Here is a 288358-nt window from a genome sequence, read left to right on the forward strand (position 1 = left end):
GGTCAGATGGCCCAATCCTTTGTGATTGGTCTACTGCTTGCCCATTGCCATAAATGAATGACAGCTATCAATTCACAAGACATTGTATACAATGTATGGACAAAAAAGATAGGATTGATTTACCATATAAATTCTAGCCTGAGTCCGACAATGAAACGTCTGAAGTAGTCGATCAACTAGAAACTGATTCGTAATCATGACGATGTTTCTATATGGTGTCATGTTAGTTTGCGTTATTTATCAGACGTGATTATACTTTATGTAGGTGCACCTGTGGGAACTGTATCAGAATGCCAAGCGAAGCTGAAAACCTCTAACATAAGATAAACATCTATGAGCGTTTATTCCTGTGTATGATATCCCTGTGTATGACCCTCAACTGTTTTCTCTGCTTACGATACCTCGCTGCCTGCCTTGACCATTGTACTCTGTCTGCCTGGATTGTGTGTATACTGTTTGCTGCCTGCCCTGATCTACTGCCTGGTTTTAGACTTCATCTCTGCTTTGCCCTGTTTGTACCTGATGCTGGTGATCGACCCCTTCCTGTTTGTACTACGAAATATCTTTTAATAAAGCTGCAAATGGATCCCAACTGTTGATTCAGCGTTACAAGTGATGGGCGATTTCAAAACACTGCCAAAGTCACGTGAACCATTTAAATTTCAAAACGTTTTGAAACACATATGACACAACGAAGCTTTGCTAACTGAAATCACGTGACTTTGGCAGTTTTATACACGCTCAAACCACTGATTCAAAACAAAAGATTTGTAAAGCTTCAAAGCTTCGTAAAGCTTTCACACATCACTATACATTTTTTTTAACCTTATTTAGTAATAGTTTTTAAATGACCATCACTAGATATTGTTGAATAAAGTCGTTATTTAGTTTTTTTTTTTCATGAACTGTTTTGAATATGTCTTTAGTACCTTTCTGGGCATTTGAAAGTGAATTATCTTGCTGTCAATGGAGGCCTCACTGAGCCGTTGGATTTTATCAAAAATATCTTAAATTGTGTTCTGAAGATGAACGAAGGTCTTATGGGTGTGGAGCGACATGAGAGTGAGGAATTAATGACAATTTTCTAAATTAGCTCCTCTTAAAAATAACAGAATAATCTCCTACACAATTGGCATAGTGAACGCAGTGTAGCGCTACCATGTTTACATCAGAACGCCGTATGCGTGTGATGTTGACACAGAAGTCGGACAATAATGAGAGGGGAGAGAAGAAATTGTTGAATAAAGTCATGATTTTTGTTTTGTGTTTTTGCACAAAACGTATTCTCATCACTTCATAACATTAAACCATCATAGTCACATTGACTATTTTAACAATGCCTTTACTACCTTTCTGGACCTCAAAAGGTACAATGACGTTGCTGCCTATGTGTGGTTCAGAAATCCTCGGATTTCATCAAAAATATCTTGATTAGTGTTCTGAACATGAACAAAGATTTTACTGGTTTAGAACCAGAGGTGTCAAGTAACGAAGTACAAATACTTCGTTACCTTAAGTAGAAATTTTGGGTATCTATACTTTACTAGAGTAATTATTTTTCAGCTTACTTTTTACTTCTACTCCTTACATTTTCACGCAATTATCTGTACTTTCTACTCCTTACATTTTAAAAATAGCCTCGTTACTCTTCATTTCGGCTTGTTTTCATTCCGGCTTTAAAAAAAAAAAAAAAAAATATCCAGATAAATCGCGCCATCCGGATAGAGTGAATTTGATTGTGGTTGGATGAGAAGATAAAACATATAACGTACCATTCTGACACCATATTGGTTTGTACGTAATCCATCACACCTGCACATCAAATCACGTCACACTCCAGCAAGGAGGACTAAAAGGTGCGTTCACGCGGCCTTGTAATTCCTGTAGTTACGAGATTCGAGCTTGTAAAAAGCGTTCACGTCCTCGTAGAGATCGTAATTACAGCTTGTAAGCTGGGAGTTTTCTGAGAGCTCCCACATGTTCCACCTGACCGCTGTAGATTCATTTAGGTGTTGATAGTGGTGTCATGGAAACAGGGGCGTCGGACTGGGGGGGTAAAGGGTACCAAGTACCCAGGGCCCGAGGCAGGGGGGGCCCTTAGAAGTCAGTTTTCTATACATACATATACATGCACTAACATTTGTATAGCATTTATTTACAAATAAAAAAGTTGCTGTGCAAAACTAAACTTGTAGTTAGGCACTGGTTTGGTATTAAAAAAAAGTCATTTTCATGCTGTGCAGGGCCCCACCACCCCTCTCGAATCAATGTAAATGGTACGACCCGCAGGTCAGGTGCTTCTGCGGACCTGCGGTGATTCGTGAATCAGTTAATGAGACAGGAGCTGGAGTTAGCCGTGATATGAACTAGGAAGACAGGGGAAGAGTCATGTCTTTCCTTAAGAAAGGAAAATCAGGGGCTCAAAAACGAAAAGAAAAGAAGATTAAAGAGAGAAAGGCAAATGAGGGCAAGCAGTTGCTCACTCAGGTTTTTGAAAAGAAAGGTGAGCTACAAATGCATCATCGAGCATTGACATTGTTTTAACATAAATATCTACTCCAGGTAGAATAGCATACATTTATGTTCGTACTCTATTTGAATAATATACCAATACTTTATAGTATCACACCCTACATAGCGAGCAAACAATATTTCTGAGTAAATAACGGAGTGAGAAGCAGACGGAGGCGGAGCCTGCGCAGCTTGTCTCCTTTTCTGCTGCAGTTCTCCCCAGAGTCAGAACTTTACATGAAAACACTGTATATTTCTCTCCATTATCAAAATCTAACACCCGCGAAAACACAGATCGTTAGCGCCTATTTTACCGCATTGTTATGCAAATTAGCTCGCGCACGCTCTTACATTAAGTACAGGATTGTTCTCAGTTTAATGCACATATTAATGATTGAAAATGACTTATTTTAAAACGTAATTCAAAGACTGAATGTCTAGTTTGGCGGTTAGTGTACCCTGTGATTCTATAGTCTGCATTTATTTTAAACAGACAAATAATCAGCAATTAACTTGTACTTAGCCTACACTTTAAAAAGGGTATTGTGACAATAAAGGATATTTTAGCAAGGTAGTAGTACTTTTGACAATGAAACAAAAATATATTAATCAGAGTGTGGCTTATTTTGTTTACATTTTAAGTGTTTTTATGATAAAAATGCAATACCCCACCCATTGGTATCACTATGGTATTTGGTACAGGGGCCCAGCAAGATGGTTTGTACCCAGGGCCCAAAATTTGGTGCTACGCCCCTGCATGGAAACGCATAATTCCTAGTCCAAGGACCAAAAGGACGTGAACAGCTCCGAATATAACGTCACGTGTTGTCATGTCAAGATTCCGGTAAATACGAGGTGACGTGAACGCAGTAATAGTCAGTGTTGGGGGCATTACTCAAAAAAGATGATTTCTTATAAGTTATTATTTCTACACTACTGGCTCATTTAGGCTATCAAACGGGTGCTTTCTCTTCGTCCTCTGCAAATTAAGCTAGGTAACGTAATGTTAGTTCGATAGAGAGACGTTTAAATCGTATACCGGTTTTTAAACTTTTTTTTTTTTTTTTAAGCGCGACCCTTTTATTTATGTGACACATAGTCATATACAACCATGTAACTAAACAAGCCAAAACGAATTAATTTAAAACGAAACAAGGTAAACCTGCATTGCTCTCATGGTATACCTCTCTCTTTCAGTGAAGTGGAGCAGATTGCTGAATGGCACGGATTGCACTACAGACTATTGTACCTTTTATATGTTTTTTTTTTTTAAACTGTATTTTATTTTTCATAACGAACAAGCTGCGATGTCACGTTTCCAGTGCTTTGTTGTGTGCGCGTGAGGCGCAGGCGCGATCAAACAGCTGTCTTTAAAGGGGACTTGCTTCGTCGTCATGGCAACGGTTCGTGAACGGGTCAGATTACGTCAGAGTTTGTTGGATGCTCAGACGACCAAACAAACGCCGATTAAAGGTGCCCTAGATTCAAAAATTGAATTTATCTTGGCATAGTTGAATAACAAGAGTTCAGTACATGGAAATGACATACAGTGAGTCTCAAACTCCATTGTTTCCTCCTTCTTATATAAATCTCATTTGTTTAAAAGACCTCCGAAGAACAGGCGAAGCTCAACATAACACCCACTGTCACGTAACAGTCGGGGTGTACGCCCCAATATTTGCATATGCCCGCCCATGTTCCCAACATTATGAAAGGCATTACACAAGGGCAGGCATTAACGTCTGGAGCAGCACAACCGAACCATCAGACTAGGTAAGCGCGCAAGAACAACAGTGAAAAATGGCAGATGGAACAATAATAACTGACATGATTCATGATAACATCATATTTTTAGTGATATTTGTAAACTGTATTTCTAAATATTTTGTTAGCATGTTGCTTATGTACTGTTAAATGTGGTTAAAGTTACCATCGTTTCTTACTGTATTCACGGAGACAAGAGCCGTCGTTATTTTAATTTTTAAACACTTGCAGTCTGTATAATTCATAAACACAACTTCATTCTTTATAAATCTCTCCAACAGTGTAGCATTAGCTGTTAGCCACGGAGCACAGCCTCAAATTCATTCAGAATGTAAACAATATAACAGTATACAATACTCACATAATCCGACGCATACATGCCGCATGCATGACGAACACTTTGTAAAGATCCATTTGAGGGTGTAAACTTTATGTACTGTTTAAGGCAAGCGCAAGCTTGGGGGCAGAGAGCATGAGAATTAAAGGGGCAGTAGCATAAATCGGCTCATATTTAATGATGCCCCAAAATAGGTAGTTAAAAAAATTAATTAAAAAAAATCTGAGTATTTTGAGCAGAAACTTCACAGACACATTCAGGGGACACCTTAGACTTATATTACATCTTGTAAAAAAACATTCGATGGCACCTTTAAACATGTTCAGTCGGGTAAACAGACTCCGACCAACGCCAACACCTATCCAACAAACGCCAACAGAGAGTTTGCTGGCGTTTGTTGGTGCGGTGTGAACTGAAACAGCTGAAAACAGCTGGCAGGTGTTAATTTCAAGCCCTGATTGTTACTAAGCCTGCCCTGGGTACACCAAAACTACCCGCATTTTTCTTGTCCGTTGCCCTCACAAATTTCTGCAGTTAAGCTTGGATGTACATTTACATTCCAATAAAGGTTATTAATGCCTCTGAATTTTGACTTTTTGCACCATTAGAATACTTATAGGCAACTAGTCATGATATCTTCCACTCCATGAAACCCATGTTAATGGTCAGTAGTACACATATATGGTGCTTTAATGTATTTGCATTGTACTAAAATGCGTTCATTTTCAATGGACATATATGCGGCTGAAACGGGTAGCCTAGTGCATCCCAAATTTTTCAACATTAACATTTTAATATAACATTATGGTCATTATGGCCTTTAGAAAAATGTTTTTTTGAGGAGGTGGAGTACACAATAGGCCCCTGTGGCGCGGCCTAAGCTTTTGTCCTTAATGGCATTTTTTCCCCTACATTACTTTTACTTTTATACTTTAAGTAGTTTTGAAACCAGTACTTTCATACTTTTACTTGAGTAAAACGCTTGAGTTGATACTTCAACTTCTACAGAAGTATTTTTAAACCCTAGTATCTATACTTCTACTTGAGTAATGAATGTGAATACTTTTGACACCAGTGTTTAGAACGATATGAGGGTGAGTAATTAATGACAGAAATTACATTTTTGGCTGAACTAACCCTTTAATAAATAGAACATTTATTATATTGGTAATGTAAAAAATAAAAAAAAATTGAATTTTGAATTTCTTTTATTTTTTGATAGCAGGCTATAAGTAATGCTTATTTAACCAGGAAAATGTCACAATATTAATGCTGCAATATGTAAGATTTTTGCAGTAAAATATCCAAAAACCAATGGGCCAGTGTTATATATTTTGTTCACTTGAGTACAATATCCCAAATGTTTCCAACTATTTGTAAATCTTGAGATAATTGCTATTTTAACCAAGGCTCCGGGACGCGTGAGGAGTCGCCTGTCAATGGCGCCATATCCACATTAACCTCAGTTTCTGGTTTTATTTTGTAGAAACCATGGATACACCAAAGACGTAATATATTACACATTTTAGTAGGCAAGGGAACAACTGTTTTGTTACATTTATAGACAGAAAACTAATTATTGTTATATAGCTCAACAGGTTTAGTCTTGTTTAAATCTAATTTTGTTGAATTTTTGCGAGGTACCATGCTTTACCATGTCTCAGAGAAAAACACTATTTTGTGGTGCTTGTTAGCGATTGCACTCGCGATCAGAGGCATAATAAGACCATGGCAACAGGAAATCCCAGTTGCTCCATGACAGTGCTCATCAGCAGTTTGGGTAGTAAGAGACAACTGTTGTTCTATCAAAAATGGATGAAGTTACCTTTTAATTTCTCAAGTGGAGAAGCCCTTTTGGAAGTTTATTTTTATTTTTTTCATATGGTTCACATCATTGTTAGCTTCATCTTTAGTATCTCCCTCCAAGAAGATAGGAGATGGAAAAAAGTCACAATGTTGTGACCACTCAGACCTGTGGACAAGTCAAACACGACACCCAGTCCCTGGAGCCATCTTCAGTCTTCCTTAAACTTAAAGCACTGTTTCTATCTGTATCTTTATGTTTGTATTTATTTATCCTATTGTCATTTTCTTTGTTCTGTTTTTTTTACTTTTAATTTATTAAGAACTTTCTTATAGGCAAGTATTTGTTTTGCTGTGGTGAAGAAGATTTTACAGTTAAAGACCCAAGGACCAGATTTGATGAACAAAGACCAGAAGTCAGAGATGTAGTTAATTGAAGAAAATTTTACTGAAGAATAGTTTGCAGTTTCATCAGCAGAAGTCCGCTTCAACACACTTCAACACAATTCATCAGCTGCTCTGCCGTACATACACAAAACCACAGCAATTATAACTTTACACGGGTCACTAAACTACTAACATACTTCAGATTAATGCTTCTGATTAGTTAAGAAATAGATAAACTTAGAAAATTCCCACATATGGCTGTTTGTCATAAGTATATCTCCATAGATTATCAGGGCGTCAGTCAAAATACAGCTTTAAGCACAAGGTCACCAATCTGAGTTTCTAGGCTCCAACTGTCCTGTCAGATTGTCCTTTTACCTCCCCCGCATGCCAGTTGTTCACAGAACATCAGAGGCTGTGCCTGTGACGAATGAGTGCCAGAAACACACACAAATACACAGCTTCTTCAAGCTCTAGCTCTGACCAGAAAACTTTCCCAAAACATACTGATTAGAATACATACTTTCTCTCAGTAAGAGGTTCAAACAATATTAGTCATTATTCTCTAGTAATTTGCTTTAACAAAACACTTTTGAGTCATGCGATATTCATGGGTGTTGTCTGTCATATAAGTTACATATAGACAGCTCTTTTATACAATTATATATAGCAAATTTCAAACACATAATCTTTAATATGAGAAGTTCATATGCTAATGATTCCTCATGATTTTAATCTTAAATCATACGCTGAAGGTTCAGAATTATTGGAATCACATTCTTCAAAGCTCTTGTTCTCTGATGTTTTCTTTCTGCTCTGTAACGGTGGCGGTCAGTTCTCTCAGTGCTGCATGAATGTCAGGGAAGCACAGATCACAGTATTGGATGTCAGTTGAAGCTTCAGCTCTCAAAGTGTCTGTTTGAGGTGGATTCTGTCTTCCGTCCTCAGAGCTGATCTGTTGACTGATCTCATTCTCATTGAGTCCTCCATCTACCTGCTGCTGGACGACAAACACAAAGGTTTCCAACAGCAGCAGTATACATATTAAAGCCTTCATTCTTCACTGATGTTTGTTTCCAGCTCTTGCTCTGTCATCCCCACAGCCTCTTATGTTCCTTGTCCTGTGTCCTGATTTACTGTTTTGTACATGACCTATATTGCTTCAGATAAAGAAAAGTAATTAAAGTTAATTGTTATTCATAACTAGTGGAATGTTCCAGGTTCAGCAGATGTTTATCCCTATTCAAAACATTTCTGGCACTATATTGATCTCAACAGTAAATAACTTTGACTCAAACTTTATATATATATATAGAGAGAGAGAGAGATCAGCGGCTGGCATCCTTATGGGAAGCGGGGGGATAAATCACAGAAATGTGCACCTCCAGTCGTGTGAATGGAATATTCAGGTTAAAATCTCAGATTTTAATAGTTTTTATAGCACCTAACCGAATAAAACAGGATGTGTGACCATTAGGAATGACTACCTCAAAATTTAAGTTCATATGCAAGTTTGACTGACTTTATTTAAATTAAATACATTAGTTATTGTCATGTGCCAGTGATTATCCTGACCTCTATATATTTCAGACCTCCGGTATATATGGCCAAACCACTCTCTGGTATCCATATCTTACAACAGTTACCAGGTTTATCATAAAAAAAAGCTTTTATATATATATATATATATATATATATATATATATATATATATATATATATATATATATATATATGAAAACCACCAAAAAAACAAACAAACATTGGATGCACATTTACAAAGACAAAATTAGAGAGTAACATTTACACGTTTAAGCTCTGTGGCTATACTATTGAAACATTGTGTATTTTACCGTTTACTGCTTGTCCCTTTTACATCGATTGTTAGTGATCAAGATCTTAAAGACTGACTAGAAACTTCCAAGCAGGTGTGAGTTGGAGCTGGTTGGAGCTAAACTGTGCAGAGCTGTGGCCCTCCAGGAATTGAGTTTGAGACCACTGCCTTAGAGGTTACTACTCAACCAGAGCATCAAAAGACAATACAGGAAATTATACCCGACTGTGAGCTAATAGTACCCCCAAATTATGTTTTATTAACAAAGTTCAGGGGGAGCACTTTCAAATGATCCATCCAATCATCACGTCATTCCAACCAGCAGTCAGCAATCAACGTGTCTACCCAATCACCTATGTTCCTCAACAGTTTTTCAGCATTTGGTTCCACCTATCTGTTACTATGTCCGACGACGATTACCTCATTGCCCGAGGTTGGGAGCACCTGTGCTCAACAGGACACCACATCCAAAAATGGACAGGGTTGGGGTTAAAACATGTCTCCCTCCCTGACCTGATGCCCCATTTTCCTCCTCAGCTCCCCACTTTCACCATTCCTTCCCAGGCTTCAGGAGCCGACACAAGCATGATGTTGCCTCCGCAAGCGGTCTCGGCCTTTCTTCCTCCTAACTCGTTCTCCTTTCACACTGTTTTCTGCAATGCCAATGCCCATCCTGCAACATCAGAGCACAGATCCTCTCAGGTGCAGACATCAACTTCCCTTCTTTCTTTAATCCCTCCTGTTTCAAATCGCCAAATCGACTGTGGCGATTTTGCAGTTACTCTCAAAAATCCAGCTCATAATTCATCCTGCATTCTTTCATTTTCTGAATTATCATTTGCGCTGCACTTCCCCAAAGGAGATGAGAATACAACGATTATCTTGCGATAATTGCAGAACTCGCATTATCGTACAGAGAAACTCATTTCTACACCTACCATAAATTGTTCTCAGCTAAATATGCCATATGAGTAGCACAGGTGCTTTAGAGAAAGAATTACATAACAGGCTATTCCTAGGCTGCCGTAACATCTCCTGCGCAGTCTGTAGATCGGTCTCTCATTCCACCACAGCATGTCGCTTGATTAACCCTTCAAATCCTCCCTGCCCAGATTCACCAAAAGTAAAATCAACAGCAAACATCAACTTCAATGACTCAGCTATAGATTCTAAAAGAAAAGCCACCTTCTCATCCAACAGTAAAGTTTGCAACAACTTTAACTCAGGGAGATGCTCATGGCAGCGCTGCCATTAATTACACATTTGCAGCTATTGTGTCGCTCATGCCTGTCAAAAGATCAGTAAATAAAGATTCAAAACAATTACCTGTCGACTCTTGTTTCACCACACTGATTCTAACTTTACTGACTATTTAATTTCTGGTCTCGAGCATGGTTTCAAACCCAGCGTTGAAAGTCTACCAACTCAAAGTACCATATGTGACAATCTCCAGTCAGCCCTCGTCAAACCCGACAGTCGACACTAATTAAAAAAGAAATCCAGTCAGGCTTTATGATCAGTCCTTTTAACATTCCCCCTTTTGAGTATTTCTGCATCAGCCCCATTGGAGTGGCTACCAGGAAATTTTCAGTAAAAAAAAATGCTTAATAATCTGTCTCTCAGCCCAATACATCTTCTCGTTTCCAAGCATAAACAGCCTAATCTCGCTTGAAGAATTTTCTCTTCATTACCGCAACAATGACCAAGCCATAACTTTAATTAAGTCAAGTTGACATCACTTCTGTATTTAAAGTGATGCCCATCCACCCAGATTCATGGCATTTATTCGGTGTACGCTGGCACAGAAAATTTTACTTTGAGATGTTTAACTTTTGGATGCAAAAGCAGCCCCAAAAAGGCCATTTCATTTTCAACCTCTCATCACCAATCCAGCCATACCAATCCATTTTAGCCTACCTCCACTTCCAGCTCAAAGGCCAAATTACCATCCGACCCACTCTTCACAGATGTCACACATTTCTGGCTCACTGCATCAACTCCAATTTCACATCATCAATCCACAAAATAAAGGTAACATTTCTACATCCTCTGCCGCAACAGCATCTTCACAATAGCTCCTTTAGGAGCCCACCTCATTCTTTCACTGCTGCAGCAGTGTTATCTTCTCAGCTCCCGCAGGAGCTCACTTCTCCATCCAAACTCACTAACTGGACAGTCAAAAGGAAAATGATAAGCAAGTTTGGTCCACTGCCGCAGCAGTGTCAACTACTCCACTCCCGCAGGTACCTCCGTTACTCCGTCCAAACTTGCTCCACTGCCACAGCAGTGTTATCTTTTCCACTCCCACAGGAGCTCAGCTCTCAGTCCATCTTACCCACTGGATAGTTGAAAAGCAAGTTTGGTACACTGCCACAGCAGTAATCCATTCCACTCTCGCAGGAGCTCCTTTATGCCATGCAAACTTGCTCCACTGCTGCAGTGGTGTCACCTACTCTGTTCCCACAGGAGCCCAATTCTCTGTATAACCAGCTTTGATCCATAAACAAACCGTGTATGTGCGCTCTCAGCTCACTAAGTGCTATAACACCGTATTTCTATGATTTAGTATTTTATAATGGATGTGTGCTGAAAAAGCCTCCATTATGTCTTTTGTAAGATTCCCAATATTGTTTTGGGAGTCTCATACAACTGGTTTACATGCATACAAGGTCATAAAACACATTCTCATTATATACATTTCTCGAGTTCACATATAAATATAATTCAATGGAATAAAGGTTATGCATATTTGGCATGCTGTCCAGAGGGAGGGCTCTGAGCTCAGAATTTTGGCTCGAAGCCAGAGTGCTCCCCCTGGTATGGTAAAAATAGATAGAACTAGAAGTGAGGAGATGGGTTGAGGAGGGATGCTAATAAACTCTCAGTTAAACAGAGGTAAGTCTGCTGTATTTATACCTCTAGTCAGTGGTTGAGTTGATTAACTGAATGCTCTCCACCGGTGCTAATTAGGTTAATTATCTGAACTTGCTTCTCCTGAACTTTGTTAATAAAACAATTTAAATTTCACCTCAGTTTTCAATGACTCGTAAATGATTTGTTTGAAGCAGTTTGAAGAATCAGTCTCTCTAAACCCCTCCTTTCCGTGAGCCTACACTGCTCTGATTGGTCAGATGGCTATCAATTCACATGACATTGTATACAAAGTATGGGCATAAAAGATAGTGTTGATTTTACCATGTCAATTCGAACGTCTGAAGTAGTCAGTCAACCAGAAACTGATTGGAGCAGGACGGTTCTCTATGGTAAGTGTCAACTTACCCTGGGCCTGGAAATGGCTGATTTCTCATTTGTTTTGAAAAGTTTCCTAATGGACATACAAAGACTCAAGAGGGGTATATATATATGGCACACAGGAAAATAGGATGAGATGGTGATATCATTCCTTTTTTAATGTTCATCTACAGGTGGTATTGTTCTCTTTTGACCAATTCTATGGAGAGTTCAGATTTAATCTCCCGAGTGAGGATTCCTAAGAAAATCCTCACTGATCAGGGCACGGCGTTTATGTCACGGACGTTACGCGAACTTTACGATCATTAAATCGATTCGGACCAGCGTCTTTCACCCACAAACGGACGGGCTGGTCGAACGTTTTAATCGCACGCTTAAAACAATGATTCGTAAATTCGTTCAGGAAGACGCCAAAAATTGGGACAAGTGGTTGGAACCCCTGTTGTTCGCTGTGCGAGAGGTCCCGCAAGCCTCCATGGGGTTTTCCCCCTTTGAGCTTCTCTGTGGTCGTCAGCCCAGAGGGGTGTTAGACGTCATCAGAGAGGCTTGGTAGGATGGACCTTCTCAATCTAAAAATGAAATTCAGTATGTGCTGGACCTGAGAACAAAACTCCACACTTTGGGGCGGCTATTTATGGAGAATTTGTTGCAAGCCCAGGACAAACAGAGCCGGTTGTATAACAGGGACCAATTTGCGTAAATTTTTCTCCCGGGAGATAAAGTGCTTGTATTACTCCCAACGTCAAGTTCAAAATTACTTGCAAAGTGGCAAGGGCTGTTTGAGGTCACACGGCAAGTTGGAGAGCTCGATTATGAGGTAATACGCTCAGATAGGAGAGGAGCACGTCAAATTTATCACCTCAATCTTCTGAAAAAATGGAATGAGGGGGAATCAGTGATGCTGGCGACGGTGATTAGCGGAGAGGATGATCTCAGGCCAGAGGCGAATATAAAACAACAATCTCTCGCACTGGCCCCAGGGGGAGATAATTTCCCGCCCTCCCAGCTCATTGATTTAACCAAATTACAGGCAGAGTTTGCTGACGTGTTTTCTCCCCTACCTGGCCGTACAAACCTTATTCAGCACCATATCGAGACAGAGCCGGGCGTGGTGGTTCGCAGCCGGCCGTATCGCTTGCCTGCACACAAGAAAAAAGTAGTTCAGGAAGAATTAGGTGCGATGCTTGAAATGGGGGTAATAGAAGAATCCAACAGTAACTGGGCGAGCCCGATAGTTTTGGTTCCTAAGACGGACGGCTCGGTCCGGTTCTGTGTGGATTATCGCAAGGTGAATGCTGTGTCGAAATTCGACGCATATCCAATGCCACGGGTTGAAGAATTGCTTGACCGGCTTGGTACGGCTCGTTTTTATTCGACACTGGACTTAAAGGGTTATTGGCAGATCCCCTTGTCTCCATTATCCCGAGAAAAAACAGCTTTCACGACGCTGTTTGGATTACACCAATTTGTTACACTTCCGTTCAGGCTGTTTGGGGCACCGGCTACCTTTCAGCGGCTGATGGACAGGGTTTTACGGCCCCATGCTGCATATGCGGCTGCCTATCTGGATGACATCATCATATTTAGTAATGACTGGCAGCGGCATATGCAGCATTTGAGGGCGGTCTTGAAGTCGCTGAGGGGAGCCGGGCTCACGGCCAACCCGAAGAAGTGTGCAATTGGGGCTGGTGGAATATTATAGAAGGTTTGTGCCTAATTATTCGGACGGCGGTTCAGCGGAGTCTGCAGCGGGAGAGAGATGGAGGAGACGCGCGGTGTCTGAGTGGATTAGACGCAAATATTAAACACCGGTCTGTTCTTTCAGTAATTGGCGTGGAGAGAGTATTTAACGCCAGGAGAAACAGGAGCCTGCGAGAGAGAGAAGAACTACTGGCTGTTTCCCCACTCCTGGATGTCTGTCTGCTGCTGGAGTGAAGTCTGACGATTAAGTTGTTTGTTTTGTGCCTGTTTGCACATTGTTTTGTGACATTATTATTATTTTTGGTGCTAATAAACAGCCAGTAGTCACCTGCCGACCCTGTCCTCTTCCCTCCTTATTTACGAACTTTGTTACACAGACTAACAGCACCTTCTTTCTTCACAGTCTTTCTTCTAGCCTGGTTATCCCACACCCCTTCTTTTAACGGTTGGCGTGTTAATCCTTGTTAAATGTGGGCCACAAAGTTCCAAAGATCATTGAGCTGCTGGACTGGCAGGAACAACCTGACCAATATATCATGGTCTTGGAGCGTCCCTTACCCTGCCTGTGGGATTTTTTGGAGTCATGAAGGCATCCTCAATGAGGACACCGCACAGTTTATCATGATGCAGGCAACAATGGCTGCTCACATGTGCTGCCGCCGAGGAGTTTTCCACAGTGACATTAAACTGGAGAACCTGCTGATCAACACAGAAACACTTGAGGTCAAACTGATCGACTTCGGGTGTGGGAATCTCCTGCAGGAATCTGGATATGAAAGATTTTGTGGTATGTATTGTGCATCAAAACTGCAGTTTTAGAAGTTCTAGTGGCAAGTTAAATTAGTATCATATAAACCATCTCACTTTTAAAGTAGCATTTTTTAAATTAAATAACACTAGATATTTTACCAAGAAAACATGTTGTGGGATTTTAAGCTGATCCATCAAACAAAATCTCTTTCCTTCAGGCACTCTCTGGGAGTGCTCTTATTCTTGTTGGTGTGGACGCTTTCTAAAACCCAACATGTTTTCGGACTGTGCACGTCAGATCACAAATGACATGATTTATGTGGTCTGGCATGTCTGGTTTCTTGACACGGCCAGAAACAGACCACTTTGTGCACAGCCGTTTCTCAGTCCGCTCACCAATGTGATAAACCCCCAGACACAGGCGGAAATGTTCACTCACTCAGCAGTAGATCACCCTATTTTCTTGTGCACAAGATGTAAAATCTTCACAAATTCCAGGGTACAAGCAGTTAAATCTCCTTAAACTGCCACTCTTGTCTGAATAATCCTCTATAAATTGTGCACTTAATATATTTCAAATGCTACTGGCCTTCATCATAAAAATGTATCATATTAGCTTATCAAAGCAGTTGTCAACAAAGCAACAAACAATATAATATAGTAAATATTTTATTAGTCTTGCTGTAATTTTGTCCTTGATCAAGGTTTTCTCTCATCTAACATTTTCATTTTTACAGATGAATATGAATAAAATATGTACTTTTAAGACACCTTGTCTTACTATAAAACTAATTTCCAGTTACTGAATGCATGCTTTAAAAAACCCCAATACATTTTACACAGAAATACGTTACTATTTTTAAATTACATGTCCATTACCCACCACACCTGGAGATTTCTTTTATGGCCTGCATTTCTGTTCAATGTAATAATTGTAAACAGCTATGGGTAATAACTAATTGGTTCATCACATATAGTTTGCAATTAGTGAGGCATTCAATATCCAATGAGCTATGGTGATGTGTTAAGAGTAATGAGTCTCAAGACCACAATTCATATAAATAAGCCTTCCTAAAAATCTGGAAAGATTCCTCATGGTATTTCTAAAAATAATAAAAAATGTGTCCTTCTTAGAAGGGCACAGAACTAGATGAGGTTTTATACAGTGATATACAGTGAAGAGGAGAGGATGTACTGGCCAAAGTTTTGAATGAAACAGAGTTCCACAGTAGTCGACTGGTGCACACTGTGGTGTTCAGAAGACTGATGCCATTAGTAAAAAGGTTTTATTGGCCTGTCATGACCATTGATATTAAAACCTGGGTGAGTGCAATTGATTGACTTTCATGTCTCAATACTTTCCTAGCATTATCAAACTAAAATGTAACATTTTTTAGGTTTTGCACTGTGCAGCATACCAAAAAAAAACAAGCAAGAAAGTAAGAACAAAGCTGAATATACAACTTTTTAGGTATGCTGTGTGTTTGTGTAAAGAATATTCTTGCTTTAAGAAAGTAATAATGCATCTCGAGTATGTGGTTTTTTTGTCAGGTGGCTGAACTATGGGACATTGTTGGCATGGATTTAGTGGGAAAGGTCATAGCAACTAAAGAGGGCTACCAGTACATTTGTGTAATGGTAGACTATTTCACAAAGTGGTGTGAGGCTTTGCCACTAAAGACTAAGAGCTGAGGAGGTAACAGCCTGCATTGTCAAGCTGTTTTACAGATTTGGTGCCCCAAAAAGGCTTTTGACTGATCAAGGCACAGAATTTGTGAACAAGGTTAGAGATATACTTATTTAAAATTTGAACAATTGGAAAGATATTAATAATTACAGTTTTTTTGTTGGTTTGTATGATCAATATGGTCTTGTGTTGGTTTATATAAATCAATATTGTTGTCTACCAACTACTTAAGTTTATGTGCCCTTTATCACCTGCAAACCAATGGACTGGTTGAAAGATTAAATGACACACTTTAGAGGTATGAAAGTGACCATGATTATGATAAAACATAGTACATGAATGGTAGATGAAGAATTGATCTGATCTTGTCTGTTCATAGTATGTTTAGTATGAGAGGTGCCGGACAATTATGAGGTAAGCACAATACATTTAACTTATTTGAATTTTTTCCCCCTGCAAATGCCAATAAAATCTTTTTTCTTTATATAGATCAATGAAAGTGTGGAGGACATTGTGACAGAGGAATGCATTGCAGAATGCATTAAAAGTCAGGGTTTTTTTAAACCAAGATTATTTGGATCCATATACAGTTATAAAAGTGGAGGGGGAATCCATTGACGTGGTGGATGATGAAGGGAAACAAATTCCCAAAATCAACATTGACCATTTAATTCAGTTTTTGGAGGATCATCATCCAAAGGGCATTCAAAGAGATGGGACTTCATGTGGTGTATTTATTTGCAAGGTACTGATAAATTTTTTTCCTACTAATTTTATTACTAATAAAAAAGTATTAGGATCACTGTCTATAATCATTCTACTCAGATGCAGGTTAAGACGCAAGTTATAAATTTCAAAGCTTACCATGGGCAAAAACGTTTTCATGTCTGGAAATGTCAGTTATTTTGTTTTAAAGAAGAAAAAGAAAAAATAGTTGTATAGCACTAACCATGCTCTCCAGTTTTAAAGATGCTTTCTTTCTCAAAGGACTCAACATCTAACTTAAACATTCGCAGGTATGACAAGCATGGAAATCATGTTAGCTAAAATAGTTTTGAAAGATCATGAGCTGGATCAACATGTATTTTAAATTAGACTAATATGTAGATGGTGCAAAATGTGCAGTGTTGGTGGGCCTCCAGGAATGTGGTTCAGAAACACTGGTTTAAGGTACTGAGCCTGAGATCAGCAACAAATGATTTAAGATATATTTGTCTTTTTATTTTAAAATGTTTAATAAATGTTTTTCCTATTTCCCCCCCCCTAACAATTTCTGTTCTTTAAGAATGTTGCCTATGTATTTTTGTTTTTATCAGTTTATTTATTGGTGTGTATTGTGAAAAGAAATATCTTCTAATTGAAAATAATGTAGACTGTAACCTTTTTTTTCAGGTCACAGAATAAGACATGAAGAGGAATATGTAAATAGAGCAAATGAAATGGAAAGTTTGGAGTCAGCATATTATCTGGTGGCATTCCTCCCTCCATGCTTGGGCTGGCAGCCCTTGGCTCGTGGCAATAATATAAGCATTGACGATATTACTTACAACAATTCTCTATCATAGCTTTAGTCAGAGCTGCATATAATGGTCAGAATTCCTCTCTTGGCCATCCCAGAAGTTCATGTGAAAGCTGCTCCTTCCATGGCCTACTTTAAAGAATCCTGCACTGGATGTCACAGACTTTCCTCACAATCCCTCTGCTCAACATCTATAGGCTGATATCTGGGGTCCCACAATGCTTTAAGAAACTCCTCTGGATTGAAGCAGTAATATTTGCATCTAGCAGTATTTGGTGACTACACATGTAAATGCAATGTAGATAGCGTAAATGATATTACAAATGATTTGTTCCTGATCAAATAGTTTTGACTGAGGGCAAAGTTACATTTCAACTTTATATTTTTGTTTAACCTTTTGTACTTTTGAATGAATTATTTGCTTGTCTGTTTGCTATTGTACAAATGTGACTTATTGTTCATTAAATATAATTGAAAACATTATTTATTGAAAAATAATATTAGTGTACCTGGTATCGAGGAACTAGTCTGTGTGTTAGTGGTGGGGATTTTTAAGCAACTCCACTGCAGGTTACATTGACTTAAAGAATGAAAACTAACAGACACAGATAATCACACACACATACTCTCTCTCTCTCAAAATATTGTACTTTACTCTACTAATACATTAATTACTTTATTTAAGCAGCCTGCAAGTGATTCAAGCACAAATACATAGTGCAATAATAAAAGAATACAATTAATAAATACAGCGACGTGACCTAGAGAAATAAAATAAAATATATACAACAACTACAGGAAGAAGCTGGAGGCAGATGTGCCCTTACTTCAAATCAGCATGGTGTCTCACACCCCGCTTCCTGTAGCCAGGCAGATGATGTCCGTTCCCTCTGCACCTGGGTCAGGTTTAGGGTCACTTCAACCTTTCCCCTATGTCTTAAATCCTGATTTGTCAGGTCAGGCCATGCCACGTGGACAGCGACCTCCTCCCCCTGCATCAGCACCCACTCTCTCTGCTCCAGCGGCAGGAACAACCATGAGCAGAACAACTCTGTAGAGGAAGAGGAAGGCAGCAGAGTTTAGCTCGATGTGGGCAGCCCAGAAAAAAAGATTTTGGGCACACCAGGGTGGGCAGCTTCTACTTCTGTGCCACCCACGGCAGAGGAAAAGACACTAAAAGAGAAAAGGAATGAAGGAAATCCTTCACTGTAAATAGTTTTATTTGTAAATATTGTACATATCCTTTATTTCTTTCTATTTTATTTTATTCTATTAACATTTATTTGTATTTAATAAAGATGATGTAAATAGTCCACAATGATTGTTCTTTATTTCAAAAGGTTTATCTGCCTAAATAAAGGACACATAAAGTGTCCTAAATATGTATTTTAGAACATTTAAAGACTATTTTGTTTAAGAACATTTTTGCCCTCAAAGGTCACATTAATAAATAAGGACCTTATTTCAGGTTTATCTGCCTTCATTAAGGCCATGTTAATTGTCCCAAAGTACTTTATTTTTATAAAGTTTTTTTTTTTTTTTTTTTTTTTTTTTTTTTTTTTTAATGATTTATTAGCATTCTAAAGAATTAAATCTATTTTTCTTTCTATTTTTTTAATTGTAAATTTTTTTTAAATAAACTTAATTATAAAAGGTATGAATTTAGTTGAATTTATTGAATAGCAATTCTATCTATTATTACCTTATTCAAATTTATACTCATTCATATTATAAATATAGTAAGCAATTATATAAATCTCAGTCAGTCTGTTTTTTTGGTTTATTTATTAAACAGTTCACACTAGAAACAATATAAAACGTATAAGAAATATATAATTGTGAATAACACAGATATATAAAACAAAAATACAAACAGCCGAAATAGTACAACAAAATTAACAAATAAAAGATTAAATAAATGTAAACAAAATGCTAAATACAATTAAAACAGGAAAATTAACAGCAGAAACAGTACAACAAAATTAAAGATAATACAAGATTAGAAAAAATTATAATATATGTAAATGTAAACAAAGTACTAAATCCAAAATATTAAAATAAAGTAGAAAAATATAAGAAACCGTATAACAAGTTCTTTATAGAATAAAATAAAAGCTATACAGCTGGAAGCTATATTATTTCAAGAGCAAATTAGGTAATTTTATACATGTATCAATTTTATACATGTATACATTTTATCAATTTATCAGTATTTTTAGAATAATTAAGAGAAATGTATGAACAAAATTAGTTATTATATATATATTAGATTAAAAAAAAAAAAATCCTAAACTGGTATATACTATTTTCTAATGAACTGCAATTACTGTAACAAACAGACAATGGTTGATGCACAAAATATCAAGATTTTAGAAGTTATCCAACAATTAAAGAACAGATGATCTCCTGCCACTGCCACCCTCTGGAGCATAACACTTGGAGCATAACACAACTATTTTTTTTTTAACTGCTTCTGAAAATCCTGCCTTGGATGCCTTTTTACCTTGAGGGGGTACTTCACCATAAACCTTAAACAATAAGGGACAAAATTTAACTGACATGCAGGGAACATAGCTGCACCATTTAGGGCATTTAACACTAGCACTACCGGAATTCTATAACTACTAGAACTGCCAATAGCGGTCATTTTGACTGTTCATACCAGACAGCAGTGAATGTCATTTTTGTCATGTTATATTTACTTCAAAGCTTCTATGGTCATGTTTTATGAAAAATGTGGGGTAATTTAAGCATACATAATATAATATGTTCGTGATATTATTGTGTAAGAGCTACTAGACCTCCCACAAAAGTGCATGCCGCAATTTGCTTTCCGCAATTTGCATCCGGCAAGCTGGAGATCAAAGTTTTTCACCGCAGTTAAAATGTTGTTCTTGAAAGTCAAAATGTCAACAAATATAAAATGAAGCAGAATATTTCATTAGATAAAAACATATTGTGAATTTTGGAAATGATTACATCTGTCTTTATTCAATACATTTTGACTTTTGGAGTTTACAATGCTTTAGCATTATCGGAAATGTTTGGACCACACGAATCGGGAACAATTTTATGCAGTCTCTAATGAAATCTAGAATGAATAAATATTATTATTTTTTGGAATTATCTCTGAATCACTCTCAGAATCAGTGTCAGACGAACTGTCAAGAGACCAAGAGACATCGCTCTCTGCTCCTCCATCAGACTCTGCATCATCAATGTTCTCAAGCAAGGATAAAACCTCAGTGACAGTCATTTTCTTTCTTGTTGCCATTTTGACGGTAAAGCTAAGTTTTAGCTTAGCAAAAGCATACAAAACTGCCAGAGAAAGGTTTCTAGGCAACAGCTACGCACATCTTTAACGGCGGAAAAAAGCGTTGAGGAGATACACCCAGCTAACACACGACGTAACAGTTACGTAATGTATTCGTACTTTTTGGTAATGTCATGACTTACTAACTGACAACGTAACTACGACGTTGCATGCCAGTAATTTCATTACCTTCAGATTACCATCTCACAACGTCGTCAGTACGTTCTCCTAACGTTATAAGATTACCCAGAACGTTCCAGATACGTCCTCTATTCGTAATATATTGGTAATTCCATGACTTACTAGTAACGTAACTACAACGTTGTATGCCCGTAATAATATTACCATCAAATTACCATATCACAACGTCGTCAGTACGTTCTCCAAACGTTACAAGATTACCAAGGACGTTCCAGATACGTCCTCTATTCGTAATATAATGGTCATTCCATGACTTACTGGCAACGTAGCAGCAACGTCATGTGCTCGTAATTTCATTACCATCATTTACACATTCTTTATATGTTATTATTACCAGAATTTGCAATATAAAACGTGTAATTAAATGTCAGACACAAGACTGAAATGTCCCCTTAAGAAAAAAAATGTTTCTTTTCACCAAATCAGAGTATGGATGACTGCTTTTTATATATAGTGACGTGACATACAGCGCGCGCCTCCACAAATGTAGTGCGCGCGTGCCCACAGTATGCTGATAAGAGTGTAAAGTTAATTTTTCTGAGAGGAGAATTTATTTTTCCGAGGTGACAACGAATAAATGGCTTTTATAAAAATGCATAAAGTTAACTTTGGAAAGACGCAAAACCTTTTTTTATTGTTATGTTTACGTTAGTGCAGGTGGCCGTTAGAGTTGCCATGGCAACCGGGAAAACATTCAAGCTGCTGGAGAGGACAGCGTCGACGTTTCTCCGTGTTTCTCCTCAGTTTTATAGCAATAAAGTTCAACAACTGCGTCAGATTGGTTAAGTAACATTACCCACAGTCTACTTTAAGTACTTTTGTTAATATTTTTACCTTTGTGATTTCCTTGATCGTCTGAAATATATGTTATGCAAAATGTTACGTTAGCATAGCATATGTTTTTAATGATACTGAGAGCAAAACGTCTTGAATGGTTTTATTTTATGTTTCGCTGTAGGCTATATGTTTTTATTTATAGTTTGAGTGTATTTCATTATTTTTATTTGGAGTTTTGTTCATGTTCTGTGTGTTTTTCAAAATAAATGAATTGAATTCATTTCGAGTCTGCATTCATCGTTCACAGCTGTTGGAATAGCCTTTACATTAGTTTGGGCAAATGAGGACATAAATTAGGTTAAACTACTGCATGTCCGCCCATAGAAAAATAAATAAATATAAGAATTACCAACTGATGACCAACACACAACTATTGATACACAACGTTGCCACGACGTCGCAGTTACTAACTGGCAACGTCACAAAGTTACGTTGTGGCGACGTATAGGCACCTTTCACTTTTCCGGTTGCCACGACGTAACTAGTTACGTCGCCACGACGAAAGTTTGGTCACCAAATTACGTTGCAGTTACGTAACAGTCACGTATTTTGGTTAGCTGGGCAACGCCTGTAATATGTGCGGTCAAATTGACCGCTATGGCCATTCAAGGTAGAAATACTCAGAACTCTTTTGTGTTTTGTAATTTTAATAAAATAACAATGTTAAAATAAAATTTACATTAATTTAAGAAAAGTCATGGAACTGTAGTTATATGGGTTTTATTTCAACAAAGTTATTACATTGCAAATCTTTAAAACGGTCAAAATGACTGCCTTGGTAGTTCTAGTGTTAAAATGTCTGAAACTGTTTTATAGGGCATTTTCACACATTTTATCACTTGTTTAGTTACTTTAAGCAATACTAAATATTGGTAGGGATGGCTGACGCGAAACTGACGTTTCGACGCAGTGTCGAGATCCCGAAGCGTAGATGTTTCGAAACACTGCTCCGAACTGTGATTCAAAACACTCATGTCACGTGACTATGGTTAAACGAAGCCTCGGCGCGTTTCACAAGTGTTTCGACAGGTGGCGTGCTTGCCGAGCCTGCGTTTGATTGATGGGCGGGAACCATATATATATATATATATATATATATATATATATATATATATATATATATAGATTCGTAGATAGATTGATTCATAGATTAACATAGATAGATTCATAGATATATAGATTCATAGATGTATATATATATATAGATTCATAGATAGATTGATTCATAGATTAACAGATTCATATATATATATATATATATATATATATATATATATATATATATATATATATATATATATATAGAGAGAGAGAGAGAGAGAGAGAGAGAGAGAGAGAGAGAGAGAGAGAGAGACATTAATAGAACAGATAGAAATGGAGGCTCCACATAAGAGATGCCGTACATCTGTGGTGTGGGAGCATTTCCATTTGGAAACCCCAAATAAAGTGAGATGTATGTATTGTGATAGGCAGCTAGCCTACTTCAACAATATATCATCCATGATGCGCCATTTGAGGAGCACTCATCCTGCCATTTTGCAGGGTGCAGAGGATGGTAACATTCCCCCTGTACCTTAGCCTGCTACTGACACTGCTGGGCCATCTAAGCAAGGTATACATTGATTGATATAATATATACTTCTGATAACACTGTTTTGAAATTCCATAGTTTTAAATAGGCTTAGGCTTGTGTCAACCAGCCTTACAACCTATGTCCATTTCACAACTCCCAATCATTAAAAACAGCTTCACTCTGAATATGTAAATATAACATCTCACAAAGTTAGCCACTGTATTACATATAATTTTTTTTTATACACCTGAAGACACCATTTTGGTTTTTGTAATTGTTGTAGTTCTATATTCAGTTTGATCTGTCTTTGCACACTGAGCATAAACTTTTCCAAACTTGTTTGTTTAGAAATAATGAACCAGTAGTGTAGTCTTAATAGCTGTGCAATTTTTCAAGCTATATTGTTTTTTCAATTTATTTTTGTGAAAGTAGTTTTAAAATTTTATCTTTATCTTCTTTTAAAAGGCAGACAGAGGGGATTAGATGAGGCTCTGGTGAACATGGTGGTAAAGGATTTGCAGCCCTTCACCATCGTGGAGGATGAGGGTTTCATGGCCTTTGTGAACAAACTTGATCCAAGCTATGTCCTCCCATCCCGGAAGGCGCTGAAAACAATGGTCACTGAAAGGTACAACAACACTAAGGAAAAGACAATGGAGGACCTAAAGAAGGCAGATTTTGTTAGCCTTACAGCTGACATGTGGTCTTCAATTAATATGGATGGATACCTTGGTGTAACTTGCCACTACATAACACCAGAGGCAAAGTTGGCAACTGTTGTACCGGGTGTAAGGAGGTTTTACCAAACCCACACAGCACAGCATCTCATGGAGGCTAAAGCTTTGCTAATGGCTGAGTGGGGAATAACCTCCAAAGTTCAGTGTATGGTGACTGACAATGCATCCAACATGATCCTAAGTGCCCAGCTACTCAACCTTTGGCATGTCCCATGTTTTGCCCATAATTTAAATTTAATTGTGAAAAAGGCCCTAGATCAAACCCCAGTCATCAATGAAATACGGCAGAAAGCCAGAAAGATAGTGGGGTTGTTTAGATCCAGCTGCAAAGCAAAGGACAAGCTTGTGGAGATGCAGGGCTTGATGGGCAGACCAACTCTGAAACTGGTACAGGAGGTTGAGACGAGATGGAACAGCACTTTCGACATGCTGCAACGCTTCTATGTGCAACGAGAGCCAGTGGGTGCTGCGCTATCCAATTTAAACAGTGATACTGCTCCGCTGACAAGTTTTGAGTATGACATTATTCAAGAATCAGTACTGCAACCGTTTAAACTAGCAACAACAGAGATGTCAGAGGAACAGAGAGTGTCTGCTTCAAAACTTATACCACTGTACAGGATGTTGCAGCACAAGCTTGCACAGAAAAAGGGACATGCAGTGCAGGAATCAACTGTACAATTAGGTAGGCCACAATAACCATACTACCCATGTAATTGGCCACAACTGTCACTTTATTTTTTATCAATATAATTAATATGGTTTGCTTGTGTTTTGAACAGGCACACACTTGCAAGAAGGTCTGCACTCCAGATGTGGGGGGTATGAGTCATTCAGATCATTGGCAGTGGCTACACTGCTGGACCCAAGATTCAAAAATGTGGCTTTTGGTAATCCTGCCAAAGCCCAGGAGGCTGAAAAGCACATCACACTGGAGTGTGCTTCACTGATGCGTTCAAACACAGCAACTCCTGGTGAGCACTTTCAGTCTTCATCTGACATTATGGAGTTATGTCTTCTAAAAAATGATGTGACTTATACTTCCTATATGCTGTCAGTTTATGCTTTGTAACTAATTCTTGTTTTTATTTTCATTTAGAGCCAGTCAACATCAGGCCCATCATCATGAACAGTCAACATCAGGCCCATCATCATCATCATCAACACCAGCAGAAACCCAGGACAGTTTATGGGAACTTTTTGATAAACGTATCCGTGAAACCCAGGCGATACACAGTGCTACAGCTGATGCCACAGTTGAAGTGAAAAAGTACCTCAAAGATGTATTTTTGCCCAGAACTCATGATCCTCTAAGCTACTGGAAAGAGAGAGCTGTAATTTTCCCTAATTTATATGTCCTTGCTAAAAAATATCTGTGTATGCCAGCAACAAGTGTCCCTTGTGAGAGGATTTTTTCAAAGGATGGAGAAATTATATGTAAAAAAAGAAGTAGGCTAAGTCCTTCCACAGCAGAGCAATTAATATTCTTGAATAAAAATCTGTAAAAATGTGAGACCATTGTGGCTTGATTTGTTTTATTATTCTTAATTTTTCATGACCAAAATAACCTAGTTATTCACAGTGAGGAGGGTTACATAACCAACATCAGTTGTCAGACAGATGTTAAAAACTCATCACGTTAACAAAAACACATTTTTTTTTTTTTTAGTTTTTAAATGGCTTGTCAAGGTTGTTTCAGATAACATGTGAAATTGACCACTAGGTGTCACTGTGGAGACGGGTGTCGGTAGAGTTTCGAAGCCTCGACACGATATGGCACATTTGCTTCAACTGTTTGTGTTTCACGAAGCCTCGCTCTGCCCACCACTAAATATTGGACATGGTACAAGTAAAAATAACTCTCACGGTTGCAGCACAAATTAATATAATCAGGATCTTGATGCAGCAGCTTTCTTTCTTTAAACAAACTCAAAACTCCATAAAACACTTAGAACTGTGAACAGAACCACCAACTGTAATATTTATCTGATAAACATTGACAAGGACAGAACTGAGAGAAGCACAGGGTTTAAATACAAGAAAAAAAAAGAGGTAAGCTAACAAGATAATTAAAGAGACACAGCTGGGACAAATGAACTCAATGAGGGTAACCATGGGAACAAACAAGTGGCTGAAACTGAGCAAAAGAGAACTGCGAATTACAACGTGAAATAAAATGTTTGATTGTACAAAAGCTTATGAATCTAAATTATTGGGAACCATGTAATAAAAAAAATTTTACATTTCATTTATCTATTATAACATTTATGTCGTAATGTCATTTTGTTTGCTTGGCTGTTTCATTACAAAGGTCCAGAAATTCGTCAAGTTTTTCGTCAGGTGTCATATGTCATTATGTTGCTGTCTTGATTCCAGCCAATTGCTGCATTGCTGATCGTGGTTTTGAGTATCGATACATCTGCCCTTTTCAAGGAACACGTGAACGTGCAGTAATCTCAGACAACTTAATCCTGATATTTTAATCCCTACCACAAATTCGTTTGAAGAACCAAATTAGCCAGATATCAGTTATCACGATTAGAAGATCTAGCGTCTGTCATCATATCAGATGTATTTAGTGAGCTATGAAGAACTGACAGGGTAACAGATCAAAAACTCAAAACAGGTATAACCCTGACAATAACATTGCAATCCCACTCTAATCCACTCAGAAACATTTACAATTGTAGAAAAGAAAAAAAAAAAATTGTGGTGCCCATAAATAAATTGTACTTGAACGTATATTCATCATGCATGACATTTATTTTAAAAAGGGACAATTCAAGACAAAATAGGCACAAGAAGACACAGAAGAGAACAGCCGCATGTTCAGAATAGAGTTCTCTTTCGCGTCTTTGTGCGCTCAAATGGCTTAAAATCTCTTGAATGTTTAAACTGACAGGATCTAGAAACTCAAATCAAAATGATAAACTTTTATTTTATGATGGTCAAACTTTGCAGTTAATCAGAGAATCACCTGCGTTTTGAACAGTGGTGTCTGGTCTGTATGGATTAACGATCCCTACTAGGCATCGCACATCCTGCAATGTGACTATCGTGGATGCGCACATCACAGTTTCAATGCTAAAATGGTATATTGTGCAGCCCTACCATTAACAATCCTGTGCAACAGTGAAAAGTGACAAGATGACGGACAAGACCATGGAAGAGGATTCGTTGCACAACAGACAACTGAAATGACATTCATTACAAGATGATTAGTTATTAGTATCAGTTTTTATTCTTCTAGTCATGTATTTCGTCAATAAGGATTTCTGAAAAATTCTGTAAAAATCTTGTCTTGTGAGCCAAGTGTCTAATCACACCCCTACTAAATGATGAATTGAATGTAAACTTGGCAGGTGAGTTGGGACATAAAAAAAATCCACTCACAGATATGTGAATCAGTTATTGTTTAAACTAAAGCATAGAAACCTGTTTTCAGTGGAAGCCAGGACACTTCTTTCTACACCACAAAATAAAGCATCTGTTGCTAAATGTGGTGGACAGTACATGCACTACGGCTAAGAATAATGTTGTACACCTTAGTGTAAACATTGATGGTATTCTGCTTTTAAAAAAGCAGTTGCATACTGGCAAAGTTTAGCTATTTTGATCCATTTATTGTTGCCATCTTTAGTGGGCAAAAGAAGCCTAGTCCCCTTGATGAGTATCTTTCTGACTTTTTGACTGAGTACCAACATCTCAAATACAATGGGATAAGTCTATCATAATAGGCTGTATAAGGCCAGACTCTGATCTGTGATGTGCCAGCAAGGGCATATCTAAAATGCATTGAGAATCATAATTTATATTGTAGTTGTGAAAGATGTGTAATCAGAGACAGTCATGTCAAGGGAAGAATAGTATTCAATGAACAGGAATGCACTTTTCAAACAGATGAAGCTTTCAGAATGGAGTACAGCAGCCACCAAAAATGGTTTACATTTACAAAGATTACATGCACATGGTCTTGGGAGTAGTTAGATGCCTCTTGATACCTTGAATCATGGCCCAAATCACTGCCATTTATCTGTGAGAGAAAAGGATGGGATATCCTAAAAACTAAATGCACCAAGAGGGATTTTTTCTAGTGAATTTGCACAGCATCCCCAGGGATGACATGAACTTGACAGGTGGAGGGCCACTGAACTATAGCAGGTTTTGCTATACACAGGACCAGTGGTACTAAAAAATGTGTTATTCCCTTAAAAAGATACAAGCACTTCATGTCCTTGCCTGTAGCCATGTCCATAGCGCTGGAGTCGGTTTGCTCAAAAACTAATGAAACACTTTGTCAAGTGCAGTGCTGACTTGTATGGCAAGTGTTGTCCTGTGTACCTGAACTGATCTCATCTTCATAAATATGTCAGACACTTTAACCATTACTTAAATGAAATTTCCAACTTTTAAAAAAAAAAGGACCTGCACCAAATCAAGAAATGTATGAGGGACGGAAAAAGAAAATCAAGAAAAGTCCTCTGGAACAGGTCACTGGGTGTTTGTCAGAAATTGACCATGCAGAAGTGAAAGAGAATAAATCAACTGGACACACAGCCTAAAGTGTTTTTTCTGTAAAAGAAAAAGACCGTTTTCTCTTGAGAGATGACAGATTTGCTCTCATTCGCAAAAAAATGTGGATGAAACTTTTGTGTGAGAAGGGAAGGAATATGGAGGGTAGAGATCCTGATAAAAGAATAGAGTTAAAGAAAATGATTAGATGACCAAATACTAAAGAAAGAAAAAATCATTCAAGATGAAAAAGGATCCTCAGGATGAACTATACGTGATGTTCCCATTATACAAAAGAAAAATAACTGCAGGTAGGTTTTGATTAATGAATGGTTTCATTTCTTAGCAACCAAGTCAAAATGTTGTTTACGATGTTTATTATGGTCTATAACTTCTAGTTAATAGGCAAGAGTGTGAAAACTATAATCTGACGAGCGAGTTGAGAAGGAAGAACAGGAGGAAGTGGTAGTGGTTTAGGGAACTTGGAAAAGAACTAAGAGAACATTTAAAAGTTATATTGTTGGTATGTTTCCCAGTGAATATAAAAATCTCAAATATTTAAATATATTAACTCAACATGGTCCTCAAATTTTAGATTATTGTTGATTTGCACTATTAACAGAATCTGATCATTTGGAGGTATCAGAGAGCATAATGGATAACTGGTCAAGTAAAGTTCAGTATAGAACGAGGAGACCAAACAGAGTGAACTGGGGTTAGACTGCTTAAATGGAGTGGATCTGATGAGGGAAAATGATTGCAGGTGTGGATGATTGTGAAGTGTGTGCAGGTGTGAGCCAGGAGGGATTATGGGGAATGTAGTGTGCATTATGCCATTAAATAAATAAAACAACAGAAAAGTTGGATTTTTAGGTGGGTCTGAATGGGAACAGTGATATAGCCTAGTTTTCTAACATGTGGATTTATTTACTTTGTCAATATGACCAAATTATATAAAAAAGAAAAAGTTTAAAACTGCATTTAATAATTCATTGATGTATTTCAACATTTTACTGTGAGCTGGATAATTGATGCTGTTTTAAATTTTCTTTATTTTGTTTAGAGGTATACATGTATGTTATAATATGTCAGGGTTATGTTTGATCTGTTTAATATTGAGTGTTTCACACTGTGGATGGAATACGGATGGAAATGTGGATAAACATTCGTAAAACGATTCAGAGTGATCAATAAATAAAATACAAATAAATAAATTATTTAAACAACGAAAGTACAGCCACAATCGTCAACTTAGAACCGGTTTAAATGTTTTAAAATCACTTGTACCCTACCTGATCAGGGAAAAAAAAAAAAAAAAAGATCCAGTCTTTCACTCGATCTGCCTGTCTCCTTTAAAGTCTTTTTCAAATAATGCATGAGGAAAACCGACTTGTTAATGTTAACCGGTGTCCTGACATCAAAGCCACTGGAAGGCAACCCTGCAACCTTTAGCCAAAAAAGCGTAATGGCCAATTCAGAGTATTTCTGTTTATTTTTACTACTTGCGCTTGAATTTCTACTTTTAAGGCATTTTTTGACAGTTTGTGTTAATTTTTATTATGCCAAGACAGACAGCAGTAATGAGAATGCACGATCAGTAAATTTCTAATACCGTTCAGAAAAAAGTTTGATATTTATATTTCTATAATATTTTATATATAGTTGAATACATTGCTCTTTTCATTCAAAGTAAAGGAAAACCCTTGCCTGAACTGTCAGATCCAAACTGGCTGTGTATTTTGTGTGACATAACTGATAATCTTATACACTTTCCTGTTTGTCTGAGTATCTCAGCCTCAGATCCCTATGCTTTTTCATGTACTCAGTTGGCTACCAAAGTAAGCTGGTTAATTAATGAGTTTGAAGGGTGCTTCTCTGACTTTAAAACACAGCAATCAGCCTTTGCCATATTTGCCAATCCTTTGACCGCCACTGTCGACAGTGCACCTCGTCACCTTCAGACGGAGTTAATAGAGCTTCAAAGTGACAGTGGGCTGAGAGAAAAGTTCCAGGATGCAGTGTGAGTTTCCTTTTCCTGTCATAAGTTGTTGCCGGCCAATACGATTTTCATGATTTGATAGCATTTCAGACACAGGTTCCCAAGGAGGCATTCCCCATAGCATGTTAGATGCAGTGCTTCATTCCCTGTTCTCATGGTACCATGGTTAAAAATATGGAAAAAATAGTAATATTGTAAAAATATTATTACAGTTAAAATAATGGTTTTCTATTTTAATATACTTCAAAATATAATTAATGTCTGTGAGGCAAAACTGTCTTATGTATCACCTGATCCTTTAGAAATCATTCTAATATGCTGATTATTAGAAACAGTTGTGCTGCTTAATATTTTATACCTGTGATACTTTTTTTTCCAGGATTCTTTGATGAATAAAACATAAAAAAAAAAAACAGCATAAATTGGGGTATCACCCAAAAATGAAAAATCTGTCATTAATTACTCACCCTCATGTCGTTCCAAACCTATAAGACCTTTAGTGTAATCATTTGTTTTACTTGCGCTTTTGCAGTTTCCCCTATTAAATCCAGTCTTGCTGTGGGTTCTTTTTTACTGATGTCCACACAAAGAAAGGAATGAAGAGAAATGAAAACTGGATAATAAAAAAAAAAAAATAAAGTTAGACAAAATTATAATTATTTAAAAAAAAAAAAAAGGAAGAAATAAAGAAAGAATGGAGAGGGGGAAAAAGGGAAAGACTCTAGATGTATATATGATAATGATAAGTAGAAAGGAGAAGCGTACTTGTATACTAGATATACATGTAAGTCAGGGCTTTAAAGTCCTTCATATAGATCATACAGCAGCAGTTCAAAGTAATTAATAAATTGCTAAAAACATGTATATATACATACACACACGCGCATATATATGTCCACATACATACCTGCATATACACATATACAAATAGACATTATATATATATATATATATATATATATATATATATATATACAAACCCGATTCCAAAAAAGTTGGGACACTGTACAAATTGTGAATAAAAAAGGAGTGCAATAATTTACAAGTTTCATAATCTTATATTTTATTCACAATAGAATATAGATAGCATATCAAATGTTGAAAGTGAGACATTTTGAAATGTCATGCCAAATATTGGCTCATTTTGGATTTCATGAGAGCTACACATTCCAAAAAAGTTGGGACAGGTAGCAATAAGAGGCCGGAAAAGTTAAATGTACATATAAGGAACAGCTGGAGGACCAATTTGCAACTTATTAGGTCAACTGGCAACATTGGGTCACTGAGCCTCTCAGAGTGGCAGTGTCTCTTAGAAGTCAAGATGGGCAGAGGATCACCAATTCCCCAAATGCTGCGGCGAAAAATAGTGGATCAATATCAGAAAGGAGTTTCTCAGAGAAAAATTGCAAAGAGTTTGAAGTTATCATCATCTACAGTGCCTAATATCATCCAAAGATTCAGAGAATCTGGAACAGTCTCTGTGCGCAAGGGTCAAGGCCGGAAAACCATACTGGATGCCCATGATCTTCGGGCCCTTAGACGGCACTGCATCACATACAGGAATGCTACTGTAATGGAAATCACAACATGGGCTCAGGAATACTTCCAGAAAACATTGTCAGTGAACACAATCCACCGTGCCATTCGCCGTTGCCGGCTAAAACTCTATAGGTCAAAAAAGAAGCCATAACTAAACATGATCCAGAAGCGCGGGTGTTTTCTCTGGGCCAAGGCTCATTTAAAATGGACTGTGGCAAAGTGGAAAACTGTTCTGTGGTCAGACAAATCGAAATTTGAAGTTCTTTTTGGAAAAGAGGGACGCCATGTCATCCGGACTAAAGAGGACAAGGACAACCCAAGTTGTTATCAGCGCTCAGTTCAGAAGCCTGCATCTCTGATGGTATGGGGTTTGCATGAGTGCATGTGGCATGGGCAGCTTACACATCTGGAAAGGCACCATCAATGCTGAAAGGTATATCCAAGTTCTACAACAACAAATGCTCCCATCCAGATATCGTCTCTTTCAGGGAAGACCTTGCATTTTCCAACATGACAATGCCAGACCACATACTGCAATTACAACATCATGGCTGCGTAGAAGAAGGATCCGGGTACTGAAATGGCCAGCCTGCAGTCCAGATCTTTCACCCATAGAAAACATTTGGCGCATCATAAAGAGGAAGTTGCGACAAAGAAGACCTAAGACAGTTGAGCAACTAGAAGCCTGTATTAGACAAGAATGGGACAACATTCCTATTCCTAAACTTGAGCAACTTGTCTCCTCAGTCCCCAGACGTTTGCAGACTGTTATAAAAAGAAGAGGGGATGACACACAGTGGTAAACATGGCCTTGTCCCAAGTTTTTTGAGATGTTGATGCCATGAAATTTAAAATCAACTTATTTTTCCCTGAAAATAATACATTTTTTTTCTGTTTAAACATTTGATATGTCATCTATGCTGTATTCTGAATAAAATATTATAATCTGAATTTAAAACCTGCATGTTTTAAGTAATATGGGTAATTATTGAGGCATTCATTCACTTGTCACTATGCCAATATTTAGAGATACAGTTATGGCGCCAAATATTTCATTAAATTTAGTTATTTTATGTTTGAAAGTAGCTATCAGTTGTTCTTTGTTAATATGGTCTATTAATAGCTGTTGCCATTGTGTGACAATGATTTTATTTTTATTTTTCCAGTTGATCAAAATGATTTTCTTGGAAATAACCAGAGACAGACAGTAAGGGTGAGGTATGGTCCAGTGGAGGGTTATTTTCTTTCTTCCATCAAGCCGTATAGGCACACCATATATGGCTCCAGAGCTAGGTTTTGAACAGACTGTAGAAAATCAGTCAGCCAATCAATACGCATACAACCTATAGCAACACGTTATGGCAATGCCTCAGACTGATGAATATGTAAAAAATAAACAGGAATTTTCCAGCTTTTGAGTGATTTGTTACTATTGTACACATTGTCATATTAATTATAATTTAAATGCATTTTGTTTTAATGACTACAATATTATCATTTCTATTTGTCTGCAAGGGGCACTTTTGATAAGTAAAAAAAAAAAGGCATGTGCAAAGCCCTCCCCTTTGCACAAGCCTGTCCGTATTGTCATTTTCTTTGTTCTAATTGTATTACTGACTGTTTACTTGATTATTAATTTTATTATTAACTTTTTACCTATATGCAAGTATTTGTTTTGCTGTGGTTTGCTTAGCCTATAGATTTTGGTCATATTGCCCATCGTAAGTGATCATGTTATTAAAGCTTCTACACCACTAGACTAGCCTAGCTCTCTATAATAGCCTAACAAGTTTAAAATACATAAATATGGTTTCAGATTTGTGAAGACTTGTGTAATAAGGCTGTGCACTGCACTCTACATCCCCCTTTCCACACCTAAAGAAGATGTCCATAGGTTATTTTAAAAGGTAAAATGTATCAGAATTTGTTAAGAGACCAAAATAAACAAGATTTATGCATTTTGTTTGTCCTTTGTGTCATGTATTGTATGACTGTTGTGCATCTAACATAATACATGATCTGGTAAATGTGCTGTCCTAATGATAAATAAAACAATCACATTTATGGAAACTGCCACCACATAATCAATTATTTTGATCGCAAAATTCTATTGATAAATATGATATCATGAGTCCTTCGAAGCAAGCATTGTTGGGGAAATATTCATAAAAATATGAGGAAAAGAAAATTCCACAATGTCTCTTTATTCTCTTATTTATTTATGTAGGATAAAGAGATACAGATCAAGCAGAATTAACAAGCTGTAAATTATTTTAAAGGTGCCCTAGAACCCTTTTTCACAAGATGTAATATAAGTCTAAGGTGTCCCCTGAATGTGTCTATGAAGTTTCAGCTCAAAATACCCCATAGATTTTATTATTATTCAATTTTTTAACTGCCTATTTTGGCGTAATTAAAAATGTGCAGATTCTGTGCATGTCCCCTTTAAATGCTCACGCTCCCCGCCCCAAAGCTCACAACTCTATAATACATTGCATAAACAAAGTTCACACAGCTAATATAACCCTCAAAATGGATCTTTACAAAGTGTTCGTCATGCAGCATATCAGATCATGTAAGTATGGTATTTATTTGGATGTTTACATTTGATTCTGAATGAGTTTCATAGTAAACTATGCTGCAGCTAACGGGGCTAAAGCTAACATTACACACTGTTGGAGAGATTTATAAAGAATGAAGTTGTTTATGAATTATACAGACTTCAAGTGTTTAATAATGAAAATAACGACGGCTCTTGTCTCTGTGAATACAGTAAAAAACGATGGTAACTTTAACCACATTTAACAGTACATTAGCAACATGCTAACAAAACATTTAGAAAGACAATTTACAAATAATACTAAAAATATCATGATATCATGGATCATGTCAGTTATTATTGCTCCTTCTGCCATTTTTCGCTATTGTCCTTGCTTGCTTACCTGCATAAATTCTGTTGATTCGGCTGTGCTGCTCCAGACATTAATACTGGCTTGTCTAATGCCTTGAACATGAGCTGGCATATGCAAAAAAAAAAAAAAGGGCTGGACGATATGGCCAAAATTTATATCACAATATAATTACAATATCGATATGAACTATATAATAGCCTCAGAAAAACTGCCAAGAACGGCCACAACGGATGTCTGTACCTACAAACGTCTGAAAAATGAATTTGCCAAATCTATGAAATCTCTTCCTATAAAACTATATAGGATTTTAGAAATAAAAACAGTACAAATAAATTTATGTTCAGCTTTTATTTGTATTTAGCCTTCATACAAACATAAAAATAAACATAAGACTCACTCACTCTAGTAATATTAACATTTTTAACATTAAACTATAACGTAGGCTGATTTTATTATTCTTAAAGGGTCATGAAACCCCAAAACACTTTTTTTTGAGATGTAATCAGATATGTATAGGCTGCACATCATTGAAAACACTAAAGGTACTCAATGTTATTCATAAGTGAAAAATAGTTATTTTTGCATTTTTCAGAGCGATTTCTGTCTTCCTGTTTGAAAAGCTGAGGCGGAGCAACGTCACAAAATCTGACGTAATCGTGTACTTTCGGCCCAAGTATGGGCATGGTTGTTTTGCTGTAATCTACCAGCACAAAATGGAAAATATGTTCGCATGAGATCGCATTACAGCGGAGAATTCAAATAACACAAAAGTGCTGCTCATTCACCTCTGCCTGCTCTAGCTGCGTTCAAATACGCAAGCCGTAGGCTGTTTACCTCAGCACAGCACATGTTGTTTGTATTTTGCTCGCGATGCGGTCAGAACTGGAGTTTGAATACGAACACATGAAAAAACAATTGTTTTTATGATATACAGGCGGAGCGCGCATATGCACGGTTTCAGCGCGGAGCTCTGCGATGAGTTTAATAACACTAGCCACGTGACACATAGCTCATACAGAATAAAGTATCCGTGTTTAAAGTTTTTATTTCACATATTCTCCTGCACCAAACATTAACCAGCACGGTGTAGTTATGCACACATATTTTCATCAAGTTGTGGAAGCTTGTTCCGTCGCATTTGCATCAGGTGTACTCATTTTGTAAAACTTGCCGCGTTCGCGTTTGATCTTAGTGTACAATTGCTGAGCACTGGCTGGTGGCTGCATGTCTCTGTGGTGTACATCATCACACAAATAGCCAATCGTGTTCTGCTCTTTCTAACGGCTGCGCCTCAAGTCAGTGATGCTGTAATGTATATATCGAAATACCGGAAATGTGTTTAAAAATCATATCACCGTTATCGTAAAAAATTATATCGCGATATATATTGATATTGAATTATTGTCCAGCCCTAGTTGGGGTCGTACATATTAATGATCCCAACTGTTGCGTCACAGTCGGTGTTATGTTGAGATTCGCCTGTTCTTCAGAGGTATTTTGCACAAATCAAATTTACATAAGAAGGAGGAAACAATGGTGTATGAGACTCACTGTATGTCATTTCCATGTACAGAACTCTATTTATTTAACTATGGCAAGGTAAATTCAATTTTCAATTCTAGGGCACCTTTAACATCCTGGATTTACTACTTTAACAAAACACTTTTGAGTCACATGTGAGATTCATGGGTCCTGTCTGTCTCAGTGCTGAAACTGTTTACAGTATATAAAGTTACATTTATAGACAGTTCAGACTTTTATACAGTAATCTATTGCAAATTTCAAACATGCATTATTCCTCATTAACAGATGTTCATATGTTAATGTACTTCATCTTAAATCATACACTGAAGGTTCAGAATTATTGGAATCACATTCTACAAAGCTCTTGTTCTTTTAAGGGAAACAGTAGGAAACCACTGAAAGTGTTGTGGTTATTATAGCTATCTGCTATCCTTGTGCCAGACCGAAGTCTCACATAGACAACATCTCCAACCTCCAGAATCAACACAACTCCATTAGAGGAGTTTAACGTACCCTGAGCCTGATCCCCATGCACCATAACCATGTGCTTTCCATTCTTATAAAGGGATGCAGTTGCTGGAGTTCCACCATGACCAAATACGGAGACTCTGAACATGTACGCTCCTTTCAGTGGGGCTGTGAAAATACCTGAATCAAAGAAGAGATACAGAATCAGCTGTTTCCTGTATGATTGCTCAATTACCAAACACACTGTGTAATAGTTTTGAAAGATGACAGATCATTTAATTCTCTTAAACACATTACACAACTGCAGAGAGGTCTGAATGGAGCAGAAGGGTTTATGACTCCATTTCATTGATAATTACCTGTAATTGGGTTGTAGGCGTTCCCTATGTTTGTGAAGATGTTCTTGTAGGTTAGTGTGATTTCAGTGGTAAAAGGTCCAACATATCCACTGCCAGATTCCATCAGTGCAGCTGAAAAAGCTATTTCTCTCTCTGTTATTGAAAACATTAGCAATATTGTGATATATTACTGTATTACACTGAGAATGTACACACTGAATTTAACATCATTCAAGCACACTTTCACCTCTATTTTCCTTTTTCAACTCCTCCACTTTACTCAGAGTAAGATTTGAAATTTCTGTGAAGGAATAAAGATTCTGTTAAATGACATTTACACTGATTATTGTAATAGACAAACTAAACTATTTACACAGTATACACTCAACTCTACACTAACATTTACACTATACAATGTATTACACTGCTGTTTTACATTGAGGATCATTGATAAAAGAGTGAATGTTTTGGTGAAGTACCTTCATTTTTTTTGTTCATCTCATCCCACAGTCGCATCTCTAAAGCTCTGATGTTTCCTTTCTGCTCTGTATCCGCAGCGGTCAGTTCTCTGATGTTTTCTTTCTGCTCTGTAACGGTGGCGGTCAGTTCTCTGATGTTTGCTTTCTGCTCTGTAACGGTGGCGGTCAGTTCTCTCAGTGCTGCATGGATGTCAGGGAAGCACAGATAGCAGTATTGTTGGCTGTCAGTTGAAGCTTCAGCTCTCAAAGTGTCTGTTTGAGGTGGATTCTGACTTCTGTCCTCAGAGCTGATCTGTTGACTGATCTCATTCTCATTGAGTCCTCCATCTACCTGCTGCTGGACGACAAACACAAAGGTTTCCAACAGCAGCAGTATACATACTAAAGCCTTCATTCTTCACTGATGTTTGTTTCCAGCTCTTGCTCTGTCATCCCCACAGCCTCTTATGTTTTGTACATGACCTATATTGCTTCAGATAAAGAAAAGTAATTAAAGTTAATTGTTAACCATAATTAAAGGAATGTTCCAGGTTCAGCAGAGGTTTAGCTCTATTCACAATATTTGTGAAACTATGTTGATCACAATCTCATCTCTTTTATTGAACCTAACTTAATAAAACAGGCTGTGTTACTGTAAGTAATGTTTACCTCAAAATGTACATCTATGTGCAAGTTTGAGTGACTTAATTTAAATTAAATACATTAGTTATTGTCACGTCAGTGATTATCTCAACCTCTGATATATTTCTGACCTCTGGTATAGATGGTCACTCCACTCTCTGGTATCCATGTGCTTATCTTACAACAGTTACCAGGTTTACCAGCTTTACGTTATGACAAAAAATGAAAAAGAGGAAACATTGGATATAAATTTAGACAGAAAAATATTAGTAAGTGATGTTTACACATATAATGTTTAAGTCTAGTGGCTCAACTATTGAAACCGTGTGCATTTAAATGTTTACTGCTTGGCCAATTTATTTTCTTCTTTTTTAAACTAAAGAACGAGTTGAATTTTTTTTCTCTGGTGATTGATTTCATGCCACAGATGTTGCTGATAGAGTTAAACGTTCTGAATCCACAAAATTCCCCTTTAAATGTTATTTTTCCTCCATATGCAACAACATCCAGTATCAACAGATGTAAAACTGAATAAATGCAAAAACTTAAATAAATTTAATGAAATGTATAAAAACTCATGATAATGCTGACTTTGGCTTGTTTGACAGGATCATAACGTGAGCTGAGTTTTTACTTTTGTTAATTATTACTCACTCATAGATTCTGTTAGAGAATTCAATCAATTTTACATTTACACTTTTGGCAGATGCTTTAATCCAAAACAAATTCTATTACAATTGAATTGAAATTTATTATAATAAAGAAAATAGTCACACACCCAGGTGAAAAAAAGTACACTTCTAAAATGTACTTAAATTAATCTATTTTCACACACTAATTTTGTACTTAATACACTAAATATGAAAGATAATCTTAGGAATATCTAAGTGTACTCAACAGTGCTATTTTGACACACCATAAAATATTAACTAAAATGTGCCTTTAATATACTATCTCTGTATTAACATTTTATTTAGTATATTAAACACAAAATTAGTGCGTGAAAATAGAGCACTTTAAGTACATTGTAGAAATTGACTTTTTTTTCACCTGGGCAAGCAGCCAAAGTGCCAAGGAAAATCCTTAAAATTTGTACTAAATTAATTTTTCAAATTTCCATCTTGAGTTATTGTTGTCAGCATTAGCTATGTAAATAATGTGTGCACATATCCTTTGGTGGAAGTGCATTGATGCAGTGAGTTTATTATGGTGTATGGTAAGCATTTATCTTGATAAAGATTGGATTGTTTTTATAGGCTGATTCTGTGAGTTTTCTGTTTTGGTTCATATGCAGAGTAGAAAAGTACACTGTAGGTAATACTACTGTTTATATGTGCACAACCATTTCCTGTTCTCATTTTACTCTTTGTTCACCACCCTGGTTGCTTTAGGACAACTGTGCACGATGGGCAATGTGTATTAAAGCAAGTAAATGGTGACAGAATTGTCATTTTTGGGTGAACTATCCCTTTTAGTAGGTGTTTTATGACACATCTGTACCTTTTGCATCACAGGACACGTGCTTTCCACTACAAATTTATCTACTTGTATTTTCTAACATGCAACTATGGCATGTTTGGTCTCATCTGAAATTATAAAATGAATTGAATGTGAACTTCCTTTTAAAATATCTTAAGGTTCAATCTAGGTGCTGTTGTTTAAACATGCTGTAAGGATTGAGTCAATGAAGTGAAGATCCATCTGCAGCTTTTAATGAGGTCAAGTTCACTGACAACATCTATGAAGAGACCAACGGCACCAACTCCTGTGAGGACTTCAGAAGACGCAATCATCTGGATAACATGCACATTCCCAAATTTCTATTTATCTTAATTATTGTTAATATGTAATTCATTTTTACAGGAGCTCATTGCTTCTACCTTCAGATATACTGCTAACAGTGATTGTAAATTAATTTCCTAATTACTACATTATTTGCTAACTGCATTCTTTAAATTGTAATGTTGACATGCATTCTCTGTAAAGCTGCTTTGAAACGATATGTATCGTGAAAAGAGCTATACAAATAAATGTGAATTGAATTGAATTGACAAATAACAGCAAGGATGAGCCAGTGGTAGAAACAGTGACAGGCAGTGATCTGGGTAGGCAGCAAACAATCAGAGTCCCAAGGCAGGCGGAGATCAGGGCAGGCAGCAAACATATACAATCCAGGAACAGGTAAGGGTCAAGTCAGGCAGCAGAGAATCAGAAATGAGTAACAGTCCAAGGTCAAACACAAGAATACAGAATCCAGGTGAAACGCTCAGAAATGTCAGACAGTGCTAAACAAGACTTCGCATTGAGGTGTGGGTGCAAGTGTCTTTTATGTGTAAATGAGTGATGGTATAATGAGTAGCAGGTGCAGGGTGATCAGTCCAATGTATGAAGGTAGATGGGAAATTGAGTCCAGATGATGTGTGTAGTCCAGGATGGAGTGCCCTCTGGTGGCAATGACGGGCACTATCATTGGTGATAGTGACATAGCCTCCTCCTAAGGAGCGACTTCCAGAAGCTCCTAAAACCGAAAACCCAGAAAGTCCTGGAGGGAGGTGGAGTGGAGGCGGAACAGTGGGTGGGATGGTCGGTCAGGTCCATGGAAAGGAAGGAGGCCTAGAAACTGAGGCAGGGCAGATGGCCTGGGCGGAGAAGGCTGGACAGACGGCCAGGGAGACAGGCTTGAAAACCCCCACGGTGGAGCAGATGGCCTGGGCGGAGAAGGCTGGACAGACGGCCAGGGAGACAGGCTTGAAAACCCCCACGGTGGAGCAGATGACCACCACGGCAGATCTGGTAACACAGGGAACAAATACGTTTGCTCAGGTGAATCTGAAACATAGAGCTCAGAGAGGTTAGTTTTGGCCACAAGGGCCATAATATGAATAATAATGAATACATAATACATAATGAGCTCTGGAACTGGGGGAATCTCGGGAGTGGACTCCTGGACAGAGGTGGACTCAGAATTGGAGTCATGGACTGGAACGGGCCCTGGAGTGGATTCATGGACTGGAGCAGGCTCTGGAGTGGATTCATAGACTGGATCTGATGTGTGGGCAGCCATCTTGTGCAAGTAGCTGAAACAAGCACCGCTGCTTTGTGAGGTTCTGTAGCATATGCCGCCTTCTCTAGGGAAATTGCAGTGAGAGTAACTACCTACAGAAGTTCTGCAGCATAAGACGCCACCTCTGGAGATTCAGCGGTGATGTACGAGGCCCAAATGCACCATAAGGAGACCCCCATTTTGGGGAGTGTTGCAGACAGGGGAATCAGTTCAGGAGCAGGAGGGCTAAAATTAATTGGTTTGGGAAACTAGCTGTGCGTACTGACACAAGCGGTGGATGTCAACCTCTGACGCTTGATGACGGGTTCCCCTGACAGAACAGAGGAGGGTTGTGGTACGACAACTGCAACAAGATGTGACTCTGGGGTGTCAGACATAATGTGGCGAGGCTCTGGAAGATCAGCTGGACACATGACGTGGCTCTGGAAGATCAGCGGGGACATGACGTGGCTCTGGACGATCAGCGGAGACATGACGTGGCTCTGGACGATCAGCGGGGACGTGACGTGACTCTGGGCGATCAGCGGTGACTTGACTGGACTCACGAAGATCAACTGTGACTTGATTTGGTGTTCTTGTGGCCGCCATTTTGTGAGTGTGTTCTAGCGCAGCTGCTATCATACGAGTGAGTGCAGGATAGCATTCCTCTGCGACACCCACAGTGAACGCTGAACCATCAGTCCACAAAACATAATCCAAAAAGCTGCCCAATGACGTAATCACTCTTAATTTTAAAGGTTGATTAAGGCCGCTACAGAAGAAGTTTATTAATATACAGTCCGGTAATTCTGAATCTTTAGCCAAAGCCAAATATTCCCCGATATAACCCTTGAGTGATTGTGTGCCCTGCTTGAGTGCTAGCAGTAGAATTGTTGTTTTCATACCTGGCCTATATTCCTTGGAGAAGCCGCTGGATCCTTGTGTGGCGAAGTCTTCTTGTAAGGATTGAGTCAATGGAGTGAAGATCCATCTGCAGCTTTTATTGAAGTCAAGTTCACTGACAAAATAACAGCAAGGATGAGCCAGTGGCAGAAACAGTGACAGGCAGTGATCTGGGAAGGCAGCAAACAATCAGAGTCCCAAGGCAGGCGGAGATCAGGGCAGGCAGCAAACATATACAATCCAGGAACAGGCAAGGGTCAAGTCAAGCAGCAGAGAATCAGAAATGAGTAACAGGCCCTGTTCATACGGAGACGTGTTTTTGTGAATACACACAAATTATGTATCGGATAGGCGTTTCGTCCACACGGATCCGGCGTTTTCGGAAGGCGAAACCGCTATTTTTTGAAACTGGTTCCCAGAGTGGATAAATCTGAAAATGCCATCTTTGCATTTTTGTGTGGGCAGCCTATCTGTCTATTTTGTGAAATGATGATGTCATCACCCCATGTGTCGACCCTAGTCAGACGCCGCTAACAGCAGACTCTAGATGCTTTTCTTCATGCTGCAGAAGCTACTGATCCAAAATAAAGCGTTATTTCTGAGCTTTACTATAGTTTCTATACAGCCCGCAAGGTTTATGCGCATGCACCAAGTCTTATTCTCTGTTTTAAGTATATCTCTGTGGCAGAATTAAAGTGTCACATTCTGGTCTGGCATATATATTACATCGTTTTGAGTCATTTCAGTAGTTTTGTGTGGACGCAGATATTTCTTGAGACGAGGGGGGAAAAAAAGATCGTATATGGGTAAGCTCCGGCTTCGTGTAGACGTAGCCACAGTCCAAGGTCAAACACCAGAATACAGAATCCAGGTGAAACACTCAGAAATGTCATACGGTGCTAAACAAGACTTCGCATGGAGGTGCAGGTGCAAGTGTTTTATGTATAATGGGTAGCAGGGTGATCAGTCCAAGGTATAAGGGTAGATGGGAAATGGAGTCCAAATGATGTGTGTATGAAGCATCTTTACAATGATAACAGGAAATGAGTGCAACAAAGTTTGTGATCAGGATCTGGCTGGCTTTTTTTAAAATTTGTTTTGCTTTATCATGTGTGATGCCAGGGTGTGTAAACCACCATAAAGTATATAGTGGTAAATTAATATTGAAAGTTTATTTTTTGCCAAATACAGAAGCCAAAATGGTTTCACTTAATTTAGATTTTATTTTGATGGCCTTTTATTCTGTTGACTATAAGTAATATTGCACCTACATGTCTAATAACTCTCATTAGAGTGTCAGTAGAGTATTAGCAAACTGGCAGGATTATGGTTAGAATAAGTTGACATGTACTTGCAAAGTTACTTAGTCTGTTGGGGGACCATTGAAATAAACAGCAAATATTAAGCAGACAGTCTACTCATACTCTAATGAGAGTTACTTGACATGTAGTTTGCAAAGTTAATTATTTTCTACAGAATGTTCAAAAGGGACCATAAAAATAGTGCTACTGCAAAAATGACATTCAGGCTGTTAAACAGGCCTACAGTAAAAGCTTCAGATCAGACCCTGAACACACACTGATTCATATAACACAAAGAATGACTGTGTAAATAATACATAGTTCATTATTTCTGAATCTGGATTTATTCCAATTGTAAACCACAGAAGCTGGAAATAAATTATATTTTTGCCTGTAATTATGGTCACTTTAACTAAATGATCCTTCTCATCTAATCTTACAGACAGAAAAACACACTTGAGTAATCATTTCAAACAGACTTTGGACTGAACAACACTGAATTGAAGCATTTAGAGTAAGTGCTCATGTGGTCTTTAATCTAGTCTGAAATTAAGATAAACAGCATTTTGATTATATAAGATTATATAAACCCACATAAACTGATAATGTACTGAGAATAAAAATTCCAGTGATACATTTCCAGTGAACTGATGTTCAGCTTTCCAAAAACAATATTCCAACACACAGGAATACATACAAGGTGTGAAACTGCAGAGAATGTACAAAACGTTTTTCTTCTTCTTAATAACATATAGATGATATTTAAATTGAATAGGCTAAAATGACTTTCTATGAAGATTGTAATTTATAATGCATTATAAGGGTATTCTTAATGCATTATAATGCATCCATAATGCCCTATAAACAACATTATAATATGTTGTATCATCTGATCATGAAAACAGTTACAGTATATTATAATACTAACCTATTTTTGGTTATTACTATTGAGAGTGTGATGATTTATAACACACAATGAACATAATTTTATCTACATAAGGTATAATTGGTTCATAAATCATACTTTCTTGACATTTTACAGTTTACTTAAGATCTGCACAGTATCATACTACATCTTATTAGTAGTCTTTAACTGCTTAAAGTAAAGTGATGAAAACAAAGTCTTCTTTTAAAGATCTAAAGAGCTTTATAATGTGGACATTTAAGACGATGATCATGTGCGTTTAACGCCATTACCCGACCATTATAATGAATTATATATATAATATGTTTAACTCCAACGGCTGCTTTCTGTCAGTCAAATAATGCGAGTGAATGGGAACTCTAACAATAAGAGGCGAAAACACTTCCATAGACAAATCCAAATTAAACCCTGCGGCTCGTGACGACACAATGATGTCCTAAGACACGAAACGATCGGTTTGTGCGAGAAACTGAACAGTATTTATATTATTTTTTACCTTTGAAACACCACTATGTCCAACTGCGTTCAGCACTCTGTTAGTGAGGTCTGATCGTGCTCTGACAACGGCAGTGATGTCTAGCACTCATTGAAGCAAAGTGCTTCATCACTTCATCACTGCCGTTGAACCCCATTCACTGCCATTATAAAGCCCAGACGTGTCAGGATATTTATTAATATTTCTCTGATTGTGTTCATCAGAAAGAAGAAAGTCATACACATCTAGGATGGCTTGAGGGTGAGTAAAGCTTGGGCTAATGTTCATTTGAAAGTGAACTAATCCGCTAAGCTCCAGTGTTGATCAGTGTGTGGATAAATCTGAAATGCTCACAGCAAAATTGTCACATGAAAAGAGGTTTGATTCCCCTTTAAAGTTCAGGTACAAGTTCAGGACTTTTTCTTTGTCAATTTGCACACTGAATATAGGTAGGAGATCTTCATTTTGAACTCTCAAAGTGAACCAGATTGATTCATTTTACTTTAAAATGTTTTTCTTATGGGGGACATGCCTCTGGCCCACCCACCACATTCACAAAATCCTGTGGGAAACATGATTTTATATATTTTTTTTTTTAATTATTATAATAATGCAGTTAATTATTTACACTGTTGATAGGAAACTTAAAGATATCTTGTCATTCATATTAAAAATATAAAAATATATAAAAATAAAGATATTTTGCTGATGTTGTTGTTTGCTAAATGTAGTTTTGAGGTGTTTCTTCCCGCTCACTTCAGACAGGATGGCTGCGTTTTCTGTCTGACAGGCATTGACGGTAATTTTGCATACATAAAAACATTTTAAGTAGCCAAAACAAAATATCGAGTATTATTTATTTTTGTAATTGGTGGGAAAATATCTAATTTAATGGTATCATCTACCCAAATGTAGTTTCAAGCAGTTTCTTTCCAGCTCCTTTGGAGTCTTCACAAAAATCTAATGGTAAGTGAATTCATTAAATAATTTTCACATGTACTAAAATAAATGCTAATTTCTTTGTTTGTGTGGCCTTGAGTGGTGTAATAAGAAAATACAACCTCAATCCAGTGAACTAGAGTAATGTAACCTATAATGGAAGTTTAAGATTAGGCCTTAGTTAAAATAGGACATTGAGGCAAGTAGCTTTTATAAACGTGCCTTTGGGGAAAAAATATTCAAGCTTGAGACAAAACAGTAGCACTGACATATTTTAAGATATGCCAGTCCAATATATGCATTTTTATTTGGGATTAATCTAAAACCTTATCTGTGAGGCCACGTATTTACTAATTAAAGTCAATTTTTGTTCTGTTTATTGAATAACTGAAGTGTAGATTACATTTTTTTGAATTAAATGAAAAACAAGATGTTTGAAATACTCACATTTTTCTCTTTGTAATATCGTGTCCAGGTTTGATTCTAATCATAATGAAACAATGTAAAAAAATAAATAAATAAGTAAATAAGTAAATAAATATTTCAGTACAAAAAAATGCTAAACTTTATTGTTATAATTGTGATTTCATAGATATGAATCCAACCTTTCAGTCAGTCAAATAGTGGAGCTCTACAGCCATCTACTGGATGAAGGGATAATTTTTACTTTTAACTTTTAACTGCATTTTCCAAAAGATAGACAAAAATCTTACGCTAAACCATGACAAATTATCCATGCTATGCCCATGAATTAAAGTTAGAAATGTGGGTCTTTTATAAAGTGAATTTTAAATAAATAGCTGTTTTTGTATAAAAACCTATTTACTTTATTTATTAAAAAAATATTATAATTTCTCCAACAAACTGCACAAATGTGGAGTAAAAACATTAAAAACTGAGTAAAACTACATTTGTTTAAAAAACAAACAAAAAAATTATTTAGCAACATTTTGTTGCTTGGGGTCACTGGAGATCTCAAACAGCACAAGTATCCACCCCAAATGAACAGTGCACACGGGTTAAAGGCGGATCTTTTGCTCCTAATGGACTAGGCCTACTTGCACTGAGCCTTGTGACACACATCCGGTTTGAAATAATACAGCTCAGTTATTTTGGGTCATATTTAAAAAGAAATATCCAAAAATAAAACATCTAAAAACTAATAAAACGTTATTCATCTACTGCACAAAAGCAACTAAAACAAAATAAAAATGATTTACAGGCACAGTTTCTATTTATAACATGCTTTTGCAATGTTGCACAATATAGTCAATCACAGACACCTGTGTTGATTTCTTGCACGCAATGTCTAATCATATGCATTTAAGATAGCATCCACTGCGCCACTCATAATGTCTGAGTTTTGTTCAGTGCTGAATTCTGCATGCTGGCAAATCCTCTAATTATAACAAACAAAGTGTAGACGTTATGAAAGATTCAATGATAATAACAGGGCTTTGTGATATCGCGATGAACTGCAATGTCATCTTTTTAGGGATTATTAAGGGAGCGCACTTTGGAGTCAAGAAAGCTGAGACCAAATTTGGACCTCATAAGGCAGAGGCTCAAAATAACAAAAATAATACAGGGCAGAGTACATTTGGTTCTTTGCCAGATCCCTTGCCTTTGCAAGTGGTTGTTTTTATTTTCCTTCAAGGATTAACAAGTTTAACTTGGTTTAATTCAAATTACCTTTGAATTATGAAGAGCATGATTCTGCATCTCCACATTTCTTTTTTTATTTATCGGCTTCTGGAGGAAATGAACAACTTCACAAACATTGGCACTGACAAATGTGTCCTATCAAATCTGTGGAAACTTCCTCCCTCACTTGTGGAAAAGGCCCCAAATACAGAAGTAAAACAAATGTTGAAGCTGACATTGGCTTCATGTGAGACAGAAATGGTGTGTATATATCAACATACTTTATTTGTTGTAATTTTCAGTGCAATTATAATGATGCATATTTAGGTTATTTCTCTACCCAGGAAAAATAAAATAAATACACCCAAAAAGAGAATTAAACCAAAAGGAAATACAATAATATGAAGGACCCTGCTGGTTCTGATGGGATTAAAGACAGAAGCCTTGTCCAAACACCCACACTTGCGGTCTCGGCCACTTGAGAGCCTGTGCACGCGACAGGAAGTAAGTGCGCAAGACTGTCCAATGTCTTAAACATGCCCAAGTGCAGTGCCATTAATGCACACTAAACCCACACTATCTTGAATACCGCTTCTGAGCAGAGCGTATCCCATCATGCACTATGTTTGGGAATGGACTATATGCACGGGTTACTTCCTGGTTGTCGTTAAGCCAGCTCGAGCACTTCCGGTGAACTGTTAGCTGTTCATTCTGTAGTCGTTGTACATTGACACAAAACCATCTATGGTTGACTTTTTAATGTTGTATTTATATTTTAATGCAGTTATCACATTTACCTAATTTGCCAATAAATCAGTTTTATTGATTGCAATAAAGACGAAGCTATTGGGACTATTTAAAAATGCCCTGTCTGTAATTAGACACGCACACACATTTTTTCCCCAGCGCTTCAAATGTTATTTTTAATGTGATGACCACAAACATTATTTGTTCATCCTTCTGAGATTGTCCCCATTGTAAAACCGAACGTTTAAAAATGTAGGAAATTTAACATTTGATAGAAAACACTTATTTAAAAATAAAAAAGACGTAATTAGCACTTTAACCAGCAGGTGGCGGCAAAGTATCATTTATTTGCGCACATATCAGCCATTTCCTCTAAACGTTTTTCACTTCGTTTTTGACTAAATATTAAACATTATAAAATAACTAGGTTTAAAATACATTTTGTCAATGTGAAGTATGAAATACAAAATCTTATGAAAAACAATAACTTTTATTGCGAATTAATTACACAGAAAGAGAGCACCGCGCTCTCTCTTTATAATCACAGCAGCTGTCAGTCAGAGCAGCGCAAGATCAATGATTTCAGCACACTTGTGAAAACACACATTTTATTCAATTAATCTAACTAAAGTGCACAATAAATATTTAATTTTTGAAGTTTTTTTTTCACATAAAAGTGTGAAAACTAATGGTCGAATTGAATTTAGCCGAGGAGGAACATTGAGGTACGTCTTTATTTTTATTTTTTTTATGCTGTCTTACATTTGAATAACTAAATTAATGCTATGCCACACTATTTAAGTGACTATATTGTGATTATAAACTAAGTATTACACTACCGATGCTCAACACACCAGCAAATGACATCTCACCGGAAGTTTTCGAGCTGGCTTATATTAATGCGGAAGTTCTAAAGAACGCTCCGTGCATATAGTCCATTCACATGCCCTGAAATCGTGAGATGTCATGGAAAACATTTGACTGTAAGTTAATTATATATTACATATAATAAAGTAGTAAAATATAAATTATCATGCATTTTATTGATGCAAAGATGAGTGGGCTGTGTGGATTTTGTACAACATTTACAACTGCTTTTTATCACTTAAGGAAGCACCACAATTTTAAAATAGTGTCTTCTGTTAGTTGCATAGTGACCACTGAACAGAAATTTAGTGTATTTTAAAATGCAAAGTACTAAAGAAAATAATAATAAAAGCTGTAAACACTTGCATTTTTTGCAAGACTATAAGTGTGTCCCATCGGGCAATCAAAAGTTTTACACACACTTGCGGTCTTCACACCCACTTGAACACTTGAGCCAAATACAGGAAATACGTCATGTAAACAAGTGGTCAAGTGCAAAGATCGGGTATAAAAGTGCAAAGTGTGGGTATAAAAATAGTACAAATTTATTCCACAAAAATAATTAACTCTGACATGTACTTATTATTTACCCACAGTTACTATGAGACTAGTATAAGTCCACTTATATAGTATAAGTGCATAATTCTTAAAGCAAGTGATAAAACAAAAATACAAAACCAAACCAAAAAAAAAAGAATAATAATAATAACAAATAATAATAATAAATATTCTCTTCCCTTCTGTTAAACCTCAATATCACAGCTCATCAAATAATCACGTGGATAAATACTATTATTACTTTTATAATAATATAATTTTCCCCCCTTTGAACAGTAACTGTTTCTGTCAATAAAAACATATTGGTGATAATACCATACTAATAATAAATGACTTGGTAAACAAGTCACTTATTCATCTTATGAAAGAGTGAAACAAAGAAATTCTTACCAGAGATAATTCTATTATTTTCATTAGAAGAAGTTAAGACAAAGATAAGAAATCTTGAATTTACATTTTAGAAAAGAGTTTTAAAATATGAAACATATGAATTGTTCACTATGAAATCAATAATCATTTCATGGCAAATTTAAACATCAAATATATCAACTGCTAAATCCGACACTATGGTTTGTGAGAATTGAGTCACACTATGAGATCATTTGGTGAAAGCTCATGCACACGGTGTGACTCATTTCTTGTTCCTCTATTAGTGCTCAGCTTTCTGAAACTAGAAACATGCAACTCCTTAATTGTCTAGTCCTGCTTTAAAATACAATCATTCTGAAAATCATTCTCCAAACAATGAACAGGTTTTCTTCTTAAACTGAAGTTACACAAAACCCTCAATAATAAAATGTATGTGGTTGTTTCAATCTCTTTAAAATGCTCACCATTAAATTGACTATATTCTTTCTTGACATTTAACGTTTAATTTTGATTGGGGCGTACTCAGTGTGCTCTGCTAGGTCACTCTCTATGTGAGCTGGTGTGGCTGCAGTTTTAACATGGACTACAGCAGAATACGTCACGTCATCCTGGAGAAAGAGGAAAAGATGGGGTGATTGCTGGCACAGTATTCAAGAAGTTATGAAACCATTGTGCAATAGTGAGTTTGTGCTGACCTGATTATCTTGTTCTCTATTTAGTTCTTCTTCATCCCTGGTCACCTTTTTCACATTTCTGCTTCCTACAACATAAAACATTTTAGCCAGAATGTTTTAATGTCATCAGAGAAATTCATCTAAATGTTGGTTTTCAATAGTCGTTGGTTTTGTACCCGTTATTCTATAGTGTTTCAAGAGTATACAGCTGCATTAGCGGGTCATTTACGAGTATATCTGTGAAGAACGTGTGATTGTGTTCACGTACCTCTGTATCTCCAGTAGATTAATGCCAGTAATGCCAGTAATAGAACAGAGAGAATCACCCCCAACAAAATGAAAACATCTGTTGAGAAAACAGAAATGCATGACAAATGCGTTTTTGTTTTCAAATTTAGACAATTTGATATAATAAAAGCTGCACTCTCAATTAAATGTTCACTATATATCTTACGGTTAGAAACAAAACTGCATGCACACATTATGCTTAAGAAAATCAAATTTTTGGTTGTATTTTGCCTCTGCATGACTGCAAATTAATATGATCCTTTACAATAGATAATGCAGTAACACTTTACAATAAGGTTGTATTAGTTAACATTAGTTAATGCATTAGTTAACGTTAACTAACAATGAACAACACCTGTTCAGCATTAGTTAATGTTTGTTAACGTTAACTCACGCATGTATTAATGCATCTATTCATGTTAACAGTGCAAGTAGTTAATGCATTAGTTATTGCATTAGATAACATGAACTAATCATGAACAATGCCTCTTATTTAGCCTTAATGTTTTAAGGTTAACTTACTGTACTTACATTAGTTTATGTAGCAGTTGACACATTTCTAACTCTCCACTCACTCACACTAAATTAAGGTAAAAAAATACCATTGTGTACCTTATCAGCATTATTTATTAACAAGGCATTGATTTGGGCTGTAAATATAATTCTGAACATCTGAACATTAACAAATATGTTGTTCATGTTTATATGCATTTTACTATCATTACTTACATTCAACAAAGCATTTATTAAAGGAATTTGTGAACCTTATTGTAAAGTGTACACTATTTCATCATTAACTGATGAGTTACTAACATTTGTAGATCCTTTATTAACATGACTTACCCTTAACAAAGCATTTATTAATGAAATTAAATTTGAGCCAATAATCCACACCTACCCATAAACCCATAACCATTTCTTAAATCTCCGTACAGTTATAAATAAAAGAATAAGAGACAAGCGTAATCACAATAATTCATTTTTTTGCAAAAATGTCAAAAGTTGTACCGAAAGTACGTTAGTTCAAATGATGAGTTGCAGTCCTCTCTGGCGGTAATAGTTTTAATAGGATACAGAGCAGAATTTAAGATAATAATCCATGAAAATATGATGAATCCGGCTTCTCTCCGTGAAGGCGCGCACTCAAATGTCAATCCACTGAAACACGGCATGTCGCAATCTGTGACGAAGCAGGTGAGAACCAATGAGCGTTTGATATCAGTGCGGTAAACCCAGAGCCATAGAGAGACAGAGTTGCGACAACGGAAGTTCAAAACGCATGATCGTCACGTGATTCGTGTAGCTTTCAGATAGTTCCAGGAAGTGTTTCGGCGGCAATTCAAAATGATAGGGTTTGAGAGACAGAACACATTGACTTTTGCACTGATTTAGTGCAATGGATTTATACATTCATAATAAACTGCATGTCAAGTATTTCGTCTGTCCTTTCCTACATGTTCTTGTAGTCTCCGCTATGGTTTGCAGTGCTGCATGAGGATGATCCAGTCACTCAGAGAAAGCAATATGAATGCATGGTTTCCCCACTGACACGGAAAGGAGACAGTTATGTTCTAGTCAGCAGGAGCAATCTAAATAGAACTAAAGATTGTGCGCCAAGTTGTGTGCTAATCATATACAGGTGTATCTGCCTTTTTTCACCAAAACTAACACTGGGAACTTTTATGTTTATTAAAGGTTTATTAAAAATAAGGAGCAAGGAAAAGCTTGCAAAATCCAAGAAGCAGAGACTGGTGGTGACAGCATCATTGCATGGAGTCTTCAGGATCTGAATCCCCTTTGTGCTTGTATTGAAAGCAAGATAAAAGGAAACAAAATGGGAGAAATTAAATACAGTGGTAGTGTATAATATACAGTTTTGGTATTTAGTATGGTTTCCCATTTAGCCTAATGTGTGTGTGTGTGTGTGTGTATATATATGTATATATATATATAATTATTTTTTATTTTTTATTTTTTTTGCTGCTGCTTTTAAGCAGTTTTTTTTAATCTCACTTATAAACTTCCCTCTCCCCATCAATCCAAAAATCAGCAGAGCTGACACATAATAGACAGTCAACAGAATCACAATGCATTCTCGAATATAAATTCTAAAATAAGGATTTTTTTCTTTATTCCCAGGTGAAAAAAATACTATAGTAATTTATAGTAAATACCATAGTGTTTTTGAACCATAATATAGTAAAGTACTTGAATTAATTTGTTGTGGTAATTCTATAGTTGCTGTGATAATAAAACAACTATAGTAATATAAACAAATTACGTTACCCAATACTGTACTAAGTTTTCTACAACTTTAGGGTATATTATACTACAATATACAGTATACTGTAGTAAAAACTAAAGTATACTAAAGTATTTATTACAGTTTATCAGTTCACTATATTGCATTAACAACGTGTTGTAAATACTATAATATAGTATACTACAATTTACTATAGTATGGTTCAAAAACACAATACTATTTAGTATTTTTTCACCTGGGTTGTACATTTAATAAGGAATAAGGATATTCTCATTTTACCACTTTCATCAACCACAAGCCCCAAAGTTATATTTAACCCCGTTTAGAATCGCTTTTCTCTAATTACACAACGATGAATAAATTGTTTTAATCTATTATCTAATCCACTATCCCCTGGAACTATTTATTTAGTGAGCAATATCCACTAGCATGCTTTAATACACAAGTTAATTTGATTCAGATGTACTGATACTATAAAATATTATAATTTAAACTGCTTACCTTCTAAAAGTGCATCACAAACGGTCTGTTCTGCTGTAACTCTACGGCGCGGCTGCTACCTCCGGGAACTATTGAGAGGCTCCACGAGCCGCCATTGCTGTAAAAAACCGTTCCATTGGAGTCTATGGAGTTGTCGCAACTCTCTCTCTATATGGCTCTGGGTAAACCATGCCGTAACGGATCTCGTGGGCGCGCGCGACTTTCAAATTTGAATCATAGCGAGCGCGGGCTTTGACTATGACGGTCGCTGCTGGGAATGAAGATGAAGATCGCCAGAAAAAAACGCAGAATTTGGATATGTTCCTTACAAACATATGGATTATAAAGATTTGGAGTACAGCGAACAAATAAAAGTTGATTTGATTTGTGAATTTATGTTGTGCTTTGGTGTGTCTTATGCATTGTCAGTCACTGCATAGGAGAAAACGCCTCACAGCAAACAAACTAAATATTACAAAATGGGTAAACAATTACAGACATTTTATTTTTCATTTAAATGCTTTGTTAATGGTAAGTCTTGTTAATAAAGGATCTACAAATGTTAGTAATACATCAGTTAATGATGAAATAGTGTACACTTTACAATAAGGTTCACAAATTCCATTAATAAATGCTTTGTTATTAATGGTAAGTCATATTAATAAAGGATCTATGAAACAGGTATACTACTAAATAGTTGTAATTCACACAAAATTGTTCTTTTTATATGTTTTATGATACCTGATCTAAAGGTGCGCTTCTCCTTTAAGTGATGCGAGGTCACAGTATGACCTAATTTCCTGTCCTGTCTCCTCCTCTTCCCTTTTGAACTGTGATTCAATGGAAGAGGTAGGTTTCTTTTGTCATCCTGTTAATTTTATTTAATACTTATGTTAATTATATATTTTATATCTGTATTTCCACCCAAACTTCTGTGTAAAGTACTATTTTATTCATCCTTGGGATTATTTTCGTCATTTTACATTCTTTGAGGTATATTTCTGTCTTTTATGTGAAACAAGCACATGGTAATGGAGGCGCATCGTATTTCTTTTATAGAGTGTTATAAGGGCCACTCAATCTGAGGCTGCTTATTTTGTCTCTGTTAAACAGTAAAAAGATCCAGTGAATCGGCTGCCTGCTGTCCCGTGTCTGTTTCTACACCCACACAACGTAACACAACGCAGACCAAGTTTTAATACCCGGTGTCGCTGGCCGCACATCACGCTGGGCATAAGCGAGCCGCACGGGTTACATCTACAAATGTTAGTAACTCATCAGTTAATGATGAAATAGTGTACACTTTACAATAAGGTTCACAAATTCCATTAATAAATGCTTTGTTGAATGTAAGTAATGATAGTAAAATGCATATAAACATGAACAACATATCTGTTAATGTTCAGATGGTTTGCACTTCAGAATTATATTTACAGCCCAAATCAATGCCTTGTTAATAAATAATGCTGATAAGGTACACAATGGTATTTTTTACCTTAATTTAGTGTGAGTGAGTGGAGAGTTAGAAATGTGTCAACTGCTACATAAACTAATGTAAGTACAGTAAGTTAACCTTAAAACATTAAGGCTAAATAAGAGGCATTGTTCATGATTAGTTCATGTTATCTAATGCAATAACTAATGTTAACTACTTGTGCTGTTAATATGAATAGACACAATGGCATTTTTACCTTTAGTGTAGATGAGTTAAAAATGATCACTCTTAGTGTGTCAACCACTACATAAACTAATGTAAATATGCACAGTAAGTTAACCTTAAAACATTAAGGCTATTTACAGGCATTGCCCATTATTTCATATTATCTAATGCATTACCTAATGTTAACTACTTAACACTGTTAACATGAATAGATTCATTAATATGTGCGTAATTTAGCGTTAACAATGATTAACTAATGTTGAACAGAGGTGATGTTAATGGTTAGGTAATGTTAACGAATTGAATTAACTAATGTTAACTAATTGTGCGGTTAAGATGAAAACATGCATTAATAGTAAGAGATTACCCGCAAAGAAAAATGTAATAATAAATATGAAATCAACATTAATCATGTATTAACAGATGAAGAAAATAAAGTAGCAAACACTTTTAATACATATTTCAGAGATTCTGTACAGGAGCTTGCGGTGGTTTTTGGAAACAGAATAACTGAAATTAGTCCTGTAGACATGAACAAATCTGTTTTACATTTAAGTGAGGTCTCGGAGCAAGAGGTCCTTAAAATTTTACAAGGACTTAAAAATTCGAAATCACAAGATGCTTATGGGTTAGACTCCTGTATGATTAAAAGGAATGTATGCGTTAATATATGCGTGAGTTAACGTTAACAAAGTTTAACTAATGCTGAACAGAGGTGTTGTTCATGGTTAGTTAATGTTAACTAATGCATTAACTAATGTTAACTAATTGCACTGTTAACATGAATAGATGCATTAATACATGTGTGAGTTAACGTTAACAAACATTAACTAATGCTGAACAGAGGTGTTGTTCACGGTTAGTTAGTTAATGCATTAGTTAACGTTAACTAACCGTGAACAACACCTCTGTTCAGCATTAGTTAATGTTTGTTAACGTTAACTCACGCATGTATTAATGCATCTATTCATGTTAACAGTGCAATTAGTTAATGCATTAGTTAATGTTAACTAATACAACTTTATTGTAAAGTGTTACCGATAAGGCTTTACAATGAACTCTGTTAGAGAGCTACTGTAACGAAGCGGGAGTCATGGTAAGATCCAAATGCAAGCTTTATTAAGAATGTCGTACAGGCAGGGTCAATCAGGAGCAGACGAGAACAGCAAGGGACAGGCAGGATCGTAATCAGGGTGCAGGCAATGGTCAGGACAGGCGGATATCATTCACAGAACAGTATAACAGGCAAGGGTCAGGACAGGCAGCAACGGGTCAATAAACAGGAACAGGCAAGATCAAACACAAGCAGACAGGATAGAAGGAACGCTCAGAATTGTCACTAGGAATCAAGACTTCGCAAACTGGTGGTGTGAGTGTGAGTCCTTTATAGTCCTGTTAATGTACTGCAGCTGGGTGTGGTGATTAGTGATAGTGATTGATGGAGTGAGTGCAGGTGATTGGCAGAGAGGATTATGGGTAATGTAGTCCGGGAACTGACAGGAACAGACGGTGATCATAACAGCTACATTGCAATTTATCTGTTCAATAAAATACCTAACCTTACTCGCCTGTTGAGTAATAAAAATGGCGTCTCCTCATTGCTTTTACAACATTTCAAATCCGAAAGTCAAGCTCATGTTGATTCTCATTCTATTACAAGCTCTGTCTCATTCTCTTTTTGCCAGCAGACTCCTCTGTTCTAATTCCTCTGAGGTTAGAGATTTAGTGTGCTCCATGTCAAACTTTCTCGTTGTGATAACTAACCTATGCTACTTCCACACCGTACACGTGTCAAAGTAGCTGGAGCAACTTTTCTTTATTTAGGGATGTGAAGAGAGACACACAGGTGAGTGACGTGTGTATGGCACATCCTTATTTTGCCAGGTTAGACCAAGCGGCAACCTTTCCCAGATTCTCGTAAAGGCAATACGAAAGCGACTTAAACTGCAATTCATCGACTGGCCGCTAGGGACAGGCTCCAAAAGAAATTAAAAAAAAAATAACATGTTTACAGCTGGTACAAATTGTGGTTTTGGTTTATACAGTGAATTTTGCCCTTAATGACAACTCTGAGGGGGGTGAAATTTTGAGCTGTCATGTTACCTCATTTGCTGAATTTGGCATCTCTGCCATGTTTGTGCTTTTTTCGGGATTCTTTCATACAATTATAAAATTATAATATATACAATTATAAAATAATATGGCTTGCAGTTTTAATAGTCGAAACTCAAGACAGATTTGCATATGTGTAGATGTGCACGCATGCGGATGAAAATTATACTTTGGACGCAGGCTCATTTGTTTGTGAGATATCGATCATATACAGTTTACAACATAAACACTGCTCAGATTGCATAATTTCTTGAAGAACGATGATGGAGAGCAGATCATTCAGAAGAAATGTGATACAAACATTGGATAATATATCAATATTTCATGGATTTAACACTTTTGTGGACAAAAAGTACTGTTTTCAACGGACACTTGTGGACATTTTACCCAAGTGCATTTCATTACAAAGGTATGAAGTCGCCTTTTGATTTTGCGTGTTATTTTTACACCCGATACAAATTACAATTATTGGTGCTGGAGCATCTATACTGTAATAAAGACACCATAGATTGACCTTTAGAACTTTCTAATGATATAACTTGTTCTCTTTATTAATATTTTACATAGATAGCTCCTTTGCCTGCTAACATGATCACATCGAGCTAGGCGGGCGTGGTTTCAGCACCTCAGTCCCAACCGCATCCCGTCTCTTTGCCCATTTTCAGTTATCCAGGAGTGACGCTCTGCTAAGATGGCAGCAGCCTCATGTTTGCTTCAAAAATGCTCTTCAAAAATCTACGGGTGACGTCACGGACACTACGTCCATATTTTTTACAGTCTATGGGTTAGACGCATTCCTGTGTCTGAATCTGTGAGGATTTCCAGTCAGGATTTAGACCATACCATAGTAGGTCTGCTCTCGTTAGAGTTACAAACAATCTACTCCTATCATCCGATCGTGGCTGTATTTCTCTATTAGTGTTATTAGATCTCAGTGCTGCTTTTGACACTATCGATTATAACATTCTTTGAAAAAGACTTGAAAACTATATTGGCATTAGTGGAATTGCTTTGGCATGGTTCAAATCATACTTATCTGACTGTTATCAGTCTGTGGTAGTTAATGAAGAGATGTCGTATCGATCACAGGTTAAATATGGGGTACCACAAGGCTCAGTATTAGGACCGTTGCTTTTCACTCTGTACATGCTGCCCTTAGGAGAGATAATTAGGAAGCATGGTGTTAGTTTTCACTGCTACGCTGACGATACTCAGCTCTATATTTCCTCGCGCCCTGACGAAACCTACAAATTCACAAAACTAACAGAATGCATAGCTGACATTAAAAACTGGATGACAAGAAATTTCGTATTATTAAATTCAGAAAAAAATGATTTTCTAATCTTTGGACCAAAAACTTCCTCACGAAAAAACCTTGAATACTCTCTAACACTTAACGGGTGCTCCATTAAACCTTCGTCCTCAGTTAGGAACCTGGGTGTGCTCTTTGATACCAATCTTTCATTTGAAAGTCATGTTTCTAGTATCTGTAAAACCGCCTTCTTCCATCTAAAAAATATATCTAAATTACGACATTGTCACAGACACGCCAGGTTCCACCTCACTGCAGTACCCACGCACTCAATCACCAGCCTTCTAATCACCGCCACCTGCACGTCATTACTCTGCAATCACCAGCACCATAAAGCCACCACACTCACACACACTCACTGTCCGGTCTCGTTCGCACTACATGATATGTATGCTAACCTTAAGGACTCCCTAACGACTTACCTACCTGCTCCAGCGATCTCCTTCATCTCCTTCGTCTCCTGGTCTCCCCGTGTACAAACCTACCTGTGTGTGTGAGTGTCTCCATCGTCTCCCTCAACTGCATCTCTCATCCAGCATCTGCAAGTTGAAAAGGACAGTATTATTTCCCATTCATCTCTCATCACGCTATATCTGCCTGTTATCATTCTGTGCTCTACTGCTTGTAAATAAATACTTAACTGGATTGCTTCTACTTCAGTCTCCGTGTCTCTGTTGTAACAGAAGACCGGACCCTAACAACTTCACAGTATGAGCACCAACGACCCGTTTCAAGAGCTCGTGGACACGCTGCGCCGAGCACTCACACCACAGCTATCGTCATCTTCCTCCAGCAACGCTTCCACTCCAGCACCAGCCAGCACCGCTTCCTCACCTGCATTCACCGCCAGTCCCATGGCCAAACCGGCGCCCTACTCTGGATCGGCGGAGGAATGCAGCGGATTCCTTCTCCAATGCGAACTGGTCCTGGAGATGCAGCCGCAATTCTACACCACCGACACGGCTAAAATAGCGTTCATCATCTCGCAATTACAAGGTAAGGCCCTGCAATGGGCAGACTCTCTGTGGACTCAATAGGGCCCTGTGGTCAGATCTTACTCTGCGTTCGTCTCTCACTTCCGAGAGGTCTTCGGGAGACCTCTGACGGATTCATCGACTGGTGAGAAACTCTATAATCTAAAACAACGTAATCTCTCTGTTAACGAATATGCCTTGCAGTTCAGAACGCTAGCCGCCACCAGCGGATGGAATGAACAAGCTCTCATCACATCATTCCGTCAGGGGTTGGAACCCAATATGCGGCTGCATCTCGCTGCATACGAGGACTCCATTGGACTGGAACGCTTCATCCAACTCGCCATTCGCGTGGGGTCCCGTATGCAGTCGTGTCTCCTAGAGCACCAGGGCCAGTCAACCATCACCAACCTCCTCCGTCGGTCCGAACCCGTCAGCTCTCCAGAACCAGCCACCGAACCCATGCAGATTGATCATTCTCGTCTCACCACAAATGAGAGACAAAGAAGGCTGACCCTGAACTTATGTTTATATTGTGGATTACCGGGGCATGTCATCTCCACATGCCCAACCCGTCCTCCTCGGCCCGTGGTGAGTGCAATTTTTCCCTCTATCCAAGAAATGAAACCACTCACTACTGTTGTAATCCTTACTGCTGCAAACACCTCTGTTCCAGTGGTGGCGCTCCTCGACTCAGGGTCAGCAGGAAATTTCATCTCTGGTGCCCTCTGCCGACAACTCAACCTCAAAGTCTCCCCGTCTCCGACTAGCTATCAAATCCACTCCATCACGGGCAAACCCCTGAGCCGTAAGAACATCCGTCATTATGTGGGACCTCTTCAACTCTGTGTCGGCATCCTGCACTCGGAGAAGGTACATCTGCTGGTTCTGGAGGAATCCACCGCTGACGTGGTTCTAGGGCGCCCGTGGCTAGAACAACACAATCCCACCATCTCTTGGCGCACGGGCGAAATCCTGAAGTGGGGCGATCACTGCTTTCCCGACTGTTTCCCAGCGCTTCCTGTTCCAAAGTCTCCACTCTCCAAGTCTCTCTCCATGAACGCCACCTCTATCGAAAGCCCTGTCGAGAAACGCTCCGTGGATGTTCCCCCGGACTACGCCCCCTTCAGTGACGTTTTCTGCCCGCAGCGCGCCTCCAAACTTCCTCCACACCGGCCATGGGACTGTGCCATCGATCTGCTACCGGGTGAACCAGTGCCTAGGGGACGCATTTACCCCCTATCACTACCGGAGGAGAAGGCCATGGAGGAATACATCAAAGAGGCACTCGAACAGGGATACATCCGCCCGTCTACTTCCCCTGCTGCTTCAAGCTTCTTTTTGTGGCAAAGAAGGACGGAGGCTTGAGGCCCTGCATCGACTACCGTGCCCTCAACAAAATCACCGTCAAATTCCGCTACCCACTTCCCCTCGTCCCAGCGGCCCTGGAACATCTCCGCGGTGCCACTGTGTTCACCAAGTTGGACCTCCGCAGCGCGTACAACCTCATCCGGATACGTGAGGGGGACGAGTGGAAGACCGCCTTTGTCACGCCCACCGGACACTACGAATATCTCGTCATGCCGTATGGCCTGGTCAACGCCCCCTCCGTATTCCAGGATTTCATTCACAAGGTGCTCCGGGAGTATCTCCACAAGTTCGTTCTGGTATATATTGATGACATCCTCATCTACTCCCGGAGCTTGGCCGAACATCGCCACCACGTTGCGGAGGTCCTTCAACGCTTACGACAGTTTCACCTCTTCCTAAAAGCTGAGAAGTGCTCCTTTCACCAACCCTCCGTACAGTTTCTAGGATACATCATTGACCACAGTGGCATCCGGATGGACGAGGGGAAGGTCACCGCTATCCAGTCCTGGCCCACTCCATCAACTATCAAAGAGCTCCAACGATTCCTAGGATTCTCCAACTTCTACCGCAGATTTATCAAGAATTACAGTATCATCGTCAGTCCCCTCACTAACTTACTCCGTAACCAGCCCAAGTCTCTGTCCTGGTCCCAACTTGCCACCAACGCCTTCGAGACCCTGAAAAGAGCCTTCACCACCGCTCCCCTCCTCGTCCACCCTAACCCGGACCTACCATTCATCGTGGAAGTGGACGCCTCCACCACCGGAGTGGGAGCGGTCCTTTCACAGCAGCAGGGGACGCCAAGTAGACTTCATCCATGCGCCTTCTCCCGCAAGCTCAACCCGGCGGAGGTCAACTATAACATCGGTGACCGCGAACTCCTGGCCGTCAAGCTTGCCCTCGAGGAGTGGAGGCATTGGTTGGAGGGGGCTACTCATCCGTTTCAAGTTCTCACTGACCATAAAAATCTCGAATATCTGAAGGCTGCCAAAAGACTCAACCCTCGCTAAGCCCGCTGGGCCATGTTTTTCTCTAGATTCCATTTCTCCATCTCTTACCGCCCTGGTTCTAAGAACACTAAAGCTGACGCTCTGTCTCGCATCCATTCCCCTGATGACAAGCCCGAAGAGCCTGAAAAGATCCTGCCGGAGTCTATCTTCGTGAACCCTATCCAGTGGTCCGAAGAAACCATTCCCTCCTCCAATGCCTCCAAACGCACTCCGCCGGGTTGCCCCCAAGGCTTGCAATACGTCACACGGGCACGTCGCACTCCACTTCTGCACAATACCCACTCATCACTTGGCACTGGTCACCCGGGGGTCAATGAGACCCTCTCGTTGCTCAAACAACGCTTCTGGTGGCCCAACATGGCCAACGACGTCAGAAGGTACGTGCAGGGCTGCAGGGAGTGCGCCATCTCCAAAAGTCCACGCCATCTTCCCACCGGCAAGCTACTTCCTCTGCCCGTTCCTGAGCGACCCTGGTCACACCTGGGAGTGGACTTCGTCACCGACCTCCCTGAGTCTGACGGTCACACGTGCATCCTGGTGGTGGTAGACCGCTTCTCTAAGTCCTGCCGTTTGATACCCCTGGAGGGTCTACCTACCGCTATGGCCACGGCAGAGATGCTATTCAACCATGTTTTTCGCTATTATGGAATACCTGAAGATATAGTCTCCGACAGAGGACCTCAATTCATTTCCCACGTCTGGAAGGCCTTCTTCTCCCTCCTGGGTGTGACCGTCAGCCTGTCATCTGGATACCATCCTCAGTCGAACGGGCAGACGGAAAGGAAGATCCAGGAGATTGGCCGCTTCCTGCGTACCTTCTGTCACGGCCACCAGAACTCCTGGAACCAGTACCTGGGTTGGGCCGAGTACGCACAGAACTCCCTCCGTCAAGCCACAACTGGACTAACACCCTTCCAGTGCGTACTCGGCTACCAACCCCCGCTGTTCCCCTGGGATGGGGAACCCTCCAACGTCCCTGCAGTCGACTACTGGTTCCGGGAGAGCGAGAGGGTAAGGGACTCAGCTCACCACCAACTGCAGAGAGCCCTGCGCAGACGCAAGAGGACAGCCGACCTCCGACGCTCCAGTCTATCAACCGGGGCAGAAGGTCTGGCTGTCCACCAGGGACATCAGGATGCGTCTGCCCTGCAAGAAGCTGAGTCCCCGCTTCATTGGCCCGTTCACCATCCTTCGGCAGATCAACCCCGTCACTTACCGTCTCCAACTCCCTGCACAGTATAGTAGAATTCATCCTACTTTCCACGTTTCTCTACTAAAACCTCACCACCCTTCTGTTGTTCCCTCCACAGAACCTGACGTGGCAGCCGCCGAGCCCCCCCTTCCACTCATCCTGGAGGACGGCACAGCTTACGTGGTTCATGAGATCCTGGATTCCCGGCGCCGTGGTGGTCAGCTCGAGTACCTCGTTGACTGGGAAGGTTATGGCCCCGAGGAACGCTCATGGGTACCCAAGAATGATATCCTTGATCCTATCCTATTACAGAACTTCCACGCCAATCACCCGGACAGACCTGCCCCACGACCTAGAGGACGACCACCACGGCGTCGAGGTCCGCGGCCCTCAGGAGCGGGCCGTGGGAGGGGGGGTACTGTCACAGACACGCCAGGTTCCACCTCACTGCAGTACCCACGCACTCAATCACCAGCCTTCTAATCACCGCCACCTGCACGTCATTACTCTGCAATCACCAGCACCATAAAGCCACCACACTCACTGTCCGGTCTCGTTCGCACTACATGATATGTATGCTAACCTTAAGGACTCCCTAACGACTTACCTACCTGCTCCAGCGATCTCCTTCATCTCCTTCGTCTCCTGGTCTCCCCGTGTACAAACCTACCTGTGTGTGTGAGTGTCTCCATCGTCTCCCTCAACTGCATCTCTCATCCAGCATCTGCAAGTTGAAAAGGACAGTATTATTTCCCATTCATCTCTCATCACGCTATATCTGCCTGTTATCATTCTGTGCTCTACTGCTTGTAAATAAATACTTAACTGGATTGCTTCTACTTCAGTCTCCGTGTCTCTGTTGTAACAGACATATGCTCTCAATGACAAATGCGGAACAGTTGGTTCATGCATTCATGACCTCAAGACTAGATTATTGTAACGCTCTACTGGGTGGTTGTTCTGCTCGGCTTTTAAACAGACTACAGTTGGTCCAAAATGTGGCAGCTAGAGTTCTTACTAGAACCAGAAAGTATGACCATATTAGCCCAGTTCTGTCAACATTACATTGGCTCCCTATTAAACATCGTATAGATTTTAAAATCTTGCTACTTACTTATAAAGCTCTAAATGGTTTAGCTCCCCAGTACCTAAGTGAGCTCTTAATGCATTATAGTCCTTCACGTTTATTGCGATCTCAGAATTTAGGCCAGTTGATAATACCCAGAATATCAAAATCAACTGAAGGCGGCAGATCCTTTTCCTATTTAGCACCTAAACTCTGGAACAATCTTCCTAGCATTGTTCGGGAAGCAGACACACTCTGTCAGTTTAAATCTAGACTAAAAACACATCTCTTTGCTCTTGCATACACATAACACATTATCAATACATTTGACATTTTTCAAATCCGTTAAAGGATTGTTACGCTGCAATAATTAGGTCGGCCGGAACCGAGAACATTTCCTATAACACTAGATATACCTGTACATCAGAATAAGAATGGCATCTACGCTAATATCTGTCTCTCTGCTTATCCTGAGGTTTGCCGGGTGCTGGATCCAGGCCGTATCCAGATCAGATGGAGAACCTGTGTCTGGACCTGACTACAACGTAGCCCAGGAGACAATGGGCCTAAAGATCCAATTCTGGCTGCATCTATAATTCAGATTTTTAATCCCCGTATCCGCTTACATATATTTATATATAATTGATTTTTAATCTCTATAATAAAAATGTACAATTCAGATTTTGATCTCCATATACATTTACATATATACATCTTCCAAGGGGTTTTTTCCCTCCTAGGACTTTTTTTCCCAGTGCTAGCACGCTGGGTTTTTCTCCTAGGGGGTTTTTTCCACCCCTGGAAGTCAGCCGACATTGGCTTAATGTAGCACCATCTTGTATATGTTACATATTACCACGCTTGTTTGTACAGTTTTAACCACTTCCCTTTATTTCTGTGCTTCTAATATGTAAAGCTGCTTTGAAACAATTACCAATTGTAAAAGCGCTATATAAATAAATTTGACTTGACTGTGTCAACATATTTTGTTGATCCAGGAACATTCCTGTCAAAAAATTTAATCCAAACAATAACCCTACCCCTAAATCTAACCCTATAAGAAATATTTAAGTTCAAAACAGAGGGAAACGATAGGTGAATAACACTGATGTAGAAGGTTGTAGCCTAAACTTGACTGAAACTTGTCCCTCAAATCTGATTGGTTAATTGGAATGTTGTTCCAGGATGAACAAAGATGTTTTACTTGATGAAATCAGTGAAATCCGTCCTGACAGTTCTAAAATATAACGTACTCGGTTACTAACGTAACCTAGGTTCCCTGAGATACTCCACTTGTACTGCGTATGGGGAAAGGTCTCCTTTTTCCCCGTTACTGAAGCCTTTTTCAATAACGCAGTGTAACTGCATCATCATTGGTTCACTCATAGACAAGTTGTTGAACCAATGACGGTGCGGCATAGCTGCGCGACCTATGGCGACAGAGCGCGCGAATATTCCCGCCGAAATGGGCGGGGTTTAGGGCTATATAAGCGGGCGTTTCGCCATAGGATTTCAGGTCATACGACTGAAGCGACGACACTGAAGCCGCAGCCTCGTGGCACGGCAAGTAACGCAGTACTCGTTCCGTATCTCAGGGAACCGAGGTTACGTTAGTAACCGAGTACGTTCCCTTTCGATACTCCACTCGTACTGCGTATGGGGAACGAATTCAACCGCGCCGTGCCACGGCAGGGAACGACTGGACTTGTCTTGGGCACCGTGAGGGAACCAGAGGACAAGTGAGAAGGCCGGAGCCGTCGAACCCTCGTTACACTACAAAAAGGGAGTTAACTCCCAGAGTGGCATGAAGCGGAGCTCGATAGAGGCCGCTGGATCATACCGAGAGGACCCGAGCTTGTAAGGTCAGAACGTCCAAATGATAAAATCTGACAAAAGTAGACGACGAGGACCAGCCGGCCGCCTCACAGATGTTTTTAATCGAAACTCCACTAGACCAGGCCCAAGAGGAAGCCATTCCTCTAGTAGAATGAGCTCTAACTCCTATGGGGCAGTCGAGGCCCATAGAGGTGTAACAAAGAGCAATAGCGTCGACTATCCAACGCGAAAGACGTTGCTTTGAGACCGAAGACCCCTTGGTGCGGCCACCAAAGCAGATAAAGAGCTGATCAGATTGCCGAAAAGGCTGTGATCGATCAACGTAGGTCCTTAATGCCCTGACAGGGCAGAGTAGTTCCAGCTCCTGCTCGTCCGACGAGGGAGGAAGCGCTGAGAGGGAAATAACCTGTGCTCTGAATGGAGTCGAGAGCACCTTAGGGACGAAGCCATGCCTAGGTTTCAAAATGACTTTGGAGTCGTTGGGCCCGAACTCAAGGCATGCAGGGCTCACGGAGAGGGCCTGTAAGTCACCAACTCGCTTAACTGATGCTAATGCAAGTAGCAGAGCGGTTTTGAGCGTCAGGGGCCTGAGGTCAGCTAAACGCAGTGGCTCAAAGGGAGGCCCTTTAAGAGCTCTGAGGACCAAAGAGAGGTCCCAGGTGGGAACAGTGAGAGGACGAGGAGGATTTAATCGCCTAGAACCTCTCAAGAAACGCACCACAAGGTTGTTTCGTCCCACTGACTGGCCAGCGATAGGAGCGTGAAACGCTGCAATGGCTGCTACGTAAACTTTGAGCGTTGAAGGGGTGCGACCCAGATTCAAACGCTCCTGGAGAAAAGACAGTATCGGGGATACGTCACACTCCACTGGGTCTATGTTGCGTGTAGAACACCAGTCAACAAAGACCGACCATTTCTGGGCGTAGAGGCGTCTTGTGGACGGAGCTCTCGCCTGAGAAATGGTATTTAGCACGTCCCCGGGGAGGTTGGCAGGCTCCCGTTGAGGGACCAGAGGTGCAGAGCCCAGAGTTCTGGCTGGGGATGCCAAATCGTCCTGTTCGCCTGAGAGAGGAGGTCCCGTCTCAGGGGGATCGGCCACGGAGCTTTTGTGGAAAGCCTGAACAGCTCTGAGGACCAAACTTGGCTCCTCCAGAGCGGGGCCACCAGGAGGACTCTGTGCTTGTCTTCCCTGATTCGTCTGATGACCTGTGGGATCAGAGCGATCGGGGGAAAAGCGTAAAGGAGGGTGCTGGGCCAGACATGGGCCAGCGCATCTTCCTCCTTCGAGAAATAAATTGGGCAGTGAGAGTTGCCTTCTGAAGCGAAGAGGTCTACCTCTGCCTTCCCGAAGAACTCCCAGATCATGAGAACCGTCTGGGGGTGGAGCATCCACTCGTCTGAGGGGACATTGCTCCGAGATAGCATGTCTGCTCCCAAGTTTGTTCTCCCGGGTATGTGAGTCGCCCTGAGCGACTGAAACCTCGGTGATGCCAATTCCAGAAGACGCTTCGCCAGAGCGCATAAGCGGCTGGACGAAAGACCGCCCTGGTGATTTATGTATGACACCACTGTCATGCTGTCCGACTGGACTAAGACGTGGCGCCCTGTCAGGTGTTCCTGGAATGCATGAAGGGCTCGAATCACTGCCAACATCTCGAGGCAGTTGATGTGCAGATGGCATTCCTCGTGAGACCACGAGCCGAAGGCCGGTCTGCCCTCGCAAAGAGCGCCCCAACCTGTGTTGGACGCATCTGTTGAGAGCACCGTCCTTCTGGACATCTCCTGTAGGGGTACTCCTTGGCTGAACCATACAGGGTTCATCCAGGGTTTCAGAGCTGCCAAACAGGCCTGATTGATCCTGAGACGCAGGCGGCCGTGCCGCCAGGCATGAGGAGGGACCCGGAACTTCAACCAGTACTGCAGAGGCCGCATCCGAAGAAGGCCGAGCTGCAGAACCGGGGAGGCGGAAGCCATCAGCCCTAGCATCCTCTGGAAAAACTTCAGAGGGAAATAGGCTCTGTTCCTGACCGATGCCGCGAGCTGCTGAATGGCCAGAGCGCGCTCTGGAGATACTACAGCCGTCATACGGACTGAGTTGAAAACTGCACCCAGGAACGTTATACGCTGGCTGGGGAGCAGTGAGCTCTTGGCAAAGTTGACCCTGAGACCCAGGCACTCCAAGTGGCTGAGTAACACGGATCTGTGATGCTCCAGCTCGGCTCGTGACTGGGCTAGGATGAGCCAGTCGTCGAGGTAATTGAGAACCCGGATTCCCATCTGTCTCAGTGGGGAAAGCGCCGCGTTCATGCACTTGGTAAAAGTGCGAGGAGCTAGGGACAGTCCGAATGGAAGGACTGTATATTGGTAAGCCACACCCTCGAACGCGAATCTCAAGAATCGCCTGTGATGGGGGGCTATCTGGATGTGAAAGTATGCATCTTTCAGGTCCAGCGAGCAGAACCAGTCCCCGGGGCAAACCTGCGCGAGGATCTGCTTCAGCGTTAGCATCTTGAACTTCCGTCTCATGAGGGAGAGGTTCAAGATGGGTCTGAGACCGCCATCTTTTTTGGGAACTAGAAAATAACGGCTGTAGAACCCCGAATTGCTCTCTGAGGGGGAGACTATTTCTATAGCTCCTTTCCTCAGAAGAGACATGACTTCGGCTTGGAGGACATGAACGTCGTCCGTGTTGTCTGAAGTCTGAAGCACCCCGCTGAAGCGCGGGGGCCTTCGGGCGAACTGAAGCGAGTAGCCTCGACTTATGGTTCCCAGAACCCAGCTTGACACTCCGGGGATGGCCCGCCAGGCCTCGGCCCGCGTGACAAGGGGCTGAATGGTATCGGGTGACGGGCCGCCAATCGGGGGCCCGTGCACCGGAAAGAGTGGAAGAGGAACTTCGCTCTTTCTTAGAGAAGGTAGAATATTCATAGTGTTCGCCATAAGAATAGCGTTTTGCATGGACGCAGCACTGGGCCCAGTTAGCACAACACTGAACATATCTCCTACACCCGGAGCTGAACGAGGCGGAGGGGGGGTGGAACGAAAGAGCTTTTGGGGTGGTCCGGCTGTGGCGAGACTTTGCCCCATCCTCTTCCTTCCTGAAATATCAGGAGGGCTTAGGAGGCGTCGGGTCCAGCGTAATCTTAGGCCGGGGTCCCTGACATTGCCTCCGGAAGGAGGAGCGCTTACAATGGCGCTGCTCCTTGAGTGGTGCTGCCTGAGAGGTAGAGGGGGCAGGTTTGTTCTGCTGAGCCGGCGCAGACTTGGGGCGGCTGGAAGCAGACGTGGAGCTAGGGCGTTTAGGCAGGAAGTGTCGCATAGCCTGAGACGACTCTTGTGCTGCAGTAAAACGCTCTGTAAAGCCCTCTACTGCTGGCCCGAAGAGACCAGAAGGAGAGACCGGGGCATCCAAAAAGGCCGTCTTGTCCATCTCCTTAATCTCGGTCAGGTTGAGCCACAAATGGCGCTCAAGCACGACCAGGCTGGCCATGGATCGTCCAATAGCCTGAGCTGTGGCTTTTGTGGCACGCAGGGCTAAGTCAGTGGCGCTGCGGAGGTCACGGAAGGCAGGTGCATCGACGCCAGACTCATCCAGAGAACGGAGGAGCTTCGCTTGAAACACCTGGAGAATAGCCATGGCGTGCAGCGCTGAGGCAGCTTGGCCCGCGGACGTATATGCTCTGCCAGCCAGGGCAGAAGTGGTCCCGCAGGGCTTGGATGGAAGGGCCCTCTTAGTGTTCCAACCCACAGCTGTGGGGGCACAGAGGTGAGATGCCACCGCTTCGTCCAGGGGCGGTAGATGCTTGTAACCCTTCTCTTCAGAGCCATCCACAGAGGTGAGAGCTGAATAATTCGTAGTACATAGGCGGGCAGAATACGGGGCGCGCCACGACTTCGTCAGCTCGTTGTGAACCTCTGGGAAAAACGGCACGGCGTTGACGAGGGGCCTGGCGGGAACCAGGCAGGAACCACTCATCGAGCCTGCTCCGTGATGGCTCCTCCGGCAGAGCCCATTCGAGGTCCAAAACCTCTACTGCTTTTGAAAGGATGCGGAAGAGCTCGGCATCCATACTCGGCTTGCAGTCAATGGGCTCCAGCGAGGGAGGGCGGGCGGGGTCAGAATCACCGGCCCAACCTTCGGATTCAGAGGCCGCGGGAGACATGACGTCATCAAGCGGCTCGTCCTCAGAACCGCCAAAAGAGATGAGGTCGCTCGAATTTGCCGAGGGACGCAGCTCAGGGTGGGAGAACAGGACGGGGGACTGCTCTCTTGGGGGAGAGGGTGAGGCACGCGGGGAAGCCGGCGTGACGTCATCCAACTCCGTGCGCTGGGCCGCTCTGCCCCGCTGCCTCTTCCTAGCCGGCTCACGGGAGGAAGATGACGGGAGGGCGCGAGCGGCGAGATCGCCTTCACTGAAGAAGGCGATCCGCGAGCGCACAGAGGCGAGACGCATGTTCTCACAGTGAGAACACGAGGTCCCGGTGAGCACGGCCTCTGCATGGGGTCTGCCCAGGCAGCCGACGCACTCACCGTGACCGTCGTCGTCATGCAGAGGGGCTCTGCATGTGCCACATGAGTGGCGCGGCATTTGTAACAACGCCGCCGCTGTGAAAACGGCGTTTGAGGGGCTCTTTTAGAGCGGCGAGGGCCGCTAGAGCAGTGAAAACCGCTGTTGGAAAGCTCTTTTAGTGCGGCAATAAACCGCGGGAAAATCGCTCTTTTAGGCGCGCCGGATGGCGGCAGGAGACGGGCTGGCAGGTGGTCGGAAGCGGGCGGCTCGAGACGGCGCTCGAGGCGGCAGTCGGCGAGGGCGCCGGCGCTTCTTCCTTGGCGAGCTCAGCAGTCCGCTGCGGGAGCCTCTTCGACGGCGGCGAGAGCTTCTTTCCAGGCGAGCTTCTTCCAGGCGGCGAAGGTTTCAGCCGGAGATCAGCGAGGAGCGATGTGAAGTCGTCGCTGAAGGAGAGAGAACTGAAATCCTATGGCGAAACGCCCGCTTATATAGCCCTAAACCCCGCCCATTTCGGCGGGAATATTCGCGCGCTCTGTCGCCATAGGTCGCGCAGCTATGCCGCGCCGTCATTGGTTCAACAACTTGTCCATGAGTGAACCAATGATGATGCAGTTACACTGAAAAAGGCTTCAGTAACGGGGAAAAAGGAGACCTTTCCCCATACGCAGTACGAGTGGAGTATCGAAAGGGAAACACATAAATATATATAATAGGCTTACCATAGTGAATTAGGGTAAGACAGATACACTCTTTGTAAGGGTTGATGATGTATTGACCCATTATTAAAATTTTGGTAATTTAAAAAAAAAAAAAAAGTAACATTAGGAACTTTTAAAAATGATGACAGATGATGATAAAATATTGTAATTGTAGTATAATGAAAATGACTTACATTGAGGTGTGTCGTGTGGTTGTTGAGGTGGTTCAAGTTCTTGTGTTGATAAACTGATGGATGTATGGATGTGTGGTTTCTCTGTCCCGAGAGTAACTGTTTGGATGTGTGGTTTCTCTGTCCTGAGAGTAACTGTCAATGATAATATAACAATGCAAACATTCATGTCATCCTACAAGTTTACCTCATTCCTCGACATATTTAGATTCTTCATAAAATCAGTAGTAATGATGATCAAAGTAACATCAACAAAACAAAACTACCTTCAACATGAAGTCTGTAGGTGACAGAAGTTTGAGACAAGACAGAACAAACATAGTCTCCTTTGTCCTTTGCGGTCAGTGCTGATATGTGTAGAGAGAGATTTCCTGGAGATGTTTGATTCAACAGTTTGACTCTGTTCTTGTGCCTCTCAATCGTTTCATTTGGGTAAATTTCCTTATAAGCTTTTTCTACATAATACATCCATTGTATCTGTTCAGGTTTAGCCAGTAGTTCAGAGCATGAGCAGGGCAGAACCACAGACTCTCCTGCATATCCAGTCAACGCATTCGTTGCCTCTGTGTTCTGAGCCAATTTACAGCCTAAAAACATATTAATACAAGAAAAAAGCCATGAATGAGCCACATTGTAGTAAGAACAAGTGAAACTCAAAGGTCAGTGAATGTACAATTTAAAGTAAATAATAATAAAATAATTTTGTAAAAAGAACAATTGAATGTCTATTCCTGAGCTGTCAATCATGTCTAACAAGAGCAATTCATATTTCTAGAAGAAGCATCACTTACCCTTCACTGTTAAATGAATGGATGTATATTGTTTAGTCTCACACCTATAGTACCCTTGATCTTCCTGTCTGAGGTCAGAAATGAGAAGAGACAGATTTTGTGGAGATCTTTCATTAAACAGCACACGTCTGCCGCTGTACTTCTCATCCTCTAATACTTTAATCCATTGTTGTCCACTGCGATGAAACTGCCATGTGAATGTGATGACTGTAGACTGAGGATGAGCGCAGGAGCAGGGCAGCACCACTGATCCACCTGTGTATCCTGTTATTCGTATTGTCTGCCGCTCATCTGAAAGAATACAGCCTGAAAACAAGAGAGCTTGTCAAAAACTTACAAATGAGCTTTACTGGAATATATAATAATCAGGAAAAAGCTGAGAAGAGCTTCAGGTTTGTGTTCATGAGCAGCACTTTATTGTGTTTATTAGATCTCACAGTAATTCTCTTCTTTGAACGAACTGGACATTTAATATCAACAACTTCATCTCTGAAGGATTTTTGATCAGAAACTTGTAGTTTAATGCAATGTAAGTTATGTTCATGTAAATTAACATGATTTTAAAAATGTTGTGAAGGCCTTTATTCAAACCTTAGAAACTTTTAATGAACATAGAAAGACAATGTTGCTCAAATCTCATCACATTCAGTTTTTTTTTTATTTATTTTTATTTCATTTGTGTACACAAATACAATTTATAGGTTCTGTATGCATTACTTCACTATTTAAAAAAAGAAGCAGCCCTCCTGATTTCATCCTTTATTAATTCAAAGTTTGAATATCTCTGCAATTGACAAATTAATTCAATGTTCTGCATGTGTGAATAGACAGTCCTATCTTAGGAAAACTACAAAACACAATTTTCTTAAATGTTTTGATGTTTTAAATAACTACAACCACTTGATACACTGATCTCACAGCAGTTCCTCATAAACTAAAAGATAAATCAATAAAAGTCTGAACTTACCAGAACTAAATTGAATCATAAAGAAGAAAAGATATAAATGGTCCCTCATGACTGGTTCTCACTCACTAATGGCACGACTCTGTTTTGTGTGGACTGTCTTTTTTCTTCTTCCTTTTGTTTTTTAGTTCCTTTTAGCTCTTTTCAGAAACTCCAACTTCCTGTTTCATGATAAATCTCTACCCCCCTAACCCCAAATTTAAGCAATATGTAAGCAAATAATATTATATTGTTGTGTCATAAAAAAAAAAAAAAAAAAAATCATCTAGTCGTAAAAGTTTAGACTGCTTTGTTTATATACTACATGGCTTATTTATTTATAGTTAAAGGTCATGATTGGCCTCATGTCTAAAACTAAAACAAGCCACAGTTATTTCTCATGAAAACTCATTTTTTTATTTATTATACTCTGTTTTATGAGCTCATCTTTGTAATGTTTGTTGTGTAAAAAGCCTGAGTGAAGCAGATCATTAGCTCATGCGAATCTCATATCTTTATATTTCCTCACATTTGTGCAGTGTCATTTTGCACATGAAACCACAGACGCCTTCACACAGTTGCTTCCTTAAAGGGAACTTGGTGTTAAGACTTGTATGGCCTAATATAATGTAAATGATGTCTCTTACTGAAATATGTTGTAGAAAACCCATGAAAGATTTACGTTATTTAAAAAATCCATGACATATTTGGACAATGAGGGCGACATTTTGTTTAGCTGCACAGAGCGTTATATGTCGATGATGTCAAATGTTTGCACTCATGCTCTACTGACACTATCCTGTTGCTATTTTTACCACAATACAACTCTGAATATAACATACGATGCCGCATTGTGCAGCTTTTGGTTGTAATTTCCATGCTTTCATGCTGTTAACATGGGCACCGAAAAAATACGCTCTGCTGACTCGTGCGGTGTGAAACCATGGTGCATTGTGGGTATTCTCCAGCCGTTAAGTGTGCACCGGTTGTACACTCGTTACTGCGGTGCATTGTGGGATTGAATGAGCACTCGCCAACGTTCACTATGGTTTCGTACACCACTACAAATGGCTGTTCCCTCAAATAGTGCCCTATTTAAGGGTATAGGGGGCAATGATGGCGCACACAGTTGAATCATCCATCCACTTCGTTTTATCTTTCTTATTAAATTGTTTAATTAAGGTTTATACATGCTGGTTTTCATGACAGAGCTCAAGATAATTTTTTCATTACTAGTACTGGAGCTGCTAGTTTTTAAATGATTATTAAACAGCCAGCCCTCCCAGTGCACCGAGTGTCCGAATTCACTCACTCTTTTTTTATTCACTTCTTCAAGTGGACTATGTTAGTGGACTAATGTAGGGAAGAGTGAATGAGGGTATAGAGGGCGATTTACATTTACAAAAGCCATTTTATGTACATAAAAAACATGTTTAATGCAAGCAGTGTGTCTGCTTTCACATTTCAAATCACTTTGAGAAAATAAAATGTCAACAAAGTGTAAAATTGTCATTCAGCGTAATGTTCGGACTTTGATTTTACCATTACATCTTTAAATAAACATAAAATACCAATTTAAAAACATATTTGTGTTCTTGGCATTCAAGTAAGTGTTGGCTGTCACATATTAAAATGACTATATTGTGTTTTTTTCGTTTTGTTTTTTTAAGTATTTAAATAACCAGGGGACTTTTGTCCCAAATATTCAGTTTGTCAGAGGTCTTTGAGTGTAGTGTAGAAAGAAGCCATTCTGAATTCAAATAATAAAACTGATAGTCATTCAACAGTCTGTGACATCATCAAATGACACCCTGAATGTAACGTATGGGGAGCGGGACAACAGAGTTGGAGATCCAAATGCAGACTTTAATAAAACAGGAAGAGCGAAGTCGTACAGAAAGAGGGTCAAACACCAGCAAACAGATACAAGAGGGCAAGGCAAAAGAGTAATCCAAAACACAGGCAGAAGTCAAGACAGGCAGCAAACGATCATCATCCAAGGAAAACATCATCCAAAAACACAGGCAAGACACAGAACGGAACAAGGAACATGGAGACAAGGTTGAAAACAAGGCTAAACAATACTAAGCAAAGTGTGTGTGTGAAGGAGTGCAGCTTATAAAGGGAACCTGATGGGAAACAGGTGTTAGTGTGATCAGTGCCTAGCTGAGGGATTGTGGGAAATTAGTCCAGAGTGAAGTGTTAATGGTGAAACAGAGACCTCTGGTGGGAAGTGGAAGGAAGCAGCAGTGGGCGGAAACATGACACTGAACACCATGTTGTACTGCAAGAAAAGTGAGTTTAATTCTCTTTTCATGGTGTGGTAGCCTGAGTTACAAAAATGCATGTCTTTCAGTGAAACGCAAAAAACACTATTGTTTGTTTTAAAAACAAAAACAAAATCGATATTGTGAATGATTGTGATTAACTTTACTGGTCAAGCTCACTGTTTGTTACAGGTGGCCAGTCGATGACCAGCAATATATATGGAAGTAAATTAATGCCAAATGTTTTTGAAATAAAAAGCTTGTTGAATTGCTCTAACTGAAAAAAAATATGCATTACATTAGCTGTACTTGCATTTAGATGCACTGTATTTTTAAGGCTTGCATTTTTATGGGATGAAATTCAACACAGTTGTATATTTAAGCTGTGAATATTTCAATTAAAAATATTTCACACACATTTTCATTATCAAAAATTAAATAATTCATATTCACATTTCAAATTTCACTTCCAAGATATTTATTCTGTTTAAAAATACAACCTATAAAATTCGACTAGCAATTTTCAGTCCATTTTATTTCACTTTACAAATTCGCTTCCACAAATTCAGTGGCTCAAATTCGGCAGAAAATTCAACATTTCACATCCGGGAACTGCAGGAAGAGCAGTAGAGTGCCGATGCATCATCTCTATCTGCTGTTAGTCTTCTTCACCAGCAGGTGCCGCTAGCGGCTGTTTAGGAAGACCAAAGCAACGCTAGTAAGTCATTCATTCATAAAAACGGATTTACAGAATTAGAGCAAGCGGTAAGTGAATGTGTGATGATTATCAGGGCCAGTATAAATGCAGAAAAGCTGATAAAGACACAAAAGCTGCATTTATGTTTAATTCAGTGTCTTTACGCTTACTTTCCCTGTGTAGCTACAGTTTTCTCTACAGTGAACAAGATAACGTTATTGCCCGATGCTGGTGTATAGATCAAACGTTAAATCTGAGATAGACATATATTTCTCTCTGTTGTTTAGTTTCCTTAACTTTGTATCGCAGCGCTGTGTTGTAATACTAGGGCTTCCCTCATCCGTCATAGCTGCCATCAGGACATATAAACTCTTAACACAGCTTAATGGACTCGTACAGTGATATAAAAGACCAAACTCGCACCTCATTTGTGATGTAGGTTAGACTATATAGGCTCCAAGAAAGCAGATACTGGCATAAAGTTGATTTGACGCTGAACGTTTGATTATGATATTCGCAAATTTAGGGACCGTCTCTAAAGTTACGACATTCTGTATTCACGTTTCTACCTTCTACCAAACTCTTGTAGACACACATGCACATATACATATTCAAACACACCCCACTCAAAGTACATGCATATATACTATTTCTTTTTTTTTTTTTTTTACACGGTCATCAAACAATTTTTTTTAATTTGTTCATTTTTTATTTTAACTGAACATTTATTATCCTGCTTATACAAAATTTAAATTCAATTTATAAATAAAATTAACTAAGTAGAACTAATTGTGTGATGAATGTGTAAAAAAAGAAAAAGTATATGTGCATGTACTTTGAGTTGAGTGTGTTTGAATATGTGTGTGTGTGTGTGTGTGTGTGTGTGTGTGTGTGTGAGAGAGAGAGAGAGAGAGAGAGAGAGAGAGAGAGAGAGAGAGAAGTGTGAATCACTCTTCGACCTGGCACCTATAGATGAACACTTCACAGGTAGTTTTGGTGATTGTAAATCATTCTCATCAAATGCTATTGAGCTTTAAATTATGGCATTTTTTTGTATGATCCAATACAGTAGTGAAATACATAGCAATCTTTACATATTACTTGACAGTTTATTTGGAAACACTTTACAGTAAGGTTCATAATGTATTAACTAATGTGAACTATCCATGAGCAACACATTTGTTGTTGTATTTGTTAATCTTTGTTAACGTTAATAAAAATACAGCAGTTCATTGTTCATGTTACTTCACTGTGCATTAACTAAAGTTGACAAATACAACTCTTGATTTTAATAATGTATTAGTAAATGCTGGAATTAACTTTAACAAAGATTAGTAAGTGCTGTAGAAGTGCAGTTCATTGTTCGTTCATATCAACTATTTAATATAAAGTGTTACCTTTTATTTTAATAAACATCAAAAATCTAAAAGGTTTGCATTATACCTGACACCTAGATGAACAATTTACAGTTGGTTTTGTGACTAAGTCATTCTCTTTAAATGCTATTGAAGGTAGAAACGTGAATACATAATGTTGTAACTTTAGAGACAGTCCCTAAATTTGCGAATATCATAATCAAACGTTCAGCGTCAAATCAACTTAATGCCAGTATCTGCTTTCTTGGAGCCTATATAGTCTAACCTACATCACAAATGAGGTGCGAGTTTGGTCTTTTATATCACTGTACGAGTCCATTAAGCTGTGTTAAGAGTTTATATGTCCTGATGGCAGCTATGACGGATGAGGGAAGCCCTAGTATTACAACACAGCGCTGCGATATAAAGTTAAGGAAACTAAACAACAGAGAGAAATATATGTATATCTCAGATTTAACGTTTGATCTGTACACCAACATCGGGCAATAACGTTATCTTGTTCACTGGAGAGAAAGCTGTAGCTACACTGGGAAAGTAAGCGTAAAGACACTGAATTAAACATAAATGCAGCTTTTATGTCTTTATCAGCTTTTCTGCATTTATACTGGCCCTGATAATCATCACACATTCACTTACCGCTTGCTCCATTTCTGTAAATCTGTTTTTATGAATGAATGATGACTTACTAGCCGTAGTCTCGTCGCTAGCGGCACCTGCTGGTGAAGAAGACCAACAGCAGATAGAGATGATGCATCGGCACTCTACTGCTCTTCCTGCAGTTCCCGGATGTGAAATGTTGAATTTTCTGCCGAATTTGAGCCACTGAATTTGTGGAAGCGAATTTGTAAAGCGAAATAAAATGGACTGAAAATTGCTAGTTGAATTTTATAGGTTGTATTTTTAAACATGAATGAATATTTTGGAAGTGAAATCTAAAAGGTGAATATGAATTATTGAATTTTTAATAATGAAAATGTGTGTGAAATATTTTTAATTGAAATATTCACAGCCTAAATATACGACCATGTTGAATTTCAGCCCATAAAAATGCAAGCCTTAAAAATACAGTGCATCTAAATGCAAGTACAGCTAATGTAATGCATATTTTTTTCAAATAGTGCAATTCAACAAGCTTTTTATTTCAAAAACATTTGGCATTATTTTACTTCCATAAATATAAGCTGAAGTAAAAGTTTCGTCATTCAGAGTAATGCAAAGTCTCAGTTACACCACAGTGTCATCCATTACACTGAATGACAGTAGCACTGTATAAATAACTATTTTAGCATCTTATTTATTTTACAGATAAATGAGGAATGTTTAGCACCGACCTTAATAAATATTAATGTTTTAGTGCATTTTTGTATTGTTTAATTTGTGTTATTGATTCATTTTAGATGCCCACGAACAGAGAGAGTTGAAAGGCACTGTAAAAAGCCAAAAAGCTATTAAAATAAATACAGAGCCAGTAGTGGCACTCTTAAAGCCCATTCACACCACGAACAATAACTATAAAGATAATTATAACAATAGTTTCCACACCAGTGAACGATAACACTGTTCACTCTAAGCATGTGCAGTTTTGTCATTTGCCACTTAAAATGCTGGAGCTCTTCAAACAATAATGATGTGATGACATATTAAAAGACTCGATTTAAGCATCACAGTGCAGCAATCAAATACTTATTAATTGTAATTTTTATACTTTGCCACTATCCTTCAAATCACTAGGTTTTACACATTTGCAACAAGAAGCTTTTGTAAGGAATTGAAAATCATTTAAAATATAATAGAATTTAATATGATCACATATACTTTTTATTTATTTTAATAAGTACAGGTCAAAATAAATATATTGTTTAATTTTTATATAAATATTTCAACAAGAGGGAGTGCAATTGACACTGAAAGCTGAGGAGACTTACACACTGTAAGCTGATGAGTTGATTTATCTGTGTTTTAATATGCTGTTGTTCATAGAGATATTTAGATGGCTGCAGGGCTTTTTAGATCAGGTAGAATCTGTGATTCTCTGACCCAGTTTGTTTGCTGGTTTCCATGGCTGCAATACGCGGTGTTTTCTGCCAACTGGCAACCTGTGATGTCGAAATACTATTGGATAAACTGGCAGCACATGGTTTTGCACAGACCAGAACAAAGACAGACATTCCGACACGGAACGCACATTTTCAAAGTAGAATATCTGGCTGTAGCATTAGCTGTGTCTCATTTCGAAGGCTGCATCCTCCGGAGGTCGCATTCAAAGGTTGCATACGTCATTGAGGCTATATCGTTTCAGAAAAGTAAGTAGGACTCTCTGAACGTGACCTTCGAATGCGTCCTTCTTTCACAGGAATTCGGAGGATGCATGAGGTGTATCCTTCACTGCTGCAGATAGACCACAATTCTTTGCATTGCTGTTAACAACCGTCATTTATTTGAAAAAATAAATAAATAAATGGTGGTGTCGGCAAATGTACATACAAGCGAAGATGTGTTTAAATGTAAGTAGTTTCATGCTTGTTGTTTTAAACTTTGTTCTTCTTAATATCCTCCTCCTTTGTCTCTGTAACAAATATCTGTTTACATAAGCTCTTCAAGCATTAACCAAAATAAAACAAATACATTTTCTTTTCAAATTACTTTCTAAATATATTAATAATTTTCATTCATTTGCTGAGAGCTCAACGAGGCTGCTGTGAACACGTTGGCATAGCAACGATATACTTCCTGTTTCCTTTCCTGCCTGTGTGTCTTACGAAGGACGTCTCATTTACTTCTGGTTAAGGACACTACGCATACTGCATCCTTCACAGGATTCGTCCTCTTGAGGATGCAGCCTTCTAAATTAAATTAAATGAGACACAGTAATTGTTTTTTTGAGAAACAAGTAGATGAACTTATCATGTTTCCTAAATATCTGCAAACATATCGGGGTATTTTTATGCTTTATTAAAGTAAAAAATCTTACATAGGGCTCCTTTAAGTATGCCTAACATGATTGTTTGATATATAAATATTTTTACACTTAATGACATTTTAGTGGGTGTTTTCTTTAAATTATGATAATATATATATTTATATATATATATATATATATATATATATATATATATATTATATTATGGTCATTTTTTGCTCAGAAAAATATCAAATTAAACATTACACATTCTTTGACCCTTGAACGAATTGATTCAACACTGATAATAATAATAAATGTTTCTTGAGCAGCAAATCAGCATATTAGAATGATTTCTATAGGATCATGTGACACTGAACTGGAGTAATGTTCTAAAAATGCAGGTTTGCTAACAGAAATAAATTGCATTTTAAAATATATTCAAATAGAAAACAGTTATTTTAAATTGTATTTCACAATATTACTGTTTTTACTGTATTTTGGATCAAATAAATGAAACCTTGGTGAGCAGAAGACACTTATTTCAGAAACATTAAAAAATCTTACTGTTCAAAAACCTTTGACTGGTAGTGTATATTCAAATATACTTAAAGAATAATGTTATATAATGTTTCATTTGCAATTTTTCAATGTAAATGATTTAATTTGATATAAATTTACTGATTTTAATTTATAGAACAAATTTAAGAATTTTAAATAAAAGATGAAACATTCATTTAAGAAGATTAAAGAAGAATGATCTTTTATAAAGGAAAAAATCCCCTTGTGGTAAATATCATTAATATGCAGATTTAAATATGTAAAAAAAAAAAAAGCTAATACAACACCGATGAGAATATTGCAGAATATACTATATTTACACCAAAAAAACAAATTTACTCAGACAAGCACAAGACAAAGCTTAATGTTGGGCCCAATATTTTGTATTTATATTCTCTCCTGTATTTATTTATTCCTATATTTGATTCTGAATCGAAATAAGAAAATGTTATTGTCATCAGATGTAGATTTGCACACTGCCACCATCTCAATGACAAAACAAATCCCAATTTATCCAATGTTTATCTCGCACATGCCTACTCAATCAACTTGCGCCACCACTTTATGATTCCTCTTATGATTAGTTTTGTCTGTCACTCATTCCCATTAAACAAACTAATCATAAAGTATTATTGGACACTAATTGTTTTGCCTTTTATTGTACACACCAAAAGAGCCTATTGATTATTATTTGCTATTTGAACATTTAAGAAAAAAAAAGTTTTTGGCAAAGGAGAAGAATCTGATCATGTGACCATGATATATTGAGGTGTAAAGAGTCCATCTGCTCCTTGGCAAAACAAATATTTTATGTACAAAAAAAATTAAGAAACAGAACAGAACAGAAATTACTGTAATAGCCAGACATGTTAATGACATAAGCTCGATTACTAGACTAAACACTGTGAATGTGAATTCTGTTTGAAATGGGGAAAAAAAAAAGTTAAGTCCGTTCAGCATTGGTATTGACACTCGGTGAGCTCCACTGCGTCATTCTGTGTGTGATCAGGTGGGAATGCCGTTTCAACATAGACTATAGCAGAACATGCCTCTTCATCCTGGAGAAAGAGGAAAACATGAGTGTCCACTACTGGCAGAACCCTTGCAATGGGCTGAACTGGAACATCCTAATCCACAATGGAGCTGATTTATTATTGATTTTTTCCCTTACAAAATTGTTTAATGCAGCATTCTATATGTATATATGTGTGTTTTAAATATATAAAAAAAGAGTTGTTTGTGGTGGTGTAAATTAAATGTTATATGTGGTTATGTCACAATCGTGTTGCATTGTGGGTTATGGAGGTGCCTGAAGTGTACATGTGAAGTTGACTCGCTCCCTCGGTCAAAATCAAGGGAGCGAGGGTCTGTCCATATAAACTTCCCTCATCCACTTCACGAAGGGATTCCCCCGAGGGGAAGTGTTTAGGGAAGTTTGTGAGTGCGTAACTAAAACTGAAGTGGAACGCAGCCTAGGTAAACATGGATCACATTAGCGGGACTGCGTGAACTTCAGTTACATTTTATGAAACCGCTTTAGCCCCAACTTTTTTGTTAAAGGGGGGGTATAATGCTATTTCATATATTCAGACTTATTTACACTGTTAAAGAGTTGGATTCTCATGCTAAACATGGCCAAAGTTTCAAAACACGAGTTGGACGAATGAGTATTTCTGTGCCAAAAATTCACAGCTTTCAGATTTTTTTTTTTTTTAGCATCGGACTGAGTGACGTAAACAGGGGTGGAATTCCTTGTACGGGCACTTCTCTCGGAAGTTCGCGCACGCGTCGATGCGTTCGGGTTTACAGAAGTCGTCGGCAGAAATGCACAGGTCACAGGACTGCACGAAATCAACAATGTCACCAAAGAAGTGTGTTTTTGGTTGTGAGGGAAAGATAACCTTGCTTCCCAAAGAACCAGTGGAGCTGAGAGTTTTGTTCTCACGCAATACATTGATGTACTCTCAATATTTTTCATTAAAATAACCATAGAAACTGATCGTTACAATCGCGTTTTTATTGGTTAAAATGAACAGAGAATATCTCGTGTTTTTACGTAGCTGCTCGAGCCCTCAGAATCGGCGCTTATGGTTTCATAAACAAGGCCCAGTTCCACTCTGGATTTACAGATCGTTTGAAACTGAAAGATGGAGCGGTCACAGCAATAATGATCCCGGTCATGAGTCGGAACCGCAGGTGGAGTAAAACTGCTTCAAATGTCTGTTTTGTTTACAATATAGGTGCCTAATTGTAATATAATGTAAACAACACGAAAGTAGTGAATTTATAAATTCATTATTCATCATTCATACGCTAAAGTGATTCAATAGTTCTCCATGGTTAACGCGATGGTGTATTGTGTGTGTTTAAATACAGTTGTTTAGTTGACCAATGATAGCTTGTAGACAATGACAAGCTCTCAATGACCAATGACAGCTCGTCACTCTATCTCCGCTCACAATGACACGCCTCCAGGCGCTCGGCTGTTTTCAGAAATACTCAGTACAGCATATGCATATTTTATATATATATGATAAAACTAAAGACTTTTTGGAGACATGAGGGATGCACTACTACTCTATAGGTACTCAAGATTAACATTTACCCCCCCATTTACAGCATACTGTAAGAATGTGTTTATGTACCTTTGCATATCTAGAAGATAAAGCCAGAAATGTCAGAATCAGTGCTAAGGGAAACACTGCCACTAGAATGAAGAGATCTGTGGAGAAACATACAGGGCTGTTGACATGTTCATGGGAAAAATACATTATTGTAATCATCATTGTTGAATAATGAAAAGCAAACCAAGTCTTTGACTTACATTGAGGTGTTTGGTGTGGTTGTTGAGGTGGTTCAAGTTCTTGTGTTTGGTGTGAAGGTTGAAGTGTTGATAAACTGATGGATGTATGGATGTGTGGTTTCTCTGTCCCGATAATAACTGTATGGATGTGTGGTTTTTCTGTCCCAAGAGTAACTGTATGGATGTGTGGTTTCTCTGTCCTGAGAGTAACTGTATGGATGTGTGGTTTCTCTGTCCTGAGAGTAACTGTCAATGATAATATAACAATGCAAACATTCATGTCATCCTACAAGTTTACCTCATTCCTCTACATATTTAGATTCTTCATAAAATCAGTAGTAATGATGATCAAAGTAACATCAACAGAACAAAACTACCTTCAACACGAAGTCTGTAGGAGACTGTTTGAGACGAGACAGAACACTGATAGTCTCCTTCGTCCTCTGCGGTCAGTGCTGATATGTGTAGAGAGAGATTTCCTGGAGATGTTTGATTCAACAGTTTGACTCTGTTCTTGTGCTTCTCAATCGTTTCATTTGGGTAAATTTCCTTATAAGCTTTTTCTACATAATACATCCATTGTATCTGTTCAGGTTTAGCCAGTAGTTCAGAGCATGAGCAGGGCAGAACCACAGACTCTCCTGAATATCCAGTCACCGCATTCACTGCCTCTGTGTTCTGGACCAAATCACAGCCTAAAAAATATTAATACAAGAAAAAAGCCATGAATGAGCCACATTGTAGTAAGAACAAGTGAAACTCAAAGGTCAGTGAATGTACAATTTAAAGTAAATAATAAATTAATTTTGTAAAAAGAACAATTGAATGTCTATTCCTGAGCTGTCAATCATGTCTAACAAGAGAGATTCATATTTCTAGAAGAAATCACTTACCCTTCACTGTTAACTGAATGGATGTAGATTGTTTAGTCTCACACCTATAGTACCCTTGATCTTCCTGTCTGAGGTCAGAAATGAGAAGAGACAGATTTTGTGGAGTATTTTCATTAAACAGCACACGTCTGCCGCTGTACTCCTCATCCTCAAATACCGGAATCCATCGTCCACTGTGTTGAAACTGCCATGTGAATGTGATGACTGTAGACTGAGGATGAGCGCAGGAGCAGGGCAGCACCACTGATCCACCTGTGTATCAACAACTTATTGTCTGAAGGATTTTTGATCAGAAACTTGTAGTTTAACACAATGTAAGTTATGTTCATGTAAATTAACATGATTTTGAAAATGTTGTGAGGGCCTTTATTCAAACCTTAGTGACTTTTAATGAACATAGAAAGACAATGTTGCTCAAATCTCATCACATTCAGTTTCTGTAAAGACTTGAATCACTTCTCTTGTGGCTCATCGACTGAAAATTACAACCAAAAGCTGCACAATGTGGCATCGTATATTATATTCAGAGTTGTATTGTGGTAAAAATAGCAACAGGATAGTGTCAGTAGAGCATGAGTGCAAACATTTGACGTCACTGACATATAAAGCTCTGTGCAGCTGAATATAATGGCGCCTCATTGTCCAAATATGTCATGGATTTTTTAAATAACGAAAATCTTTCATGGGTTTTCTACTACATATTTCGGTAAGAGACATTTTATCATTCACATTATATTCAGCCATACAAGTCTTAACACCAGGGGATCCCTTTAAAACATCACATCATGCAACATTTACATAAATAAACACCTAGAATTAAAATATTACATAAATAAAAATCCCATTAATATTAAATCATGAATTTAAAACTCTTTTTGTAGTTCTATTACCCATTCATAGGAGCAAAATGCCTCCCCTGCATGTGATAGTGGGACAATTGTGGCACTTTTATAATTTAATATTTTTTATTGTTGTTTTTACGCCTTATTTCATTTGAAAGCGTGCTCATAGGCAGTTTTTTATACAGACACTTTGCTTTTGATAAAGCTATAGTTATATACTGTCAGTGTCAGTATTTTTTATTCAGTGCTTTCAAATATTTTTTTTTAACTCTAAAAGTAATAAGTTTATAAAATAAATGTCCTGTAAGCGCTCAATAGAAACATCATAGACTGTAAAAAAAAAAAATATATATATATATATATATATATATATGGACGACACACCTTCACTCTCTTCCATTGTAGTAAATGAAGCCGCCAGTGTGTCAATATGGTCCAGCTTCTTGAGTCTCGAGTCTGTGCATAGTGAACGTGGAGCCCGAGTCTGTGCAGTAGTGAACACGAAGTAGAGCCGTGATATCAAGGTCTCACCCAAACTCAGAACAACTCATTGTGCCGGTGTGAAATAAACAGTTATGGAAATGTAGAAATTAAAGATAAAGCTCCAGTCTCCTCACAAAGATCCAGAAAAAAGTCAGTTGGCGCCTCAGTGACTACTTCACTCAGAGAAGCTGTCAATCTGGCTGACGTTTTTATATCATCAAATAACTAACCAAAACCAAACTTATTTAGAAGATTTTTAGAATGAACACTTGAAACTAACACCAGTGTGATAAAAACTGTCTAAAATGGCAGAAACCGTCTTTGGAAAAAAAAAAAAAAAAAACACTTCAAAGTGTAAATTGATTGTTTAGTTTGTCTCACATTCCATTACATTTCGTGGAGAGGTCGGGGTTTATGACCTATACTGCGTCCAGCCAACTGGGGGCGATCGAGACGCTTTGGCGTCACTTTTAGGACTCGTGCACGCTTGAGAAACACTGGACCGACTATCTATTTCAGCAGCAAAAAATATACCCTGTCTATGTCTCACAGCAGTTGTTGCATTACTGAATGATTCAGCATTTTGAAAGAATCGGTTGAGTCAAAGATTCAATGGTTCATTCATAAACAACTGCCTCATTCTTGAATGAATCAGCAGTTTGAGGGTCAAAGATGAGACGTCACCATTTTGGTGTCCTCATAAAATTAAATTTGCAAAAGCCATTTTATGTTGTAACGACTGAGACAAATCAGACACAGTTATTTGTTATAATTAACCAATAATTGTTTAAAGCTCACTCTGGGATTTGACTGTCCCCATCCCCCGAGAAGTTCTCAGTTACAAGTTTATTGCGCTAAAGAATGTGGTTGCCGCATGGAGAGCAGAGAAGAGACACAGAAAACCTGCATCTTTCCTGCATTTTCCATACAGAACACAGACTCTCTTGCATTAATTTATAGACAAACTGTTCTATAAATGAACATGCATATCCCCAGGAAATGGTATCCATTATCACTGTTGTTGTATTGCACTCATTGTATTCACAGTTTATGATTTATAAGTTTTATGACATTCAAGGTAACTTCAGTTATGCCATGTTTAGTGTCTATACATTCGTAGCGGGAAGATTTAAATGCTTGTGTATGCGGTATGTCCATACCTGTGCAACACATTAGTATTACAAGAATCTTTAATAGTTCTTCAAAAACTCAGCCAGTTAATCTTGCTCAGTCGTAAAAGCCCTGACAGGAGGCGTGTTGTCACCCGGAAATACAACATCTTCATTGGTCCGGTCAACAACTGAGAGGTGTGACTTGACCAGAGGTTAAAAGCCAGTGAAAAATGCCACTAAAGGCATCTTGCAAGTATCGTACATTTGAACACTAAACAGCTATTTAGTATTGATTTGTAAAACTTACCTTGGTCAGCAAAGGTGCTTTAATACTGAGGAAACTGATGATTCTTTTCCAGATTGTCTTTGACTTTTTCCTATAGCTCCATTAACGGTTCCTCTTCCGGTTCAACTCTATCATTGCTCATTTTTACCTACATATGTGTGTGACCCTTTGTGTATGTTATGTTATGTGTTTGTGAGTTAGTTAATAAAAACTGTGCACAATACATGTTTGGTTCTGACTAATAAATTGCCTCTTAAGTGATTTAGATCCCGACTACATGCTCTGAGTAGTACTGTACAATAAGAATGTTGTTTTTCCATAACCTCGAAATGAACATTTCTTAGAATTAATAAACAATCAACACTGAGCGTTCACTGGACGAACAGGTTAATTGATTGTAATATTAATCTTTATGTAGCTACATCCAGTTAAGCAGATTAACTGATTCACATAATCATAATTAATCATAATTAATAATCATAATGAGTTATGAATAATTATCAGTATTTCCCCTTGAGTTAATTTGCTACATGTACATAAAAAAAAACATGTTAAATGCAAGCAGTGTGTCTACTTTCACATTTCAAAAAACTTTTGAGAAAAGAAAATGTCAACATATGGGGGAAATAATGTTCCAAAGTGTAAAATTGTCATTCAGAGTAATGTCCGGACTTTGATTTTACCATTACATATTTAAATAAACATAAAATACCAATTTAAAAATATATTTGTGTTCTTGGCATTTTCAAGTAAGTGTTGGTAAGTATATTGTTTTTTTTTTTTTTTTTTTTTAAATATTTAAATAACCATGGGGACTTTTGTCCCGAATATTCAGTTTGTCAGAGGTCATTCAGTGTAACGGGATCAAGAAGCCATTCTGAAATCAAATTAAAAAAAAAAACTGATAGTCATTCAACAGTCTGTGACATCATCAAATGACACTCTGAACACCAGGTGGTGCTGCAAGAAAAGTGAGTTTAATTCTCAAATATTTGATAATTTCACCTTTTCATGGTGTGGTAGCCTGAGTTACAAAAATGCATGTCTTTCAGTGAAATGCAAAAAACACTATTGTTTGTTTTAAAAACAAAAACAAAACCGATATTGTGAATGATTGTGATTAACTTTACTGGTCAAGCTCACTGTTTGTTACAGGTGGCCAGTTGATGACCAGCAATATAAGCTGAAGTAGAAGTTTGTCATTCAGTGTAATGCAAAGTCTCAGTTACACCACAGTGTCATCCATTACACTGAATGACAGTAGCACTGTATAAATAACTATTTTAGCATCTTATTTATTTTACAGATAAATGAGGAATGTTTAGCACCGACCTTAATAAATATTAATGTTTTAGTGCATTTTTGTATTGTTTAATTTGTGTTATTGATTCATTTTTAGATGCCCACAAACAGAGAGAGTTGAAAGGCACTGTAAAAAGCCAAAAAGCTATTAAAATAAATACAGAGCCAGTAGTGGCACTCTTAAAGCCCATTCACACCACGAACAATAACTATAAAGATAATTATAACAATAGTTTCCACACCAGTGAACAAAAACACTGTTCATTCTAAGCATGTGCAGTTTTGTCATTTGCCACTTTAAATGCTGGAGCTCTTCAAAGCGTAATAGATTTTGCTCGGCTGTCAATGTTTTTATCGTTCATTAGCAGGAACAAAAACGCTCAAACAGATTCCAACAATATTGTTTCTCTGTGCCGTTATTGATTTGTGGTGTGGATACTGCTATTTTACATATTCTAAAGAAAAAAATTCTTTAAACTATATGTTTATCACTATTATTGTTATAGTTATCATATGAACAGGCCTTTAGCAAGGAAAAGAGAAAGGTATTCAGGATTGTGATTGTCAGAATAATATCTTACCAATATTTCTGAACAGATCTCCTTCACTACAGTATGTCACAAGTTCAAAAGAGACCATTGAGGGGATTATTCACCCAAAATACTTATCCTGATAACGTCATTTATGTTGGCAAACAAAGTATTCATAAATGTAGCTGCATGCTGCAATTTTTTGGTCAAAACCAAGTGACAAGCTAAGCATCAGAACAGTAGAATAAAACGCTTATTATTTTTCAACATCTGCTTCTGCTTACATTTAATATTAAATTATTATATTGCAAATTATATTAAAGAAATATTATTAAAGCTAATTTAATGATACAGACTAATACTAAAAACATTGCAATTATGGGAACAATAACAATATTATCTCCCTTTTTGTCAAAACATCATTCAGAGTAACAAAACATGGTCATTCAATGTAATGGAAATATTTATGTAAAAATTAAACAACATACTTATTTTGACCTGTATTTAAATATATAAAAGAATATGTGATCATAATAAATTAATATATTTTAAATTAGATGCACTGATGTATCGGCCAACAATCGATAAAATCTTCACTATTGACCGATTGTATAAAAACTGCCGATAATCAGGGCCTATATCCTGTTAATCAAAAGGGTGCGGAAAAACGTGTTAGACTGCAACTCATATATACAGATTTTTGAGAAGAAAATCATTCGTGTTGAATTTTAAAGCAACAGTTTAAAAATAGTGATGTTAAAGCAGGCTCTTTTTGACCCTGTGAATCATCCCTAGTTCAAGCCAGTGCCAGGTCTGCGTTTTTTTTTGTTTGTTTTTTTCCCTACATCAAATATTATTTGCAGGGCCTCCCATCCAATAATCGCAAAAAGCTTTGTGCTTTGTTACTTCTGATAATAATAAAAGTGTCAGTTTGTAAATTCTGTCCATTTTATCATGATATTCAAACAATAAGTGGCGTTTTGACGCTTTTAAATGTGTCGTGTCAGATTAATGCCTCAGTTCAGGCGGCAGTGCGAGTCTTTTCTTCCTTTTCAATAGTTATAATCTCGAAAAACATGCATGAACATCAAAGGTATGTTGAAATATATAGCATAATACAACTTACCAGAATGTATCACGTCTCATGTAATCACTTTATTTGTGTTTCAACCGCGGAAAGACGTCAATAAAACAGCTTGTGAACAATATAAGTAAGGAAGTAAAGTTTATTTATATAGCACCTATCACAGACAAGGAGGGGTCACAAAGTGCTTTACAAAAAAAATAAACATATAAGATAAATAAAATAAAATATACTCTACAAATACCATCAATACAAACAGGCAAATCGAATTGTCAATTAAAAGCTTGTCCAAAAAAATGCGTTTGTAGAGGATTGTAGACCTATTAGCATTGTAGAAGACTCAGGTTTCCTTGATGTTTTGCAAGTGGCGTCTCAGTTCGGACTTTATTACTCGCAATTGTGAGTTTATTTCACAATTCTGAGGGGAAAAAAGTCAGAATTGCGGGATAAATTGCAATTCAGAAAAGACTAACGAGTATATCTCACAATTCTGTTTTTCTTTGTAAGAAATGTGAGATATAAACTCAGATTTGCGAGAAATAAAAGTAAGAATTGTGAGATATAAACTCGAAATTAACTTTTTATTCTTTTAATTCGTGATTTAAACAAAAACAAAACAAAAAACAAAGTTGTACGCGTCAAGAGACATATGCTTTTAGCTTCTCCTGAGTATAGGCTATACACTTGAGGTGTCAATCAGGTAAATATATATCTCTGGCCACTGCTTGGCCATTTCGTTTCGTCATTTAACCACTGACAAGGTGCTATGGCAAACGGATCCGTAAGCTGTATCCCACTCGGTAATGTTAATTTTTTTAAATATCAGTGCTTATCGCTGGGTGAAGCTGCTGTGATATGCCGACAACATTTAAAAAAAATAACAAATCAAAATATTCTATAATGTTTCTAAATCTTAACTACTTTGAACCGCTTCGTCGTAACTCTCTAGTCGTACTGGTTATCACTCCCGGGTTTTCTGCAACCATGATGCGCGCGCATCCCGAATGTTTACAAACATTAAATAGGCCTATAAGCCACCATCAAGAGCCACAGTTATGACGAAAATCCACGAGCTCTATGAAAACGAAAAAGAAAAAAGGAAAGAGGTCTTGGCTCAAGTAAATCATATCGCCCTGACAGGAGACCATTGGACATTAGTGAGTAACAACAATTACCTCGGAGTAACTGCACATTTCATCAGTGACACGTGGGATCTGAAGTCTTTTGGAGGACATGGAGGGCAAGACGACAACCATTGGGACTGACAGTGCACGCAACATGGTTGCCGCAATTCGACTTACACGCTATGAACACACGAACTGTGTCGCTCACATGGTGCAGAGAAGTGTCACAGTGAGTCTTGCTGACAGCGGCTTTGTAAATGCTTTGGCCAAGGCTCGCAAAGTTGTCGGTCATTTTAAGCACAGCCCAGCAAATGCTACGGAGCTTCAAGCACAACAAGTCAGCCTAGGATAGAAGCAAGAGCCATTGATCCAGGATGTTCCAACACGTTGGAATTCGACGCTGGAAATGGTCAAGCGCGGACATAATAAACGGACATAATATGAAAATTATGTATCTGTGTCCTGTTATTTATCTTTTGGTATGCATTTCAGAAAAAAAAAAAAAAAAGGTTAGGATTCAGGTGTAATTGCAAATAGTGATTAATCCTGATTAATCCACTGAAAATTCTGATTAATTTGATTAAAAATTTTAATCATTTGACAGCCCTAATATATATATGTATATATGCATTTATAGAATATTATGTTACACAAACAATATTTTAAATATTTATTGAACAGTGATTGATTAGCCTATATGTATTTATTTATTGTAAACTTTATTATTAAGTGAAGTAAACATTTAGCTGAAATATCAGCAAGATATAAGAGCGCATGTTTTATCCGTCGATCAGATGCGCGTCAACGTTGTGTTCGTTACTATAGCAACAGTAGAAGCCAGGTACAGTGTGTTTCAGAATCAATCATTGTAAAAAGAACTTTTAAGTCGTGATCACGACAAAACAACTTTTGTTATCTCGAGATCACGAAAAAACAAGATACAAAAAAAATAATAATCCATGGCCGTTTAGGGCTTCCGTAAAAATCACAAAATTAAAATAAATAATAAGCAGACTAGATTTTAATGGGTAAGATGAATCTGAGCTGAATAATTGGCCTACAGTAGGCTATATAAGCCTACATTTGATTTACCCCATAATAATAGTCCCTTTACAGTTAATATCCAACAACAAATATTTTAGCCAAATTTATATTTTAGTCAGAATTATTGTTCTCCTATTCTATTGCGTTCCATCTGTTTGGTGCACATGCGAAATTGAAATATTTGCATGACTGTCTAACATTTACAGATGGAGAATAAACCTGTGAAATGTAAGTTATGCACTGAGGAAAACACCACGTGTCAAACACATAAAACAGCACAAAATATATGCTGTTTCCTATGGTGGATCGATTTGATCCATGATCGACCTCTAGGGCTGCTTAGGAAAATTGTGCACGTGCGATTATCTTGACTGGGTTAACCTGGATCAAATTAGTGGGATTGCATGAATTTCAATGACCTTTAATGAAACTGCTTTAGCCCCAACTCATTTGTTAAGTTCATTCAAGTCAGGTGTTGGTGTTTAATCCCCACTTTTCTTAGGGGCTGTTTACACAACAATATTTTCAACTAAAATTGGAAAACTTTTTATGCATTTTGGCCATTCATTTACATGACAACAGTGTTTTGTTTGCTTGAATAAGATCATAATTTAATGAAAAGAATATCAAAGTGCAGTAAACTGTAATAAGGAGACAGGCATGTGCATTTGGCAAAAAACAAGTAACCAATAGTTTTTAAACCAGAACATTGCTAGGGCCCATTAGGTGTCATTTACAATATACTGTAAGAATGTGTTTATGTACCTTTGCATATCTAGAAGATAAAGCCAGAAATGTCAGAATCAGTGCTAAGGGAAACACTGCCACTAGAATCAAGAGATCTGTGGAGAAACATACAGGGCTGTTGACATGTTCATGGGAAAAATACATTATTGTAATCATCATTGTTGAATAATGAAAAGCAAACCAAGCCTTTGACTTACATTGAGGTGTTTGGTGTGGTTGTTGAGGTGGTTCAAGTTCTTGTGTTTGGTGTGAAGGTTGAAGTGTTGATAAACTGATGGATGTATGGATGTGTGGTTTCTCTGTCCCGAGAGTAACTGTATGGATGTGTGGTTTCTCTGTCCTGAGAGTAACTGTCAATGATAATATATTAATGCAAACATTCATGTCATCCTACAAGTTTACCTCATTCCTCTACATATTTAGATTCTTTATAAAATCAGTAGTAATGATGATCAAAGTAACATCAACAGAACAAAACTACCTTCAACATGAAGTCTGTAGGAGACTGTTTGAGACGAGACAGAACAATAATAGTCTCCTTCGTCCTCTGCGGTCAGTGCTGATATGTGTAGAGAGAGATTTCCTGGAGATGTTTGATTCAAAAGTTTGACTCTGTTCTTGTGCTTCTCAGACTTTTCATTTGGGTAAATTTCCTGATAAGCTTTTTCTACATAATACATCCATTGTATCTGTTCAGGTTTAGCCAGTAGTTCAGAGCATGAGCAGGGCAGAACCACAGACTCTCCTGCATATCCAGTCACCGGAATCGTTGCCTCTGTGTTCTGAGCCAATTTACAGCCTAAAAACATATTAATACAAGAAAAAAGCCATGAATGAGCCACATTGTAGTGAGAACAAGTGAAACTCAAAGGTCAGTGAATGTACAATTTAAAGTCTGTCACTGGTTCTCCAAATTTCTTGGTTTATTTTTTTTTTATTCTCAAATAATAATTTAGTAAAAAGAACAATTGAATGTCTATTCCTGAGCTGTCAATCATGTATAACAAGAGCGATTGATATTTCTAGAAGAAGCATCACTTACCCTTCACTGTTAAATGAATGGATGTAGATTGTTCAGTCTTACACTCGTAGTGCCCTTGATCTTCCTGTCTGAGGTCAGAAATGAGAAGAGACAAATTATGTGGAGTATTTTCATTAAACAGCACACGTCTGCCGCTGTACTTCTCATCCTCAAATACTTTAATTCATTGTTGTCCACTGCGATGAAACTGCCATGTGAATGTGATGACTGTAGACTGAGGATGAGCGCAGGAGCAGGGCAGCACCACTGATCCACCTGTGTATCCTGTTATGTATATTGTCTGACGCTCATTTAAAAGAATACAGCCTGAAAACAAGAGAGCTTGTCAAAACTTACAAATGAGCTTTACTGGAATATATAATAATCAGGAAAAAGCTGAGAAGAGCTTCAGGTTTGTGTTCATGAGCAGCACTTTATTGTGTTTATTAGATCTCACAGTAATTCTCTTCTTTGAACGAACTGGACATTTAATATCAACAACTTAATCTCTGAAGGAGTTTTGATCAGAAACTTGTAGTTTACATAACTTACATGCAATGTAAGTTATGTTCATGTAAATTAACATGATTTTGAAAATGTTGTGAGGGCCTTTATTCAAACCTTAGAAACTTTTAATGAACATAGAAAGACAATGTTGCTCAAATCTCATCACATTCAGTTTCTGTATGCAATACTTCACTATTAAAAAAAGTCGCATTCCTGATTTATTATACAATCAAAATGTTCCTTTAAGAATTCAAAGACAATTTCAGTTTAAACATCTCTGCAATTGACAAATTCACTCAACTTTCTGCATGTGTGAATAGACAGACTTATCTTAGAAAAACTACAAAATACAATTTTCTTAAAAGATGCATTATTTTTTAAAAGTTGTTTTTAGATCTGTTTTAAACTGATGTTTTAAATAACTACAACCACTTGATACACTGATCTCACACCAGTTCCTCATAAATTAAAAAATAAATAAATAAACATCTTAACTTACCAGAACTAAATTGAATCATAAAGAAGAAAAGATATAAATGGTCCCTCATGTCTGGTTCTCACTCACTAATGGCACGACTGTTTTGTGTGGGCTGTCTTTTTTTTCTTTTTTAGTTCCTGTTAGCTCTTTTCAGAAACTTCAACTTCCTGTTTCATGATACATCTCTGTATTTTCCCCCCATATTTAAGCAAATAGTCAAACAGGACTATATTAGTGGTGTGGGGTCAAATATTCTTTATATAAATGATCAAATGAGTCATAAATTAGACCGCTTTATGTTTATATACTGCATGGCTTATTTATTTATAGTTATAGGTCATTGTTGGCCTCATGTCTGAAGTAATTAAATGAGTCTGGAGGCAGGAAAGAGTAAAAATAAAATAAGCCACAGACCTTCAGAAGAAACAAGAAGAGAAGACGAGACAGATGCTCACTCATCGAGGGCACACAGATGACCACAGTTATTTCTCCATACACTCATGAAAATGCTTCTGACTTGCCCCTGTTTTTTATTTATTATACTCTGTTTTATGAGCTCATCTTTGCTATGTTTGTTGTGTAAAAAGCCTGAGTGAAGCAGATCAGAAGCTCTTGCAGAATCTCACATCTTTATATTTTCTTACATTTGTGAGGTCATTTTGCACATGAAACCACAGATGCCTACACACACACAAATACACACAGTTGCTTTCTTAAAACACATCTATAGAGACAAAGTGACACGCGTCATAATCTGAAAACCACGCCCACCGGGGGGGAAACAATCCAACAGAAAAATGTCTAAAAGCTGCTATGTGACGAGGTGTAAAATAGCAAACAAGCTAAAAAAGTTTATATAAGCTGTCAACCCCAAAAAACGAGCGTTTAAAGAGGATCTATTATGCCCCATTTTACAAGATGTAAAATAAGTCTCTGGTGTCCCCTGAGTGTGTATGTGAAGTTTCAGCTCAAAATACCTCACAGATAATTTTTATAGCATGTTAAAATTGCCACTTTTAGTGGTTGAGAAAAAACGCTTATGTCTCCTTAAAGGCTGGCTTTTACGGTTCGGTAGCTTATAAAAACTTAGTTCTGGGTTTTTTAGCTTGTTTGCTGTACACCTTGTCACACAGCAGCTTTTAGACGTTGTTCTGTTTTTTGTAATAAGTCAGAAATGACAAGGAGGCAGCCTCACGCAATACAAAGTCAACGGAGACGGATGGATTGGATTTTAAAGGACAAGTTTGCAGATTTTCAACCCACTTTGTATTGTTACAATGTTGGTAATGTATGTAAATGAACAATGTTTACTCTTTCTCTGAGTTAGGCCTACATGAACTGAGATATCCCTGTTTATTTTTCAGCAAAACTGTCATGCAAACCTTCATTTTAAAACACTTGTGGTTTCACAGACAAGGCTTAAGTCTAGTCCCAGATTAAAATGCATTTTTGAGCTGTTTTAAAGGGTTAGTTCACCCAAAAATGAAAAATCTGTCATTAATTACTCACCCCCATGTCATTCTTAAGACTTTCATTCATCTTCAGAACACAAATGAAGATGTTTTTGATGAAATCTGAAATAATTCTGTCAATCCATAGACTGCCTTTGTGTATGCATAATTTTGTTTCATGTCTTTCATTTTGTGTTGCTTGTTTGTGTCATGCTTCCCTTGCTCCTCTTGAGCTTCCTTAGTCAGAGTGTCAAGTGCTGATTGGTTGATTATGGTCATGTGTTTCTGAGTTCTGTTTGTTCATTGGTTCCCTTGTTCCCTGTGTCACTTGCCAATTGGTTGTCTTAAGGCTTGTTCGACTTGATGCAGCGCCGCACAGACCGATCAGCGGCTGACTTAAAGCATTGCATGCCGGTTAGAAATTTTGTCCGACTTGAGACAGCGCCGACGCCATGTGACTGTGACATGGCTTCAAAGTACCGCGAGAGCGATTCGAGATCAGCCGCCTGAGGCAGTCAGCGCAGTTTCTCAAGAGGAGCTGCACGAGCGCTGATGCAACCCAGTCTCACGGCAGTTCGTGACATAGTCACGAAATTTAATCTATTGGTTCGTGTTCGTGGACACGAATTTCCTCTTTTTTCGTGTCACTCAGCACGACTTTCGATCTAATGTATTTCAATAGGAGGCATCTTTCGTGTCTGCACCACGTTTTTCTTTCTGCCACTGGGAAGCATTGTTTTTTTCTCATTTGTTATTCATTTTTAAACTTTAAGCACTACATTACTCAACATTTAACCAGGAGATTTTATCCTTGTGTTTATTGCTTTATATTCTGTAGGCTATAACCTTACGGTTTCTTTTCTGAGAAATGCCGTTTTTCTATCTATTTGGTGTGTCAAATCGAACAGTAGACTAAATATTACAGTAGCCTACCCATGATCCTTATCTACTTTTACTATGTTAATGATTCTCTTTTAATGAGATCCTCATCTTTCTTTCAACACATAAACACGAAAGTGTGCTTGATAATTCAACAATACGATGTTCATGACCATCCGTTTTATTTGATTCTCCTTCTAATGTGAGAACGGGGGATTAGTTGTGGTTATTAATTAAATTAAAATAAAATAAAAAATAAATTAAATTAATTAGTGGACGCCCGCATTACCCGTGAGCCTCAGCATCCGTTGCTATGGAGACGGAGCCAGTCCGCTTCGCGATTGGGTGATTTCTGCAGGCCGCGAATTCTCCGTCATTGCGCTCGAACCACTTTCCAGGTAAGCCATGAGACTTGAATGTAATGATCAAATTTGTTTAAATGTTATATATGATACTTTTCTTGCCATTAGACTCACATGTTTTACATGTTAGAGAAACGAATTAAAGGCCGACCATTGGTTTCCATATTAACAGCAAAAAAAGACGGAAAAAAGACACACCTTTTGTGCAGTCATACAGAAAATGGGAAAAACGTAAATTTTATTGATTTATTAAGTATTTTAATGAAAATTGGTATCTCTCACTATCGGGGTACACAGTTTAAACCTTTATTCAACATATCTAGCCTTCACTATATAATTAACATTTTCTGTTCTCCCTGCAGATCCTGTCAAACTTCACCTTCACCCTATAGATACACCTGATTCCCAAAACCCAAAGGCACTTTTAAGAGCCAACCTCTATCTATCTTCATCATTTTCTATCTCTATCTCTCACAACCTCTCTGTCCATCTATATTTCTATCCATCTCTTCAATCTCCATACTGTTATCTATCTCAATTTCTCTATTTTTCAATTTTTCCTCTTTCTTTGTTTACTTGTCTGTCTTATCTGTCTTTGTCAGTCTCTGTCCTTTGTATGTCAGATTGACATAATGCCAGGGGGGTCTACAAAAAAGATTTGTCCCTTTTGTCAGGGCATTTTATTTTGCGCACAGAAGATCTGTTGCCACTGTAAAAAGGAGCAGCCTCTGAAGCAGCGCCTCAAGAAGAAGCTTCAGAGGTTTGATGACAAGCGAGAGGAATGGGTGGTTGGTCATAAGAAGAACCACAACAGTGCATCCATCAAGGATGAAGCCATTATCATGGTAGGTGCAATTTCTTACATAATGTTAAACTGTCCAGATCATCTAGGACAGTGGTTTGGCCAGGGGGTCCACATTTTCCCATGGTCATTGAGTCACGACAGTGTGTCTGTGTGTGTGTGTGTGTGTGTGTGTGTGTGTGTGTGTGTGTGTGTGTGTGCGCGCACGCGTTTTTGTGAAATATCAGGACACAAATGTGTATAATGACATGGGTATGACATAGGTATTACAAAAAGAGGTGAAATATGAGGACATTCAGCATGTCCCCACTTTTCAAAAGGCTTATAAATCGTACAGAATGAGTTTTTGTGAGAAAGTAAAAGTGTGCAGTTTCCTGTGATGGGTAGGTTTAGGGGTAGGGGTAGTGTAGGGTGATAGAAAATACGGTTTGTACAGTATAAAAACCATTACGCCCATGGAATGACCCCACAATTCACAAAAACGAACATGTGTGTGAAATAAATTGGCTTGTGTAAATATATGTGTATGTATATATATATATATATATATATATATATATATATATATATATATATATATATATATATATATATAAACAAGCACATTTATTTCACAAACACTGAAGTACTGTGGCAGTATATATATTACAAAACCAGCACATTTATTTTACACAAATTGTTGACACACACAAGTACTATCCCACTTGATTAACATACACATAAAAAATACAATTTATATACATAAATTGTATAAATATAACTAATACTGATGAATAAATAGGCCTATAATGTAAGGCTATTAAATAGCAGTCCCAAACTAGTTTTTGTTAATACAATAAAGTTGGTAAGTTTGCATGAGCCACCAGAGTAATTTAAAAACATACAAAATAATATTAAAAAATAATGTTTCATTTTAGGGTTACAGAAACTACAGTTCCAATGTTAACTGTACCAGTTACAGGATTTATTAGTGCTTTACTTTTATTTCGTGACTTATTAATTGACAATGTAAAATTGCATACTCATAGTCTCTCTTGCACTTTATATATGAAGTGATATAAAGCACACACCAATGCAATTCTGAGTTCATAACAAATACAGGCATGCATTATGACAGAATCATAGGTGCAATATAATAATCACACTTTCTTATCAAGTGAACGAGAAATAACAAATGGACTGCACTCATACTACTACATTCATTAAAGCATTTTACAGTGTACACACGTCAAGTGTAAATGTATGTGCAGCATTCACCCATTTGGTCATATAATCACAAAGGTTCTGCCTTTTTAAAAAAAAAAAATATATAAATAGATTGTCACTGTCCAATTGCACAGTGGTTACATAATCCCATCACTGTAGGTGCAAAACCCGAGCTACTAATGTTGCAAAAAGTTCTATTGTACCCTCATGGTGTCAGATTCATCTTTTTGCCTTTTTTTTCTAAATAGAAGAGTTGGTTTTTGCTTCTACTGTACGAGCCTTTCCTGTTTGCACATACTTGGTATACAAAAGCTAAACTCTTGGTATACAAAAGCTAAAATATCTTGAATGGCATTAACCTGGATGCTGTCATTATTAATAATGTTATATTTTCTCAATAATTAATATTCTTAGTTATTTTTGCTGTTGTTTTTCTATTACTTTAAACAGCAAATTCACAATGTTGTCATTTCATTGCAGCTTGAGAAACTTGAGAAACCATTGGATACAAGCCAGTGTCAGGGTTCTGCCCTGACAGCCTTGTCTGTTTTGTCTTTGTTTAATGTGTCCTTGTTTATGTTGTGTTTGAGCACATGGCTTTGTCTGTGTTTGTGTCTGCCATGTGCTCCTCTGTTCCCTCCTCCTTGTTTGTTACCACGCCCTTTGGTCTAGTCATTGTCCAGTCCTTGTTTGTTATTAGTGTTCTCACCTGTTCCCTGCTCCCTTACTTGTAGAGTCCTCGTTAGTCTAAGTGTTGTCACCTGTTCCTCGTGTTCTTTGCCTCCTTTATATTGTGCACTCTTTCCCTCATGTCTTTGCCAGTTCGTTAAACTTCGTGCCTGTATTCTAGTCTTTTGTTCACCTAAGCTCATAGCGTTTTGTGTAGAAGATTCTCGTATCCATTTTGTCATCGTTGTCTTTCTTGTTTCAGACCATCTAACCACCTGTCTTGTCTAGCCCTGGTAGTGTCTCTGGTCTCCCCCTGTCCTGTCCTACACACACTGAGGATCCCTGTGGCTGCTATATCTCTCCGCCAAGCAGCCAGACTGGTTCAGTGCCTGATCGTATCTGATGGTTCAAACTACTTATGCTGGTTGATCCTGTCCGGCTCCCGCTACTGCTTTGGGCCTCATACTGCGCACCTGCCAACGTTCACCGGCCTGCTTACTACCTGGGCTGTTCTCAGTGGCTGTTCCCTCAGCGTGCTCGTCTTTGTGTCTCACCCCCTTCCTACCGTTAGGACTGTGTTCACCTCCTCACCCTCTACATTCCAAGTCTGTCAATAAACCTGTAAAACTCATCCTGCGTTTGAGTCCTCCCTCACAGATCCTTGACAGCCAGTTCTGCTTCTTGGAAAGGAGAACAAAAAAAAAGAAAACAAGTGTGAAATATTAACCCCTCGCTGCACACTCTCCACCTATGCCCAGGACTACCTTCAGAAGATAGGCTCACTTTATGAATACCTTTGTGAAGGTGAGATGCATGCACTGTATTTTCACAGCTTGTTTTTGTAGTACACAAAAGATTTTGTCAGTGTTTAAATCATAAAGGGATGGCTCAACCCTAAAACATAAATTCAGTCAATTTCACTCCTAACCTCCTTGACAACTTGGGAGAGGTTTCCATTTTTATATAACCAACAGTGTGTTAGTACAACACTGGATCTTTTAAAACAATTGAAGTATTTCAATATTTATCTAGCCTTGGACACAGTCAAACAGCACTCAAACCATTTTGTAAGATTTTGGCAAACTACAAATTGTAAGACAACTGACTTCAAAATGTTTCTACCTGTCCACTGCCACTGTTTTTATCTGCATAGTATTGTGAGGTATTGAAAAGTATTGAAAGCAAGTGCGCAAGATTTGGGGATGAGGAGCGAACTACTATGATTATGTGATTGATTGATTGATTGTGTAGATTAAAACGACATGGATAATTCTACATGGGGGACTTCTGAGGACATGTAATGTAACTGATATGTATCTGGAAAGAAGTGGACACTAACCTTGTGTATTTCTATGATTGTAAGCAAGTGTTTAAGATTGTTTAATTTTACATTTGTTACTTTAATGTGCATTTATGTTAGAATGATATTGGGTTTAAACATACTGCCAACTATGGAATTATTATGTTTGGTATGTTTTTTTGTAGGAGCCATATTTCCTTTCTGTTTTCAGCCCACATACAACAATATTTTTAATGTTTAGGCACGCTGACCAAAGCCTTTTTTGTAGGGACATATACTAATTAGATCCATGAAATCTGCTAAGGTCTGTTTTGGTCACTGAGTCAATGAATCAAATTGTAATAAATCTCAGTATAGTGCTGACTGTAGAGCTCACGACGCATATGGACCATTAACGGAAATAGCACAAAGAAAAAGAAAACCATCAAATGTTGGCTGGATACACCACACACTTACACTACTACTAACCTGGAGGCATAAAGCCCAAAGTTTTTTAGCGCACGACACAGTCCAGTCTGAACTAAATACAGACTCAGTCTGCAAACAAACATTACACTTGGTGTCATTTTTTGAATACATATTATGAGCACTCTGTTTTTTTCCTGACTAAAAGATGTATTTGTTTTAGTCGCAGAAAATCAATTAAATATAGATTTGCAGATATCTAATACATCCAGTAGACTATCAATAGTTTCCCTGGAATCTAAAGTGCCTTCTGAAGAAAAAATTGGACTTTATGATTCATACAGATTAACACTTAAAATATGTACAGTTCAAGTTCATGGTTAACCTCTATTTTATAAATGTGAGCAAAACACAACACTTGTTTAACTTGCACAGGTTGGACCCAGGATTCCAATGATGATCAGCTGATTACGCTGCACCTCACACCCTGTGACCCATTGGAGAACACAAGCAACCGGGAGGTGGTGAGGACCACACGGGTGGAGCAAATGAGCACTACAGAGGGGAGGATGGAGCAGACGAGCACTGCGGAGGGGAGGATGGAGCAGACGAGCACTACAGAGGGGGAGATGGAGCAGACGAGCACTGCAGAGGGGAGGATGGAGCAGACGAGCACTGCGGAGGGGAGGATGGAGCAGACGAGCACTGCAGAGGGGAGGATGGAGCAGACGAGCACTACAGAGGGGGATATGGAGCAGACGAGCACTACAGAGGGGGAGATGGAGCAGACGAGCACTACAGAGGGGGAGATGGAGCAGACGAGCACTGCAGAGGGGAGGATGGAGCAGACGAGCACTGCGGAGGGGAGGATGGAGCAGACGAGCACTGCAGAGGGGAGGATGGAGCAGACGAGCACTGCGGAGGGGAGGATGGAGCAGACGAGCACTGCAGAGGGGAGGATGGAGCAGACGAGCACTACAGAGGGGAGGATGGAGCAGACGAGCACTACAGAGGGGGATATGGAGCAGACGAGCACTACGGAGGGGGAGATGGAGCAGACGAGCACTGCGGAGGGGAGGATGGAGCAGACGAGCACTACAGAGGGGGAGATGGAGCAGACGAGCACTGCAGAGGGGAGGATGGAGCAGACGAGCACTACCAAGGGGAGGATGGAGCAGACGAGCACGACGGAGGGGGAGATGGAGCAGATGAGCATGACGGAGGGCCAAGGTAATTAGGACAGATTTAAAAAGTTACAGTTTATATTTGTAAAGTCTTGAAGTGTTTGACCCGTGGGTTACTTTAACGTTACTTGACTTCCAGTATTTTTAGGGCCCAAGCGAATTAGCGCGCAGGGCCCTCTTGTTCTTCTAAGGATTATTTATTTATTTTTATTTTTTTTTTTCGTCTTCCGGGGCTTTTTGGGGGCCTTAACATGCTCAAAAACTCTTGAAAATTGGCACACACATTGGAATCCGCGGCCATTAGGACGCCGCAGAGGCTGGTACTCGGGCGTGGCAGGGGGCCTCGACAGCGCCCCCTTGAAAAAAGTCTGAAAATTTGGTCCATATATTAAACACGCTTGCACGTATTAGTATGAAACTCGGTACACATATAGACCTCATCGGGCCGAACAACTTTCGTGCTCTAAGTTAAACGCCACGCCAACAGGAAGTCAGCTATTAAGGGTTGTTTGAAAAACGCATGCTCTGGAATTTGATATACTCCTCCTAGACGATTAATCCGATCGCCACCAAACTCGGTCAGCATGAAGTCAAGACATTGATGATTAAAAATTGCCAGCGGATTTTGGATATCTCCAACGGTTTGGCCGTGGCGAGGCAACGAATTTATGGCAAGAAAAAGGAAACAGGAAATGTGTTATAACGTCTGCATACATATATTGATCTTTATGAAACTTCACGAGTGTGTTAGTTGTAGTAGTCTGATCACATGGATGTGACTATTGTGAGTCAAAGTTATAGCGCCACCAACTGGCAGCAGGAAGTGTATCACTTTTTGAAATGCTTTGAGATCACCCTCTTATTTTTACCTGATTTGCTTCAAACTTCATCAGTGTAATGTCAATACACAGCAGATGTAGACCTATGACAGGATTTTTGATATTTGAAATATTGTTGCCATGGCAACAGGTCAAACTGTAATAATATTCTTGAGTGTTTTTGAGAATCTTAAAATGCTTCAAATTGCATGAAACTCGACACACACATCAATATTGTCAACCAGTAGACATGGACAAAGCCATAGAAATGGGCGTGGTGGAGGGGCTCAGTAGCGCCACCTTTTGACAAAAGTGGGGGGTTAGTTTTTCCTACAGTCACCAAACTCGGTACACATATTGTTCTCATCAAGCCGGACAATTTTCTAATTTACATTCATTAGCTCCAACCAACAGGAAGTCGGCTATTTTTGTTTGAATGTTAATTTTTTGAAAAAACAGGCTATGAATTTTATACTACTACTCCTACAGGGTTTATCCAATTTACACCAAGCTTTTTTTAACTTGTTGCTAACACATTAAAGTTGTTTAATTGCAAACAGATTTTGGATATCTCAAATGGTTTGGCCGTGGCGAGGCAACGAATTTATGGCAAGAAAAGGGAAACAAAGTATTATAACTTCTGCATACATTAATTGATTTTGATGAAACTTTGGCTTAGTCTTCGTTGTACAAGGCTGATCACATGGATGTGACTATTGTGATTCAAAGTCATAGCGCCACCAACTGGAAGCAGAAAATGTCACTTTCAGCATACATTGAGATCACCCTCTTATTTTTACCTGATTTGCTTCAAAATTCATCAGAATAATGTTAAAACTTGGCACATGTAATCATTTGAAAATGGGCAGGGAGGAGGGGCTCTATAGCGGCACCTTGTAGTGCAGTAAATGTGGAGTGAATTTGACATAGCCCTTTGATGTTTAACCATTTTAAATGCCTATTGCCCGCTGTGCACAGTTGCCCTGAAGCCACCGGGGTGGCGGTGCCACCGGGCTTGGGCCCGCCATCGCTGCTCGCAGCTATATTTTTGTTTTGTTTTTCCCCATAGAGCTTTATGCAGGTTAGGGCTGCATGATATATATTTTCAGCATCATCATTGCAATGTATGCATGTGAAATAGTCACATTGCAGGACGCATGATGTCAAGTAGGGGAAATTAACTCAAACACGTCACGCTAAAACGTTTTTGCTGCTTGATACTAAAGTAAAACTTTCAAGGTTCTCATTTCCATGAATAATCTACAAGAAAAGTCCATCTGATATTATATTATTAGATAGATGATAGATCTATCTGTACTAGGGCTGTTGGAACAAATTTCTTGAGTCATACACTTAAATGTCAGGGTAGGGCCGCATGATATTTGAAAAAATTAAAATGTAAAAAAAAAAAATTACTGCGCCATATATTGTGATAGAAATTCACAAAACAATTCACCAGATAACTTGAATAGCTCTATTTGGAAAGAATTAACCATTCGAGGATTATTGGGTGATTTTGTAGGTTCATGAATACACATTGAAAATAATGAACAAAGCATAAATAAATACAATAGAACAAAGATACAAATGAAATAAATAGTGCTTTTATATATTTTCAGGTAAATCTAACAGGTACGGAAATTGAATAATCAAATGTAAAATAACACTGCATATTCTTCACTGTATAAATTACATAATATAATTAATTTGGGTTAAAATTACAAAAGGGATTTTTATCTTTGTCTTTTGTTGTTTGATTGACATTCATGACACAGAGAGCAGCAGGAATATAGGCTACGGTCACTTTAAGATGAATGTGTGGATCCAAAATACTGTTACAAAACCAGTTTTCTTTCTCAATTGTAATAGAATTCTGTGTTCAGGTGCGTCTGCATGGCTCTGCCTGTGTGCGCACAGAATACAGCTGCACATGCAGAATTCACTTCTATTTCTCGTCTTTGTGCGCTCAAATGGTTTAAAATTGCTTTAATGTTTAAACTTACATGACCTAAAACATACTCAAGTGATAAACTTTAATTATATGATGGTCAAACTTTGCATTTAATCTGAGAATCACGTACGTATGTGAGGGGCATTGTTGTTACACTGTTAAAGCTAGGGTAGGCAACGTTAGAGAAACCAGCCAGAGATGCTAGATTATGAAAGTATCCAACTGTAAAAACACCACCTCTCCCATCAGGACCCAACAAATTAAGCATACATTTGATTTTGGTCATTTTCTGTGCATACTATATGTATAGTTATTTCTAAAAGCAAAGCAAACTCATGGCACCAATTGAAACACAGTTTTAGAAGTGCTTACAGAGCACACATAAGAGATAGTCTAAAATTCAGTGAATCCTTAGGTCCTTCTTGTCAGTGGGGTCAAAGGATGTCAGTGTTTATGTCCATGAGCACTTGAAGGCAACAAATCATAAAATCAATTGGATTGTCATGAAATTTGATGAGCACATTTCATGCTAACCACACCACGTGCCGCACTTGTGTGTTATTGTGATCTTCTAGTATTTTAAATAATAAGTTAAAGCTTTATTTGGTATATGAGTAATTTTCTTTCTCCAAACCCACAGCTGTCTTCACAGGGTCAGCCAGGGGCACAGTCGCAAGTCCCAAAAAGAAAAAGTCAGGTATGTAAATAATGTTTGTAGGGTAATTATTGGTGGATCTGATATCTCTATTAACATAGCTCATTTATTAAGCAGATTCTCATAAGGAATTGAATTAATTAAATAGAATTTAAAGGGGATCTATTATGCTCATTTTATATTTTTATTCTGGAACTCCGCTTAAATATATTTGTATGATCCACAGTTAAAAAAAAATCATTATTTATATTAAATTGGCCCTTTTAGATGGAGCAATCTAGAAGCCTACTGGTTACTATTCTAATAAGCCTGCACATGATGTAAAATGTGGAGCCAAATGTAATATTGTGTGTACACATTTACTGAAAGAGAGAGGATGTTCTGTTCTCATATTTTGGGGGTATCTAGATGTATCAGGGACACATTTATGTTGAAAAAGACATTACAAAGTGCATTTTTGTCAATATTATTATTATTATTATTTTTTTTTTCTGAGTGGATATATGACTAGACTGTAATCTTTTATCACACAGGTGGACTAAGACATATGCCTGAGAGGAAAAAGACACAAAAGAGTAAGTGCATGTAAATGCAATGATTGATGCTTCTATCAGTGTGTTGACATTGGTTATTTGCTATATTTCTATTGGGTTTTTTTAACTACTTACAACAGATAATTGTAAGTAACAGACAAACTATAAAAACCAACTGGCTTAATGTGTCTAATTTGACCAAAATGCATTGCCAAGCAGTAGAGGAAGCAGCAGTAGAGTATTCTCAATTGTGAGCTGTGGCTCAGCAGTAGTATTGTTATTCCAGCAAGAATACCACATTGTAACTGAGAGTAATTTGGTTCTATGTTACAAGTTAAACCTGATTCAACTTTTGATTCGAGATAAATATCGCTTGTCATCCTTGTAAGTCTGGTCACTACTTAAGTCTTCTTAGTTGTTTATTTTGTTCCTAATCTAAGAAATGTGTGAAACATGTTTTTGATGTTCACAGATTGCTCCTATCACACTCGCCTAGAGGCTTTCCCCATCAGGAGTGTTGTAAGAGAAAGAGTGAGAAAGGTTAGACAGTCATAAAAGAAATGCATAGTATAGACAGTATGCAGAGTGTAATATAGGATTTAGAAACCTCCTTGTGTGTTGGCAATACATACTATACATACCATAATTGTTAGATTTTTATGTGTTTAGTCTTTTTGAATTACAGATTAGGAAGGAGCTTGTACTGAAGTTCATTATCAGATGCTGTAAAATCAACAGTGACACATTGTATCAATGAAACTCAATGACTATAACCAATCATAATAGCCTTATGCTAAGAATTGAATTCTTGTGTTTTAATGCTTTTTATTTTCTTGACAGGGCAAAGCAGAAATGCTGGTTGACTGGGAGCCCTGTCCAGCATGGTATGTATTCTTCTGTTTTTTTCTGCTTTATCAATTATTGCATACATTATTAATTTACTTTAACATTGTTCATTTATATTTATTTATTTTGGCTACAATGATTTGTTATTAATCTGTTCTGTTTCACAAATGGTGGTGGTCCTTCATAGATGGAAAATGAAACAAATTCTCTTCTTTTTTTAGTGGCAAGGAGTGGGCCCATTCCTGGCAGCCAAAGGATTCTCTCCAAATGAATGAAAATAAATAAAATGTACAATTTTAACTCCATTTTGGTTTCTGCCTATTTATTACATTGTTTCTGTGCTGCATTTGAAGTTGTATCACATATTTCTGTAGTGGTGAAAAGGTGAACATCTCCAGTAAATGTGACACATGGGGTTTAACCCCAAGCAGGCTTAAATAGAAATGTACTTAATCCAACTCAATTTCCTTTTCAGATGTTACTCAGAAACATGTTTTTATATGTCATGATTATAAATTGCACTATATGTTATTTTATTACAGTTGACATAATAATAATTTGTTACATTTATATAGCACTTTTCTGGGTACTCAAAACGCTTTACATGGAAGGGGGAATCTCCTCAACCACCACCAGTGTGCAGCATCCACCTGGATGATGAGATGGCAGCCATATTGCCCACCACACACCAGCTTATTGGTGGAGAGGAGACAAGAGTGATGAAGCTAGTCAGTCATAACTTGATTTCGAGTTCTGTTGTCTGTGCTTTTCAAGTTAATTAACCTCACTGTCTACTGTTAAGAAAGGCTTGTTTGAGAATTATGAAGCTTGAATATGGTTCAACAATAAGTGACCATCTTCATACTATTACATTCTCTCTTCCACACTCTCACTCTCTTCCACTCCAAACTTGTCAGCTGTTGGCGTTTTACTTCTTAAACCAATCATATTTTCGTCTTAACCCTCTTGAGCCAAACGTGTCATAGTTGTTAAAGTTTAAAGCTGTTCCTTAGCTGCTGTCAGTTGTCATTTCAGGCAAATCGACAGGACCCTCTTCCACCCCGTTCACCTCCAGTCATCATTGCATTCAGCTCCCATGGATCCTTCTACTGAGCTCCACATTCATCCAGATCTCAGCATTGCTATTCAGCCCTGCATCACCACCATTGCCTAGACTCCATGCCAAAGAATATATCAACTTGGTTTCAACTTATGCATCTTGTCAGTAAATTGTTATGATGACTCTTTATGCCTTTAGTGAATAAATAGGCATTTGGTGTATTTTCGTTTGTATTTTTGTCAAAGACCACAAATGCACTATAATAAAAACTTGTAAAATATTATCCTTTTTGTTTTTACTTTTCCATACATCATGTTAACTCAAAACACAATATACAGTGATATGGTTGATTAAAAATAAAAATAAATAAATAAATAAACAACTTACATTGAGCATATTTAACTGAGAAATTTGATTGATTTAGGTGGATTATTTTGAAATGACAATTTGTGGTAGCATATATTTAATTATAAATATACTTTTCTGGATCGCCATGGTTATAGCTACTATAAATTAACAGTTTTTGTCACTAGTTAAAAGAAAACTACTGATTTATTGTGAATGTCTTTATCTGTAGAGAAGGCTATCACACATTTTGGAAGTCTGGGGTATTGTTTGGCCTACTTTTGCTCCTAATGCTGACATATAAGCGCAGCGGCAGTTTATTACATTCCTAAAGGGGCTAAACAAACATGTGAAAGCCATAATTACAAAAAAAAAAAAATAAATAAAATGTTGCATTTAAAGGGTAGCGTAACTCCCGTCGATGAACACAACTCGAAGTAATTTCTACAGTACCAACCAAACTACGCCAGATGAACTGACATCCTGGCGATATTTTTCACCCTGATCATCTAAATGCAGTAGAATGTATGCTTCGGCTGTAGAAGATTGGTGATATGCATAGTAAAGACACATTTTTATAACTCTATTCCTACTCTGGAAACCGGAAGAACTACATGTATGGTGGTTGATTTGTATATTTCGTAAGAAGTTCTATGGTGCGTCTCTCGTGGGAATTGTAGTTTATAAATACATTTGAGATGGCCCTTATATGGTATGTTCAACAATAACAGGTAAATATCCCCGATGAACTGACATCCTCGTGATTTTTTCATCCTGATCATCTAAGAGCAGCAGAATGTATGCTTCGGCTGTAGGGGATTGTTGATATATAGAGTATAAATACATTTTTATAACCCTAAACTTAACCCTAAACTGGACGAACTTCAAATATGGACGCTGATTTGAACGCTTAGTAACAAGTTCATTGGCGCGTCTCTACTGGGAATTGTAGTTTTTAAAAACATTGATATATTCCCCATATTTAGAAGTTGACAGTATTAAACTGTGGATCCTCTTAAGGGTTTTAGAGGGTGGGAAAGACATTGGTGTTATCAGATTTTAAAAATATAATTGTTAAATGGGTGCAAATTGCTTGTGAGCTATTTTTGACAGCGCCCCCAGTTGGTGCCCAATAGTGACTATACTCACATGATAGTTGAGGTCCAGAGCTCTCTATAACAGCTGGTCCCATGTCTGTAGACCTTTTTGTTGCTGGATTATAAGACTTCAAACATGGTCCAAGGTCAAGGTTCAAAGATCAGTATTTGGAATGCAGGGGCCACGTAGAACCTTCATACTGACATATGTTACTCTCCAGGTTGAGACCTTTCCAATGATGTATTTGGTTTCGCTCTAAGTTTTAATTTTCTCTTTACATTTGCCACAAGCTATCCCAGGCCTACTTTCAGAGAGCACTTTGAAGGTCCTGTATATAAAAAAGAAGCTTTTTGTTTGGTTTTCCTTTTTATGTGAAAATAGTGACCAAAATGAGTCACCTTCAAAGTTTGAATCTGTTTTATTAGCTAATTTGGTTCAGTCCTTCATAAATGTTTTAATTATCACAATTTCATGAACAGACTTTGCTTAATCATAGCTTCACAGAACCCCTTTGACAAAAATTAATAAGTTGTTTGACATGGCCTAATTTTTAACCTTATTTTCATGATGACATGCAAGATCTATGTTTTCAGTCTCAACCCAAGTACTTCAGGCTTTCCTCCACACCTGTAGTAATGCACTGGATGGTCAGCAGAATTGTAATTTAAAAAGGCGATTCATTTTGGTCACTACTTCTGCAAGTTTATTACAAGGATAAACCCCTTGAGATGAACCATCTAGTTTTCAAGGGGGTCCTTATCACATATCAGGGAAGCAAACAGGTGGGGGAAAAGGGTGAGAACATTGCACAGGGCAGGGATTTTCGCACTGATTTTTTTTTTTTTTTATAAAGTTATTTGCTTTACATGCTCATTTGTAGTTACTTCAAGGGATTTTTTTCATGTATTATTGTTACCCTGTATGTCGATAACTGTAATTTTTCACAAAAAATTAACATATTGTTGTAACATTTTACCAAAATCAATATTTGGTTACCCCTGTAAGGGTCTAGCCACTCCCCACCACACCAACTTGTTTCCCTAAAAATGCCAAAATACATGCAGTAATTGTATAAATACTAATATAAATTATGCATACATTAACATGCATATACACCAGATACACATTACTTCTATATCTCAAGTGTAATGCCAGGAGCAGTTTGTAAATAACTAAAAAGACCTGCCTTAAAGTAATGTATTAATAATGCAGTATGATGTCAAATTAAACAAGATTACACATATAAATATGCTTAATTTGTTTCTTTCTCCAGCTATTTCCTTTCATCAACCTTAAAACTTTTTTTTAAATAATGTATTGAAAAATAAAAACATAAAATGCTCATCTTTGGAAATAATTTATTGAAAATACACCAAATGCATATTTGTCACACATGTCATACGGTTGTATTTAATGATACTGGACTGAGGTTAAGTTAACTTGAAAAGCACCAACAAAACAGCGAATCAAGTTATCTCTCAACTGTAATAATATACAATATAAAGTATAATCATAGCATACAAAACAGTGTATTTTTCTGTTACATACAAGCTAATGCATTATACAAGTACTTAATATATAAGCTAAATCTGCTGTACCAATGTACAATGTGCTTGTAAGGACAAAACAGACAGTGACAGATAAATTGTCAACAAATTTACCATCTTTAAAGGCGCTCTAAGCGATTCTGAGCGGAGTAACTTCCTGTTGACTTTCGAAGTGTTGTCAAACAAAACAGAGGATAGCTAGACCCTCCCTCCTACTCCTCCTGGCCCTCCCCTCCGTGCTTCCTGAAACAGTCATGAACGCGCATTTAAAATGTAAGTAGCTTGCGTATTGACGCTGCTTTTCGGTTATTGGCTGGAGCATGTTTATTATGTTAAGTGGTCCAGGCTGCACCAGTTTGTTTTTATTGCAGTTTTTGGAGCTTTTGGCGACTACAGAGACCGCGTTTTTTTACAGTGTGTTCAGGGGACAGGCAGATAGGCATAGTGAGGAGATGTTTGCGGTATGTGACAAAAAAAAACATCATGAGGTTAACAAAACTGACAAGATTCATTGCCTGCGAAGCTTGAGATTGCCCAGCAATATACTTAGAAATCTGTTCATAACATTTGTCGTATACAAGTCAAAAGTTTGGCCTGACATTGACGCACACAGGATCATCACATTCAAAGGGGAGTCTCTCTTAAAGAAGATTTTTGGCTGAGATTGGCAAACCAATACTAAGAGGTTTGTGCATCTTCAAGGATCATTAATGTGGTTACTAAATTGCTTGGTAATCTACATACAAAGGTTGAATTTTCAACAATATAGGATGCATACATATTTTGATGTGGTTAATCAATCAGCATACTAATAATATACAGATATAGGGCGAGTCCATTTCCTTCAACACAGTCCTTTGTGTAGCTTCCATCTGGGAAAATACAGAAAAACAAAAAAGCAAGAGGTAGGATAAGAAGTTGAAGTTCAACTATTTTAGAATGAAGAAGGTGTGTAAAGCATTAATAAATACACAAATAAATTAAGAGTAACAGTAACAGGGGGTATTCCATCAATGCAGCTAATGTAAGCTGTCCACTTGAAAAAGCCTGGCTTAAATTAACACTGCACATTTTCACAGCAGGCTCAAGCCATTGAACTAAATTATTAGCCACGTCTAGTCAACAGTGACTTTAACCAGGCTTGAATAAGCATGCATTGTGCATGTGCACAGAGTACATAAGGAGCCCTGAAGAGCTGAGTCAATTTTAAGGCTCGAGTCATACAGATAGTGCTGTTCCTCAAACTAAATGATAAACTGATCATCTCTTTCCTCCATCCAAAACTTCAACCAGCCGACAGTTTAGTGACTTGACCGGCTGACTTTACAACAAGCTGAATGGCTGCTGAAACAGGTGTTGTACCTTGCATTCGAAAACCAGCAACTGGCGAATTGTCGCCATCAGAGTCAATCTGAGAAGGGCCAGTTTACATCACTGTAATGTTCTAAAACAGTTTCATCTCATTGTGAATCTTTGGTGTGAACTGGGCTGAAGCCACAGTAATGGCATGGAACTCTTACTTGAATTATCAAGACTTATCAAAATAAGCCAGGCTTTTCCTTTATCCACCTTGATAGAACACCCCCAGTCTATTTTTGAGAACAAACAAACAAACATATGAACAAATAACATATACCTAAACTGTGTTTTCCTCTTCATCCTCACTGGTGTCTGGACTACTGAGGCCACTTGGATCTTCTGCTTCAACATGTAGAAGGACAGAGGCCTCAGGACCTAAAGCAGTCTTGTACTGTTGGAGGACAACTTGCAACCGTTCTGACACCTCTGACAGTCTTCTTCTTAAGAGGCAGCAAAGTCCCTCATTTCCCTTGTCTACATCTCAAAATACAAAAGAGATTACATTGAAGACAAACTGCTTGTTAAGATTTCTTAATGAGGCCAAAGAACTTCAATGGAGTAAAAAGATTTCATCCATTCAAATCTACATACCAGGATGGTTGGCATTTTTAATGTGTATCGTTGCCATGGTACCAGGCTAGCTTCTGTATAAACTGCCTTGAGGCATCATGATCAGGCTAACTGAGGTGACTTTATGCAGTGAGGCCCAAAGCAACAGAAAACTACAGTTGTGTTAAAGTAACACATTGTGGAGCATTCAGGTGTTACATCAAGAAATAGGTGTGTTTGATGATGCAAAATTCAATGTTCAAAATTCTATTGTTAATTTCTCCTTTTATGTAACAGCCACAGTAGTTACAACAAATACAATAAATCTATCAAGCAAATGTGAAACGTTTTAAAGCCTTACTGACTTGTTACCATCGCAAACTATAATCCCCATTTTATTATGTACAAGCCAAATGTGGCAAAAAGAGCAATAGCCCTTCTACTCCATTCAAGTTGTGTGGCTGAGACTGATAATGTTTATTTTATTTTATTTTTTTCATTTGAAATTCATACTTTAAATGGATAGTGATTTTATTCAACTTACCCTCCTCGGCCATCTTGTTCTTGAGAACCACTGCCAGGCTCTGCAACCATGTGCAGTGTTGTGCCATCTCCAATACCAAAATGCTTTTTTCCTCTTGCAGTCGCATCGCCAACATCACTTGGTCATGCAATTGTTTCTTGATTGAAATGTTGGCTAAGAATCAATAACAGTTGTATATATGCATGAGACAATCTTGCATAATAGCATTGCAATGTTTTGTAACTACAAATGTACTTTTTTATCAAATTGATACATAATAAGAAAACTGAAAATATATACAAACTAAATGAATATTACAACACTCAATATGTTACATGCATCTAAGGCATGCATGTAACATACTGAGTGTTGTAATATTCATTTAGTTTATGTGTGTTTTTTCAGTATAGTCTATACAGCAGAACTGTAAATAAATTCTTGAGAAGCATCTGGAAAATGACATACCACTGCCATGAACCTCCCACGGCCATATTTGAGACACACTGCTCTCTCCGGTAAGGGAATGCTCCACAGCAGCTACATCAATGTTTGTGGCTGAGTCTAGTACAAGACCATTGTATTTCTGCATCTCCTGAAGGAGGAGCTTTTTGTCTTCTGCCAGCTTCCTTCGAAGGCGGTGGCGAAACTTGCTGCTGTCTACAAAAATATTAAGTACAGGGATAGAAGTTTGTGACTGTTCAATAAGAAAAAATGATATTGCTCCCAAAATGTGAAAGCAAAACTGCAGTAACTGAAAACTGACGTGAAAATTATAATTTACTTTGGCAAACAGGTAACTCAAAGGTCTAGTGTGTAACATTTAGGGTGATCTATTGGCAAGAATGGAATATTTTATATATATATATATATATATATATATATATATATAGATATATATATTTAGTAATAAGAATTCTTAAGAGTATTACTTTATGTACACACTTTATGTAGTTACTTTTTAAAAAATAAATAAATTAATAAATAAAAAGTATAATAATACTATTACAATTTAAAATAAAAAATTCTACAGACTGGACAATTAAAGAACAGAATTCAATGATTGAGCTTAACTGCTACAGCATTATATACTAATTCTATGTAGTTGTTGGTGGAGTAGGATGCATACAGTAGCTTGATTTCATCAATCTATTATATTATATAGTTATACCATTCTGGCGGTAGAGAGTTTGCTTCCGCTGCCTCACACTAAGGTAAAGCCCCTCGATTGACTGCTGAAGACCTCTGTGTGTGGTGCCTTGAGTGGCATGAGATGTATCTGGTGTCTCTGTAGAATTAAGAGTGAAAACAAATTCACTGTTAAAACAACACAGAACTGTTTCAGTGTTTGAATTTATACATAAAACTCATTTTAATCCAACTTCATTGAACTTGGTATGTGCATTTCCTGCAGGGAAACTGGAATATAAAATAAACCAGACATATATATGTGGCATAACATTGGATGGTGGTCTCTGGTGGCAGGTGATGTCACCAACTGTTGTAATCCATCGATGATCAGCCTACTATCTTTAGCTGCTCTTTAATATCAAACTTAAAATTTCAAATAGTAGTGAAAAAGGAAATTTGTTGTTTCTTTTACCATCAGCTGCCCATTCCTTCACATCAGAGAGCCACTGTGACACCAATTCATCTGTGCAATGTAGCTCTGTTTTGAGTGCAGCTAGCCTTGCAGTCTCATCCTGGAGTCTCTGACAAGTCTGATAAACAGTGTTAATAATACAATAATCAGGATAAAAACTTGCCAAGTGCACACAACAAAAGGACACACAAAACAATTATTAGTAGACTTACCTTCACAAATCTTGTGGAAAGTGCCTGATGTAGAGAGAGACTTTTTTTGTGGTTCCACCCCATTGCATGCAAAGCAACCATGTCCACCCGTGCTGTTGAAAGCAAATAATGAGGTTATGATGCTTAATCTAATAAAAGTATGTAGGAATTGTGCAAACACTTTGATCACCTGCTTTGGACATATATTTGGTAGTCAGGGCACAACGTGACAGGTAGCTGTTCACTTGCTCCACCTCCTCTCCGGCTGTTGTTCCTGCTCCTTCCTGGTTCCTACCACTCCATTTAATCTGTTAGTAAAGGGTGGAAGAAATTCAAATCAATTCAAGTCAATTTTATTTATATATCCCAATAATCACAAATTGCCTCAAAGGGCTCTACAATCTGTACAAGAAATTGTTAAGCAAAAAGGCTACCTAGTATAGTGCTTGTAAACATTACAAATGTACATATGATGCAAATATATTATACATACCTCACACTTTGTAGCATGGGCTCGAGCATGCATTATGCTGAGGAAGGGTTTCATCTCGGTGAGCTCCTGAAGGGCAGGAAGGACTCGAGCAGCTTTCTCCAAGTATGGCCAGTATTTGCAAGCCACATCCATAGCAAAGAATTTTGCCTTGGCTGGCATGAGCTCCTTCTGAAGATACAGGGGGTAGGCAAATATCTCCCCTCTGTACATATTAAGGGCTTTCAGAAGGAACCCATGGCGACACACAGCAACCTCCATCCCCTCTTCATCCAATTTGGAAGCCCTCCTTGAAGTCTCCCTCGCTGCTGTCCACTGGGAGTCCCCACATGTGCCTCTTCCCTGTGTCTATGACACAGATAACAAACACAACAAATCAAATAAAAGCAATGGAGTCTTACCATATATAGCATTTATTCTCTCAGTTTGATTTTAGAGTAGTTGGTAGGCAGAAGTAGTTGAAGTGGGGAGGAAATCCAGGTCGGACACATATGGTTATTTTTGTAACAACTATTTTGTCAAGTTAAAATTAAAACTTGCATTTCTCACTGCTTTCTGTATGGTGTCGACAAATGTAGACACCGCACTGTCTTCAGCCACAAAGAGCCCTTTAAAAAAACCAGGATCATCAGAGCTGAGGAAGAAAGACAAATAGAGAATCCATCGATTATATATATAAAGTAAATAAATAAATCAATAAAAAGACTGAAACAAAAACCACCTTGTGTTTTGTTGAAAGTGATATAGCTTTCTGTTGCCATCGGCGGAAACAGCCAGCATTTCCGGCGTGCAGGCTGGGCAGGTGAAAGGAGCACTACAGCAGAGCTGGTCTTCCTCAAAAGAAGCGTAGGAAAACTCCAAGAAGCTCCGCTGCAGTGCATCGCCGTTGATATATCCAGACTGGAAGATATATAGAAAGAAATAGTATTTGTGATGTTGCCTGCTTATGTTATAAGTAATAACAGTAATAACAATTACACTTACTCTTCCTCCACACTTAGTCCGATGCTCCAGAAGCTTTGCAAAGGCTTGTCTGGAGAATCCTGGAGCGATGACCTTGAGCTCCTGAAAGGAGCTCAGGAGGTCCAGTGTATACAGCGTTGAATTGCTGACAGAGGCTGGCCAATATCCACTCCTAAGGAGGTCCTTCGAATCAGGAGTCCACTGCTGCTGGCATGTTTGACATTTATATAGTGGCTGATGCAAGTCAAAACGCCCTTGGAACAAAAAAGTAAATTTAAAAAATAATAAATACACATTTACCACATACTTTATTTTACAACAGTTAGTTCATTCTGCACATTGTGAATGGTTGAGAGACATTGCTTAAGTTCCTATAATCCCAGTATAGCACTCATACTTCTTGAGAAGCCTCACACCAACATTGTTTACATTTGTCTAATTCACCAAATTTCAAACAGCTGTGTCGATTGGACTTCAACCTGGAAGCATGCAAAGGATGTTACTGCTTTGCAACAGCTAACTATTTTTTTTGTTTGAGGCTGTTTTTTGTGATGTAATACATCACAGTCCCCACAGAACCAATCCTCAGGAAGACACTCTCTGCACCTAGGGAGGAAAAAAAAAAACATTCTAATATAATACATTATTTCAGGTGAATAATTTATTTCAAATTTACTTTGATTAGTTCTGATCTGATTTTATAGGACTGCTCAGTGTTTAGCACTATCACTTAATTCTTAGCAAACAGACCCTGGGTAATGAAAGTTTAATATTATTGAAAACCAACCTAATAACAGCAGGCTTGTGGCAAAGGCAACACGAGGGATGACCAACAGCCTCCTTTGCGATAAGGCATCGTAGGTGGTATGGTCTTGCCTCTTTCCAGCGCTCTGAGGCTTTCTGCTGCCGAAAAGACCATGATGAAGCAGAGCTTCTTTGAGGCTCAGCAGAAGGACATGATGCCAAAATGTTTGAGAGCCTCTCCATATTTTTCTCTGTAAAGAAAATACAAAATAAAGCTGTAAAGGACGATTTAGATGAGGACCAATTAAAAGTCAACTGATCAATATTTTGAATAAACTTTCATAATTCAGTATCAAACTGGACCAAATCTTTACTACATTGTGTTCTTAATCCATCTACTGCACTATCAGTTTTGTCTTTAATTACTTTAATTTTACATGAATTTTAGATTTAAAGGGCACCTATTGTGCAAAATTCACTTTTACATGGTGTTTGACCATAAATGTGTGTTGGCAGTGTGTGAGCAAAACCACCCTAGAATGAGAAAAATCCACCCAGTGTTTTTTTTACAATCTCAATAATTCATAAGCACTGTCTCAGAACGCCCTGTTCTAAGATTGCTCTCACTGTGACGTAGAATTGCGCTAAGCCCCACCCACATGGTTTGATTGACAATCTGGTGGCATAGACCCCGCCGTCGGTGATCTGTCAACCATCCTCCATTGTTTCAACGACAGCCGGTAATGTCTCCTAAGAAACATAAGTGTTCTGTTGTGGGATGTAATAATGAACATAGTAGTTTTCACTTACTTCCGACATCAGAGCCACTGAAAACGCAGTGGATGGATTTTATTTACGAAGGAAAGGCGCCACTCAAAATTCCAAAATACGTTTATGTTTGCGCGAATCATTTTTTGACTGACTGTTTTGAGAACGAGGGTCAATTCAAAGCAGGTCTTGCTTCAAAGTTAATCCTCAAGTGTGGATCGTTGCCTACTGTTCGCAATCCAACGTCACCTCCAGAAGAAGTAAGTGTATTTAATGTTTTTTGAGCAAATAGTCATTTCAGTCGATGTCAGCCAATTCAATAACAAATGCGTCTAAAGTTGTTGTCATCGTCGTAGAATGTCTGTGTATATAATTTAAACCTTGTTTGTATACTGTGTATCTAACGTACTTAGCAAACGTTATCACATTATTTGTGTTTGTAGTTTCAAAAAATTGCACGAACGTTATCACAGTGTGTGTGTGTGTGTGTGTTGCACATCCATAATTGCAAAGGGGACGCGATTAAAACTTTATAAGTACATAAATGTATCAAATAACCATTCAGAGACGTCCTGCTCCATTCTCAATTGTGTTTCTTCTGCCGGAGTCTCTTCATCATCTGGGTCTGATTCCGGTTCAAACATGTACAGCTGAATGCCATACAAAACAGCGGGTCTCTCACTCTCAGCCATTCTGCTTCTACCGACTGTTTATTGCCATAGGTATGCAAGTTACGCCCTCATCCAAAGGCAGGGCGGGGATATGCAGCTCATTTATATTTAAGGTGGTACACACCAAAACAGCTCTTTTTAAAACAGGCCCCAAAAATGACATTTTCAAATGGTTATAATAAATTAACTGTGGGGTATTTTGTGCTGAAACTTCACAAATACATTCTGGGGACACCCAAGACCAATATTACATCTTGTAAAAAGGGGCATAATAGGTGCCCTTTAAACATAAATTCATCACTGTTATTTACCAAATTCCTCTTGAGGATTTAGTATTTCGGAGGGAACCTCCACACTGGATGACAGGGAACACTCAACCGGGGGGTGTGTGACTGTGAAACACAGAAGAATAACAACAGGTTAGGCTATAACTGCATTCATGTTCTTTCTTTTTTTTCAACCTACTGTATATACTGAACAATTTTTGAAATCAGACATATTTCTGTTAAGTACTTGGTAATGTCTTCTATAATAGTGCCACAAAAAGGTTTATGAACTTTTTAATGTCTTTTTGGATACTGGAGTATATTAAATTCTCAACAATCAATTACAGTGTTCTAATTTCAGTTGGTCCACCATTATATAATAAATTCCAACAAACGTCAAATAATTCACATATAACCTGTAGCTGAGGCTTGCCGTCGCCCTCCTCGCCTTCCCCTCGGCTTGCCACGACCTACAAAGACCTTTTTAGAGGTCCGTGGAGGGTCTCCTCCAGAGCCTGCACGTTTCCTCTCCAAAGCTGCTCTCTGTGTGTTGGAGTGAATATTTCTTGTAAGACTGATGTTGTTAAATGTACTGGAACCAAAAGAAATGTAACTAGTGAAAAGAAAACAACAGTGTGTTAGTAAGGTGTTAACGGCTTGAATGAGCCTTGGCATAGAAGTCTCTGTAACTCAGGGGGATGGAGCTCCATTCTTTCAAAATATATTCCCTCATTTACATATGCCACAGAGCATGATAGGATGTTAATTGCTAAACTGCATCATGCAATATACCTGTCTGAAATCTAATACACTCATCCTTCCACATTGATTATGTTTTTACTTCAATTTGTCCCCCATCTGTATGTTATGTATGTATAAAATGATTGAGGTGTATAAAAACTCTAACCCTGGCTTCAGCTAGAACGTGGTCATGTTTCAGTTCAAGAGCCATGCGTCTCCCCTCTTGGTAATGGGGGTCCTGTGAGTCAAGGATATGTCTGGTGGCCATTGCAACACAGACAGATACAAACAGACAGAGACAGATAAGACAGACAAGTAGACAAAGACAGAAAGAGAGGAAAAATTGAGAAATAGAGAAATTGAGATTGAAAAGATTGAAGAGATGGATAGAAATATAGATGGACAGAGAGGTTGTGAGAGATAGAGATAGAAAATGATGAAGATAGATAGAGGTTGGCTCTTAAAAGTGCCTTTGGGTTTTGGGAATCAGGTGTATCTATAGGGTGAAGGTGAAGTTTGACAGGATCTGCAGGAGAACAGAAAATGTTAATTATATAGTGAAGGCTAGATATGTTGAAAAAAGGTTTAAAATGTGTACCCCGATAGTGAGAGATACCAATTTTCATAAAAAATTTTTTTTTTCTTAAAATAAATCAATAAAATTCACGTTTTTCCCATTTTCTGTATGACTGCACAAAAGGCGCGTCTTTTATCTTCTTCTTTTTTTACTGTTAATATGGAAACCAATGGTCGGCCTTTAATTCGTTGCTCTAACACGTAACATGTAAACCATGTGAGTCTAATGGCAAGAAAAGTATCATATATAACATTTAAACAAATTTGATCATTACATTCAAGTCTCGTGGCTTACCTGGAAAGTGGTTCGAGCGCAATGACGGAGAATTCGCGGCCTGCAGAAATCACCCAATCGCGAAGCGGACTGGCTCCGTCTCCATAGCAACGGATGCTGAGGCTCACGGGTAATGCGGGCGTCCACTAATTAATTTAATTTATTTTTTATTTTATTTTAATTTAATTAATAACCACAACTAATCCCCCGTTCTCACAATAGAAGGAGAATCAAATAAAACGGATGGTCATGAACATCGTATTGTTGAATTATCAAGCACACTTTCGTGTTTGTGTGTTGAAAGAAAGATGAGGATCTCATTAAAAGAGAATCGGCGGTGGGTCATCAGGTAGTTTTATCTACTTTAACATAGTAAAAGTAGATAAGGATCATGGGTAGGCTACTGTAATATTTAGTCTACTGTTCGATTTGACACACCAAATAGATAGAAAAACGGCATTTCTCAGAAAAGAAACCGTAAGGTTATAGCCTACAGAATATAAAGCAATAAACACAAGGATAAAATCTCCTGGTTAAATGTTGAGTAATGTAGTGCTTAAAGTTTAAAAATGAATAACAAATGAGAAAAAAACAATGCTTCCCAGTGGCAGAAAGAAAAACGTGGTGCAGACACGAAAGATGCCTCCTATTGAAATACATTAGATCGAAAGTCGTGCTGAGTGACACGAAAAAAGAGGAAATTCGTGTCCACGAACACGAACCAATAGATTAAATTTCGTGACTATGTCACGAACTGCCGTGAGACTGGGTTGGCTGATGATGACACAGCTGTTTCATGATTGGCCGGATTCACCGCATGACAACGATCACGTGTGTTTCGTGTTTATTGTCACGCCTTCAGCTCCACTAATGCTCAAAAATCTGTTTTTATAACAGTTAAAGCTCTTTTCATGTAGTCGCGATGTTGTATCGTGTCATGTTTATCAAAATAAAATGGATAAAAAACAATTAAGACCCCACTACATTGTTATTTAAACTTTATACTTGTAAAAACAGACACTGTAAGCAGTACATAAAGTTTTGAATGAAAAGGTCTCTGAAACATCAGTGTATTAGTCAAATATTGCATTTATTTCACTTCAGCTGTGAGCGTCATTACGAGAAGCAGAAAGTGTCCGACTTCACGTCTCCGTTTTCAGCTCCTCCCCGCCTGCACGCGGCTAATCTCGCCGATCGGTTACATCTAGCCGCAGCCGATGTCGAACACACCTTGCGTCATACGTTCCCTAAGTTCATGTATTTAAGGTGCATTCACGCGACCTCGTAATTCCTGTAGTTACGAGATTCTAGCTTGTAAAAAGCGTTCACGTCCTCGTAGAGCTCGTAATTACCCACTGAGCAAAGGGACGTCCAAAAGACGTCATTTCGACGTCTTTGTCGGACGTTGAAAAGACGTCCCCAGAAGAGCCAGAATGAAAGTTATGACGTCTTTTTTCGACGTTGTTTGGATGTCCAATATTGACATCTATAGGATGTCTCAAGAAGGTTAAAATTTAGTTAAAATGTGTTACAAAATCAGCTACAGACTCACTTTAGACATCATTTATACTGCTTCTGCGTCAAATAAACAGTTACACTTTGCATTCAATTAAAACATTTATTTCAATGTAAACTCCATATGTAATTGTGTGTATGTGTATACCCAGAAATAACAAAAACATATAATAGTGGGTTAAAAAAACATATTTTACGAGCAATTCCATGCAAATATCAATCTTACTGAAACATTTTTTGTGCATTTAGTTCTGTATTTTACAGCATTAGCTGTGTTTTAATAGAAATTTGAAGGAAATAGCTATTATCCACCACATATGAGGGATACACTTAGCAAAATTACATCTTTATCCAATATTGCATTTTTAGATAAATATTTGTACCTTAATTATATAATAAATAAATTAATGATCAGTTTTTTTATGACAGCATATGTTTACATGATCTTGATCAATAACACATATGATCAACAACGAAATTGATGTGTCGGTCAGTTAGATCATTTTAAAATTTCAATAGCCACAACTTATAGGTTGCAAGTGCGTCTGTCTCTGATATGAAAATTTATTTTAATATGGATCGCACACTTTAACGTTGACCTAGATAAATGTGCACGTTAGTGTTAATGTATTAATTTAAGTATTAATGCACTTACATGACATGGAGGCACCGGCGAGATCACTTGCATTTTATTCCTGACATTTCCCCGACACAATAATTATTTGGCTATTTTTGTCGGAGATTTCCAGCAAGCTTTCTGCATGCGCTTGAGCGCGTATTAAATTATGCCTATACATATCAAAGGTTCATTATGGTTTATTATATTAATGTAATATATAGTCGACTAGAAAATTTTTATAGTCAGATAAATTCCGCTTTCAAAACCATCACGTCTGTAACATTGATCTTTCCTAAATGCGAAAACGCAAATCAAAATAAAATAGATATTTTATGTTCTGTGAAGAGTCAACCAATCTCCATTTGGTAGATACTGTTGCTTTAGGTTTGTGCATTGTGATGCACATTAAGTCAACAAAATATGTTGTCTGTTTTTTTTTGTCACGTCCGCAAAGCAAGTGTATTTCCCTTATCTAAAATATAAAACACAGTTATAGGCTGAAATTTTTCTGATGTCTAGACTCTATTTTCAGGGGTTTAGAAAAATATAAACAGATGATTCAATATATTGGTAATGAATACATTCTATAAATATTTATATTTCAAGTTATGCCCGCAAATGTCACATCCATAATGCTGGAATTGCTCGTACATAACATTTAGAAACAACATAAATAACAAATAACAAACAACAATCCATAACATTCTTATGAAGTCTTTTTAAAAATATTATTGTGTGCGTCCCACTCCTTCCTTTCTTGATGCGCATGAAGGTGCTCAGAAGCATGTTTTTTTATCATCTCCTCTCAGTTGCATCTTGACTAAATTTCATTACTGCATCTGTATAGGATTGGAAAGACAGAAATTATAAATATGCAAAAGCAGCCTGTTTGTCATACACCAAGTACACATTTATATATTAAGAAAATGGCAAGGTTTAAAATCACTTCATAAATTCATAGCTTTTGCAGCACTGCACCAACTGTACTCTATTTTCCTTTGCCTCATGATTTTTATTTACAATAATGACATCCGATGTACAGAAGCCAATGGCATGTCTTAGTGGCACGTCCAGTCTGTATTGGCAGTGTCAGTGGCTATTAGGTTTGTAACGGTTAGAATTGCTCACGGTTCGGTTTGTATCGTGGTTTCAGTACAGTTCTGTATGTGCCATTCAGGGAAAAAAGGATTACCATCAAATAAAAATAAAAATCAGAACAAAGAATCTACAATCTACTACAAGCAACAGCACAAATAAATTCAATAGAGCAAAAGATACAAACTTTGCTTTTGGTGTCTTCATTTAAAAGGCCCTCTATGGTTCAACCCCAGAGATATGGAGATCTTAATGTGGCTCCATGAGTAAATTGGTAAAATGTACACATTTTCAGTGGTCAAAAACCAAATGTGGGTCACTTTGCATACAGCTGATACTTTTTTTGTTTTAAAGAGCAATGTCTGAAGAACAAATAATGTTGAAACTAGAAATGTATTTTCTATCATCTCAGTTGCATAGAACATACCTGAGTGCCATAAATACACTTTTTCCAAAGTTTGCATGCCTGCAAATTATTGAAGATATCTTAAAATCCTTCTTAATATCCTTCTAGATTCTCATTCTTAATAAACTTTACTTTGAGAAAGAGAGGAGAAAGAGACGAAGAGAAAGTAAAAGTAAGTAGACAAGGAAGACCCCTACAAACTATCCCTGCGTCTCAATCAGCTCCCTAGCTTCCTAGATCGTGTATCAGTATACCGTGTAAATGAATGTGGCCGACTCCCTGATCAGTGCCCTAACTATTGAACTAGGGAGCTGATTGAGACACGCTATGGGTGCTCTGCCAGTTCTTGGCCACACCAATAGATGTGTATTATTTCTGTATTTTTACTGTTTGTTTTTTTTCTTTTACATCCAAGAAATATAGTTGAGAAAGTCTATTTAATGTCTATTCACTACCGTTCACTTGCACTACTGTCATTGTGACTTATTCGCACTACCGTTTCTGACTACCATCTCTCATATGTTATAAATATGCCATTTTATATCTGCATTTTTATCTTATTTAACTTTATTAAAGGTGCTACAGAGGATGTTTTGTTTTATACATTTTTGCAATATTACTTGAAACTGTCTTTACTAACTGATAAAAGACTATTCATTAGGTGCACTGAAAGGAATAATATCAATATACATCATCTGTGCATGAGGTAGGGCCTTAAAAACATCAGCCAATCGTTTACGCGACCATCGCATAAACGATTGGCCCTCTGGCTTGTCAATCACTGCCATTATATTCCTTGTGAGAGACGTGCGTGGATTGACCCTCTTGGCCAATCATGGCAGTGTATAAAACAAAACATCCTCTATAGCACCTTTAATATCATAAATATTTTATTTGCACTAACGTTAAGCACAAGCGCCACATACTGTCACATTGCTTGGGTATGATCACACAAAACATCTCGAAAAATGCTGGCGATAAGCGTGTGCGATATTCGTCCCGGTGTGTACAGGCCTTGAGAATCTAGAAGGATATTAAGATATCTTGAATACTCTTAGGATGCTTTCACACTGGCAGTTTAGTTCGAAACGGGGCACGGTTCGCATGAAAAGTTGAGGCAAAAAACACAAGTGCTTGGCATATAATGAAACAAAGATTTCTGAAGTCAAATTGTCATTTTGACCCCCTCTACAAAATAGTGGATTACTCAGTAAATGAGTAATGAGTTCATGGTCAGGGACTATTTTTCCCATCGGAAGGAATGCTTTAGTGAAAGTTTACTTCATAAAAGTTGCATTGATGCATATTTTTGGCTTTAATATTTGTATTGTGTGGTATCCGTTTTATAAAAGCAATAAGGTACTCAAGGCTAGTGCTGTATCATGAATAAGTCACGGTTGAAGGGGTTACTCCGCTTCACCGCGTGCCTAACAAATGCCCTTCAGCTGTGACTTAGTCATGATACAGCACAGCCTCGAGTACCTTATTGCTTATTTTCATCACTATTTATATTTGTCTTTCTACAAAAAAAAAAAAAAAAAAATTAACAAAATCAAAATTTTGAGCTGGGGACCTCTAATTGATTTGACACAAAATGACAGACAAGTGTAAGTTTGAGATTTTACTTACTAGCCATATTGTTCATAACTTGGAGATGTTATCTGACAGGAGGTCCATTCAACTCTGCTGGCATCAGCATGGAAGAATCTAGGAACATAAGTGATTTGTCAACAATATTATTATATAATGTTAGGTTTCTTGGAAATACAGTACCATGCGAAAGTTTGGGAACCCCTTGCAGAATCTTTGAAAATGTGAATAATTTTAACAAAATAAGAGAGATCAAAGATATTTACGTATAGTCCACAAGACAAAAAAATTGCTGAATTTATTAAAATAACCTGGTTCAAAAATTTGGGAACCCTTGGTTTGTCACAGTCACCAGCACCGGCACTACGTTTCCCAGCATCCCTCCTGTTCCTCACCTGCACACGATCATCAATCACCCGCACCTGATTCCACCATCATTACCACTCATCAGCACTCCCTTCATAAGCAGTCACCATCCTCACCACAGTGTCTGGTCTCGTATGTTCCTTGTGTTGTTGCGTTTTACCTGTTCCTGTATTATCTCCTGTTGGATTACTAAGTAAAGACTTGTTTCAAAAAAAAATTATTTTCTTCGTCGTGTGTTCCTGCGCAAGCAACCCGTTACAGAAGACCGGACTTCTCAAATGGATGAATGGGAAAAATTCATCACCGTGGCACAGGAGAGCCACAGTTTCCTATCTTTTTCGTCTGCGTTTTCTCACCTTGCCATCACCAGCCTGCTGGAGGATGAAACCCTGAAGACCTTGTTCTAGATCAGGGTGAACTTCCACGGCTCCAGCAACCTCCCAGACACCACCAGCTTGAACTGGAGGGAAACCTCGTTGAAGTGTCTAGAGAGCAAACGGCCCCGATCCAGAAACGTGCCCAGCCCAGTTCTCAGTTAGCGACCCACCACAGATGGAGTGAACGACTCCGCCGTGACGTCAGAGCCCGCATCAGGAGGAGCGGCCGAGCATGACCCCGTAGCCTGAGGGGTTTCCATCTGAGGACAGGTCTGAGCCGGCAGTCCCATTCAGCGGCGAGCCCTTGCTCTCTGGCCCTCCACCCCTACTGCTCCAGCAAGCTCCGCCCTCCCTCAGGCTCCGCCTCTGCCCTCAGTATCTCTGCATCCATCTCAGGGGGTCACCATCCTGACTGGGGACTGGGCCACCACCTGGCTCATCCTCCAGCTCGACCGTCCTTCTCTGTACTGTCACAGTCACCTGCACCGGCATTACGTTTCCCAGCATCCCTCCTGTTCCTCACCTACATATGATCATCAATCACCTGCACCTGAAGACCATCACCATCATTACCACTCCCTTCATAAGCAGTCACAGTGACTGTATGATTTTGAGTTTTTTTTTTTTTCTTTTTTTTTTCCCCACACTGAGGACAACTGAGGGACTCAAACACAACTATTAAAAAGGTTCAAACATTATCTGATGCTCCAGAAAGAAAACCCGATGCATTAAGAGTCGGAGGTGTGAAAACTTTTGAACAGGATGATGTCCAAATTTTTCTTTGAGGGTTTTTTTTTTTTTCCCATTTATTACTGCCACAGAATTAAGTACAATATTCCTTGATCTTCAAGTTCAAAAGGTTTTCACCCCCTGACTCTTAATGCATCGTTTCCTTCTGGAGCATCAGTGAATGTTTGAACCTTTTTTAATAGTTGTGTTTGAGTCCCTCAGTTGTCCTGTGTGAAAATACAGATCTCAAAATCATTCAGTCACTGCTGGAAAGGGTTCAAATATGCCAAAAAATGCTTAAACTGAAGAATCTGCAGGACCTGGAGGATTTTTCTGAAGAACAGAGCTCAGTTTAACTGCTCAGAACAGACTCCTGAACAACCATCACAAAACAAAAAAACAGTCTTGGATCATCCAGATAACCACACACAGTATTGAGAATCAGTGGTTCACATACTTTTGAATGGGGTTATTTTAATAAATTCAGCAATTTTCTTTTGTCTTGTGGACTAAATGTAAACATATTTTGTGTAAAATATCTTACTCTGGACAGTACTAAATAAAAATAACATGCATTTTGTATAATCCCTGTTATTTTGTTAAATTTTTTACATTTTTACATATTCTGCAAGTGTTTCCCAAACTTTTGCCTGGCACTGTAAACAAGCTTGAGCATATGTGAAATGCAGAAAAGAGAAAGAATAATATACAGAATATACAAAAAAAGGTTTAGGTTAACTTATTTAGTATTGCTCATACAGTGTCACTTACATTTGGATGTCACAACCTTCTTAAAACTATAGAAATATTTAATTGAAAAAAGCACATATACATAGTGATATAGGTGAAGTATATCGTAAAAAATAGCATATGAAGTTATTTAATGAGCTTTCTCAGTTCACCTGTTTCCTTCAGGTCAGCAGCAAGGGTGGAGCTTAATCACCCTTTGTTGTAGAGGTTTTTTTCTGTCGCTCCTAAAACCACAAAACATTTTCTAGTAATAGTTTACCATGAGAGATTAAACATGTTTGAACGAGTCTTTTCGCGCTTCATCTAAGTTACGTCACCGATTAACAGTACAGAGTACAGCGCATTATTTTAGGTCATATAAATTAGCATACTTCCAATCACCCATTGACAAATTACCAGCAAAACCTTTACAAAACATCTAATCTACACATAAGATGTGACATAAAGGCCGAATTTTAATAAACAAGAGCTCAATCGATAGCTTAGCATACCTTCTCTGAAAACGGTTGAGATGCTAACGGACTTTTTCGAAGACACTAAACCATTTCTATAAAAAGAAAATATTCAACAGCATCGTGTCAATTACAGGTAAGAAAAGTGTCCGGAACAGTTGTATGTATTATTTGTGTGATTTTATGGACTAAACTCACCTGAAAGCAGTGAAAACAACATCGAGAGATGGAGGAGTTTTTGCTGCTTGCTTGTCCATTGTTGTTTCCCCGTTTCCATGGCAACTCCGTGCTCCGCTTAACGCGCATTAAATCACACCAAATTCATGCAGCATTTACATAAATAAATACATATAGAATTAAAACATTTAACTTAAAATCTTTAAATAATTATAGCCGCTAATTTTGTGCCACCCAAAAAACTCTGGCAGGCTGATATGTTACTGTTAGCTGAAATAACCCAATGTACCTAAAACAATATTAGAAAATAATTCACAGTGACCCAATACGTGTAACTCAGTACTTGGGGTTAAAAAAAAAAAGTTTTTTAGTGGATTGTATCAAATGTTAACTTGTACAAGTTGTACATGTAATGAGAATATGACAGCAGTATTGAATGTAAATCAATGAAGTCAGTTTATATAATGTTATATAATATACTATGATATTATAATAATATTTCATAATATACTTATAATATAATATAATGTAATATAATGTTGAGTGTGTCACAACGTTATACTGCCAAGTTTCTGTACTAGTCTTGCACGTCCACTGACGTCCAATAAACCTCCAATCTGGACGTAAATATTGAACTTAATATCTACGTCCAGGGCTGCGTTCCAGTTCAGTTTTTAAATGCCCTTCCCTCGCTAACTTCACTCGGTCTCGTTGACTCGGATGTACGTCATTGCTTACGTTGCACGAGTGCCCACTTCTGGCGGAACCTTGCAATGGGCTGAACTGGAACGTCCTAAGCCCTTGATCACTTGGAATTCGCAATGGAGCTGATTTATTATTTATTTTGTCCCCTTAAAAATAGTTTAATACAGTATTCTATATGTATATATGTGTGTTTTAAATGTTTTAAAAAATAATTAAAATATCATAGAGTTGTTTGTGGTGGAGTAAATTAAACGTGATATGCGGTGATGTCATAATCGTGTTGCATTGTGGGTTATGAAGCTGCCTGAAGTGTACATATGAAGTAGACTCGCTCCCTCGGTCAAAATCGAGGGAGCGAGGGTCTGTCCATAAACTTCCCTCGTCCACTTCGCGAAGTGGAACGCACTTCAAAATGGCGGCAGGGATTCCCCGGAGGGGAAGTGTTTAGGGAAGTTCGCGAGTGCGTGTCTAAAACTGGACTGGAACGCAGCCCGAGAGACGTCGTAATAAGACGTCCGGATACCGCACCGGATTTGCGCGTCGTGTAGACGTACAGATATGGTCCCGACCGACCGACGCAGACTTGATCTGCACGTCGAGCGGACGTCTCATGTTTGTTGGGTACAGCTTGTAAGCTGGGAGTTTTCTGAAAGCTCCCACATGTACCACGTTGCCTCTGTACCACCTGACCGCTGTGGAGGCGTTAATAGTGGTGCCATGGAAACACATCATTCCCAGTCCAAGGATGTGAACAGCTCCGAATATAACGCCACGTGTTGTCATCTCGAGATTCCGGTAAATACGAGGTGACGTAAACGCAGCATTAAGCCTCTTGTTTTCCATGTTACTTTGTTGTGTATTGATGTTGTAACCTGCTGTTGGTGAGTTTCATGTTTCTAGCCAAGCCAAAGTCATGTTGACGGTCATGTTATGTTCACTTTGTGTAAATAAACATGAGGTAATTAACTCACCTTAAGAAGACTTAAATGTTACAGTGTGCACCTTGATCTTTGATGCATAAAGTTCATAAAAAGATCAGAAACACACGTGAATTAACCTCACTGGTTACGCAGCATGTTTGAGCAAGTTGCAAAGGCAGTAAACTGCCAAATTCACGTGATTTCAGTAAACGAGGCTTCGTTACGTGACGTCATAAGTGTTTCGAAATGTCATTGGTTCACCACTGGAGGATGTGTCTTTTGCAGTTTGATACATGCTCAGAACTAGAGTTGTGACGTTTGCGAACGAACCGATTCTTTTGAACGGCTCATAAACATGAACGATGGGAGCCGAGTCGCGGCTGGAGGGGAGCCGTTCTTTCTGTCGTTCTTTTTTCCTATGCGTGTTTCACACAGATGCACACAAATGAGCTCCTCCGCGAGACAGAACAGTTATAGGGGGAGGGGCGCACCCAGCGCAGGCCAACCCTTTATAGCGTGATGATATTAGTTATTAGTTGTGCACGCATCCTTCACGTGAGTACTCCAGTGGAAAAAAACCCTGCGTTCCTCTGTCATTGGGTAGGAGCGGAGCCATGACGTGTGCACGCTGCCGTCACATGCTTTGTATTTATTTACATTGCATTTTGTGTTCATTTAAAACTTGTTCTTTTAAAAACATTAAAAATGTTCTTTTGTGATACTGTTCTTGTATTGAAATTTTTCACTAAAAGCTGTTTTGCACAGACATTCATTGCAGCCCACTTTGTTATTGTTCATTGACTTGAAGGGGCTGATGTCCTATTTGCAAAGTTTACAGTAGTAATAGTATGTAGTATGTAGACATTTCCATTTTATTTATTCTAATTTTATCTACTTTAAATATTTTTTTTTTTCTATCAAAATGTTCTTGTGTGATAACAATGTTCTTGTGTGGAAGTGTTTGTAGTAAAAGCTGTTTTGCACAGAAATTCATTGCAGCCGGCTTTGTTTTTGATGTTTATTTGTGAGTAGGTATTGTATGAATAACATAAGTCAATGTAGCTTTACACACACACACACACACACACACACACACACACACACACACTTTGTACTAAAGGTAAATCTAAAATAGTGATGTCACTGTCTAAGCAGAGGGATTTGTGCAACCCTATGGAATATAGTCCACACATGACAAATGAGGTAATAATCAATATTTCAGAATAATTCAAACTCAGATATTGGTGTGTGATATCCGAGTTTTAATTATTTGACTACAAATCTCACCTCATCATTCCTCCCAGTGATTATTTCCAGGATAAACTGAGATGCCCCCAAGCTGGCTTCTTAAAACTGACTAAATATTTAAAAAGAGCCAAAAGAGCCGTTCTTTTGAACGGCTCTTTGAAAGGAACGGATCGCGAAGATCCGGATCCCCTCAAAGAGCCATAAATCCCATCACTACTCAGAACCACCTGCATCTCAACACTTTTACTTTGTTTACATATCTATTTATACAATAGAATATGCAAATGTAGTCTCACATGGGCAGAAGGGACTCTATTGCAGATTCCCAAGAGGACGTTTAACTGACATGTAATGCAACCACACACAGTTCGTTTTGTTCCTCGTCATGTTTGGGGCGTGGAAAAAATCTAAAGTCGATGTCCCTTCAATAACAGACCGGCGTGCATCTAATAAATAACTAATTCGAGATCGTTGTACAAGTCTACTGCAAAAATGGAGCCGCTAACTTCACATACTTTTGAAAATCCAGTGTTAGTCTTGATAAGCGTTCGTTGTCACAGTTGTAAACATGACAGCGTTCTTCTTCTATGGGGGTTTGGTGTCATGGCATTTGTTTCCAGGCGGACCGTTAAAGAAAGCGACACATACGTCTCCTGGACATCCTGTAGAATTTAACCAACCAGATGACGACTTCAAATATTCTGCAGTGTTTCCAGTTAAGTGTGCCATATGCATCAGACGTTCAGCCAACGGTCCGTGGGGAACTTGACATCTGAGGCTAAGACTAATGTGAATGGAACATTCATCGCCATAACCATTCTTAATTATTCCAGTTTGTATAATAACAAAATATTTATGAATACTCAAACACATACGTAAACTCCTCCATCGCAGAGCCGTTTAAAAACTCATCCGAAGGCTTTGCTGATTCTGCTCCATCAATAGTTCTGACCTTGTGAGGTGGTACACAATGACAGTTGTGATTTTCATCTCCACCTCCTGCAAATTGATGTATCGATGCTCCCTCATTCCCTATTTTATTCACAGTGCCCATTGAACTGAAGATGTTCGCTCCCTTTGGAATGGAATCTCACTTAAGACGGTGAAATACCCTTGGAAAGTCCACTTGGCAGTTTACCTAAGTGACGTAAAAGCTGGAGAAAATAATTTATTGTGAGTGTGTAATATCTTCTATAATGATTGAACTGAATCACACTAGATAACTGCACTGGTGGTTTATTAACATTATTGTTAGAACAGAGCATCCATACGCCATAGCGGTTCTCTGACACTTCTTCTCTGGCTCACTGTAACAGCACCCACGTGATCCCGAAGGACAACAGCACCTCCTGTGGCACGGAGCGCAACAACTACAACATCAGGATACCACATCCCTCCCCCCTTAAGAGAAAAAATTACTCCAGAGGTAAGTCACATACGTTCCTCCCCACTACTCACACATGTACAGTAAAGGTGTCATTGCACTTAATACTTTAAACCTAGAGAAACAAACAAAACAAAAAAAACAAATCAACAAGAACTGTTTTAGCCATTCTGATCACTTATTGAACAGTTAACACAGACATCTCTTATAACTCTCACATGTTTCTCTTTTTTTTTTTTTTTTTCAACCAAAAAAAAAAACTAACTAGGAAGGTGGGTAGACTACCATCCTTCCAGTGAGTCACAGAGCTCATTCTTGCTCTGACTTGAGGGATCTCACTACTATGTCACAAAGTCTTTCAGGTAAGTAGTTGTCTGTTTTGTGCGTTCGGACCTGCGCAGTACAGGTAGCGGATCAGCTCCTCTCTGTTTCTTTTCACCAACTGAAGGGTGTGCTTGAACTGTCTCTGAAGCACTCACTTCCTCTCTGACGGAAGTGGGGACATTTGAGTCTGCAGGCAGGGCCTCCAATGCTGTCCCTGAGACTGGAAAACTGGTAGGCTCCTCCGTCCAATCTGACATGCGCGTCTCGCTGCCCCCAATGGTATGCCGTTTTCTCATTTGATCGACATGACGCCTAATGACTCGGCCATCTCCTGTCTGAACTGTATAGGATACAGGTCCGGTGTTATCAACAACGACCGCTGGTATCCAACGAGGTCCATGACTGTAGTTGCGAGTGTACACCTCATCCCCAGGAGAAAAACTCCTCCACTTACTGTGAGTGTCATGTTGACCCTTCTGCTTGAGTTGTTTCTGACGTATCTTTGACTTCACATCAGGCAGCAGAAGATCCAGTGTTGAGCGCAACCTTCTGGACATAAGCATTTCAGCGGGTGACAATCCAGTTGTGGTCTGTGGTGTGATTCTGTAATTGAACAGAAATCTAGCTAACCTGGTGTCTATGGTGTCCCCCGTTATCTTCTTCATTCCTTGCTTGAACGACTGTACAGCTCTTTCCGCTAGACCGTTCGACGCCGGATGGAATGGTGCGGATGTTATGTGCTGTATGCCATTCTGTTTTAGGAATGCCTGAAACTCTTGGCTTGTGAAACAAGTTCCATTGTCCGATACTAGGGTCTGGGGCAAACCATGTATGCTAAAGCACTGTCTGAGCTTTTCAATGGTAACTTGACTTGTAGCTGTATTTCCTGGGTACACATCAATCCATTTGGAGTGTGCATCTACAATGACAAGGAACATTTTTCCTAGAAAAGGGCCAGCGTAATCCACATGCAGTCTGCTCCACGGTGACTCTGGCCACTCCCATGGATGTAGCGGGGCTCCAGCTGGAGAATTCCTGTTTTCCTGACATGTAGAGCAGGACATCACTTCCTTTTCAATTTCGGAGTCCATTCCTGACCACCAGACATATGAACGAGCTAAGCCCTTCATTCTAGATATTCCTGGATGTGTGTGGTGTAACTGTTTTAAAATGGCTTTCCTACACCTCTGTGGAACGACCACCCTGGCTCCCCAGAGCACGCACCCATCCTTTACACTCAACTCCAGTTTTCTCTGACTGTAGGGCTTGTACTTTGCATCCACCTCCCGTGGCCATCCCTTCAAGCACCAGACTAGCACTTGGGAGAGTGTTTCATCCTTAGCTATCCACTGTCTCAGCTGCTTTGTTGTGATTGGTGGATCCTCCAGGACATCCAACATGAGAACCTGGTCTTCCACGTCCTCTTCCTCTATTTGTGGCAGTGGCAACCTGCTCAGCGCGTCTGCATTGGCATGTTCTTGCCCAGGTTTATAGATGATCTTGTACTCATAAGCTCTGAGTAGTGTTGCCCACCTCTGCACTCTCGGTGACCCCATCTGTGGCACTGGCTTTTTTTCGTGAAACAGGGATATCAGTGGTTTGTGGTCAGTACTAATGGTGAACGTTCGACCGTAGATGTATTTGTGAAACCTTTTGATTCCGAAAATGATCGCTAACCCCTCCTTATCGAGCTGTGAGTACCGCTTCTCGGCTGGTGTTAGTGTGCGTGACATGAACCCCAAAGGCTTTTCACTACCATCTTCCATGACGTGTGACAATACCGCACCTAATCCATAAGGCGAGGCATCACAGGCGAGCACTAGGTCCTTGTCCGCTGAGTAATGACCCAGGACCTTAGCTGACTTCAGTAACTGTTTTGAGTTCTGAAAAGCTTCTTCCTGCTCAGGGTTCCACGTCCACTGAACATCTTTTCTCAACAGTTTGTGTAGTGGCGCTAAGCGTGTAGCTAAGCTAGGTAGAAACTTATTATAGTAGTTCAAGAGACCTAAGTAGGCCTTTAATTCAGTCACGGTGGTTGGCGATGGAGCTTCCTCTATGGCTCTCACTTTGCTCTGCACAGGATGCAAGCCTTCAGCATTAACCACATGCCCGAGGTATTCCACCTCTTTTTTTTAGAAACACACATTTGCTTCTGTGGAGACGCAGGCCAGCGTCCTTCAGACGTCTGAGGACCTCCTCTAGGGTCCTCAGATGTTCAGCTTCGTCTCTTCCTATCAGAATAATGTCATCTAAATACACAGCTACTCTTGGAAGGCCTTGTAACAGATTTTCCATTGTTCGCTGGAAAATGGCAGGAGCTGAAGAAACTCCAAAAGGTAACCTATTATAGGTGAACAGGCCTCGGTGTGTGTTTATTGTGAGGTATTTCTTTGAAGCCTCAACCATCACAATCTGTTGGTAAGCATGGCTTAAATCAAGCTTGGAGAACTGTTTCCCTCCTGACAGTGCATTAAACAGATCTTCAACACGAGGAATGGGGTATTGCTCGAGTGAGGAGGCACGGTTAACCGTTAGTTTATAATCTCCACATATTCTGACTGACCCATTTGGCTTCAGAACAGGAACAATAGGCGCGGCCCATTCGGCGTACTTGACAGGAGCTATAATGTCCTCTTTCAGCAGACGATCTAACTCCTCTTCTACTTTAGCTCTCATGGCATAAGGAACTGATCGGGGCCTATAAAATTTAGGCTGTGCGTCAGTTTCCACCCGAATGGTTGCTGTCATGCCTTTTAACATGCCTAACTCCTGCTTGAACACATCCTCATTTCTCATGAGTACTTCTGGGAGACTCTGTGCCTCTGTTCTCACATTTTTTATTTCCTCCCACCTCAGCTTCAGGGCTTCCAACCATCCTCTTCCCAACAAACTAGGTCCAGTGCCTTCCACCACCACTAGGGGCAATGTCTTTACTTGCTGCTCGTAGTGAACTTCCACTTTTGCTACCCCCACTACTTTGATTTTCTCCCCGGTGTATGACTTAAGTGAAAGTTTAGTTTGTTTTAGTTTCGGACGTTGCTTCTCGCTCCACAGCTCCTTAAATTTCCTCTCATTCATTATGCTTACGCTACACCCTGTGTCAATCTCAAAATTCACTGTTTTTTCATTCACTTCCAACGTCACCTCAAACGGTTTTATCCGCTGAATTGAAGTCTCCGTTTCCATGCAGTTTAATGTGAAAGCATCCTCTTCAGATCTATCACCATCCTGCTTTTCCCATTCTACATTATGTGATTGATGTGGACGTGAACACCGCTCTGCCCTGTATGTTTTCTCTGCTCGGTATGCTTTCTTTTCACTGGGGTATGCGCTTTCTTTCTTTTTATTTCGGCAAGCCTTAGCTATGTGTCCTATTTTCCCGCAACAGTGACACTTTGCCTCTTTAAATTTACACTCGGCTGCTCTATGCTGCTTCCCATGACATCGGTAGCATTCTCTTCCTGCCTTTTTCCATTCACCCTCTTTTTTCCGTGCCCCCTCTGTCTTCATGCTGTTACACGCTAACGGTGTTTTATGGAGGTCTTGAACATTTTTACTAGCAGCTTCCGCCGCTACTGCAATTTTGAACGCTTTTTCAAAAGTCAAATCTGTTTCGGACAGCAAGCGTCTTTGGATCCTGTCATCATTAATACCGCATACCAATCGGTCTCTCAACATCTGTTCCAATGTAGTACCATAGTTGCAATCATGCGCTAACTGTCTCAATTCTGCTACGTATGTACTGACGGTCTCCATTGGCTGGCGGGTGCGCGAGTCGAATTTGTATCGCTGTACTATTTCGCTCGGTTTTGGGTTGAAGTGCTCTTTCATTAAAGTTTTCACTTGACCATATGTTTTCGAGCTGGGTTTATCTGGACTCACCAAGTTCCTTATGAGCTTGTAGGTGGCTGGTCCCACCACGCTGATGAGGATAGCTCTTTGCTTCTCTCCATCATCAATCCCGTTAGCTTCAAAAAACTGCTCTAGTATCTCACAATACTCTTCCCACGTCTGCTCCTTCAAGTCAAAAGCCGACAGAGTACCTATCATCGTTGTCATCTTTGCGTTTTTTTCTGTGAATCCTCCGATCCAATGCTAACGTTAGCTTTTCGCTCTCTCACCATCAGCTCACTGAACACATTCAGTATCCTCCACCTTTTAGATCGACACTTCTCTCCTCCTTCCAGTATCCTCGTCGCCAATATGTAATATCTTCTATAATGATTGAACCGAATCACACTAGATAACTGCACTGGTGGTTTATTAACATTATTGTTAGAACAGAGCATCCATACGCCATAGCGGTTCTCTGACACTTCTTCTCTGGCTCACTGTAACAGCACCCACGTGATCCCGAAGGACAACAGCACCTCCTGTGGCACGGAGCGGAACAACTACAACATCAGGATACCACAGAGTGTAATGTATGTTTTTGCTTTAATGATATATAATCTGATTATGCCTTTTTTAATCAGTTTGCATCAGTGTGAATCGCTGAATGACCTAACATGTAACACATAAATGCATGAAAATTAATTTGTGGATCCACAGTACACTAACAATATCTGTACAGGTTTATATAATTAGTTTTCAAGATATGTGGTCTCTGAAATTCTTATATAGATCATTAATAGTAGCGGCTGAAGTGTTCATGTAGTACTACTCCTTTATGCCTCTTGCTACATTTGCCACAAATATGAACTAATCCAGATGAGGAAGTTGCTACCACAAACTTCAGAGTATTACTGGCATAATAGTGACTGTACGATTCACTTCTTGAATCTAGATTTTAGCCTTCTGTATGACAGTTTCTGTGCAGTCAATTATACAAGTAGTGTTTGAAAAAAAGCCTTTAAAATCCTTTGTATACTTGTACAAAACATTTAGCCAAAATTTCACTGTTTTGCTGACTTGACTGTGTGACTTTCAAAGAGTTTCATCAGTGTCATCAGGATTTGGTCTACAAAACCTTGCATGCAGCCTCAGGGACACAACCAGGATGAAGCTGATGCTCTGGCTCTTGAAATCAGGCAGGTTCTGGTGTTTTTAGTGTATGTGTGAGGCATATTTGTAATGAGGTGTGCATGTAATGTATGACTTTCAAATTCTGGTAAGAGGGAGAGTGGATGAGGTTGGGAGTTATGAGGAGGTTACCGTGGTTGACTGAGGGGTCGAAGCCACCAATGCTGGGAATGTTGTAGGAGGTAAAGGAGTTACTGGTGGGCAAAGGGGTGCTGAGCCTCGTGTGCACAGGCATGGTGCTCAGCTGACTCTGTCACTCTCAAAACATTGGACGGGACGATTAAAATACTGGAATTGTATTTTCCCTTTCCTACCAGCGTCGCTTTTGCAGAGGTTTCTCCTTTCCAAAAGATACTTCTGTTTGTGAGCTTTCCATTTGGAGCGTAATATTTTCCATGGCTTCTGGAAGCCCTTCTCCCTCATATCTGCTTTGAGGTCTTAATAAATTGTGCCATTTCTTTGTTGTTTATAATCCAGTATTATCATAATTATTTTCTCTTTTATGAGTTTAAGAAAGAACTCTGTCTTGTCTTCCACCCAAACTTACCGCACCATCTTTAAAGGTGCCCTAGAATTAAAATTTGAATTTACCTCGGCATAGGTGAATAACAAGAGTTCAGTACATGGAAATGACATACAGTGAGTCTCAAACACCATTGTTTCCTCCTTCTTATAATAGTGAAGTATTGCATACAGAAACTGAATGTGATGAGATTTGAGCAACATTGTCTTTCTATGTTCATTTAAAATTGCTAAGGTTTGAATAAAGGCCTTCACAACATTTTCAAAATCAAGTTAATTCACATGAACATAACTTACATTGCATTAAACTACAAGTTTCTGATCAAAAATCCTTCAGAGATTAAGTTGTTGATATTAAATGTCCAGTTCGTTCAAAGAAGAGAATTACTGTGAGATCTAATAAACACAATAAAGTGCTGCTCATGAACACAAACCTGAAGCTCTTCTCAGCTTTTTCCTGATTATTATATATTCCAGTAAAGCCCATTTGTAAGTTTTTGACAAGCTCTCTTGTTTTCAGACTGTATTCTTTCAAATGAGCGGCAGACAATAGAAATAACAGGATACACAGGTGGATCAGTGGTGCTGCCCTGCTCCTGCGCTCATCCTCAGTCTACAGCCATCACATTCACATGGCAGTTTCAACATAATCAAGAACGATGGATTCCAGTATTTGAGGATGAGAAGTTCAGCGGCAGACGTGTGCTGTTTAATGAAAATACTCCACAAAATCTGTCTCTTCTCATTTCTGATCTCAGACAGGAAGATGAAGGGTACTACGAGTGTAAGACTGAACAACAGACATACTTTTATTTAATAGTGAAGGGTAAGTGATGCTTCTTCTAGAAATATGAATTGCTCTTGTTAGACATGATTGACAGCTCAGGAATAGACATTCAATTGTTCTTTTTACAAAATTATTATTTGAAAATGAAAAAAAAAATAAACTAAGAAATTTGGAGAACCAGTGACAGACTTTAAATTGTACATTCATTGACCTTTGAGTTTCACTTGTTCTTACTTCAATGTGGCTCATTCATGGCTTTTTTCTTGTATAAATTTGTGGATCCACAGTACACTAACAATATCTGTACAGGTTTATATAATTAGTTTTCAAGATATGTGGTCTCTGAAATTCTTATATAGATCATTAATAGTAGTGGCTGAAGTGTTCATGTAGTACTACTCCTTTATGCCTCTTACTACATTTGCCACAAATATGAACTATGCTGCACCAGTTTGTTTTTATTGCCATTTTTGGAGCTTGTGGCGACTACAGAGACCGCATTTTTTACAGTGTGTTCAGGGGACAGGCAGCTAGCGGATAGTGAGGAGATGTTTGCTGTATGTGACAAAAAATGTTTTGGCCTAAAAACATGTGATATCGCTTAGAGCACCTTTAAGTATTTTGGCTTCAAAACAAAATATTCCTAATTTTACACCCCAGACTTTATGTAGGCCTACATTGAAAATAAGCCCTGCGCATGAAATGTGGGAAAATAAGATATCAACTCACAAGCATGTTTTATTAACCATTCTTTGAAACATGAGGGTATTTTATTAGGCTAATTTGTCCCTGTGTTTTAATTTCATTGTTTTAGTTCAATCGTGGCTACCTTTTAGTCTACTTATTCATTTTTCAAATCATGAGAATGAATTAATACAATGTTCTCACATTTTAACTTATACAAAGGATTGATTTAATAAAAAGTGATCAACAATTTCTTCTTCATTGTTATTGTGTGGGTGTTTTATTTATTTATTTATTTTTGTTTTTCTCTCAGTTGTCTTGTAGGTGGCAGAAGAGATGAGAAACACCTGATCCAAATTAGGAGGTGGAAATATAAGTGATCCCATACATTGATGGAGTGTGTCTCATTTCAAAGGCCGCATCCAATGGAGGTCGCATTTGTTAGCCACGTATGTCTCATTTAAGAAAAGAAACAATTAGATTGCAAAGTAAGAAGGAAATGACAGTATTTCACACCTCAAAAAGAATAACAGTCAATTTTATCACGGTTACTTTTCTTAAATAAAACATCCTCGATAAAGTATGCAGCCTACACTCAAAAAATGATACGTTGGATTTACTTAATTTATGTCAACAGGTTCCACGTAACTTGGTTATGTTGCATTTAATTAACATTTATTTCAGTTAACTTAAATTTATTACATAAGTTTAACTCAATGCCATTTAGTTGAATCAGGTTAACATTCTTAATTTTGTCCAAAACCATTAAGATTAATTAACATGTAATCTAACTTCTGTTTGATATTAATTTTAAGTAATCCAGTTTAATTGATTAGTTTATTTAGTGGATTTTCACAACTTTTACAACCAATCAATCACAGAAAGCATTCGCTCACTGCCGACACAACATTCAAACGGCTGCATGCGTTTAATATTGTTAGAAACCATTGATGCTTTTGGGAAACATAGCCCAGAACAATGCTTAACAGCAGACAGAACAACATATGTTTGAGTTATTTCAAAACAAACAAAATTAAATGGTAGCCTACATAGGTTTTGCAATTACATTTATTTAAATTGAACATCAAAAGTTCATATTGATGTTCTGTTCTGTAACTACGCTATCAGAATACAAAGTTTGCATTTTATGGGTGCAACAGCCTGTCACTGGCAGTCCCTTATGAAACTGAACCATTACTACAGTGACCATAGTTCAGATAAGCCTATAGTATTTGTAGATTTCCATGGTTACCACAACAAATAAACATTTTAGCCATGTGTAAACAAAAATATAATCTAAAAAATTGCAATTAAGGCATATTGAAGGTTAAAATACCTTTCAAATATAATGTTAAGTGGGTACCATTACCCATTTTACTCATAGTAATTCAATAATTTAAGGACTTAAATTATTAATAATTTAAGGACTTAAATTATTAATAATTTAATAACTTAAATTCAGATTAGACGTATCGTATCGGTATCGATATTGGCGATTTTGGACTTGAAACTATTGGTATCGTATCGAAAACAAAATAATTGGTATCACCCATCCCTATAGTTAGGTGTTGTTAGGAGCCAGAAGATGTTTTTATTCCATCTATGACATACCCAAAATGTTTTTTAATATTTAATAATATTTTTATTATTAAACCAACTTTAATTGTTGTTAGCTGGTCCTCAACACAAAAACTATTAACATAAAAGGAACTTTTAAATACCAACACAATAGAAAGTAAACATAAAAAGTCTCTCCATTTTCTCATGTTGCTAAAAACTGCTTAAAATAACACTTGATTTCAACATTTACCCTCCCAGATCAGCCCATTTGCAAAGCATGATGGGAAGTGAAAGTCCTGTTTGATTGAGTCGTGTTTGAGTTTACTTGATTGAAACATGTTATTGGTTCACTTTCAAATTAAAATTTACTGATAATTTACTCACCCCCATGTCATCCAAGATGTCCATGTCCTTCTCCCTTCAGTCGGAAAGAAATTTAAGGTTTTTGATGAAAACATTCTAGGATTTTTCTCCATATAGTGGACTTCAAACACAGACCCTTATTCCTCGTCTGGGATCATGTAGAACACTTTGAAGCTGCACTGAAACTGTATTTTCATCAAAAACCATAATTTCTTTTCGACTGAAGAAAGAAAGACATGAACATCCTGGATGACATAGGGGTGAGTAAATTATCAGGAAAATTTGAACTAAAAAAAAAAGTGAACTAATCCTTTAAGTCAAAAAGTAATCGTTTCAAGTCCATTTAACACAAAGCAATTAAATTTGAACCAGAAACCTAATACAATGGTGTTGAATTAAAATAAGTTGCATCAAAAAAATGAAAAAAAAAATTTTTTGAGTGTAAATGCTGGGACGCAGCAAGCTCCAGCAATCTACAGCTGGCCTCTTGTTAACTTGCACAAAAGTGATTTTTCGTCATTTTGGATTTTTCAGATTGCATGAAATTGTATCATATTCTGTAAAACCCCTAAAATTATGTAATAAACTTCAGTCATTATTAAAGTAAGTAATATATAAGAATTTGACATGACAGTATTAAAGGTTAGTTATTTTAGTTATTTTATGTATATGTGGTGGGGAGGTGTGAAAAAGATAAGTGACTTGATTAAAAGAACAAAATTAGTCATTTTTATTAAATAATTTTCCATTTATAATAAATAGTCTATTATTATTATTACTTTTATTATAATATAATTTTTCCCCCTTTGGACAGTAACTTTGTTTCTGTCAATAATAACATATTAGTAATAATACAAACCCGATTCCAAAAAAGTTGGGACACTGTACAAATTGTGAATAAAAACAGAATGCAATGATGTGGAAGTTTCAAATTTTAATATTTTATTCAGAATACAACATAGATGACACATCACATGTTTAAAATGAGAAAATGTATCATTTTAAGGGAAAAATAAGTTGATTTTAAATTTCATAGCATCAACACATCTCAAAAAAGTTGGGACAAGGCCATGTTTACCACTGTGTGGCATCCCCTCTTCTTTTTATAACAGTCTGCAAATGTCTGGGGACTGAGGAGACAAGTTGCTCATGTAGCCCAGGGCCAAATTGATCAACTACAGATCCAAGAAAATAACAAATAAAACTATTAGTTTATTAAATAAATTGTTTAATTTCTTTGAAATACAATAATATTTAAATTATATTAATTGGAATGTAATTAAAACATACTGCACAAAAACTTACCCAATGAAATAATGAAATTTCACTGCAGACGTAGATCAACCAATTAGCTTGATTCAGTGATGGTAGCTCCGCCCACCAGTTAGACTGAGACGGAGGCGATTTGGTTGAACTGAGTTCCTGCCATAGACTGTAAAAAAATATGGACGTAGTGTCCGTGACGTCACCCATAGAGTTCTGAACAGCAGTTTTGATGCGTAAATGAGGCCGCGGCCATCTTAGCTGCACGTGACCGCACGTCACTCCTGGATAACTGAAAATGGGCAAAGAGGCGGGACGAAGATGGAGCCCATGCGACTTGTTGCTGAAACCACGCCCGCCCTAGCTATCTATCTTAGATACTATCTATAACAATATCATTAGAAAGTACTAAAGGTTTACTGTCAATCTACGGTGATTTTTTTACGATAACGTTATAGATGCTCCAACACCAATAGGCTGGCTAATTTGTGTGGGGTGTGCAAATAACACAAATCAAATGGGATTTCATACCTTTATAATGAAATAGAGATCGCGAGATGAATCCAATCCGTGGCACTTGGGTAAAATATATATATATATATATATATGTACCAGATGTATATATCTCAAATGTTCTCTCAAACTAATGAGCACGTATCCAAAGTTTTTCAAAATAGTGCAGCAGTTTTAGTTATAATATCCAAGCAGTGCTGTCGGAGTTGTATATCCTCCTGGTATTGTCATTGTAGTAAGTCTCAGGAACAAAACTTTTAGCCAATGCCACGACGATCCAACAACGTGTGTTCCGCATGCGAGCACATGTACACAGACTGACATCTGTCTCGAGTATGCAGCAAGCCATATATTGTATAAAATAATCCAGAAAAAAGGCACAAATACGGTTGAGATGCCAAATTCAGTGGCTGAAATTAGCTGCTGAGGTAACATGACGGCTCACAGACAGCAGCGCAATCTACCTGTCACTCAAGTGACCACGCCCTTAATTATGCAGAACTTTAAGGCTTAATATAATTTAAACAGATGAGCTGAAGGGCAAAATTTGCAGTATAGACCAAAACCACAATATGAACCAGACTGTAAACATGTTTTTTTCTGCTGTAAACTTGGCTAATTTAACACGATGGTCAATGAGATTCTGCTCACTTCTGCAGCCTGTCCCTAGCGGCCAGTCGATGAATTGCAGTTTAAGTTACTTCCGTATTGGCTTCACGAGAGACTGGGGGAGGTTGCCGCTTGGTTCCTGCAGAGAAACCTAGAAAACAAAAGAATATCGAGAAAATATTAGTTAAAATGAGATCTGAGTTGTTAAAGAAAAGATTATGGATGTAATTTGATGTTTGGAGTGAGATTTACACTCTTAACGCTGAGATTTGAAACTTTGAGATCGGATTGATCAACATAACAGCTGCGTCACTCGGAGGAACACAACATAACCGAGTGTTTACCAGGGAATTGGTGAGTGCAGTAATCAAATACAGTTGTGTTATTTGAACTAATTTACTGTATAATATGAGGTAATGAATGTATTTTGTTTTGTAAAGTTTAATGATTTATGTTTGTGATAATGTTTATGATGTTAACAACTGATTGTATGCCCTGATAAGTTGTTAAGTGAACGATACGGACTCAATTCATTTTGAGCTTATGATTTAATGTGAGTGAATTAAGTCTGCTGTCCGGCTATGTGCAGGCCGGGATTTTTTTTTTTTGTGCTATAAAGGACTGTGTTCGAGTTATCGAATCGCTGACGCAGGACTGCTTTTTCACAGAGAGGGGGGAAAAAAACAGATGGCGGGCCACCCAAAGAGCGGAACGGATTGAAATTTCTTGGATTCGCATCGGAAACTGGTTGGATTTATATTTTTTGAGTTTTTTTGCACGCACTGCACTTCAAACTGAGCGGACCAGAACGTTTAATTGTTGTTTACTGACCGAACTGAGCGCCAAAAAACAGTTCAAAAGAGACGTTGTTTATTGGTTCTTACGGTTTCATAGAGACTGGAGTTCACTGACATCATATGGACATTTATAATTGTATTTGTTCATACGACATGCTTTGACGATGTTTGAGATTTGAGTGAATTTATTTTATTGCTTTTTGAGTGTGGTATTTACCTGGTAACGTCAGTGCCACAGAAAAAAAAAACCGTTGAGCTGTTCAAAAGGGCAGTTAATTTGATGTAACCTGCAAGAAAAAAAAACTTACAAATTAGGAATATTCAAATAACAATTAAGTAATTGTGTGAGAAGACACAAACATAAAATTCTGGTGAAATAAGAAAGAAAATCAGTCTCCAAGAAGGAAATTTCTAAACATTTATTTCAATATATTTTGTATTTTCTGAGATTTATACATTTTCTTTTCTTTTTTTTTTCCTAAATGTTCTGCTGTTGAAGGATTTAATTGTTCAAGATTTGAATATTGATATCAAGTATTGTTTAGTTGCATTTGGTACATTTTATCTCTCCCTCAACGTAAATCTATAAATTCCTTCTTTCCAAAGTTCTAGTGTGTGTGTTTCTGCCTCCTGCGAAACCTAAATCTTCTGAGGGCCCAGTGAGGTAAACTTATTACTGTATCACACAAGTGTTACACTCAAGTTTAGGAATAGGAATGTTGTCCCAATCTTGTCTAATACAGGCTTCTAGTTGCTCAACTGTCTTAGGTCTTCTTTGTCGCATCTTCCTCTTTATGATGTTTTCTATAGGTGAAAGATCTGGACTGCAGGCTGGCCATTTCAGTACCCGGATCCTTCTTCTACGCAGCCATGATGTTGTAATTGATGCAGTATGTGGTCTGGCATTGTCATGTTGGAAAATGCAAGGTCTTCCCTGAAAAAGACGACGTCTGGATGGGAGCATATGTTGTTCTAGAACTTGGATATACCTTTCAGCATTGATTGTGCCTTTCCAGATGTGTAAGCTGCCCATGCCACACGCACTCATGCAACCCCATACCATCAGAGATGCAGGCTTCTGAACTGAGCGCTGATAACAACTTGGGTTGTCCTTGTCCTCTTTAGTCCGGATGACATGGAGTCCCAGTTTTCCAAAAAGAACTTCAAATTTTGATTTGTCTGACCACAGAACAGTTTTCCACTTTGCCACAGTCCATTTTAAATGAGCCTTGGCCCAGAGAAAATGTCTGTGCTTCTGGATCATGTTTAGATATGGCTTCTTTTTTGACTTATAGAGTTTTAGCCAGCAACGGTGAATGGCACGGTGGATTGTGTTCACCGACAATGTTTTCTGGAAGTATTCCTGAGCCCATGTTGTGATTTCCATTACAGTATCATTCCTGTATGTGATGCAGTGCCGTCTAAGGGCCCGAAGATCACAGGCATCCAGTATGGTTTTCCGGCCTTGACCCTTACGCACAGAGATTGTTCCAGATTCTCTGAATCTTTGGATGATATTATGCACTGTAGATGATGATAACAATCTTTCTCTGAGAAACTCTGATATTGCTCCACTATTTTTCGCTGCAGCATTGGGGAAATTGGTGATCCTCTGCCCATCTTGACCTCTGAGAGGCTCTTTTTATACCCAATCATGTTGCCAATTGACCTAATAAGTTGCGAATTGGTCCTCCAGTTTGTATATGTACATTTGTATATGTATATGTACATTTAACTTTTCCAGCCTCTTATTGCTACCTGTCCCAACTTTTTGGAATGTGTAGCTCTCATGAAATCCAAAATGATCCAATATTTGGCATGACATTTCAAAATGTCTCACTTTCAACATTTGATATGTTATCTATATTCTATTGTGAATAAAATATAAGTTTATGAGATTTGTAAATTATTGCATTCCTTTTTTCACAATTTGTACAGTGTCCCAACTTTTTTGGAATCGGGTTTGTATCATACTAATAATACATTTAAGAGTACAACTAAAAAATGAAAACAAAAACAAACAATGAGGCTAAATTGGTAAACAAGTCACTTATTCATCTTATGAAAGAGTGAAATGAATTAATGGAAAAGTAAAAAAGAAAATTGGATGTAGGGGATATGGTTCTATCCATTGGTTATTGATCGGATGGAGGTGGATCTGGATTGCAGTCGATTGTAATAAAAAAAGAGGGGTTTATGAGGACAAAATGACTCAAGAATTTCTTACCAGATAGAAGTCTATTGTTTTCATTAGAAGACAAAGTTAAGAAATTTTGAATTTACATTTTAGAAATAAGCTCAAAAAAAGTTTTAAAATATGAAACATATGGATGAATTGTTCACTATGAGATCAATAATAATTTCATGGCAAATTTAAACATCAAATATGTCAACTGCTAAATCCGACACTATGGTTTGTGAGAATTGAGTCACACTATGAGATCATTTGGTGAAAGCTCATGCACACGGTGTGACTCATTTCTTGTTCCTCTATTAGTGCTCAGCTTTCTGAAACTAGAAACATGCATCTCCTTAATTGTCTAGTCCTGCTTTAAAATACAATCATTCTGAAAATCATTCTCCAAACAATGAACAGGTTTTCTTCTTAAACTGAAGTTACACAAAACCCTCAATAAAATGTATGTGGTTGTTTCAATCTCTTTCAAATGCTCACCATTAAATTGACTATATTCTTTCTTGACGTTTAGCGTTTAACTTTGATTGGGGCGTACTCAGTGTGCTCTGCTGGGTCACTCTCTATGTGAGCTGGTGTGGCTGCAGTTTTAACATGAATTACAGCAGAATACGTCACGTCATCCTGGAGAAAGAGAAAAAGATGGGGTGATTGCTGGCACAGTATTCAATAAGTTATGAAACCATTGTGCAATAGTGAGTTTGTGCTGACCTGATTGTCTTGTTCTCTATTTAGTTCTTCTTCATCCCTGGTCACCTTTTTCACATTTCTGCTTCCTACAACATAAAACATTTTAGCCAGAATGTTTTAATGTCATCAGAGAAATTCATCTAAATGTTGGTTTTCAATAGTCGTTGGTTTTGTACCCGTTATTCTATAGTGTTTCGAGAGTATACAGCTGCATTAGCTGGTGATTTACGAGTATATCTGTGAAAAACGTGTGATTGTGTTCACGTACCTCTGCATCTCCAGTAGATTAATGCCAGTAATGCCAGTAATAGCACTGAGAGAATCACCCCCAACAAAATGAAAACATCTGTTGAGAAAACATAAATACATGACAAATGCATTCTTGTTTTCAAATTTAGTATAAATATTCAACAATTTGATATAATAAAAGCTGCACACACAATTAAATGTACACTATTTAACTGCTGGTTAGAAACAAAACTGCACGCACGCAGTTGAACTTTGTGTAAATTGCATTGCGTAAGAACGTTGTGGTTGTATTTTGGCTCTGCGTGACTGTTCAAATTAAAATGATCCTTTACATCAGATCATGCTTGACAATGAACTCTGTTAAGAGAGCTACATATTGCAATTTGTCTGTTCAATAAAATACCTAACTTTACTTGTTGAGTAATAAAAACAGCATCACCTCATTGCTTTTATAACATTTCAAATCCGAAAAGCCAAGCCCATGTTGATTCTCATTCTATTACAAGCTCTGTCACATTCTCTTTTTGCCAGCAGACTCTTCTGTTCTATTCCTCTGAGGTTAGAGATTTAGGGCCCTATAATACACCCTGCGCAATGCGACGCAAGGCGCAGCGCAAGTGTGTTTGCTAGTTTGCGTCCGGCGCCGTTCGCGTTTTCCCGTTCAGCGCCACGTCCTTAAATTACTAAATGCATTTGCGCCAGTTAGTGCGCCCATGGGCGTGCTGGTCTAAAAAAGAGGTGTGTTCAGGCGCATTGCTATTTTAAGGAGCTGAAAATAGACTGCGCCATAGACCAACTCAAACCTGGTCTAAAGTCTAAAGTCAATGGCGCAATATTTTTTTGTTAGAGCGCGTTGGTAGAAACTGCGCCTCTGGCCGCGTCCACAGTGCGCGTTGACTGCTTATTACACACAGGGATGCACATCACACAAACATGCCAAATGTTAAAAACAAAAGTATTACAGTGTAAAAGAATATTATTGTGTAGGCTACATAAATATAAAAATGTAATGATGAATAGTCATTGCGTGTATTAGAATTAGGCTACCTATTTTCAATTCAGCTTATTACTACTTATAATGATGAACGAAATTGGCTAATTAATTGAACAATCGTGCCAATACACACACATATATATTAACTGACTCATCGCGCGGAGCTATTTGAAAGCCTGCATTTGCAAGCCCGCTTTAACTTCGCGCACGAGAAGATCGGTTTCTTTGCTTGAAAAGCGTTCAGCTTTTCCGCCAACAAATTCCGCCATGTAAATAGCAATCCGCCATGGCGCGAGCGCATCTCGCTCTTAAAGGGAATGGGAGATGACACTCTGATTGGTTTATTGAACGTTACGCCCATTACTCATTAAGAGAATAGGGACAACCCATTTCAAAAATGTGCCCTGGCGGACGGACCGTTTTTCCGTAGTTAAAATAGCAAAAGTGGATTTGGACACGCCCTGAGTGCACCTGCGCCGTGCGCTTTACACTTTGCGTTTAGATCGTTAAAATAGGGCCCTTAGTGTGCTCCATGTCAAACTTTCTCCCTGGTAGTGATAACTAACCAATGCCACTACCGTACATGTGTCAAACTACATATAAAGTGAGCATTTCTTTACAAAGACAGCTATAAATGTGTTTTTATAAGTTGGTCATTTATAAACTTGATAGTGTTGAAAGTTTGTTAAAGGGTCATGAAACCCCCCTGTTTTACCCTGGTCGTTCACACCTCAAAGCTCATTTTAAAAGTTAAAATGGGCATGTAAAGCTCTGGAAAAGTGGGAGTGTAGAGGGGAGAAGAGGTGTACAACATTCTCATATATACGTAAATAAATAAATAAAAGCCTTGTGTTATCCATTACTGCACACAAATTAGGTAAGCTTTGTGTTTTACATGATCTGCCGTGTGCACATTTTACAAGACGGCAAACTTGGTGAAAAAAGCCAGTAAACGGGTTTGATTTGGGTATGCTACAGCCTATCTCTGTGCAATAACTAAAATAATGTTTATCATATTTTCTGGCTAGTTTACTTTAGTTTTTTTATAATACACCATACTTTAACCCAAACTGAATAATTAAAAACAAGTTTAAATGGGTAAATCTTCTATAATTATTTTTGATTCTTAATTTTCTTTTCTGTCATACTCAAATTCTTGTTAAAACACATTAGACATAATTATTCTGTGCATTTTGAACATATTTTGTGTGAAATCATATTTATTTTGTTCATCAAAAGTGTGCTTTCACTTTAATTGAGCGTCAGCAGAGCAGCAAAAATAGACTCTGCACCGAAACCCTCGCTTCACTGCTGCTCACGTGACACTCCTGCTGCCTGTGTGAATGCATCTGTTGGTTAACATGCATGCCGAAAAAAATATGTACTGCTTACGCTTGCAGTGTGAAACAGGCGTTTAACTGCAATACATTGACTGGCCGCTAGGGACAGGCTCCAAAAGAGAGCAGAATCTCATTGACCCCCATGTTAAAATGCCCAACTTTACAGCAGAAAAAAAACAATTACAGCTGGTACAAAATGTGAATTTGGTCTATACAGCTAATTTTGCCCTTCATGACAACTCTAAAGGTGATGATACACGTGGCAACTTTTTGAGCAATGTTGCCGTCAGAGAGGAGCAAATCTATTATCAACCCAATAAATACTTTATTATAAACACTTGTTAGGAACTTTATTTCAACTTTTCAAATATTTGCTTCATTTTTATTAAAAATAAATGCCTTTCCGATCTGATTTGTGATAGGAAAAGGGAGAAGAGCGAGTTCAGCAAAAGGCGGATTTGAACCTGCGTTGATCGCATCAAAAGCTACATTCATGTGCCATACGCCCTTCAGCCTACAGTCTACTACAGACGTTAAACAGATCTCGACTTTTTAGTATTTAACTGAAAACATTCAATGGCTTAATCACAGCTTACACGCATTACATTGGACAGTTGTTGGTATTTTAAGCAATATATGAGGTAAATTCCCTGTTTTGGGTTGACACATGACAACTTACTAGTGTAAAAAGATATAAGTTCACACTCCTTTTCTCCACTCCTCTGCCGCTGAGAGGCCGCCATCTTGTTTGAATTGTTTCTGAAATCTCAGAACCGGTCACGTGATCAGCTGCTAACATTCTGATTGGAGGATCTCAAAAAAATTAGCCACGACCGATTTAACGTATCCAGACATATATTTGTTGCTCATTCTCAATGGGAAAGTGCCCAAGCAACATTGCCCGGCAACATTGTTCAAAAAGTTGCCCCATGTATCATCACCTTGAGGGGGGTGATTTTTCTTTTTTTTATAACTCATACTTTTAAATATATGAAGCCTGCATAATTAAGGGCGTGGTCACTTGAGTGACAGGCGCAATTACCACTGCTGTCTGAGCCATCATGTCACCTCAGCTAATTCCAGCCGCTGAATTTGGCATCTCTGCTGTGTTTGTGTTTTTTTCGGGATTATTTTATGCAATTATAAAATTATAATATACACAATTATAAAATAATATGGTTTGCTGCGTTAATAGTTGAGACTCAAGATTTGCATCTGTGTACATGTGCACGCATGTGGAAGATAAACAGAACACGTGTTGTTGGATCGTGGCATTGGCTAAAAGTTTTGTTCACCAGATTTACTACAATGACAATGGTGGGAGGATATAAAATGGATATTATAACTAAAACTGCTGCATTTTGAAAAATTATACTTTGGACACAGGCTCATTTGTTTGTGAGATATATACGATCATATACAGTTTTACAACATAAACGCTGCTCAGGTTGCATAATTTCTTGGAAAACGATGATGGAGAGCAGATCATTCAGAAGAAATGTGATGCAAACAATGGATAATATATCAATATTTCATGGATTTAATGGTATTGTGGACAAAAAGTACTATTTTCAATGGACACTCGTGGACATTTTACAGATTGGATTCATCTCGCGATCACCATTTCATTACAAAGGTATGAAGTCTCGTTTTGATTTTGCATATTATTCTTAGACAAATTACAATAGGTTGTTTGCAATCACGTGGTTCTGGTGACGCGCGAAATTCCGGTGGAGGGCAAGCAGTGAAAATTAGAATGGAAGAGATGGGGAAAAGTCCTTTCTTTGCTGGTTTAGAAAGGTATAAACAGAAAATCACAACATATGTTGGACGCGATCCTTAAGTTATGAAGAGGAGCAACTTTTCTGCTGAATTAAAAGACTTTCCTCCCATCGAGGAGGCAGATATAGAGGATGTGAAGCTGCCGTCACGCCACGTTCAGTTCTAGTCTGGGTTTGTTTATATCGTGCTGCCTTTCTACTAGTGAAGTTAGGGCAATATTTAGATTTTCTGTCGTGACTGTGAAAAATGTCACCATTGTAGGTCATTTATGCTGAATCGGGAATTGTAATAGGAACTCACGATATCGTTCGTGGAAAAAAATGGACGGTAATACAATTTTCGCCTTGGTTGAGAAGGTGAGGGAAGACGACTAGCAAATGTAATAATGTCACTAAATAAACCCACTGCCTTTCACTAAAAATAATCACATACTTTGCTGAGTTTTGTATTTGGTTTTTGTGTAATAATTAACATTATGTTTTAGAGTATGATCACTCGGCTTGTGAATGATTATAACTTGCACACAGCCACTTCAAAACTGTTCACGAGCTTCTATGGGTTTGATTTTGGTTGTCATTGGCTGAAATAAATACAAACAAAAATACAGCATGACTGTGTCCTGAACGTGACCCTCCGATTCTCCTCACTGGTCATATGGGAAAGTGAATATTTACAAAAACAACATTAAAACTAGTTACATTTACATGCTTCCAACAAATAAATGGATCGACTTCTGTCAGCTTGTTAAACATTTATTTTATTTTCTACCATACGATGGTTGACGCAGCAGTGCATGACACTGTTCTCATGGTAACCAGATCAACATTGTGAACAGAAAACTACAAAACTGAAGTGAAAATACCAAATTATAATTAAATAGGATAAAATATCTTCTCCTCCCTGCAAACGATAACATGAAGAATGTGAATATTTAACCAAGTCAAAAAGGTAAGCAGGTATCCATATTCATTTAAGTATCAGCAGACGTAAAACGCTATAAAAGGTGACAACTTTTAAAGTTAAAAAACGTAATAAGTTATGTAAACGATATAAACACCTTCTGGGTTCTTGATTTTATCGATTTGAGCATCCATAAATGACGCAAAACATGCAAATTTTGAGTTTTTGATAGGATTCCTATATAGAAACATCACTCCCTGCCCTCCAGACTCATTCGCGCTGCTGCTGTGACGTCATGTGCAAACAACCTATTACTGGTGCTGGAGCATCTATATTGTAAAAAAGACATCGTAGATTGACCTTTAGAACTTTCTAATGATATAACTTATCTTTATAAATAAATTTTAGATATTATCTAAGATGGATAGATAGCTCTTTTGCCTGTTAACATGATCGAGCTAGGCGGGCGTGGTTTCAGTAATCAGGCATCTCAGTTCCAACCATGTCCCGCCTCTTTGCCCATTTTCAGTTATCCGGGAGTGACGCCCTGCCAAGATGGCAACAGCCTCATTTTCGCTTTAAAAAATGCTCTTCAGAAATCCATCCAGACAGTTATAAAATATAAACACTTATAACAGGCTTACCATAGTGAATCAGGGTAAGACAGAAACACTTTTTGTAAGGGTTGATGATGTATTGACCCATTATTTAAATTTAGCAAATTTATTTAAAAAAAAGTTACATAAGGAACTTTTAAAAATGATGAAAGATAATGATAAAATATTATAATTGTAGTATAATGAAAATGACTTACTTTGAGATGTGTCGTGTGGTTGTTGAGGTGGTTCAAGTTCTTGTGTTTGGTGTGAAGGTTGAAGTGTTGATAAACTGATGGATGTTTGGATGTGTGGTTTCTCTGTCCTGAGAGTAACTGTCAATGATAATATAACAATGCAAACAGCATGTCATCCTACAAGTTTACCTCATTCCTCTACATATTTAGATTCTTCATAAAATCAGTAGTAATGATGATCAAAGTAACATCAACAGAACAAAACTACCTTCAACATAAAGTCTGTAGGAGACTTTTTGAGACGAGACAGAACAATAATAGTCTCCTTTGTCCTCTGCGGTCAGTGCTGATATGTGTAGAGAGAGATTTCCTGGAGATGTTTGATTCAACAGTTTGACTCTGTTCTTGTGCCTCTCAGTCTTTTCATTTGGGTAAATTTCCTTATAAGCTTTTTCTACATAATACATCCATTGTATCTGTTCAGGTTTAGCCAGTAGTTCAGAGCATGAGCAGGGCAGAACCACAGACTCTCCTGCATATCCAGTCACCGCAATCACTGCCTTTGTGTTCTTAACCAAATCACAGCCTAAAAAATATTAATACAAGAAAAAAAGCCATGAATGAGCCACATTGTAGTGAGAACAAGTGAAACTCAAATGTCAATGAATGTACAATTTAAAGTCTGTCACTGGTTCTCCAAATTTCTTAGTTTATTTTTTTCATTTTCAAATAAATTTTGTAAAAAGAACAATTGAATGTCTATTCCTGAGCTGTCAATCATGTCTAACAAGAGCGATTCACATTTCCAGAAGAAGCATCACTTACCCTTCACTGTTAAATGAATGTTTGTATATTGTTTAGTCTCACATCTATAGAACCCTTGATCTTCCTTTCTGAGATCAGAAATGAGAAGAGACAGATTTTGTGGAGATCTTTCATTAAACAGCACACGTCTGCCGCTGTACTTCTCATCCTCAAATACTTGAATCCATTGTTGTCCACTGTGTTGAAACTGCCATGTGAATGTGATGGCTGTAGACTGAGGATGAGCGCAGGAGCAGGGCAGCACCACTGATCCACCTGTGTATCCTGTTATTTCTATTGTCTGCCGCTCATTTGAAAGAATACAGCCTGCAAACAAGAGAGCTTGTCAAAAACTTACAAATGAGCTTTACTGGAATATATAATAATCAGGAAAAAGCTGAGAAGAGCTTCAGGTTTGTGTTCATGAGCAGCACTTTATTGTGTTTATTAGATCTCACAGTAATTCTCTTCTTTGAACGAACTGGACATTTAATATCAACAACTTAATCTCTGAAGGATTTTTGATCAGAAACTTGTAGTTTAATGCAATGTAAGTTATGTTCATGTAAATTAACTTGATTTTGAAAATGTTGTGAGGGCCTTTATTCAAACCTTAGTGACTTTAAATGAACATAGAAAGACAATGTTGTTTTATTTATTTTTCTTTCATTGGACCCACTTTATATTAAGTGGCCTAACTATAAGTACATTGTACTTATTTTTTTAATTTATTTTTTTGATTTAAGTACATAGTAGTTAAGGCCACTTAATATAAAGTGGGACTCTTTCATTTGTGTAGACAAATACAATATTTATTTCATTCTTAAGGGATTCAAAGACAATTTCAGTTTGAATATCTCTGCAATTGACAAATTAATTCAATGTTCTGCACATGTGAATAGACACAGTCCTATCTTAGGAAAATTACAAAACAAAAATTTCTTAAAAGATGCTTTTTTTTTTTTTTTTAGATATGTTTTAATTTTTAAACTGATGTTTTAAATAACTACGACTACATCACACTGATCTCACACCAGCTCCTCATAAATTAAAATATAAATCAATAAAAGTCTGAACTTACCAGAACTAAATTGAATCATAAAGAAGAAAAGATATAAATGGTCCCTCATGTCTGGTTCTCACTCACTAATGGCACGACTCTGTTTTGTGTGGGCTGTCTTTTTTTCTTTTCTTTTTTTTCCTGTTCCTGTTAGCTCTTACTTTTCTGAAACTTCAACTTCCTGTTTCATGATACATCTCTGTATTTTTTCATATTTAACCAAATAATCAAACAGAATAATAATGGTGGTGTGGGGTCAAATATTCTTTAAATAAATCATCAAATGAGTCAATAAAAAAATATAAGTTTTTAAAAGATTTAAAAGTTTAGACTGCTTTGTTTATATACTGCATGGCTTATTTATTTGTAGTTATAGTTCATGGTTGGCCTCATGTCTAAAACTAAAACAAGCCACAGTTATTTCTCCAGGTTCTCATGAAAATGCTTCTGACTTGCCCCTATATTTTTTATTTTATTTATTATGCTCTGTTTTATGAGCTCATCTTTGCAATGTTTGTGTAAAAAGCCTGAGTGAAGCAGATCAGTAGCTCTTGCCAATCTCGCATCTTTATATAGTCTCACATTGTGTGGTGTCACATGAAACCACAGACTCCTTCACACACAGAAATATGCTCAGTTGCTTCCTTAAAGGGAACCTGGTGTTAAGACTTGTATGGCTTAATGTAACATAAATGATGTCTCTTAATGAAATATGTAGTAGAAAACCCAAGAAAGATTTATGATATTTAAAAAAACCATACATATTTGGACAATAGGGGCGCCATTTTGTTTAGCTGCACAGTGCGTTATATGTCGATGATGTCAAATGTTTGCACTCATGCTCTTCTGACACTATCCTGTTGCTATTTTTTACCACAACACAACTCAGAATATAATATACGATGCCACATTGTGCAGCTTTTGGTTGTAATTTCCAGTCGAAAGGCAACGAGAAAAGCGATTTAAGTCTTTACAGCTTTACTAGCGATAAGAGGAGAAAAAAATAGGAAGTTGTGAAGAATGTGGACATACAAGCCACACAAGTCTTAGTACGTCCTGATATTGCTAAGTTAGATGTGTTCCTGGGTCAACATATTTTGTTGATTCTGAACAACATTCTAGTCTGAAAATTTAGTCTTAACCCTATTCCTACTCCTAAACCTAACCCTACCCATAAGTTATCCCAAAAATCAGAGGCAAATGATAGATGAATAACACTGATGTAGAAGCACCAACTCATGATTTTAAGCCTAAACTTGACATAATCTGTAAACTTGTCCCTCAAATCTGATTGGTTGATTTGAATGTTGTTCCAGGATCAACAAAAATGTTGACCCAGGATCATGCTAAACTCGGCAATATCAGGTTATGCGAAGTCTTAACACCAGGCATTCCTTAAAACATCCCATCATGCAGCATTTACATAAATAAACACCTAGAATTAAAATATTACATAAATAAAAATCCCATTAATATTAAATCATTAATTTAAAACTCTTTTTTTAGTTCAATCATGACAACTCTCGAAGTGGATTAAATTCAACCAGCATTTATTGGCATGGGGCATGAAGTATACATGGCTTGATTTTGGCATACGAGATCTGCTACGCTGCTGCTGTTGCTGCCGAGCAAATACAAATTTGTTCAGCTTAGTCAAATAAAACAAGAAAAAGGCTGCTGCAAGAATGGTAGAACCCCCTCAAAGCAGTGGACCGCATGGTCCGTGCTACCCAAGTTAAAGGTGCTACAGAGGATGTTTTGTTTTATACATTTTTGCAATATTACTTGAAACTGTCTTTACTAATTGATAAAAGACTATTTATTAGGTGCACTGAAATAATATTAATATACATCATCTGTGCACGAGGTAGGGCCTTAAAAACATCAGCCAATTGTTTACGCGATCATTGCGTAAACGATTGGCCCTCTGGCTTGTCAATCACTGCCGTGACGTTCCTTGTGAGAGACGAGTCCAGTAACTTTCCACACTCCACAGGCGCCACATGCAATGGTTTTGTCAGGAGTAACAACTGCAGATTATGAGTTACCTGCGGTGAGTCCGACATAATGAATCCACTAACATGACACAGCGAATGCCGGTGGTAAACACTCGTTTTCCAATACTCGTGCACAAGTTTCGGGAGGCGTTCCCTCGAAATGAGCTGTGAAGGAGGGGGGCTGTTCTTACGCATGCGCTCATTTCAAAAACTCAGTAACAGTCTTTGGCTTCTCAGTCGACGAAAAGATCCTCTGTTGCACCTTTAAGCAAGCGGCTGAGTAGCTTCGGCCTGATACCCCCCACCCAACAGATCTGAACACCAAAATATTGTACTGCTGCTGCTCCGTAGAGCTATAGGCGCGTGTATGACTATCTATGTGTTGCCCTTTAAGGGATTTAACTTTTAAATATCTGCTTTATTTTTGTTGATATATATTCTCAGGTAAAATAAGAAATTCATAATTACTTTTCTGTTTATCTACCTCATTTGTAAAAATTAATATTATTTGTTACTTGATGATGTCACTGCCTGTTTAGTCACTTCCTCTAAAATACTTCCTGGTTCTACATGAAAACAAGGAGACAGTCATGGTGTGCTCTCGCTCCAACAATCCATTGCATCCACTTTAATCCATCATAGAGGCAATGCCGTAAGTTCATCTATGTGACATTAGACATGTTAAAGATTATATATTTGTAAGGATTTTGTTGAAATATGATGTTTAATAAGTTGTTAAAAACAAGCTAACTGTGATGCTAACAACCATTATAGCTGCTACTACAGTGAAGATAGCTGTGATTGTTTGTTACAGAGATTTATAATTGTATGATTAATCAAAACATAGACATTGAATATTGTTGTGTTGTATTGTTTTATTACAGTTTTCACCGCAACATGTCAATGACAAAGAGTGACAGTAAATGATCAAACTTACTACGACTCTGTCTTCATTGGCTACGGTTTAACTTGGTGTTTAGTCAGAGTTTCAACACACTGCACGAGAACACTACAATCTATGTGAGCCTGGGCCTGCTTTGCCGAGTGGCTTAACACTTGAGCTTACCTATAAATGTGCATCTGACCTAGTGGCCTAAGCTAGAATGATACTGAGCCAGAGCTCATATGCATAAATAACATGCCTATAGAATGTGATTGGTTTTATCTAATGCAGTGTATGGTATGCTGGTTTTTTATTGGTGACCGCTCCGGAACATTTGTCCCCGGTCCCCTGCATCAAACTCAAATCTCGCAGCCCCTCCACTAGCTAGGGATTCGGCTACTGTAAAATGCCGCATACACGTTGTTGCAGTTGTATCTGAATATAATATTTAATATACCTGGATGCCCAGCGCCACCTGATAATTTATGCATACATGACTTGATTATTATTTTATCGTTATCCTATTATTCATTATATAATTTATCATTTAATGCCATAAGCAACAATGGTTATTCATAGCAGTATTTAATTTTTCATACAAATCATTTCAATACTCAGAATTCTTCCAGAAGACTAAAATGTCCATTAAGATATTTCTGAATAAAAATATTGTCTGATGCCATTGACGGACTTAAAGCAGTCTATGCCACCCGCTGTCTGGAAGAGTGCATAACATCATGCTAAGATCATTCGCACCCAGCACATCACCTGTTCCACCTGCTGCCCTCAGGGAGATGATACGGGGCCATGTAAACCAGAACCACCAGCTGGCCCACAGCTTTTAACCCACTGTAATGAACTGTAGAACAGATATCTCAAATTTTCATCCGGCCCATCACACTTCCTACGTAAATGCAGTAGCTGGGACTGGAGTATGCATGTTGCAGTATATATGCCACAAACTGCAATACATTTTTCTCATATGGAGATCTGTGTTTCTGACTGAGCCGAATGGTACAAGATGATCCGATGTATAATGGATTGCACTTTATAACTTAATTGCACTTTGCATTGTATGATTCTCTAATGTTATTTTGTTATTTAGAACAATTACATAAGGAACTTGGATTAAAATTGCATAATAAAAATATATTACACTTACTTTCTTTCACGGGTCACAACCGGTTATAAAATCACCATTATATTTTGTCACTAGTATATGAGAATAGGAAAATACAGTAGTTCAAAATTGCGTATATAAATACACAGACAGACACACGCACACACATACACAACAGAAACAATGTATCGAGCACAATAGTTTGGCTCTCATTACAGGAGCGTGAACTCATTAACAAACAGTAGCAGCGAGATCGTGCAAACAACTACTTGTCTTGACAATTGGCACGTAGTAGTGCCACTACATAGAGTGGAATGTCCACACTGCACTGAATCTACTAGGCTTATACTCCTGTTGTTAAGCAATGATTGTGTTGAGCAGTTATGCTTCTGACTGATAAAAACACCTCTGAAGACAAACTCAGGATGAACAAACATGTCCGTGATTGTCACTCAGCCCAGCCACGTGCCGCAACAGAACACCCAATGCTCTCCACGCGACTCATAGCTTTGCCAGGCAAAAAGGCCTAATTACGGCGTCACCGGTACTTGCTTCATCGAATGTGCCTGGCACACTTAGGTAAGTGAATGCAGACCTTTCTGAAGGACAGCAGTGAAATCTGAAACTGAATTGTGTCCGACATGAGCGTAAAGCCGGGTTCACACTGTGCGATTTATAATAGTCCTTTACAATGGTTACTTGTCAGACTGTACAACAGTCAAGACGCATTAAAAATGGACACGTGCATGAAAACTTGTCTGGAGTTTTACATCATCAAAACATACACATTCGATGACAGTGAGCTGCGTTACACACAGGACTGAAATGGTGGCTAACAACGACATCTCTGTCATTAATTTTGATCACGGCTTGTCTTGAAAAATGAAGACAATTTGACGTTTGTCGTAGGAGAAGTCACACTGCAGGATTGTGCACCAAATCTTCTGACACTGCCAGACCCACACAGCAGGAGACTCCTAGGTGGATCCGCATTCAAGTCGCCAAACCCGTGTGACTGTCACATTCGTTTAGGCACCGCCCAGAGGATCAGCTCCGCAAATTCTACTGTAAATCAGCGGATCCTGAGTGGACCCATATCGGATCCATGGATGCGCACGTGCCTTTACTGTAACGGTTGTATCAATTTGGGGGTCCCAAATGGACCTGCCGCGGAGGTAAGGTTTTAATTGCGGATGCGGAGCGGATGCAGCACGGAGCCACAGCGGGTCCACAATCCGTCTTCTTTGCAGATCTGTCACTGTGCGCAAGTAGACGCTGATACGGGTCCGTTCGCGGATACGGTCCGGAAGCCGCAATACCTCCGTGGCTGATCCGCCACGGAGTTCTTTTGTTGTGTGGGGAATTTCATCTGAGGTAAAATTTGATCACAACGGTCATTAACCGGCTGTTGGTGAACATGTCAAACTAGCGATCAAAGACTACAGATTTTAGGCTAGGATTATAGGAATCTTTTAGGATTTGCAAAATTTGTCTCAGACGACCACATCGTGGCCAAAATCGCACAGTGTGAACCAGCCTTAAAGGCAAGTTCAGACTGCATGATTTTAGCCCCGATTTTGGCTCGCCGACAGGTTGAGAAATCACGACAAATGCCTGAAATCACAGGCAAATCGGTGCTCGTTTACGCGAGTGACAATCACACAGTGTGAATGAGCAAAGACGCGATCTGAGAGAATCGCAGACGAGTCGCTGACACCCGTGAGATATTTGGCATTCTAAATATCTGGACCTGTCGGCGATTCAAAATGCTGCTGTGTGAAAAGTGTCCTGACGCGGTCTCTGTAGTTGCCACAAAAAAAAAAACACGGTCTCTGTAGTTGCCACAAGCTCCGAAAACGGCACGAAACATAATAAACGTGCTCCAGCCAATAACCGACAAGAATGATTTTAAATGCGCGTTCATGACTCTTTCAGGAAGCACGGAGGGGAGGGGGAGGGGGAGGAGGAGGAGGGAGGGTCTAGTTAGCCTCTGTTTTGTTTGACAAAATATATATAAATGTGATTTAACAGTAACAAAGAGGTAAACTGTTATAATAATACAAAAATACATAAACATTTAGAACAAAACAAACTCAATTAACTATTATTGTTTAACAATGCTCAACCAAGAATTATCAGATCCCCTTCACACATGAGAATAATGGACTGTGCCATCTATTGGCAGGAATGTAGTCTTCAAAATGGTGGCATTTAATGTGACTGGGTTTTGTCTGTTTGGGATGGGAAAATGTTCCAGTACGCAAGTATGACTATTTATGATATGTAAGTGGTAATATAAAAACAATAAACATTTAACATGATTACCAGTCTTGTTTTACTTCTTAACATAACACAACACAAATCAACATAGAAAAATGTATAAACCATTAAACATTCAACAGATGATGAAATGGCATGATGAGGATGTGAACAACACAACACAACACATGATCAGTAATACAAACATATCTGTGTTAACTGATGTTCAATATGCACAAAACGAAGTGTATGCATGCATGTGTTTTCACAGTCCATTGTCAAAATAAGAGTCCTTTTTATAATCCAAGTCTCTAGTCACAGGGCCTCACTGTGACAGTGCTGTTATCGATTTGTGGTGTAGACACTGCTATTCTTTTTTTTTACTTTAGAATGATTTTTTTTTAACTATATGTTTATCATTATAGTTATCATACTTGGTGTGAACAGGCCTTTAGCAAGGAAAAGAGAAAGGTATTCAGGATTGTGATTGTCAGAATAATATCTTGTCACAATGCTTAATATTTTTCACATCTGCTTCTGCTTACATTTAATATTAAATGATTATATTCCAAATTATATTAAAGGAATATTATTAAAACTAATTTAATGATACAGACTAATACTAAAAACATTGCAATTATGGGAACAATGACAATATTATCTCCCTTTTTGGCAAAACATCAGAGTAACAAACCATGGTCATTCAGTGTAACGGAAATATTTATGTAAAAATTAAACACTATACTTATTTGGACCTGTACTTATTAAAATAAACAAAAGAATATGTGATCATATTAAAATTATTTTTAATTCCTTACAAAAACTTTGCAAATGTGTAAAACCTAGTGGTTTGAAGGATACTGGCAAAGTATAAAGATTTAAAAATTACAGTTAAGTATTGGATTGCTGCACTGTGTTGCTTAAATAGTCTTTTAATATGTCATTGTAACATTATTGTTTAAATATGCCTAACATAATTTTTTGATATATAAATATTGTTACACTGAATGACATTTTAGTGGGTGTTGTCTTTAAATCATGCTAAAAAATGTATTATAGTCATTATTTTTTGCTCAGAAAAAATATAAAATTAAACAGGACACATTGTAATGTATGGGAAAAAAACTAAATTTAAAGCTGTATTACACTTTTTTTTTTTTTTTTTGACGATTGAAACCCCCTATTCGTCTGTAACCCTTGAACTAATTGTTTCAACATTGATAATAATAATAAATGTTTCTTGAGCAGCAAAATCAACCTATAAGAATGATTTCTGAAGGATCATGTGACACTGAAGACTGGAATAATGATGCTGAAAATACAGATTTGCCAATGCAGAAATAAATTGCATTTTAAAATATATTCAAATAGAAAATAGTTATTTTATATTGTAAAAATATTTCACAATATTACTGTTTTTACTGTTTTTTGGATCAAATAAATGAAACCTTGGTGAGCAGAAGATACATTTCAAAAACATTAAGAAATCTTACCGTTCAAACACTTTTGACTGGTAATATACTTAAAGAATAATGTTATTTAATGCTTTTGTAGATTTTCAATGTAAATTATTTAATTTGATATTTATTTATTGAACAAATTTAAGAATTTGAAATAAAAGATTTCATTCAAAAGCATTCATTTACGAAGATTAAGGAAAAATGGCCTTTATAAAGAAAAAAATGCCCTTGTGGTAAATATGATAAATATGCAGATTTAAATATGTAAAAGCTAATACAATACTGATGAGAATAATGCAGAATAAATTATATTTACACCCAAAAATAAAAATCGCCTTGAACGTACTTTCCGTTTCCGCATTTTTCATAACGCTTACGCTGAATGTTCTACACCTTCCCTATTCTACTTACGGAAAAAAACGAAACTGGCGCCGCATTTGTTCCACAAGTAGAATAGGGAAGGCGTAGAACATTCAGCGTAAGCGTTATGAAGAATGCGGAAACGGAAAGTACGAAGAAATGTTTTCCGTAAATGGCCAATCATTTCTCTAGATAAGACCCTTATTCCTCGTCTGGTATTGTTTAAAGCCCTTTGAAGCTGCACTGAAACTAATTTGGACCTTCAACCGTTTGGTAGCCACTAAAATCCACTAGGCCTATATGGAGAAAAATCCTGGAATGTTTTCCTCAAAAACCTTCATGTCTGTTCGACTGATGAAAGAAAGACATGAACATCTTGGATGACATGGGGGTGAGTAAATTTATCAGGAAAAGTTTATTTAAAAGTGGACTAATCCTTTAACCGATGTTTATCACGCACATGCCAACTCAATAAAGTTGCACAACCACTTTATGATTCCTCTTATGATTAGTCTTGTCTGTCACTCATTCCCATTAAACAAACTAATCATAAAAAAAATATTAGACACTCATTTGTATTCCTTTTATAGTACACACCAAAAGAGCCTATTGATTATTATTTGCTATTTGAATATTTAAGAAAAAAAGTATTTGGCATAGGAGAAGAATCTGATCATGTGACCATGATATATTGAGGTGTAAAGAGTCCATCTGCTCTTGGCAAAACAATTAAATTATGTACAACAAAACCAATTCCTCTATTCTTGTTGAGTCTCATTTCTTCCTTCATCCAGTAGTTTTTTAACAGCAGGATTTCTCAATAAAAATTACATGACAGTGATTATGACAGTTTTTTTGTTTTGTCAGTAAGCAGGCCATTATAGCGGTTTTAGACATGTTGCACAAAATATACGGTACAAGGCTGTTTCAATACATAAAATCAAAAATGCTCATTAACAGTATGAGGGACTAAATTAGTAAAATGAGAACTAAAATAAAAAACAAGCTAAAAATAAAAAAAAAATTCTGCCGCAATCGCAAAAATAGCATGCGATGACAAATGAACAGTGTCTCACTTTACTATGATTTCAACTTTGTGGCAACAGTTTGGTGAGGTTCTTCCTCTGTTCCAGCATAACATCCATACAGGAAAAGAGATTAAGACTTTTTCTAACAGAAATTACTGTAATAGCAAGACATGTAAATTAGATCATCATCTCCCCATTTGCCCATATACTGTAACATGTAAAGGACATAAACTCGATTACTAGAATAAACACTGTGAATGTGAATTCTGTTTAAAATGGAAAAAAAAAAAGGATTTAGGATTGGTATTGACACTCAGTGAGCTCCACTGCATCATTCTGTGTGTGATCTGGTGGGAATGCCGTTTCAACATAGACTATAGCAGAACATGCCACTTCATCCTGGAGAAAGAGGAAAAGATTGTGTTCATATCAGAATTTACACTTGTATAGACAGCATTGCATGAAACCAGTTGTAATTGCAGTTTTATTTTTTATTCTGTGGCAGAAACAAGCTTCCATAAATATTCTCAGACAGGAAGTTTTGAAACATTCAAACATCAGAATTTATCTTAAAACGTCTTATATCTTCAAATAAACTTAAATTCTGCCACTCAGAATGAGGTGCTTTTTCAAAAACAAAAGAATAAAACCAGCTTATCCCGAGGGATGTTCCATAAAACAAGATTAGATTACAAGTCAGACTTATTTTTGTCAGACTTATTGTCGCTGGATTCTGTTTTATAAAGCATGCTTAAAACAGTTCAAACTCAGTCACTCTGGCAACTTATGCTGGGAATCTAACCTGGTCCAGAGCAGGCTAACTGTCAGGCTAAAGCTGAGCTCCTCTAACAATGACCAATAGGAACGCAATGATATTACAGCTGACTCTCTCACATACAATTATTTGAGTTTATTAACCACTATCAGTCCAAAAATAAATATACAGTTTATAGAAAATCAACTTAAATAAAGCTACAATGATAAATAATACAATGTAGACCTACAAACATGTTCAATTTAATTGTATATCAAATGTTGTTAATGTTGTTATAAATATTAAGAAACATTTGATACTATACAATATAATTGAACACGTTTGTAGGTCTATCTTGTATCATTTATCATTGCAGCCCATATATATATATATATATATATATATATATATATATATATATATATATATATAATATAATATAATAAACATGGGCGACATATTTTTCCCGATGTAAACCGTCAATTCATTTCCCACGTTCCCCTCCTTCTCGCGCACAGTTGAGCGCGCGGGCCTTTCAAAGATACTCCTTTGCCCATCAGCGTGGAAAGACGCATTTGGCGCATGCAAACACGCACCGTCCGTGGTCATAAAAATTAGACTACGCGGAGAGTCAAAACTAATCCACAGTCTAGTAAACGTTTCTTGCTTGCGCCGACTGAAAACACATGAGAAGCAGCATGAGACAGGAGACATTGCAGTACTGAATGGTCCATGCATGTGGATTTGGATAAAACAGTTAATCAATTTGATGCCGTGCCCGAACGCCGTTTATCCCTTCACAGTGGCGTATAGTTGATGGGCATGCAGGGCTATTGAATTATTTTTCTTATTATCATGCTACTTTTATTATTAAATTAATATTGCAATTCATTTGCCCCGTGATATCATAGCACATCACTGCATAACCGATGCGCTGCGAGGACAATAAAGTATTAGTTAGCTTACTCCTCATTTAAAGTTGTTCTCTCTTTAAAGTTGTACTCCTCATTAAACTTGTTTAACACAAAATACTTCTCGACTCACTATGGGCCACAAGAGAAATATTAAGAAAATAAATTAGATTCATCTCACATCATCTCTAAGAGAATATGCGGCGTTATTGCAGCGGCGGATGCCAAAAGCTCATTCCGTTTTTACTTTCAGTTTCGGTAGTGAATAGGCCAAATTGACTGGAGTTTAAGCCTTCTTCACCCGCATAACTCTCACGCAAAGTATGCACATTGTTTGTGCGATATCAACTGGCTCGCCTTCATGGTTTAAAATGGAAATATTTTCAATATTGCGACGTGGCATTTTTCTTTATCATCAGTTGCTCGCAAAATGATAGACACTGATTCACATATCATCCACGTAATTTCCCGTGATAATAAAATTAAGTGAATTATTAAATAAATGAGTAAATAAACAACAAGCAAACTTAAACTTTGTTTGCTTAAAAAAAGATACAAAAATGTTTTGTAGGCCTACTTGCAAAAAAAAAAAAAAAATTCTTGCCCCCCCACCTCGAGAGTCGCCCATGTATATATATAAAATACTATAGACTTTATAATATAAAGTCAGCAATTACTCAATTACTATTATTAAGACATGTTAGGGTTCTTTAGAAATATAATGTTCCAGCAAGTCTGCTTAATCAGTTACCAAAGATCAAAATTACTCAGGAAAATAAGATTTTCTTATCAAGGTGATAAACCAGAAAAAAATGAGTATACCCTCCTAAATGTTACTGATTAGAACTAAATAAAACATTTCTGGTTTAAGGCTTTAAGGTTTTTAAGGTTTGATCAACAGGTAAGTATGATGAACCAAAAAATTTAAAGTGTTATATAGCCCACTGAATCATTCTCAGACATAATGCTGACAGCAGTGGAAGCACTTGGGAGAGGACAGTGGTACAAGAGGATTACCAAATCATTGTTTTAAGTGTGAAAATATAGCAAAAGTAACACAGAAATTCAAAAACAATGGATTTGTGACAAGGCCCCTGAAATAATCAGGCCTTCATTTTAAGCTTTCATTTAGTGATGAGGGTTTTTTTTTTTTGCTAGACAAAGAGCAGGAGAAATACCAAGCGATTTGTGGTATAACAAGTGTAGTATGTGTAGCCATGACAGCCACTTCAAGCAGAGCGATACAAATGGTGAGAAATGTGTAACATACAGATTTTCTTTTCTTACTGGCTGAATGTTTTGTGCCAAAGATTTAATTTGATTGTTTTAAAATATATGAATACATTTCTCTCTGGTTTTGTTTGGCAGCTGTAGTACCTTTCAATGGTACTACAGAAGTTTAAATCACAAAATTTAAATAAATAATAACAAAAGCAGATTAAATTTTAATAGGTAAGATGAATCTGAGCTGAATAATTGGCCTACAGTAGGCTATATTAACCTACATTTGATTTACCCCTTTATAATAGTCCCTTTACAGTTAATATCCAACAACAAATATTTTAGCAAAATGTATATTTTAGTCAGAATTATTGTGCTTCTATTCTATTGCGTTCCATCTGTTTGGTGCACATGCGAAATGGAAATATTTGCATGATTTTCTAACATTTACAGATGGAGAATATACCAGTGAAATGTAAGTTATGCACTGAGTGTTCATGGGTCTGTGTGTGTGTGTGTGTGTGTGTGTGTGTGTGTGTGTGTGTGCGTCTGCTCCTGCATTGTCAGCGTTGCCTAGTTACAGCGCACCTGACGAGTCAATCTTGCGGTCACAGGTGTAAATCATCTGCACTGCCTTTATCTGGCTGGCGTTTCTATGGTGTGTTGTCGGATCATTGTTGTTCATGTCCTGTCCTTGTTTTCTGCAGTCCTCCTAGTTCCTGCGTCTCTACGCCTGGAAACTGTTCTCTTCTGGATTGCTTGGACTGGTTACTTTTCTGCCTGAACTAGAGACTATGCACCACTGGATTATACTGCACCTGCTACAGTTCTGCTATTGTCTTGTTGCAGTGTTTTAAATAAAGACTGTTCACTTGCATTTGAATCTTGTGTTTCTGTTTCATGACAGAACGATGCGACCATTATGGATCCAGCAAGCGCTTCAGATTTAAGAGACTTTTTGACTCATAGTAATTCATGCATGGATCGCCAAGAGGAACAGATGGCAGCCTCTAATCAGGCTGTTCAAGCTCTGGTTTCTCAGGTCTCAGAGCTTACCACCCAGATACAGCATCTCCATTCACATTAAGTCCGTCCAACAACCCGCTGTGTCTATTCCACTTGTGTCTTCTGTCTCGGATCAGGCCGTTCGTTTCACCGAACCCCGTCTTCCGCCTCCAGCTTTCTACTCAGGTGAGCCCCAGCAGTGTTGTTCTTTTCTTGCCAAGTGTTCTCTTTTCATCTCTCTCCAACCATCATCTTTTCCCACTGAGGAATCAAAGATAGCTTTTGTCATCACGCTGCTTTCTGGATGGGCGGCTCTCTGGGGGACTACAGTTTGGGAACAGAAGCTTCCATGCTGCACCTCTTTTCAGTCATTTACGGAGGAGATTAAGAAGGTTTTTGATCGAGCTGTTTCGGGCAGGGAGGCGGCTCGTTTCGTGGCTGAGTTACGGCAGGGGAATCGGAGCAGAACGGATTTTTCTATTAAAGGGATGGATTCTGGAATCCATTGCTGCTTCAATACATATCTTTTAAGTTATTAATCAACATTTATATTATTTGAATGACTTCTTAACGTATGTTAAAGCATTTATTTTCCTTTGTACCCCTCACTGAGAGAAAAGAACATGTTATCAGGATGTTTTGGTAACGTTTCCTGCTCAGAGCAGAGCTCAGATCAACTTCAGCCTTGAAGAAGCTGTGAATCGTGTATCTGCGCTAAGTGTTTTGTGCAGGTCCCTTGTACTGGTGGACAACTGGCACTCTGCTAGTCCAGCAGACGCTATGTCATGACCCCAAAAGGACATCCGGTACCTAAATCCAGGGTCCCCTCGTCATCATCGTGACAAAGGGAGATACGCTTCTGACTATTGATGGAGTATTTTATCCATCCAAATTCTACAATACAATTGTAGAATTTGTTTGCTTAATATAAAAGCTAGAAGTATTGTGAGGCCCTTTTGGCCTATGTAACTGTAAGGGTCAAACAAGTTTACTTGGCCACTGAGCATATTTCGTTGGTAATTTTCCACCAGACAACAGGTGACTGTGAAATGAACAAGATCATTGTTAAGTGTGTCATATGAAGGCATCTTGCCTCTGGGGTGTATTGAATGTTTTGATACAATGTTTCATTTGGCCAATGGGAAAAGAGTTGACCATCAATTGGCAGAAGGCCATGAGAGATTAAGGTAAAAGATGTACAGTAGTTGGCAGTCAGCCACCCTTACTAAGAAAATTGTCCCTTACATAAGCAACACCTGAAGTTTTAATGACTATGGCAGAAAGGTCGGGGAGTACATGGGAAGGAGGTGTGGGAGAAGAGCCCCCGTAGATGATATCATGGAAAATAACTGTAAGAGCGAATATTACCAGCCAATGATATTACTGTCACAGTTCCCTTGTCTCCCGGACTCCATTACCCATTATCCTCCTGTTTCCACACCTGCACTCAATTCCCTCGTTTTCTCCCCATCATCACGGATCACCTGCACCTGGACTCCCTCATCATCACTGCCTTTTTAATGGACTCACTCCCTTCACTCCCTGTCCGTTCTCTGTTGTGTTTATGTGTGTTAGTTGTTCCTGCTTCCTTTATTGTAATAAATACCTTTGTTTAGTGGATCTCTGGGAACGCCTCATCTCTCCTGCAACAGCACCGTAACAGAAGAACGGACCCATACCGCTGGAGATCCATCAAACAAACATGGGTTTGTTTCTCCTCGCCGAGGCTCCCGCTCCTCCCGTGCCTCACATTCCGATGTCGGCAGCAGATCGTCTAATTGGGCTCTTTCAGGTTGGACGTTCGCTGGAGAGGTATGTGGAGGAGTTCGTAGAGTTAGCTTATCTGACAAATTGGTCAGACGCTCGTTTAAACACCCTGTTTCTGGGCGGACTGGACGAGAGCACTATCCGGTTTGAAGAATCTGATGATTATGTTTCCTTAATCGATACTATTAATTTAATTTTGTATTTAAATGGCTCCAAATTCGTTGTTGAAGAGGTTCCAGATTTAATGTTCTCATTTCGTCCAGTCCCCCCAGAGACACGGGCGGCCTGGCCAGTTCGTCAGCCTCCGTACTTCTCCACATGCCCCTTCAGTGAATTGTCCCCCTGTGTCCTGCTGGACCCTCATACCTCCGCTGGGTCCAGAGGGCCGAAGAAGAGGAGGAGGAGGAAGAAGTCGGCCTGTCGCAAACCCGATCCAGCCCTTTCCGAGCCAGATTCTCCAGTCTCCGCTGAGTCAGATTCTCCAGTATCCGCTGAGCCAGATTCTCCAGTCTTCGCAGAGCCTGCTCCAGTCTTCGCTAAGCCATCTCCAGTCTTCGCTGGGCCAGCACCAACCTCTCACGAACAGCCAAAGGAAACTAACTGGCTGATAGACTTTTGGACCGAGCTAGTAGCTCCAGCCCTCTCCGAGCCAGTAGCTCCAGCCTTCTCTGAGCCAGTAGCTCCAGCCTTCTCCGAACCAGTAGCTCCAGTCCCCGCCAAGCAAGCATCTCCTGCCCTCGCCGAGCCTGCTCCAGTAGCCCACGTACCTACTCTGTTCCTCAGACTTTTCATGTTTCTCCTCAGCCCTTTTTTTTGGGGGGGGGCTAATACCCGGTGGTGGGGAGAATGTGGGCGGGTTTTCAGTGACTCCTGACCCTCCGTGGACACCCACGGACACTGACCCTCAGTGGCAGCCCACGGACACTGACCCACAGTGGCAGCCCACGGCCCCTGACCCGCCATGGCAGCCCACGGCCCCTGATCCGCTATGGTAGCCCACGGCCCCTAACCCGCCATAGCAGCCCACGGCCCCTGACCCGCCATGGCTCATGGATCCGCCCTGGAGATCTCAGTTCCAGTCCGCTCCTCTCCCTGCACCTGCATGAGGTCTCCAGGGCGCCCACCCTCCCTCCTGGTTGTTCTATCTACGGCGCGCGCCTACCGGGAGGGGGGGGGTAATGTCACAGTTCCCTTGTCTCCCGGACTCCATTACCCATTATCCTCCTGTTTTGGGCGATATTATTATTCTAAAACCAGACATTCTAAGGGGATCCCAAGGGTTTATAAATCTGTCAAAATGTTGCGGCAAGATTCGAACCGCATCCAGTCGAACCATTCGAACCAGTCAGGCAGAAGCGAGGCTTCGAACGTCATCAATGACGTCACTGATCTAAAGCGATACAAGCTTCGATACGCGCTTCACTGAAAGCTTCTGGGATTTCTCGACACACGCTCCGAAGCCTCGGCACAGACTGTAACATCACTAGTAGTTAGTGTTGTTTTGGGGAGAACAAGTCCTGCAGTCCCTAGATCTCTGTATTTTAACCCTCTGGAGTCTGAGGCTGATTTGGGGCTTGGAGAAGTTTTGACATGCCCTGACATTTGTGCTTTTTTCAGTTGTTCATAAACATATAAATGACAAAAGTGTCATTACACTGTATTCAGCACAAACTAGGCTACCATAATATGTGAGGAACATGTATGTACATGTTTGTATTTTTGAAGGAATAATGTTTATGTGTGGTTATTGAAAAAACAAAAAACTTAAGTCACTGAAATAAGGCCAAAAAAAAAGTATATTAAATCTGTGTTCACAAGACTTCTGGGTATTGGAGGTTGTAGACTAGAGTTTTTGCTTCAGAATTATGTAAAAATTATGCTGCCTACTCCTTCATATAAAACAATATATTGATTTAGTTTTTGTAAGACACTTTTTGTCAAGAAACACAGTATGCATGGAGGCATGAATGATCATGAATAATGGATCATTTACACCTGAGAAGACAAAATAATCACATAATAATGACCCGAAATGACTTGCATATTAATGAGGCCTTTCAGTCAGGTAGGCTGTGAAAAAAAAACCTCTGTAATAATGTCTCAGCTCATCATAAACAGCAATACTGTGAAATATTATTATTTAAAATAATGGTATTCTATTATATTCTTTAAAATATAATGTATTTCTGTGATGCAAAGTGTCTGAACAATTATGTTACCTCTATGGCATTTCATATAGGCTTTTAGCTTAAAAGCATGCACATTTGGAGAAATATTGATGGATTCTTATATATTTATGTCAATTTTCTATACTGAGGAGTAATATTTATTCAATATTTATTGTCATCACTATGAGTGCTGGATACTGTGTTTTCAATTCAGACTTGCAGCCGGAGGGCGCTCTGTACACCTTTAGGCCACAAATTCATATAAAGAAGAACAGGAACCAGGAACTAATGGCATGTCTTCTAGAGATCACTAACCATGGCTTTAACATCCAAACAAACACTTTTCAAGACAATAAATACACGATTGAGACAATGCATACAAGTATTGCCTCAGAATTTGCGTCTGAATAGCGCTGGCTCCGTGGGCGTGGCCGCATTAGCGGATAATGAGCTGAATCACGGACTTCTGACATGGCTCTCTTTTCATACAGATTACATAAACACAGAATGTTTGTTTTCGATTTGACTTGCATGATTAAAAACCTGACATTTCAACGTTTCTTTAGACATAAGTGTCATTTTTTTGTCATTAGTATTCATAAGTTACAGTTCATTTTCTGAGAACTATCAGATTGGACTTCGTTCAGAGGGAGACGAGAGATCACGCATCATGTTAGTTTTCTTTATTTTACAAAAAGCACAACATTGTGTTTTTACTCTGAGTGTACACAAATAAAAGAAGACATTCTATAGTTTCAATTGATATATTACTTATGTCTCTATGACAAGAAATGATGGAGTATTTTAAGTCTGTTTTGCTGCAATGTGAAAAAATCCTGCAAAACGCGCCGACGAGTTTTCAGACCTCAGGGAGTTAAGAGGCAAATGCAGTGACTCATGTTTATTGTATAAGTCTTTTTGTTTGTTTGTTTTATATATTTTTTCCCTTTACATTTTGGTTTACCTCAGTTGCATTAGCATTTATATATATTTTTTTGTAACCGTATTCTGTGGAAATAAACCCACAAGCTTTTGCAGTAGCCTGCTGCCTCTGTGATCTCTTTTTCTTCACTTGTCACATCTATCACAATCCCCAACACTATTGAATTCCGCTCTTTGTCGGCGGAGTGCCGTTGGAATCAAGAAGCGCAGTGAGACATGTTTTTACATGGACTGTCTGATTATATCAAGGATGAAATCTAATCACTGGAGTTGCCCACATCGCTTGATGGATTAATAGATCTGGCTATTTGGGTGGATACAAGATTGCAACAAAGAGATCAATGAGATCAACTGCCGAGTTCTGACAGTTAATCCACTTTACCATCCTCCGATCACCTCCTGCGACACGGACGTCTCTGGTTTCGAACCATAACCCATGCAAATGGGCAGATCTCGCCTTTCACTGGAGGAGAAACGCAGGCGCCATAATGAGGGTCTCTGCCTGCATTGTGGAGCGGCTGGTCACATCGCAGCAGTGTGTCCCGTAAAAGCCAGGGCCCATCAGTAGATAAGAGGTTACTGACGGGTGGGGTCACATTAACTAAATCCTCTCTTGCTGCTACCCTCCTGTCTGTCAAGTTGCTGTGCTCCTCGGCCACCTATGACTTTCAGGCTTTAATTGACTTTGGTGCTGAGTGTAATTTTCTAGACTCTGATCTCGCAAATAGACTTAAACTTCCTGTGGTTGCTCTCCCACAGCCCATTGCTGTTCATGCTCTCAATGGCTTATCTCTTCCTTCCATCACTCACACAACAAGTCCAGTAAGACTCATCACTTCTGGTAATCACACTGAAAGCATTCATTTTTTATCTGACACTCCTGTTACTCCAGTTGTCTTGGGGCATCTGTGGCTTGAGCTCCATAATCCTCATATAAATTGGAGTCAGAATTCTATTCTCTCTTGGAGTGAGAGTTGTCATGCTTCGTGTTTGTTGTCTGCTTGCCCTTCTGTGTCCCGTTCTGTGTTTCAGGGTGAGCATATGGACCTGTCAAACGTGCCAAGTGAGTACCTCGACCTGAAGAGAGTGTTCAGTAAGTCTCGAGCTGCTTCTCTACCTCCGCATCTTCTCTATGACTGTGCAATAGATTTATTACCAGGTATGTCTCTGCCTAAGGGCAAACTTTATTTGCTTTTCGTCCCGGAGAGGGGAGCCATGGAGAAATATATTTCTGATTCTCTAGCAGCCAGGATCATTTGCCCTTCTTCTTCGCCGGCAGGTGCGGGGTTTTTTTCATGAAAAAGAAGGACGAGTCTCTTCGTACCTGTATTGACTATCGAGGGCTGAACAACATCACGGTGAAGAATACATATCCTTTACCATTGATGTCTTCTGCCTTTGAACGTCTGCAGGGGGCTTCTTTTTTCACGAAATTGGACCTCTGCAATGCATATCATTTGGTTCGCATAAGGGAGGGGGATGAATGGAAGACTGCATTTAATACCCCCAGGGGGCACTTTGAATATTGCGTTCTTCCTTTTGGGCTTTCCAACGCTCCCGCAGTGTTCCAGGCATTCGTCAATGACGTGTTGAGAGACATGCTAGATCAGTTCATTTATGTCTACCTGGATGACATACAGATATTTTCTCACTCTCTCCAGGAACATGTTCAGCATGTCAGGCGGGTGCTTCAGAGGCTGTTCGAGAATAGTCTTTATGTCAAGGCGGAGAAATGCATTTTCCATGCACAGTTTGTTCCTTTTTTGGGTTACATTGTGTCGGTCGAGGGGATGTGCATGAATCCGCACAAGATTCAGGCTGTGGTTGATTGGCCAACTCCAGACTCCCGCAAGGCCCTGCAGAGGTTTCTGGGCTTTGCCAATTTTTACCGGCATTTCATTCGCAATTTCAGCCAGCTAGCTGCCCCTTTGACTGCCTTAACCTCCACCAAGAATCCGTTCAGGTGGTCCAGCGCAGAGTAAGCTGTGTTTGCCAAACTGAAAAGCTGCTTTTTTGCGTCTGAATAGCGCTGGCTCCGTGGGCGTGGCCGCATTAGCGGATAATGAGCTGAATCACGGACTTCTGACATGGCTCTCTTTTCATACAGATTACATAAACACAGAATGTTTGTTTTCGATTTGACTTGCATGATTTAAAACCTGACATTTCAACGTTTCTTTAGACATAAGTGTCATTTTTTTGTCATTAGTATTCATAAGTTACAGTTCATTTTCTGAGAATTATCAGATTGGACTTCGTTCAGAGGGAGACGAGAGATCACGCATCATGTTAGTTTTCTTTATTTTACAAAAAGCACAACATTGCGTTTTTACTCTGAGTGTACACAAATAAAAGAAGACATTCTATAGTTTCAATTGATATATTACTTATGTCTCTATGACAAGAAATGACGGAGTATTTTAAGTCTGTTTTGCTGCAATGTGAAAAAAATCCTGCAAAACGCGCCGGCGAGTTTTCAGACCTCAGGGAGTTAAGAGGCAAATGCAGTGACTCATGTTTATTGTATAAGTCTTTTTGTTTGAAATGCAATGCATATCATTTGGTTCGCATAAGGGAGGGGGATGAATGGAAGACTGCATTTAATACCCCCAGGGGGCACTTTGAATATTGCGTTCTTCCTTTTGGGCTTTCCAACGCTCCCGCAGTGTTCCAGGCATTCGTCAATGACGTGTTGAGAGACATGCTAGATCAGTTCATTTATGTCTACCTGGATGACATACTGATATTTTCTCACTCTCTCCAGGAACATTTTTTTCAGCTCCCATCCTTGTTGCCCCTGATCCCTCCCGGCAGTTTGTGGTGGAGGTTGACGCGTCAGAGGTGGGGGTTGGTGCCATCCTATCCCAGCGTTCTTCCTTGGATGACAAGGTGCATCCCTGCGCGTATTTTTCTCACCGTTTGTCTCCCGCTGAACGTAACTACGATATTGGTATTAGAGAGCTGCTGGCAGTCAAGCTTGCCTTGGAGGAATGGCATCATTGGCTAGAAGGTATGGGGGTTCCTTTTGTTGTCTGGACTGATCATAAAAATCTTGAGTACATCAAGTCCACTAAAAGATTGAACTCTAGGCAGGCCCGGTGGGCTTTATTTTTCGGTCGTTTCGATTTTTCTATTTCTTATCGCCTGGGCTCCAAGAAGATCAAGCTCGATGTGTTATCCCCTATTTTCTGTATGCACTGCCTTTATCTGGCTGGCGTTTCTATGGAGTGTTGTCAGATTATTGTTGTTCATGTCCTGTCCTGGTTCTCTGCAGTCCTCCTAGTTCCTGCATCTCTACGCCTGGAAACTGTTCTCTTCTGGATCGCTTGGACTGGTTATTTTCTTGCCTGAACTAGAGACTATGCACTGCTGGATTATACTGCACCTGCTACAGTTCTGCTATTGTCTCATTGCAGTGGTTTAAATAAAGACTGTTCACTTGCATTTGGATCTTGTGTTTCTGTTTCATGACACTGAGGAAAACACCATGTCTCAAACGCATAAAACAGCACAAAATATATGCTGTTTCCTATGGTGGATAGATTTGATCCATGATCGACCACTAGGGCTGTTTAAGAAAAGCATGCACGTGCAGTTATCTTGACTAGGTTAAACTGCATCAAATTAGCGGGACTGTGTGAACTTCAATTACCTTTTATGAAACTGCTTTAGCCACAACTTATTTTTTAAGCTCATTCAAGTCAGGTGTTTGGGGTATAATCACCACTTTCATAGGGGCTGTTTACACAACAATGTTTTCAACTAAAAATGAAAAACTTATGCATTTTGGCCATTAATTTACATGACAACAGTGTTTTGCAAACTTTTGCATTTTTAACGAGAAGAATATCAAAGTGCATTAAACTGTAAAAATAAGGCGATAGGCATGTGCATTTGGCAAAAAACAAGTAACCAATAGTTTTTAAACCAGAACATTGCTAGGGCCCATTAGGCAGTCATTTACAACATACTCTAAGAATGTGTTTATGTACCTTTGCATATCTAGAAGATAAAGCCAGAAATGGCAGAATCAGTGCTAAGGGAAACACTGCCACTAGAATCAAGAGATCTGTGGAGAAACATACAGGGCTGTTGACATGTTCATTGGAAAAATACATTATTGTAATCATCATTGTTGAATAATGAGAAGCAAACCAAGCCTTTGACTTACACTGAGATGTGTCGTGTGGTTGTTGAGGTGGTGGAAGTTCTTGTGTTTGGTGTGAAGGTTGAAGTGTTGATAAACTGATGGATGTATGGATGTGTGGTTTCTCTGTCCCGATAATAACTGTATGGATGTGTGGTTTCTCTGTCCCGAGAGTAACTGTATGGATGTGTGGTTTCTCTGTCCCGAGAGTAACTGTATGGATGTGTGGTTTCTCTGTCCCGAGAGTAACTGTATGGATGTGTGGTTTCTCTTTATGGGTGTGTGGTTTTTCTGTCCCGAGAGTAACTGTATGGATGTGTGGTTTCTCTGTCCCGAGAGTAACTGTCAATGATAATATAACAATGCAAACAGCATGTCATCCTACAAGTTTACCTCATTCCTCTAAATATTTAGATTCTTCATAAAATCAGTAGTAATGATGATCAAAGTAACATCAACAGAACAAAACTACCTTCAACATAAAGTCTGTAGGAGACTTTTTGAGACGAGACAGAACAATAATAGTCTCCTTCGTCCTCTGCGGTCAGTGCTGATATGTATAGAGAGAGATTTCCTGGAGATGTTTGATTCAACAGTTTGACTCTGTTCTTGTGCCTCTCAATCTTTTCATTTGGGTAAATTTCCTTATAAGCTTTTTCTACAATATACATCCATTGTATCTGTTCAGGTTTAGTCAGTAGTTCAGAGCATGAGCAGGGCAGAACCACAGACTCTCCTGCATATCCTGTCACCGCAATCGTTACCTCTGTGTTCTGAACCAAATTACAGCCTAAAAATATTTATACAGGAAAAAAAGCCATGAATGAGCCACATTGTTGTGAGAACAAAAGTGAAACTCAAAGGTCAGTGAATGTAGAATTTAAAGTCTGTCACTGGTTCTCCAAATTTCTTTTTTCATTTTCAAATAATAATTTTGTAAAAAGAACAATTGAATGTCTATTCCTGAGATATCAATCATGTCTAACAAGAGCGATTCAGATTTCTAGAAGCATCACTTACCCTTCACTGTTAAACGAATGGTTATAGTAATTTTATCGTGTTCAGTCTTACACTCATAGAACCCTTGATCTTCCTGTCTGAGCTCAGAAATGAGAAGAGACAGATTTTGTGGAGAACTTTCATTAAACAGCACACGTCTGCCGCTGTACTCCTCATCCTCAAATACTGGAATCCATTGTTTACCATTGCCATAAAACAGCCATGTGAATGTGTTGACTGTAGACTGAGGATGAGCGCAGGAGCAGGGCAGCACCACTGATCCACCTGTGTATCCTGTTATGCGTGTTGTCTGCTGCTCATCTGGAAGAATACAGCCTGCAAACAAGAGAGCTTGTCAAAAAATTACAAATGGGCTTTACTGGAATATATGTGACCTGATCCAGCAAAATGAGTCACAGTGACCCAAATTTCAAAATTGAGATTTTGGTATCAATGGAAAGATGAGACAATAAGCTTTAAAATGATATCATAGTCAAGATATACCCATTTTAATTATGGTCGTCTGCCCTCTTTTTCCAATTGAAAACCTGAGAAAATCGCTTTTAAAGTTTTTTGCCCGTTTTTTTGTTGATATCTTTCAAAATCCATTGCATTTAAAGGGATAAATTTTAAATTTATTTTACAGCTTAATTTGACCAAAGACATTTATATATATATATATATATATATATATATATATATATATATATATATATATATATATATATATATATATATATATATATAAAAATGCTAAACCAGGCTGAAGCTCAAATTATTTGAAATTATTTATTTGAATTAACCCTTTAAGACCTGAAGGCTTTTTTAGAGTTTTTATTCAAACCTTAGCAACTTTTAATGAACACAAAAAGATAATGTTGCTCAAATCATTCAGTTTTATTATTATTTATTTATTTTTCTTCCATTTGTGTACACAAATACAATTTTTAGTTTCTGTAGCTATGCATTATTTCACTAGTTAAGAAAAGAAGCAGCCCTCCTGATTTCATCCTTTAGGAATTCAAAGACTATTTCAGTTTGAATATCTGCAATTGACAAATTAATTCAATGTTCTGCACATGTGAATAGACAGATAATGAAAATCTATTCAAAAAACTACAAAACACAAATTTCTTAAAAGATGCTTTGTTATACTTAAATTGTTTTAGATATGTTTTAAACTGATGTTTTAAATAACTACAACTACATCACACTGATCTCACAACAGTTCCTCATAAATTAAAAAATAATCAAAAGTCTGAACTTACCAGTACTAAATTGAATCATAAAGAAGAAAAGATATAAATGGTCCATCATGACTGGTTCTCACTCACTAATGGCACGACTCTGTTTTGTGTGGGCTCTGTCATTTTTTTTTTTTTTTTTTAAGTTCCTGTTAGCTCTTACTTTCCTGTTTCATGATACATCTCTGTATTTTTTCCATATTTAAGCAAATAATCAAACAGAACTATACTGGTATTACTATATATTATTTAAATAAATCATCAAATGAGTCATAAATCATAAACATTTTAGACCGTTTTATGTTTATATACTGCATGACTTTGTAAGACTTGATTTTCCTGCTAAGACAAAAACTGAGATCAAGTGCCCTGCAATAAAGCAAAACTCATCTGCTCAGCAGAGCGTGACCAACTTATAGGTAGATATTTGCCCTGCATCCAATGTTTATGGTCAGAACTGATGAGTTTGTGTCCGAGAAAAGCATTCAGTCAGCCAAAGTGACTTTTCTAAAGTGATATCGGGACCGCAGTGAACGAATAATTGAAGAGATAAGGTAATCAGAATAATCAAATGCATAACCAATGATTAATTTCTAATTTGAACACCATCTAAGAGTAATTATTTGAAATTGGAGTCAGATTAAACCAGCAGCTAAAGTAAAATTGAAACTAAATTCTAGAAATTAAGTGAATTTTACAGGGGCGCTGAAAATACATACACGCATTAAACCTTCGCCCAGGCCGTCGGATTCCGTTTTTGGGGTGATGGGGAGTTTCCTACAGCTTATTTATTTATAGTTATAGGTCATTGTTGGCCTCATGTCTGAAGTAATTAAATGAGTCTGGAGGCAGGAAAGAGTAAAAATAAAATAAGCCACAGACCTTCAGAAGAAAGAAGAAGAGAAGCTCTGAAGACGAGACAGATGCTCACTCATTGAGGGCACACAGATGACCATGGTTATTTCTCCAGGTTCTCATTAAAATATTTCTGACTTGCCCCTGTTTTTTTATTTATTATACTCTGTTTTATGACCTCATCTTTGCAATGTTTGTCATGCAAAAAGCCTGAGAGAAGCAGATCAGTATCTCTTGCGAATCTCATATCTTTATATATTCTTACATTTGTGAGGTCATTTTGCACATGAAACCAGACGCCTTCACACACACAAATACACACAGTTGCTTCCTTTAAACATCTATTTAGAGATGGTATGACATAGACCTCATGTTAATTATAATAGATTCATCCTTACATCAACTATAATACAATATATTGTTACTCTCGAGAATATTTCCATTAGTCAATAAATACATAGATCTCCATCAATAATCAGATTCTTTGTGGTGAAATACCCTGTCAAGTCCACTTGGTAGTCCACTTACGGTCGAATGGAATGCACCTTTACAAAATGTGCAGTGTCCTTAGGCCAGGTCAAGATAATAGATGTAGCCTACCTGGAAAATTCAAAGCACTGTTTATTTCATTAAATAGAAAGGGATTGTGTTTCCCCCTCTGCTGTCAGTGCCGGTCAATGCTGTCAGTTTCACATTTTTTATTTATTTTTTTATTCAGTATTATGCCTTTTTTAATCAGTTTAAATCAGTGTGAATCGCTTAATGGCCTAACATGTAACAAATAAATGCATGCAAATTAATTTGTGGATCCACAGTACACTAACAATATCTGTACAGGTTTATATAATTAGTTTTCAAGATATGTGATCTCTGAAATTCTTATATAGATCATTAATAGTAGCGGCTGAAGTGTTCATGTAGTACTACTCCTTTATGCCTGTCGCTACATTTGCCACAAATAAGCCTCCGAAATGAACTAATCCAGATGAAAAATTTGCTACCACATACAGTGGGTACGGAAAGTATTCAGACCCCCTTAAATTTTTCACTCTTTGTTATATTGCAGCCATTTGCTAAAATCATTTAAGTTCATTTTTTTCCTCATTAATGTACACACAGCACCCCATATTGACAGAAAAACACAGAATTGTTGACATTTTTGCAGATTTATTAAAAAAGAAAAACTGAAATATCACATGGTCCTAAGTATTCAGACCCTTTTCTCAGTATTTAGTAGAAGCACCCTTTTGATCTAATACAGCCATGAGTCTTTTTGGGAAAGATGCAACAAGTTTTTCACACCTGGTTTTGGGGATCCTCTGCCATTCCTCCTTGCAGATCCTCTCCAGTTCTGTCAGGTTGGATGGTAAACGTTGGTGGACAGCCATTTTTAGGTCTCTCCAGAGATGCTCAATTGGGTTTAAGTCAGGGCTCTGGCTGGGCCATTCAAGAACAGTCACGGAGTTGTTGTGAAGCCACTCCTTCGTTATTTTAGCTGTGTGCTTAGGGTCATTGTCTTGTTGGAAGGTAAACCTTCGGCCCAGTCTGAGGTCCTGAGCACTCTGGAGAAGGTTTCCATCCAGGATATCCCTGTACTTGGCCGCATTCATCTTTCCCTTGATTGTCGTCCTGTCCCTGCAGCTGAAAAACACCCCCACAGCATGATGCTGCCACCACCATGCTTCACTGTTGGGACTGTATTGGACAGGTGATGAGCAGTGCCTGGTTTTCTCCACACATACCGCTTAGAATTAAGGCCAAAAAGTTCTATCTTGGTCTCATCAGACCAGAGAATCTTATTTCTCACCATCTTGGAATCCTTCAGGTGTTTTTTTTAGCAAACTCCATGCGGGCTTTCATGTGTCTTGCACTGAGGAGAGGCTTCCGTCGGGCCACTCTGCCATAAAGCCCCGGCTGGTGGAGGGCTGCAGTGATGGTTGACTTTCTACAACATTCTCCCATCTCCCGACTGCATCTCTGGGTTCTTCTTTACCTCTCTCACCAAGGCTCTTCTCCCCCGATAGCTCAGTTTGGCCGGACGGCCAGCTCTAGGAAGGGTTCTGGTCGTCCCAAACATCTTCCATTTAAGGATTATGGAGGCCACTGTGCTCTTAGGAACCTTAAGTGCAGCAGAAATTTTTTTGTAACCTTGGCCAGATCTGTGCCTTGCCACAATTCTGTCTCTGAGCTCTTCAGGCAGTTCCTTTGACCTCATGATTCTCATTTGCTCTGACATGCACTGTGAGCTGTAGGGTCTTATATAGACAGGTGTGTGGCTTTCCTAATCAAGTCCAATCAGTATAATCAAACACAGCTGGACTCAAATGAAGGTGTAGAACCATCTCAATGACGATCAGAAGAAATGGACAGCACCTGAATTAAATATATGAGTGTCACAGCAAAGGGTCTGAATATTTAGGACCATGTGATATTTCAGTTTTTCTTTTTTAATAAATCTGCAATGTCAACAATTCTGTGATTTTCTGTCAATATGGGGTGCTGTGTGTACATTAATGAGGAAAAAAAATGAACTTAAATGATTTTAGCAAATGGGGTCTGAATACTTTCCGTACCCACTGTACTTCAGAGTATTACTGGCATAATAGTGACTGTATGATTCACTTCTTGAATCTAGATTTTAGCCTTCTGTAGGACAGTTTCTGTGCAGTCAATTATACAAGTAGTGTTTAAACAAAGCCTGTTGCAGAGTGGCCTTCATTATTTCACGGGGTAGCCATGGAATAAAATTCTTGGTATGCTTGTACAAAACATTTATCCAAAATTTCACTGTTTTGCTGATTTGACTATGTGACCTTTCAAAGCATTTTGCCATGTCAGCAGTGATAAAGTTCTGTCTAAGTTTCATCAGTGTCATCAGAATTTGGTATACAAAATCTTGCATGCAGCCTCAGGGACACAACCAGGTTGAATCAGGCAGGTTCTGGTGAATTATCTGATCAAGCCTCATTAGGTAACCCACCTCCCTAAAAAACACCCTTAAACATTTACCTTTATTTCTATTGTTGCAATTTGAGTAATAGAGTAAGAGCCATTTATGTTCTTTCAAATAATCCCTTTATTTCAAAATTCTTGGACACAAATTCTACTAAAAGCAATGGCCATATAGTATCTTTCTGGACCTAGCATCTGTAAACTTGCTGTAAGAAAAAAAAAATTGCCATTAACCATAACAATAGGGAACAATGGAAAAGATAACGAACAAAGTTTTCTAGTGTATGTGTAACGTAGCGGGACTGAGGCAGAGATCCATATGCAAGCTTTTATTTACAGTGAGCATAGTCGTACAGGCTGGGTCGATCAGGGGCAAACAGGAACAGTAAGGAACAGGCAGAAACGTAGTCAGGGTACAGGCAGTAGATCGAGGCAGGCGGATATCATTCACAGAACAGCATACAAGGCAAGAGTCAGGACAGGCAGCAACGGGTCAATAAACAGGAACAGGCAGGGTCAATAAACAGGAACAGGCCAGATCAAACACAGACAGGCAGACAGGAAACAAGGAAACGCTCAGAAATGACACACTGTGTAATCAAGACTTTGCAAACTGGTGGTGTGAGTGTGAGTCCTTTATAGTCCTGATAATGAGCTGCAGCTGGGTGTGGTGATCAGTGTGGTGTGCTAGGGTGGATGTGGCAACAGGTGATAGGTGGAGTGAGTGCATGTGATTGACAGGGGGGATGATGGGAAATGTAGTCCGGAACTGACAGGATTCGTGACAGTGTGTGAGTGAGTCATTTGCAGAGAAAGGCATATTTGCAATGAGGTGTGCATGTGACGCAAGGAAAAGACTCAAGGATGGAGGAATTTAATCAAGTGAAATGATATCCACACTCCCTTTAGCGTCACTTCAAAGAGTCATCAGCTGCACTCAAGGAATCTACCCATATGTTGTTAAAGTTTGGTTATTTAAAAAAAATATATATATATATATATAATATATTAATAAAACATGATGCCCCGTAGTAATATGTGAGATGTAAAGTGTATTTAAACTGTAAAAATAAAGCATACATTTAAATTATTGTGACAGATATGAAGGGGGATAATAATATATATGTGCATCAGGTTTCTCAAAGAGAAAGACTTCTGCAAAGGATACACCTGTGTATCCTCGCTCATGACTTCCAGGAAGCCTCCTCACTCCTCGATCCTCGCCTCCTCGCGGTGCAATTAGAGAATTGAGATATCCTTCAAAATGGCTAAGCTCGATCGGTTTCCGGGTCATAGGATATTGAGAAGCACCCTGAGGTGTCGAAGCCGTTGTTGCTGGTACATAGGGCAATGCTGCTGGAGCTAAAGGAGTTACTGGTGGGCAAAGGGGTGCTTTGCTCCAGCCATAGCCTCGAGTGCACAGGCATGGTGCTCAGCTGACTCTGTCCTGCTCAAAACATTGGACGGCATGATTAAAATACTTTATTTTCCCTTTCCTACCAGCGCTGCTTTTGCAGATGTTTCTCCTTTCCAAAAGATACTTCTGTTGGTGAGCTTTCCATTTGGAGCATAATATTTGCCACGACTTCTGGAAGCCCTTCACCCTCATATCTGCTTTGAGGTCTTAATTGTGGCATTTCTTAGTTGTTTATAATCCAGTATTCTAATAATTATTTTCTCTTTAAGTGACCTGTAAATGCTAAAAAATATTCCATTGCAGTTTTGCAAAATATTCCTTGTATTGAATCAATCACAAGCATGGTTTTTGAGAGAAAAACAGATCATAAGCAAGGATAAGGGTTGCATATATGGGAGCATGTAACAGAGGTGAGTGTAGTGAGAACCCAAGTGCAGTTTAATATTCCAAACATGAAAAAAATACATAAAGACATGGCTTGGCATGGCTTGACTTAGACACTCACCAAACAGTAGTGATGGCCGATTTCGAAACACTGCTTCATGAAGCTCCGAAGCTTCATGAATCTTTTGTTTCAAATCAGTGATTCGGAGCTTGTATCAAACTGCTAAAGTCACATGATTTTAGTAAACGAGGCTTCGTTACGTCATCACTGTTTCAAAACAGTTCGAAATTTCAATGGTTCACCGATAGAGGGCAATGATAAAGTGAGCCCATGAATCATGCAGATTCACTGAGAACTATTGAACAAGTGTCTAGGGCTTTACCCTATGGTTTTGCCTGATCTCCAATCAGTTTTATACATATGTAGATGTTTTAATTATACATTATAATAATTAAAATTAATAATGGTAGTTATTAACAGGGGCGGAGCCAGACATTGTAAACATCCAGGGCTTAGCCCAAATCTATATTTGTCCAAAGACATTTTAATTTTCTATTAACAGCTTTACTGACATGAAAGGAGCTTTTTTGTCGTATTCTTGTTCAGAAAATGTACATTATTTGACACTGTAATTTGTAAAACTATGTTTGGTGTACCTCCTCTAGGGGAGAAAATTTTGTACATTTTAAGGTTAAATGCATCAATCTGGTGCACTCTGGAAACTCAAAATTAAGAGCTACAACCCATGTACAGTGTGAAAATTGAACAAAGAAACAGCATTGACTTGTACCTGGACATTAAAAAGGGTTCAAACATCTTTTTTTTTTTTTTTTTTTTTTTTAACAATACTTTTGTACTCATTTCTTTTTAAAAGATAAATCCTTGAGCTTTTATTTTGATCACCAGATCACCAGCTGATCGCGTGTGCAAATGCCCTCACTTCTCTTTAAAACACGCAGCACAGACAGACTATATATATACTTAATCACTGTCTTTCGCTGTTTTATAAAGGCACAAAGCCATATCACGGTTTCGATTTTAGCTCGTTGGCAAACGTAGTATGTTTTAAATTTTCAGTTCATTATGAAACGGTGGCGGCAGCAGAGGGTCATTAATGGGAAACACTGAATGAATGTATAGCTGATAAATGTGCTAAAGTTGTCATATCGGTTGTTATATAACAAAAACCCTTCAACCGGACCGAAAGAGAGTCTCGAGGCCTGCCGCTGCTCTGAGTGAGTGACAGGAGGCGTGTCTGTGTTCAGCTGCGGCGTGTGAACGCGCTGTCGGAGAGAAGAGAGAAAAAGCGCTAACGTTACCGGTGCATGGACGGATACTGTAGAAAAGCGGTATTGAACTGCTTAACGTATTTTTATAGAGAGATATGTTTAGAAAAATTATATAGTTTATTTTTAAGGTCTATTTTTACAGGCTGTATGCAGTAGCCTATATGCAAAGCCAAAGCGCAACGAAATAAAGCAACTTCGGGGGTTTACACAGGCTGTTGTCCAGTTTCATATTTGCTCAGTGACAGTCATTACATTCGGGGCTTGACTCAAAACATTCGGGGCTGAAGCCCCGGCAAAATCGGCTGGCGCCGCCCCTGGTTATTAATCTCTTATTGGCCTGTTTAGCTTGAGCCATGGAACAAAGAAACATGCCTTTAAAATTGATAAAAGAACACATATTATACAGACACTCTATATTTAATCTTATTAGATGATTAGTTAATTCCATTTAATTGATTTTACTTTCAATAAAACATTTGCAATACATTTGTTAAAGGGTATTTTAATGCATGTTTGGCCTGAGTTTTGTTGCATTTACACTGTTCTGACCACTAGGGGTCACCGTGGAGACGGGTGTCAGATTGTTTCGAAGCCTCGAATCATTACGCACATTTGCTTCATCTGTTTCAGTGTTTCACGAAGCCTCGATCTGCCCATCACTACCAAACAGCAGGTTACACCTAGGACAAAGCTAAACAAGAGTACAATGAAACATGAGGGCTGTTTATACAAATGACAAACAAGGAACACCTGTGTGTCACAGGCCTGCCAGGCTCATCCATCAGCCAATCACAGCACACTCCCTCACCAGAGTTCTAACCACACACACCTGATCCTCATCATCAACCAATCACCACCAGATACTTAAGCACAGCACTCAGTTCACTTTCCGGTCTTGTTGATGATACTAGGACAACTATGCTGATGCGCCTGATCATTGTGAATACTTACCCATTCCACTCCAGCGTGCTTCCCAGTCTTCATGCTTCGTATCTGTGTGTCTATCTACCATCTCTGTGAGTCTATTCCACCACTTCGCTTCCTGCCATCCATGAGTCATTCACCTGCAAGAGAAAGGGCAGTATTGTTACTTCTGTTCTATTACTCACCTGCTCATCCGTATATCCTTGCTGTTTGTGAATAAACACTATCATACCTGCAAACCTATCCTTCTGTCTGTGACACTGTGAACAATCAAGACAATGAACCAATGACAGAACTGAGAAGCCACATTATAAATCAACCAATGAGAACATAACACATGAGACAAGGGAAGCAAATGACATGATGACATGAGGAGCAGGCAATCACATAACAGGGAGCACATGACAAACACAAACAAAGCAATGAAAAAAAGTAAACCTGAAAAATAAACCATGAACATAAATAATAATAACACCAAAACAAGATGTGACAGAGCATAGATAAGAGAGAAGTTTGGGCAAGGTGGCGTCCAATGCTATTTCTTTGAGATCTTCTCTCCAGATTAGTGAGTTTGTTTTACTGCAGGATGATCTTGTGTTCTGTCTTCAGGAAAACCAGCCTTACAGCTCAAAAGCCTTGACCAGCTCAAAAGCAATCAAGAACTGCAGACAAAGAATATACTTATTTCATACATTGTTTCATATGTTTTATACTGATTTGCGATGTTATCATTACGCACTGGCCTGCAGCACTCGTGGCACATACAGCTGTTACCATAAAGTCTCTCTCTGCGCTGGTCATCCTGGCCGCCTGCCTTTTCCCCCTGATGCCAATGATGGTTTGTGGCTTTTAGACGCTGTGGCACCCTGTTTCATCTATATTCCACAGGCGTGTGAGATCTGTCTTAGGTTCCACAGCTCTTCCTCATATGCACCAAAGAACGAATTAACCTTTCACCTGTTGAACCCCACAGCCTGAGAAAGGCTAATGGCCTGTGGAGTCCACACACAAATTCTAGTGGGCCATAAAGCCAATCTTTGCCTGTCATTTTCTGTTCCCAGTTAAAATTGTTTTTTTTTGTTTTGTTTTGTTTTTTTCCCATTCCACTGCCCACATCTCTTTTTATTTCAGCACAATAATGCATTTCTGAGTGAACAGCCACTTAAGACTAGCGATGTGTTCTACGTTTATAGAGCGTTTGCAAATATTTTTATTTCAAAATCGTGATTTCTCGATTTAAAAATAATAACAGAGGCAAAGCATTAAATTCTAATTAATTGAAAAAATTGCCCTATAGTAAATACATGGTTAAAGTAATCTTGTGGTAGATAAAGACTCCTGGTCTAAATGACAGAATTTTCATGGCAAGGTGAACTAACCCTTTAAGTTGGAAAGGCCATAAATACAACATGAAGTTTGATGACAACCCTCGGGACTTTAGGACTTCACTGCAACCAAAAGACTAGGAGAAAAAGAGAACAGAAGAAACATGGAACATTAGATCATTCGCTTAACTCAAGATATAACATTTAGGTGTCACCACCATCCTGCCTATTAACATGATAGAGGGAAAACCTCACTGAGCTCTGACATGTAAACTGCAAAGTTCGTATGACCGAATATGCTCAAGTTCACTGCTACAGTCTGTGATATCAGCTTGAATTCTCGGAGACCAGAGCATGACCCAGCAGAGATAACCATATCTGTACTGTATTCAATTCCATCAGCTGTCACAGAGGAAGCAATCAGCTCTAGTGTTATTTGATGAAATACCTGCTGAATATAATCAAGAAATTATGTAACCAGTGCAGTTTTAACTTTGTCTATTTCAATTGGGGGTCAGAAAAATGAGCTATAGTCCAGATATTATGCCATAATTCTCTGATGTTGGACAGCCAGTGTGAGGGCTACATTTATGAAGGTTTGACATTCACAAGTTACTTAAAAAATAAATAAATAAATAAATAAATAAATAAAATAAAAATAAATAAAAATTGTGTTTACCCTCAAAACTCATTGTCCAAACATCAGACAGTGGGCCAAAGGCTTTTATCAGCTGGGGGGAAATTTCCCATGAACTGTCTCCTTCTGTGACATCATCCCCAATTAAAATTCGAAGAAGTATAAGCAATGTCCAATTTTCATGGGCATTGCCTCCAATTGTTCCTTTGGTGGCAAAAGCCATTGGAATTGGCTGAGGTCTGTTGGTTTTGTCATAGAAAAGGTAAACAAAGGTCTTTACTGCATGATTCACTGATTCCAGAGATGTATTTCTTTTCAATCATCTCAGCGATAGAGTTCAACTGGCATAATGCCCTCTAGTAGATCATGTAAAGCATCTGGTGGGTAGCCAGTGACAGCATGAAAATGTTGCAAAGTATCACTAAGTGGACAGCTTCCTCTCACTCTATACAGCTTCCTCAAAGAAGGATCTGCTTTACCTCCTCCACATGCCTGTCATGAGTGTCTTTAGTGCTGAACCTCATTTCTTGTTGCCATGCAAAAACGGCAGAATCTCTCCGCAGTAAAACCCTCAAGGAATCCTGCCATAGGTAATATTACAATGTTATCCAAAATCCACCAATAAAATAAAGGTCTCTGGCAATAACAAAAAGTGACAATCATCCTGGAAGGTAGATCAGATAGATATGGCTATTAAATAAGTAAATCACATTGTAGCTAATTATTGGTGCGAGTGTGAAGATGGAATGTAATTTCACAATTTACGCAACATCACTGATTAACCCATGATTAATACTTTACGAAATACTGCATTTTACAAGTCAAAATATCAAATAAGTTGATTTCGCAATCATACCTTGAGAAAATTATGAAAATATTGTTAATTAATGGCGATGCTGACAAAGTTTGCCTGCGAAAAATAACCCTCATGTTCAAACCTGTAGCTGCCATGTTCTTTCTTGCACAGAAAAAACAATCAAATATGTTTATATCTCACAGGTAAAGTAAGAAATAAGTTGACATTTCAATAATCATACTATCATAGAATCATGAAGAAAATGGCATTAATTAATGGCAAGGTTGGCAAAGTTTGACAATCACTAATTGGTCTCAGAAGATGTTCTTTCTCAAAGAATTACATGATTACGCTAAGATTACGTTTATTACCTAAAATGTTGTTCTAGTATTACAAATCAAATAAAGAACCATTTGATACCTCAATTACCAAACCATCAATAAAATATTGTTAATTAATGGCAAAGTTTAATTAACAGGGAAATATTGTAATTATGGCTCTGTTATCTTTTATTATAGTAACGTACCGCTATATGAGTGTACACGCTATATTTCATACACGCTATATTTCATCAGTTCTTGACAAACCTCTCAACACTGCTTACTCTGATGCACAGGCTTTTGAAGGATGTTGATAATTCACCTGATAAACTTTCTGAACTTTTGACTGGTTCATCTCTTATGATCATGCTAATGTAGTTTACAAACAGTGATTAAAAAAAATAAAAAAGACGCTTTAAATCAAATAATTTTTTTATGGCACCAAAATCTTTTTACTTTACAGTAGGTTTCCGAAACGCTAATATTGTTGTGTATGTAATATGCAAAAGAATAGCTAATATATTATGTTGTATGTTTTATTAAGAATATGTTAAGAAAAGACAACACTTTTTTTGTTTAAATGCTTTTTAAAAAAAAGTGGTTTATTAAGAAAGACACCAAACATACTCCAGTTACAACAGAAAGTGTGCAGAGTAGAGAGGGAAAAAACTGTATTAGAAAGAGCTTTGCTAAAGATAGAGGAGAGGCAAGCATTCCATATTACCTTCGGATGATATGTTGCAGATAAGTCAGAGAAGACAGCAAAGGAGAAGGGTGAGCGGGGAGTTCAGGGAGGAGTTATAGACCACAATATCAGCAAGCATGGCTTCGTTTCAGATAAACATTACAATTATATCAAACAGAAACAAAGCACAAACATTTGCTGGACCATCCGCAACAGCAGCACATTGAAAAGTTATTTATTTACCTCCAACTCTCGTTGCAGAATACACAATCCACAGTCTCCCCAACCATTTCCTCCTCCATATTCTTCTTTTCTTTTTCTTGTTTTCGCTGCAAATCAGCGCACAGGCAATTCGTATTGCAAGCTTCTTGCGGGCTACCGTTTTTAATAATAATATTATTATTATTATTATTATTATTATTAACTCCGGTCTTGCATGCGTGATATCGCGTTGTTTCCTTGTCACATCTCGCGTGTGTTTGGTTGTGAAACGTAGTTTGCGTGCCAGACAGAGTTGTCGGCGATTGTAAAGTCATGCAGTGTGAAACCTTCTATCACCGATCCATCGTGCAGTATGAACACAGCAGCGACTGAATGCTGGCCAAGATAGTCATGCAGTGTGAAATGAACAGTGACCCGACTACTTTGAAAATCGTGCAGTCTGAACTCGGCTTTAGCTGCACCAGAGAAGTCTTATAGCCATCTCCATTTGAACCACTAGCGGGCATCATCCAGTAGGCTGAAATGTCACAGTTACCTAAGATATAAATAAAATTGAACTAAATATAAAATTAATAATAACTATAACATAATCCCAGATTAGTCCAAACAACATCAGCAATAGCAACAAAAAGTAACAGCAAGTAAAAAAACAAACTGTCATGACTAAAGGTGCTGCAGTAATGTAAAATATGTTTAAAGTAGTGACACAGGTGTGTTTGTTACATACCTTTGTGCAAACTATGGTTTTCTGGTCATTTGTACAGAAAATCTGCAGGTCCTGCACCCATCCATTTGTAAACTGTAGGTGGGCCTTGAGAGATTTTCTTAATTGCTTAAAAGTGTAAGCGATTATACCACAAACAAGACGCATTGGGGAATGTTACCTGTGGAAGCTTGTTGAGATCACCAGACCACTCTTTGTGTTTGTACAGATTTAACCCTGTTGATTTCCTCAAAGTACTGCTCCTTTGCTTCCTGGTTGTGCTTTTCTCTAGATGGTATCTTGCACTTTGATCTTCATTTGGTCCATTGTTGTTTTTTATTGTCACCATGTCCTAATGTCCTGAGTTGAAGTGTGTCCCTAAAGCCATCTGTTTCCTATACAGTGATAATTTACATACAGAAAGCAATCAACTATCGTTCTCTTTATAATATAGAAGTGCTATTGTCAGAGAACTCTATTAAATGTTCATGTTTTATATATATATAAAATCACAAATCTTAATATCGATAAATTGACCAACACATTAATTATCTTATTATAAACTCCACAGGTGTTAAAGGTGCCCTCGAATGAAAAATTGAATTTATCTTGGCATAGTTAAATAACAAGAGTTCAGTACATGGAAATGACATACAGTGAGTCTCAAACACCATTGTTTCCTCCTTCTTATATAAATCTCATTTGTTTAAAAGACCTCTGAAGAACAGGCAAATCTCAACATAACACCGACTGTTACGTAACAGTCAGGGTGTACGCCCCAATATTTGCATATGCCAGCCCATGTTCCCAACAATATGAAAGGCATTACACAAGGGCAGCCAGTAACGTCTGGATCTGCACAGGTGAATCAACAGACTAGGTAAGCAAGCAAGAACAATAGCGAAACATGGCAGATGGAGCAATAATAACTGACATGATCCATGATAACATGATATTTTTTGTGATATTTGTAAACTGTCTTTCTAAATGTTTCGTTAGCATGTTGCTAATGTACTGTTAAATGTGGTTAAAGTTACCATCGTTTCTTACTGTATTCACGGAGACAAGAGCCGTCGCTATTTTCATTATTAAACACTTGCAGTCTGTATAATTCATAAACACAACTTCATTCTTTATAAATCTCTCCAACAGTGTAGCATTAGCCGTTAGCCACGGAGCACAGCCTCAAATTCATTCAGAATCAACGTAAACAATATAACAGCATACAATACTCACATAATCCGACGCATGCATGACGAACACTTTGTAAAGATCCATTTGAGGGTTATATTAGCTGTGTAAACTTTGTTTATGCACTGTTCAAGGCAAGGCAATTAAAGGGCCAGTAGCCCTGAATCGGCTCATTTATAATGATGCCCCAAAATAGGCAGTTAAAAAAATGTAAAAAAAAAAAAAAAAAAATGGGGTAAAAAAAATCTATGGGGTAATTTGAGCTGAAACTTCACAGACACATTCAGGGGACACCTTAGACTTATATTACATCTTTTTAAAAAAAGTTCTAGGGCACCTTTAAATTTCACTCTTTTCTGGTGTATATATGAGTCCCACCAGTGTCCATGTAACACTTTCAAAAGTGAGTGAAATATTTTACACTGATTGTGCAACAATGCAGATTTAATTATTTATTACTATTATATTATTATATAATTATTATATTATTACTATTTATTATTTATTAACCATTCAAGGTTTATGTTTAAACTGAAAGGGATAAATGTCAACTTTAAAAAAAAACAAAAATCTTTCTTTTTGTAGTTTTATTTTGTTATTTGGTTAACGGATGCTAAAAATTAATGTAAAACTGAAGAAAATTTGTTTCTGTTCAAAAATGTTATATCCACAATAAAATATAATGCTAAATCAGAACACTCTTAATTTGCTTAAGTCTACAAATGTTATTATTTGTGATGTAGATGTGATTAAACTGTTTTATGGACGTTCAGATCCGGCTGGACCGATTTCGGACCTTTTTAGAACTTTTGTCAAGTAAACCTCCAGACATAATTGATTGCCTTTCACAATGTTACACAATGGCTGTGTGATTATTTTATATGCAGGGTATTTATGTTGTGCTTTTCACTGTATGTATCCATTTAAAGAGGCTGTACATTTAACATGTATATTCAATGGGTCAGTGTCTGGAAAAGTGGGAGAATAATATTGTAATGGAGGAGTGATGACAGGCCTATGAATTTCCATTCACCATTCTTCAAACATTATGGGAGTAAAAACATCAGACCATCGACAATAACATTTTAGAAAACCAAGAACGCTGTATACATTCTTACATCAAGATACATTTACTGGCAAAGCAAAATGACTGAAGATATTCCACTAAAATTATAATAGTTTCACATGATTATATATACTTATTTCATCTGACAAAGTGGAATTACAACTCTGTCTGGCATCCTTCTGTCTCTGGAGACAATGGAGTATCTGCGCCCAAGTCAGTCTGTTGTGGAATTGCAGTGCCTGCTGTGACTGAACAGTCCAATACGAGAGCGGCAGAGTCTGTTGCAACTGCTACAGGTGAAGCCTGTGACTGTTTCTGTGGGCATCGGCTCTGCTCTTTGCTGTCTACGCTGCCTTTTCTCCTCCCACTGTTCCTCTCTCTTTCACTCGCTCAGCTTTATGCTGGTCCTTATGGCGAGCCACCAGCTGACATGGTTTGCGGTGGCAGCTTCCAAGTCTGTGGGATTCAGGCTTCCGGCTTTCAGGTCACGCTTGCAGATGTCTTTATACCAGAGCGCTGGTCTGCCTGTTGGTCTAGTGCCAGAGGTGAGCTCACCATACATGATGTCCTTAGGAATCCAGCCATCCTGCATTCAGCAGACACGGCCGAGCCAGCGTAGGCGTCTTTGTGAGAGGAGGGCGTGCATGCTGAATGTTTTTGCCTGAGCCAGCACTTCAGTGTTTAGGACACGGTTCTGCCAGGTGATGCCCAGGATCCTCCTCAGGCAGTGCAGATGGAAAGAGTTAAGTCTGCGTTCTTGCCAGGTATACATAGTCCACGTCTCACTGCCGTAAAGAAGAGTGCTGAGGACACTGGCCTGGTACACTTTCATCTTAGTGTTGATGGTGAGCATACGGTTATACCCCACTCTCTTGGTCAGGCGGGCCATCGCTATTGATGCCTTGCTGATCCTGGTATTCAGCTGGTTGTCCAGAGAGAGGTTGCTGGAGATAGCGGAACTGAGATATGTAAAGTCCTCCACTACCTCGAGGGTGTAATCACCATTGGAGATGCAGGGAATGCTGCTGACATCCTGGCTCATGACGTTTGTTTATTTTTATTATTTTTTATTTATTTGTTGGATTTTGGTGTTTTCTTTCTCTCTTTAAACAAGTGTTTTTATTTGTTATTATGTTTATGGACATTAAGGAATAAAATTCTGTTAAATTCAAGCATTTTTTTTTTATTTTTGTGTTTCTTTGTGTAATTGATGGTTTCCTTTGCTATCTGGGTTGTTCATTTTTGTTTTGGCAGTTTTAAGAAAACTGTCTGGTGCCCGAAGTTTTGAAAAAGAAATTATTTATTCAAGTTAAGGCAAGACGCCACGTTACACATTAGTAAACTCTAAATTAGCATAATAAAACAATCGCTACTGAATCTCCTACATAACGTTAATATTGCACAAAAAAAACATTATATAACACTTAATTTTAACATTTACTCTCCATTTTAAGTGCTATGGGCAAAGCATTCTGGGAAATAGAAGTCCTAGCCCAGTTTCAGTTAAACTTAAGTTTGTCTAAATTAAAAGAAATTAGTTCATTAAATTCAAAATAATGAAACAGTTTACTTTACTTTAGTTTACTTAAAATATATCAGTTCTGTGAACTCGAAAGAAAAAGAAAGTGCTAAATACTCATAAAAGTTAATTTGATTGAACTAATTTGTTTAATTTAAGTTTGTCCTACTCAAAACAATTCATTATTTTGAATGTTGAGGTTTACAGTGTACATCAAAAATGTGAAAATAGGCTTTGACAGTGCTCAGTATGTAGAACTTATTGTCTGGGTGGTCATCAGTGAAAATGCTCTGAAAAGCAGACTTGTCAGTCAAACAAAACCTACAAAAATAATTTGAGTTAATAATTCTAAAATCCCAATAAGTGTGTGCATTCCTGAATTATCCCCAGTTACTTGAGGTATAGTACCATGTACTGGATACGACTGGCAATTTAATTCCAGAGGTCCCAAGAATTTTAAAGTCAGTGAGATCCAAGATAGCATTAAAGCCAAACCGTAAATGAAGCCATACCATGAAACCAAAGCAGCATCATATGAAATGCCAAACACATAATGTGCTTTGAAATGTTCATCAAAGGCTGACAGAGAGGACTTGCAGGGAATGAGCTGCCCATCCACAACAATGTAATACTCATGGATGCAACTCTTCGAAGTCCCAACTGTCAAGACATACAGCTGTGTTGTCTGTTCTGATCTGAGCACATCATCAAAACTGCAACAGCACTGAAAAACAAGTAAAACCAAAAGTTAAATATGTTTCAGTAGGGCACTATGCATATGCAATAACACAGTAAGAGCACATTAGGGGTGGGCGATATGACCGAAATCTTATATCACAATATGAGTAATTTTATTATTTTATTTCACTGTAACAAAAAATAAAATATAAAAAAATAAATAAAACAATATATATATATATTTATACACAAAATATATATATATATATAAAAAAATATATATATAAATATATATATATATATATATATATATATATATATATATTTATACACAATATACATCACAATATAGTTATTTTTGTTTTAAAAAGGTCTTTATGATATCAATTTTTTGATAGCATAGAAATTTCAAAATTCTTATTACCAGTGTCAATATCACAAAACCAAACGTTTTTGACTCAGCTGGGTTTTGTGGTGGATCTAACACAATCTTCTGACAACCAATGCACTGGAGAAGATGGATCTATTGAACAGGCAGTAACGCCAGAGACCACCACCAGGGATCGCTATGATCACACAATGTGTGATTCCGGCTGACAGAGGTCATGCTGGACAGATAGAGGGAAATAACAGAGATATGATACATTTATTTTTTAATTTTTATTCACTATGTGGCTATTTTTTATATTTTTAGTTAAATAATATGTCTTAATTTAATTTTATATTTTATCTTTATTTGACAATTTATTTTAGTTTCTAATTTTTAAATGTTAATTCTTAATGTGCTATTTTATCATAATTTAATTTTTTTAATTTTATCTTTATTGAACAATTTATTTTAGTTTCTAATTTTTAAATGTTATTTCTTATTGTGATATTTTATCTTAATTTAATTTTTTATCTTAATTTAACTTAATTTATTTTACTTTCTAATTTAAATGTCTCATTTTAGTATCTCAATTTGACTTCAATATGCTTATATATAAATTGTATATATATATAAATTGTTAAATAAAGATAAAATTAAAACAAATTAAATATATATACCAACTTGAATGATGTCAGCAGATGGACAACTATGTAACTGAACGCTTGGGAACAATCGTCTTGGACCAGTGAGAGAGATTATGAAGTGGCACCAAGAGGTCGACAGACACCGTTTGCATTTTAGGAAGAAGTGGTAGAAAAATCTGTGGATGGACGAGGTGAAATTGGTTAAAAATTTTAAGGTGGTGTATAATAAACACAGACTTTTGTCTGATTTCACCACATTACCTTATGGCTACTGATTTGATGCTGCACAGAGGGTCGCAGGATGTCTCTGATTTTGATTTCAGATATTCAACATCCATTCTCAGCACTGATATGCGGTCCTTCTAATTCTGGGAAGAGTTATTTTGTAAAAAGTCTATTAAAAAATGGGTTAAATATGATTTCTAAAAAAAATTTTTTTTTTTATGATTGTTGGCAACCTCTGTATGATGAATTACTTAAATTGTATGACATTAAATTTGTGTAAATTTGAGGAATACCCAAGAGTCTGAATAGTGATGATTTACTACCTGTGAACAAAACTAATCTAATTATCGATGATATGATGCAAGAAGCAATCGGTAACAAAGAAGTCGAACAGGTCTTCACATAATATCTTCATCATCGTAATCTCAGCGTAATATATATCATCCAAAATTTATTTGAAAGAACAACCACCAACTATACCTGAAGACAACGGTGGTGTGGATTATGTTGTGAGTGAAGTTCTGAAGAATGTATTATCAAGAAGCGTGAAAAACAGTAGATACATATTAGAGAAAATGTCTAAAGCTAAAGGACTCAGTGCATGGAACGAGTCAGGGGAGTTTGTGTTCAGGGGAAAAGCTATACCTGGTTCACACATGCTCGACTTGCAGCTCCACAAAAGGTTTGGGATGACAGAAGACCGCTAGGATGATCAGAGTTTCTACAGTCATTTGCCGAGTTAAACATTCCATTTTCTACAGTACATAATCATCATGTTAGACACAGGATTAATTCTTTAAAAAGTAAACCTGGTATGACTATGTCTATGTTGTAGTGGCTTGGCGGGGAATTGCTGACCATCAATGTAGACTGCAAGGAACTCCAAATTGTAATGTTTGAATGCAAATGGGGTTTTATCGTAGGTACCTGTGAATGAGTCATTATCGACCATACCCAGGATGATAGTGTACTGAGTCGGGACTCAGGCTGAGATCCATTTGCAAGCTTTATTACAAAAGTAAGCGTGGTCATACAGGCAGGGTCTAAGCAGGGGCAAACAGGAACAGCAAGGGCTAGGCAGAATCGTAGTCAGGGTACAGGCAGTAGATCGAGGCAGGCAGATATCATTCACAGTCCAGGAAACAATAAACAGTCCAGAGGTATGCAGCAAGGAATCATAAACGGGTGACCAGGCAGGATCAAGAACAGATAGGCAGACAGGATACAGGGAAACGCTCAGAAATGTAACACAAGTGAAAACAAGACTTCGCGATCAGGTGATGAGTGTGTGAGTCTTTTATAGTCCAGGTAATGCATGGCAGCTGGGTGTGGTGATTAGTGTAGTGATTGGTGGAGTGAGTGCAGGTGATTGGCAGAGAGGATTATGGGGAATGTAGTCCAGGAAGTGACAGGAACTGACAGTGATCGTGACAGATAGATTTTGGTAGTGTTCCTAAAAACAAATTTTTCTTGATTTGAAACACGAGCCCCACCCAGTATGGAGATTTTTTTAAACAAACTCTATCTATGGGGTACTCACTGACAGAATATTTAATTTGTACGCCACATCACCATCCCTCATCAGGCAGAATATTCTTTGGCTCTGATCATATGTATTTTAATGCCATTAATTTTTCTTGAATAAAGATATAGCTGTGTATAGGAGCCAGCAGTTCCACCACTCGGCTGTTCGATGTGTAAGAAACCCTCTTTGCTAGGGTCAGTCACATCCATATGACCAGCTGTGTCTTTGTAAAACAGCCCTGCGGAGAAAAGTGATTCCAGCACATCTTTATTGTAGTTGATGAGACTCTCAATGATACATCGATACTCGAACTCTGACATATCAATCGGTCACCAAGACTCACATCGACTTGTGAAAATATAGTAGCCCTGGGGTAATTTATCAGTCCGACCTCATCTGGTAAATCTGCACCATTAGGTCTCATGATTTTAAGACGTAGATACAACAATGTGTTATTTAGATCAACATAATCTTTTCCAGTTCCAGCTATAAAAAAATTAAAAATAGCCATTTTTCACAATAACCGTTTGCGTCAGAGGAACCATAAATAAATCCAACTCAGACTTAATACATTCTGCTGACATGCGGTGGAGTAATGCCATGTTAGAATATGGTTCTCTTAATTGATACATTTCTCTTCACATTGGTGATAGTCTAGCCAGAAAAAAATTCAACAATATCACGCATGGTGAAATCATCAAGATACGTTTTCTAGCCAATTCCACACAAACATCTGTTACATATGTATAGATACAGAGGATGTCACCGTGGCATCGCTACATTGAGTCATCACATCCAGAACATTATGGTTCGTTCCCTTTAACACATATGTTTGTCAAATCTTCCAATGAATCTGCCAGTCCTCTTATATGACATGTATTTCTTGAGATTTGATTCACATTTGGTATCCTCCTCACAATCATCATCATCATCATCCGAATCGGGTGCATCTTGGATCATTTTTTCCAGTAATGCAGTGGTTTGTCTTTTGTAATGACCTTTGAACAGAACAGAACAGCTCCGGCTGTTCCTTGAATTCACTGAGGATGAGACTTTAAGCCATACCGGTGTAGGGCATAGGCTATGATGGTTCGTAGATCAGGTTTGAACAGTTTGCGGGTCAGGCCGTCAAAGTGGGTGTCGGAAAAAGTATGTGGGTGGCTCAAACAAGCATAAATGTTGCAGCTTGCTCGGATGATTTATCACACAGCCTTCACAGTCAGCACTCACTTTGGTGAGCATAAGGGTTCTAACGGTATATATCCTTTCTGAGAGTTAATAGACGATCAATACTAAGTGTTTGCTGGATGAACAGATTAATTGATTGTAATTCAACTACATCAAATTAATTCTATTAACTGATCCAAATATTTATAATTATAACATTTCCCTCTTGAGATAATTTGCAACATCATTAAACAACAAATCTCTTAGGTTGTGTTAGCTAATTTATATGAAGAGTTCAGATGCAAACGCCGCTAAACGCCACCTCTGTCAAAAATGAGATAATGAGCGAATGCTTACGGCACGTAGTACGTGTTCAACAAATCAAGTGCTTCAAATCCTCTAAATCCCCATTCACAAATATCGGTTTGTTGGCAAAAGCCTCTAGACACCACTTCCCTTTGGCAGCAAAAGCGGCTATGTTCCAAGAACCAATCAGAAGCCGCGAATCGAATTATATGATTTCAAACGGTTTCAATATAGCGCCGCGCTGAGTAGATTTTTGTGTTGATTGTTTTAGATTCAGATTCAGATTTTTAAAATAAAAAATGGAGTATGATGAAATGGATGAGCCTGTCCTACTGACATTGAATGGCAGAAGAAAACGTTATTTACCTCAAAACTCTGCCTGTCATAAGGCAAAAGAAAATAGCCTACAGTGGAAATGGCTTGGTTACAAGTGTAGCATGCACTAATAACAGTTCTTCGTGCAGTGCTGTTACTTTTGAAGGAATCGGATTTATTACACATCAAACAACAGCTCTATTTCACCAAAGACAAAGTCAAACAAGATGCCATTCTTCTGTCTCATATGGAAGCTGTGCCATGTAAACGGATGTAAGGTACCCTTAGCCTTACGTCATTTATTAGCTCAATTTAATTGTTAAAGGGAATAAGAATTGAATCAACTGTAAATGATTCACTGTAAATGATTCAGAATTAATATTTAACACTTCATCAATTATTCGTCCAGCGAAAATTGAGGTAAGAGTATTTTACCAATTCTGGATAAAATATTATTCTGTGGCCAACAGTAACAATATTTTATTATGATTATTATTATTATTATAATTATTATATTATTATAAGCAAGAGGTAACTTGATCTTAAGTTTAAGGCAGTAATTTGACACACAATACAAGAAACACTATATGTGAAAATCAAAACAAGATTTATTGACTACTTCTAACGATTACAGGAAACTAAGGCTAAACACACACACACACGCACACATACATACATGCACACACATTCGCGGAGTTGATGAGTTATGAAAAGTCCCAAGTTCAGTGCTAACTTAACTCATAACCTGAGGAAAAATCACAAAAGCAGAGCTTTGGCTTGATTCTTTAGGTTTAAAGGAGTTTCACCAGTTTCCAGCAAGGGAGAGAGAAGTTTGCTTGTACCTGCGTTTGCTCTGACAGCTGAGGTAATCGGGTTGTTCCGTGACTCGTGTACAGCGGAATCCCGTTCTGGATTGGCTGTCTTTCAGGTGACATCTTCTCGGGAAAGCCCTGTGGGTTGCGCGGAAGCTTTGAAGGATGTTGCTGGCTGGTGAAGCTGTTCTGATCTGAGCGTCTGGCTTGAGCGGCTCTCTTCTTGGGAGACTTTGGTCAGATATTTCGCAGAGGGTTTTGGAATCTGGATGTGACGGCTGTTGATCAGCGGCGTGGCTCGTAGTTCAAGTCGACGACTGTTAGATGGAAAATCAGCCCCGGTCAATCAGTTCTCAATGACCCATGCGTCTTTTCCGCCGTGGTCAAAGTAGCGGTGCTTCGGCTACTTCTGACCGATTTCTGACTTCCAGCTTATTTCATATTTCTCCACTGACTGTCATTAGCTTGTTCGGACAGCGTAGTTTTAAAGGAGCAATTCTGGCTCCATCCTTCAGATGCGATCCTCCAATGAGACGTTGCTACGGAGATTAGACACGCCTCGTCTATTGTCTATTGATCACATCGCGTGATATCTGCAGAACATTCTCCTGTTTTATTAACAACTTTATAAAGTTTCTTAATATTTTCCTGATACTGAATTTCAATGTTTCATTCACACAGAATTACAGAGAATTATAAATTCTGCATTTAGAGCTCAAACACGACACACTTCTTCCACACATATTACTAGACTGACCTAATTAAAACAATGATTATAAGAGAAAGAAGATGCATACAGGACTACAAACATATAAAGCATTGACTCCAACATATTAGTAATCACATCATAGCAAATGTTATTCTGGATATAGTTAATACTTTAAGTAATCGGCAATTGTCCCTTTTGAGATTCAAGATTGAGTCCTTCAGCATAGTTTAAACTCTGACCGGAGTCATGGGTGACCGGGTCACGATGGACGGTCACACAAGGGAGGTATTGATAGGACAGATTTGTCTTTAAATCCGTTGATGGGTGTTTTCCTGTTCCGTCCGATAATACAAGAGGGTTTTGTGAGAGAATCAATAGATTTAATGTGATCAGACCCACGTGATGGGTTCTGATTAGTTTATTGCTGATGAGCAAAGAAGTCCTTTAGACGGAGTCCTTTGTTAAAAGAAGTCACGTCATCATTCCTGTAAAAGCTAGGTTTTCCCTGTCAGGAAATGGATCTTTTGGACCAAATGAAGCTTTGTTCAATCATGCCTCTGGCTGATAAAGCCATTTGGTAACGTCTGTCGAACGGGTCCCTACACGGAGGAGGCAAAAAGTGGAGGCTGAATAGAAAAGACGTGTTAGACCCCTGTGTAAAGAGGTTTGTCTACTGTTTAGTTTTGAAATGACTGTGCTCTCATCATTTTCAGGGTTTCTAGTTGCATCTTTAGTGATTTTTCAACTATTTACTATGTCTTGTCCCAAATAGGTGGATTTAGAGGTTTTTATGAAAAAAGCACAAGTGGATTTAGCTGGTTTTGTCGCAAAAGAAAATCTAACTTGTTAAAAAACAATGAATTGTATATAAAAAAAGTTATTTTAATAAAAAGTTATTTTATTCACTAACTAATAACCTTATCATTACCTTTAAAATGAAACTCCTGAACTTGATCGTAAAAGCCTGGTAAAAAATGCTCATTTTAAAGAAAATAAGTCTGATGGATTTAGAGGGTTTTGCATCTGAACTCTTTATATTTTCCCACCAAACCATCCCTAATGCAAAAACAACTTATTTACGAATTACATGAATTAAGTATTTTGGCTTTAAAACAAAAATATAAATATTTAATATTTATATTTTATAATAATTAAATATAATATTTAATTCTAATTTGACACCCCAGACTTTGTGTTGGCCTACATTGAAAATGAGCCCCATGCATGAAATGCGGGAAAATAAGATATCAACTCACAAGCATGTTTTATTAACCATTCGTTAAAACATGAGGACATTTTATTAGGCTAATTTGTCCCCATCTTTTAATTTCATTGTTTAAGTTCAATTGTGGCTAACTTTTAGTCTACTTATTCATTTTTCAAATCATGAGAATGAATTAATACAATGTTCTCACACATTTTAACTTATACAAAGGATTGGTTTAATTAAAAGTTATCAAAAATGTCTTAGTTCATTGTTATTGTGTGTGGGTGTTATATTTTATTTATTTATTTATTTTTGCATAAGAGAAGAGATGATAAACACCTGATCCAAATTAGGAGGTGGAAATATAAGTGATCCTGTTACATGTATGGAGTGGGTGTGTGTGTCTTATTTCAAAGGCTGCATCCACTGGAGGTCACATTTGTTAGCTGCATATGACTCATTTAAGTAAAGTAACAATTAGATTGCAAAGAAAGAAATGACAGTATTTTATACCTCAAGAAGAATAAAAGTCAATTTTATCATCTTTTCTTTTCTTAAATAAAGCATCCTTGATGACGTATGCAGCCTACTCTCAACAGGTTCCACGTAACTTGGCTATGTTGCAATTAATTAACATTATTTTGGTTTACTTAAATGTATTACATAAGGTTAACATTCTTAATTTTGTCCTAAAAGTTTAATTAGCCTAAAATTAATATCAAACATAAATTAAAACAATGAATCCAAGTTTAATTGATTAGTGAATTTTCACAACTTTTACAAAATCTTTACTTTGTGAAGATTCTTATAGTTAGGTGTTGTTAGGAGCCAGAAGTTGTATTCCATCTATGGCATGTCCAAAACAACTGTTTTTATAATAACAACAACTTTAATTGTTGTTAGCAGGTCCTCAACCCAAGCACATGTTCTACACTTCACCACAATGGTAACCCCAAAAACTATTATTTTAACAGGAACTTTTAAATAACAACATAATAGAAAGGGAACATTAAAAAGTCTCTCCATTTTCTCATGTTGCTAAAAACTGCTTAAAATAAAACTATTTAAACATTTAATCTCCCAGATCAGCCCATTTGCCAGGCATGATGGGAAGTGAAAGTCCTGTTTGATTGAGTCCTGGGGTCCATTCTTCGTACCTCGATTAAAATATCTGAGATGATTTGACAGTTGCTAGATGTTCTAATCGAATTTGTGTAATGGATTAAAATATCAGCATTAAATTGTCTGAGATTACTGTGTGTTCTCATGTTCCTTGAAAAGGGCAGATGTATCGATAGTGGAATCCACGATCAGCAATTGGCTGGCGGCAAGAAGGCAATGTAATGACATCATATAATTAGAAAAGACACCTGACAAAAAACTTGACGAATTTTTGGACATTTATAATGAAACAGCAAAGCGAACAAATGACAGAACAACATAAATGTTATAATAGATAAATATAATGTGCACTGTTTTTTACATGATTCCCAATTATTTAGATTCACATCATTTTTATTTGTGTTGTAATTCGCAATTCATTTAATTTTATCTTTAAAGGAGATTTATTAAGTAACAGCATTAATTAAAAATTAATTAAAGTCAGGATCAAGTTATCTGCATCAAGTCACTCCCATAATAGCTGTCACCTTTCAAATTAATGCACGGCTCAGAATAACTGTACAAGCAAGTGTGTAAGACTCCAATACAATTGTAAAGCAATTACTCCATCATAAATAAATCTTTCAATAAGTAAAACTGGCTGTCTATAGTGTTATAGACTAAACAACATTATAATATTATTTTCAAATTAATTTGTAAATTATAATTTTAAATTATTGTCCCTGGATAAGTAGACTACTTAAATAGCAGTGGCTGGGACAAATTTTAAGTATCAACTCTGCTTAAAAAGATGCAATCTAATCCTGTTTATATGAAATAAGCTGCTCCCGAGCAGGTTTAAGCTTACGGACCTGTTGCTACGGCAGCAAGTCCAGGATGAGCGTTCCGAACAATCCAAGATCATGCCAAATCGTCATCAATCAAATCAGCTAACTGAGTTAGCGACGTACGAAGAATGGGCCCCTGGTTTACTTGATTGAAACATGTTATTGTAATATAAAAACATCAAGTTAAGTCAAAAAGTAATTGTTTCAAGTCAACTTAACATGAAGCAATTAAACAGAAACAGAAATTATAAAACCTAATACAATGGTGTTGAATCAAATTTAAATAAATATCGCCTTCGAAATGGGACGCAGCATGTATCTCCAGCTGGCCTCTTGTTACCTTGCACACAAGGGATCTTTCGTCATTTTGCACTTTTCAGATTGCATAAAATTGTATTATATTCTGTAAAACCCCTAGAATTATGTAATAAACTTCAGTCAGTTATTATCAAATAATATGTAAGAAATTTTAAATTAAATTACATAATTAAGGGTTAGTTATTTTAGTTATATGTATGTGTGGTGGGGAGGTGTGGAAAATATAAGTGACTTAATAAAAGAACAAAATTAGTAATTTTTATCAAATAATTTTCCATTTATAATAAATAGTGTATTATTATTATTATTATTATTATTATTATTATTATTTCTAATTCTAATATACTTTTCTTTCCCCATTGGACAGTAACTCTGTTTCTTTCAATAATAACATATTAGTAATAATATCATACTAATAATACATTTAATAATACAATTAAAAAATGAAAGCAAAAACAAACAATGAGGCTAAATTGGTAAAAAGTCACTTATTCATCTTATGAAAGAGTGAAATTAATTAATGGAAAAGTAAGATTAGAAGTCTATTAGAAGACAATGTTAAGAAATTTTAAATTTACTTTTTAGAAATAAGCTCAAAAAAGTTTTAAAATTTGAAACATGGATGAATTGTTCACTATGAGATCAATATTCATTTCATGGCAAATATAAACATCAAATATGTCAACTGCTAAATCTGACACTATGGTTTGTGAGAAATGAGTCACACCGTGTGCATGAGATCATTTGGTGAAAGTGTATGCACACGGTGTGACTCATTTCTTTTTTCCTCTATTAGTGCTCAGCTTTCTGAAACTAGAAAATATGCAACTCCTTAACTAGTCCTGCTTTAAAATACAATCATTCTGAAAGGTCCTCCAAACAATGAACAGGTTTTCTTCTTAAACTGAAGTTACACAAAAAATGTACATGGTTGTTTCAATCCCTTTAAAATGCTCACCATTAAATTGACTATATTCTTTCTTGACGTTTAGCGTTTAACTTTGATTGGGGCGTACTCAGAGTGCTCGGCTGGGTCACTCTCTATGTGAGCTGGTGTGGCTGCAGTTTTAACATGAACTACAGCAGAATACGTCACGTCATCCTGGAGAAAGAGGAAAAGATGGTGTGATTGCTGGCACAGTATTCAATAAGTTAAGCAACCATTATGCAATAGTGAGTTTGTGCTGACCTGATTGTCTTGTTCTCTATTTAGTTCTTCTTCATCCCTGATCACCGTTTTCACATTTCCGCCTCCTACAACATAAAACATTTTAGCCAGAATGTTTTAATATCATCAGAGAAATTCATCTTATGTTGGTTATCAGTAGTTTGTACCTATTATTCTATAGTGTTTCGAGAGTATACAGCTGCATTAGCTGGTCATTTACGAGTATATCTGTGAAGAACGTGTGATTGTGTTCACGTACCTCTGTATCTCCAGTAGATAAATACCAGTAATGCCAGTAATAGCACTGAGAGAATCACCCCCAACAAAATGAAAACATCTGTTTAGAAAACAGAAATACATGACAAATGCATTCTTGTTTTCAAAATCAGAACAAATATTTTACAATTTGATATAATAAAAGCTGCACACACAATTAAATGTACACTATTTAACTTATGGTTAGAAACAAAACTAGGCTATGCATGCATTTTGCGTAAGAACATTGTTGTGGTTGTATTTTGGCTCTCCAAAAAGCCAAGCCCATGTTGATTCTCATTCTATTACGAACTCTGTCTCATTCTCTTTTTGGCAGCAGACTGCTCCCATCTAATTCCTCTGAGTTTAGAGATTTAGTGTGCTCCATGTCAAACTTGCTCGCTGGTTGTGATAACTAACCTATGCCAATTCCACACCGTACATGTCAAAGTAGCCGAAGCAACTTTTCTTTATTTACGGATATGAGGAGACATACAACAGCGAGTGACTTGTAAATGGCATGTCCTGATTTTGCCAGGTTATACCAAGTGACAACCTCCCCTAGTTTCTCTTGAAGCCAATACGGACGTGACTTAACCCTCTGGGGTCTGAGGATTTTTGGGGCCCTGGAGAAGTTTTGACATGCCCTGACATTTGTGCTTTTTTCAGTTGTTCATAAACATATTAATGGAAAAAGTGTCATTACACTGTATTCAGCACAAACTAGGCTACAATAATATGTGAGGAACATGTATGTACATGTTTGTATTTTTGAAGGAATAACGTTTATGGGTGGTTATTGAAAAAACAAAAAACTTAAGTCACTGAAATAAAGCCAAAAAATATATTTAATCTGTGTTCACAAGACTTCTGGGTATTGGAGGTTGTAGACTAGAGTTTTTGCTTCAAAATTATGTAAAAATTGTCATTCCTACTCCTTCATATAAAACAATAGAGAGATTTAAATTTTCTAAAACATCTTTGGTCAAGAAACACAGTATGCGTGGAGGCGTGAATCATCATGAATAATGCTGTGATTCACACCTGAGAAGACGAAAGAATCACATAATGAGCTGTAATGACCTGCATATTAATGAGGTCTTTCAGTCAGGTAGGCTGTGAAAAAACCCTCTGTTGATCATGTCTCAAGCTCATCATAATGTAAATCAAACATACAGAAAAAACAGCAATACTGTGAAATATTATTACAATTTAAAATAATGGTATTCTATTATATTCTTTAAAATATAATGCATTTCTATGATACAAAGTGTATGAACAATTATGTTACCTCTATGGCATTTCATATAGGCTTTTAGCTTAAAAGCATGCACATTTGGAGAAATATTGATGGATTCTCATGTTTATGTCAATTTTCTATACAGAGGAGTAATATTTATTCAGTATTTATTGTCATCACTGTGAACGCTGGATACTGTGTTTTCAATTCATACTTGCAGCCGGAGGGCGCTCTGTGCACTTTTAGTCCACAAATGCCAATGCTAAAGAAGAATAGGCAATCCAGGAACTAACCGAACTAACAGAGGCCAGAGATCGCTAACTATGGCTATTCAAAACACTTTTCAAGACAATAAATACACGATTGAGATGTATGCATGTATTGACTGAATTTGCGTCTGAATAGCGCTGGCTCTGTGGGCGTGGCCGCATTAGCGGATAATGAGCTGAATCACAGACTTCTGACATAGCTCTCTTTTCATACAGATTACATAAACACAGAATTTTTGTTTTCGATTTGACTTACACGAATTAAAACCTGACATTTCAACGTTTCTTTAGACAAAAGTCTAATTTTTTTGTGATTAGTATTCACTAAGTTACAGTTCATTTTCTGAGAACTATCAGATTGGACTTCGTTCAGAGGGAGACGAGATCACGCATCATGTTAGTTTTCTTTATTTTACAAAAAGCACAAAATTGTGTTTTTACTCTGAGTGTACACAAATAAAAGAAGATATTCCACAGATTAAAATGATGTATAGCTCTTAATTGTATGTGCAACATTGACGGAGTATTTTGAGTCTCTTTCACACTGGTTAGAAAAAAACCACGGTGATCACGCCGGCGTGACCGCCGACCCGAGGGAGATAAACTGCAATTCATCGACTGGCCGCTAGGGACAGGCTCCAAAAGAGAGCAGAATCTCATTGACCCCCATGTTTAAATGCCCAACTTAACAGCAGAAAAAAAGACAGAAAACAACCCTTGACAGTTGTTCCAGGATGAACAAAGATGTTTTACTTGATGAAATCATTGAAATCCATCCAGACAGTTCTAAAATATTAACATTTATAATAGGCTTAACATAGTGAATCAGGGTAAGATAGAAACTCTTTATGTAAGGGTTGATGATGTATTGACCCATTATTTAAATTTTGGTAATTTTTAAAAAGTTACATCGGGAACTTTTAAAATAATAAAAATGATGACAGATAATGATAAAATATTGTAATTGTGGTATAATGAAAATGACTTACTTTGAGATGTGTCGTGTGGTTGTTGAGGTGGTTCAAGTTCTTGTGTTTGGTGTGAAGGTTGAAGTGTTGATAAACTGATGGATGTATGGATGTGTGGATTCTCTGTCCTGAGAGTAACTCTATGGATGTGTGGTTTCTCTGTCCCGAGAGTAACTGTATGGATGTGTGGTTTCTCTGTCCTGAGAGTAACTGTCAATGATAATATAACAATGCAAACAGCATGTCATCCTACAAGTTTACCTCATTCATAAAATCAATAGTAATGATGATCAAAGTAACATCAACAGAACAAAACGTACTCGGTTACTAACGTAACCTCGGTTCCCTGAGATACGGAACGAGTACTGCGTATGGGGAAAAGTCTCCCTTTTTCCACGTCACTGAAGCCTTTTTCAATAACGCAGTGTAACTGCATCGTCATTGGTTCACTCATAGACAAGTTGTTGAACCAATGACGGCGCGGCATAGCTGCGCGACCTATGGCGAGAGAGCGCGCGAACTTTCCCGCCGAAATGGGCGGGGCAAAGGGCTATATAAGCAGGCGTTTCGCCATAGGATTTCAGGCCAATCGACTGAAGCGACGACACTGAAGCCGCAGCCTCGTGGCACGGCAAGTAACGCAGTACTCGTTCCGTATCTCAGGGAACCGAGGTTACGTTAGTAACCGAGTACGTTCCCTTTCGATACTTCACTCGTACTGCATATGGGGAACGAATTCAACCGCGCCGTGCCACGGCAGGGAACGACATAACTTGCTTTGGACACCGAAGGGGGACCAAGAGAACAAGTAGGAAGGCAAAGCCGTCGTAAACCCTTGTTACACTACAAGGAGGAGATAACTCCTGACCGGTGAGAGGTGGAACTTGAAGAGGCCACCTAGTTACACTGAGAGGACCCGGGCTTGTAAGGCCGGAACGTCCAGATGATAAAATCTGATAAAAGTGGACGGCGAGGACCAGCCGGCCGCCTCACAGATGTCTTTAATGGAAACTCCATTAGACAAAGCCCAGGAGGAAGCCATTCCTCTAGTGGAATGGGCCCTAACTCCTAAGGGGCATTGCATGTCCAAGGAGGAGTAACAGAGATTAATCGCGTCGACTATCCAACGCATGAGACGTTGTTTTGAGACCGAGGACCCCTTGGTGCGGCCACCAAAACAGACAAAGAGCTGATCCGACTGCCTGAAAGGCTGCGATCGCTCTACATAGGTCCTCAATGCCCTGACAGGGCAGAGTAACTCCAGCTCCTGTTCATCCATGGAGGGAGGAAGAGCAGAGAGCGAAATGACCTGGGCTCTAAACGGAGTAGAGAGCACTTTGAGAACGTAGCCATGTCTAGGTTTCAGCACGACTTTAGAGTCGTTAGGCCCAAATTCGAGGCACGCAGGGCTCACAGAGAGGGCCTGCAAGTCGCCAACGCGTTTGACCGATGCTAGTGCAAGTAGCAGAGCGGTTTTCAGGGTTAATGGCCTGAGGTCAGCTGAACTCAGCGGCTCAAAGGGGGTACCTTTGAGAGCCCTAAGGACCAAGGAAAGGTCCCAAGTGGGAACAGTAAGGGGACGAGGAGGATTTAACCGCCTAGAACCCCTTAGGAAACGAACCACAAGGCTGTTTCGATCCACTGACTGGCCAGCGATAGGAGCATGAAACGCTGAGATGGCTGCTACGTATACCTTGAGCGTTGAGGGGGCGCGCCCCAGATCCAAACGCTCCTGTAAGAAGGACAGTATCGGAGATACGTCACATTCTACGGGGTCTATGTTGCGTGTGGAACACCAATCAACAAAGACCGACCATTTCTGGGCGTAGAGGCGTCTCTTGGACGGGGCTCTCGCCTGAGATATTCTGAGTAGTCTCTAGTACGTCCCTGGGAAGGTTAGTCGGTTCTTATCGAGGGACCAGAGATGTAGAGCCCAGAGATCTGGCTGTGGGTGCCAGATTGTTTTGTTCGCCTGAGAGAGGAGGTCCCGCCTCAGGGGAATGGGCCATGGGGCTCTCGTGGAGAGTCTGAACAGCTCTGAGGACCAAGTCTGGCTCCTCCAGAGCGGGGCCACTAGGAGGACTCTGTGTCTGTCTTCCCTGACTCGCCTGATGACCTGCGGGATCAGTGCGATCGGGGGAAATGCGTAAAGGAGTGTGCTGGGCCAGGTGTGTGCCAGCGCATCGACTTCCTTTGAGAAATATGTTGGGCAATGAGAGTTGTCTTCTGAGGCGAAGAGGTCTATCTCTGCTCTCCCGAAGAGCTCCCAAATCCTGAGAACCATCTGGGGATGGAGCATCCACTCGTCTGAGGGGACGTTGCTCCGTGATAACATATCTGCACCCAGGTTGGTTTTGCCAGGTATATGAGTCGCCCTGAGCGACCGAAGCTTTGGTGTTGCCCACTCCAGAAGACGTTTCGCCAGAGCGCATAGGCGGCTGGACGAAAGACCGCCCTGGTGATTTATATATGACACCACAGTCATGCTGTCCGATTGGACTAAGACGTGGCGTCCCGTCAAGTGAGTCTGGAAGGCTTGCAGGGCTTTCATCACTGCCAACATTTCGAGACAGTTGATATGGAGATGGCTCTCCTCGTGGGACCACGAGCCGAAGGCCGGTCTGCCCTCGCACAGAGCCCCCCAACCTGAGTTGGATGCGTCCGTCGAGAGCACCGTCCTTCGTGACACCGGCTGTAGGGGTACCCCAAGACTGAACCAAGCAGGGTTCGTCCAAGGTTTCAGGGCTAAAAGACAGGCCCGATTGACCTTGAGACACAAGCGGCCGTGCCGCCAGGCATGTGGGGGGACCCGGATTTCAGCCAGAACTGTAGCGGCCACATCCGAAGAAGGCCGAGCTGCAGAACCGGGGAGGCGGAAGCCATCAGCCCTAAGAGCCTCTGGAAGAGCTTCAGAAGAAGATAGGCTTTGTTCTTGACGGAAGCCGCGAGCTGCTGTATCGCCAGGGCGCGCTCTGGCGAGACTACTGCCGTCATGCGGACTGAGTCGAAGACTGCCCCCAGAAACGAAATGTGTTGGCTGGGGAGCAGTGAGCTCTTGGCTAGGTTGACCCTGAGACCCAGGCATTGTAAATGGCTGAGGAGCACGGATCTGTGGTGTTCCAGCTCGACTCGCGAATGGGCCAAAATGAGTCATCGAGATAATTCAGAACCCGGATTCCCATCTGTCTCAGAGGGGAAAGCGCCGCGTTCATGCACTTGGTGAAAGTGCGAGGAGCCAGAGACAGCCCGAAGGGCAGAACCGTGTATTGGTATGCCACTCCCTCAAATGCGAATCTCAAGAATCGTCTGTGAAGGGGGGCTATCTGGATGTGAAAATATGCATCTTTCAGATCCAGCGAGCAGAACCAGTCCTCGTGACAAATTTGTGCGAGGATCTGCTTCAGCGTCAGCATTTTGAACTTCCGTCTCATGAGGGAGCGATTCAAAAGTCTGAGATCTAGGATGGGCCTGAGGCCACCATCCTTTTTGGGGACCAGAAAGTAACGGCTGTAAAAGCCTGACTCGCTTTCTGAAGGGGGAACTATTTCTATAGCCCCTTTCTTCAGTAAGGTCATGACCTCGGCCCGGAGGACAGGGGCGTCGTCCGGGTTCACCAAGGTTTGAAGCACCCCTCCGAAGCGAGGGGGCCGTCGCGCAAATTGGACCGAGTAGCCCTGCTTTATGATCCCGAGGATCCAACTTGACACGTCGGGGATGGCCTGCCAGGCCCCGGCCCGAGTGACAAGGGGTTGAATGATGTCGGGTGACAGGCCGCTGGGAAGGGGGCCGTGCACCGAAGGAGGTGGAAGAGGAAATTTGCTCTCTTTTTGAGGAAGTAAAATAGTGTTCGCCGTGAAAACGGCGTTTTGTTTGGGCGCAACAAGTGTGGGCCCAGCTACAACACAGAGCATTTCTCCCACGCCCGGATTTAAACGAGGCGGAGGGGAGACTGCACGAGGGAGCTTTTGGGGTGGTCCAGTCGTAACGAGACATTCCCCGACCCTCTTCCTTCCTGCTTTTGGATCAGGACGTCTTCGGAGTCACCGGGTCCAGCACAATCTTGGGCCGGGGTCCCTGGCGTCTCGGGAAGGAGGATTGGCGCTTAGCGGGGCGAGGGCACTGACGATGCTCCTTAGGCGGTGCTGCTTGAGAGGTGGATGGGGCAGGCTTGGTCTGCTGAGCCGGCGCAGTCCTGGGGCGGCTAGGAGCAGACGCAGAGCTGGAGCGCTTGGGCAGAAAGTGTCTCATGCCTGAGACGACTTCTGCGCTGCTGTGAAGCGCTCAGTGAAGCTATCCACCGCTGGCCCAAAGAGACCGGAAGGGGAGACCGGGGCGTCCAGAAAGGCCGTCTTATCCAGGTCCTTGATTTCCGTGAGGTTGAGCCAAAGATGGCGCTCAAGCACAACCAGGCTGGCCATGGAACGCCCGATGGCCTGGGCAGTGGCCTTCGTGGCCCGCAGGGCTAGATCGGTGGCGCTGCGGAGATCCTTGAAGGCAGGTGCATAAGTGCCGGACTCGTCCAAGGAGCGGAGGAGTTTGGCCTGGAACACCTGGAAGATCGCCATGGTGTGAAGCGCTGAAGCAGCTTGGCCAGCAGAGGTGTATGCTCTTCCAGCCAGTGTAGAGGTGGTTCTGCAGGGCTTGGAAGGCAGGGCTCTCTTGGTTTTCCACCCCACAGCCGCGGGAGGACAAAGGTGAGCTGCCACCGCTTCGTCTAGGGGCGGCAAGTGCTCATAGCCCTTTTCTTCTGCGCCGTCGACAGCAGTGAGGGCAGAACGGTGCGTTGTGTGGAGGCGGGCGGAGTACGGATCGCGCCACGACTTCGTAAGCTCCTCGTGCACCTCGAGAAAAAATGGAGCGGAACGCTGGCGAGGGGCTTGGCGGCGGCCTGGCAGGAACCACTCATCCAGGCGGCTGCGTGATGGCTCCTCCGGCGGGGCCCAGTCGAGGTCTAGCTCCTCTACTGCTCTGGATAGGATGCGGAAGAGCTCGGCATCCATACCCTGGCCGTGTTCAATGGGCTCCAGAGGAGGCGGGGGAGCAGGTTCATCCAGCTCGCCAGCCCATCCTTCCGCTTCAGAAGCCGCAAGAGACATGGAGTCGTCAGGGCTCTTCGTCAGATCCTCCAAACGAGACGACGTCGCTCGCATCTGCAGAGGGACGCTGCTCTGGTCGGGAGAACAAGACGGGAGATTGTTCTCTAGTGGGAGAAGGCGAGGCACGCGGGGGCTGGGCCAGCGTGAGCTCACACGACTCCGGGCGCTGAGTCGCTCTACCCCGCTGTCTCTTCCTGGCCGGCTCGTGGGAGGAAGGAGATGGGAGGGCGCGAGCGGCGAGATCGCCTTCAGTGAAGAAGGCGACCCGCGAGCGCAGAGAACCGAGGCTCATGCTCTCGCAGTGCGGGCATGAGGCTCCAGCGAGCGCTCCGTCGGCGTGGGACTTGCCCAGGCACGCGACGCACTCGCTGTGTCCGTCGTCATCGTGCAGAGGGGCTCTGCACGTGCCACAAGAGTGGCGCGGCATTTGCAGCAACGCTGCCGTTATAACGGCGATTGGGGGGGCTCTTTTAGAGCGGCGAGGGCCGCGGAAGCTCTTTTAGAGCGGTAGAACCGCTGAGGAAAACGCTCTTTTAGAGCGGCAATAAGCCGCGGAGAAACTCTCAAAGGCGCACCGGATGGCGGCAGGAGACACGCTGAGAAGGCGGCCGGAAGCGGGAGCGGCAGTCAGCGAGGGCGCCGGCGCTGTCTCCGACCGGCGAGTTCAGCTGGGTCCGCTGCGGTGCCTCTTCAGACGGCGGCGGGAGCTTCTTGAAGGCGGCGAGCTTCCTCAGGCTTCAGGCGGAGATCAGCGAAGAGATGCGTTGTCGTCGCTGAAGGAGAAAGGACTGAAATCCTATGGCGAAACGCCTGCTTATATAGCCCTTTGCCCCGCCCATTTCGGCGGGAAAGTTTGCGCGCTCTCTCGCCATAGGTCGCGCAGCTATGCCGCGCCGTCATTGGTTCAACAACTTGTCTATGAGTGAACCAATGACGATGCAGTTACACTGCGTTATTGAAAAAGGCTTCAGTGACGGGGAAAAAGGGAGACTTTTCCCCATACGCAGTACGAGTGAAGTATCGAAAGGGAACTACCTTCAACACGAAGTCTGTAGGAGACTGTTTGAGACGAGACAGAACAATAATAGTCTCCTTCGTCCTCTGTGGTCAGTGCTGATATGTGTAGAGAGAGATTTCCTGGAGATGTTTGATTCAACAGTTTGACTCTGTTCTTGTGCCTCTCAGACTTTTCATTTGGGTAAATTTCCTTAAAAGCTTTTTCTACAATATACATCCATTGTATCTGTTCAGGTTTAGCCAGTAGTTCAGAGCATGAGCAGGGCAGAACCACAGACTCTCCTGCATATCCAGTCACCGCAATCGTTGCCTTTGTGTTCTGAACCAAATCACAGCCTAAAAACATATTTATACAAGAAAAAAGCCATGAATGAGCCACATTGAAGTAAGAACACAAGTAAAACTCAAAGGTCAATGAATGTACAATTTAAAGTCTGTCACTGGTTTTCCAAATTCTTAGTTTATTTTTTTCATTCTCATCTAATAATTTTGTAAAAAAATAATGGTAACACTTTACATTAAGGTTCCCTTTGTAACGGGTTTATAAAGGTGCTTATTTGAGTAATAAGTCATTTACAAATGCATTATAAATCACTAATAATGCAGTTATAACTGTATGAATAAAAAGGGCGACTTTAATGCAATACCTGCCAAATATTGAGCCGTTTTTAACTCACATGTTATAAATGCTTAATAAATGTATTTATTAAAACGTATTTAACTCAAAACCAGATTCCTGGTTTATTTCATGATGCAGCAAAAATTGACTATCATAATTAATATAATAAAATTATATCATAAAGGGTGTTGTATTTGTGCTTTTCTTATTAATATCTCATGACTGCCAATTTTCTTACTATGTTGCTTACCAGAAGTTTGACTTACCCATGATACTCTCCAAAAAGGTCATGATGCCTATCCACAGCAGTGTATAAAAGCTGATTTCTTGTTTTTTAAAGATGAAATTTAAACTTTATTTTCAAAATAAAACTAAATATAATAACCATAACTTGATTATATATTAATAATGAAAAATGTAATTCCAGTATTAGTTAACTGTGAACCCTAATGCAAGGTGGACACTTGTGAACCATTTATTCATGAGTTATCAACATTAATAACCTGTGAAAGTGAATCTTAATGTAAAGTGGAAACCTGCAAACCATTTATTAATGAATTATAAACATAAACAAATCTATGGGGTATTTTGAGCTGAAACACATTCAGGGGACACCTTAGACTTATATTTACTTATATATTGTGAAAAAGCATTCTAGGGCACCTTTAAACTTTTTTGGTTTCAAGTTTACAGTTGTGTTTACTAATGCATCAAAAATAAAATATTTTATCAGAAAAAATACTTATGTGTTTACATTAATAATTAACAAATAATTGATTCACATGTGTTCACTTTACAGTAAGGTTAATTTTCACAGGTTATTAATTTTTGAAACTGATTAATAAATGGTTCACATCTGTTCACCCTACATTAAGGTTCAAAGTAAACTAATTCTGGAATTAAATTTTTCATTATTAATATCTCATCAATTTATGGTTATTATATTTTGTTTTATTTTCAAAATAAAGTTGGAATTTCATCTTAAAAAACAAGAAATCAGTTTTTATACACTGCTGTGGAGAGGCATCATTACCTTTTTGGAGAGTATCATGGGTAAGACAAAAACTTCTGGTAAGCAACATAGTAAGAAAAGTGGCAGTCATGAGATATTAATAAGAAAAGCACAAATACAACACCCTTCAGTCTAATTATGATTTATAATTTATAACATGCAAGTTAAAAACGGCTCACTATTTGGCAGGTATTGCATTAAAGTCGCCCTTTTTATTCATGCAGTTATAACTGCATTATTAATGATTTATAATGCATTTGTAAATGACTTATTACTCAAATAAACACCTTTATAAACCATTTACAAAGGGTCCATAATGTAAAGTGTTACCAATATAACAATTGAATGTCTATTCCTGAGCTATCAATCATGTCTAACAAGAGCGATTCATATTTCTAGAAGAAGCATCACTTACCCTTCACTGTTAACTGAATGGATGTAGATTGTTCAGTCTTACACTGATACATCCCTTCATCGTCCTGTCTGAGGTCAGAAATGAGAAGAGACAGATTTTGTGGAGAACTTTCATTAAACAGCACACGTCTGCCGCTGTACTTCTCATACTCAAATACTTGAATCCATCGTCGTCCACTGCCAAAAAGCTCCCATGTGAATGTGATGACTGTAGACTGAGGATGAGCGCAGGAGCAGGGCAGCACCACTGATCCACCTGTGTATCCTGTTATGTATATTGTCTGCCGCTCATTTGAAAGAATACAGCCTGTGAACAAGAGAGCTTGTCAAAAACTTACAAATGGGCTTTACTGGAATATATAATAATCAGGAAAAAGCTGAGAAGAGCTTCAGGTTTGTGTTCATGAGCAGCACTTTATTGTGTTTATTAGATCTCACAGTAATTCTCTTCTTTGAACGAACTGGACATTTAATATCAACAACTTCATCTCTGAAGGATTTTTGATCAGAAACATGTACTTTAATGCAATGTAAGTTATGTTCATGTGAATTAACTTGATTTTGAAAGTGTTGTGAGGGCCTTTATTCAAACCTTAGTGACTTTAAATGAACATAGAAAGACAATGTTGCTCAAATCTCATCACATTCAGTTTTATTTTTTTTTTATTTTTTTTTCTTTCATTTGTGTACACAAATACAATTTTTAGTTTCTGCATGCATTATTTCCCTATTTAAGAAAAAAAGGTGCTCTCCTGATTTCATCCTTTAGGAATTCAAAGTTTGAATATTTCAGACAATCCTATCTAATACAAATTTCTTAAAATGCTTTATTTAAAAAAAAAAAAAAAATTAGATATGGTTTAAATTGATGTTTTAAATAACTATGACTACATCACACTGATCTCACAGCAGTTCCTCATAAACTAAAAGATAAATCAATAAAAGTCTGAACTTACCAGAACTAAATTGAATCATAAAGAAGAAAAGATATAAATGGTCCCTCATGACTGGTTCTCACTCACTAATGGCACGACTCTGTTTTGTGTGGGCTGTCTTTTTTCTTTTCTTTTTTTAGTACATGTTAGCTCTTACTTTTCTGAAACTTCAACTTCCTGTTTCATGATACATCTCTGTATCCCCCTCCCTCCATATTTAAGCAATATGTAAGCAAAAAATCAAACAGAAATATATTGGTGGTGTGGGGTCAAATATTCTTGATATAAATCATCAAATGAGTCATAAAGAAATAAATAAAAAAAATCTAGATTTAAAGGGATCCCCTGGTGTTAAGACTTATGTATGGCTTAATATAACGTAAACGATGTCTCTTACTGAAATATTTAGTATAAACTCATGAAAGATGTACGATATTTAAAAAAATCCATGACATATTTGGACAATGGCGGCTCCATTTTGTTTGTGTTCTATGTCGATGACGTCAAATGGTTGCACTCTGTCAGCTACTAACATTACTCTATGGCTATTTTTACCACAACACAACTCAGAATATAATATACGATGCCACATTGTGCAGCTTTTGGTTGTAATTTTCAGTCGATGAGCCACAAGAGAAGTGATGTAAGTCTTTACAGCTTTACTAGCGATAAGAGGAGAAAAGAATAGGAAGTTGTGAAGAATGTGGACGAATAAAACTTCCTAAAGATCCACATTTAGTTTTTTTCACTTTAGCCCTGGTGCCTTTAAAGCTTTTAGAAGACCACAGCTGAAAAAGCTTACAGTTGGCGATAGATATATGTGTATGCTTTAACCAAATGCCGCGCCTGTCGTGGAGTCTGATGAGGGCAGCCTGTAACACATCCTGATTGAGACAGACCGCCTCAAAGCCTGTGTGCGCTGTGATGCATTTACACTTGGCCACATAAATGTGTCTCCGCAAAATATCTGATCTTCAATTCCCGCGCTATATGCAGATATCATGGAGTTCACGTCACCGAAAGCAACAAATATGAGCTGCATTTTATTAATTATCAGCCAATTTCAAAATCAAGACAGCAGTCAGAGAGAGCGGCAACAGCACCGATAAGATCATCAGTCTCATTACTTTTGATGAAGATGATTGTGTTTTGAGCGCCTGCGACTTACTTTCAGCTTGATTTGCGACATTTTGCGTGTTGTCTTGCTGAATAGAAAATCAGCTGCACATCTGCGTTTTTTTGGGAGGAGTTATTTAATGTGGTTTCAACAAACAGATGCATTTAGGCCCCGTCCTCACAGAGATGAGTTTTTGTGAATACGCACAAATTTTGTATCAGATAGGCGTTTCGTCCACACGGATCTGGCGTATTCGAAAGGTGAAACCGCTATTTTTTTAAACCGGGTCCCAGAGTGGATAAACGTCTTTGCGTTTTCGTGTGGACAGCATATCCATATATTATCTGAAACGATGTGTCATCACCCCACGTGTTGACCCTAGTCAGACGCCGCTAACAGCACAAAACAACAGCAATAGCAGACTCTAGATGCTTGTGTTTGTGCTGCAGAAGCTACTGCGCCAAAATAAAGCGTTATTTCTAAGCTTTACTAAAGTTTGTAAACAGCGCGCAAGGATTATGCGCATCCTCCAAGTCTTATTCGCTGTTTTAATTGTATCTCTGTGACAGAATTACAGCGCCACATACTGGTCTGGCATGTATACTACATCGTTTTGAGTCATTTCAGTGGTTTCGTGTGGACGCAGATATTTTGAGACAAGGAAAAAAAAAAGATTGGTTAGGGTAAGCTCCGGCTCCGTCTGGTGGTCGTAGCCTTAGACCTGCTCAGTTTTGACTGGAATGCGTCCCAGACCACCTCCTGAAGTGGTTTGAGTGATCGGATTGACATCTGTCTCGAGTGCCACATTCTTCACAACTTCCTATTCTTTTCTCATCTTATCTCTAGTAAAACAGTAAAGACTTACATCGCTTCTCTTGTGGCTCATCGACTGAAAATTACAACCAAAAGCTGCACAATGTGGCATCGTATATTATATTCTGAGTTGTGTTGCGGTAAAAATAGAGTAATGTAAGTAGCTGACAGAGTGACGTCATCGACTAAAGGCCCTGGTATTCTTCAAACGAAGTTCTTTTTCGTTCTTCGTTTAGGGGTAAAATGAAGTTCAAAATGTGTGAGCTGCGATTTACTGTAAACGAACATCTGACGCCGCCCACACTGCTGAGAGCGATTGTTAGATGAATATGTAAATATGTGCTGTGCACTTTCTTCTACAAAATAAACACAACAAAAATGAGAAAACAGCAAGTATCTCTTATAGAAAGCATAAAAAAAGCGTCTGATCATAACAGCATGGGTATGTTAGCACGAGCTCTGCAAGTTATCACTCCAGTTACGTCACATCTTCATATCACTTTATTCAATAGCTTGCTTAAAATCAAGCAGCTTTACAGTATCAAACATGAAAAACAGTGTTAGTGCCTCATTTCATCAGAAGCACAACTTCATTTTGTACTATAAAGTGGCTATCCAGTGTGTTCATGTTTTCACCCGCGGAGATCTTACCTCGACGAACTCAAACACACTAAATGAGTCAAAGACGCGTCCCACGCGAGTGAAGGCGGAGCCTAGGACACACCTCCTATTATGTTTTCACCACTGACCAATGGTAGTATGAAGGTGTTTTGCAGCTGGAGAAAACCTTTCCTGAAAGTTCGCTTGGGAAAGCCGCTTCGAACTTCGAAAAAGAACATAAAACAAACTTAGTTTTGGCCTTTTATTCGAAATGACGTCACATCAGTTCTTTCTTCTATTTCGTTTGAAGTTTATATTTCGGGGCCTTTAGAACGCACTGTGCAGCTAAACAAAATGGCGCCCCCATTGTCCAAATATGTTATGGATTTTTTAAAATAATGTAAATCTTTCATGGGTTTTCCACTACATATTTCGGTAAGAGACATCATTTACGTTATATTGAGCCATACAAGTCTTAACACCAGGGGTTCCCTTTAAAAGTTTAGACTGGTTTGTTTATATACTACATGGCTTATTTATTTGTAGTTATAGGTCATGGTTGGCCTCATGTCTAAATCTAAAACAAGCCACAGTTATTTCTCCAGGTTCTCATGAAAACTTGCCCTTGTTTTTTTCATTTATTATACTCTGTTTTATGAGCTCATCTTTGCCATGTTGGTTGTGTACAAAGCCTGAGTAAAGCAGATCATTAGCTCATGCGAATTTCACATCTTTATATTTTCTCACATTTGTGAGGTCATTTTGCACATGAAACCACAGACGCCTTCACACACACAAATACACACAGTTGCTTCCTTAAAGGGAACTTGGTGTTAAGACTTGTATGGCTTAATATAACATAAATTATGTCTTACTGAAATATGTAGTAGAAACCCATGAAAAATTCACGTTATTTAAAAAATCCATGACATGTTTGGACTATGGGGCGCCATTATATTCAGCTGCACAGAGCGTTATATGTCGATGACATCAAATGGTTCCACTGCTCTACCGACACGGTCATATTGCTATTTTTACTTCAGCACAACTCAGAATATAATAACCACACAACATTGTGCAGCTTTTGGTTGTAATTTCCAGTCGAAGGGCAACGAGAGAAGCGATGCAAGTCTTTAATGCTTTACTAGCGATAAGAAGAAGAAGAAGAAGTTTTATTTATATAGGGCCTTTCCATAGCTCAAGATCGCTTCACATAGTGCTATACAATACATTTGCACATCCACGAACACAATACAAACACATAAGGCCAGATTTAGCCACATTATCCACAATACATATTGAAAAGATATGTGCAGCATTTGGTTAAAGCATTTCACTTATATCCTTCAGCAACTGTAAGCTCTTTCAGCTGTGCTCTACTAAAAGTATCAAAGGCATCAGAGCTTAAGTGGAGAAAACAAAGACACGGTCTTTAGGAAGTTTTGTTCATCCACATTCTGCCCAGCTTCCTATTCTTTTCTCCTCTCATCAGTAGTAAAGCAGTAAAGACTTAAATCGCTTCTCTAGTTGCCCTTCGACTGGAAATTACAACCAATTACAACCAAAAGCTGCACAATGTGGCATCGTATGTTATATTCTGAGTTGTGTTGTGGTAAAAATAGCAACAGGATAGTGTCAGTAGAGCATGAGTGCAAACATTTGACATCATCGACATATAACGCACTGTGCAGCTAAACAAAATGGTGCCCCCATTGTCCAAATATGTCATGGATTTTTTAAATAACAAATCTTTCATGGGTTTTCTACTACATATTTCAGTAAGAGACATCATTTACGTTATATTAAGCCATACAGGTCTTAAAGAATAATGTTATTTAATACTTTTGTAGTTTTTCAGTGTAAATGATTTAATTTGATATTAATTTATTGATTCTAATTTATTGAACAAATGTAAGAATTTGAAATAAAAGATAAAGCATTCATTAAGAAGATTAAGGAAAAATGACCTTTATAAAGGAAAAAAAAAGCCCTCATTGTAAATATCATTAATGTGCGGATTTAAATATGTAAAAGCTAATACAATACTGATGAGAATATTGCAGAATAAATTATATTTACACCAAAAAAAAAAAAAAAAAATATATATATATATATATATATATATTAATTTCTATATTTGATACTGACTCAGAAAATAAGAAAATGTTATTGTCATCAGATGTAGATTTGCACACTGCCACCATCTCGATGACAAAACAAATCCCAATTTAACCGATGTTTGTCACACACATGCCAACTCAATAAAGTTGCGCCACCACTTTATGATTCCTCTTATGATTAGTTTTGTCTGTCACTCATTCCCATTAAACACTAATTATAAAAAAAATTTTAGACACTCATTTGTATTCGTTTTATAGTACACACCAAAAGAGCCTATTCATTATTATTTGCTATTTGAACATTTTAAGAAAAAAGTTTTTGGCTGAGGAGAAGAATCTGATCATGTGACCATGATAAATTGAGGTGTAAAGAGTCCATCTGCTCTTGACAAAACAATTAAATTTTTATGTACAACAAAACCAACTTCATGGTTTGATGAAAACACACACAAAGTGCCAGAAACATAAATATTTTCCTTGTTCCTCTATTCTTGTTGACTCTCATTTCTTCCTTCATCCAATAGTTATTTTAACAGCAGGATTTCTCAATAAAAATTACATGACAGTGATTATGACATAGTTTTTTTGTTTTGTCAGTAAGCAGGCCATTATAGCAGTTTTAGACATGTTGCACAAAAGATACGGTTGAAGGCTGTTTCAATACATACATCAAAAATGCTCATTAACAGTATGAGGGACTAAATTGGTAAAATGAGAACTAAAAAAAAAAAAAAAAACATCTTGAAAGAAAAAAATACAGCAGCAATCATAAAACTAACATGCAATGACAAATGAACAGTGTCTCACTTTACTATGCTTAACTGTGTGGCAACAGTTTAGTGAGGTTCTTCCTCTGTTCCAGCATATTAACATCCATAAAGGGGGACTGCGTCATTCTGTGTGTGATCAGGTGGGAATGCCGTTTCAACATAGACTATAGCAGAACATGCCACTTCATCCTGGAGAAAGAGGAAAAGATTGTGTTCACACCAGAATTTACACTTGCATCGAGAGCATTGCATGAAACCAGTTGCCACTCAGAAAGAGGTGCTTTTTAAAAAACAACAGAATAAAACCTGATTTTCTTATCAAGGTGATAAAAAAAGTTGATAAAATGTTGTGTAGCAAAAATGAGTACACACTCCTAAAAGTTACTAAACAAAACGAAAAAATATAAAAAATATTTCTGGTGTAAGTTTAAGGCAATGTTTGATCAACAGGTAATTATGTTGAACCAAAACATTTAAAGACAAGTAATTTGTTGACAATTAAAAGTGTTATATAGCCCACTGGATCATTCCCAGACTGAACTGTCACGACACAAAAGAGGACAGTGGTATAAGAGGATTATAAAATCATTGTTTTACGTGTGAAAATATAGCAAAAGTAACAGAAATTCAAAATCAATAGACCTGTGACAAGGCCCCTGAAATAATCAGGCCTTCATTTTAAGCTTTCATTTAGTGATGAGGGATTTTTTTGCTAGACAAAGAGCAGGAGAAATACCATGCGATTGTCTCAGAGCTGCAAAAGCTATGAAAAGAGTGACTGTTATTCTCACAGAGTAAGAAGCAGCCTGCAGAAGTGACATGCATGATTTTATCCACACTGGAACTACATTCACACACCACATGTGAAAGAGTCTCGCTCAACCTGCTCTATAGTCTCATAAAAATCATCCCAATCCCTTCTTGTGTTGTGTACTTCTTCTTCACGTTGTTTTTGTTTGTGTCTTTTAATATTTTATGCAATCCAGAACTCTCTAACCTGCCACGCTTCCGTATCTCTCTGTTAAAATCCTTTCTTCCCGCTCTCCCAGAAAGCTGCCTTAATTTCATGACGGAAAACAAGAAATTACCGTAATAAGCCGTATATTACTGAAAAGTGTATTTTGTCTACTGTCAGGAGCAATTTGAATTATTTTGATTATGTGCAATTGGTTGAAGAGTTACAATAACATGAATACAGGTTGGTTTGATGTGTTGCCAACGACATAGACGGTTTAATAATTAATATTAAATTATTAAATTTAACATAGCCCAATTTGATTTGCTCTTGAACAAGTAATAGATTAATAAAACCAAAGATTGCCCGTTTTATGTACCCAAAAAAGAATTATATCTCAGGTTTAACCACTATAAGAGGCAGCGGCAAATCCCAGAAGAACTGTCCGAGATGAAGCTGTTCTCGACGGGAACACGAACACTGAACGGCCGCTGATAGCCTGGAGCTCGTATCTCTGAAAACATCTAAACAAATTGTACAACAAGTGTAGTATGTGTAGTCATGACAGCAGTTTCAAGCAATACAAACGGTGAAAAATGTATATTTTAATCAGAATTATTGTTCTCCTATTCTATTGCGTTCCATCTGTTTGGTGCACATGCAAAATTGAAATATTTGCATGACTGTCTAACATTTACAGATGGAGAATAAACCTGTGAAATGTAAGTTATGCACTGAGGAAAACACCACGTGTCAAACACATAAAACAGCACAAAATATATGCTGTTTCCTATGGTGGATCGATTTGACCCATGATCGACCTCTAGGGCTGCTTAAGAAAATTGTGCACGTGCAGTTATCTTGACTGGGTTAACCTGGATCAACCCAGTCAAACTTTTGCATTTTTAATGAGAAGAATATCAAAGTGCAGTAAACTGTAAAAATAAGGCGACAGGGATGCACATTTGGCAAAAAACAAGTAACCAATAGTTTCTGAACCAGAATTTTGCTAGGGCCCATTAGGTGTTGTTTACAATATACTGTAAGAATGTGTTTATGTACCTTTGCATATCTAGAAGATAAGGCCAGAAATGTCAGAATCAGTGCTAAGGGAAACACTGCCACTAGAATCAAGAGATCTGTGGAGAAACATACAGGGCTGTTGACATGTTCATGGGAAAAATACATTATTGTAATCATCATTGTTGAATAATGAGAAGCAAACCAAGCCTTTGACTTACATTGAGATGTGTCGTGTGGTTGTTGAGGTGGTTCAAGTTCTTGTGTTTGGTGTGAAGGTTGAAGTGTTGATAAACTGATGGATGTATGGATGTGTGGTTTCTCTGTCCTGAGAGTAACTGTCAATGATAATATAACAATGCAAACATTCATGTCATCCTACAAGTTTACCTCATTCCTCGACATATTTAGATTCTTCATAAAATCAGTAGTAATGATGATCAAAGTAACATCAACAGAACAAAACTACCTTCAACAAGAAGTCTGTAGGAGACTGTTTGAGACGAGACAGAACAATAATAGTCTCCTTCGTCCTCTGTGGTCAGTGCTGATATGTGTAGAGAGAGATTTCCTGGAGATGTTTGATTCAACAGTTTGACTCTGTTCTTGTGCCTCTCAGACTTTTCATTTGGGTAAATTTCCTTAAAAGCTTTTTCTACAATATACATCCATTGTATCTGTTCAGGTTTAGCCAGTAGTTCAGAGCATGAGCAGGGCAGAACCACAGACTCTCCTGCATATCCAGTCACTGCAATCGTTGCCTTTGTGTTCTGAACCAAATCACAACCTAAAAACATATTTATACAAGAAAAAGCCATGAATGAGCCACATTGTAGTGAGAACAAGTGAAACTCAAACGTCAATGAATGTACAATTTAAAGTCTGTCACTGGTTCTCCAAATTTCTTAGTTTATTTTTTTCATTCTCATCTAATTATTTTGTAAAAAATAACAGTAACACTTAAGGACCCTTTGTAACGGGTTTATAAAGGTGTTTATTTGAGTAATAAGTCATTTACAAATGCTTAATAAATCATTAATAATGCAGTAATAACTGTATGAATAAAAAGGGCGACTTTAATGCAATACCTGCCAAATAGTGAGCCGTTTTTAACTCACATGTTATAAATGCTTAATAAATGTATTTATTAAAACGTATTTAACTCAAAACCAGATTCCTGGTTTATTTCATGATGCAGCAAAAATTGACTATCATAATTATACTGAAGGTTGTTGTATTTGTGCTTTTCTTATTAATATCTCATGACTGCCACTTTTCTTACTATGTCGCTTACCAGAAGTTTCTGTCTTACCCATGATACTCTCCAAAAAGGTCATGATGCCTATCCACAGCAGTGTATAAAAACTGATTTATTGTTTTTTATAGATGAAATTTCAACTTTATTTTCAAAATAAAACAAAATAACCATAACTTGATTAGATATTAATAATGAAAAATGTAATTCCAGTATTAGTTACCTGTGAACCCTAATGCAAGGTGGACACTTGTGAACCATTTATTCATGAGTTATAAACATTAATAACCTGTGAAAGTGAATCTTAATGTAAAGTGACCACATGTGAACCATTTATTCATGAGTTATCAACATTAATAACCTGTGAAAGTGAACCTTAATGTAAAGTGGAAACCTGCAAACCATTTATTAATGAATTATAAACATAAACAAATCTATGGGGTATTTTGAGCTGAAACACATTCAGGGGACACCTTAGACTTATATTTACTTATATATTGTGAAAAAGCATTCTAGGGCACCTTTAAACTTTTTTGGTTTCAAGTTTACAGTTGTGTTTACTAATGCATCAAAAATAAAATATTTTATCAGAAAAAATACTTATGTGTTTACATTAATAATTAACAAATAATTGATTCACGTGTGTTCACTTTACAGTAAGGTTAATTTTCACAGGTTATTAATTTTTGAAACTGATTAATAAATGGTTCACATCTGTTCACCCTACATTAAGGTTCAAAGTAAACTAATTCTGGAATTAAATTTTTCATTATTAATATCTCATCAATTTATGGTTATTATATTTTGTTTTATTTTCAAAATAAAGTTGGAATTTCATCTTAAAAAACAAGAAATCAGTTTTTATACACTGCTGTGGAGAGGCATCATTACCTTTTTGGAGAGTATCATGGGTAAGACAAAAACTTCTGGTAAGCAACATAGTAAGACAAGTGGCAGTCATGAGATATTAATAAGAAAAGCACAAATACAACACCCTTCAGTCTAATTATGATTTATAATTTATAACATGCAAGTTAAAAACGGCTCACTATTTGGCAGGTATTGCATTAAAGTCGCCCTTTTTATTCATGCAGTTATAACTGCATTATTAATGATTTATAATGCATTTGTAAATGACTTATTACTCAAATAAACACCTTTATAAACCATTTACAAAGGGTCCATAATGTAAAGTGTTACCAATATAACAATTGAATGTCTATTCCTGAGCTGTCAATCATGTCTAACAAGAGCGATTGATATTTCTAGAAGAAGCATCACTTACCCTTCACTGTTAACTGAATGGATGTAGATTGTTCAGTCTTACACCGATACATCCCTTCATCTTCCTGTCTGAGGTCAGAAATGAGAAGAGACAGATTTTGTGGAGAACTTTCATTAAACAGCACACGTCTGCCGCTGTACTTCTCATCCTCAAATACTTGAATCCATCGTCCTCCACTGCCAAAAAGCTCCCATGTGAATGTGTTGACTGTAGACTGAGGATGAGCGCAGGAGCAGGGCAGCACCACTGATCCACCTGTGTATCCTGTTATTTCTATTGTCTGACGCTCATTTGAAAGAATACAGCCTGCAAACAAGAGAGTTTGTCAAAAACTTACAAATGAGCTTTACTGGAATATATAATAATCAGGAAAAAGCTGAGAAGAGTTTCAGGTTTGTGTTCATGAGCAGCACTTTATTGTGTTTATTAGATCTCACAGTAATTCTCTTCTTTGAACGAACTGGACATTTAATATCAACAACTTAATCTCTGAAGGATTTTTGATCAGAAACTTGTAGTTTAATGCAATGTAAGTTATGTTCATGTGAATTAACTTGATTTTGAAAGTGTTGTGAAGGCCTTTATTCAAACCTTAGTGACTTTAAATGAACATAGAAAGACAATGTTGCTCAAATCTCATCACATTCAGTTTTATTTTTTTTTTATTTTTTTTTCTTTCATTTGTGTACACAAATACAATTTTTAGTTTCTACATGCATTATTTCCCTATTTAAGAAAAAAAGGTGCTCTCCTGATTTCATCCTTTAGGAATTCAAAGTTTGAATATTTCAGACAATCCTATCTAATACAAATTTCTTAAAATGCTTTATTTAAAAAAAAAAAAAAAATTAGATATGGTTTAAATTGATGTTTTAAATAACTATGACTACATCACACTGATCTCACAGCAGTTCCTCATAAACTAAAAGATAAATCAATAAAAGTCTGAACTTACCAGAACTAAATTGAATCATAAAGAAGAAAATATATAAATGGTCCCTCATGACTGGTTCTCACTCACTAATGGCACGACTCTGTTTTGTGTGGGCTGTCTTTTTTCTTTTCTTTTTTTAGTACATGTTAGCTCTTACTTTTCTGAAACTTCAACTTCCTGTTTCATGATACATCTCTGTATCCCCCTCCCTCCATATTTAAGCAATATGTAAGCAAAAAATCAAACAGAAATATATTGGTGGTGTGGGGTCAAATATTCTTGATTTAAATCATCAAATGAGTCATAAAAAAATAAATAAAAAAAATCTAGATTTAAAGGGATCCCCTGGTGTTAAGACTTATGTATGGCTTAATATAACGTAAACGATGTCTCTTACTGAAATATTTAGTATAAACTCATGAAAGATGTACGATATTTAAAAAAATCCATGACATATTTGGACAATGGCGGCTCCATTTTGTTTGCGTTCTATGTCGATGACGTCAAATGGTTGCACTCTGTCAGCTACTAACATTACTCTATGGCTATTTTTACCACAACACAACTCAGAATATAATATATGATGCCACATTGTGCAGCTTTTGGTTGTAATTTTCAGTCGATGAGCCACAAGAGAAGTGATGTAAGTCTTTACAGCTTTACTAGCGATAAGAGGAGAAAAGAATAGGAAGTTGTGAAGAATGTGGACGAATAAAACTTCCTAAAGATCCACATTTAGTTTTTTTCACTTTAGCCCTGGTGCCTTTAAAGCTTTTAGAAGACCACAGCTGAAAAAGCTTACAGTTGGCGATAGATATATGTGTATGCTTTAACCAAATGCCGCGCCTGTCGTGGAGTCTGATGAGGGCAGCCTGTAACACATCCTGATTGAGACAGACCGCCTCAAAGCCTGTGTGCCCTGTGATGCATTTACACTTGGCCACATAAATGTGTCTCCACAAAATATCTGATCTTCAATTCCCGCGCTATATGCAGATATCATGGAGTTCACGTCACCGAAAGCAACAAATATGAGCTGCATTTTATTAATTATCAGCCAATTTCAAAATCAAGACAGCAGTCAGAGAGAGCGGCAACAGCACTAGTAAGATCATTCAGTCTCATTACTTTTGATGAAGATGATTGTGTTTTGAGCGCCTGCGACTTACTTTCAGCTTGATTTGCGCCATTTTGCGTGTTGTCTTGCTGAATAGAAAATCAGCTGCACATCTGCGTTTTTTTGGGAGGAATTATTTAATGTGGTTTCAACAAACAGATGCATTTAGGCCCCGTCCTCACAGAGATGAGTTTTTGTGAATACGCACAAATTTTGTATCAGATAGGCGTTTCGTCCACACGGATCTGGCGTTTTAGAAAGGTGAAACCACTATTTTTTGAAACCGGGTCCCAGAGTGGATAAATATGAAAACGCCATCTTTGCGTTTTCGTGTGGACAGCGTATCCGTATATTTTCTGAAACGATGTGTCATCACTCCACGTGTCGACCCTTGTCAGACGCCACTTTGTTCGTGCTGCAGAAGCTACTGAGCCAAAATAAAGCATTATTTCTAACGCCTGTTTCACACATAATCCGTCTGCAGTGCGTGTGTGTTGCTGAAGCAGGAAGCGGCCATTGTGCTTTCACACAGCACACGTTTGCAGTGCGTAATGTTATATTCATTACGCTTATATATTGACAGTTGCTGGAGTAGTTTAGTACACAAAACATGACACAAAGATTTGAAAACTTACTGTCGACACCAACAGCCGACGAAAGTGCATCCCATGCCTTTTCCTTCGGATTCAAATCTTTGTACAATACATTCTGTGGGTCATACAGAATTTTATGTTTTTCCACCTCAACGATGAGACGAGTGTCATCCATGTCACTTTGTTTTTGAATAGGTTGGTTTAGGTCCGCCTGTCACGTCATTGCCTGCTGGGATGCGAGTTTCCCTCCAACGATGGGGAAAAACATATCTGATCGCATTATGCAAGTAAACACTGTTCATTTTTTTTTAAATAAAATAATTGTTTTGAAATGATACAACTGAACTGTGAAATTGAAATGTTTCCTTTCCATAAAAAAAAAAAAAATTCTTTATGTAATGTACTAAATGTACAAAGTAGTTTAAATGTGCATAATTTCTTTATTTTTTTTTTTTTTTACAATTTCAGGTCAATCCATGTTCATTTTGCCCACACACAATCTGCAAATAGACTCGGTACGTAAACGATCGCTGCACTGCTGCAGACGCGCCGCTCCTGGAACGCAATGACGGACCGCAACCGCGTGCAGTGTGAACGCTCTAATCCTTTAACATGGGTGCGTAAAAAAATACGCAACGCATACGCACTGCAGACGGATTATGTGTCAAACAGGCGTAAGCTTTACTAAAGTTAGTATACAGCACGCAAGGATTATGCGCATGCTCCAAGTCTTATTCGCTGTTTTAATTGTATCTCTGTGACAGAATTACAGCGCCACATACTGGTCTGGCATGTATACTACATCGTTTTGAGTCATTTCAGTGGTTTCGTGTGGACGCAGATATTTTGAGACAAGGAAAAAAAAAGATTGGTTAGGGTAAGCTCCGGCTTCGTGTGGTCGTAGCCTTAGACCTGCTCAGTTTTGACTGGAATGCGTCCCAGACCACCTCCTGAAGTGGTTTGAGTGATCGGATTGACATCTGTCTCGAGTGCCACATTCTTCACAACTTCCAATTCTTTTCTCATCTTATCTCTAGTAAAACAGTAAAGACTTACATCGCTTCTCTTGTGGCTCATCGACTGAAAATTACAACCAAAAGCTGCACAATGTGGCATCGTATATTATATTCTGAGTTGTGTTGCGGTAAAAATAGAGTAATGTAAGTAGCTGACAGAGTGACGTCATCGACTAAAGGCCCTGGTATTCTTCAAACGAAGTTCTTTTTCGTTCTTCGTTTAGGGGTAAAATGAAGTTCGAAATGCATGACCAGCGATATACTGTAAAGGAACATCTGACGCCGCCCACACTGCTGAGAGCGACGGTTAGATGAATATGTAAATATGTGCCGTGCACTTTCTTCTCAGTAACAAAATAAACACAACAAAAATGAGAAAACAGCAAGTATCTCTTATAGAAAGCATCAGAAAAGCGTCAAAGACGCCTCAGTGCACACCTCCTATTACGTTATCACCACTGACCAATGGTAGTATGAAGGTGTTTTGCAGCTGGAGCGAACTTTTCCTGAAAGTTCACTTTGGTAAGCCGCTTCAAACTTCCAAAAAGAACGTAAAACAAACTTTGTTTTGGCCTGATTTTGTTTGAAATGACGTCACATCAGTTCTTTCTTCTATTTCGTTTGAAGTATATATTTCGGGGCCTTTAGAACGCACTGTGCAGCTAAACAAAATGGCGCCCCCATTGTCCAAATATGTTATGGATTTTTTAAAATAATGTAAATCTTTCATGGGTTTTCCACTACATATTTTGGTAAGAGACATCATTTACGTTATATTGAGCCATACAAGTCTTAACACCAGGGGTTCCCTTAGAAGTTTAGACTGGTTTGTTTATATACTACATGGCTTATTTATTTGTAGTTATAGGTCATGGTTGGCCTCATGTCTAAAACTAAAACAAGCCACAGTTATTTCTCCAGGTTTTCATGAAAACTTGCCCCTGTTTTTTTCATTTATTATACTCTGTTTTATGAGCTCATCTTTGCCATGTTGGTTGTGTACAAAGCCTGAGTAAAGCAGATCATTAGCTCATGCGAATCTCACATCTTTATATTTTCTCACATTTGTGAGGTCATTTTGCACATGAAACCACAGATGCCTTCACACACACAAATACACACAGTTGCTTCCTTAAAGGGAACTTGGTGTTAAGACTTGTATGGCTTAATATAACATAAATTATGTCTTACTGAAATATGTAGTAGAAACCCATGAAAAATTCACGTTATTTAAAAAATCCATGACATGTTTGGACTATGGGGCGCCATTATATTCAGCTGCACAGAGCGTTATATGTCGATGACATCAAATGGTTCCACTGCTCTACCGACACGGTCATATTGCTATTTTTACTTCAGCACAACTCAGAATATAATAACCACACAACATTGTGCAGCTTTTGGTTGTAATTTCCAGTTGAAGGGCAACGAGAGAAGCGATGCAAGTCTTTAATGCTTTATTAGCGATAAAAAGAAGAAGTTTTATTTATATAGGGCCTTTCCATAGCTCAAGATCGCTTCACATAGTGCTATACAATACATTTGCACATCCACGAACACAATACAAACACATAAGGCCAGATTTAGCCACATTATCCACAATACATATTGAAAAGATATGTTTTTAGCTGAGTCTTGAAGGTAGGCAAAGATGATATGTTATGAAGTTTAAGAGGTAGCGAATTCCATAATTTAGGAGCATTAACACTAAATGATCTACCACCTACAGTGGACAGCCGAAAGCAAGCAATGGACAAAAGACCAAGCTCAGATGATCTGAGGGACCGGGCAGGAGAGTAGGAGTGGAGTAGGTCAGACAGATATGGAGGCGCAAGACCATTTAATGTCTTAACGTTACAAGGGAGAAAAATAAGAGGAGAAAAGAAGGGGAAGTTGTAAAGAATGTGGATGGATAAAACTTCCTAACTGTGTCTTTATTCTCTCCACTTTAGCCCTGATGCCTTTGATACTTTTGGTGCAACAGTAATCTAGTAATCTTAATATCTGCGGGGTTCCTTATAAAACCAGATCGGCCTTTTCAGTTTGAGCCATCACCTGAATGCATTACACACAGATAACATGCAGAGAAGATGCTACTGTTTTATGCGATCACAGTTATCTCGTTCATCAGCACACAAGCTTTGAGGCGGTCTGTCTCAATCAGGATGTGTTATGGGCTGCCCTCATCACACTCCAGGACAGGCGCTGCATTTGGTTAAAGCATTTCACTTATATCCATCGCCAACTGTAAGCTCTTTCAGCTGTGCTCTACTAAAAGTATCAAAGGCATCAGAGAGTCAAGTGGAGAAAACAAAGACACGGTTTTGTTCATCCACATTCTGCACAACTTCCTATTCTTTTCTCCTCTCATCAGTAGTAAAGCAGTAAAGACTTAAATCGCTTCTCTAGTTGCCCTTCGACTGGAAATTACAATCAAAATCTGCACAATGTGGCATCGTATATTATATTCTGAGTTGTGTTGTGGTAAAAATAGCAACAGGATAGTGTCAGTAGAGCATGAGTGCAAACATTTGACATCATCAACATATAACGCACTGTGCAGCTAAACAAAATGGTGTCCCCATTGTCCAAATATGTCATGGATTTTTTAAATAACAAATCTTTCATGGGTTTTCTACAACATATTTCAGTAAGAGACATCATTTACGTTATATTAAGCCATACAGGTCTGTAATACCAGGGGTTCCCTTTAAAACATCACATCATACAAAAACCTATAATTAAAATATAACAAATTAAAATATAATTAATATTAAATCATGAATTTAAAATTCTTTTTGTAGTTCTATTACCCATTTATAGGAGCAAAATGCCACCCCTGCACGTGATAGTGGGACAATTGTGGCACTTTCATAATTTGGCACTTTCTGTTTATTGTTGTTTTTACGCCTTATTTCATTTGAAGGTGTGCTCATAGGCAGTTTTTTTATACAGACACTTTGCTTTTGATAAAGCTACAGCTATATATTATGTCAGTCTTACTATTTTTTATTCAGTGCTTTCAAATTCTTTAACTGTAAAAGTAATATGTTTATAAAATAAATATGTCCTGTAAGCGCTCAATAGAAACACCACAGACAAAAAACACCCCAAAAATTTTTTTAAATATAAACAATGCACCTTCACTCTCTTCCGTTGAAGTAACTGAAGCCGCCAGTGTGTCAATATGGTCCAGCTTCTTGAGTCTCGAGTCTGTGCATAGTGAACACGAAGTAGAGCCACGATAATCAAGCTCTCGCCCAAACTCAGAGCAACTCATTATGCCAGTGTGAAATAAAGTGTTACAATTATGGAAATGTAGAAATTAAAGTTAAAGCTCCAGTCTCATCGCAAAAAAAGAAAAGATCCAGAAAAAAGTCTGTTTTCACTCAGAGAAACTGTCAATCTCACTGTCATTTTTATATCATCAAATAACTAACTAAAACCAAACATATTTAAAGAATGAACACTTGAACTAACACCAGTGTTAGTGCCTAAAATAGCAGAAAATGTCTTTAGAAAAAACAATGTTTAAAGTGTAAATTGAGCTAGTTTGTCTCATGTTCCATTATATTTCGTGGAGAGGTCAGGGTTTATGACTTATACTGCTTCCAGCCACCCGGGGGCGATCGAGAGCCTTTGGCTTCACTTTTTTAGGACTCGTGCACGCTTGAGAAACAATGTACCGACTCTCTGGCTGTGACCAAAATCGGCCCCTATACACTTAAATAGGGCACTATTTGAGGGGACAGCCATTTTTAGTGGTGTCAGAAACCATAGTGGATGTTATTGAGTGCACTCACTCAATCCCACAATGCATCGCAATAACGAGTGTACAACCGGTGTACATTCAACAGCTAGAGAATAGGCTTGTTCGAGATGCATCGGCGCTGCGCAGACTGATCAGCGTATGGCATCAAAGTACCGCGAGAGCGAATCAAAAGCATGTCGTATGCTCTCCAATCGCTCTCGCGGTACTTTGATGTCATATGCTGATCAGTCTGCGCAGCGCCGATGCATCTCGAACAAGCTCCCATACCCCATTCACTATTCCCTACATTAGTCCAATATAGTCTACTTGAAGGAGTGAAAGAGTGAATTCGGACACTGAGTGCGCCGGATGTGATGCTGTTTTGTCTTTGTGTTTTGCTTGTTGGTTAAATAAATAAAATAAACTAAAAATTCTGACAGTATGGTTGTGATTTCTTTATGTAACGCACCTTCACGAGTATTTCCCGCAAATTAGTATTAGCAAGAGTTGCTGCTTCACTATGTCGTGCTTTCATGAAATTATATCTATTCTTCGTCGAATTATAGGTGAGAGAACAACAAAATGAAGATTTCTGAGAACAACGAATATAGTCTTGAAAGTTTGTTAACATGGGGATGTGTAGCCTACAACACACATATAAACGTAAAATAAATCAATAAATAAAAGCCTTGTGTTATCCATTGCTGCACACGAATGAGGTAAGATTTGTGGTTTACATCATCTGCCGCGTGCACATGTTAAGACAGCAAATTTGATTTGGGTATGCTATACAGCTGTCTGTGTAATAACTACAATAATGTTTAAATATCATATTTTCTGGCTAGTTTACTTTTTTATAATACACCATACTTTGACCCAAAATGAATAATTAAAAACAAGTTTAAATGAGTAAATCTTCTATACATATGTTTGAATATTAATTTTCTTTCCTACTCCAATTCTCCAATTTATTTTGTCCATCAAAGGTGTACTTTCACTTTAAATTGAGCATTAATAGCACAGCAAAAATAGACCCAGCGCCAAAACGATCGCAGCACTTCTGCACTGCTCCTGCTACATGTGGTGTGAATGCTCTCATCTGCTAACATTAGCGGCAAAAAAAATGTGCTGCTTACTCATGCAGTGTGAAACCACGGTGCATTGTGGGTATTCTCCAGCCATTGAGCATGCACTGGTTGTACACTCGTTACTGTGGTGCATTGTGGGATTGAATGAGCACTCTACAACGTTCACTATGGTTTCGTACACCACTACAAATGGCTGTTCCCTCAAATAGTGCCCTATTTAAGGGTATAGGGGGCAATAATCGTGCACAGAGTTGAATCATCCATCCACTTCCCTACAGTGTATCTGTAACCGTATGTTTCTGTGATCTGCAATTTGTTGAAAATGAGTGAAGAACGACAGGAGATCGCCGGGTTGGGTCTGCACAGAGAATTTATTTTTAAATAGACAGGCCTTCACGGCAGCCTCAGCTCACACATCAGTAACACTCTTTCATTCGGGAGAAAGAGAAAAGACAGACAAGCCAAAGAGGACAGAAACGGAGAAATCGCAGTAACTCCATACGCTTAAACTTAAACAGGGGAGAGCATTAAACACAACAGTATAAACTTAACCATCACCTCCTTACAGACCCTTTTTAATGTATTTTTAGAAACATTGGTATGCACAATTGTAAAACAGTATTGAATGCATATTGAAAGGAAAATCGTATGACATATCATAAATTTGTTTTAACTTTCTTATTAAATTGTTTAATTAAGGTTTATACATACTGGTTTTCATGACAGAGTTCAATATAATTTTTTCATTACTAGTACTGGAGCTGTTTGCACATTTTTACTCACTCTTTTTTTATTCACTTCTTCAAGTGGACTATGTTAGTGGACTAATGTAGGTAATAGTGAATGAGGGTATAGGGGGCAATTTTGGACACAGCCTCTATTTCAGCAGCAAAAAATATACCCTACACCCCAATGTGCATACTATCCACCCTATCTGCCCTAAATATTATTGAATATTACTAGTGTGACATACTGTTTAGGATGGATAGTATGCACATTGAGACGCAGGCATAGTTCCACACAAAGATCAGAACCATCCATTTCTCACAGCAATTGTTATATTACTGAATGATTCAGCATTTTGAAAAAAGCGGTTAAGTCAAAGATTCAATGACTCCTTCATAAACAACTGAGATTGTTGAGATGCCACCATTTTGGTGTCTGCATCAAATTAAATTTACAAAAGCCTTTTTATGTACATAAAAAAAAAAAAAACATGTTAAATGCAAGCAGTGTGTTTACTTAACATTTTAAATAAAATAAAATATCAACATATGGGGGAAATAATGTTCCAAAGTGTAAAATTGTCATTCAGCTTAAAGGTGCCCTAGAACCGATTCAGGCTGCTTCCCCTTTAAATCGCAGCACTCCCCGCCCCTGAGCTCTCAACTCTATAATACATTGCATAAACAAAGTTCACACAGCTAATATAACCCTCAAATGGATCTTTACAAAGTGTTTGTCATGCATGCTGCATGCATACATCAGATCATGTGAGTATAGTATTTATTTGTATGTTTACATTTGATTCTTAATGAGTTTGATAGTGTGTTTATGAATTATACAGACTGCAAGCGTTTAATAATGAAAATAGCGATGGCTCTTGTCTCTGTGAATACAGTAAGAAACAATGGTAACTTTAACCACATTTAACTCCCTGAGATCTGAAAACGTGCCGGCGCGTTTTGCAGAATTTTTTTCACATTGCAGCAAAACAGACTTAAAATACTTCGTTATTTCTTGTCATAGAGACATAAGTAATATATCAATTGAAACTATAGAATGTCTTCTTTTATTTGTGTACACTCAGAGTAAAAACACAATGTTGTAAAATAAAGAAAACTAACATGATGCGTGATCTCTCCTCTCCCTCTGAACGAAGTCCAATCTGATAGTTCTCAGAAAATTAACTGTAACTTATGAATACTAATGACAAAAAAAAATCAGAGGCAATACATGTATTCATCGTCTCAATCGTGTATTTATTGTCTTGAAAAGTGTTTATTTGGATGTTAAAGCAATGGTTAGCGATCTTTTTTAGAGGGTTTTTAGAGGGTTTTTTTCAGAGCCTACCTGACTGAAAGGCCTCATTAATATGCAAGTCATTTCAGGTAATTATTATGTGATTCTTTTGTCTTCCCAGGTGTAAATGGCCCATTATTCATGCAGATTCACGCCTCCACGCATACTGTGTTTCTTGACAAAAAGTGTCTTACAAAAACTAAATCAATATATTGTTTTATATGAAGGAGTAGGCAGCATAATTTTTTACATAATTCTGAAGCAAAAACTCTAGTCTACAACCTTCAACACCCAAAAGTCTTGTGAACACAGATTTAACATACTTTTTTTGGCCTTATTTCAGTGACCTTTTTGTTTTTTCAATAACCACACATAAACATTATTCCTTCAAAAATACAAACATGTACATACATGTTCCTCACATATTATTGTAGCCTAGTTTGTGCTGAATACAGTGTAATGATACTTTTGTTATTTATTTATTTATTTTTAATTAACAGACAGACAGACAGATGTACAGACTCTAATAGTGCAGTGACCAACAATCTAGTAGTTCCATAATTCCAGAAGTGAACAAAAAAAAGGTGTAAATGTATAAGTGTGATGTGTGTGTGTGTGTGTGTGTGTGTGTGTGTGTGTGTGTGTGTGTGTGTGTGTGTGTGTGTGTGCCCATTTATTACCATTGTCATCACCATTCTGGCATTAGTCACATTTTTTTTTTTTTTTTTTTGTCCGATGTAATGATTACCATTGTCACACCACTCTCAATGAATCAATTAATTTCAGCTAGTGATATAATATAATATAATATAATATAATATAATATAATATAATATAATATAATATAATATAATATAATATAATATAATATAATATAGACCTCCCCCCTGCATCTTTTCGGTACCTATGTACATTTTTTTTTTTTTTTTTTTTTTTTTATGTTATGTGTAGTGTCTAAGGTGCATTAAAAGAAGGGGGACATGGTGCGAGTGTGTCAACCTGGGACACAGCTGCTGTCCCAGTGAACCACTTCTCGCCTGTCTCACCTGCCTGAGTGTTTGTGAGGTTTTTCAATGTATGTATATATATTTTCTCTTCTACGTTGTGGTGCATTAAAAACACGAGAAGATTAGGGGGGGATTGGAAATAATCCAATGTTTTAAATATAGTGGTATTGACAATGAAAACCAGGTTAGTTATTCCAAAATAGCAATAATAATAATAATAATAATAATAATAATGATGATGTTGTTGATGATGACAATGATGATGACAATGGCAATGATAAGAGTGGTAAGAGCAACAATAAATAAAACAATAATGACAATGATAACAACAAACAATAATAGCAATCATAACATTTACATTAATGAAAGTATGAAAATAATGACAATGATGACAACAATAACAGCAATGCAGTAATATCCGTGGTTTGATTATAAGGTGGGAGGAGTTGAAGTTGAGGATAGAGAAGGGATTCAGAGTTGTAAGAGGTCAGAAAGTGTTGGATGACAGAGGTCGGTTTCAGATGAATAATTATGGGAGGGAGATGTATATTCAAATGTAATGATGTCAGTAAGGAGATTTTTCCAGTGGTTAATGTGTATGTTGTTGCGAGTTTTCCAGTTCATGAGGATAGTTTTCTTGGCGATGGTTAGAGCTATTAGGAGAATTTTAAAGTTTATAAATTTATCAGTAATTATTGTGAGGTCCCCTAGCAAGCAGAGAGAGGGCGATAGTGGGATGTGGCAACCCACTAAAGTGGATAGTGACTGTGTTACCTCTTCCCAAAACTGTTTGATGGGAGTGCAGTGCCAGGTTGCATGGATGTATGTATCTGTGGATTTCTGACTGCAATGTGTGCAAATTTCTGATGTAAAACCCATTTTAGCTAATCTATTGCCCGTGTAATGTGTTCTGTGAAGTGTTTTGTATTGTATTAATTGAAGATTAGCATTTTTGGACATAAGATAGATGTTTTTGCAGATTTGGGTCCAGAAGTTGGCATCAGGAGCTATTGAGAGATCATTTTCCCATTTTATTGTTGGCAAGTATATGGTCTGAAGTTGATTTGAAATGATTTTGTATATTTTAGAGAGAAGTTTCTTTGGGGATGGAATGTTAACCAAGTCTGATATTGCGGGTGGAAGTTCTAAGTTTGTGGCTCTGATGTTTATTTTTGCCAGAACAGAAGATTTGATTTGTAGGTATTTTAAAAATTCATTGCTCCTGATGCCAAACTCCTGGGCCAACTGCGGAAATGTTGTTAATGTGTTGGATTTGAAAATATGTTTAATGTGAGTGACACCTTTTTCAGCCCATGTGCGGAAGTTCAGTATTTTTTTATTGCTTATGAAGTCAGGATTGTTCCACAGTGGGGTGAGGTTAGATGGAGCTAGTATAGAATTTGTGATTTGGTGAAATTTCCACCAGGCTGTCAGAGTGGAAGTTATTGTTACAGCATTAAAACATGTGTGTTGTTTGATTGATTTAGAAAGGAATGGTATGTCAGCTATATTTAATTCTTTGCATAGTGACTGTTCTATATCTAGCCATATAATATCGGATTGGGTGGGGTGGATCCATTTGTATATGTATTGCAGTTGGTTAGCCATTGAGTAGTAATGAAAGTTTGGTGCTTCTAGTCCTTTATACTTTTGTTATTTATATGTTTATGAACAACTGAAAAAAGCACAAATGTCAGGGCATGTCAAAACTTCTCCAAGCCCCAAATCAGCCTCAGACTCCAGAGGGTTAATACTCAGGGGAGGAAGTGCGCTGTGATTGGGTGAGTGAAGAGCCTGGCGTGCCTGTGACACACCACTATCAACGCCTAAATGAATCTACAGGGGTCAGGTGGTACAACGGCCACGTGATACATCTGGGAGCTTTCAGAAAACTCCCAGATTACAAACTGTAATTACGAGCTCTACAAGGACATGAACGCTTTTTACAAGCTAGAATCTCATATCTACAGGAATTAAAATCTTACCGTAAAAAAATCTTACCGTTAAAAAACTTTTGACTGGTAACGTATATTCAAATATACTTAAAGAATAATGTTATTTAATACTTTTGTAGTTTTTCAGTGTAAATGATTTAATTTGATATTAATTTACTGATTCTAATTTATTGAACAAATTTAAGAATTTGAAATAAAAGATGAAGCATTCATTAAAAAGATTAAGGAAAAATGGCCTTTATAAAGGAAAAAAATGCCCTCATGGTAAATATATCATCAATGTGCGGATTTAAATATAAAAAAGCTAAAAAATTGTTTAATTAAATAAAAAAAAGCTATAAAAGCTAATACAATACTGATGAGAATATTGCAGAATAAATTATATTTACACCAAAAAATAAAAATAAAAAATCATTTTAATATTTGATACTGACTCAGAAAATAAGAAAATGTTATTGTCATCAGATGTAGATTTGCATAATGCCAGCATCTAGATGACAAAACAAATCCCAATTTAACCGATGTTTGTCACACACATGCCAACTCAATAAAGTTGCGCCACCACTTTATGATTCCTCTTATGATTAGTTTTGTCTGTCACTCATTCCCATTAAACAAACTAATCATAAAAAAAAAATATAGGACAATAATTTGTATTACTTTTATAGTACACACCAAAAGAGCCTATTCATTATTATTTGCTATTTGAACAATTTAAGAAAAAAGTCTTTGGCATAGGAGAAGAATCTGATCATGTGACCATGATAAATTGAGGTGTAAAGAGTCCATCTGCTCTTGACAAAACAATTAAATTTTTATGTACAACAAAACCAACTTCATGGTTTGATGAAAACACACACAAAGTGCCAGAAACAGAAATATTTTCCTTGTTCCTCTATTCTTGTTGACTCTCATTTCTTCCTTCCTTCATCCAATAGTTCTTTTAACAGCAGGATTTCTCAATAAAAACGACATGACAGTGATTATGAGTATGACATAGTTTAATTTTTTTTTTTTTGCAGTTTTAGATGTGTTGCACAAAAAATACTGTACAAGGCTGTTTCAATGCATAAATCAATAATGCTCATTAGCAGTATGAGGGACTAAATTAGTCAAATGAGGACTAAAATAAAAAAACAGCGGCAATCATAAAACTAGCATGCGATTACAAATGAACATTGTCTCACTTTAGTATCCTTTCAACTTTGTGGCAACAGTTTTGTGAGGTTTTTCCTCTGTTCCAGCATATCAACATCCATACAGGAAAAGAGATTAAGACTTTTTCTAACAGAAATTACTGTAAGAGCCAGACATGTTAATTAGAAGATCATCTCCCCATTTGCCCATGTACTGTAACATGCAAAGGACATAAACTCAATTACTGAATGTGAATTCTGCTTAAAATGAGAAAAAAAAAAAAAAAAGAAAATCCATTCAGCATTGGTATTGACACTCTGTGAGATCCACTGCATCATTCTGTGTGTGATCTGGTGGGAATGCTGTTTCAACATAGACTATAGCAGAACATGCCACTTCATCCTGGAGAAAGAGGATAAGATTGTGTTGTAAGAAATTGTAGTCTGCCTTGACCCAGATTGCACTCCAAAGTATATTTTAGAATGAGCTCATGTTTATGTACCATTTGGTTGATCAAATCCTGAGCAAATGGTAATCAATTGTAGAATGGGAATATGTGTGGGACACAGAGAACCATCTCAGACAATGAGGTGTCACAACTTCATTAACATACAGACCACAGCTGGTAAAACATGAGAAACTACATTTACATGAAGAGTGGTAAACTGTAAACAGGATAAAAAGGTTTGAGATTTGGATGTTCTGGGTTCATTCCGACTCTGATGAACCCAAGGTGATACGTGTACATTGTCACTGCTACGCTGCAATAAACTTCTTCATCAAGATTTTCAATGTCATCATAATTTTTTCTTACAGTGTTCATACCAGAATTTACACTTGTATATAGACAGCATTGCATGTAACCGGTTGTAATTGCAGTTTTATTTTTTATTCTGTGGCAGAAACAAGCTTCCATAAATATTCTCAGACAGGAAGTTTTGAAACATTCTAACATCAGAATTTAACTTAAAACGTATTATATCTTCAAATAAACTTAAATTCTGCCACTCAGAATGAGGTGCTATTTAAAAAAAAAAAAAAAAGAGAATAAAACCATCTTATCCCGAGGGCTGTTCCATAAAACAACATTAGAATACAAGCCATTCTTATTTTGGTAAGACTTATTGTCTGTGGATTCTGTTTCCCTGGTCCGGGCAGGCTAACTGTCAGGCTAAAGCTGAGCTCCTGTGACACTGACCAATAGGAACGCAATGATATTACAGCTGACTCTCTCACATACAATTATTTGACTTTATTATCCACTATCAGTCCAAAAATAAATATACAGTTTATAGAAAATCAACTTAAATAAGGCTACAGTGATAAATAATACAATGTAGACCTACAAACATGTTCAATTTAATTGAATATCAAATGTTGTTAACGTTGTTATAAATATTAACATAAACAATTGATACTATACAATATAATTGAACATGTTAGTAGGTCTATCTTGTATCTGTCACAGACAAGTCAGGTTCCACCTCACTCCCTTACCCACGCACTCAATCACCAGCCTACTGATCACCGCCACCTGACGCTCATCTGCACAGCAATCACCTCCTGCATTTAACCACCACACTCACACACATTCACTGTCCGGTCTCTTTTGCACTACAACCTATGTATGCTTACCTTAAGGACTCCAAACGCCATACTTACCTGCTCCAGTCGTCTCCTTCGTCTCCTGTTCTCCTCGTGTGCCTACCTGCCTGTGCTCTGCTGTTTAACCAATAAACCTACCTGTTTTGCTTTTACGCCTGCCTCCGTGTCTCTGTTGTAACAGAAGACCGGACCATAACAACAGTCAACAGCATGAGCACCAACGACCCGTTTCAAGAGCTTGTGGACGCACTGCGCCGAGCACTCACCCCACAACCATCCTCACTGTCATCCACCAATGCTGCACCTTCCGCACCCACCATCACCACTTCTTCTCCAGCGTTCACCGCCAGTCCCATGGCCAAACCGGCGCCCTACTCTGGATTGGCGGAGGACTGCAGCGGATTTCTTCTCCAATGCGAACTGGTCCTGGAGATGCAGCCGCACCTCTACACCACCGACACGGCTAAAATTGCGTTCATCATTTCGCAACTGCAAGGTAAGGCCCTTCAATGGGCAGATTCTCTGTGGACCCAGAGGCCCTGTTGTCAAGTCATATCCGGCGTTCGTCTCTCACTTCCATGAGGTCTTCGGGAAACCTCTGGCGGATTCATCGACTGGTGAGAAACTTTATAATCTGAAACAAGGAAATCACTCTGTTAACAAATATGCCTTGCAGTTCAGAACGCTAGCCGCCACCAGCGGATGGAATGAACAAGCCCTCATCACCACCTTCCGTCAGGGATTGGAGCCTAATGTGCGGCTGCATCTAGCTGCATACGAGGACTCCATGGGACTCGAATGCAGTCGTGTCTCCTCGAGCACCAGGGCCAGTCACCCTCCACCAACCTCCTCCGTCGGTCCGAACCCGTCCGCTCTCCAGAACCAGCCAACGAACCCATGCAGATCGATCACTCACGACTCACTACTAATGAAAGACAGAGAAGACTGACCCTGAACTTATGTTTATATTGTGGATCTCCGGGGCATGTCATCTCCACATGCCCAACCCGCCCTCCTCGGCCCGTGGTGAGTGCAATAATTCCCTCCATTCAGAAAATGAAACCACTCACTACTATTGTAATCCTTACTGCTGCAAATGCCTCTATTCCAGTGGTGGTGCTCCTCGACTCAGGTTCAGCAGGAAACTTAATCTCCGGCGCCCTCTGTCGACAACTCAAGCTCAAGATCTCCCCGTCTCCGGTTAACTATCAAATCCACTCCATCACGGGCAAACCCCTGAGCCGTAAGACCACTTCAACTCCGTTTGGTATTCTTCATACAGAAAACATCCATCTGCTGGTTCTGGAGGAGTCCACCGCTGACGTGGTTCTAGGGCGCCCCTGGCTTGAACAACACAGTCCCACCATCTCCTGGCGCACGGGCGAAGTCCTGAAGTGGGGCCACCACTGCTTCCCAACACTTCCTGCTCCGAACTCTCCACTCTCCAAGACTCTCTCCATCAATGCCACGTCCATCGAAAGTCCTGTAGAGAAGCGATCTGTGGATGTTCCCCCGGACTACGCCCCCTTCAGTGACGTCTTCTGCCCGCAACGCGCCTCCAAGCTTCCTCCACACCGGCCATGGGACTGTGCCATCGATCTGTTACCGGGTGAGCCAGTGCCCAGGGGACGCATGTACCCCCTGTCAATTCCGGAGGAGAAGGCCATGGAGGAATACATCAAAGAGGCCCTCAGTCAAGGTTACATCCGCCCGTCTACTTCCCCTGCTGCTTCAAGTTTCTTTTTTGTGGCTAAGAAGGACGGAAGCTTGCGGCCCTGCATCGACTACCGTGCCCTCAATAAAATTACAGTCAAGTTCCGCTACCCACTTCCCCTCATCCCAGCGGCCCTGGAACATCTCCGCGGTGCCACTGTGTTCACTTAGTTGGACCTCCGCAGCGCGTATAACCTCATCCGGATACGTGAGGGGGACGAGTGGAAGACCACCTTTGTCACGCCCACCGGACACTACGAATATCTTGTGATGCCATATGGCCTGGTCAACACCCCCTCTGTATTCCAGGATTTCATACACGAGGTGCTCCGGGAGTTTCTCCACAAGTTCGTTCTGGTGTATATTGACGACATCCTCATCTACTCCCGGAGCTTGGCCGAACATCGCCACCACGTTGAGGAGGTCCTCCAACGCTTATGGCAATTCCATCTCTTCCTCAAAGCTGAAAAGTGCTCCTTCCACCAGCCCCCTGTCCTGTTCCTGGGGTACGTAATTGACCACAGTGGCATCCGGATGGATGAGGGGAAGGTCTCCGCTATCCAGACCTGGCCCACTCCATCAACAATCAAAGAACTCCAGCGCTTCCTATGTTTCTCCAATTTCTACCGTCGTTTCATCAAAGATTACAGTACCATGGTCAGTCCACTCACCAACTTGCTCCGTCACCAGCCCAAGTCTCTGTCCTGGTCCCAACAAGCCACCAACGCTTTTGAGACCCTCAAGAGAGCCTTCACCACCGCTCCCCTACTTGTCCACCCTAATCCTGACTTACCTTTCGTCGTGGAAGTGGACGCCTCCACCACCGGAGTGGGAGCGGTCCTCTCGCAGCAGCAGGGGACACCAAGTAGACTCCATCCATGTGCCTTCTCCCACAAGCTCAACCCGGCGGAGGTCAATTACGACATCGGTGACCGTGAGCTCTTGGCCGTTAGGCTTGCCCTAGAGGAGTGGAGGCATTGGCTGGAGGGGGCTGCCCATCCATTCCAAGTTCTCACCGATCATAAAAACCTTGAGTATCTAAAGGCTGCCAAAAGACTCAACCCTCGCCAAGCTCGCTGGGCCATGTTTTTCTCAAGGTTCAACTTCTCCATATCATGCCGCCCTGGTTCTAAAAATACTAAAGCTGACGCCCTGTCTCGTCTCCATGCCCCAGAAGAAAAGCCCGAAGTCCCAGAGACCATCCTACCGGAGTCAATCTTAGTGAGCCCTATCCAGTGGTCCGAAGAAACCGTTCCCTTCTCCAATGCCTCCACACGCACACCGCCGGGTTGCCCCCAAGGCTTGCAATGCGTCACACGGGCACGTCGCACTCCACTTCTGCACAATACCCACTCTTCACTTGGCACTGGCCACCCGGGGGTCAATGAGACCCTCTCGTTGCTCAAACAACGCTTCTGGTGGCCCAACATGGCCAACGACGTCAGAAGGTACGTGCAGGGCTGCAGGGAGTGCGCCATCTCCAAGAGCCCACGCCATCTTCCCACCGGCAAGCTCCATCCTCTGCCCGTTCCTGAGAGACCCTGGTCACACCTGGGAGTGGACTTTGTCACCGATCTCCCTGAGTCTGATGGTCACACTTGCATCCTGGTAGACCGCTTCTCAAAATCTTGCCGTCTGATCCCCCTGGAGGGTCTACCTACCGCCATGACCACTGCAGAACTGATGTTCAACCATGTATTTCGTCATTATGGAATATCCAAAGACATAGTCTCCGACAGAGGACCCCAATTTATCTCCCACGTCTGGAAGGCCGCCTTCTCCCTCCTGGGTGTGACCGTCAGCCTGTCATCTGGATACCATCCTCAGTTGAATGGGCAGACGGAACGGAAGATCCAGGAGATAGGCCGCTTCCTGCGTACCTTCTGTCACGGCCACCAGAACTCCTGGAACCAGTACCTGGGTTGGGCCGAGTACACACAAAATTCCCTCCGCCAAGCCACAACTGGACTAACACAGTTTCAGTGCGTACTCTGCTACCAACCCCCACTGTTCCCCTGGGATGGGGAACCCTCCAACGTTCCGTCAGTCGACTACTGGTTCCGGGAGAGCGAGAGGGTTTGGAACTCGGCTCACCACCAACTGCAGAGAGCCCTGCGCAGACGCAAGACGACAGCCGACCTTCGGCGCTCCGACGCTCCAGTCTACCAACCGGGGCAGAAGGTCTGGCTGTCCACCAGAGACATCAGAATGCGTCTGCCCTGCAAGAAGCTGAGTCCCCGCTTCATTGGCCCGTTCACCATCGTCCGATAGATCAACCCCGTCACCTATCGCCTCCAGCTTCCTGCACAGTAGTGTTGTCACGATACCAAAATTTTGACTTCGATACGATACCCAACTTCAGTATCACGATACCGATACTTAAACGATACTATGGCAAAAACCTAAAACAGTAGGAAAAGTAAATAAATAACATATGACAGAACTGTGGCTAGTGGTTTTCCAAAGTAACTAGTCACTCAGCATTTTTATTGGCCACAATTTTGATGTTGGTAAATTACATTTTATATGATTAAAGTTGACTTTGTTATGCTTAAATTACTTTGAGTCATTTTACTTGATTTAGAAGATTTAAAACACTTTCAAACTTTTAAATGCAGACAGACCACCCAAATCAAGATTACATTGTATATCAGCTGGTATGTACAGGTGGGAAAGAGGTAGACAATATCAGCATGAGCTAGTATGAGAACAAGTTATTTGTGTTAGGCTATATAAAAGAACAAAGAAGCAAATTACAAAAACAATAGTAAATTAAAAATAATATTTTTTTTCAGATACACTAGGTTTATTTAACATATTTAACAGCTTTTGTTGTTTGATTAACATTAATGATGGACAGGCCTATTTAACTGGGCTGCTAAATGCATGCACGTAACTGACGCATATCCAGTTATTACCCACCTGTTTACGTCCACTCAAGCCATAACCGACTGTATTCACGCGAGATACTCCACACGATGGACATTTAGACATCTGTGTGCACGTGTATTTGACTATTCAGGCGCGAGGAAAACTGATCGCACACGCGCGAAAGAGAGAGCGTGCGCGCACGCGAGAGAGCGCATCTGTTGTGTTTCATTCAGCGCAATTCCGCCTATCCCTCCTTCACTAGATGCACGTAAATAACGAATTGTGTGATTGGATTGTAATTTTGTGCTATGACGATCTACGACGACCATTTGGCTGTAAACTTAAACGCCAAAGTGGCTAGTGGGAGTGGCTGTCGTCAAGCCTTGCATGTAAGTGTTTTGACACTGAGAATATTGATTACTGTAAATAATTAGAGCAATGTTATTAAAGCATAAATTGGTTTAATATAACTGTATATTCCCTTCACATATTTGTTTTTTTAAATTAATTTTATTTTAGCAACCATATATCACTTATTAGACTCAATAATACACCTCTTTGTGGATGTCTGCTTGCATGAGTAATATAAATAACATTCATTTAATTTTTGAGAGCATAAACATAACGCTGGCATCACATTCACTAACCTGTCGCTCTTTAAATTCTCTGTACAAATCGGGATGTTTGTCGGCAAGATGCTTTGCCAAGTTGGATGCTCCCTTCGCTTGCGTTATTTTGTAACATATTTTGCAGACGGGCTTTGTGGTGTCCGTGGGCTTGCCCTGACTGTCGGCAATGTAAGCAAAATAATGCCATATTTTGCTTTGTGCATCTACCGTTGCGCAGTTGACAGGACTAAACACGCACTCAATGTGCCTCAGAAGCAGCGCGCTGCACACACACTGCTCCCTGCTGTCACACATTAGGAAATACAGCTGGCACTCAAAGTACCGGTACTAATAAAATTAAGAACCGTACCGTTTTTAAAAGCAGGGTATCGCGATACCTAGTACCGGTATATCGTGCAACACTACTGCACAGTATAGTAGAATCCATCCCACATTCCATGTTTCACTGCTCAAGCCTCACCACCCTTCTGTTCTTCCCTCCACAGAACCTGACGTGGCAGCCGCCGAGCCCCCCCTTCCACTCATCCTGGATGATGGCACTGCTTACGTGGTTCACGAGATTCTGGATTCCCGGCGCCGTGGTGGTCAACTAGAATATCTGGTCGACTGGGAAGGCTATGGCTCAGAGGAACGCTCATGGGTTACCAAGAATGATATCCTTGATCCTATCCTGTTACAGACCTTTCACACCAACCACCCGGACAGACCTGCCCTACGCCATAGAGGACGACCACCATGACGTCGGGGTCCGCGGCCCTCAGGAGCGGGCCGTGGGAGGGGGGGTACTGTCACAGACAAGTCAGGTTCCACCTCACTCCCTTACCCAAGCACTCAATCACCAGCCTACTGATCACCGCCACCTGACGCTCATCTGCACAGCAATCACCTCCTGCATTTAACCACCACACTCACACACATTCATTTGCACTACAACCTATGTATGCTTACCTTAAGGACTCCAAACACCATACTTACCTGCTCCAGTCGTCTCCTTCGTCTCCTGTTCTCCTCGTGTGCCTACCTGCCTGTGTGTGTGAGTGTCTCCGCCATCATCCTCCAACGCAACCATCCATCTGCATCTGAAAAACATCACAAGGACAGTATCACTCTCTCTCCATCATCCAAGAACTGCTTTATCTGCTCATCATTACCCATTGCTCTGCTGTTTAACCAATAAACCCACCTGTATTGCTTTTATGCCTGCCTCTGTGTCTCTGTTGTAACAGTATCATTATAGACTTTATAATATAAAGTTGGCAATTACTCAATTACTTAGACATGTTAGGGTTCTTTAGAGATATAATGTTTCCAGCAGGTCTTCTTAATCAATTACCAATGATCAAAATTATTCAGGAAAATTAGATTTTCTTATCAAGGTGATAAAATGTTATGTTGCAAAAATGAATACACCCTCTTAAAAGTTACTAAATAAAAAATTTCTAGTGTAAGTTAAAGACAATGTTTGATCAAAAGGTAAGTATGTTGAACCAAAACATTTAAAGAGAAGTAATTTCTTGACAATTAAAAGTGTTATATAGCCCACTGAATCATTCCCAGACTGAACTGTCACGACACAAAAGAGGACAGTGGTACAAGAGGATTATAAAATCATTGTTTTAAGTGTGAAAATATAGCAAAAGTAACACAGAAATTCAAAAACAATGGACTTGTGACGAGGCCCCTGAAATAATCAGGACTTTATTTTAAGCTTTCATTTAGTGATGAGGGATTTTTTTTTGCTAGACAAAGAGCAGGAGAAATACCAAGTGAGTGTCTCAGAACTGCAAAAGCTATGAAAAGAAAGACTGTTAGTCTCACAGAGTAAGAAGCAGAAGAACATTAGAACATTAAAATAATAATAAAAAAAGTTGCAGAAGTTTAAATCACAAAATTAAAATAAATAACAAAAGCAGACTAAATTTTAATAGGTATGTTGAATCTGAGCTGAATAATTGGCCTACAGTTGGCTATATTAAACTACATTTGATTTACCCCATTATAATAGTCCCTTTACAGTTATTATCAAACAACAAATATTTTAGCAAAATTTATATTTTAATCAGAATTATTTTGCTCCTATTCTATTGCGTTCCATCTGTTTGGTGCACATGCGAAATTGAAATATTTGCATGACTGTCTAACATTTACAGATGGTAAACCTGATGTAATGTAAGTTATGCACTGAGGAAAACACCATATTTCAAACGCATTAAAATAGCACAAAATATATGCTGTTTCCTATAGATATGATCGATTATCGACCTCTAGGGCTGTTTAAGAAAAGTGTGCACATGTAATTATCTTGACTAGGTTAACCTGGATCAAATTAGTGGGATTGCATGAACTTCAATTACCTTTAATGAAACTGCTTTAGCCCCAACTCATTTGTTAAGTTCATTTAAGTCAGGTGTTGGTGTTTCATCCCTACTTTCATAGGGGCTGTTTACACGACACTGTTTTCAACTAAAAATGGAAAACTTTTTATGCATTTTTGCCATTAATTTACATGACAACAGTGTTTTGCAAACTTTTGCATTTTTAATGAAAAGAATATCAAAGTGCAGTAAACTGTAAAAATAAGGTGCGCATGCGCATTTGGCAAAAAAACAAGTAACCAATAGTTTTTAAACCAGAATTTTGCTAGGGCCCATTAGGTGTCATTTACAATATACTGTAAGAATGTGTTTATGTACCTTTGCATATCTAGAAGATAAAGCCAGAAATGTCAGAATAACTGCTAAGGGAAACACTGCCACTAGAATGAAGAGATCTGTGGAGAAACATACAGGGCTGTTGACATGTTCATGGGAAAAATACATTATTGTAATCATCATTGTTGAATAATGAAAAGCAAACCAAGCCTATGACTTACATTGAGATGTGTCGTGTGGTTGTTGAGGTGGTTCAAGTTCTTGTGTTTGGTGTGAAGGTTGAAGTGTTGATAAACTGATGGATGTATGGATGTGTGGTTTCTCTGTCCCAAGAGTAACTGTATGGATGTGTGGTTTCTCTGTCCCGAGAGTAACTGTATGGATGTGTGGTTTCTCTGTCCCAAGAGTAACTGTATGGATGTGTGGTTTCTCTGTCCCAAGAGTAACTGTATGGATGTGTGGTTTCTCTGTCCCAAGAGTAACTGTATGGATGTGTGGTTTCTCTGTCCTGAGAGTAACTGTCAATGATAATATAACAATGCAAACAGCATGTCATCCTACAAGTTTACTTTATTCCTCTAAATATTTAGATTCTTCATAAAATCAGTGGTAATGATGATCAAAGTAACATCAACAGAACAAAACTACCTTCAACATGAAGTCTGTAGGTGACAGAAGTTTGAGATGAGACAGAACAATAATAGTCTCCTTCGTCCTCTGTGGTCAGTGCTGATATGTGTAGAGAGAGATTTCCTGGAGATGTTTGATTCAGCAGTTTGACTCTGTTCTTGTGCTTCTCAATCGTTTCTTTTGGGTAAATTTCCTTATATCTTTTTTCTACAAAATACATCCATTGTATCTGTTCAGGTTTAGCCAGTAGTTCAGAGCATGAGCAGGGCAGAACCACAGACTCTCCTGCATATCCAGTCAACGCATTCGTTACCTTTGTGTTCTGAACCAAATCACAGCCTAAAAAAATATTTATACAAGAAAAAAAGCTATGAATGAGCCACATTGTAGTGAGAACAAGTGAAACTCAAAGAATGTCAATTAATGTACAATTTAAAGTCTGTCACTGGTACTCCAAATTTCTTAGTTTATTTATTTTTTATTTTTTCAAATAAATTTTGTAAAAAACAAACAATTGAATGTCTATTCCTGAGCTGTCAATCATGTCTAACAAGAGCGATTCATATTTCTAGAAGAAGCATCACTTACCCTTCACTGTTAACTGAATGGATGTATATTGTTTAGTCTCACATCTATAGTACCCTTGATCTTCCTGTCTGAGGCCAGAAATGAGAAGAGACAGATTTTGTGGAGATCTTTCATTAAACAGCACACGTCTGCCGCTGTACTTCTCATCCTCTAATACTTTAATCCATCCTTGTCCACTGTGATGAAACTGCCATGTGAATGTGTTGACTGTAGCCTGAGGATGAGCGCAGGAGCAGGGCAGCACCACTGATCCACCTGTGTATCCTGTTATGTATATTGTCTTACGCTGATTTGAAAGAATACAGCCTGTGAACAAGAGAGCTTGTCAAAAACTTACAAATGGGCTTTACTGGAATATATAATAATCAGGAAAAAGCTGAGAAGAGCTTCAGGTTTGTGTTCATGAGCAGCACTTTATTGTGTTTATTAGATCTCACAGTAATTCTCTTCTTTGAACGAACTGGACATTTAATATCAACAACTTCATCTCTGAAGGATTTTTGAAAACAATACAAATACATTTTTTAGTTTCTGTATGCATTATTTCACTGTTTAAGAAAATAAGCAGCCCTCCTGATTTCATCCTTTAGGAATTAAAAGTTTGAGTATCTCTGCAATTGACAAATTAATAGATAAGATAATAGATAATCATCTTAGGAAAACTACAAAACACAAATTTCTTTAAAGATGGTTTATTATACTTTTTTTTAAAATTGTTTTTAGATACGTTTTAAACTGATGTTTTAAATAACTACAACTACATCACTGATCTCACACCAGTTCCTCATGAATTAAAAAACGTCTCAACTTACCAGAACTAAATTGAATCATAAAGAAGAAAAGATATAAATGGTCCCTCATGACTGGTTCTTACTCACTAATGGCACGACTATGTTTTGTCTGGACTGTCTTTTTTTCTTTTCTTTTTTTAGTTCATGTTAGCTCTTACTTTTCTGAAACTCCAACTTCCTGTTTCATGATACATCTCTAATTTCCCCCTCATATTTAAGCAATATTTAAGCAAATAATCAAACAGGACTATATTGGTGGTGTGAGGTCAAATATTCTTTAAATAAAAATGATCAAACGAGTCATAAATCAAAAACATTTTAGACCGCTTTATGTTTATATACTGCATGGCTTATTTATGTGTAGTTATAGGTCTTTGTTGGCCTCATGTTTGAAGTAATTGAGTGAGTCTGAAGGCAGGAAAGAGTAAAAATAAAATAAGCCACAAACTTTCAGAAGAAACAAGAATCTCACATCTTTATATATTGTTACATTTGTGAGGTCATTTTGCACATGAAACCACAGACACTTTCACACACACAAATACACACAGTTGCTTTCTTAAAACACATCTATTTAGAGATGAGATATGACATAGACCTCATGTTAATTATAATAGATTCATCCTTACATCAACTATAATAAAATATAGTTAGTCTCAAGAATATTTCCATTAATCAAGAAATACATAGATCTGCATCAATAATCCGATTCTTTGTGGTCAAATACCCTGTCAAGTTCACTTGGCAGTCCACTTACGGTCGAATGGAACGCACCTATTCAAAATGTACACCTTAGGCCAGGTGAAGAAAATAGACCTAATGTCACAGAAACGGCAGGCTCCAACATCAGCCAATCACAGCGCACTCCCTCTCCTGAGTACTGATCACTCACACCTGCACGCAATCACCTCAGCAATCAGCACGCACATAAAAGACACTCACACACACTCACTCACTCACTGTTTGGTCTCGTTTGCACAAATTCCTCGACTCTGAATAGCTCCAGAGTCGGGGTCGACTCCAGCACAGGAATTGACTCTCGGTGTCAACTCTGTTGCTGTGTCCGGAATCACTCACTTGTTTACTGATTCTTGAATCCATAGCCTACATAATGCATGGCAGTGAAGTGCATAATGTCTATGGTTAAATGTACTAAGCAAGGAGTGAACGAAATGAAGCGAGGAATTTGGACACTGATGAATCGCGTCAGAGAGCTGTCGCAGAAACTTTGTCACATACATATAGCTTACTTTAGAAATAGATAACAGTCATAGTGAGTTTGTAATTATACATACCTCCGTGTCAGCTTTAGTAGGCTTATTGATGGTAGCTTATATTATTGCAATTAATAGATTTGATTTTCCATAGTAAACCATGTTCGTTAAACTAACCATACATAAATTTAATAAAAAAACTCACACAAATAATAAACATTAATAAGTGTACATTGTATGCATTTTTTATGTATTGTATTCATTTTAGTATCTTTAAATCTCGTGTCCAAGCACTTTTCAGACAATTAATCATGTGCGTTTAGCGCCATCCCCCGACCATTATAATGAGATGAATTAATTAAAGAATCCCTGCTTTCTCGTCTATTTAATTCTGACATAATATTCGACCACAGATGTTTTTTGTGACTTTTCTCTCTGTAAAATTAGGTATCGGCAATTATAGGAACATTGATAGGCTACTCATCAAGTCATCTCACTGTCAATCACTCATCTTGATTGACAAGCCAGAGGGCCAATCGTTTACACAATGATTGCGTAAATGATTGGCTGATGTTTTTAATGCCCTACCTCGTGCACAGATGATGTATATTAATATTATTCCTTTCAGTGCACCTAATAAATAGTCTTTTATCAGTTAGTAAAGACAGTTTCAAGTAATATTGCAAAAAATGTATAAAACAAATCATCCTCTATAGCACCTTTAATAAATTGTGGCATTAGTTGTTTATAACCCAGTATTCTCATAATTCTTTTCTCTTTTATGAGTTTAAGAAAGAACTCTCTCGTCTTCCATCACAAACATACTGCACCATCTTTAAAGAAGGATCATGTGATTTTTACTTACACCAAGTGATCTGTACATGCTAAAAAAAAAACTTTCCAGTTTTGCAAAATATTCATTTTTCATATTGAAGAAAAGGATAAGCAACGATAAGGGTCCACTGGAGGGGAGTGTAGTGAGAACTAGGGGTGCAACGGTTCTCATTTAAAAAAAAAAAAAAAAAAAAAAAAAGATCCGTACGGTTCTCCACTTACGGTTCGAATGACGACGCATCTAATATGGTTTCTTGAAAATAGCAATGTGGAAGACAGACAGAGTTCAGATAATGTATGTTTCATTATGGATGTCGATGGATGCGCATTCTGGCTTCCCAAAACGTTACAACAACGATCATCAAAAAGCGCGAACAAAACAGTCACTCTTTGTAAACTTGGTTCACTGCGAGTGTCGTATACTCTAATGTCCAGTCGTTTACACAGTCATCACCTGGGTATTGATAGAACGCAAGCGTAGGTGAGACCTAAATAGTGCACGTTGCTATTTGTTTCATATGGCAAGCCAAAGTACTCACAAACGCCTGGTCGGACGTCTGATTGTACTCTGACGGGACAAAAGCGTGCGTTTTGCTGTCAAAACGTGTGTCCTCGACGTGTGATTTGCGCTAAGAACACGTGTTCTCGATGTGTGATTTGCTATTAAAACGTGCGCTTTGGAGTGACCAAAAATGTGCGTTTTTGACCTGAGTTTATCGTAACAAAAATTGGCGTTGAATACATGCGTTTTTGAGTCAGACATAACGCTCGTTATGAATGTGTAAACAGGTAAACCAAACAGTCAGTGCAAACGTGTGTTTGAAGTGTCCATCAGAACGCGCTCTTTCCTTAGTGTTCTCAAAATTGCATGTCGAAAGTGTGTGCTCACTCTTTAGGGCTTTGAGTCTGTTATGTTTTTGTCCGCTATAGGTTTAGGACAGCATTATCATTAAACTCAACCAAAAAAACATGGAATTATCGAGGATAAATTTGGCAGATAATTATAATTCGAGAATGCGCTTCTGCGTGAGCATCTTGAACGGCAGCCTGTGAAGGTACCGGTTCAAGACGTGCAGATTCAGGATTGGCCGTAGCCCACCACCCTTTTAGGGTACAATGAAGTAGGGGCTGTAAAACCCCGTCTTCATATCGGCTGGAGGGACCGGCTCGTTTGCATCCTTCGCCAGGAGGATAGCAATCTCCGCCCGAAGAACAGGTGCGTTGTCCAGTGACACCTGAGTGTAGTGAACACCCCTGAAAAGAGCCAGCAGTGGAACAGACCAAAATTCTCCACCCGGCCCTCCTCCGGGGAGGGAGCGATGCGAGCATCACCCCCCCGAAGAACTGTTTACCTGAGCTCCAGGTCACTATTGCTCCAGGACCGCTTCTCGATTGCCAAATGGGTTGGCTGAGCAGCCTGGTTTTAGGCCAGCTTGAGAGATGAGAGCATCGAGAAAGCGTACTTTGACGACGACACACCTCTGCAAGACTGGCCAGGGGTGTTTCTGGACCACCACGGTGGACATTGTCTGGCCAGGGGCCTGCGCTATGACTTGCATCATGCGTAGCTCAACCCCGACTCAAAACTACCCATATGCAATGAGTGCTTTGGCCTTCCATGGACTTGCCGGGGGCCAAGACCCATGCGGGGCAGAGGTGGGGTGCCCGTAGCACTGCCACCCCATCACAAAAGGTAGTGAGAGAGAAAAAACTTAATGCAGATTGCCCTTTCGGCGTTCCATATTTGACACCAAAAAAGGCTTCCAAACTGCCAAGTTTTTAATGCGCATCCGGGTTAAAGACAGGGGCGGGGCAAGGCGAGCACACGTCGCACAACGCCCCCAGGGGCACGGGACGCACGGTTGTTAAGTCTGAATCTGATTCAGCCTGAGCACATCACAACCGTGGAACGCTCAGCCTTGTCTTCATGTCCAGAGCCCAACAACCCTCTCTCCAATGTAGCAGTCGACAACTGATCCTCTGCTGGAGCGCTGACTAGATGCTAGGTTCCCCATGAGAAGGACCAGCAATCCACCCAGAAGCTACCAGCCAATGTGGCCATGTTGTACTAAACATGAACCACCCACGAACATAGTCACAACATGTTTGTGATGCACTAGAGGAGTGGGGGGCCCACGGAGAACGGCTCGGCGGGTATTGCCCCACTGTGATCCTCTGGTCACCCAGGCTTATTCGCCAAAGTAGTATTTTTCTGATTCAGAAAAATAAAACTAGATCGGGGAATAAGTGAGGGGACTCCACCTCAATTAAGGCACTCGAGTCTCGACCGTACATCTAGAGCGCCGAACAACGAGCTGGTTGCCATGGCAACGTGCGCTGTCAACCGGCAGCTCAACGACACATCGCACTGAGCGCTCAAGCCCTTACGAGAAAGGCAAGACGAACAGCACGCCGACGTGGACATACTCTCACAAGAGAGTATGAACCACCCACAAACACAGTCTCAGCACGCTAAGCAGACATGAGAGAAAGTGATTGTGGCCGTCAGTGAGGATAGGAAACGACCGCCTCCAGAAACACACAGACTGAATGACGTCTTGAAAAAGATGCAGTGTCTGTCTGTGAAGCTCTTTTAGAAGCTCTTGTTCTTTGTGCCGAAGCGCACAGGGAACAGCAGCGATGTGACTGCAGGTACACTTTCACTCCCTTAGTCACATACACAGAGGAGCCGGCCCAAATCGCAAACCAAACGGGGCAAATAATGCTGTGAAAACAGCAGTTGAGAGCTGTATAACAGCTTGGAAAGCTCACTCTGGGAAGCTCGCAGCCTCGCTGTACGGTGCCATAATGCCAGCACTGTAAAACGAAAGCTCTTCAAAGTCTTGAGAAGTCACTCTCAGTCTAATAGCAGGAACACACAGGTTGTCTCCGAAGCGAAAGGCAGAGTGCGATTGCATCTGCTTCCTATTTAAATACACCTGTCGGAGCGCATTATGCAAATATCGCACGCCAATTCCATTGGCTTGTTTTAGTTCACTCGAAGCTGATAGGGCTCTCTAGCGATATCCCAATTCGTTGTCACTACTGACGTATGTCGAACGTGACCAACTGAAAGGGAACAAGTCTTACACCATAAATATAAAAAATTGCACTTGAAGACAAAATTTATACAAATCCAAGTGTGTTTTAATCTGATATTAAAAGCTGTCGTTAGTTACTTTTTAGTAGTCAACTGATATAAATGCCATGACTATGTTTTATTTGTTCAAGTGTTGGAAGAAATTTATTTTGACGTGCTGCACATCATCCAAGTACTTTGTCTTTGTTTACAGAAGTTTATTAGAGAAAACTTTTAAACAAAGATAGTGTGAAAAGCTCTTTTAGTGAATCAAGTGCTTGGAATATTATCTCCAGAAGATTTGAGGTCTCGAAGCTCCTCTCCTGTCCATGCCCTGCCCAGTTAAATGCAAGTCTGTTCGTGAAAAAATGGCTTAATATTCTGAATTAATTATTCATCTCAAAAGCAACCAAGAACCACAGACTATGAATATACTCATGTTTCATACTCACCTGTTCATTTGCGATGTTATCATTATGCACTGGCCTGCAGCACAGACAGCTGTTACCGTAAAGTCTCTCTCTGCGCTGGTCATCCTGGCTGCCTGCCTTTTCCCCCTGATGCCAATGATGGTTTGTGGCTTTTAGACGCTATGGCACCTGCTTCATCCATATTCCAGGCATGTGAGATCAACCTGTCTTAGGTTCCACAGCTCTTCCACATATGCATCAAAGAATGCATTAACCTTTCACCTGTTGAACCGGGAAAGGCTAATGGCCCGGGAAAGGCTAATGGCCTGTGGAGTCCACAAAGACAAATTCTGGGGGGCCATAAAACCACACAGCCTGTCTTTGCCTGCCATTTTCTGCTCCCAGTTAACTTTTTTTTTGTGTGTGTGTGTATTAATCCCATTCCACTGCACTGAACTAACCCTTTAAGTTGGAATGGCCATAAATTCCACATGAAGATTGATGACAACCCCCGAGGGGTTTTTAGGACTTCACCGCAACCAAAAGTCAAGGAAAAAAAGAGAACAGAAAAAACATGAAACATTGAATCATTCACTTAACTTAAGATATAACATTTAGGTGTCACCACCATCCTGCCTCTTACAGTGTAACATGATAGAGGGAAAACCTTATAGAGCTCTGATATCCACACTGCAAATTTCGTGTGATAGAATATGCTCAAGTTCAATTGGGGGTCTGAAAAATGAGCTATTGTCCAGATAGTATTTCATAATTCTCTGATGTTGGACAGTCAGTGTGAGGGTCACATTTTTGAAGGTTTGAGATTCACAAATTACTTTTTTTTTTTTTTTATTTGTGTTTGCCCTCAAAACTCATTGTCCAAACATCACAGTGGGCCAAAGGCTTTTATCAGCTGGGGGTAATGCTCAATGAAATAATGCTTTGGTTTCAATCCAAAACCAGTGAATGTTAATTGCAGCAGTTCTGTGTTCAGTTATTTTGCAACTCAAGAAATCAATGGACTCTGATTGTTTTGTGGCATCAAAACATACAACATACAGCTATATTTTTATGCAGCATCAAAATTTCCCATTAACTCTCATTCTGTGACATCATCCCCAATTGAAATTCGAAGAAGTCTAAGTAACGTCCAGTTTTCGAGGCCATTGCCACCAATCGTTCCTTTGGTTGCAAAAGCTGTTGGAGTTGGCTGAGGTCTGTTGGTTTTACCAGAAAATGTCTTTACTGCATGGTTCACTGATTCAAGGGAGATGTATTTCTTTTCAGTCATCTCCGAAAGTCAGCGATAGAGTTCAGCTGGTGCAATGCCCTCTAGTAGGTCATGTAAAACATCTGGTGGTTAACCAGTGACAGCATGAAAATGTTGCATAGTGGACAGCTTCATCTCCATACAACTTACTCAAAGAAGGATCCTGCTTTACCTCCTCAACATGCCTGTCATTAGTGTCTTTAGTGCGAGGTTCAAAGTTGCTGGAGACTACCCTCTGTGTGCTTAAACTTGTTGTGAAGTTCTTGTTGCCATGCAAAAACGGCAGAATATATCTGCAGTAAAACCCTCAAGGAATCCTGCTATATGATGAGCACCAAGGTTATCAGCCGATATATATAGGACAGTCCCTTTCACAGTTGCTCCCAACTGATCAATGAATAAACCACTCTGTTGAATGACTTTTTCATAGTTATACTCCTTTACTATACCAGCATTACAGAGAAGACCAAGTTGGAAATATCCAACCTGACCTGTTTTTCACATGTATGTTTGCCAAAACCCAGTAAACTGCACACATTTTGTGTTTACCGCTGGATGTTCTTAACAGATTGGATACAATGGTAATCTTACAATGTTATCAAAAATCCAATAAAACAAGCAAATAAAGGTCACAGGCAATAAAAGTGACAATCATATCCTGGAAGGTAGATCAGATAGATATGGCTATTAAAGGGGCTCTATGTAATAATGACACCCAGTAGTCGAAATAGGTACTGCAGTCCAAAATGCAAAATCTTGCTTGCCCCACCCCCTCCTTCAAAGACGCGGGTGGCCAGCTTGAGGACACGCAACAAGAGGGAGCGCAATTGACAATAAAAAGCTGAGGAGACTTACACACTATAAGCTGATGAGTTGATTTATCCGTGCTTTAATATGCTGTCGTTCATAGAGATATTTAGATGGCTGCAGGGCTTTTTAGGTCAGGTAGAATTTGCGATTCTCCGACCCAGTTTGTTTGCTGGCTTCCATGGCTGCAAAACGCATTATTTTCCGCCAACTGGCAACCTGTGATGTCAAAATACTATTGGATAAACTGGCAGCACACGGTTTCACACAGACCAAAACAAAGACAGACATTCCGACACGGAACGCACATTTTCAAAGTAGAATATCTGGCTGTAGCACTGTTTTTCTGAGGAATAAGTAGGTGAACTTGGCATGTTTCCTAAATATCTGCAAACATATTGGGGTATTTTTATTCTTTATTAAAGTAAAAATCTTAGCCCCTTTAACTAAGTAAATCACTTTGTAACTAATTAGTGTTGCGAGTGTGAAGACAGACTGTAATTTCACAAATTACGAAACATTACTAATTTGCCTCAGCTTTAGTAGCAATGTTCTTAAAACACATGATTAACCCATGATTAATACTTTACGAAATACTGCGTTTTACAAGTCAAAATATCAAATAAGGCCCCGTCCACACGGAGACGCCTTTCAGTGAAACCGCACAAATTTTTTATCGGATAGGCATTTCGTCCACACAGATCCGGCATTTTCGAAAGGTGAAACCGGTATTTTTTGAAACCGGGTCCCAGAGTGGAAAAATTTGAAAACGCCGGCTTGGCGTTGTCGTGTGGACGGGGCAATCCGTATATTTTCTGAAACGATGATGTCATCACCCCACGTGTCGACCCTAGTCAAATGCGCTAACACCACAAAACAGCACCAACAACAGCAATAGCCGACTCTACATGCTTGTATAAAGTGTTATTTCTAAGCTTTGTTAAAGTTTGTATTCAGCGCGCAAGGTTTATGCGCATGCTCACAGTCTTCTTCGCTGCTTTAAGTGCATTTCTGCGGCAGAATTACAGCGCCACATAATGGTCTGACAAAGTTTGCCTGGGAAAAATAACCCTCATGGTCTAACCAGTAGCTGCCATGTTCTTTTTTGTACAGAAAAACGATTAGGCCTAAAACTTCCATCAATGTATATATCTCACAGGTAAAGTAAGAAATAAATTGACATTTCAATAATCATACCATCACAAAATCATGAAGAAAATAGCTGAAAATAATGGTGGGGTAGGCAAAGTTTGACAATCACTAATTGGTCTCAGAAGTGGCTGCTATGAAATACATAATTACACTATGATTAAGTTTATTAACTAAAATGTTGTTTCAGTATTACAAATCAAATAAAGAATCATTTGATACCTCATTTATCATACCATCACAAAACTATCAATAAAATAGCATTAATTAATGGCTACGTTAGCAAAGTTTGACCGGGAAATATTGCAATTATGGCTGCGTTGTCTATTTATTACATATTTCACAAAAACAGTTATATATGTATATATATTCGTTCATCAACTTTGAAGTGTTTAGTTTTTTTTCTAAATAAAAATCAGTACATTTATTCCCATTATGATCAATAATTGTAATATGATGAAATCCATTTGTTTTCTGGGGAAAAAAAGACCTTGCACTTGAATATTGTTATATTATGTATTAGAATTTTACAGTCAAGAAAACAACATTTCTGAAAATGACCTATTTTTTGCAAAGGATTAATCATGATTTTGAGCACACAACACTTTAAATCTTACTTTTATGCATTTTGAAGGTAAGAAGTTATAACTATTTTTAAGTAATGGGGCCAAAATCCTAAATTTTAAGTAATGTTTACTCAAAATGACTTGATTGTTTAAGTAAAGACAACATTCAGGTTTACAGTGTGATACTTTGTGGAGATTACAGAGTAACCATCAACAGAGAGTCAACGCTGGATCAGTATCCCATTCCTCGAATGGAGGATATGTTTGCAGTTTTAGCTGGAGGAGAAATGCACGGCAAGTTAGATATAGTCCTGCATATCAACAGATTCTGTTAGATGAGACGTTAAAGCAGTATGTGACAGTGAATACACACAAAGGATTGTTCACGTACACCAGATTACCTTTCAGGGTTAGTTCCAGTCCAGCAATCTTCCAGAGGACTATGGAAGAGGTCCTGAAAGACATTCCAAAGGAAACTGTATATCTGGACAATATTTTGCTGACAGGACGAGATGATCAGGAGCATTTGAGGTCACTGGATCAATGGTGGAGGAGTTCAAAGCATATTTGGGACTGTTTCATTTTTTTATAACCAGTTCTTGACAAACCTCTCAACACTGCTTGTTCTGATGTACAGTCTTTTGAAGAAGGACGTCCCCTGGTGTTAGCTAACTAAATTTATGAGGAGGGAGAACCGGTGATACAAAACTTCATGCAGCACTTGGCAGGCTTGCTGGGCATGTACTGGCGAAATTCACATTCAAGCGCAGCGTCATCCAAACACTTCACACAACAAAGTCAAAAAACTGTAGCAAAGATCTGTGTTGTTACTTGGCTATAGTACTTGAGTGACCTCCCATCAGTTAGCTGGAGACAGATGTTGCTGTCATCTGCACAGGCCTGCAGGATTGAGTTGCTGAGGTACTTAAATGCGCATTTCATTTCCAGACAGCCATTCCCACAACATGTGCAGTGAATGAGCCTGTCAGGTGATGCCCCTACTCCAGGAAATAATCGATTTATTATGAATCCAGTTGCTCTACTTTCAGGTTCCTGTGCTGTCAGTGTGATATCTATCCCTCAATGTGATGGTAGCTGAGATTACTGTTGTTGTTGTTGTTGTTTTTTTAGGATAGCACTCTCTTATCACAGTTGGTCTAGCTGGTTTGTCAACACTAGTTTACACAAAGGCATGCATATTGGACGCTGATATTCATCGTCCTGCTTTTGATGTGTACCAAGCATGCAATCAATGTTGCAGTCTCGTCTGAGCTTCCAGTGCAGCTGCCTGTGTCTCGGTTAGCGCTACCAGGGGTGTGAGGACGTTGCAATGCTGGAGCAGGACAGATAGTTTGCATCCATCCTTTTCCTGCATCACAAAGGTGCAGTAGGGACTTTGGCATTAAATATGACTTAACAGGGTCTGCGTAATGATGGTAGCACTCCATCACAGAAAGACAAAATGCCTTGCTGTGAATATGCAAAATCTGAAGCAGGGGTGACTGGTCTGAGAGTGTGGGCATGTGCCCAGTCAACACAAGTACATATTGTTGGCATTCATCTCTCAATGCACACTAGACGAATTTCAAATCTTAACCGATTTAAAACTGTGGAAAACCACAAACATAATGACCGTTTTACCTTTATAATTCTCTGAACACACAAACCAGGAGCCAGTTGTTCAAAAAGTTTAATTTGGATCAGGATCATCTGGATTTGGAAATCCCATGTTTTGCTATTCAGGATCAGGTAATCCATCTTACTTTAGTGCTGGTTTTTCAAAGCAAAATTGGGATTGGATAACCCTGAACCAGATACACACTTTGTCAGGAGTGTTCACCTGAGAAACTTTCTGAACTTTTGACTGGTTTATCTCTTATGATCATGCCAATGTAGTTTACAAACAGTGATAAAAAAAAAAAAAAAAAAAGACGCTTTAAATCAAATAATTTTTTTATGGCACCAAATTCTCTTTTTACTTTACAGTAGGTTACCAAAACGTTAATATTTTTGTGTATGTAATATGCATAAGAATAGCTAATATATATTATGTTTTATTAAGAATATGTTAAGAAAAGACAACACTTTTTTGCTTAAAAGCTTTTAAGAAAGTGGTTTATTAAGAAAGACAAAAAACATACTCCAGTTACAACAGCAAGTGTGTAGAGTAGAGAGTGGAAAAAACTATTAGAAAGAGCTTTGCTAAAGATAGAGGAGAGGCAAGCATTCCATATTACCTTCGGATGATATGTTGCAGATAAGTCAGAGAAGACAGCAAAGGAGAAGGGTCAGAAAAAGGGAAACAAAAAGGGTGAACGGCTTTAGACAAGTCTTGAGGGGATTCCCAAAGCTCATGACACCGGAAGATTTGACAAATTGTCTATAAAAGACTGAAATTATGAGGGGATTTTCAAAGCTGATGACCAAGAATTCAGATCATCTATAAAAGGCAGAAATGTGAGGATTGCAGCAGATGATGCTTCGGGACCATCTGGAGAGCTTCTCCAGCACCAGAACCATTGCTGATATTGTCTTGACTGAAGAATTTGTAATATTTATACTTTATTTAATACTTGTTTTATATCTTATATATGTTTGTACATGTACATGTACTGGTCAAAATAGAAATAGTAGTAAATAAACTGACTTGTATTTTATAATGACGTTTGCCTCCCATGGCATTATTTATGATGTTGATCCGGAACAGACCACAGAGAAGTCTTCTGTATTTTAAAATGCTTGTAATTTAGGTCACACTCTACTTACTTACCTAGCCTAAGAATGATAAAAGTTAGGTGAAGGCATTTTAAATATGCAACATAAAACAGTACGCAGCCTAACGTCTACTTCTAATTGATTACTTTAACAGTTAAACTAATCAAGAGCAAAATAAAAAATGTCAATGTAGAATACATGATAAAAATGTTTTTTTTTTTTTTTTTTACCTTTTTTAAAGTTTTATTAAATTTTTGTTCCTGAAATCCACCCTTCTGATGGAATCAGTATAATCCAGATTTTTCTATCAAAGGTATCCCAATCTTACTAAAAAGTTTTGAACACAAACTGATTTTATCCAGATCAAAGGCAATCAAGATTGGATTTTGTGATCTAATCGGATTTTAGAATCCTTTCAAACGACTAGTTTTCAAGATTTGATCCAATCTTAATCAGATTACTTTTGAACAACTGGCCCCTGATAATTTAGGCGGGGACCACACACTTGTTGACTGTAGGAATGATTTCACAGTGAGGTGAGATCAAATGTGACTTGAGAGAAAAAAAAACAAATGGAGAACAATAGACGTCGTCAGCTGGCTCTCCTGGAGCGTGTTCTGTTTTACAGTAAAAGGGGGCAGAGATTAGCCCAATGAAGAGTTGTAAATATAAAAAAACATATATTTATGATTTGGGATTGTGGAGGCTCTCACGTGATCGGGGCAGTAAAATAACCGTAATGACACCACATAATTGAGGATATTTTGTGGACAAAATGTCAGTTGCGACAAGCCTCAAATCGGGCTACACCCCCAGATCACTGGGGGGTGCAAATCGGGCTCATAATTGTCCTTAAAATCATCAAGTTTGTGTCCAGCCTAAGCTGCACCAGAGGAGAAGTCAATCTTGTAGCCATCTCCATTTGAACCACTAGTGGGCATCATCCAGTAGGCTGGAACATCACAGTTACCTAAAATAAAAATAAAATGAATAATAACAATAACATAATCCCAGATTAGTCTAAACAACATCAGCAACAGCAACAAAAAGTAACAGCAAGTAAAAAAACAAACTGTCATGACTAAAGGTGCTGCAGTAATGAAAATAAGGTTAAAGTAGTGAAACAGGTGTGTTTGTTACAAACATTTGTGCAAACTATGGTTTTCTGGTCATTTGTACAGAAAATCTGCAGGTCCTACACCTATCCATTTGTAAACTGTAGGTGGGCCTTGAGAGATTTTCTTAATTGCTTAAAAGTGTAAGCGATTATACCACAAACAAGATAGGAAAACACATTGGGGAATGTTACATGTGGTTGCTTGTTGAGATCACCAGACCACTCTGTGTTTGTACAGATTGAGCTCCTTTGCGTCTGTCATGATCACAGAAGAGAGTGCCTGTCACAGTCACCGGAGGGCACTCCAATCCGGACTATTCATTCATACCAGAACTCCATTTCCCATACACCCTGCACCTGCCATTCAGCATTCAGTCACTCACACACACGCACGGACTGCTTCACTACATTTCCCACAATCCCTGTCTCTGGACTCTGTTTGTACACCTACAGACCAGCTGGTCCTCATCATTCACCCTGCGTTCCATTCGGAAGGGCTCATCCCTATGCCCTAATCCCTTTAGAGGGTTTACCCTCCGGAGTGAGAGCTTCGTAGGGATGAAGGGTGTAGGGGTAAAAAAAACTTTTCTTTTGGAACGCACTTCAGCGTCATCTTAACGAGACAATCAAGGAGGATAAATTGTGCAAGCTGCGCCGTTTGTTTAACGTTATTATTTATTTAAGGTTTACCGCATGTAGGCTATATTGTATCTATGTATTTGAAACATTTGAATGGACTGATAAATGAGCTGTAAAGTATTTTTTTTAAGTACAATGTCATTTTGACCATAATAATGTACCAAATCTAACTCGTATAAATATTACAGAAGTACAGAAAAATATTATACATACCTGTATAGTTAAAATCCGAACTCCTAACCTCCTGTACCCATTCTGTGACGTCAAACAACTTCCCTGTGCAAAGGATCATGGGGGCTTGAAGTGTCCATCAGTTGTTCCCTTCGAAATCCTTCATTCCAAAGGGCCCTTTGAAGTGGCCAGTTTTGAGCACTTTGGTTTGGAACGACCCTTCAATATGGCGGCCATGATTATTTTCACTCCGAAGTGCCCTTCGGAGGGCGATATATCCCGTTTGGAACGCACCGTCAATCACTGACACACATCCACGCACTTTTGTACTACACTTCCCACAAGCCCCGTGAGTGGACTCTGATTAGCTCATCAGATTTGTATTTAAGCTGTCTGTTTCCTCATGTCAATCGCGAAGTCTTGCCTTACCCCGTGTTTGCATTTCTGAGCATCTATCCCTGTCTGTTTGCCTGTTACCGTCTTGGTCTGTTTATCGTGGTTGAAGCTTTGCCTTTTACCTGTTGGATTACTGCTTTGTTTATGGACTTTGATACTCTGCCTGTTGCCCTGACCTCTTACTGCCTGCTTCACGACAACGAATCTGCTTGCTCTCTGACACTGTGTTTGTTCCTTTTGACCACTGCCTGTACGACCACTCTACTTTAATAAAAAAACGCTGCATTTGGATCCCCTGCCTGCCTGAGTCTCCATTCGTGACAGCGTCCTGGTTGAGCTTTTCTCTATATGGTATCTTGCAGTTTGATCTTCCATTTTGGTCCATTGTTGTTTTTTATTGTCACCGTGTACTAATGTCCTGAGTTTAAGTGTGTCCCTAAAGTCATCTGTTTCCTATACGGTGATAATTTACATACAGAAAGCAATCAACTATCGTTCTCTTTATAATCACTGTCATGGCCGTAACTATGAGGTCGTACCTCTGGGATTTTTCAGAGGTGTGTATAATAAATGTGAAATAATTGTCTAATATAGTATTATCACTGCTTTAACATGTTCAACCTTTCCCACTTGGGGTACAAGAAGTGCAATTGTCAGAGAACTCTATTAAATGTTCATGTTATATATTTTGGTTGCATAAAATCACAAATCTTAATATCGATGAATTGAACAACACATTAATTATCTTATTATAAACTCCACAGGTGTTAAATTTCACTCTTTTCTGGTGTATATATGAGTCCCACCAGTGTCCATGTAACACTTTCAAAAGTGAGTGAATTATGTTACACCGATTGTGTAACAGTGTACTCTAGATTTAATTATTATATATAAAAAAATATATATATATATATATAAATATATATAAACATTCAAGGTTTATGTTTAAACTGACAGGGATAAATATCAACTTTTAACATCACATTATATTTAGAAAAAAAGTGTATATTAAATGGGGGAAAATAAATGATTACATCAAAAAAAAAACTTTCTTTTTGTAGTTTTATTTTGTTATTTGGTTAACGGATGCTAAAAATTAATGTAAAACTGAAGAAAATTTGTTTCTGTTCAAAAATGTTATATCCACAATAAAATATAATGCTAAATCAGAACACTCTTGATTGGCTTAAGTCTACAAATGTTATTATTTGTGATGTACATGTGATTAAACTGTTTTATGGACGTTCAGATCCGGCTGGACCGATTTTGGACCTTTTTAGAACTTTTGTCAAGTAAACCTCCAGACATAATTGATTGCCTTTCACAATGTTACACAATGGCTGTGTGATTATTTTATATGCAGGGTATTTATGTTGTGCTTTTCACTATATGTATCCATTTAAAGAGGCTGTACATTTAACATGTATATTCAATGGGTCAGTGTCTGGAAAAGTGGGAGAATAATATGACTATTGTAATAGAGGAATGATGACAGGTCTATGAAACTCCATTCACCATTCTTCAAACATTATTGGACTAAAAACATCAGACCATCGACAATAACATTTCAGAAAATCAAGAACGCTGTATACTTAATGTTTTTTGTTGGGTTTTTTTGCTGATGTTTTGAGAACATTATTAAAACACAGATAACTGGAAGAACGTTTTGTTCATCCTCAGTTTTTATGTCTTGTTTTCCAGATATTCCACTAAAATTATAATAGTTTCACATGACTATATATATTTATTTCATCTGACGAAGTGGAATTACAACTCTGTCTCCGTCTCTGGAGACAATGGAGTATCTTTGCCACATGCTAAAAGGTCAATAGCCTTACTGAGCTCATCCACAGTGGGCAAAGCATCAAGTTCTTCCATCTCAGGCAAGGAGGTGGTGCTCTCCATTACAGTGTCAGTGACAACGTTCTCCCACATGTATAGCTGCTGGTAGGGCTCCACCCATCTCTCCATCTGCTTACTGCAGTCCGTGATGATGTCGCCTGTAATGGAGCTCAGGGGAGCGATCTTGATGGTACTTGAGCCAAATGCTTTCTTCATGCCCTCATACATACATTCATGCCCAACCAGTGAGTAGTCAGTGTCACAATCAGCACAATGCGAGCTGCGGGTTGTGAGAACGCAGTTCAACAGGGATCTTCTGGTAATGACAAGCAAGCATGCACATTTGCCTGTTACGGTTTGCAGAGTCTCTTTATAGCAAACATGGTCATGATGCATCAAAGCATGATTATATACGTCAAAAAACCCGCCAACTTGGACGTTTCTTACAGACTTTGTGCAGAAAGTCCTCAATCCAATCTCTAGAGGATGCTATAAAACCAAGCAACTTTATGAAGGTCATTGAGGTGGTAAAGGAGACACCAGGATTTGACAAACATAACATCTGTGACAGTGCAGTAAACTATACGGCAATGTTTAGTTTCACTTTTAATGGAAAGGGTGGAGTGCCAATTAACAGCAGAAATGGAAATAGGGTTGAGGTCTATTTCATCTATGAGGTGGAAAGAGGACACGTATTGGCTTGGTTTGATCTTGTTTATGGTTGGTTACCGCGAAATGGAAAGACGACCGCTTGTTCATCTAATGCTGTCCGGCCACTCTGTCTGGTGTGATGCGGAGTCTGGCAATTCTACAGTGATGCACTTCAAAGACTGGCTATTCTTAGTGAGCTTTCAAGGCCTGTTAATATCCATCCGGTAGCCTGACGATCTCCCACTAAACCTTCCAGTCATGCTAAATTGTTTGGTGAGAAGGTGGACACACGAATCTACCCGTGTGGAATCCAGGTTTCATTGTGACCAGTATGGGATTTATTCTTTTTTTTTTGTACGTGATTGTGTGGATAACAAATACTGAACTGTTACGCTGGTATTTTTTTCACTCTTGGTTGTTTATTTTCATTGGATTTTGGTGTTTTCCAAAAAAAAAAAAAAACTACAGTAGAAAAAATAAATGCTACATTGTATAAACTAATCAAATGTTTTAAAACAATGCAAATTCTTCATTGTCTAAGTTATATTTCTTCTTATTAAAGTTTCAAAAGTGGTTAAGTCAAGAGCACGGAGACATTTTTTTCTCTTTTGTTGTTTGATAGCATGACTGACAGACACTACTGTCACTTTAAGAGCTGCCCAGATCCTGTTTGCTTTCAATTAAGACTTACTGTGTTTATTTGATTCTTGCAGAGACGAGCATTTTGACACATCAGAAATAACTGTTCAACACTCCCGGGCTCTATGACCACCACCTTAGAAGATGTTTTTCAGACAGCGTGCGCATAGAGCAAAATGAGTCTCTTTTACTGCTGATTGCATTTCAATAGCTTAAAAACTACAAAACTACAGCTAGCTTTTGAACTACAATGCTTAAAGGGTGAGTTCACCCAAAAATGAATCAAAAACATCCCATTATTAAACTTACTTACATACTAGTAGACTTCCGGGTGACGCCATGCTGATAGCAGCGTGAGGGAATCGCTCCGTCCAAAAGTTTAATAATTTCCTAATAAAACCAGTATAATACTCGGCGATTCTTAATAAATTCGACATGTCGACAACTAGAGGTAGAGGACAATCTAAACAGGACTCAGTTAAGGAAAAAGGCGAAAACTTGAAGCAGCTAACTCTGATGCAAGCACAGAGTGCGCAATCGGATGCTAATATGCGAGACTCAGAGTCAAAAATTCTGGCAGAGCTCGAAAAGCTGAGGAAAGACAACCAAGATGGACACACTCAGACTCAGCTAACTTTAACAAGGTTGGAAACGTCTTTCGGGGAACTGAAAGGAGAGCTTATTGATCTACAAAAGAGAACCGCGGAGGACCGCATCAGTGCTAATGAAGACACGGCCAGGCGTCATGAGCGGGCCCTTCGTCACTTACTGCAACGAGAGATGGATTTGAATGCACGATGTGAAGATATGCAAAATCATTTAAGGCGAAACAATCTGAGAATTTATAACGTGGCTGAAGGATGCGAGGGAAGAGATGTTAAGCGGTTCGTACATGATTTGCTTAATTCTGTTCTTCAGCTTCCCCCTGATCTTAACATCGTCATTGAAAGGGCACACAGGGCGCTCACTGCTAAGCCCAAAAACCCTGAAGCAGCCCCTCGTTCGCTGGTCGTTAGGTTTCTGGACTTTTCAGTAAAAGAAACCATACTGAGACAGGCCTGGGAGCTGAAAAAAGTTATGTACGAAGGAAAACAGATCTACTTCGATCATGACTTCTCTCCCGAGCTGCAGAAGAAAAGGGCACTGGTGCATGATACAGTAAAGCAGCTAAAGATGAAGAACATTAAGGCAAAGTGTGTTTTCCCTGCACAGCTGAGAGTTTTTATGGAGGATGGCGTGAAGGCCTACCCGACATTGGCAGATGCTGTGCCGGCGCTTGAGAAGTTGGGGGTGCACGCCCGAGTGGATGAGAGGGAGCGACTGGAGATGGAGCTGTGCCAAGATGGGTGGAATACAGCGGGAAGGAGACCCATTGGAGGACAAGCGACACTCACCAACGCCGAAATTAAAGCCTACTTCAACAAGGATAACTAATTTATATCTTCGCCGAGTACATCTATCTAATTAAACTAGTATAGTTATGAGAAGAAAAGTGGGAATTTCCAATATGGACGAGATGCGAGAACTACTAAGTGGAGGACCACCTATCCACAACCAAGTCACTAACGAAGCGCTCTGGGAGCGAAAGCGATACCGCACACGGCGTGTTTTATCTTTTTTTTTTTATTATTATTATTATTTTTTTTTTTTTTTTCTTTTCCCCCACGGAGGACCAGTCACCAGCCTCCGTCCAAGATACATCGGGAAATGGGTCATTCAGGTTTGAGTCAAAAGATCCACGTTTTGACCCAGCTGGGTATATGGAAGCCTACATTGTTCAAATTGTTATTTATGTGTTCTTTTGTAAATGTTTTTTTTTGTCCTGAGACTTTTGATGGGCCATATTGTTATTTTTAGTAATGACTCCTCTTATAGTGATCCTTGCGAGATTCAAGCGAATTCTAGTTGAATATACAACAGAATAACAGATGGATAGTTTAATTTGTGTTACGTATAATGTTAAAGGCTTAGGTAGTCCAATTAAAAGGAAAAAAGTGCTGAATCAACTGAAAAAGTTTAACTGTGCCATAGCAATGTTACAGGAAACGCATCTCTCTGATAAGGAGCATATGAAGCTGAGGAGAGAGTGGGTAGATCAGCAATATAGTTCCTCGGACCAAAGTGGGAAGAAAAGGGGAGTTGCTATCCTTTTTAGCAAGTCAGTGTATTTTTGCCATGAGAAAACTTTTACTGATAAGGAGGGGAGATTTTTGATGGTTATTGGATGTATAGGGGGCATTAAAATGACTCTAGTGAATTTATATGCCCCAAATGAGGATTGTCCAATTTTCTTTAAAAATATTGCATCCTTGATAGCAGACAATGCTGAAGGGACTGTTCTTATAGGGGGAGATTTTAACTGTGTTCTGAGAGCATATGTAGATAGACTCCCTGCTGACTTTGGTCCAAGGACCAGGAAATCTTTAACTCTCTGTGCACTGATGGACGAGTTGGGTTTGATAGATGTTTGGCGTCGCTTGCATCCCAAGGAAAAAGATTTCACTTTTTTTTCAAATGTACACGGTAGTCACTCTAGATTAGATATGTTTTTGATGACAGGTGTAGATTTCTATAGAGTGACCCAATGTAATATTGAAGCAATTACCATCTCAGATCACGCTCCAGTCTCTTTGACATTAAAGCTGAGTCCAAATAATAATTTTAAATACTGGAGAGCAAATGTATCTATTCTAAATAATGAAGCGATTCAACAACAAATTAGGAAAGGGTTATTAGAGTATATTCAATTTAATGACAATGAGACCATAAGTCCATCAATGTTATGGGAGGGAGCCAAATGTGTCCTGAGAGGAAACATTATTGCAATTTCATGAAGATTAAAGCGAGAGAGGCTTGCAGAACAATTAGAATTGGAAAATAAAATTAGACTGTTAGAGAAAGATTACCAAATAGTACAAAATAATGACACTTTTAATAAGTTGAAAGAAAATAGGCAGAAATTAAATGATTTATTAACCTATAAAGCAGAGGGGCAGCTTCGATTTACAAATCAAAAGTATTATGAATTTGGTAATAGGGCAAGTAGATTGTTAGCATTTCAGTTGCGAAAAGCTCAATCAAGCAGACTTGTCCATAGAATTAGGTGTCCAAATTCTGGGGAAATGCTATCGCAACCCAAGGATGTGGCAAAGGCGTTTGCCACCTACTACCAAGATTTGTATAAGGAAGAGAGCTGTCAAAATAAGGGGGGAAAAACTGATAATTTTTTTAACTCAATATGTCTTAATAAATTGACTGAGGAGGAAGCCGATCTATTGACACGCCCAATTACAAGAGAGGAAATAAAAAACAGTATTTTAAAACTTAAAAATAATAAATCTCCGGGAGTGGACGGCCTCCCAGGTGAATATTATAAAATGTTTGAAGGAGAGCTTACGCCTCTTTTGGATAAAGTTTATAATTATGCACTTTCAGAGGGGGATCCTCCTCAGTCATGGTCTGAAGCGATTATTAGTGTCATTTATAAAGATGGTAAAGATCCTACTTTGTGCTCGTCTTATCGCCCCATCAGTCTCCTCTGCGTGGATTTAAAGATACTGACTGCCATCATTGCAAATAGAATGCAAAAATATATGAGAAAACTTGTGAAACCCGATCAGACTGGCTTTATCGCCAGCAGACAAGGGACCGACAATGTTCGAAGAGCTTTAAATCTCCAAATAGTGGCACAGAAAAGGAATACCCCATCAATGCTTCTCAGCTTGGATGCTGAGAAGGCTTTTGATCGGGTGGATTGGGGCTTACTACAATAGGCATTGAGGCACATGGGCTTTAATGAGACGGTTTATAAAGTGGATCCAAACTTTCTATAAGAATCCAAAGTCACGAGTAAGGGTTAATGGGCACTGTTCCAAATTTTTCCCACTGGGACGCGGTACCAGGCAGGGTGAGGTTCTTTCACCCTCTATTTGCTTTGAGTATAGAACCGTTAGCTGAACTGATTAGATCCAATCCTCTCATACAGGGAATAAGAGATGAATCAAATGTTCAGCATAAATTGTCACTTTTCGCTGATGATATTTTAATATTTCTGGAAAACCCTATTACTTCTGTTCCAGCTTTGCTTCACAGTCTTAAGGAATACAGTATGGTATCAGGTTATAAAATTAATACAAATAAATCCGAAGCCTTGATGATTGTGGGGACTTGGCCATTGCAGCTGGATAATCTTGTTTCATTTAGACACTCCAAGCAGGGGTTTAGATATCTTGGAGTAATTCTTACCCCCAGGACTAAGCAGTTGTTTTCATCTAATTATGACAAATTGTTAAAGGAAATCAGATCTGATTTAAACAGATGGGATGTACTACCGCTTTCTCTTTTGGGTAGAATTGAATCTATAAGAATGAATATTCTTCCAAGACTATTATTTTTATTCCAAAATCTACCTGTTGTTGTACCACAATCTATTGTCAAAATTTATATGGCAGAACAAAAGACCAAGAGTGCGCCTAAAAATTTTAATGTCGGCTAAGGAAAATGGGGGCTTAAATTTACCAAACTTCAAGTTGTATTATTGGGCTGCCCAAATAAAAGCTGTGGTGGCATGGATCATCCGGGATCCGGAGTCACAGTGGGTATCTATGGAGGAATATTCGGTGCCAGGAATCTCTCTCTCTCAGCTCCCATTTCTCAACCTGCAGTCTCAGAAAAAAATAAAAATTTCAAATTTATGGGTCAAACATACTTTAAAGATTTGGAATAAGGTCCAAAAGCTGTTGAAGGGAAAGACTGCTTTATCTCGAGCTATGACCATTGATCGAAATATAGAGTTCCTTCCATCCTTATCAGACATTAGCGGTTTTCGGGGATGGGCTGAGAGAGGTCTCCTCACAGTAAATCAATTATTTGATGGAAAAGTATTTAAAACCTTTGCCCAACTAAGAGCGAAATTTAAGTTACCCTCAAGTGATCTATATAAGTATTTTCAAATAAGGAGTTATGTCACAAAACATAACGATTGGGACCTGATAAGAAGTGAACCTACAAATATAGAGAAACATTTTATTAATTTGATTGAAAATGGTGGTGTAATGAAAAAACAAATGTCCTTGCTGTACAAAAAATTGTTGCTTGACATGTCAGATAATACACAACATATAAAACAACAATGGGAAATGGGAGATGAATGTTACCTTGGATGACAATGTTTGGGTTAATATATGTTCTGGTTGTCATAAGGGTGTGGGCAGTCAGATCTGGAGGGAATTTGATTGGAAGGCAAAAATCAGGTTTTTCAGGACTCCGTTGAAATCTTTCCTCACCAAGAGTAGTATGAGTGACAAATGTTGGAGTAAATGTGGATTGGTCGGTGATCAAACTCATATTTTTTGGGACTGCCCCATCATACATTGTTTTTGGAGGGACATTAAGGACGTTGTGGAAAATTTACTAAAAGTGAACATATCTTTTGACTCCCAAACTTTTTTATTGGACATTTTTCCAGATAACCTTTCACAAGATCAAGCATTTCTTCTCCGTCTCTTCTTAATGACGGCTAGGAAAATGATAACAATCTGTTGGTTAAAGCCTGAGCCACCTACCGTTACGCAATGGATACAAAAGTTAAGACAAGTTTATTTAATGGAATGGTTGACAGCACAACTGCAACTAAAATTCACAGCCTTTGAAAGAAGATGGGGTCCAGCTATTGACTTTCTGAAATAGGACACAATCTATGCCTTAATTTGTTTGTTTCTGATTGTAAATAATGTATGAAGCCCACTCTCAGGACAATGTTCATGTGTTTTTTGTCTTTCTTTTTGTTTTGTGTGTATTCATAATAAAGTTAAAAAAAACAAACAAAAAAAACATCCCATTATTGGCTGGATCCTGTGTCAGCATCATGTCGTGGCAGATTTGATGTTTCTTTGTCCCTTCAGATCTGGTCTCGAAGAAAAACTTGCAGAGTCTAAGTTTCAGGTCTCAGAAGTATTTAACTTTATTGTCAAGCAACAAAGTGAGATGGCAGCTCCGCATCTGAGGCTCCCTTAGCCGGAGCACAGTTTTATACATTTTTCTTATCTCTTAAAAACACAACAAATTAATATCATTAGCTTTTTCTTATCTCTTAAAATACACCAAAGTACACTCTAAAAAATGTTGGGTTATTTCTTCTACCCAACCGCTGGGTTAAGCATGTTGGGTCATTTTATTGGGTTATTTTCTCAGTGTTGGGTAGTTTTTTGTGTAACCCAGCCACTGGGTTACCAGTTGGGTCAATTTTAGTGACAGGAGATATATGACGCGAGTGTTGCGTCATAAAGCAAACATTTAACGTTAAGTTATAACGTTATATGCGACATGTTTGTTTTATGACATGACACTTGATCGCCTCATGTGTCCATAAACTATCGACCTTTGTTCAAAATTAGTAACTTAAGTACATCATGAGTCCATCTTCTAAACTGTGTTTTTTTCACTTGGGTAAAGTTGGTTTTATATTCGCACATTTGGACATCAGTATTCAATAGCCCTGTTAATCACATTACATTGGACATTACATTGGACATTTAAAAGTAAATATGCCATTAAAACAATACTTACCTATTTTGATCGACTGTGAAAAATGTAAGTTGACAATCGTTGGTTGTCAATATCATGTCGCTGCTTAAAATTCGCAAACATTAATTTATTGCACATTTATCGGAAAGTCTGAATTTATCATAAGTCCGAATGTGCGAATATAAAACATACTTTACCGAAGTGTTTTTGTCCTGTCTTAAAACACTAGGGTGAGTACAATTAGTGTTTATATTCTGACTAACGTTACTTTACACCTGTTGGACTGGGAAGTAGCCTATATACTTACAGCACTGGTCATATCCACAAATAGAGAGAAGTAACGTTTGCAGTCGTGACTTTTTTAATGTCTTAAGATGCTGAGACGTGACTTTATATAAGCATATGAGTGAGTTAATGTGCGACATATCTGCAATCTTAGAGGGTGCACTTGAGTTCAGTGCAAATCTAAAACCATAGTCATATAGTTCTATACCATACCTCGAAAAATGTTTTATTAATTAACTACATAAAGACACTGAATATGTCTGTTGAATAATCCAATCTATCTCTTTGTAAAGTAATTAAATATTTGCAGAAACAAATGACATTTGTTCAAAATATAGTTTGTCAGACAATAATAATAATAATGTTTTCCTCTTGAATATTAAATGTCCCTGTTTAGTGAAAGAGATGATTATGCAGCAATAAACAATCCAGTATTTCTTAATGCATGTTTTTGACCTTTGATCATTAAAAACATGATCAAAACAAACATGTTTTAATGAGAAAAGTTCAAATAATTGAGCAAATGAAAAAAATCTGTATCAGACAAAACATTCGTATTGGTGTTTCCCTCGTGCAGGGGTTTTCTTTTTGATATACAGACCATTGTGTCTAATTTTAAATGTTTTTAAATGTGATGCCTACTCTGCCTCTTCTTTGCTCATACTCCCACTGACAGAGTGCAGAACAATGGATAATTTTGTACAGGAGAAGCTGAAAGACTGGAACTTGGAAGTCCTGATACCAAGCTTTAAAGGTAAAATTAAAATGCACCTCTCTATATGTTCATTATAACCTACTGTGTTCTGAGTAAGACAGTTTTCTTACGTTCTTCTCTTCTTGTCTTTTTTTCTTCTCTTTCTCATTACAGATGAACAAATTGATGAAGAAACCCTCCTGCTGCTTGATGAAAAATCACTAGAAGCTATGATACCAAAAATAGGCCTGCGATTGAAATTTAAAAAGCACCAGAGAGAGCTGCTTGTGAGTGAAGAAATGCACATTTAAGATGGGATATATCTGCTTTAAGTGCAAAAAGACAGTTGGAGCCAATGTTCGTTTTTTGTTTTCGCATCTAAGAAGAATGCATAATGTATATAGTTCATCAAGTTATTTTGAGTGTGGCCAAGCCGGGTGTCATAGGATATTAATTACAGCAGATCATTTAAGAGGCATCTGCTTCAGCACCGTGTAGAGTCTGAGGCAGAAGTATCCAGCCAGTCAACACACTTGCCTCAGACAATGACATAGAGGTCTGACAGCAGACCTCTGGCTTCTCAGAGTGAGCCTTTTGAGGAGGAAGATACTGCTGCTGATGACATGGAATGGGATGCGTTAGAGCAGAACACTACCACAGATCAAGTGGCCTTGTTTTTATCAAAATTGAGGGCAAAATCATCTATGACCATCTATGGTCTTTGATATTGTTGGTGCTTTACAAAGACAGACAATGTCATTCTTACAAAGGATTGGCCAAAGTGAGACTCCTGAAGGTCAACAGCTGAATCAGCAATTTGCAAATGCAGCCAAACCTTTTCAATGCTTGGATACTGAACACAAGCAGATGAAATACTTTATTCAAGCTGGGTACCTAGTTCAGCCAGTGGAGGAGCCTCTCCATGGTGTCTCATACACCCAGCAGAGGGACTCGCAGACAGGGACTGTAAAACAGGTGGCATTGCAGGATACTTTTCAAAGGATTCCTTTACGTTCACTACTGAAACTCATTCTTGAGAGTCCAGGGACAGTGGAGAAGATAATGGAGTGGAAAAGAAAGCTAAGTGACTCAAACAATCTGGATGACACCACTGTGTTCAAAACAAGTTCTGTTTTCCTCACTGTTCCTCTTCTGTTGTATAATGATGACTGTGAAATGGTTAATCCACTAGGCTCTAAGACCTCAATCCACAAATTGGGATTCATCTATTTCACTCTTAAATATCTTCCCTCAAAGTGGCTTTCAGGTCTTGATTCTCACTTTCTTTTGGCAGTGTATAAGGCAGATGATGCCAAAATGTATGGTATAGATGCTGTCCTGAAGTCAGTTGTTGATGATATCAATGATTTGGAAACAAATGGTGTGGAAGTAGACACAGCTCACTTCAAAGGCACATTGAAGGTTTGGGTTGCCCAAATTTGTGGGGATAATTTGGGGCTAAATTCAATCCTTGGCTATACAGAGAGCTTCCCTGGAAATAGTGTTTGTCGCTGGTGCCATGTGAAGAAACTTGTCATGAGAACACAAACAATGGAAGATCCGTCACTGCTTAGGGATAAGGATGGCCATCTTTCAGATCTGGTGCAAAGTAATCCAACAGAAACTGGCCTAAAAAAGACAGAGCATTTTGAACAACTTGAAATACTTCCAGGTGACAGAAAATGTAGCACCAGATATTATGCATGATATCCTTGAAGGAGTAGGTGCATATGAAGTTAAATTGGTATTAGGCTCTCTCATCTCTCAGAAGGTACTAACCTTAGACCAGGTTAATTACCGAATTACAAGCTACGATTATGGCTTCTGTGATTCTTCCAACAAGCCATCCACAATCCGACCTCAAGAAATAAAAATACCAGACAGTTCAATGAAGCAGACAGCTTGTTAAGGCTTCTTCCTTTGATGATAGGAGATCTAATTCCAGAGGGAAACAAATACTGGGAGCTCTTGCTGCTTTTGTTGACCTGTATGGAATATATTTTTTCTCCATCCTTAACAGAAGATGTAGTATTATTTCTTAGACATCTTCTTTATGAGCATCACAGCCTTTTCCTGAAACTCTTCCCTGATAGACATCTAAAACCAAAACATCATTTCATGCTGCATTATCCAGGTGCCATAAGGAGACTGGGCCCTCTGATGCACTACTGGTCCATGCGCTTTGAGGCCAAGCATGGTTTTTTTAAAAGGCTTGCCCATGTCACATGTAACTTCAGAAACATTTGCAAAACAATGGCCTTCAGGCATCAAATGTTTTTATGTTACATTCTTTTGTCTGATCACCTATTTACACATCACAAAGAACTTGGTCCTGGTTGCACTAATCCACTTGCTTCCATTGAGGGATTTGATCAAGTCTGCCACAGATTTGAACATACGCCATCGTTGACTGAAGTGTACATACCCTCTTGGGTGAAGTGGAAAGGGACAGAATACTGTCCAGGAATGACCCTCCTTGTGTCTCATTCTCCAGATGGTGAACCTCAGTTTGGAACAATTCAGAAGATTGTGGTTTTTGAGTCTGTCATCAAGTTCATTGTTAGGAAATGGGACACAGTAGGATTTGAAAGACACTATTTTGCATGCGTAATTCCCACTACTGTCATTGACTCTATTGATGTTGACTCCATTGATGATTACCATCCTCTCCATGTAGTGAGGTCATACAAGGAAGGAGACAGCAACCACTATGTGTCCATGCGCTACTGGCTGTTTTAAATGTCCCCTTTTTCAACTTGCATTTCCAAAAAGTCTGTACAGGTGTGTAAACGGTCCAAAAAAAAAAAAATGTCCTTGGAATTTCAAGCTTTTTTTTCCTGAGAAGGCTATCTTTAATTCACCGTATTTGTGTTTTACAATGTTTTGCGTAAGTATATGTAGAATATATTATAACCATACACACAATTAGCTAACTTAAGCTAGCATCCAAGCACTGTTGTGTGTAGAATAAACGTCAATATGAAAAATGCATGTCATTTGTTACAAGAAATGAAACCATGTCCATGTAGGTAACCCTTTTTCCATGTACTTTTATAGGAGCCACAACCAGAACAGACCCAAAGTGGATCAGCTTCCAAACCTCCTGTGGACATATTGGCCAGTCTTGAGAAGAACACTTTATCTTTAAATCAGCGAAGACGCATGGTCAGGATACTAGTTTCACATCTTATGAATCGCTTTGGAGAAAAGTATGTATGCATTTGTCCATGATAAAAAGTATATTTTATTGCATATACATTTTTGTAAAAGGAAGTGTATTTAGGCCAAATGGTGCATCCAAGTTTGGCCAGTTGCATGAGCTCCCATAGTGGATTATGGCCAAGTACACACTGTAAAGTTGCAGGAGTGACAACTACATTTAAAATGAGAATTTCTGTAAATGTGGTTGTTGCTTCCTGCTATTTTCTGGAGTCAGTCCTGTTGTAGAATGCGTTTGTTGCTCCTGTAAATTACTGAACTGTGTCTGTACATAACAGTACCAAGCACTTGAAGGTAAATTACCACCAAATGTAAACATTGTGTATGAGTCCTAAGTCTGTCTAATGCTGGAAATTCTTTCATGTCTGTATTGTATTGATGTGTGACTTTCTCCTGAATTCTTTTTATTATTACTATTATTATTATTTCTAGCCCATCCTCTGAGCAAAAGATGTGTTTGGCTGTTTCTCTGGTTGAGCAATATCCCTGTCTGAAGGACTCCCAGGGTAAAGGCTATGTGAGTACAACTTTCTTATTGCCTCATTTCTAAAGCTTTTCATTTTAAAAGGAACAAATTGGTCTATGGTCTTGTTACATTCACAGGATACTATGGATTTGCTTGAAGCTGAAAACCTTTTTCGGAAAGTGAAGAAAATGAGTAGAATGCGCATTCTATGGATTTTATGGAACTAAAAGGACATTGTGATGGAAAAAATGAGATGAGAACAGAATATATTTTAATGATTTTGCTTTCATTTATAAAACATTTGTGAGCAAATGCAAAAAACTTGAAAAAATATTTATCCTCCTATCTCATTTTTTTCCATCACCATGTCCCTTTAGGGGCTCCATAGAATGCGTTTTTCATTATATGTGTCTTTCCAAATAAAGTATTTAGTTTCGTTCACATTCCTACAGGATACAAACTAGGGTTGTGACGGTGAGGAAATTTTCCACCGGTTAATCGACGCTTAACAACAGCGTTAATACCGATATCACCGTGGTGGGGGGTCATATGAATCTTATTTTGAGTTTTTCCTCTTTCCCTCACTTTCCTCTGCTTAAATGGCTTGTAAAAGGAAAGTGCACATTTTACTTTCACTTTTAGCGGCTATTCGGCATCAACTGCTTTAATTCAGTTCAAGCAACAACAAAATACAACGTAGAACATAGAACTTTTATTAACAAAACAAATAAAAATACACCATGCTATATGCCTAATATAAAAGAACAAATAACTTTTATAGTAACTCAAATAACACAAAGTTTAAATAGGTATAGGTACAAAACTAAAAATCAGTAATGAATGAAGAACAAATAATTATGAAAAGCAGAACGTTTATTATCAAAACAAATAAGAATGTTTGTGAACGGCATAAACCATCATGTAAAATAATAAAGAAGAAAAAAACAGTTTAAATAAAATAAAAATCAGCAATAACTGTGGAACCAAATAAATGAGAATAAAAACTACTTTTGTGTTTTTAGGAAGCATGGTTCAGCCCTGGACGAAGCCATCGAATCCAGCTACTGGATTCCTGGAGGAACGCTTGCGAAATGTCAGGAAGAGAACCCGTCGTGAAAACTGCACAAGCCGTTAGAAAGAGGATTCTCAAGCCATAAGCAGCACCTTGGTTATACCAGGTAAAAGTTAAAATTTGTTATCTTTTACTAAAAGCAAGTGTTTATTAGGGGCCAAGCCCCGAAGGGGCTGTAGCCCCTACTGTAATTGTACGTTTTCCCTTTTATTATTATTATTCTTCCTCCCGAATGGGAGTCTATGGCAGCCCTATCAACGGAACATGAGAAAATGATGAAATTTGGCACAGTTGTAGAGATGCTCATGAATAGTGATTGGACCAACTTTGGAGTATCTAGGACTAAGTCTATAGCGCCACCACCAGTTCAAATATTCACTTTTGTAAAGGTTATATCTTTTGAACCCTTTGTTCCAGAAAAATGAATGTCAATACAACTGATTCCTCTCTTCATACTGATCACATTCAATATCTTACATTAAGTCTCCACCCATTACAGTAGCGGCCATTTTGAAAAGTACAGTATTTGTTTTTTTCGCTTCTCCTCCTTCAAAATTTGTCCAATTTTGTCCAATCTTTGATCAGATTAT

The 288358-nt window shown here is 38.6% G+C and overlaps 12 protein-coding genes, 1 long non-coding RNA gene and 1 pseudogene across 19 annotated transcripts; 1 reads left to right on the plus strand and 13 right to left on the minus strand.

The window, feature by feature from the left end:
- Positions 1-34590: 34590 nt before the first annotated feature.
- Positions 34591-38405, minus strand: LOC137024078 (uncharacterized). The gene is made up of 4 exons (XM_067391243.1): positions 37978-38405; positions 37746-37799; positions 37520-37651; positions 34591-37340 (listed from the first exon to the last, which is right to left on the minus strand). The coding sequence occupies exons 1-4, from the start codon at positions 38369-38371 to the stop codon at positions 37039-37041; spliced, it is 882 nt and encodes a 293-aa protein (XP_067247344.1). The 5' UTR covers positions 38372-38405; the 3' UTR covers positions 34591-37038.
- Positions 38406-48093: 9688 nt separating this feature from the next.
- On the minus strand, positions 48094-73854 carry LOC137025063 (polymeric immunoglobulin receptor-like). The gene is made up of 7 exons (XM_067393074.1): positions 73766-73854; positions 72799-73104; positions 72274-72594; positions 72011-72142; positions 51312-51389; positions 51065-51129; positions 48094-50977 (listed from the first exon to the last, which is right to left on the minus strand). The coding sequence occupies exons 1-7, from the start codon at positions 73812-73814 to the stop codon at positions 50864-50866; spliced, it is 1065 nt and encodes a 354-aa protein (XP_067249175.1). The 5' UTR covers positions 73815-73854; the 3' UTR covers positions 48094-50863.
- An 8640-nt stretch (positions 73855-82494) lies between these two features.
- LOC137025318 (polymeric immunoglobulin receptor-like) lies at positions 82495-85493 on the minus strand (the record flags this gene model as incomplete). Its single annotated transcript, XM_067393319.1, has 5 exons — positions 82495-82599; positions 84187-84263; positions 84366-84590; positions 84722-85039; positions 85238-85493. Coding segments are annotated over 5 exons (981 nt in total), but the record flags the coding sequence as incomplete, so codon positions are not given.
- Positions 85494-93877: 8384 nt separating this feature from the next.
- Positions 93878-95867, minus strand: LOC137025319 (polymeric immunoglobulin receptor-like; annotated as a pseudogene).
- Positions 95868-112712: 16845 nt separating this feature from the next.
- On the minus strand, positions 112713-117940 carry LOC137024079 (uncharacterized). The gene is made up of 9 exons (XM_067391244.1): positions 117624-117940; positions 117321-117438; positions 117152-117243; positions 116940-117057; positions 116508-116624; positions 115805-115996; positions 115361-115513; positions 114545-114741; positions 112713-113780 (listed from the first exon to the last, which is right to left on the minus strand). The coding sequence occupies exons 1-8, from the start codon at positions 117879-117881 to the stop codon at positions 114545-114547; spliced, it is 1245 nt and encodes a 414-aa protein (XP_067247345.1). The 5' UTR covers positions 117882-117940; the 3' UTR covers positions 112713-113780.
- A 229-nt stretch (positions 117941-118169) lies between these two features.
- Positions 118170-122081, minus strand: LOC137024080 (uncharacterized). Of its 3 annotated transcripts, none has more exons than XM_067391246.1 (7): positions 121940-122081; positions 121449-121575; positions 121078-121158; positions 119371-119578; positions 118605-119189; positions 118342-118520; positions 118170-118254 (listed from the first exon to the last, which is right to left on the minus strand). In XM_067391246.1, the coding sequence occupies exons 1-5, from the start codon at positions 122039-122041 to the stop codon at positions 119024-119026; spliced, it is 684 nt and encodes a 227-aa protein (XP_067247347.1). In that variant the 5' UTR covers positions 122042-122081; the 3' UTR covers positions 118170-118254; positions 118342-118520; positions 118605-119023. The 3 variants fall into 3 exon arrangements, with proteins under 3 accessions (XP_067247347.1, XP_067247348.1, XP_067247346.1); XM_067391247.1 differs by having other exon boundaries at positions 118249-118520; positions 118605-118837; positions 119013-119189; XM_067391245.1 differs by having other exon boundaries at positions 118249-118520.
- Positions 122082-123891: 1810 nt separating this feature from the next.
- LOC137025065 (uncharacterized) lies at positions 123892-131079 on the minus strand. Its single transcript, XR_010895831.1, has 5 exons — positions 130721-131079; positions 130562-130617; positions 130223-130294; positions 127888-127965; positions 123892-125596 (listed from the first exon to the last, which is right to left on the minus strand). It is a non-coding gene; the product is annotated as an uncharacterized lncRNA (long non-coding RNA).
- Positions 131080-131261: 182 nt separating this feature from the next.
- LOC137025064 (polymeric immunoglobulin receptor-like) lies at positions 131262-149338 on the plus strand. Of its 5 annotated transcripts, none has more exons than XR_010895829.1 (9): positions 131262-132210; positions 134620-134745; positions 134889-134998; positions 139621-139704; positions 140213-140310; positions 141345-141650; positions 142609-142744; positions 148007-148064; positions 148211-149338. XR_010895829.1 is itself a non-coding variant. In XM_067393075.1 (7 exons), the coding sequence occupies exons 5-7, from the start codon at positions 140280-140282 to the stop codon at positions 142617-142619; spliced, it is 348 nt and encodes a 115-aa protein (XP_067249176.1). In that variant the 5' UTR covers positions 131263-132210; positions 134620-134745; positions 134889-134998; positions 139621-139704; positions 140213-140279; the 3' UTR covers positions 142620-149338. The 5 variants fall into 5 exon arrangements, 1 of the variants encoding a protein (XP_067249176.1); XR_010895827.1 differs by having other exon boundaries at positions 131263-132210; positions 142609-147350; XR_010895828.1 differs by lacking the exon at positions 148007-148064 and having other exon boundaries at positions 131263-132210; positions 142609-147350.
- Positions 138364-139561, minus strand: LOC137025320 (uncharacterized). Its single transcript, XM_067393320.1, has 2 exons — positions 138425-139561; positions 138364-138375 (listed from the first exon to the last, which is right to left on the minus strand). Exons 1-2 carry the CDS (start codon positions 139337-139339, stop codon positions 138364-138366), a joined length of 927 nt encoding a protein of 308 aa, XP_067249421.1. The 5' UTR covers positions 139340-139561.
- Positions 149339-150104: 766 nt separating the features above from the next.
- On the minus strand, positions 150105-158276 carry LOC137025321 (junctional adhesion molecule-like). Its single transcript, XM_067393321.1, has 7 exons — positions 158228-158276; positions 157168-157473; positions 156611-156928; positions 156364-156480; positions 150553-150630; positions 150306-150370; positions 150105-150218 (listed from the first exon to the last, which is right to left on the minus strand). The coding sequence occupies exons 1-7, from the start codon at positions 158274-158276 to the stop codon at positions 150105-150107; spliced, it is 1047 nt and encodes a 348-aa protein (XP_067249422.1).
- A 22395-nt stretch (positions 158277-180671) lies between these two features.
- On the minus strand, positions 180672-197800 carry LOC137025323 (polymeric immunoglobulin receptor-like). Its single transcript, XM_067393322.1, has 5 exons — positions 197669-197800; positions 190479-190553; positions 189282-189363; positions 181249-181563; positions 180672-181018 (listed from the first exon to the last, which is right to left on the minus strand). The coding sequence occupies exons 1-5, from the start codon at positions 197798-197800 to the stop codon at positions 180672-180674; spliced, it is 951 nt and encodes a 316-aa protein (XP_067249423.1).
- Positions 197801-209970: 12170 nt separating this feature from the next.
- Positions 209971-222045, minus strand: LOC137025324 (polymeric immunoglobulin receptor-like). The gene is made up of 6 exons (XM_067393323.1): positions 221997-222045; positions 221042-221347; positions 219014-219331; positions 212904-213092; positions 210172-210236; positions 209971-210084 (listed from the first exon to the last, which is right to left on the minus strand). Exons 1-6 carry the CDS (start codon positions 222043-222045, stop codon positions 209971-209973), a joined length of 1041 nt encoding a protein of 346 aa, XP_067249424.1.
- Positions 222046-228760: 6715 nt separating this feature from the next.
- On the minus strand, positions 228761-232933 carry LOC137025325 (polymeric immunoglobulin receptor-like). The gene is made up of 6 exons (XM_067393324.1): positions 232866-232933; positions 231911-232216; positions 229840-230157; positions 229592-229708; positions 229413-229489; positions 228761-228874 (listed from the first exon to the last, which is right to left on the minus strand). Exons 1-6 carry the CDS (start codon positions 232912-232914, stop codon positions 228761-228763), a joined length of 981 nt encoding a protein of 326 aa, XP_067249425.1. The 5' UTR covers positions 232915-232933.
- A 21203-nt stretch (positions 232934-254136) lies between these two features.
- On the minus strand, positions 254137-258078 carry LOC137025326 (polymeric immunoglobulin receptor-like). Its single transcript, XM_067393326.1, has 7 exons — positions 258030-258078; positions 257218-257523; positions 256648-256968; positions 256221-256517; positions 256042-256051; positions 254324-254427; positions 254137-254237 (listed from the first exon to the last, which is right to left on the minus strand). Exons 1-7 carry the CDS (start codon positions 258076-258078, stop codon positions 254137-254139), a joined length of 1188 nt encoding a protein of 395 aa, XP_067249427.1.
- Between the last annotated feature and the right edge of the window lie 30280 nt (positions 258079-288358).

This window comes from Chanodichthys erythropterus, chromosome 8 (genome assembly GCF_024489055.1).
Source record: "Chanodichthys erythropterus isolate Z2021 chromosome 8, ASM2448905v1, whole genome shotgun sequence".
NCBI classification, from domain to species: domain Eukaryota; kingdom Metazoa; phylum Chordata; class Actinopteri; order Cypriniformes; family Xenocyprididae; genus Chanodichthys; species Chanodichthys erythropterus.

Excerpts from the sequence above, each read along its gene's own strand:
- LOC137025324 (XM_067393323.1), bottom strand. The coding sequence starts at position 222,045 with ATGAGGGACCATTTATATCTTTTCTTCTTTATGATTCAATTTAGTTCT. Across the intron at positions 221,348-221,996 it reads TATGATTCAATTTAGTTCTG|GCTGTATTCTTTCAAATGAG; the intron begins GTAAGTTCAGAC and ends TCTTGTTCACAG. Across the intron at positions 213,093-219,013 it reads CTACAGACTTCGTGTTGAAG|TTACTCTCAGGACAGAGAAA; the intron begins GTAGTTCCCTTT and ends TATCATTGACAG.
- LOC137024079 (XM_067391244.1), bottom strand. The coding sequence starts at position 117,881 with ATGGAGGTTGCTGTGTGTCGCCATGGGTTCCTTCTGAAAGCCCTTAAT. Across the intron at positions 117,244-117,320 it reads CAAATATATGTCCAAAGCAG|CACGGGTGGACATGGTTGCT; the intron begins GTGATCAAAGTG and ends TGCTTTCAACAG. Across the intron at positions 114,742-115,360 it reads GAACAAGATGGCCGAGGAGG|ACAAGGGAAATGAGGGACTT; the intron begins GTAAGTTGAATA and ends TTTGAGATGTAG.
- LOC137024080 (XM_067391246.1), bottom strand. The coding sequence starts at position 122,041 with ATGGCCACCAGACATATCCTTGACTCACAGGACCCCCATTACCAAGAG. Across the intron at positions 121,576-121,939 it reads ACGTTCTAGCTGAAGCCAGG|AGAGCAGCTTTGGAGAGGAA; the intron begins GTTAGAGTTTTT and ends TCCAACACACAG. Across the intron at positions 119,190-119,370 it reads CACAAGCCTGCTGTTATTAG|GTGCAGAGAGTGTCTTCCTG; the intron begins GTTGGTTTTCAA and ends TTTCCTCCCTAG.
- LOC137024078 (XM_067391243.1), bottom strand. The coding sequence starts at position 38,371 with ATGAAGGCTTTAGTATGTATACTGCTGCTGTTGGAAACCTTTGTGTTT. Across the intron at positions 37,652-37,745 it reads GTTGAAAAAGGAAAATAGAG|AGAGAGAAATAGCTTTTTCA; the intron begins GTGAAAGTGTGC and ends TTTCAATAACAG. Across the intron at positions 37,341-37,519 it reads CGCCTACAACCCAATTACAG|GTATTTTCACAGCCCCACTG; the intron begins GTAATTATCAAT and ends TCTTTGATTCAG.
- LOC137025325 (XM_067393324.1), bottom strand. The coding sequence starts at position 232,914 with ATGAGGGACCATTTATATATTTTCTTCTTTATGATTCAATTTAGTTCT. Across the intron at positions 229,490-229,591 it reads ACCACACGACACATCTCAAT|ATCTCTTGATTCTAGTGGCA; the intron begins GTAAGTCAAAGG and ends GTTTCTCCACAG. Across the intron at positions 228,875-229,412 it reads TATCTTCTAGATATGCAAAG|ATGTTTTCAGAGATACGAGC; the intron begins GTACATAAACAC and ends CAATTTGTTTAG.
- LOC137025320 (XM_067393320.1), bottom strand. The coding sequence starts at position 139,339 with ATGACAACGATGATAGGTACTCTGTCGGCTTTTGACTTGAAGGAGCAG.
- LOC137025064 (XM_067393075.1), top strand. The coding sequence starts at position 140,280 with ATGAAGCTGATGCTCTGGCTCTTGAAATCAG. Across the intron at positions 140,311-141,344 it reads GCTCTGGCTCTTGAAATCAG|ACTGTATTCTTTCAAATGAG; the intron begins GCAGGTTCTGGT and ends TCTTGTTTTCAG.
- LOC137025326 (XM_067393326.1), bottom strand. The coding sequence starts at position 258,078 with ATGAGGGACCATTTATATCTTTTCTTCTTTATGATTCAATTTAGTTCT. Across the intron at positions 257,524-258,029 it reads TATGATTCAATTTAGTTCTG|GCTGTATTCTTTCAAATCAG; the intron begins GTAAGTTGAGAC and ends TCTTGTTCACAG. Across the intron at positions 254,238-254,323 it reads GAAGGAGACGACTGGAGCAG|GAGGTGATTGCTGTGCAGAT; the intron begins GTAAGTATGGTG and ends GGTTAAATGCAG.
- LOC137025323 (XM_067393322.1), bottom strand. The coding sequence starts at position 197,800 with ATGTATGGTGAGCTCACCTCTGGCACTAGACCAACAGGCAGACCAGCG. Across the intron at positions 190,554-197,668 it reads AAGCTGCCACCGCAAACCAT|TGTCACAGACAGAAGGATAG; the intron begins GTCAGCTGGTGG and ends GATTGTTCACAG. Across the intron at positions 181,019-181,248 it reads CATTCGTTTAACAGTGAAGG|GCTGTAATTTGGTTCAGAAC; the intron begins GTAAGTGATGCT and ends AAATATTTTTAG.
- LOC137025063 (XM_067393074.1), bottom strand. The coding sequence starts at position 73,814 with ATGAGGGACCATTTATATCTTTTCTTCTTTATGATTCAATTTAGTTCT. Across the intron at positions 72,595-72,798 it reads CATTCATTTAACAGTGAAGG|GCTGTAAATTGGCTCAGAAC; the intron begins GTAAGTGATGCT and ends ATATGTTTTTAG. Across the intron at positions 72,143-72,273 it reads CTACAGACTTCATGTTGAAG|TTACTCTCAGGACAGAGAAA; the intron begins GTAGTTTTGTTT and ends TATCATTGACAG.
- LOC137025321 (XM_067393321.1), bottom strand. The coding sequence starts at position 158,276 with ATGAGGGACCATTTATATCTTTTCTTCTTTATGATTCAATTTAGTTCT. Across the intron at positions 156,481-156,610 it reads CTACAGACTTTATGTTGAAG|TTACTCTCAGGACAGAGAAA; the intron begins GTAGTTTTGTTC and ends TATCATTGACAG. Across the intron at positions 150,631-156,363 it reads ACCACACGACACATCTCAAA|ATGTTTTCATTTTGTTGGGG; the intron begins GTAAGTCATTTT and ends TTTTCTCAACAG.